Genomic DNA, 288,358 nt, shown 5'->3' on the forward strand with positions numbered 1-288,358 from the left:
GACACTTACAAAACTACATTTTCATAATTTACTGGTAGGAATGTTTTTTAGATAACTTATTTCAAAAATCACTCACATTTACTGTCTAAGAATAGATCACTCCAAATTTCATTGTATATCAATGCAACTAAACATACATTTTTGAGAATTTTTCGATGGTTCCATTGTCCTTTGCATAATCTACTTTGTAGTAAATCGGTATATGTGATTTGGTTACTGAAGCACACATCATAACTAACATACTGTGTTATGTCTACTTTTTGCTTAAAGAGGGATATACATAGCTCTATTTTTGAGTTTATTAGTAACTACAAATAACCTCAAAAAGTTTTAAGAAACTAGTAATTTTACCATAGGTTTTTCTGTTGCCTTAATAGAAATCTCATCTTTTGTATTTGCTTCAATTCTTATAGAGGATTAGTAGATTTTTAAGTTCAACAAATATAAAAGATTTATCAGCAGGCTTAGTTCCAAGTTATTCATTCATTTTCCTCTATTACATTGCATTAGCCAAACTGCAGCCCCATTGTAAATGCTGTTCTCGAATGTGAGATGAGCTGATTGATGTTCATAAGCAGCTAGAAATTGTCCTAATTACTGTCACAATTGGCAGCTGCTGTGAATTGGTGTGTTGGTTCCCAAGAGTCACGTACCTGCAGTACCACTACCAAATGTATCTCAAGTACAGTCCTCTCCTGTGGATCCTGTCTCGCTTGTAGAAAGTACAGGATCTGTCATTACTCATCTACTTGACTGCCAGTGGGTTTCAGTGACAGATCTAGGTGACCTGTGGACGGGGAGCAGGGAGGGCTCAGGATGTTACACTTATCCTCCAACCAACAATTTGAGGTGCTCTCTTTCACCAAAACTGAAACTGGGCCACTCACTTCACCTGTTTTGGGGAAAACTGTTTTGCCCGGTGTCAAGAAGAGCCAAATGCAAAAGGGTAGGGGTCTATTAATCAACAGCAGTTCAGACATACAGTGAATGATGGTACCTCTTAGGGAAATGGCAGTAAGGGATTATAGGAAAGCACACCAATTGCACTCAGTGTGTATGCCTGGGGGCCCCATTCAACATGCTGAAGAGGTTATTCTGACAGCCACTGAGGGGACAGGGTGCAACTAACTGCAGACTGTAGCACATTTAGTCACAAATGATACCTGTCTAGGCTCTAAGGTCATAAATGGATCATTCCAGCAACTGGCAGAGAGCATTGAGAAGACCAGCCTTGTGCATTGAGTTTCAACAAAAGCTCACAATTTTCATCATTCTCCCCAAAACTGATCATGGACCCATAATTCTGAGTCGAGTGGAAGGACTGAACTACAAGACTTCAAAGGTTCTGTAACATGCGAGGCTGTGACTTCCTGGACTTGTGCCATAAGGTTGAGAACTGTAGGGTGCCCATAAACGTATGAGGTGTGCACTACACATCAAAGCCTGCTACTCAGGTAGCTGACTGTGTGTGGGGTGCACACAAGGGTTTTCAGATTAGGTGGCTCTCTATCCAACACAAATAATGATAGCTTTATGAAACCGAGAACTATCAGTGTAAGATCAAAAGAAATGCCTCCCACAGATGAAAGTATTAAAATCCTATTGGTTAACTGCTGAAGCATCTGCAGCAAAGTGCCAGAGTTCAAAGTGCTTCTGAAAAGTAGTGAAATTCACGTCATATACATCATATTAGGTACAGAAATCTGTTTGAAATATAAAATTGATAGCAGTGAGGCATCCAGTGAAACATTATTAAATGCCTTCCCTGAAAACTACCTAGAACAGATAGTTTGGACCCCACTCATGACAGAAATTTATTAGATCTAATGGCAACAAACAAACCTGACCTCTTTGACGATGTCCACATAGAAACTGTTATCATTGTGCATGAGGTGGGTTGTGGTAACAATAATTACCAAAAAGTATAGAGACCAACTAGAACAAACATAAAGATACTATGCTCAGTAAACTATGTAAAAAACAGTAGTGTCATGTCTCAATAGGAACTTGAAGCTTTTTAAGAACACGGAAGGAGCATGTAGAGGACTATGGTTCACGTTTAAAAGAATAGTTGACCATGCACTGGACAGCTATGAATTCAGTAAAGTAGTTCATAATTGGAGGTATCCTCCATGGTATACAGTCACTGTAAAGGCACTTATAAAGAAACAGAGATTATTACCAATAGGTGTAAAAGAAGGCATAGGATTTTAGACAGGGAGATGCTGAATGAAATGCTGTTTAATTATGAGCATTTTTATTAACATGCCTTAAGTATGTTGGGACCTTTGCTGCTCATTTTGTATATTAATGACCTTGCAGACAATATTAATAGTAACCTCAGACATTTTGCAGATGATGCAGTTATTTACGATGAAATACTGTTTATAAGAAACTGCATAAATATTCAGTCAGATCTCGATAAGACTTCAAAGTGGTGCAAAGATTGGCAACTGGCTTTAAATGTTCAGAAATGCAAAATTATGCACTTAACAAAATGAAAAAAAAACAGAGTAAAGACTATAATATTAATGGGTCATAATTGGAATCAGCCAACTTACACAAATGCCTGGAGGTAACACTTTTCAGGGATATGGAGTGGAATGATCATATAAGCTCAGTCATTGGTAAAGCAGGTGGTAGCCTTGGTTTATTGGTAGAATATTGGGGAAGTGCAATCAGTCTGCAGAGTAAACTGCTTACAAATCACTTGTGCAACCCAGTCTAGAATATTGCTCAAGTTTGTAGAACCCATACCATATGGGACTAACAGAGGATATTGAACGTATACAGAGAAGGGCAGCAAAATGGTTACAGGTTTGTTTGACCTATGGGAGAGTGTTACAGCAATGCTGAAGAAACTGAACTGGCAGACTATTGAAGATAGTCATAAACTATCCCAAGAAAGTCTACCAACAAAGTTTCAGGAACCAGCTTTAAATGATGACTGTAGTAATATACTACAATGCTCTATGTTATCACTCATATAGGGATCATGAGAACAAGAGTAGAATAACTATGCACTGAGGCATTCAAACAATAAATCTTCCCATGCACCATAGGTGAATGGAATGGGAAGAAACCCTTACAATTGGTATAATGGGACGTACCCTCTGCCACACACTTCACAGTGCGTCACTAACCAATTTTTCATTGCCCCTTATTATTATGTTGTTACACAATGCCTTGTCATTCCCCCCACTTTCCTTCTTTACTATATTTCACGCTGTTTTGCTAACGTTACAGGCTTGACTCATCTGTTCTGCATACTTCTGTGCCTTTAATGTCTTAAGTGCTTCCCTATAGGTCTTTCTACAGGCTTTGTATTTAGACTGAAAGTACTGCAGTTTGGTGTATTTAAAAAGAATATATAGATCATTCATGTCATTCTTTAATTTCATCACATTAGGGGGGAGTTTAAGATTCCTGGAACTGTCAGTTTTCTTTAGTATTTTGACCCTTGGGCATACTCGATTTAGACATTGGGTTAATGCTGCATAAAACATTTCCCACTTTTCATTAATGTCTTCTGTTGCATATAGGCCTACCTGATACCTGTTTATGTGTGCCAGCTTTTCCTTTAATGCATGATAATCAAGCTTTCTTTTATAAGTAAATTGTTCCTTATGAGATACTATTTCTTTGTCAGTGTGAAGCTCTAGGACAATGAGGAACTATGGCTCAGCTTAAAAGAATAGTTTTTTTGAATGATGTTGACTATAATAATTTTTATTTTATTGTAATATGATCCAGATTTTGGCCTTTGGCCATTTCCAAATGCAAAAACTGGAATAAACAAAAGAAGTATAAATCAAAAAAGCAGGAAACAGGGCAACCGTGAAAAATGGTGTACAGTTACCATGATTCTTTATCTTATTTATGTGTCAAAAGACATCAGACTGGTATGAAATGCATGTTCTTGTTGAAAAAGTGTATCTATTCATATAGGCAAGATCTGTCATTAGTAAAAGTGAGAAGATTTCTAAACTGTCTAAATATAGATCTGGCCTATATGATGAGAGATGCTTTTTTTAGAAGGACTGGTATTTCATACTTGTTGGATGTATTTTGACCTATAAGTAACGTAAATAATCACAATGAAAAATCCAGGTTGGAGTAAACAATATTATGAAAACGATATTTACTATTAACCATATAGTGGAGACACTGAGCTGCAGATAGGCACCACAAAATTACTGTCATACAATAAGCTTTTGGTCAACAAGGTCTTTGTTGAAAAACACACACACACACACACACACACACACACACACACACACATACACGACCACAGTCTCTGGAAGCTGAATCAAGACTACGAACAGTAGTGCATGAGTAGAGAGGCAGCCGGGTGGGGGTAAGATAGAGCTGGGGTAGGCTGAAGGAGGGATAGCACACTAAGAGTGGGGGACACTGAAGTGCCGCTGTGGGAGCTAGCAGGGATGAGGGGGAGAGAGGGTAGGGCAGCTAGGTGCAGTGGGGAGTTAGATGGATGGGGAAGAGAGGGGGGGGGGGGCAGCAAAAAAGAGAAAAGTACAAAGACCGGATGTATTGGTGGAATGAAGGTTGTGTGGTGCTAGAATGGGAACAGGGAATGAGCAAGATGAGGGCTGTGTGGTACTGGGATGGGAACAGAGAAGGAGCAAGATGGGTACGGGTAATGACTAATGAAGGTTGAGGCTAGGAGGGTTACAGGAACATAGGATATATTGCAGGAAAAGCAGCCACCTGTGCAATTCAGAAAAGCTGGTGTAGGTGGGAAGGATCCTGATGGCACAGGCTGTGAAGCAGTAGGTTTGATATGAGCGGTGTGCTCAGCAACAGGGTGGTGCAGTAACTTTTTGGCCACAGTTTGTTGGTGGACATTCATGCAGAAAGACAGCTTGTTGATTGTCACGCCCACATAGAATGTAGCACAGTGGTTGCCGCTTAGCTTGTAGATCACATGGCTGGTTTCACAGATAGCCATACATTTGATGGGATAGGTGATGTTTGTGACTGGACTGGAGCAGATGGTGGTGGGAGGGTGTATGGGAGAGGTCTTGCATCTAGGTCTATTACAAAGATTGCAACCATGAGGGAAGAGGTTGGGAGCAGGGGTTGTGTAGGGATGTGTGAGGATATTGTGCGGGTTGGGTGGGTGGTGGAATATCACTGTCGGAGAGTGTGTGTGTGTGTGTGTGTGTGTGTGTGTGTGTGTGTGTGTGTGTGTGTGTGTGTGTGTGTGTGTGTGTGTGAGGGGAGGGGGGGGGGAGATTGTGGGTAGGACATTTTTCATTTGAGGGTACTACAAGAGGTAGTTGAAACCCTGGCGGAGAATGTAATTCAGTTGCTCCAGTCCTAGGTGATGCTGAGTCATGAGGGGAATGCTCCTCTGTGGCCACACAGTGGAACTATGGGTGGTGATGGGTGACTGGGAAGATAGGCACGGGAGATCTGTTTTTATACAAGCTTATGGGGGGGGGGGGTAATTACGATCCGTAAAGACCTCAGTGAGACCCTCAGTGTGTTTTGAGATACCTCGTCACCGCTGATGTGATGGCCACAGGTGAATAGGCTGTATGGAAGGGACTTCTTGGTATGGAATGAATGGGTGGCAGCTGTCGAAGTGGAGGTGTTGCTGGTGGTTTTTAGGTCTGATATGGACAGAGGTACTGACAAGGGAGAAGCTGTTGGGGTTCTGGAGGAATGTGGATAGGTTCCTCCAGAACCTCAACACCTTCATTGGTACTACTAAACCCAGCAAGCCACCTTTCTATACATTGACCTTCACCTCAAAGATGTCCACATCAGTACCTCTGTCCATATCAAACCGAACAACCACCAGTGGTACCTTCACAACGACAGCTGCCATGCATTCCATACCAAGAGGTCCCTTCCATACAGCCTAGCCACCTGTAGCCATTGCCTCTGCAGTTATGAGTGGTCCCTCCCAAAATACACCAAGGGTCTCACTGAGGCCTTTACTGACCATAATTACGACCCCCCCCCCCCCCCCCAACCTTGTACATTGTACAAAAACAGATCGTCCATGCTTTATCTTTCCGGTCACCCACCAGCTCTCAAAGTCCCACTATCTGGCCATAGACGAGCATTCCCCTCATGACTCAGTACCACCCAGGACTGAAGCAACTGAATTACATTCTCTGCCAGGGTTTTAACTACCTCTCGTTGTGGCCTGTGGAGACAAATGTCCTACTCATTCTTTCACAACCCCCCCCCCCCCCCCCCCCCTACACACACACACACACACACACACACACACACACACACACAGCAGTATTCTGCCACCCACCGAACCTACACAATCCTCATCCTTCCACACACCACCTCTGCTCCCAACCCCTTGCCTCATGGTTCATATCCCTGTTATAAACCTAGATGCAAGATCTGTTCCATAAATGCTCCCACCACCAACTACTCCAGTCCGGTCACAAATATCACTTATCCCATCAAAGGCAGGGCCATCTGTGAAACCAGTCATGTGATTTACAAGCTAAGCTGCAACCACTGTGCTACATTCTATGTGGGCATGACAATCAACAAGCTGACTGTCTGCATGAATGTCCACTGACAAATTGTGGCCAAAAAACAACTGCACCACCCTGTTGCTGAGAATATGCCACCCAACATGATGTTCTTCATTTCAGCCACACGGCATTTCCATTTCCAATGACTGCTTCACAACCTGTGCCATCTGGATCCTTCCACCAACACCAGCTATTTTGAATTGCACACTTGGGAACCCTTCCCGCAATATATCTTACATTCCTGCAAACCTCCAGGCCTTAGCCTTCATTAGTCATTGCCTCTGCCAGAGATCGTGATGGTGTGTGTGTGTGTGTGTGTGTGTGTGTGTGTGTGTGTGTGTGTGTGTGTGTGTGTGTGTCTGTTGTCTACTCTGACAAAGGCCTTGTTGGCCGAAAGCTTATTGTGTGACGGTCTTTTTGCTGTGCATATCTGCAACTCAGCATCTCCGCTATATGGTGAGTAGCAACTATCCTTTTCATAATAATGTTACATAAATAATCATGATATTTATTCACTATTTTTCGTGGTTGTCTTGTTTCTTGTTTCTGTTATTTATACTTCAGTTGTTTATTCCAGTTTTGTACTTGAAAATAACCTAAGGATGAAACCTGGATCATATGACAATAAAATAAAAATTATTACAGTCAAAAAGTGGCAGCATCATTCAAAAAATTTTCCATGACTGTGGTTCCATCTGAAATAAAAATTATTAAAAGAATAGTTGACCATGCACTAGACAGATATGTACTCAGCTGAACAATTCAAAATGGGAGGAACCCTCCATGGTGTACAGACACAGTAAAGAAACTTATAAAGAAACAGAGACTACTGAATAATAGGTGTAAAACAAAGGGCTACAGATAGAGAGACGCTGAATGAAACGTGATTGTCTATTAAGAGAGCAATGTGTGAAGCTTTCAGTGACTACCATAGCAGAATTTTGTCAAATGATTTTTCTCATAACCTAAAGATACTCTGGTTGCATGTAAAGGCTTTGCACTTGCATGTGGATGAAGCAGGATGTGAAATTGAAGGTAGCAAACAAAAAGCAGAAATGCTGAACTCTGCTTTCAAATTTTCCTTTGCAAAGGAAAAGCCATATAATTGACCCAGTTTAATACTGGTAACACTGAAAAGATGATGAAACAAGTGTCAGTGGTGTTGAGAAACAATTGAATTGTTAAAACTGGCAGAAACGACTGATTTGATTAAAACTGAGCAAAGCTCCGAGGCCTGGTGGAACACCCTACCAGGTTCCGTATTGCATTTGCGGCTCTTTTAGCTATAGTTATAGATCCCTGAAGGAAAAACTGTGCTCAGTATTTGGAAGGAAGCACAGGTCACACGAGTTCCCAGTCATGTGAAACTCAACTTGCACTTGTTTCACATGACACACTCAAAGCTTTGGATTAAGGCAGTCAGACAGATGCTATATTTCTTGATTTCCGAAAAGCATTTTACTCAGTACTGCATTTACGATTGTTATCAAACACACTATCATATGGGTTACCATGAGAAATTGATGACTGGACTGAGAATAATTTGGTAGGGAGGATGCAGCATGTTCTCTTGAATGGAGAGTCATCTACAGCTGTAGAAGTAACTTTGAGTGTGCCCCATGGAAGTGTGTTGGGATCCTTCCTGCTCATGTTGCATATGAATGACCTTGCAGATAATGTTAGCAGTAACTTTAGACTTCTTGCAGATTATGCAGTTCTCTATAATGAAGTACTCTCTAAAAAAAAAAGTTCCAGAAATATTCAGTTGGATCTTGATAAGATTTCAAAGTGTAGCTAAGATGGATGACTTGCATTAAATGTTCAGGAATGTAAAATTATGCAATTCACAAAAAGAAAAAAAAGTGTCATACCCTTTGACTATTAAGTCAAAGAGTTACAACTGGAAGAGGTAACTCATACAAAGACTTCAGTTTAGCAATTTGTAGTGATATGAAATGGAACAACCACATAAGCGTAGTCATATGTAAATCAGGTAGCATACTTTGGTTCATTGGTAGAATAACAGGGAAATGAAATCAGTCTCCAAAGAGAATTTGCAACCTATACTAAATATTGCTCAAGTGTGTGGGATCTTTACCAGGTAGAACTAACAGGGGATATTGACTGTATACAGAGAAGGGCCACATCATGGTCACAGGTTAGTTTGACCAAGGAAGAGTGCCACAGAGATGCTGAAGAAATTGAAATGGCAGACTCTTGAAAATAGGTGTTAAATATCCAGAGAAAACTTACTTATAGAGTTGCAAGAACTGGATTTCAACAGTGACTCTAGGAATATACTAAAACTCGCCACGTATCGCTCCCGTGGGGTTCGAGTTGGCAATTATAATCACAATTTTAGATTAATTACAGCACTTGAGGAAGAATTTAAATAACCATTTTCCCAGCGTTTCAAACTGAATAGAATGGGGGGGGATCCTAATAACCGGTACAGTGGGACATACTCTTTGCCATGCACTTTGCAGTGGTTTGCAGAGTATAGATTTAGACGTAAATGAATATGTATACATGATTTAGAGCCAATTTGCACATGATCTGTGCACACCGGTGTCACAACTCTGACGACGTTGATTATACTTGATGAAATACAAAATTGATGAGGCAATTACAGCGACGGCCCTCTAAGGCGATGCAAAACCTAATGAAGCAATAAATATTTACGGTACGATTCGAATAGAATCTGAACTTTTGCAGTTAGTGTGCATTTTCATTCAGAGCCGACAAGGTAATTAACATAACTAATAAACCGTTCTGTCTGGACGTCACTGGACGAAAAATATAAAACCAGGAGCACGTGGCCATTAGTCGAGAAACGATAGTATGTGAGCTTTGTCACAAAGGCAGCTACATTTCCTCCAGGATTTTCATTTGTTAAATGTAGTATCAGATGCGTAAGTTATGTTTACGTCCAGAATATCAGTTAAATTTACTTGCTGGAAAGCGTTTCATCAACATTATCTCGGGTCAGGGCAATTCTAAACAAGGAACCAAGAGCGACGTCCTCTCTCAGAAACTTGCCACAGTTGCCGAGGTAGGTGTCTCCACTGTAGTCTACAGATTTCGCAATTGGAGGTCGCACAATATTTCAAAAATTGTTACTTGTAGCAATCGTGGTCAGCGCTATCAGAGTAGCAATTCGCGTCAAACCCTGGCACAGAGAGCCTTCATTTCTTGTTGCTGCTTACGTTCCTTCTTCCTTGGATTGTGATGATGTTAGGGAAATAGACGTTGTTACTTTGAAGACTTCTATATCGTTTTCAAAATTTTACTGCTGTTGCCGCGGTTACGGAAATTGTTTTATGGAATCGTCGTGCTTTTTGTTTTGGTAGACGAAAGCTGGAATTTATAGTCTAGTTGCTTTAATGTGCCAGGAGCAACATACAAAATTTGTTTGTTTCTTCTGGTATTAGTACCACTGGAATGACGCATATTCGCACTACGGGAATGTTAATGCTGTACGAGAACGAATGCTGGTGCAGATCGCCTTCTCATGTGAAATAACGAGTAAACACTATATTTTGCCGCCTGTTTGTAGAAAATTGTACCGTATCAAGAGTCTACGGAAATGTCATTTTCGGAACTGCATCAATCAAATGGACCTCGGATTTGCAAAGCCAATTGCAATAAAAAGATTCACTTCTCCAGTCCTGCAAATTCATGCTTAACTGCTGAGGCATTCGAAACAAATTCGTTACCGACGCTGTGCAATGTAAGTTTAAAAACACCACCTAAAACTTGTTAATGAAGTGTAGGCTTATTTCATTTGATTACTAATTTTCGCCGTAAATAGGCTACTCCGGCTGCATTGACGTTAAGGGAACGCTTTCGTGTGGACCTACAGCAAAAAGATTTATTATCCTCCCCGCAAAATAGCAAAATGTTTGGCGCTGTCCGTTCATTTACGTCGCAGATTCTCGTTAATTAACTGGAATCCGCAAATAACTGCACAGTAAATTGCTAATAACTGCAAAATAAATTGCTTCAATATTAAAGTGTAAACGGACGAAGTATGCACTTGATTTGTGCATAATAGGATTTATTTACCAACATGCAGTAATTATGCTTATGAAAAAGCTTGAACGGAGACTAGCATGACTTGCCTCATGCGACGTTGCTTTTGGGTCAACAGAAGTATGGTTAGTTCGGGATTCTTAAATTAAAGCGGGAATTCGTGAAACTTCCTTCTCGTAGCCTGGCGACGTTATGTCGATATCGACGACCACACTATGCGCTAGGAGGAACTCGAGATAGCGTCGACATATTAATCGATACACGTAATTTATAGTTTCCCCGAAGTGCATCGCGGGGCATATGGTATTTGTTTGCGAGTGATACGTGAGCGATGATTGTGCACCTGAAAATACCAAAAGTTGATTGACAGGATAGCTGCAGATTTGACACTCTTCAAGCGTACGGTGACGAATTGCAGTTGGACCATTCCGCGCCTGTCACGAGGTTGTAAGAAAAGTAAGTCCTGTTTTTTGTCCAAATTACAAATGCTTACAGTAAAGCGACTTGTCACACCTGTTGCGAATGTTCTTTCACATTAAGAGAGAAAGACAGAAATACTTCAGTTACTCAGTTTAGCTGAAAAATGTACACAGGCCTCCTTAAAATTCTTTGTCAACTATGTCTCATGTGTTATTTAAACTTCTGCGTTTTTTTTTTACTAACTACTAGCTTAGTTGAGTCGTTCCAACTTTTTTTACGGAAATTGTCACGAAGGCTACAGATGGATGCAAATTTCACTGGACCGATAATGAAGTACGGTATGTAAATTTGACAGGTACATTATATCATTTGTATGAGTGAATGAAGTCTTCAAGCTCCAACCACCATTCAAGTTTGGATACATTAATTTCACGTATAAACGGGTCATATCGTGAAAACTCGGTTATACACCCATGGTCATGCCCTTCCTTTTGACTGACATCGACACCATTTCATCCGTAGTTAAAACAATTGAGAACTGAAATGGTTTAAAAACTGCGATACTGTAAGGAGATAACGGGCTACCACATGTCCAGCATACTTGCACGGCAAATTGATATCTTGTTGAGGACTATTACGTCATTAAGTTCATTGTAGATTTCCATAGTCAGCGCATAATATTGAAGAAAACGTTTCACGATGTGTGGAATGGTGGATTTCGTATTTGTACTTTCTTATTTATCAGATACGCAGTTTCAGTACTACAGCGCATTAAAGATCTGCCCAAGACACGTCCTTTTTTTCCGGTGTGTTGTGCTGCCCTGCCAGGAAGTTAGATACCAATATATAAAAACTTGACCTTGAGATGTGTGTGGATACATAGACAGTCGTTGTTGAAAGCTTCACTCCTTAACCATTTAACCATTAAATTGGACTGTTTCTGTTGATTGTTAATTTTTCAGCTGTTCTGCCACAAATTGTGTCAATGTACATATGTTATTTGATGTATCACAGGTTATAAAAACAAAAGTAAATTAATACCTATTCACAATCGAGAGAGCTTACAACCTTTCTCTCGATTGCTTGCAAAGGATTTATTTATTTATTCTTTTTTATTTTTAAGAGAAATATATTACAGTTATATACACAGAAGTGCACATTATAATTCTTAGGCTGCATATTATGAATCATCAAAGAGGAACCCACACATTTGCATTTTTGTGTCACCAAGTTTGTCATTTAGGATTTAACAAACACAGTATTGTTGAGTTCCACTATTTGTGAGGCACAATTCAATCCAGTAGTTAGGACTACCAGAGGTAATCTGATGTTGACACACAAGCTTTAATCCTCAGCCACAACTGTTGCTGTCGCCACTGCCAAATGCTTCATTACAGAGAACTCTGATTTAAGATCCTTAACCAGATGACTTAGGTAGCTGACTCTTAAAGTAGAAACCTGATGCTGCATCTGCTGAGGTATCCAAGCTCTTGTATGGACAGAAAGCTCAGTTGGGGACTGTGCATGATGGAGTAATACAGAATGTATAACAGCAGTAGACAAAATAATGTTTTGGTGGTTGTATTCAGAGTGCTATGTGACATCTGTACCTAATAGCTGCAAATGAAAGAATACAACGTAAACATGAAACCATTAACATTACTGTTAAATTTACAGAATTTTATAAGCAAATTTATTTATTGGTCCTTAGACCATTTAATGTGGGGCCTGTATGTAGTGTGGCACTAATATGACAAAACTGTAGGTTACAGAAGGGATAAAAATATCAGTAGTCCCTATTTATTCATTCATTCATTCGTTCATTCATCCATATCAAAGTTGATAACGTTCAGAATGTTATTTATGTTAGAATATGTTACAGTTTGTGTGCGAGAAAAGGAAATTGTAAGAAATTGCTGACCAAAGGACGAGGCCTGATTTCATTGTAGATCAAATGCAATACTGTTTAATCACAAAATCCTTGTATAAAATCTGAAATTAATATTCAGTTCATAAAATGATATGGCCAATATTTAAAAGAGCAACCAGAACATTATTTAAGGAATACATGTAGATGTTAAATTACACAGTCAAATAGTAAATGGGAGAAGTCATATAGTCAGCATACTTAATAATCACTTCTGGAAAATAACTGCCGGCTGCAGTGGCCCAGCGGTTCTAGGCGCTTCAGTCCAGAACCACGCTGCTGCTACGGTCACAGGTTCGAATCTTGCCTCGGGCATGGATGTGTGTGCTGTCCTTAGGTTAGTTAGGTTTAAGTAGTTCTAAGTCTATAAGACTGATGACCTCAGATGTTAAGTCACATAGTGCTTAGAGCCACTTGAACCATTTTAAAATAACTTGGCTAACTGGCATGGGAAGTTCGAGAGAGTAAACAATAGAATTCACGCAGAAGCAGTGTTGGTACTACATACATGCAGCCATATCACAATTACTCCATTGTCTGCCAAACAAATTAAGAATGTATTGAACTCTCAAAAGCAGAAACTTACGGTGTTGAAAATACTTCAAGTAAATTACTGTCTGTTCTTCACTTATATGCAGTATGGGCTGTTTAATATTTTACTGTCACATAATATATTCCCAGGTGTACTGAAATATGTCACTGCTAAACTTCATTATGAGAAGAGTAGTAAAATATATTAAGTGGTAACAAGTGTCACTCTAATATCAGTTGCAAAGGTAAGAGGGGGCTTCAGCAAGTAATTTACATGTTGTTATAGCAGACCAAGTAACTTTTATTGAATACTGCGCTACATTTCAAAGTGAAACAGCCAAATCATTTTTTTTCACAGAGTTTCTGTAAAGAACAGTTGGCATGTTCTATTCATCATTCAATTCCTGAATGATAAAAATTCACTCTTTTGTCAAAAACTGCTGTGTGAACGTCCTAATTGCTGTAATCTCCCTCCCCATGTTCTTCTAGCCGTCCAAAAAGATGGAAATCACATGATGCTAGATATGAACTTCCTGATCGATATTGTCCTTGTCTGTTTGGATGTAGTCAAATTGTTGGCACCATTTCATTATGAGTCTGTGTGCAGTTTAGATGTTTTGGCCACGTGAATCGTACTAACCCACATTCTTCAGCTTTGGCGTATATTTCCAGTTGCCATACCATTTCACTTGCACATTGTGGTGCACCTTTTATCCATACCACAACAAAAGTGTGCCTTTAGGAAGCTTGGAATATGTACTCTTTTTCTGACAATTCACTACTTGTAGTGCAATGATCTTAAGGCCCCTGTAAATGATCAAACATTTTGTCAAACTTGACTATGTTTGCCAAATATTTGAATGTGTACAGTGCTGTTTGATGTGCTTGTCAAACATAGTGTGTTTGACAGGAACTTCGATTGACAAAAAGTTTGACAGTTTTTGTCAAGTACGTTTCTGTACACCTGTGTGTGTCATGCAATAACATAAACAGAAACAGTAGCAGTTGCATGCCATGTTTCGAAGATAACAGACCATGGCAGAGATGTTCCTTCGCAAAATATGAGCAAGAAAGAATTTGTGCTCCAGTTTATCACTGTATCGTGAGTTCCCACTGTTGTGGAAAGTGAAGTTGAGCTATTCTATAGATAAAAATAAAAGAATGTTAGCTCTGAACTAAACGATAGAGGCGTTGTGCTTTTCATAACCCTGCATCATGGAGGAAGAAGTGAAGAAAGCAATATTCTTCGGACGTCGTACAAGTGAGAGAGCAATAAAATAAAGAAATCAAAGCCCTCCAGTACTTTTGTTGACAGTGTGCCCACGCTGTGGAACTATGATGAAGTATCTCTTTTAGAAGACCAAATGGAAGAGGAGGTTGGAATTAACAAAATCGGAAATCAGTTAACTAATTTTTGTATATCTTTATTTGTATTAAATCTTGTCACATTTTCTATAATGATACAGTTGGTAGTAACGCATATAAAAATGTTATTGTTGCAGGCATTTGTTTTACCAGGGAACTGCTCCATCTGTCACAAAGTATTCACAGTAGTCTTCTCATACTTGCTTCACTAGCGATAAGGAATTCCCTGCTTTAGATGACTGAACTGGACACCTCTCAGTAATCATTCCTTCACCAGGTGTAACAGTACTTGTAGCACAGTCTTCAGTGTCTACCTCTCCATGCTGAATAAAATGCTGTTTTTAAATTAATGAATAGTGCAAATGGCAACAAGCCAATACAACAATTTTAGCTTTCTCCAGAGACAAATTAATTGGTTTTTAAAAATAGTGGATGTTCTATGACCTTATGGGCACGAGACAAGTGATAATTAAGCATTTAAGACATTTTTGCTATATGATTTCATTAGATTTGTATGCAACTGAAAGGCTTCATCACTGCACATGGAAACTTCTTTTCTGCAATTGGTTGTTTCCCAATAGACAAAGTTTGGTATTTTTTTATTACTCCATCAGATATTCTGCCATTAACATCATTCACCATAATAAACTCATATTTTGCATTAGCTGTACCCATTAGCACAATGCTGTACATCCCTCTGTAATTATAGTAATAGAGGCCAGAATGCTGGGGTTTCTAAGTAGTGACATGTTTTCCATCAATAGACCCAATGCAATTAAAGAAATTTCAACAACTTCCAAATTGTTTCATTATATTCTGCCAACCATCTTCCGTTTTGGGTAGCTGAAACAAATATATCCATAAATAAATAGGTACATGAATACATTGCATACCAATTTTTTTATGTATTGTTACAGTAATCATCAGCAGAGCCACCAGTGTCCAAAAAAGTTCTTGCAACTGCACAGAAAGAAGGAGACCTTTAGGAAGAATTGATATTACTGGCAAAGGAACTCTCCAAAAAAATAGAAAAGTACTCTGTTAGCAAAAATTTGGGCCATGATGCTAGAACGTATCGACAGTGGCCAAAAAATACTGGCAGAAAAATTTATTAAGAATATAATATTTGAAGGAGAAAGTGGGAATCTCAACAGAAATTATGTTATCGTGTACTCCGGTCACATGTTGAAAATATGTGCTTCAGTGACATAAGCACTTCAGTGGCATCAATTATTTTTCCACAAACAATAGAAGTTTTTGTGAATGACTAACAACCAACAGTTGATACAGAGATGGTGAACAATAATTATGAGATGACTGAATCACTTGTACTTTGTTTTTGTGTTTTGTATCTTTTTATGTGAGATAACTGTAAGCTTGTTGGAATAAAAGAATAAGAACACTTACCTCAATTTTGGCTTTTAATATTTCATTTATTGCTTCACACGTTTCCATAATAATGAGACTCAAGGTGTGACGTGGAATCACAGATACAAACTTCAAATCTTCAAACTCTGCCCCTGTTGCTTGGTATATCAAAGTTATTGACAATCATTAGGAAGCTGATATATATTTTCCCGTAATTGTCTTCTTTTTCTGTGTGAGGGCGAAGTAATTCTTAAAAGATGTTAAATTTTCAGGGTCCATTCTAAGAATGTTGATGTAATCATCAATTTTGAAGTGCAGTATTTCTTTCAGGAGATGTTTTTGGTTATATTGATCTCTGTTTGAACCATTCCTTGCACTAGTGTTGTTTTCTTCTTCTCTTTTTGGCACAATGCCAAGGTTGGTGCCAAAAATGCTTTGTCAATATTTGTTACCATTTTCAATACTCACGAACAGCATCTGCTTCTAAAGTTAGGTTATATTGACAAACATTGTTTGTACATGTAGGGCTTGCTTGACAAACACAGGGCTAGATAAGTGATTTTGTCAAACACTTTGATTGTTCACAGGAGCCCTTTGTGTTGGAAAAATGTGTAATTTACTTTCTGAAGTTGGTACGTAAAAAAGATTATCTATGCAAAAAGTGACATACCTATCCTAAAAGAATAAATTTGCTCAGTCTCAATGTGAATCTTGATAAATGACCAGAAATTCTTGTGGTTTTGTAAAAGATAAGTTGACAGTGTTCTGCTAAAGTAGTCTTTGAATGCCTCACGCATTTCTTTCTTGACAGCCAAAAATGTTTCATTCACCATATCTCCGTCCAAAATCCTATGTTCTGATTTACACCTATTATGCAGTAGTCCGCTACTTTAGAAGTTTTTCCACAATTACTGTATACCTTGAAGGTTTTTCCAATCTTGAACTGTTCTACTGTGTACATATGTATCAAGTACATGGTCAGCTATTTTTTTATACTTGAGACAGTTCCTCTGCATGCTCCTGCCCTGTGCTGAAAGTTTCAAGTTCCTCATTAAGATACAAAATTGATTTTTTATCTAGTTTATTTCGAAAGATATATCTTTGTGCTGCCTATTTTAGTTGCCCTCTATACTTCGATAATCATTGTCGCCACAACTGCCTCGTGCACAGTGATAAGAGTTTGTGTGTACATCCTCAAAGAGGTGAAGTCTGTTTGTTGCCATTAAATCCAATACATTTCCATCGTGAAAGGGTTCTAAACTATCTGTTCTAGGTAGTTTTCAGTGAAGGAATTTAGTAATGTTTCACTGGATGTCTTCTGCTCACTGCTAACAAAACTGTAAATTGGATGATTTAAGTCTCCACTGACGGATACAGTAAGATTGGGGAGCTTAGCGTAAAAGTGAACTGAGACTTTCTTTGAAGTTTTCCGTTACAACAGGAGAGGAGTCTGGTTGGCAGTAGAAGGATCCAATTACCATTTAATGCACACCCGTTTCTGAGTCTTGGCCAAACAATATCGCATGGAGCTTCCTACGTGCACCACAACCTTGCCACCATTTCCCTAAAGGGTACCATTATTTGTAGTATGTTGAAATGCCGATGATTTAGATGCCTGCTGTTTTGTGTTTTGCTGTATCTTGACACTGGAGAAAACAGGTTTCCCCAAAGCAGTGAAGTGCGACCCACTGGCTCAGTTTCAGTTTTGATAAATGACAGCACCTTCAACTTGTTGGTTAAGGGGATCAGTGTAACAAGAGCTGCCATTGAAATGCTACTTGCAGTCAAATGGATGAGTGAGGAATGACAGATCCCGTACTTCCTGCAGTAGAGGCAGGATCTACAGGAGAGGATAGTACTTGAAGTGCTTTTGATAATGGTACCACAAGGACATGACTCTTGGGAGCTCTTCCAATACACCAGTTTGCAGCAGCTGCCAATAATTTAAAAAAACTGCGGATTCCCTATAAGAATTGAAGCAAATACACAAAATGAGATTTCTTTTAAGGCAACAGAATAACCTGTGGTAAAATTACTAATCCACTAAAACATTTTGAGGTCAATTATAGTTATTAACAAACTCGAAAATAGTTAATTCATGATAAATGTAGATAATATATACTCCTCTGTAAGGAAAAAGTAGATGTAACACAATATGCTAGTTGAGATGTGCTTCAGTAACTAAATCTCGTTTGCCAATTTACTACAAAGTGGATTATGCGAAAGACAATGGTACCTTCCAAACAATTCTCAAAAATGTTGATTTATTTGCACTGATATACTGTGAAATTTGGGATGATGTATTCTTAGGCAGTAACTGTGAGTGATTTGCTATGCAGTATGTTATCCAAAAATGCTCATACTGGTAACTTATGAAAATACAGTTTTGTAAGTATCCAAAAATTCTCAAAAGTTACTTATTTCTTGCATAATTTACAAGGAAATTGGAGAAAGATTGTTTTGAAAAAGGATAGGCCTTCTGTTCTAGAAAATTTTAAAAGAATACAAATAAGTTTAAGCCTGCAATTGACATTAACAGTAAGAGTTTATCGTCATTATTCTTGTAATACAGCTTTACAAGCAGAACGTGGTCTTCGGTTGAGACAGTGATGGCAAATGTCGCAGATGCAAAAGGAGGAAAAGCCATGTACCCAGCATGTTAATACCAACTTCAGTAGGTAGTGCACATGACAGCGCCATATTTTGATCAATTTTCACACTATTTTTTTTTTTCTTCTGCTATATGTTTTCCCCCTTCTCTGATAATATTCTATTGCAATTTGATGTCATTCTGACCAATGGTGTTACGTCTACAGCTTAACTGTAAGGATACTCACCCTGAAGGATGGTTTACTCATATGCAGGTACCTCCAGCATGCTGGATGTATCAAGAGATTTTATTATACTTATGAGAAGATGGTAGGAATTTGATTTGAGTGAAGACAGTTCCATGGAAAATTGTTGAAGCTACAGAGCAATTTAAAAATTGGTTTGCATATCGAGTCACATTCTCCCTAACTGAGCTTTTAAGGAGAGGGCCAGCAGGGCAAGAAACCAAATGCTACATGTATCTCTCACAAATATTTATGGTTACTTTGAGCTGTCTAGAGTTTTTGCTATTTATACTAAGTTGAGCTAAATTACAGTTGTAGAGATTTTTGTTTTGTTATGGATGAAAACTTTTTCTGTCTTTCTTATTTGCATACAGGTAAAAGAGAAATTTCCTGCATGCCTTGACAGTCTTTGTGCTCAGTTAGATGTTCATTGGTACTGAACAAAGAGAGCATTTATGTCTCAGATGATGAAAGCGATATTCTTTGTGGTGGGCCTTACAGTTTACTTTGGTAAACACCCTGCGATCAAGTAATCGTCGAGCCAGAAAGCACCTGTGGTATTCTTCTCTTGCAGCAGTAGCACTACCGTCGCAGAAGCTATAAACAAATACCATATCTGCATGTTCCTCATTACTGTAGACATGTGGCATTGTTAGCAGTGCTTGTACGAACACAGTTAACACCGTACACTACACGACTGACTGATCCGTTGCCGGTACACTACACAATGCAGCTTACATGGCACAACTGAACAAACAGGTGATTGTACTACGTACGTCATATGATCATAATATGTGGTAGGTTGCATATCATAAACATGGCATGTACCTGTGCATTGTTTGCGAGAAGATCACATAACAGACCAGTTATATTGCATATACGTTCACGTTGTGCACATCAGTTTTGCTGAATTAAAGTTCGTTTCAATACCCATACCTCCCTAACAAAGCATTTGCGGACCTATGTTCATATAACATTTTTGTTCAGAATTACCTATGGTATCATTGTGTAAAATATTGACCTTTCCTCTCCAAACCCCCTGTATAGTTATAAAATAAATGGATCCATTTTAACTTTTTAAAATAATTGTTGTGACTTGTACCAGAGTACAGAAAGGTTTTATAATGCATGACGATGAAACCTTTCTGTACTCTGGTACAAGTCACCACAATATTTTCATGCACGTCCGAGAAAAAAATTTAACATCAATGGTTTCCATGTAACTGATATTTCTTACAGTTGTATGAAAAATGAGACTATGAACAGTTGTGAGATTCCATTGTTGTGGACATAGCATTTGTAAAATAGAAAGTGAAGTATTAATGTGAGAATAAAATAAAAAAGCTACTGATTTTTTTTTTTTTTTTTTTTTTTTTTTATAAATGCTTCTTAACAAGAACAATGAACAGCCAAGTGGGGGGGGGGGGGGGGGTATCCAGATGGCATGGACTTGGAGGCAGCCATTTAAGTCAAGCACACATTTTTGTGCTGTGTCTCCTGAGCACAGTTTGCCCCTCATGCCTAAGTGGAATGCCACACACAGTGGTTGCAGCTAAGTTTGTGAACCACATGGCTGCTTTCACACTTGGCCCTGGCTTTGATGGGATAGGAAATGTCTTTGAGAGAATGGGAGTAGGTGTTAGTGGGAGGATGTAATTCTCAGATCTTGCATCTAAGCCTTTTATAGGTATGGGAGCCATGGGGGCTAGGGCTTGGTAGCAGGGGTGGAATAGATGTGGTCAAGGGTATTGCCCAAGTTCGGTGGATGGTGGAATACCACTGTGAGAGAAGTCAGGAGGATAGTGGAGTCTCATTTCAGGGATTGATGAGAGCTGGTTTACATCCTTTCTTTCTCCCCCTCCCATTCGCAAATGCACCTTACATGTAGGTATTTTGATACAGGGGTCAGACTTGGTGTTATTTTCACACATCTGTAACCACATTTTGAAGGAGGCTTATGTTAGCCCCAGAACTCAATATTACTGGTCAGTTAATCTCATTTTGCATTGTAGATGAGTACTGTTTTAAGTGCTTTTGTTTATGATTGATTAATTTTTATGCACTGGGAATTCAGGATGGAATGATGCCAGTATTATGAAAAGCATAGATTGCTACACACCATATAGTGGAGATTAGGAAAACAAAAACACACACACACACACACACACACACACACACACACACACACACACACACGTGACAACTGGCACTGTGTACCAAGACAAGACTGTGAGCAACTGTGCATAATGGGAGAAGCAGTCTGTGTCTGGGGTAAGGAGGAGACTGGGGCAGGGAGTGGGAGGCGTAGCAGGTTAGGGGTGGGGAACTGTAAAATAGTGCTTGTGGGAGTGTGTAGGGATGTGATTAGGAGAAGGTAGGGCAACTACGTCCAGTTGAGAGGTCAGATGTTAGGTGGGGAGAGGGAAGGGAGTGGAGAATTAGAGAAGTTAAAAGACTGTGGATGTTTTGGTGTAACAGAAGGCTGTGTAGTGCTGGAATGGGAACTGGGAAGTGGGTAAGTACAGAGAATGTTAAAGCCAGGGATGTTATGGGATTGTAAGATATATTTCAGGGAGAATTCTCACCTGTGCAATTCAGAAAAGCAGGTATTGGTAGGAAGGATCCAAATAGCACAGACTGTGAAACAGTCACTGAAGTGAAGAATGTTGTGTTGGGCAGCATGCTCAGCAGCTGGGTGGTCTAGGTGATCCTTGACCACGATTTGTCAGTGGCTGTTCATGCAGACAGACAGCTTGTTGGCTGTCACAGCCACATAGAATGCAGCACAGTAGTTGCTGCTTATCTCGTAGATCACATTAATCCTTTTACAGGTAACCCTGTATTTGATGGTATAGGTGATGTCTGTGAGAGGAGTGGAGTAGATGGTGGTGGATGTATGGGGCAAGTATTACATCTAGGTCTGTTACAGGGATACGAGCCATGAGGCAAGGTGTTGGAAACGGGTTACATATGGGTGGACGAGAATAATGCTTAGATTCAATGGGCAGTGGAATACAAGTGTGGGAGGGGTGGAAAGGATAGTGAAACCCTTTCAGAGAAAGTGATTCAGTTGCTCCAGTCTTGGGTGGTACTAAGTCATGAAGGGGAATGCTCCTGACTGGCCGGACAGTGGGACTTGGGGGTGGTGGGTGACAGGACAGAGAATGCATGGGAGTCCTGTTTCTGTACAAGATTGGGACAGTTATTTTGGTCTATAAAGGCCTCAATGAGACCATTGGTATATTTAGAGGGGTACTGCTCCTCACTACAGATGCAATGGCCAGGGGTGGCTAGGCTGTGTGAAAGACACTTCTTGATATGGAATGGGTGGCAGCTGTTGAAGTGGAGGCATTGATGGTGATTGGTAGGTTTGATATGGACAGAATTACTGCTGTAGCTGTCTTTAAGATAGAAAACAACATTGTGGGAGGTGGCTTGTGGAGTTGAGTAGGACGAGGTGAAGTGAATAGAGGAGAAGACATTGAGGATGTGTAGGAATGTGTACCGGGTGTTATCATCCTTGATCCAATTCATGAAGATGTCATCAGTGAATCTGAATCAGGTGAGAGGTTTAGGATGTCATCAGTGAATCTGAATCAGGTGAGAGGTTTAGGATTCTGCACAGTCAGGAAAGATTCCTCATGACCACTTATGAATAATGTGGTGTACAATGGCGACAAGTGGATGCCCATTGCTGTACCACAGATTTGTTTGTAGTTGATGCCTTCTAAGGTAAAAGGTAATTGTGAGTGAGGATATAGTTGGTGACCAGTAAGTAGGTGGTAGGTTTGTAATTTGTTGGGTGTTGGGAAAGTAATGTTCAATTGAAGCAAGACTATGAGCATTAGAGATGTTAGTCTGAAGTGAGGTGGAATCAACAGTGACAATCAGGGTACTGTTTGGTAAAGGAACAGAAGCTGTGGAGAGTAGCTGGAGAAAATGGGTGGTGTCTTTTATATAGGAGGGTGAGTTGCGAATAATAAGCTGAAGGTGTTGGTCCGTGAGAACATAGTAACTGGTCATAATTGGGTGCTGTGACCAGTTGGGTTTTATGGACTTACGGAAGAATGTAGGGAGTGGTAGGGGTGAGGAGAGAGATTGACTCTGGGGAGAGGTTCTGCGATGGGCTTAAGGATTTGAGAAGAGACTGGAAATCCTGTTGGATTTCTTAAATGGGAAAAAGATGGATGAATCTGATGGCTGGCAGAGTCCTACCACCAGGTAATGCTTTCTGTTCAAAAATACAGTTGCGGAGCATTTGCATCAAATAGGTTTGTGAGGTTGGGATCAGTGTCGGATGGTGAATTACAATTCTCTGGGGATGTAAGGTTATCTTGCATGTTGAGGGGGTTTGGGGAATGATGGTGAGGTAAGATTCGGGGTTAAGTGGGTTGATTTGGGGTTAGTGGGGGTGACTCACTGTTGGATGGAGGATTGAACTGAGGCAGACAGTGTTCAGCATTGGTTGTTCATTGAATCTGATTGGTATGGTTGGTGGTGGAAAAAGTGTATCTGTTGTAGGGACCGGGAGATGGAGTGGTCTTTAACAAGTCCAGCAAAATTGTAGAGGGTATTTGTTTTCTGGAAATTGTCTTAAATGATTAATTATGTCATTTTACACTCCTAACATGCTTTTTTGCCTTCTTGAATTTCAGTATTCTTTTATAAAAACGTAAATGAAATTCAAATAATGTGAAAGCCCACTAAAATGCTCCATTCAAATTGTGATGCCTGTGACGTCATTGGCTAGCCCACGCTACTTCTGTCATAAAGCTCGTTCAGTGATGTCTTGTTTTGGAATTTGTTTTGGAAAATGGTGTACTGTACAAATACATCGATAAAACTATTGAAAAGTTGTTTTTGAGTGTTCCATAGAATAAAACGGGCTGCACTGTATCGGCAAATTGCCACAATGTCACTGTACAAGTTCGTGAACTGAATTGAAAGTGCATTGCACTGAGAAGTTGAAATTAATTTACATGTGCTTTTCTGCTTTTACAAGGAAGGATAGTGTCATTGGACAAAATTAAACTCTTAGTGAAAATTAACAATATTATGAAAAGGATAGTTGCTACGCACCATATAGGAGAGATGTTGAGTTGCAGATAGGCACAACAAAAAGACTGTCACAAAATGAGCTTTTGGCCAACAAGGCCTTTGTCATATATATATATATATATATATATATATATATATATATATATATATATATATAATAGAAGGAAACATTCCACGTGGGGGGGGGGGGGGGGGGGGGGGGGGAAGAAAAAGTCTGCTTGTGTCTGTATATGTGTGGATGGATGTGTGTGTGTGCGTGTGCGCGCGAATGTATACCCGTCCTTTTTTTCCCCCTAAGGTAAGTCTTTCCGCTCCCGGGACTGGAATGACTCCTTACCCTCTCCCTTAAAACCCAAATCCTTTTGTCTTTCCCTCTCCTTCCCTCTTTCCTGACGAGGCAACCGTTGGTTGCGAAAGCTAGAATTTTGTGTCTATGTTTGTGTGTCTATTGACGTGCCAGCGCTTCCGTTTGGTAAGTCACATCATCTTTGTTTTTTTATATATATATATATATATATATATATAAAATTCGAGCTTTCGCAACCAACGGTTGCTTCGTCAGGAAAGAGGGAAGGAGAGGGAAAGATGAAAGGATTTGGGTTTTAAGGGAGAGGGTAAGGAGTCATTCCAATCCCGGGAGCGGAAAGACTCACCTTAGGGGGAAAAAAGGACGGGTATACACCCGTGCGCGCACACACACACACACACACACAGATATATATATATATATATATATATATATATATATATATATATATATATATATATATATATATATATACACAAGCAGACATATTCGAAGGCCTTAGAATATGTCTGCTTGTGTGTGTGTGTGTGTGTGTGTGTGTGTGTGTACGCGTGTGCGCGCGAGTGTATGCCCATCCTTTTTTTCCCCCTAAGGTGAGTCTTTCTGCTCTCGGGATTGGAATGACTCCTTACCCTCTCCCTTTAAACCCACAACCTTTAGTCTTTCCCTCTCCTTCCCTCTTTCCTGACGAAGCAACCGCTAGTTGCGAAAGCTTGAATTTTGTGTGTATGTTTGTTTGTTTGTGTGTGTATCGACCTGCCAGCACTTTCTTTTGGTAAGTCACATCTTTGTATATATATATAAAAACAAAGATGGTGACTTACCGAACGAAAGCGCTGCGTGGAATGTTTCCCTCTATTATATATTGCAACTCACACACACGTGACCACAGTCTGTGACAGCTGAAGCCACAGTCATTTTAGCCAAATCTACACAAATTGTTTGGTAGCTAATCTGTTAGAGCATTAGATTGTCGAATTATATAAGATAATATTCATAGATCGCTGGTTCGAATCCCAGCTGAAAAAATATTTTAACGTATTTGTAAAATGATTCAACAGTCATATGGAAACCAATTCATAATTACTAAGGTTCACCACACTGATCAGAAACAGATTATTATTGTGTTTCCCTTGCTGTTTATATGCACTTAAATTTGCAATCACTGTTCACACACATCATGTTCAAAAAGATATTTTCTAGTTAATATGAGCACACACTTTTTAATTTGTTACAAACAATGTTCTTTTCACCTTTTTACTGTCCAGCTAGGATCCTTATTGTATAAACTTTCAAAGTTTCATCATTTTATGTAAAGATGAAATAATTCTGCTTCGGACACAGACGTTAGTTTATGCTCACAAACATCACAGCCGTTACATTTATGTTACCTGCATGTTGTTCATGCTTTATCTCTCTCTGTATAGAAAACCTGATCATCGTATACCTTGTACTGTGGGAGTGTGGACAGTGATATCTTCACTACTAGTAATGCTTTCTTAAAAACGTGAGTTGTTTGTTCGCAAAGTAAATGTATTTTTCATCTGTTGTCCATTTCTCAGACTAAGATTAATGTGAAGCTATATGTAAAATATCCCACTATTGAAACAGCTACTACAATCAGTTATTGCTAACGCTATTCTCGTATTTTGTGTAAAACTTTAAAAATATGACCCTTCCAGGAATTGAACATATCCTCTTAACTAGCAGCCAACTCTGTTATCCGTTGCGCCACCACATGCCTATTGGGCTCATTGTCTGTGCTAAGTGTCTTCTGTAGAGGAATTCAGCACTAAGGTTTGTCAAGAACAATTTTATTGTGCTTTTGGTCATAGCTCATGACTAATAATCGACTATCTAGTTACAATGTAGGTCTTATTTACAAATGTTCTAAAATTCCTTGGTATTGAGAAAGTTTAATGATGTTGCAGGGAAAAGAATGTCCACTGTTGCACATACCTCTACTCTAAATGGGTGGAGCATAAAGGCATGAACTTTCGCTAGGTTTTCACTATCAGAATTCACAAAATTCCATATTATTGTTACTTAAAAGTTGTAATTGCATTTTCCATTACGAAATAGATAAACTGTTCGCAGAAAAAGTATGTAGAAAGCCCTTAACTTTCTGTAATGCTCCCATCACACACATAAAGCTTCGACTTTACTCCTAGTCTGTGAAGTTACCAGAGCATCAGCCAATAACAGAGTGGTTTCGATCATGTGAGCAAATCTTGATATTTAATGATTTGTAAGCTTTTATTACATGGAAATAACACATACATTGTGATAATGTTGACCATAAATGCTACTTAAATGTTATAATCAGTCAGAATAACAATAATCCGAACCATATTTTTAACATAGGAAAATAGCCTATTTGGGAGTGGGACAAAAGGGAAGGCCTTTGGAAAGGATTAATACTTCTGTGGGACTAAGGCTTTTGGAGGAAAAATTCATGACTGGCTTTTGGATCTGTTTGTTCTGTATTCTGTATGTTGGTGGGGGAGAGTTTTTGAGCGTACCGTAAATGCAGGTCTGCGAGGCAGGGTTTGTCAGGTATGAGGGGATGTGGGGGAGGTTTGGAGGCTGTTGTAGGAGAGTTGGATAGTGATAGCTCAAGGTGGAAGTAGGAGGTGAACAGGTTGGAGAGTTTTTTGAGGTGGTATTGTGCACTTAGTTTCTGGAGGGCTAGAGTCACAATTTAAGAGATGAGATACAGGAATTCGTGACTGCACAGCAGGAGAATTTTACTGGTGGAGAGGAAGTGTAGCAAGGAGATTTGTGCCTGATTTACATGGTTTTGCAGGACTATGTTGTGAGGGTTAAGGACTGGTGGAATCTGAACAGATGGATGTCATTATGGAAGGAGGGGTTGGCGCTGGAGATGAGTAATTTGATGGTAAGGCCATTTAGGGGAAGTTCATGAGCCAAACAACAGGGGAATAGTATGTGGGACTAGTTTCTGGCTAGGGATAAGGAAACTTTTCTGTATTATCACAGATGGAAGGAGCAAGGATCCATGGTGGTGGATAAAAATGCATAAAAATACTTAAATAACATAAATATGAGGAAAAATACACACAAATATTCCAAAATATATGGGAAAAATCACAAAAAGAACTGAATGGATGAAATTTGGGGAACAAGATAAAACCTAAGGTAGTAGGGCTAATACTTAAAGGTAAAAATGAACTGAAATAAATGGGAAAAACAATAAGATCAAAGATAAAAGTAAATAAAGACTACAATGTTGGTTGCAGTTTGGCGGGCAGACATTAATGAAGAACGGGGACAGCAGATGTGACTAGATGAAGTAGGTTAGTATATGTGAACTGGAATAGGAGAGGAGAAAGAGTGGGGCAGTGAGGATGGGGTTGGTAAGATGAAAGCATTTACAGAAAATAACACGAAAAAGTGATGCAGGAAGAGTGATCAGTTTGAAGGTCTAGGATTAATGATTTTAGCGGGAGTAATTTATGTCATGAGACGCTGCACTAACAGTCAACATGATCATGTAGCCATGTGTTGTTGATCATGTAGCCATGTGTTGTTGATCATGTAGCCATGTGTTGTTGATCATGTAGCCATGTGTTGTTGATCATGTAGCCATGTGTTGTTGATCATGTAGCCATGTGTTGTTGATCATGTAGCCATGTGTTGTTGATCATGTAGCCATGTGTTGTTGATCATGTAGCCATGTGTTGTTGATCATGTAGCCATGTGTTGTTGATCATGTAGCCATGTGTTGTTGATCATGTAGCCATGTGTTGTTGATCATGTAGCCATGTGTTGTTGATCATGTAGCCATGTGTTGTTGATCATGTAGCCATGTGTTGTTGATCATGTAGCCATGTGTTGTTGATCATGTAGCCATGTGTTGTTGATCATGTAGCCATGTGTTGTTGATCATGTAGCCATGTGTTGTTGATTGATCATGTAGCCATGTGTTGTTGATCATGTAGCCATGTGTTGTTGATCATGTAGCCATGTGTTGTTGATCATGTAGCCATGTGTTGTTGATCATGTAGCCATGTGTTGTTGATCATGTAGCCATGTGTTGTTGATCATGTAGCCATGTGTTGTTGATCATGTAGCCATGTGTTGTTGATCATGTAGCCATGTGTTGTTGATCATGTAGCCATGTGTTGTTGATCATGTAGCCATGTGTTGTTGATCATGTAGCCATGTGTTGTTGATCATGTAGCCATGTGTTGTTGATCATGTAGCCATGTGTTGTTGATCATGTAGCCATGTGTTGTTGATCATGTAGCCATGTGTTGTTGATCATGTAGCCATGTGTTGTTGATCATGTAGCCATGTGTTGTTGATCATGTAGCCATGTGTTGTTGATCATGTAGCCATGTGTTGCTGATCATGTAGCCATGTGTTGTTGATCATGTAGCCATGTGTTGTCTGTGAATGAGACAGTTAATGCAGTGTGGCTCGTAAGTCGGAATGTGTGGTGCTGTTTGGAAGGTGATACGTGAAACATAAGAAAGAAGAGAGAGGAAAAAGGAAGACTGAATAAAGTAATGTGTTAGAAAGTAGTAGTAAAGGAAAACAGCACTGGGTTATGGGATGGGAGAAAAGCCATTAAGCAGAAACAAGCACTGGAAAAACCAGGCTGGAATAATGACAATATTATGAAAAGTATACATTACTACACTCCATCACAGATAGGCACTATAAATAGACTGCTGAACAAGTAAGTTTTCAGTCAAAACTCCTTCTGGCGCACGCACACACACACACACACACACACACACACACTCACTTTCAAGCAAATACAACTGTCAACACATGACCACTCTCACTGGCTGCCAAGGCCAGACTGTGGGCAACAGTTGTGCATGATGGAGAATAGCAATCCGTATGATAAGGGTAAAGGAGGAGGCTGGGGAGGGGGAGGGATGGCAAGTTAGGGTTGGGGAACGGAAAAGCGGTGCTTGTGGTAGAATACAAGGTCAAGATGGGGAGAGGGTAGGGCAGCTAGATGCAGCCGAGAGATTAGGTGGAGGGAGGGGGAAAGGGAGTGGAAAAGGAGAGAAGTGAAGAGACTGTGGGTGCGTTGGTTGAATAGAAGGCTCTATAGCGCTGGAGTGAGAACAGGGAAGCAGATGAGACAGCGCTTACTGAAGGTTGAGGCCAAGAGGTTACGGTCACGTAACATGTATGGTAGGGGTAAGTCCCACATGCACAGTTCAGAAAAACTAGTGTGGTAAGAAGATGGCACAGGCTGTGATGCAGTTGTTGAAGTGAAGAATGTTATGTTGGGCAGGGTATTTAGCAACAGGATGGTCTAGATGTTTCTTGACTAGATTTTGTCGGTGCCGATTCATCGGACTGACAGCTTGTTGGTTGTTATGCCCATGTAGAATGCAGTACAGTGGTTTCAGCTTTGCTTGTATGTCACATCAATGATTTTACAGTTAGCCTTGCCTTTGATGGGATCGTTCATGCATGTGACCAGATTGAAATAGGTGTTGCTGGGAGGATGTATGGGACAGGTTTTGCAAGTGGTTGAGAGCAGGGCTGGAGTAGGGATGGACAAGGATATTCATCCACCTACCAACACTGCCACAGTGACCCCATTCCAGAAACACAGCAGGCTTTCCAGATTCTCCTGAAATCCTTAGGCTTATCCCAGAACATCTCTCTGGAGTCTACCTCCCCTCACCCCTAGCACTCCCCACACTCCTATCTTCTACGTGCTTCCTAATGTCCACCCAGGATGCCCCATTGTGGCCAGTTACTGCACATTCCCACTGAGAGACTCTCTGTCCCTATAGACAAACACCTGTAGCCTATTACCCTCAACCTGCCGTCCTATATGAGACACCAACCTTTTCCTCCAACTCTCCACAGTTCCTCTTCCTTTACCACACCCTGCTCATCGATATTGATGCTGCCTCCCTTTACAACTAAGATTCCTAATGCCCACAGTGTTGCTGCTATTGCACATTTCTTTCCCAGCACCCAACAGTTTCCAAACTCACACCCTCCTTTGTTGATACCATCACCAACTATATCCTCATCCCCAATTACCTTGCCTTTGGAGTCATCACCCATGGTTCAGATTCATTGATGACATCTTCCCTCTCAAAATATACGAAAGGTCTCATTTTGCCTTCACATATTGAAATAACTCCCATATATTACCTCTCCAGTCACACACAACCTCTCCAAGTCCCACCATCTGGCCATAGAGCAGCATTCTTCTCAGGACTCACTACCACTTAAGACTGGTGCAACTAACCACTTTCTCCACTAGGGTGTGACTGCCTTATGTTGTGCCCTGAAATGAGGAATGTTCTACCTACTATCCTTCCCACCCTCTCCCACAGTGGTATTCTGCCACCCACCAAACTTACACTATATACTAGTCCATTCCTACTCCATCTTTGCTCCCAACACCTTGTCTTGTGCTCATATCCCTGTAACAGACATAGAGGCAAGACCTGCCCCATACATCCTCCCACCACCACCTACCACAGTCAGGCTACAAGCATCACCTACCCCAACAAAGGCGGGCCTACTTGTGAAAGCAGTTATGTAATCTGAGCTAAGCTACTACCAACAAAGCTATCTGTCCACTGACAAAACTGTTGCAAAGAACCACCTGGACCTTCCAGTTGCTGAGCACACTTGCCCGTCTTAGCATTCTTCACTTCAGTGACTGCCTCACAGCCTGTGCTATCTGGATCCTTCCTACCACCACCACCTTTACTGAATCACACAGGTGGGAACTCTCCCTGCAATGTATCCTACATTCCTGTAACTCCTCTGCCCCAGCTTCAACCTTTGTTAGTCACTGTCCTTCACCCCCTTCCCTGTTCCCACTTTGGCCCTAGACAGCCTGTTCCTCCCCCTCCCCGCCCCAGCCACTCCTTTACCCCCTTTTGCCTAGAAGCTGACTTGTTTAGTAGTCTCTTTGTTGTGTCTGTTAGCTGCGTGGGATTAGCCGAGCGGTCTAAGGCGCTGCAGTCATGGACTGTGCGTCTGGTCCCGGCGGAGGTTCGAGTCCTCCCTCAGGTATGGGTGTGTGTGTTTGTCCTTAGGGTAATTTAGGTTAAGTAGTGTGTAAGCTTAGGGACTGATGACCTTAGCAGCTAAGTCCCTTAAGATTTCACACACATTTGAACATTTTTTTGTGTCTGTGAGTCAACATTTCTGCTATATAGTGAGTAGCAATCTATTCTTTCCATAATATTGTAATTTTTATGTTTGATTAGTGAGGCACTTATGTGGAAAGTGTATATTTATGTACTTTCATGCTTCCGTATTTTGATCAGACGGCTCTGAACACCTATGATAGTGTGAGTTGATTTTAAGTATGTTTGCAATGTAATTGGTTTTCTTCTTTCTCTTCATTGACCATTATTTTATTTCAGTATCCTCCACTGTTTCCAAGAATGGGGAGAAAAATCACTGTTGCAGTATGCACACTAAATCAGTGGGCATTAGATTTCAAAGGAAACCTAAGTCGAATTTTACAAAGTATAGAAGAAGCTAGAGAAGCTGGTGCAAATTATCGAAGCGGACCAGAATTAGAAATATGGTAAGTCTTCACATTCTGTGAAAAATACTTGACTGTTTCTGGAAGTAATGAGACTTCATTTAATTTTTGTGGTAGTATTTACTGCCTCTTTTTGTGTACTGTTATGTACTGTTTATTGCTTTACCATGACTAAGAAAGGGGCAGAGAAAAATTCTGATATCTCAACCCTGTGAACCACCCCACTTTCTGGACCATGAACCCAATGTTAAGGTCTGCATCTATATGATAAAATCACATTACTGTGAAAATACTTTCTGAAGCCAAAACTAGAAATTGATCAAACATTTTTAAATCAGTGACATTTTATGTGAATATGAAGTATTGTTTCTCGACTGTGGGGGAGGAGAGTTGCTGAGAGACTATGACCATTCACATAACTATACATTCTACAAAAGTGAGCAGTAAGAATATTATATGCGTCTGCAGCTCGTGGTTGCTTTTTTGCTTCCCGAGCACAGGCTCCCGAGTTCGACTCACGGCAGGTCATGGATTTTCACCTGCTTCAAGATGACTGGGTGTTTGTGTTGCCCTCACCATTTCATCATCACTCATGAAAGTGACGAAATTGGACTGAGCAGAGGTTGGCAATTTGTACGGGTGCTAATACCTGCGCAGTTGAGTGCCCCACAAACCAAACATCGTGATCATCAGTATTATATGAAGTTGATAATTTGTGTCTTAACATAATTACTCAGCTTAACTGTGAGAATTTCTGTATCATCTTCCACCAATATCCCAGCAGAGAGATCTTGATTATGTGTTTTGATGATGATACTTCTGTATTTTCAGTGACGATGTCCAATTACTTGACTCATCCCTTTTATTTTTGGAGATCGAAGGAGTAAGTTGCTGTGAATTTCCTGAATGCACATTAAATTAAAATTCTGGTTATGACTTACCTAATCTGGTGGTAGTTCTTCCTTGTTTGGTGTAAGACCTTCAATATTAATTGAGAGATGGTGGCCAGTTTCAACTCTGAAAGGCCATTTTTTTTTCACCATGTTGATCATTGAATTGGTTCTGGTGTGCTGATGTTCAGTTCAACACCTAAATGATGGCTTCAAAACCCAGAAAATTACAGGAGTAGCTTTTATCGACTTTAAAGCTGCTTATGATACTGTCAGACATTGTGTATTGTCACATAAGATCTACCGGGCAATGAAAGATTACGGTTTCACCAAACTTATGCGAAGTTTACTCCAAAACAAGAAATTTAATGGGAACTTCCAGACTCAACATAGTTGATGGAGATGTCACAGAAATGGCTTACCACAAGGAGGTTTCCTTTCACCAATGATATTTAACGTTTATACCAATGACCAACCATTTCTGGCAATCACAAGGATTTTCCTTTGAGCTGATCATCTGGCACTATAGCTCGTGCCATGTAAGATGGTGCTTCCACGAATAGAGGCGGAGCAGCAAAGGGATGAGAACTACGCATGTGCGGCAGCACAGAGAGGGCAAAGTCAATCCACATTGACAAACTGCATTGCTGCGGACAACAGTCAGACTCATTTGCCTATGCTACATTATATTATACGTTCAAATCTATGAGGGAATAGTAAATATTAAAACAAATTTTGATCCGTCGTCATGAAATATTAATTCATGTCTTGACAACATTGCGTCCACTGTTCCACAGATCTACTCCAAGTCACATCGGGGGGTGAGAACAGCTGACATCTTTTTGAAGAAGTGAATTACAATTTTTCTCAATATGACAATTGACTAATGACAAGATCATTGAAACTGCTTGCAATAATTGCCATTTATAGTGATCTGTATTATAAGTAAAAATTTAATCCACAACAAAATTAACTTCAAGCGCAAACTGAAATCATTGTATTTGGTTGACAACTGCTTCTACTCAACAGAATTTTTAAAAATGTGTGTAAGGGGTGTGTGTTTTTGTGTTTGGCTGTAGTTAAATGTAATCACTGTGCATAAAAAAGAACTAGTGGTAGAAGAGGCTATCATAAAAATGCTCAGTAAGTTGTCATATTTTTCACGGTTAACGGGCAGTATTAGTGTAAACTAACTTGTTCGACATTGCAGTGAGAGACTGCCTTTATAATCCATTGAACAAGCAAACAATTAACCATCCTCTGTGAATAACTCCAGGGAATGATGACCGGTAACATTGAAAACGACTGATATCTCGACAAGTAACAGTTACTGTCATTTTAGGGCCTTATCCAATTTGTGCCTTGAAAATGGTAGGGGTTCACTTGTGGAAATATCAGACTTTTGACAAATTTATCTAGCTGCATTCTTGCGTGTTATTAGAGCGTACAACATGGTGGCAGAAAGCTTAACTTCTCTTTGGGCAACATGTTGAACATTATAGCGTTCATAATTCAAAGGATAAAAAGTCCTAATCAAAAAGGCTAGGAAGTTCTCATTGTTATGTACACAACTGATATGTTGACAAACACATTTTTTTAAACCATGAGTCGTTAAAACTATTATTACTTTGTTTCAAAGTCTACATTGCAATACCACTGTCACTTCTATTTGAGTCTGTTTCCAAACAACCTGATCGTAAATTTACGAAGATAGGTTAAAGACTTACATCCATCATCGCTTCCCTGTCAAATTATTCTTTCTGAAGCTTTTCAGCATGCTGCACAGGCTGTGCCCATGCTACATGTGGAATGTTCTCTATTGCCTAAATTGCCTCATGCACAAGCGATTCAGTGAATGTTATCTTTTGTTTTCTTTTTCCTCCAACATAGCCTTATCCTTTTCCCAAATTAATTCCATTGGGCTACATTGACTGTGAGATGTGGGTAAACACTAAACTGTGTGACCCCATTCATGTGCAAGGAAGTAAAGTTTGTACATTCTGTCATGTGACTTGTATAAATTAACGAGCTGCAGGAGATCGGCACAAGTCTGGTTTATACTGTGCTTAATATTTTTATTTTTAAGCCATAGAAAAATTACCACTTTTCTGGTGTTTATACTTTGTGTTTTCTCTGTAACAGTTGAATTATAACTGGCAGTGGCTGACTTTGAAGCAAGGTGTGACAAGAATTGTGAATCATGCCACAACACTGACAGCATTCATTTCCAAATGGTAGTCACTGCTGTTTTTCTTACAGGTAAATACAAGTTTACTCTCAGAAACAAAACCAGACGGAGTCATCATGCAGAATAATTATCTGAGAACCTATTCCTATGAAAACTTTAAAATCACCAGTACTATCACTCATTTTCCAGCAGATCTTCCTGGAATGATTCTAACTGACCCTTGTTTCATCAGGGTAATGCACTGTTGAATTACCTCCTTCTCTTGTATCATGATGGGATGTAGTTTGTGCTCACCTATGTCACTTCTTGGAACTAAAACCTCTCATGTTAACATATAAGGAAAAGACATCTTTTAAAATTGTTTACATTGATGAATTGCTTATAACTGAAGCTAATCTTCTCCTGCATAACTGTAACACATTTTTGTGTCTTTGGGCATTCATCATTCACATGGAGCACTTTAAAACATCTTTGTTAAAACCATCCATTTGTGTTACAGGTTCCTTGAGATTTCTGATGCTTACCAGGCGACACGAAACCAACTTTTTGTTGGGTTCCTACGCTTTCATTTACAATTCTCTTTACAGTAATCTTGTCGACATGACATGGTTTTGGAGTCTGTTCTTGTTTCTACAAATGTAAACAGGACACCAGCTTTCAAATTCATGAATGAGATTTTCACTCTGCAGCGGAGTGTGCGCTGATATGAAACTTCCTGGCAGATTAAAACTGTGTGCTCAAGTGGAAGGTAGGAGACGAGGTACTGGCAGAAGTAAAGCTGTGAGTACCGGGCGTTTGACAAAGTTCAGCTTCCACGGAACATTAAAGCAGAATATGAGATAATTTCAGTTCTCCATTCCATTCCCAACCCTACACACTGCCATCGGTGTCAGCGGTTTAATCATATCAGCCAGTTGTGTTCCAATATGGCCAAATGCATTACCTATGGCAGGGATGCCAATGAGGGTGATTGTTCACCTCCATCCCCTCATTGCATCAACTGTATGGGCGACCATGCTGCTTCCTCTAGAGAATGCCCTATTTTTAAAGATGAATGAATTATTCAGGAAATCCGAGTGAAGGAAAAGATGTCTACCTTTGCTGCTTGTAAGTTATTCAGCAGTAGAAAACGCATTGTGCTCCCAGTGGGTAATATAGCACTGTCCTCGCCGCTCCTTGACCTAGTAACGAGTAAGGAGGTAGCCACACAGACTTGTGATCTCATCTGTAGTGCCACTGTTATCAGATTGGCCAGCCCAAAGATTGCTCGTTCAACCTCCTCACTATCTCCACTCACTCTCAAGGCTCAACCTTCATCGGCTCCTGTTAAATTATGGGCCCCAAAATTGGATGCTCAGACTTCCAAAAATAAGCCTACTTGTGAAGACTTTTTATCTACCCACACCTCACAGTCAACAATCATCGACTCCTCCCTCACCTCAACGTCCTGCTTCCAAGAAGGCTCATCAGAAACAAAGTTCCTCTCCTTCTCCACCACAGCATGTCTCTTCTACTGCACCACCCAGCGGTAGCCTCCTCAGCCATCTTCTATGTCACGAAGATGCACCACTAGTGGCTGATCACTGGCGGCAGGAGCTGCTCCCAAACAACCTATGGATCGCGATCTTCTGCCTTTGGCTGAATGCCGTTCCATGCAGTCAGCCGCTGGCTCTCAGCGGTCGTTGAGTTGATGGCAACCGTGGTGAGATTTTTTCCTCTCCTGTCCACCCTTGGGATGAACTGTTGATCATCTTACGATCCTACTTCCCCGTCGTCTTCTGTCTTCAGGAAACAAAGCTATGTCCCCATGATCATTTTGTCTTCTCTCATTTCTAATCAGTCCGGTTTGATCTTCCCTCTGTTGATGGCACTTCGGCACATGGGGATTTACGATTCTGCTCCACAATACTATTACATGATCACCTTAAACAGTTCCTTCCAAGCTGTTACTGTACATCTTTCCCTTTCTGATACACCTTCTCTCTCTGTACCATATACATTCCTTTGTCCACACCAATGGAAAGAGCCAATCTCCTTCATCTCTGTATTGGCACCACTGTTTAGGATAGGGAAAGTTAGTTTTGTCCGATATTCTGAGCACAAGTTACAGCCAGGTGTGGGCCGGATTGCAGTGAGTTGCACATACCAATGGTTGCAAAGTAGAATGGGGGCTACAGGGCCGTCGAACGAACCACTGAAAAGTGTAAATGCAGCAGTTCGCATGGCGCAAGCTACAGGCAGAAGGGGCCCACTGGCGCAATCGGGGTGTGGTGAGTACGTGACTCGGAGCAGCGCATTAGCAAAACAGAGGTGCACAGCCGCGTATAAATAGATGCTGATTTTCTAACAAGGCATTGAAGTGTGACAGCTCTCCTATAAGCGGGGCATGTCGCACCACCAGCTACATGCAGCAATAGATGAGACGCCAGCGTCCCAGTCTACAGCAGGTCGTTGGTTTGACCCTCTGAGGCTGACGTGGTGTCCGCAGCCAGCCAGTGGTTGGCCACTCCTCGGCTCGCTACTGCAGGCAGTTGTCTTGGCTCCCGACACACGCTGAAGACGTCTGTAGGTGAGGGCTGCAGATTTGGACGCTGGATCACGGGCGCTTGTTTGTCGCTGTGATCTCAGCCATGCCAGTGAGAAGGATGCAGCTGGCCGCTCGTGGCTCACACAGAGCACCAATGAGGCCGCAGGGACGCAGACTGCTGAGCCAACTCCTGGCATCCTGACGACGACGCACTCTGCTGGCGTACAAGGCCGATACACAGCGTGTTGCACTGGGTCACTAGGACCTATGTGAACGGGGTGCTGTAGTTCGAAACAATAAATAATTTGGAAATCTCGGACGAGTTTTAATACGGCTCCTCCTGGCACCCATCCACTACACTTGGTGTCTTCCCACTATTTTTGGTCATCCTGATTCATTCGGTGGCAGAAGTCACCATAACGATCTCCTGAGTCAGCTTCCACCGCCCAATTTGCTGGTTGGGGACTTGCAGCACCCACTACCCACTTTGGGGGCCTGCGCGTCCTTGTCCAAAAGGCTCCCTAGTGATTGACCTCTTCCACCAAGCAGATCTTGTTTGCCTCATCACTGGGGAACCCACTTTTTTGTCTGCCTTCATGTCAACCTACTCTTATTTGGACCTTTCGGTTGGTACTGTTCAGCTAGCTTGGCCCTTTGAATGGTTTGCTCTTGCTTATACACACTTGAGTGACCATTTTCCATGTGTTCTTAGATTACAGCCACAACTGCCAACCATGCACCGAAGATGCTGCGAGTTTTCCCAAGCCGATTGTACCCTTTTCTCCTCTCCAGCAACATTTGATGGCCGTCAATTACTTAGCATCGAAGATCAGGTCACTCATGTTACGGAAGTTTGTTACAGAAGTTATTCTTATGGCTGCAGAACATTCAATGCCTCGTACCTTCCCTTTGCCCTGACGCCCTCCAGGCGTCCCTGTGGTATTCCTCTGGATCCCAAGGCATGTTGATATCTGCGGCAATGAGGCAGCTGATATAGTGGTGAAGGCTGCGGTCTCTCTTCCTTGGCCCACTGTTCACTTTGTTCCCTTTGCCAATCTAAAGAGTGTTTAATGTCATCGTGTTGCTCTTTTATAGCACACACATTGATCTGCAGTTTCCAATAATAAATTACGACATAAAACCTATTCCCTGTGCTCGGACCTCTTCCTCCCGGCCTCATCGTCAGGAGGAGGTAATTTTAACTAGACTTCGGAGTTGGCACTGTATTTTTAGCCATCGGCATCTTTCGAGTGGCGATCCTCCCCTGCTTTGTCTTCACTGCTCTCAACTATGGATGGTGAGACACCTTTTACTTCAGTGCCCCTATTGTAATCCGCTATGCGCCCATTTACAGTTGTCGCCTGATATATCTTCCCTTTTAGCAGATGACACGAGCTCAGCCAACAGCGTCTTTGAGTTTATCAGTGTCAGTGAGATGACATTGGTCATTTGAAGCTCTTTTCGGAGAAAACAACCCCCCTTCAATAGCAGTTTTTTAAGATGTCCTTCTGTTTTTAGTTTCCCTCTTCCTTGAGTTTTGCTCCCATTGCTGCTGATTTAATTTTTTTCCCCCTTTCACTAAGCCACAGAATGGACACTTATGCCCATAGCAGTTTTGTGCCCTAAAACCATAATCAAATGACTGTGAATTTGTGGAAAAACTGTCTTTTCAAAATATATGAAGGTAGTCCTTTTGCTCCTAATAGCATTTTGTATTTGAAGTCTGCGTACTGCATAATCAGTGTAAAACAAGGCATAGGGTTATAGATGGAGAAATACCAATTGAAAGATGTACAGCTTTCAAAAGGGTAATGCATAAAGCCATCAAAGATTACTTGCTGGTATGTAAAGGCTGTCAGTGGCACAAAATTTAATGTCAAGACACTCCAGGGTACTATGGGAATTGAAATTAAAGGTAGTAAACCAAAATCAGAAGTGCTGCAGTCCGTTTGCAGATGTTTCTGTATAAAAGAAGGTAGAGAATTATTCCCCCAGGTTCATTCTTGCACCACTTCAAAGATAAGTAATAAAGGTACTAGTACCAGTAGTACTGAGAAACTGCTAAAAACACAACTAAACAAGGCTCCAGGGCCTAATGGAATCCATGTCACATTCTACACAGGATTTGTAGCAGAGTTGGCTCCCATTTTAGCCATGATATAATGCAGATCTTTTGCACAAAAAAACTGTGCCCAGTTGTTGTAGAAAAGACAAGATCTACCTGCCTACAAGAAGTGTAGCAGAAGTAATCCACAGAACTACCGTCCAGCCTCGTTAATGTCCATTTGTTTAAGAATCCTAGGACATGTTGTAAACTCAGAATGAGATGTTTCAAGAAGAATGATGTTATCCATAGCAACCAGCAAGAATTTCGAAAATATTAGTCATGCAAAACCAAACTCTCATGTTTAACAAAAGTATGATTGTAGTGGGTATCAAACAAAATTTATGACTGGATTGAGAATTTATTGGTAGGGAGGATGCAATATGTTATCTTATATACTCATTTTCAGGGGTAGAAGTAATTTGAGACAACCCCAGGAAGTGTTTTAGACCGTTACTATTCATTTTGTATATTAATAACCTGGCAAACAAGATTAACAGTAATCCCAGACATTTTGCAGATGATGCAGTACTATCTGAAAAAGCTGCACACACATCCAGTTAGGTTTGAAGACTTCTGTGCAGTGCAAAGGTTGGCAACTCCTTTGAGTGTATAGAAATATGAAATTGTGTGCTTCACAAAATGCAGAATGGTGGTACCTATTACTATAATATCTATGAATCACATTCTGAATCAGTCAATTTGTGCAGCTCTCTTGGTGTAACAATTTGCATGGATGTGGAATGTAATGATCACAAAGCCTCAGTCACAGGGAAAGCTCCACAATTCAGTTCATTTCCAGAATACTGGGCACATACGATCAGTGTACAGAGGAAACTGTGTACAAAACATGGTGCATCCCATCTTACAGTATAGTTAAAGTTCGCAGGAGCCATATTGGATATGACTAACAGGGCATATTCTGTATCTACGTGATTACTCTGCTATTCACAATTAAGTGCCTGGCAAAGGGTTCAATGAGCCATCTTCAAGTTGTCTCTCTACCGTTCCACTCTCGAACAACGCACGGGAAAAATGAGCACTTGAATTTTTCTTTGCAAGCCCTGATTTCTCTTGTTTTATTGTGATGATCATTTCTCCCTATGTAGGTGTGCGCCAACAGAATATTTTCACAATCGGAAGAGAAAACTGGTGATTGAACTTCAATGAGAAGATCGCTTTGCAATGAAAAACGCCTTTGTTTTAATGATTGCCACTGCAATTCACGTATTGTGTCTGTGGCACTATTTCCCCTATTTTGCGATAATACAAAACGAGCCCCCCTTCTTTGAATTTTTTTGATGTCATCTGTCAGTCCCATCTGATGTGGATCTCACACCGCACAACAATACTCCAGAATAGGGTGGACAAGTGTAGTGTAAGCAGTCTCTTTAGTAGATCTGTTGCACCTCCTGAGTGTTCTGCCAATGAATCGCAGTCTTTGGTTTGCTCTACCCACAATATTATCTATGTGATTGTTCCAATTTAGGTTATTTGTAATTGTAATCCCTAAGTATTTAGTTGAAATTCAGATTTGTGTGACTTATCGTGTAATCGAAATTCAGCGGATTTCTTTCAGTACTCAAGTGAATACTCACATTTTTCCTTATTCAGGGTCAATTGCCACTTTTTGCACCACACAGATAGCTTATCTAAATCATTTTGCAATTCGTCGTGGTCATCTGATGACTTTACAAGACGGTAAATGACAGCATCATCTGCAAATAATCTTATAGGGCTAATCAGATTGTCTTATTTGTTGTTAATATAGATCAGGTACAATAGAGGGCCTATAACACTTCCTTGGGGAACACTGGATGTAACTTCTATTTTACTGACTGACTTTTTGTCTATTACTACGAACTGTGACCTTTCTGACAGGAAATCACGAATCCAGTTGCACAACTGAGGCGATACTCCATAGGCATGCGGGTTTGGTTAGAAGACGCTTGTGAGGAACGGTGTTGAAAGCCTTCAGGAAATCTAAAAATATGGAATCAGTTTGACATTCCCTGTCGATAGCACTCATTACCTCATGAGTATAAAGAGCTAGTTGTGTTTCACAAGAATGGTGTTTCCTGAATCTGTGTTGATTATGTGTCAATAAATAATTTTCTTTGAGGTAATTCATATGTTCCAAAACCCTACTGCAAATCGACATTAGTGATATGGGCCTGCAATTCAGCGGATTACTCCTATTTCCCTTTTTGGGTACTGGTGTGACTTTTTTCCAGTCTTTAGGTACGGAACTTTCTGTGAGCGAGATGTTACTCCAAAAGGAACCTGACTGGTATGCCATCTGGACTAGTGGCCTTGCCTTTATTAAGCGATTTAAGCTATGTTTCTCATCCTCGCAGTTGCTCTTGATTGGAATTCAGGAATCGTCTTCTTTGGTGAAAGGGTTTCGGAAAACCTTTCAGTGCCTTAGTGGCACTGTCATCAGTAACTTCACCGTTGTTATTGTGCAGTGAAGGTATTGATTGCGTCTTGCCATTGGTGCGCATTATATATGACCAGAATCTCTGTGGGTTTTCTTCCAGATTCCGAGACAGTGTTTCGTTATGGAAATTATCAAAAGCATCTCACATTGAAGCATGCGCTATATTTCGAACTTCTGCAAAACTTTGCCAATCTTGGGGATTTTGAGGTTTTTCAAATTTGCCATGCTTTTTTTCATAGATTCGGCAACAGCGATCTGACCCGTTTTGTGTATCATAGGGGATCAGTACCATCACTGATTAATTTATGTGGTATATATCTCTCAATTGACGTCAATACTATTTCTTTGAAATCATTCCACATCTTTTCTATGCTTATGTGATCAGATGAGTAGGGCACCTATTTATCTTCTGAAATTACAATGAAATCCAGACCTTTAGTTGCTGGCACGCATTGATAAATATCAACGGTGACAGTTAAAAATGTGTGCCCTGACAGGGACTCGAACCTGGGATATCTTGCTTACATGGCAGATGCTTTATCCATCTGAGCCACCGAGGACACAGATGATAGTGTGACTGCAGGGACTTATCTCTGGTATGCTCCCCGTGAGACCCACATTTTCATCTTACTGTCCACACCCTTGCCCATTACACTCATTACTCGCAGCAGTCAGTCTACCAATTCCCATAAGAGTTCGGGCAATGTGAGTGTATATGCACTGAAGAAGATCATTGACTTGATAAGCCTTATCTACATGAAGGTGGTATCTGTTCTTTCGGACATGTCTGAAAGAACAGATACCATTGGTGATCTTGCAGCTCTCGAAGAATGAAATTACAGTGAAATCCAGACCTTAAGCTGCTGACAGGTGTTGATAAATATCAACGGGGACAGTTGAAAATGTGTGCCTCAACCGGGGCACACATGTCGGAAAGAACAGATACCGTCTTCATATATCTTCTGAGTCAGGGGGTTGGTAAAACAATGCAATTAATAATTTAGTCATATTGTTAGGTATAACCTCTACCCATACTATTTCACAGGAATTATCTAATTAGATTTCACTACAATGTAAACTACTACTGACAGCAATAAATGTTCCACCACCAACTGTATTTAATCTATACTTTCTGAATACTGTTAGGTTCTTTGAAAAAATTTCAGCTGAACTTATTTTCACCTTTAGCCAGCTTTCCATACCTATAACTATTTGAGCTCCAGTGCTTTCTATTAGGGCTTGGAGCTCTGGTTTGTTCACAACACAGTGATGACAATTTAAAACTACAATACAGATTGTTTCTGCAACTACCTTACTGTGTTTTATCTGCCCCCTTTTAGACGGACGCTCTTTCTGTGGTTTCCTGAGACCCTCTAACCTAAAAAGTCCCTTCTACAAAGCCCCCACTACCCATGTAGCCGCTTCCTGTGTGTAATGGAATCCTGATCTATTAAGCGGAACCCGGAAACCCACCACCCGACAGCGCAAGTTGAGGAATCTGCATCCTACATGGTCTCGGAACTGCTAGAGCCCCTGATTCAGACCCTCCACTCGGCTCTGGACAAAAGGATCACAGTCGGTTCTATTGATGATGCTGCAGATGGTGCGCTCTGTCTTAATCTCGCAAGCAAGACTGGCAGTCCTTACCATTTTCGCTAGCTACCCGAAACCAGAGAGAATCTTCTCCAATCCAAAGCAACACATGTCATTGGTACAGACATGAGCCACCACCTGTAGTTGGCTGCTCCCTGTACTCTTCATGGCATCCAGAAGCACCCTTTCCACATCTGGAATGACTCCGCCTCAATATGCACACAGACTGCACGCTGGATTCCTTCCCCTCCTTGGCAACCATGTTCCTAAGGGGCCCCCATTACACGGCTAACACCGGAACAAATTGAAAGAATGACAGCACAAATGATTTCACAGAAGAGCAATGAAACCTAAATGCCTTCTGTGAGGCACTTTTAGTGCTTTGCAAAGTAGGTATGTACATGCATTTCATAACTTGTGGTTACAGGACAACTGTTACCTGGATCAATTCCGTTGCCCCCTTTTTTGTAAATGAGTGTAACTTTGGTTCTTTCAATCCATAGGAAGTGTTCTGCTCAAGGGTTTTATGGTGTAGTAGTCTGAATAATGTGTGGCTTCACTCATAGATGGCAGTGCTGTCATGACATTCTTCCTAAATTTGTATGTATTTAATTTACGGGGTGTCCATCAAGTCTCTTTACAACTTCAAAATTTTATTATAATGGCAGCTGTTGAAATATTGTAAAAAAATTTCTTTTATTGTAATCAGTGTTTATAAAAGTTTTTTTGACAGTGTTTAATAAACCTCTGTATGGGCGCCTTTAGTTGAACGAAGCACTTAAAGATAGTACTCGACTTCTTGCCATGTTTGCTTTAGCATAGCATCATCAATGGTGGCAATGGAAATTTGATTCCTTTGCTTCAAGTCAGCATATCTGTGTTTGAGACATGATATCGTTTACACACCCCCATTAAAAAAAGCTACTTTATTAATACACTCTGTCTCCTCCTTCCCCCCCCCCCTTACACTCTGTCTCCTCCTCCCCCCCCCCCCCCTAGACTCTGTTTCCTCTCCCCCCCCACACTCTGTCTCCTTCCCCCCCCCCCCCCCCCCCCCCACACTCTGTCTCCTTCACCTGGCAAACGCTGTGGCCAAGGAATTGACCCATTCCTTCCCAATCCACCTGCCTGGAAATGTTTCATAGAGGATCTGATGAACATGCAGTCCCCAATGTGATGGTGCACCCATCTTGCTGGAAAATGATAGTTGGTTGTAATTCAATCAGTTGTGGTGCTAATATTCCGTCAGAAGGTTGAGATAATCATCTCCAGTAATTGTTGACTCATTGAAGAGAAATGGGACCAATTATTCGGTTGCACATGATTTCACACTGTAGTAACACGATTCACGTTTTCTGTCGCACTTCACATAGCGTAGACCGGAAACTGTCTGCTGTACATGCCCGATGTGAACTGACTGGGCACAGCCCGTGCTGCCTGAGTAGTAGTAGTGGTTGTTGTTGTTGTTGTTGTTGTTCCACCAGCAGAGGTCACGGCCGAATTCTCGCGTGCCCTCTGATGGATGGGACTCTACTTGCGGCAACTACTGTCCGTGACGTGCCGTGCCGATGTGCGCCTCCGGCGATCTTTCTGGTGGCTACTGCACTCCTCCTCCTTCGGGGGTGAAGCCACTGTGATCCACTGCGTCAGAAGGTGGAGCGTCGTGCAGGAGTGATGACCTCCACGTCCATCGGAAGGCTGGAGTCGAGGGGATCTGCCAACCCTCGAGCCGGAACCTTCGAATACGGCTGGAAGTGACCCACACGAAGAGGCTTCCGTCGTCCCACCAATGGAGCCCGGGACAGAACGGGAGACAAGCCGTCGAACTCTGGATCCTGGTCCACTTCGGGAGGAGCAAGACCCAGTGGCGGGGACGATGGGGAAGGGACGACCACAGGTGAACCAGCCTCCTGAGAAACCAGGTCTGCGAGGGGGGGGCTGGCTCTCGCCGGGCATCTCTTACGATGGGGGTGCCGTTGCTGGAGCTACTGGAGGCCGCCAAGGCTGAGAACCATCGCAGTGTGGGGGAGTCACAGGGGGGAGGAGTGGTAGTGTCCCCTGAGAAAACAACACGGGTGCCGGCAATGGGGATGCCGGTGCCCTAGGGGTTGGAGGGTGGGTGCCCAAACGTGGACGTAGCTGATTTTGGTGACGACGTACCACCCGGTCCCCCCGCCTGCAAGGTATAGAGCCGGCGGGCCATTTCGGCGCAGGACCACCGCCGGTATCCAACGTGGATTGCGACCAAACCCACGTTCCCAGGACCGACATACCCGGTGGAAAACCGGGTACTCCGTTTTGCGAAGACTGCCCGAGGAACAGGCCAGAGGAGGTGCAGCAGAGCCTAGGTTGGCGCCCGTGGAGGAGCTCTGCGGGGCTGTGTTCTCTCATCAGTGTGGTCCGGTATGCCGTCAGGAAAAACGTCAACGCCTCCTCCGCAGGAAATTCGTGCACATACTTTTTCATCTGCGTCTTAAAGGTGCGCACCATGCGCTCAGCTTCCCCATTCGACTGTGGATGAAAGGGGGGAGAGCAAACATGCCGAATACCGAAGCGCCTACAAAAATCCTGGAAGGTCTGCGAAATAAACTGAGGTCCATTGTCCGAGACCAGGGTGACTGGCAGACCTTCCACAGAAAATATTTTTGCCAGTGCCTGGATTGCAACTTCTGAATTGGTTGAGGAGCAGCGAACCACATATGGGAATCGGGAATAAGCATCAATGACAATGAGCCAAATCCATTGAGAAAAGGGCCCACAAAATCAATGTGAACACATTCCCATGCCTGGGTTGCAGGTGGCCATGAAGAGAACGTTGACCTGGGAGACGCCTGTTGGCTCGCACACTGGGAACAGGCGGCCACCAAGTGCTCAATTTCTCTGTCAATACCGGGCCAGTACACATGTCTGCGAGCCAAGGTTTTAATACTGGAAAACACCCCAGTGCCCCTCATGTAATAATGTGAGGACTTCCCTTCACAAACTTGCAGGAACAACCACGCGAGGAGCTGTATCATCGGTAGCCAGAAGAACTCCTTCCAAGACTGAGAGGCGGTCTCGTAGAACAAAATAATTACAAAGAGGGTCCAAGGCCCCGCCTAGAGGTTCGGGATGACCACTCCTGCCAAACGAGGCGAACTACTTGCCAGAGAACCGGGTCAGCTGCCGTTTCCCTGGCGACTCTAGAACTAGTGATCGGGAAGCCATCAACCACTTGGCGGGACGCCACATCCAAATGGAAACACATTATCTCCTCCCGATCGAACTTAGGATTTGGGCCCACTGGAAGACGGGAAAGATCATCGGCTTTGGCATGCTGTCCGGTAGGGCAAAAATGAATGTCATAATGGTACTTAGAGAGGGACAAGGCCCAGCGCTGTAGTCTGTGGGCCGCCCTATCTGGAATCTGAGAGGCGGGGCCAAATAACGATATTAATGGCTTATGGTCAGTGATTAACTGAAACTTCGTGCCTTACAAGAAAGGGTGAAACTTGGTAACAGCGTAGACAATGGCCAAAGTCTCTTTTCCACCTGGGAATAATGGCCCTGTGTGGGACTAAGAGTTTTAGATGCAAACGCCAGCAGCTGTTCGGAGCCATCCGCGTTGCGATGGGCCAGGACTGCCCCCACCCCATACTGCGATGCATATGTAGCCAGGACCAACGGCTTATTGGGGTCAAAAGTAGCCAAACAAGGCGCAGACGTGAGGAACCCTTCAACGAGGTGAACGCTCGCTCTCATGCAGGTGACCAATCGAAAGGAACAACCTTGTGCAGAAGGGTCATGATGTATATAGCACGACGCACATGACTGTGACAGGGGCCGGCGGCTGGAACTCTGTTTACGCGCCGTGCGGGAGCAGTCGTAACGGCCGGATTGTACCGTTCGAACATCGTCCAACCCGGATGCAGTGGACGCGACCACACTGCCCTGAACCGCCGCGACATCACACCACGCTTCCAACTGTTGACCTACGGCGTGAGAGACTTCACACGATTGAGCAATGGACAGGACTTCCTCAAGGGAAGGGTCTTCCAACTGCAGGGCTGGTTGCCGGACCTCCCTATCAGGGGCCGAACGAACAATGACGTCTTGCACCATAACGTGGGCATACGACTCTCGCGACTGCTCCGTGACAAAATGACACTTGCGACTAAGACCGTGCAGGGTAGCGGCCCACTCCCAGTAAGACTGATGGGGCTGTTTCTTGCATTGATAGAACTAGCCGCCACAACATGCAGGCGGTGGTGATTATATGAAGACACCAATGAACACAATGCGTCAAAAGACAAGGACGAGGGTTCCTGCAACGGCGCTAGCTGCCGCAAAACTTGATACAGCGAGGGAGATATCCAAGACAAGAAAAGAGCACGACATACCTCCGCATCTGCAACATGAAACGCCTGGAAATTCTGCCGAAGGTGATGTACATAAGCGTCCCAATCCTCCGCCGTCTCATTATACAGGGGAAAGGGAGGAGGGAACGTCACTGGAGCAGACTGTGTGGAGAGCAATGCCGGAAGCACTTGTTTCATGGTTGCCATGAGCGCCGTCTGCTGCTCAACCAAATCCCACACTGAATCCTCCATGCCGCGGATAAGCTGCGAAACCGGAACGATGGCGCAACATGCGAAAGAACGACCCTACTCATCGCCAATTGTGTAGTAACACGGTTCACGTTTTCCGTCGCACTTCACATAGCGTACACCGGGAACTGTCTGCTAGACGTGTCCGATGTGAACTGACTGGGCACGGCCCATGCTGCCTGAGTTGTTGTTGTTGTTGTTGTTGTTGTTGTTGTTGTTGTTGTTGTTCCACCCGGCAGAGGGCACGGCCGAATTCTCGCGTGCCCTCTGGTGGACGGGATTATGCTTGCAGCAACTACTGTCCGTGATGCGCCGTGCCGATGTGCGCCTCCCACGATCTTTCTGGTGGCTACTGCACACACCACACTGTCACTTTTGGACTGAAGCTCCCTAGTCACAAAGGGATGTTCAGATCCCCGGAACCTCATATTGTGTCTGTTTAATGTCCCAGAAACATTAAAAGGTTGCCTTGACACTGCAACAAACTCAGTTGTGGACTGCTTCATCCTCTGAAAGGCATTCCAGCATGTTGAGTGCAAACTGTCTTGGTTCAAGTGTGTATAACAGTTGCACTTTGTAAGCGTACAACCGTAAGTTTGTGTGGAGGACCTTATGCACAGTTGAACGTGGTAGGGGCAACTGTCTGGCAGCAGTGCAGATGGACTTCGTAGGTGAACAAGTGAAAATGTTTAAAACGGTATCAATGTTTCCCTCAGATGTTCTTGGTCGCCCACTCCTCCCTTCATCCAACACTGTCCCTATCTCCATAAATTTTTTGTGCCATACCCAGATTGAAGGGTGCAATGGTGCATCTCATCCATACTTCATTAAGAAGTTTCGTTGACTCTGAACATATGATTTTGTCTCAATAAACCAGGACACACATTGTGCCTTCTCTTGAATAGATGCTATTTTATAGAAGTTCAGTTCCTTTCATCAACAGAGTACTGAAAAACTAAATTTTAGTATATATAAAACCTTTGTTAAACAGTGATTACAATAAAAGAAATTTTGTTGAAATATTTTGACAACTGCCATTGTAATAAAATTTTGAATTTGTAAAGGGACTTTATGGACACATTGTATATTTCTCCCCCCCTGCCCTCTGTCTCCCCACCCCTGCCCTCTGTCTCCCCACCCCCACCCCTGCCCTCTGTCTCCCCACCCCCACTCCTGCCCTCTGTCTCCCCCCCTGCCCTCTGTCTCCCCACCCCTGCCCTCTGTCTCCCCACCCCCACCCCTGCCCTCTGTCTCCCCACCCCCACCCCTGCCCTCTGTCTCCCCACCCCCACCCCTGCCCTCTGTCTCCCCTCCCCCACCCCTGCCCTCTGTCTCCCCTCCCCCACCCCTGCCCTCTGTCTCCCCACCCCCACCCCTGCCCTCTGTCTCCCCGCTCTGCCCATACCCTCTGTCTCCGCCCCCCCCCCCCCCCATCAACAGGCTTGAACAAAAACACAGGATAAAAATTAGTTCACTAGAATCCATGTTTCCTCTCCATATTATGATAGTATCAAATACAGTTGTCGCTATTTACATTTTGACATATCTTTCCACAATACCTTTCAACAAGATCTCAAAACTATCAAGAACGAATAATTACGGACCCTCTCATTACAAGAATTGTACAATTTGCTTATGTGATACACACCTAACCTTTGACCACATAGAACATTTATCATGCGGCAACAGAAGCACAGGAATAGAAAAGTTTACATAAATAAGCAGAAAATCCAACATATTCAGCGAAACGCGTAAGCACAAGTATTTAATTGTTGCATAGCTAGACTTACTTTATTCAGTCAACAATAAATGAAGAATGCAGCTTGAAGTTCCGAAGAATAGCTCAAATTCTACAACCATATGCACCCAGCACAACAGGGTAGTCCCCTAGCCCACGGTCCATAGCATATGTCATGAAGCTTGTTAAGAAATATTGACTTATAGACATGCCACCTATGTAGATAGTTCATCTCTGAATAATGTGGCAAAGGGTACAAAGCAATTTAAGAATTGCAAAGATTCTGTTTCTGCACTCGGAGAGAGAGGCAGGGTGTGTGTGTGTGTGTGTGAGGGGGGGGGGGGGTGTCAGACGGAGACGGGTGGGCAGACACAGACAGAGACCCCCCCCCGTCTGTGTCTGCCCCCCCCCCCGTCTGTGTCTGCCCCCCCCCCGTCTGTGTCTGCCCCCCCCCCCCCCGTCTGTGTCTGCCCCCCCCCCGTCTGTGTCTGCCCCCCCCCCCGTCTGTGTCTGCCCCCCCCGTCTGTGTCTGCCCCCCCCGTCTGTGTCTGCCTCCCCCCCCCCCGTCTTTGTCTGCCCCCCCCCCGTCTGTGTCTGCCTCCCCCCCCCCGTCTTTGTCTGCCCCCCCCCCGTCTGTGTCTGCCCCCCCCCCGTCTGTGTGTGGCCCCCCCCCCGTCTGTGTGTGGCCCCCGCCCCGTCTGTGTGTGGCCCCCGCCCCGTCTGTGTGTGGCCCCCGCCCCGTCTGTGTGTGGCCCCCGCCCCGTCTGTGTGTGGCCCCCGCCCCGTCTGTGTGTGGCCCCCGCCCCGTCTGTGTGTGGCCCCCGCCCCGTCTGTGTGTGGCCCCCGCCCCGTCTGTGTGCGGCCCCCGCCCCGTCTGTGTCTGCCCTCCCCCCCGTCTGTGTCTGCCCTCCCCCCCCCCGTCTGTGTCTGCCCTCCCCCCCCCCGTCTGTGTCTGCCCTCCCCCCCCCCGTCTGTGTCTGCCCTCCCCCCCCGGTCTGTGTCTGCCCTCCCCCCCCCCGTCTGTGTCTGCCCTCCCCCCCCCGTCTGTGTCTGCCCTCCCCCCCCCGTCTGTGTCTGCCCTCCCCCCCCCCGTCTGTGTCTGCCCTCCCCCCCCCCGTCTGTGTCTGCCCTCCCCCCCCCGTCTGTGTCTGCCCTCCCCCCCCCCATCTGTGTCTGCCCTCCCCCCCCCGTCTGTGTCTGCCCTCCCCCCCCCGTCTGTGTCTGCCCTCCCCCCCCCCGTCTGTGTCTGCCCTCCCCCCCCGTCTGTGTCTGCCTTCCCCCCCCCCGTCTGTGTCTGCCCTCCCCCCCCCGTCTGTGTCTGCCCTCCCCCCCCGTCTGTGTCTGCCCTCCCCCCCCCGTCTGTGTCTGCCCTCCCCCCCCCCCGTCTGTGTCTGCCCTCCCCCCCCCGTCTGTGTCTGCCCTCCCCCCCCCCCGTCTGTGTCTGCCCTCCCCCCCCCCCCGTCTGTGTCTGCCCTCCCCCCCCCCGTCTGTGTCTGCCCTCCCCCCCCCGTCTGTGTCTGCCCTCCCCCCCCCCCCCCGTCTGTGTCTGCCCTCCCCCCCCCGTCTGTGTCTGCCCTCCCCCCCCCCGTCTGTGTCTGCCCTCCCCCCCCCCCCGTCTGTGTCTGCCCCCCCCCCCCCCGTCTGTGTCTGCCCTCCCCCCCCCCGTCTGTGTCTGCCCTCCCCCCCCCCCGTCTGTGTCTGCCCTCCCCCCCCCCGTCTGTGTCTGCCCTCCCCCCCCCCCCGTCTGTGTCTGCCCTCCCCCCCCCCCCCCCCCCCCCCCCCCCCCCGTCTGTGTCTGCCCCTTTTGTATTCCTGTGCTTCTGTTGCTGCATGATAAATGTTCTATGTGGTCAAAGTTTAGGTGTGTATCACATCAGCAAGTTGTATAATTTTTGTAATGAGAGGGTCCGTAATTATCTGTTCCTGATAGTTTTGAGATCGTGTTGAATGGTATTGTGGAAAGATATGTCAAAAGAGACTTGGAATCATGCTTTAATAATACAGATACCAACATTATTTCTGGAGAAGAAAACCTACCACCAGCATCATCTGACACAGAATATTTGAGCGTAATAGAGAAATTAAAAATTAAATGTTCAGGGACATCTAAAGAGAAAATAGTTAATATTTTTAAGTTTGCTCCCTGACCCATGGTCAAGAGAAAAAAAAATAGTTCATTAATTCAACGTTTCTCATAGTTTGGTTAAACTAACCCGAAAATTAGTGAAAGAGCAAGGCATTCTTTCAGTTTTAGGGAAGAAGAATGGAGTAGGTATAAGTGAAGAAACAGAAAGATAAAGCAGTTTTTTGAAGATGATGAAAACAGTGGAATGTGCCCTGGTTGCGAAGGTAGCTAAAGAGTTGTTATAAATGCAGTTAAATTAACGAAGCAGAAATGACTAGTGTTGTCAGATTTAAATGAACTCTATGTAGCTTTCAAAAATGCTCATCCTGAATGCAAAATTGGATGGTCAAAATTTTGTGACCTCCAACCTAAGTGGTTTATTTTGCCTGGATCCTCAGGGACACACTCTGTACCTGTTTGTTTATATCATCAGAATGTCAAACTGATGATTGCGGGTGCAAAACTTAGTGATCTTAACTACAAAGAGATACTAGATTTAATGGTCTGTGACACTAACAGTTCTGACTGCATGATGAGTTTGTGTAATAAATGCCCTGGTAAGGAAGCCGTTATTGAATTGCTTCATGAATATGATGAGGAAATGCCAGTCAGTATTACCTTCAAACAGTGGGTCACAACTGACAGGACAGAGATGATAATAGTGGTTAAATCTCAGGAAGAGTACTTGGAATCTTTTATTGATAACTTACAAAAGCTCAAAAGTGACTACTATGTCTCTAAAATCCTAAGTAAGTTTTTGAAGAACAAAAAAGCACAACTTCATGAAACTGAATGCATAGTGCTAGTTGATTTTGCAGCAAATTTTACATTAGTGATTCCGGATGCAATACAAGGGTACATAGGGCCAATGACCAGGCAACAGTGCCTCCTCTACTTTAAAAATGAGAAAGATGAAGTTTGCAGTTCTTCAGTCTACATTCTCTAAGTGCCTACATGGAGCACAACACTTCGGCTGTACGTGTTTCAAAAGTATGTAGTAAATTACATAAAAGAAAATTTTCCCAAGGTTGAGAAGCTGGTATACTTTTCAGATGGAAGTGGTAATCAGTATAAGAACAAAAAGAATTTTTCAAATCTGTGCAACCACAAAGTAGACTTTGGGTTGGAGGTTGAATGGCACTTTTTTGCATCTTACTGTGGTAAAAATGTATGTGATGGAGTAGGAGGTACAAGAAATAAGTAAAGCCAGCCTACAAAGACCAACCACAGACCAAATTCTCACAGTACAGGTCATTTATGTCTTTTGCAAAGATAATATTAAAGGCATTACCTATTTTCTTATCAAGAAAGAAGTGGTTCTGCGCTGAAAAAAGAAAAAAACACTTCAAACCAGATTTGAAAACCATATAGCAATAAAAGGAGCAAGGCATTTCCTCAAATCCCTTGGCATTGCAGAAAACTTAGTTCGATGATATGTAACATCAGAAACCAAAATTTATGAGGATCATTGTGTCAGTAAAATTACATCTCTGTCTTTAACATTGAATGACAAAGTGGTATGTGTCTATGGTGGACAGTGTCGATTACCATATCAGAGTTCATATTGTCTCCAGAGTCACATAAATGGATGTTCCAACTTTCACATCATCAGTCTCAACAGTACCTGTAAAATACGCTTGGAAAGAGACAGTTTTTCAGAAATGTTATCTAGATTACAGTGGTTTCTTGCAATCTTGGAGCACCTATTGTCTCTCAGACATACTGTTGTGTGACTGCCACAGTCAGCTGAGAGGGAAGGACACTAGCAGTGTTTTTGTCTCTCAGCTAGTTCTTCTTACTTTTTAAATTTTCTATTGTTAATACTCTTCTTAAAAGCTTTTGCATTCATTTTCACCTGTTGATTATTCTTTTATTTCCCGCATTTGGACTGAATATGGTTGAAATTCAAGCTTCTATTTCCCTCACTCTTAAGTCACTTGACCTGTGGCCTCTGCCACCATAGTTGAAACACTTACTGTTTGGATTCCAAGCTGCGCTTTTGGTGTTTCTCCTGCTTGACTCTTTAGCAGGATGCTGGTGTCTGCAAAATTTCTATTGCTGTGACTTTCGTGATTTCTTTTTAGTAGTGGATTCACAGCTCTTTCATAAAGCCTCATTTTTCCATTAAAATTTTTTTGCATGTTACCAAAAAGCAGAAATTTTACGCCTGAAGCGTCTTGTCCCCCATCTACTTTGTACTGAAATAGCAATGCAGCCCAGGATCTTTACTACATCTGTACTCTGTAAGCCACCTTACAGTGTGTTTTGGAGTGTACGTGTGGTACCACCATTTGCCCCCTCCCTGCTCCGTTCGCGAAGGTGCATGGGCAGAACAATTGCCTGTGAACTTCCATATAAGCTCTAATGTTTCTCATTGTATAGTTGTGGACATTTCACAAGCCCTAAGTATAAGCAAATAATATGTCTCCTGACCCTTTTTCATATGTATGCTCTTGGAGTTTCAGCAATAACCCTCTCTATTATACACAATGCCTGGCTTGCTGCAACTGCCTCTGGAGTTTGGTGAGCATCATCAAATGACACTCTCACATCTACTAAATGATGTGATGAAATGTGCTGCTCTTCATTGTATCTTCTCTATTTCTTCTTTTAATCCTTTCGTAAGCCACTTTCTTGCTGAATTACATTTTCTTAAGATTCATTCCAATGAATTTCAGCCTGTCCTCTGCTGTTCTGACAGTTCTTTTTATGTAGTATTGTAGTGTTTCGAGAATTTCTGCACAAATTCTAGAACCACTCAGCCTTCTACTGTCTCGAACACACGATATTTTATAAGTGAGTGTGGGATGATAAAATTCTACCTACTGCGCATCACATGTTCGTGTGTGCAGGTTTGAAATTCAGTTGTGAGAAGAATGTAGACGCGGTGGTCGAACGGCAACGACAAGTACTTGTCAGGCGATCCATGGAGGTTTAGTGAAAGTGTACGGAAGAACCATGGAGCTTCTATGTTATTCTGTGCTAATTGTGTCAGTGACCATTGTTACAGTAACGAGAACTGTTGAGAAGGTACTCTTGCGAAAAACTCTTGTCTTAGCCTTGTTGAAGAGAAGACATGTATTATGGTTCATGTTGAGACTGGGCATGGTGTTTAAGCCAACTTTCTCTTATATGTAAATTAGTTTGTTTCTAATATTTGGAGACACGGGAGGCTTACGAAGCAGTATATATTTATATGAAGAGTGAGATTTGTAATATGTCTGAAGTTCAAATATAAGTCTTTAGTTGAAGCAAATGAAACTTTGCATGTCTACTTATAAAAATAAGTAGAAAGAGTCTTCAGAGATTCCTGTACCTAGCAGCGTACTTCGTAGAAGTAGTGAAAGACAGTTTGCAGCAGCAGGCTAGCCAGCAAGGTAGGTTGGCCGAGCATCTCAAGTAAGTCATCTTGTAAAAGAATGGAAGTTTGGGTATCTACTTCACACTTAAATTGTCGTCGTCCAAAACATATGTAAGTATTTAAAGGAGCAAAATTTTGAATTGAGAAATAGAGAAGAAGATTCCAGTGTGTTTATCTAAGAAGAAATATGCCTACAACACTGTGATTAAGATGATCAGGAGTGGGGAGTGCAGAGCTCTCACACACACACATTGCAGGGACGAAGACGCGGCAACCAACATCCGACGACACCGGCGCCAGCTGCTGTTCACCGGTGCAGACCTGCCTCCATATCTGCTCACCGATGCAGCGCAGATTCTCCGCCGAATGAGCATAAAACAAAACTTTATTGTTTTAGTACAAAGTGGTACAAACTGTTCAGTGAACTTCATTAGTGTAGTTACCATGCTTAAAGTTAGTTAAATGCTTACAAGATCAAAAGCTTGCAAGAATATGGATAACATACGACAAGCCGAGGAAACTCAAGAACCAGATATGGCTATGAAAGTTAGTAAGGGAATGCCTGACTGGTCTGAGTTAGTCACATTTTGAGTTTTGACTAAATTTAGTAAGTGGAAAACTAGAATCAGCAAATTCTCAATTAAATGCCCAAACAACAAATTTAGCATTGTTAAATGCCAAAGTCAACTAACATAACAAATAATTTAGTAATCTACGCGAAAGCACGGATGCTTTAGACTGAATTTGATACCTTAAATAATACAGTAGAAAATCTGAAATTAGATATGAAGAATGAATTGACTAGTTTCCTGACTTCAGCCAGAAACAGAGTGATAATTTTCAAAATTTGATAAAAAGGTTAGAATTAAATATTGAAGACAAATGTAATAGTTTAGAATCAGAGCTTAATGAAAAGTTAGGATCCTTTGAAAATGTGTGCAATGTTAAATTTAATGCTATAAAGCAAGGGTTGAATACTTTGAAAGAATGTGTTGATAAACAGGATAATTTAATGCCAATAATTCAATCGCAATTTACAGGTGTTAATACACAAGTAGATAATGTGGAAAGGAACTTCAAAGAGAAACAAGTGAACTGTGACATCATAAATATAAGTAGTTTGGAGGAACAAGTTGAAGAAACTATAGATCAAAAAGTTACCGAGAGAAAGCAGGAAAAAAATATCTTCACCTAATGCTGTGTTAACCTTAGGATGCATATACAGGGCCTCAGAGGCCCTTCATTTTTTCATTTTTTCTTCATTTTTAAAAAATTCTGTAATTTTTTTGTTTGATTTCTAACTGCTTTCCAATACTCTTTCACTAACACTGTGACATTCCTCCTATCAAGTCTGAGTGAGATACCTTTTTAAGTTTTTTGTATAATTCAATACGTTTACCCATACACCGTGAATGCATAAGCAGGGCTTCAGAAGCCCTCACACATTTATAAATGTTCTTTAGCCTATATTGTCTTCAACATTTGTTTGGGAGCAGTTATTAATTCAACAATAACTGTAGTGGTATTTCCAGCAACAGGAGTGTCAACAACAGCAGTAGCTGTAGTAGTAATAGTATAACTAAAAAATAATACACACTTATTTCACATATTGGCGATGTCGGTGTATTATTGATCTTTTTGCTATCAAATGTTTTATTATTGCATAGTATTGTTATCCTGTACTGCTCGTCAGCCTCATTGTTACTGCAGTTTGTTTGTTGCTGCAAGGCACATATTGTTACGAGTATGACTCAGTGCTGCACAAGCTGCTGTTTGAGAGACACGCCTTTTGCTATGGCTTCGACACGCAAAGCAAGAGTGTCACAACGTGCAAGTGCAGCTAATTTTGAAAGTATTGTGGCTCAGTGGTTTGAAGATGATGATTCTTGCGAGGAAGGAAATATTTTTGAAGATGCAAGTAGTGAAGACTCAGCCAATGAACCTGGAGATGTGAATATTGAGGCAGATGACAGTCCTTTCAATAATATTACTCCATCAGAGTCTGAATATGAAGAACCACCACAAAAAGGTATAGAAGACCACACACACACATTAGTCGGAATGGAATGATTTGGAAATTAGATCCTCCTGCAACTTTTCGTACGCCTGTCCATAACATTGTAAAGAAGGCACCTGGTCCAGCCCGTGGTTTGGAAACCAGTAAACCTAAGGATGCCTGGGATTATTTCATCTCCAAGGAGATACTAGAGGAAATCATCAACTGCACAAATATTGAAGGCAGAAGAGTGGTGGCTTTACGTGGTAAAACGTGGAAAATCGTTTCAATTGCTGAAATGGAGGTTTTTCTTAGTCTTTTACTGCTTTCTGGTGTTGAGAAGAGTTGGGATGTCCGTATTAGAGAATTATTTTTGAATGAAAAGGCAAATCCTAAATATAAGGCCACCAAGTCAGTAAATACATTCAAGGATGTAAGGAGAACGATTAGATTTGATGACAGGCATACCCGTGAAGCTCGATCTGCAGATGACAAACTTGCAGCTGTTCGCTATGTATGGGAACTATTTCCTGACAAGTGTAGAAATAGAATGATTCCCAATGATTCGCTCACAGTTGCTGAACAGCTAGTCCCATTCCGTGCAAGATGCAGCTTCACCCAGTATATGCCCTCTAAACCAGTCAAGTATGGCATAAAAATATTTAGGTTATGTGATGCTACATCTGCATATGCTTTAGACAGAATTGTTTACACGGGAAGGAAGCCCCATGAACTTATTCAGAAAAACCTTGGATTGATTGTGGTGAAAGATCTTGCTAAAAGCATTGAACGATCATCAAAAAATATTACTGTTGACAACTTCTTTACTAGTGTGCAGTTGGCAGAAGAGATGCTTCAGAAGCAAATTACAGTGGTGGGAACAATCAAACAAAATAAACCAGAAATTCCTAATGAGATGAAGCCATCTACCTCTAGGGCGATTCATTCCTCTTTGTTTGCATTTAGAGGTGACATTACAATGGTGAGTTATGTTCCCAAAAAGAAGTAGTCTGTAGTTCTCATTAGCACAATGCATCACGACAGAAACATTGATGAAACTCATGCAAAAAAGAAACCAGATATACTAAAGTTCTATAACTCTACGAAGGGTGGAGTAAATCAAATGGACCAGAAAATTCGTTATTACACTTGCAAGAGACAAACAAGATGATGGCCATTTGCATTATGGATGAATATGATGGACGTCGCAGCAATGAACAGTGAAATTTTATTTTCCGCCCAGCATCTGACATACCAAATTGGAAGAAGTGATAAAAGGCGTTTGTTCCCAAGAGATTTAGCAGAGGAAATGGTAAGACCACTAATGGAACTTCGCATTCAGATCTCTAATCTTCCAAAGAAAATCGTTGATGCCATGCAAAGATGTGGTGTTCAAAAAGATGTCATATTGCCGAACCAACTACCTGTTTCAGGTAAAAGAAGAAGATGCAATTATTGTTCATATAATAAACAAAGGAAAAGTGCTATGACATGCATTAAGTGAAAAACCAACATTTGTAAGGAACATTGTGGCATTTTTTGTGCATCTTGTTTGTCACATGTTTAAAACTAAGAAAAATGCAATTTTATGTGAACAATGAATAACAACTTTTTGTCAAAATATTGCCTATATACATAATATTGTGAATAATGAGTACATTTTAATTGAAGAAATTGGTTGTAATAAATGTTATAAAATTTAAACTGCAACTTATGAGTGAATTAATAAAATTATTTGTATATGTTGTATGTAAATGGATGTAACTAATAAAAATTCAGTATTAGTTTTTTTTTAATAAAATGTTAATCACGCCCACCATATCCTGTTACTTTATCTTAGGAATCTTTCAATATGACAATAAATTTGACAGAAATAAAATCCCCAAAGAATGATTATATGAAAAGAGGAAAATTTTAAATTAGGGCAGGGCCTTGGAGGCCCTGCATATGCATTAATGTGTGTTTTCGGCACCATGCATCCTAGGGTTAACTAGTGAAGTGGTGACTGATTTGCAGTGGGGAGACTTTCAAAAGAAGCTTAAAGAGAAATACTGGTCTGCCAGTGCACAAGAAAAGTTAATATCAAATCCATGGGACCCGGGCAGAGTCATATATTCCCCCCAGGGACGTAAACATTCTGAGTTAACGGGCGGAGTGATAACCATCGGATCCCAAGTTGTTTTTGGTGTTCCTTCCAAAATAGTTTTCCTGCACCGAATTCCTTTAAAATCTTAAACTATTCTGTCATCTATTCCTAATATCTTAAACTATCCTATAATCATAGTGCTTAGACAAATGGATAAGACTACAACATAAAGAAAACTTAGGAGAATCATAGAACAAGAAAGAAAATAATATAGACATAAAATAAAATGAATAGTGTTATATTTATAGATAATATAGTATGAGGTAAATAATTAAACAATGTGATACCATAGTGTATTTTGTATAGAGTATTTTTATACCATTTCAGATATGTGATGTAAATGGGAGGGTTTACATAGGTTTTTGAAGGGGTGGGTATTGTAAATAAAAGCATAGTTTACAAGATCAAATAAATCATGGCTAACACGAAACACACACCACACCTTTCAGACAACCCTCAGCAACAAGTGTGCCCGATTCTTCAACATTTGCCATTTCCATAGCGTTGCTAAGATTTCCTTTGGGGACCTCAAGGTTGAAGGTGGGAATGTCCATTCTGTAGGAGATGATTTAATACCAAACCTCCTCTAGCATCTCACTCAAGTACCTGATGGGTAGGGATCCTGGGGAAGGGAGGTGGGAAGGTTTTCCTGTCTTTGGGGTTATCTTATTTCTCTTCTTAGATCTTAGCAACCATTTTTTCCCCTTCTCAATTGAGGACCTCTATTTTTTTCCCCCTCTTTCCATATTCACAAACTTCTATCACTGAAGTCCTTCCTTGTTTCCGTGGTTTCTAATAACTTAAATCTTACCTTTAGATAAGAAGGCCGAAGAATCAGACTGCACGAACACACATCCACATGCACACAGCATGAGAGTTGTGGGGTAACTATAATGCAGTAATGAGTAGTAGATAGACAAGGAAGAAACATGAGCAAAGAAAGAAAGAAAAAGAAAGCAGAAGTGGCATTAGTCATGCTGATTATTAGGAAATGTCAGTTTAATAAATACTCTGACAAACTGTAGCATAGTGGGACTTGAATAGTATATGTAGACATAGTATCTACTAAGAGTATAGAAGTTGAGAAGTAGAGGAGGACTCTAGGGAGTAAATGAAGCAGTAAAAAGTGAATACAAAGTGTAAAATAGATATTTTTTTTTTTTACCACAGAATACTTAATTATAGTATACATAGGAATGCATACTAGGGTAATGAACCATGAGGCCTACTCAGCATACCCGGCATTCACTAAGTATAAAGGGCAGGCGTGCCTACATGGAGATAGGACGACCTGTGGCCTAAAAAATAGGAATGTTTGATAAAGGTGCGAACGTTCCAGAATGGAAAGTGGATGTGCTCTCACAAGGTCAACCCACAAGCAAGGTATAGGTACTGATCCTAGGAGAAGGTTACTGATCCTAGGAGCAGGTTACAGTTTCGCGACAACAGTCACAAATTTTATAGGGATTATTCTGGAAAGTTTGAATTCTATGCACAACTAGCATTGTTACGTTTCATGTAAGTTTAAGAGTGTCAAAAAGAACACTTTCGTTTTGCCCAACGTTCCTCCAAACTACAAAAAATAGAACATACTATACCAAAAAATAAATAAATGAATAAAAATGAGAACAGAAAGTAGATCACTCATGTGCCATGAACACCTGAAGTTTACAATTGGAAATAAGGAAAGAGTCCTTGCAATTCCTAAATACTAGGGTTGCTGACTGAGCCACGAAGAAATACTCATGTCTGGATATTAGAGTAAAGTGAGAACAGAATAAAGAAATGCTCAGCTACAGATTGTTCTAGAGGGAAAAAAAAAAAGATCATTGTTGAAGTGAAAGATGTATGTACAAAAATGTATAAGAAAAGTATATTGTTATGATATGAAATTTTGATGTGAGTGATATTATTTACATAATTATTGTGTATAAAATATCTCGTGTCCATTCGGGGGGGGGATGTATGTAGTGTTTCAAGAATTTCTGCATACATTCTAGAAACACTCAGCCCTCTACTGTCTCAAACACACGATATTTTAGAAGAGGGTGTGGGATGATATAATTGTACCTACTGCATGTCATGTTTGTGTGTGCAGGTTTGAAATTCAGTCGCGAATAGAAAGTAGACGTGGCTGTTGAACAGCAGCGACAAATACTTGTCAGGTGATCCTTGGAAATTTTAGTGAAAGTATGCGGAAGAGCCATGGAGGAGCTTTTCTGTTGTTCTGTGCTAATTGTGTCAGCGACCATTGTTATAATAACGAGAACAGTTGAGAAGGTACGCTTGAGAAAAACTTAGCCTTGTTGAAGGGAAGATGTGTTGTATGGTTCATGTTGAGACTGGACATGGTGTTTAAGCCAACTTTCTCTTGTATGTAAATTAGATTGTTTCTAGCATTCGAAGACGAGAGGCTTCGAAGCAGTATATATTTATATGAAGAGTGAGATTTGTAATATATCTGAAGTTCAAATATATGTTGTTATTTGAAGCAAATGAAAATTTGTTGTCTTCCTATTTTTATAATTAGAAAGAGTCTTAAGGGCTTCCTGTACCTAGCAGCATACTTCGGAGATAAAGTGAAAGAGAGTTTGCAGCAGCAGGCTAGCCAATGAGGAAGGTCAGCTGAGCATCTCAAGTAAGTCACCTCGTAAAAGAATGGAAGTTTAGGTATCTACTTCGCACTTAAATTGTTGTCCAAAGCCATTAGAGTATTCCACTTTAGGTTGCTCCAGGCAGTTAGTCCAGACTATTCCACTTGAGGTTGCTCCAAACAGTTAGTCCTAGGTATTTTGCAGTTATTTTTTCCAGTGATCTAAGACCTATGTCATCCAGAATAAAAAGGCCATGCAAACCTGTCAAAATGATTATTCAGTGAACTGCAAGATCCACTTTTCAGTGGATACATCATGAACACTACACCAATTAAGAGTACCGTAACATCGTGGAACAGTGGAGAAAATTTACAGCAATCGTGTGGATGCAGGGAGAACTATGCTTCACTTCTATCAACTCTTTCTGTATCAGAATGTTTTTTTAGTTTTGTTCTCTATTAAACACAGTCTTTTTATCATTATCCTTTTGAATTGCATTTTCTTCTTCATCATCATTAGCAGCAATCGGCAGTGTGTTGTAGAAAGCAGTACTGGTAAGAACAAGGCAACTAATACATTGGAAACTTGTCAACTCTCTTCTATCTTACTTTTGTGTAATGTTGGTCTTGTATTAAAAAAAAAGATTTTGAGGTAATGTAATTTTTGAATGATACCATAAATTCCACTGCCATGAAGGTATTTGAATTTGCAAGTTACTGTTTGGTATAGTTTTACTGCAGTAGTAACAATATTTTGAAAAGCATAGTTGCTGCTCACCATATAGTGGAGATGCTGAGACTGTAGTTGTGTGTGTGTGTGTGTGTGTGTGTGTGTGTGTGTGTGTGTGTGTGTGTGTGTGTGTGGAGTCTAATTTTGACAAAGGCCTTGTCGGCCGAAAACTCACTTTCTGACAGTCTTTTTGTTGTGCCTATCTGTGAAACAGCACCTCTGGGTTGTTTGATGAGTAGCAACTATCCTTTTCATAATTTTGTTTCATTCCATCCTGGATTGTCCATTGTTTAATGTACTATTTATAGAAACTACTTTTGACGTACGTTTTTGGTGCAGTTGTGTTTGTTATATGACTTGTGTTGGTTTTTTTACAGTGGTTACAGCTGCGAAGATCATTTTCATGAAAGTGACACACTCCTTCACTGCTGGGAAGTACTGTTAGAGATACTTATCAGTCCTCTTTGTAAAGACATGCTAATTGATGTTGGAATGCCTGTTATGCATAGAAATGTTACATATAATTGCAGGGTTGCTTTCTTAAACAGGTAAATATATTAAGCTATTGAATGGAAGGATTTGTTTCTATTGAGTGACATTTGTAATGGCTGTCCATTGTTACAGGAAACTACTATTAATTCGACCAAAAATGTTCCTATGTGAAGATGGAAACTACAGGGAAACAAGATGGTTCTCTCCATGGAGAAAGGTATAATTCGTCTTGCTCTGTTCGTAAGTTAATACTTGCTTATTATTTTAGCACCAAAAATCATCATTATTGACAATGATACACTAATAACTCTTCCACGAAATTGTATATGTAAGTTATATGGGAGAGACAGCCATTAGTTGTACATTGTCTTCTAGGACAATGTTGCAGCTCTGAAAACTAATGAAATTGGTAAAGTGTTAAGCTACTTTCAGCTCCTACCTGTATTCTGAATCACCTATAAAATGAGTTATAGTCCATATTTTTAATGTTTATCAGTTAAAATAAACACAGATGTGAAACATTACAGGATTATGTTTTAGAGGAATATCGTGTGATATTAATTTTTGAGTGATTGAGCTGTAAAGGCTTCATGTCATTTCATCAAAAAGTCACTGTGGCGTAATGTCTAGTAATTGACTTATGCTATGCCAATACCAGTCTTATGTTTGGATCTTTCTCATAATTTTGGCACCTGAGTTGATTATTTCATGCATCTCTGCAACTTCCTTATTCTCCTGTTATTTTACAAGTTTTGAAATGGAGACTTTTAGCTGTTGAAAGCCCAGTTGTTGTCAGATGCTGTATTGTACTGTTGACATGCAGTCATTAAAAATCTCTATTTATTGCAATTTGAGGTTAGTTTGGAGCTGCAAAGAAACAATTTAGATATTGACAGACATGCAAAATTTTCGTAAGGGAAGCAAACCTGCAGATTCTCTTAAATTGAAGTAGGTGTAGGTGGAGGAGTAGGTGTAGGTGGAGGAGTAGGTGTAGGTGGAGGAGTAGGTGTAGGTGGAGGAGTAGGTGTAGGTGGAGGAGTAGGTGTAGGTGGAGGAGTAGGAGTAGGTGGAGGAGTAGGAGTAGGTGGAGGAGTAGGAGTAGGTGGAGGAGTAGGAGTAGGTGTAGGTGGAGGAGTAGGTGTAGGTGGAGGAGTAGGAGTAGGTGGAGGAGTAGGAGTAGGTGGAGGAGGAGGAGGAGGAGGAGGAGTAGGTGGAGGAGGAGGAGGAGGAGGAGGAGTAGGTGGAGGAGGAGGAGTAGGTGGAGGAGGAGGAGTAGGTGGAGGAGGAGGAGTAGGAGTAGGTGGAGGAGGAGGAGGAGGAGTAGGTGGAGGAGCAGCAGCAGAAGAAGAAGAAGAAGAAGAAGAAGAAGAATCAAACAAGTAAATCTAATAGTAAATCTTTTGTTTATTATGGTGGTCAGTAGTTGTATAGCAATTAATACAGTTCATTTCTTCTTGGAATATGTGAAGCCTCCATATGTGGGCTTCAGCTGCAATGTGAGTGGTCTGATTCCAGGTATCTCGATGCTCTGTTGGTTGAAACACTTGCACATGAAACATAAATTGAACAAAAACAGATAGAATTAATATTCCCTCAAATGGCTCTCACTTAAAACTGCTTTAAATAAGTGTTTGAGATCTTGCCTTCCTTATGCTGTTCTGGTGAATGTGAACTTTCACAGGAAAATGGGCACTTTTCAGCAACATTTATGATGTTTGATTCATATAATAATTTCAATCCCTTGTCTATAGGTTCGTCAGGTTGAGGACTATTATCTACCACGTATGATATCAGCTTATACTGGACAGAAAGTGGTACCATTTGGAGATGGTATTCTTTCTACAAAAGACACATGTATCGGGTTTGAGATTTGTGAAGAACTGTGGCACCCAGAGAGGTATCGTCTTCTGTACTTAATTTTTTGTAAGCAAAGTGGACTTCATTATTATGCATCTTATTTCAAATTTTGAAATAGAAAATCACTGTAAGCTGCTTATAAATGTTGCAGCACTCATATACCAATGAGCCTGGATGGTGTAGAAGTCATAGTAAATGGTTCTGGTTCATACATGGAGTTACGTAAAGCATATGTTACAGTAGATTTAGTGAAATCTGCTTCAGCAAAGGTAGGGAACGCATTTTTCCTTGCTTGTTTGTAAGTTACTTTATTTTATATCAGTTAGATGAATTATTAAACAAAAAAGTCCAAGAAAAGTGCTAAATAGGAGTGTGTTGCATCATGTTGAAATAATTAAACAGATAGTTACAAACTAATCGAAATATTCAGCAGATAACTAAAAAAAAGTGTAACTGTGAGCTGAGGTAACTTAGGAATACTATAGCAGAAAAGAAAAGCAACTATTGTGTGTCCTACAATTTGCTGTCTGTTTCACACAGGTGTATGAGAAAGGGATGAGTAGTTACAATTTATAACTTTGAAGTACACAATGAAGTAAAAGTCAACAGTTAAGTGTCACAAAATGTCCTGTTATGATCAACTGGCAATTGAATCACAAAGCTTGTGCCTTAGGACGTGTTGTACCTACTGATCTCTTCTTTTAGTCAATTCATACCATTGATTTCTCTTTTCACCAGTTTGATCCAGAGCCTTCTCATTAGTTACCTGATCTACCCCTTTAATTGTCAGCATTCTTTGGTAGCACCATGTATCAAAAGCTTCTATTTTCTTTTTGTCTGAACTGCTTATTGTCCACATTTCATTACCATACATGACTATGCTTGTAAAGCACCAACTTTGATTTACCATATTCTCCATCACCTCCTTGGTAGCATATCTGTTTGCTGCCTTGAAGCTGAAAATCTTGAATATATGGTGGTGTTTATTCAGAAAAAATGTACCCAACACCACAGTTCAAGTTGCACTTTTCAACTTATTTTATTAACTTAAAGATTACATTGCTTGTACGTTGCAGAAATATTCATACAAATTACAAAGTTATTCAACACACATTAATGAAGCATTGTCCAGTAATCAGTAATGGTCTTAAGTGATTGAACAAAGTAATTAAGAGTGGCACTAAACACTGTCCATATTTACACAGAACATCACAGTTCACATGTAGTATGGCCTTGTAGAAATCTGTCAAAGTACAGTGCAGTGACTCACTTAGCTCACTCGTTAATTAACTCATAATATTCAATATTCAACAATACATTATTTGTATGATGATGATGATAGTTCATCTCTCCTACGAATCACAACACAATTCAGTCAAAATATTCATCAACTTGAATTACGAAAATCACTTGAAAGTTATTAGACATCAACAGTACTTAATTTCGCAGTTGCAGATGTCTGTATATCTGCAAACTAACTGTGCATAGCTTAGGTGTGAACAGACACCAGGAGCATAGATGTTACATGCTTGTTAACTTGACCAGGGCAGGGCGCAGACTCCCTCACTTTGAATGACTATTTTGCAAGTTATACTGTAATTCAAGAAGTGGCTAGGTAAAATATTGCTATTCAGGATGGAGTATAAATATTGACAAAATTTTTGTGTACAGAGGATGAGGTAATCTAGGAATTAAGAAAATGTATGTGCTCTAAGAATATCGGGCTCATGAGTACTAATGCCACATTAAAAAATTACGCAATGTTAAATTATTCAAAATCCAAACAGCAGCTTAATTATTAAGAGGTGTCACTAGACGCGAAAAAAATAGAGCAACAAAAGTATAGTGTTAAAAGTTGAGAACTTAACATGCCCGAAGGTAAAATTGGCAGTAGAATTAAGACTATATGGGATTTTCAGTGGTAATTATAAGTTAATTAGCTTTGTGCAAAATAAGATATGTCTGTGTAAATTCCTAAGTGTCTTGGGACTCGTGCTGTTCATGTTGTATATTAATGACCTTGCAGACATTAGTGACCTGAGACTTTTTGCAGATGGTACAGTTATCTATAATGAAGTACTGTCTGAAAGAAGTTGCATAAGTATTCATGCAGATCTCGATAAGGTAACAAAAAGGTGCAGACATAAGCAAATCACTCTAAATATTCAGAAATGTAAAATTTTACACTTCACAAAACGAAAAATGTAGTATCCTCTGACTAAATATCAGTGAGTCACTGTTAGAATTGGTTAACTCTCACAAATACTTGTGTGTAAGACTTTATAGGAATATGAAATGAAATGGAATGATCACATAGGTTCAGTTGTGGGTAAAGCAGGTGGTAGACTTCAGTTTATTGTGAGAATACTGGGAAGTGCAATCAGTCTGCAAAGGAGATTGCTTACAAATTACTTACGCAACAAGTTCTAGAATATTGTCAAGTGTTTGGGATCCATACCAGACAGGACTAACGGGGGATATTCAACATATATGGAGAACAGTGGCACAATGGTCACAGGTTTGTCAGATCCATGGGAGAGTATCACAGAGATACTGAAGGAACTGTACTGGAAGACTCTTGAAGACAGATGTAAACTATCCCAAGAAAGTGTATTATCAAAATTTCAAGAACCAGATTTAAATGATGACTCTAGGAATATACACTCCTGGAAATGGAAAAAAGAACACATTGACACCGGTGTGTCAGACCCACCATACTTGCTCCGGACACTGCGAGAGGGCTGTACAAGCTATGATCACACGCACGGCACAGCGGACACACCAGGAACCGCGGTGTTGGCCGTCGAATGGCGCTAGCTGCGCAGCATTTGTGCACCGCCGCCATCAGTGTCAGCCAGTTTGCCGTGGCATACGGAGCTCCATCGCAGTCTTTAACACTGGTAGCATGCCGCGACAGCATGGACGTGAACCGTATGTGCAGTTGACGGACTTTGAGCGAGGGCATATAGTGGGCATGCGGGAGGCCGGGTGGACGTACCGCCGAATTGCTCAACACGTGGGGCGTGAGGTCTCCACAGTACAGCGATGTTGTCGCCAGTGGTCGGCGGAAGGTGCACGTGCCCGTCGACCTGGGACCGGACCGTAGCGACGCACGGATGCACGCCAAGACCGTAGGATCCTACGCAGTGCCGTAGGGGACCGCACCGCCACTTCCCAGCAAATTAGGGACACTGTTGCTCCTGGGGTATCGGCGAGGACCATTCGCAACCGTCTCCATGAAGCTGGGCTACGGTCCCGCACACCGTTAGGCCGTCTTCCGCTCACGCCCCAACATCGTGCAGCCCGCCTCCAGTGGTGTCGCGACAGGCGTGAATGGAGGGACGAATGGAGACGTGTCGTCTTCAGTGATGAGAGTCGCTTCTGCCTTGGTGCCAATGATGGTCGTATGCGTGTTTGGCGCCGTGCAGGTGAGCGCCACAATCAGGACTGCATACGACCGAGGCACACAGGGCCAACACCTGGCATCATGGTGTGGGGAGCGATCTCCTACACTGGCCGTACACCACTGGTGATCGTCGAGGGGACACTGAATAGTGCACGGTACATCCAAACCGTCATCGAACCCATCGTTCTACCATTCCTAGACCGGCAAGGGAACTTGCTGTTCCAACAGGACAATGCACGTCCGCATGTATCCCGTGCCACCCAACGTGCTCTAGAAGGTGTAAGTCAACTACCCTGGCCAGCAAGATCTCCGGTTCTGTCGCCCATTGAGCATGTTTGGGACTGGATGAAGCGTCGTCTCACGCGGTCTGCACGTCCAGCACGAACGCTGGTCCAACTGAGGCGCCAGGTGGAAATGGCATGGCAAGCCGTTCCACAGGACTACATCCAGCATCTCTACGATCGTCTCCATGGGAGAATAGCAGCCTGCATTGCTGCGAAAGGTGGATATACACTGTACTAGTGCCGACATTGTGCATGCTCTGTTGCCTGTGTCTATGTGCCTGTGGTTCTGTCAGTGTGATCATGTGATGTATCTGACCCCAGGAATGTGTCAATAAAGTTTCCCCTTCCTGGGACAATGAATTCACGGTGTTCTTATTTCAATTTCCAGGAGTGTATTACAGCCCCCATATGCATTGTTCACGTAGGGATCATGAGGATAAGATTAAAACAATTACTGCATGCACAGAGGCATCAGACAATAATTCTTCACATGCTCCATACATGAATGGAATGGGAAGAAACCCAAATAACTGGTACAATGGGATGTACCCTCTGCCATGCACTTTATGGTGGTTTGCTGAGTATAGATGTAGAAGTTAAAACTAATGATACTGTTGGACCCAGTGCAATGAAAGTAATTACTGAATAATAAATTGAGGTGGAGCAAAGTCCAATTCATTTTTGTCAGCATATACATACATGTCATTGATGTACGGTACACACAAAAATATAATAATTGGCATAAACTACTGGAAAGAAAAATTACAGTAATCAGTGATGCAATTGAAGATGCAGTTGTAGTTGTTCTAGCTGGCAATATCACACATTCCATTCAGATACCCCCAGAAAAGACTTTTTCACACTTAAAAATAAATTAGTTGTTAACAAATTCCTCTTTTTCAGAAATGCTTTTTGTGCTATAGCCAACCTGCATTTTATATCTTATCTACTTTGGTCTTCATCAGTTGTTTTGCTAATTAAGTAGCAAAACTTGATTATCACTTTCATGTCTGATTTCCTAAATTAATTCCTTCAGCATCACTTAATTTGATTTGACTTCATCCTGTTACCCTTTTTGTACTCTTATTGATATTCTTTGTATAGCTTCTTTTCAAGAGACTATCAATTAAATTAAACTGATCTTATAAATCTTTTGCTGTTTCTGACAGAATTACAATGTCATCAGCACACACTGAATAACAATGGGATGGGCTACAACCCTGTCTCACTTCCTTCTCAGCAATGGCTTGCCTTTCGTACCTTTCAACTCTTATAACTGTAGTCAACTTTCGCTGAGTGCTTTTTATACCTGCTATCTTCAGAATTTCAAAGGGTGTATTCCAGTCAGCATTTCCAAAAGCTTTCTGTAAATCTACAAATGCTATAAAAATAAGTTTGCCTTTCTTCAGCCAATCTTCTAGGACAAATCGTAAGGCCAGTATTGCCTCATGTATTCCTGCATTTCTTCTGAACCGAAACTGTCCTTCTATGAGTAGCCTTCAAGTTTTTCCATTCTCCTGTAAATAATATGTGACAGAATTTTGCAACCAGTGTTATTGACTGATAGATCATTAATATTGACACCCTCAGTTCCTGCCTTCTATTGAATTCGGATTATTGCATTCTTTTTTTAAATCTGGTGGTGTTTCACATGTCTTGTGCCTCTTGCACAATAGATTGAACAGTTTTTTCATTGCTGGCTCTCCCTAGGATATCAGTAATTCTGAAGGAATGTCATTGATTCTAGGGGCCTTTAGTCAACTTGTTATTAGGTGCTCTTCCAAATTGTTCCCTCAGTATCACATCTCCTGACTCGTTTTCGTCTACTTCCTCTTCTCCATTGCCTTCAATTTCATCCCCCTTGTATAGACCCTCATAATACTCCTTCCACCTTTCTCTTCTATTCTTAATAATGTCTTACCACATGGTCTCATAGTATTCATTCAGCAGCTTCTTTTCTCCAAAGCTCTATTTGATAGGTGGAATGTGTCTTGCTCCTACTTATACATACTTCTACATCCTTTAATTTGTCTTCTAGCCATCCCCACATAGCCATTTTGCACTATCTGCAGATCTCATTTTTTATAAGTCTGTATTTCTTTTCACCTATTTCATTTGCTGCATATTTATGTTTTCTCCTAGTGTTAATTAAATTCATTATCTCCTGATTAATCCACGGATTTCCACTAGGCTTTGTCTTTTTACCTTATTTGATGCTCTGCTGCCTTCACTATTTCATCTCTCAAGGCTACCTGTTCATCTTCTATTGTGTGTCTTTCCCAGTAATTGCCTAATTCCACCCATTTAACCTTTGAAACTCTCAACAACCTATGGTGCTTTCATTTTATCCATATCTCATCTCCTTAATTTCCTACCTATTGCAATTTCTTCTGTTTTAATCTGAAGTTCATAACTAATTAATTATATGTCCCTTTCACATCTGCTCCTTAAAATGTCTTACAGTTTAAAATCTGGTTCCAAAATCTCTGTCTTGTCATTATGTAATTAATTCAAAGCCTTTCAGTACATCCAGGTCCCTTCTAGGTATACAGTCTTCTTACACGATTCTTAAACAAAGTGTTACGAATGATGAAACAATTCTCTGTGTAAAATTGTGCCATATGGCTTCCTCTTTCACTCCTACCTCTAGTCCATGTTCTCCTACTATTTTACTGATCTTCTTACTACTGAAGTCCAGTCCATCAAAATTCAGTTTTTGTCTCCCTTAATTAGCTGAATAATTTATTTTATCTCATGTACTCTTTCAATCTCTTCCTCAGCAGAGGAAACCTGTACTGTTCTGGTGAATTATGGCCTAATACCTATTGTTGCTGTGAGTAGACATTCACTATGCTGTTCACAGAACTTACTCGCATTACTGATTTTTTTAAATTCATTATTAGACTAACCCTTGCATTACACTATTTGATTTTGTATTTATGACCCTGTGTCCATCTGACCAGAAATCCTTCATGCTTTGCTAATTCCCACTGTATTTAACTTGAAACAATCCATCCACAGTTATTTATCCTGATTGCCCTGTTGAGGCAGCTAATATCCCATACCCCACCCTGTATAATGTCAGTGTTGTTTTTCTAATGACTACTCCTGATTGGTCTCTGCCTGGAGACCCAAATGATGAGCTATTTTGCTTCCAGAAGATTTTACCCACAAGGATGCCATCACCATTTAACCATATGGTAGAGCTGCATGCTTTTCAGACATGTTTTCAGCCGTTCACTGTACCACCCTAGAAGATAAATGCCAACTATCATAATTGATGTAATTTTCTGGGACACTAATCAGGAGCTTTTGATGAATTCTTGTGTGACTTAGTGGGTGAATGTGCAGCTACAAATCTGAAGGTCTGGTGTTCAATACTTGGTTGGTCATAGGATTTTTTTCTATCCCATTTCACTTCTTTTATCTGTGATGATGATTTGTTATTGTGAAAGATGCCAAGTCACTCCATGGTTTGAAAGCAAAGGCATGCACATCACCTCTGTCTGAGTCATGCACAGCAAACCACTGCAGTGTTCAAACCAAATTTTGAGTCAAGGACAACCTCAATAATTACACCCAAGATGGCTGTAAATGAGTTTCTGGCTCACCAAGTGCGAAAAAACAAGCTTCTGCTCTTCTAACTAAACAACTCAATAACTAGTTTTTCTTCTAGTGTCTATTTCATTTAAATTTGTCAGGATATAAATTAAGGACTAATAACTGATGAGGTATCACAGTAACTAAGGCAATATATTACTTGAGCAGTTTTATATTTTTATTTGCCCAACTAAGTGTTTATTTGGTATCCCCAAATCACTTTGATTGAAAAACAAGATGGTTACTTAAATGGAACAATGATGCATTGTCCTCCTCAATTTGTCCATTGAAACTAATGCTCAATCTATTAATGACATTAAGGTCAGTAGAATGATTACCTCTGTCTCTCCTTTCTTCATTCCTTTTAACAACAAAATAAGTTCATGGAAACTTAATTACAAAATGTGTGTATAGCTACCTTGGCTGTATAAAATTGTCAAATTGACTATGGTTTTGACAGCACTAAGGCGGTCTTCATCAGAATAAAAGTTACATAGGATTACATGTAATCACACCATAGGTGAAAAACATCTGAGCAAAAATGCTCTTGTCAAATTGAAATTATCACAAGAATAAAAATTAAACTATAAAAATATAACATGTTTGTCAATTGGAATAAAATGTTCGATTGAAATACACTAGTGTGACGGTAGCGGCAGTTTGATCCAGTTCTTAGCCCTAAGCAACCTCGCAACTGCCGTTGTATTTCGATGGAACATTTTATTCCAGTTGACAAACGTGTTATATTTTTACAGTTTAATTTTTATTCTTGTAATAATTTCAATTTGATGAGCATTTTTGCTCAGATGTTTCTCACCCATGGTGTGATTACATGTAATCCTTTGTAATCTTTATTCTGATGAAGACTGCCTTAGTGCTGTCAAAACCATGGTCAATTTGACAACAATTTTATGCAGACGAGCTGACAATACACACATTTTGTAATTAAGTTAACGCATGGTTGCTCGACTTCAGCCAAAAACAGTGTTTAGAATTTTGTGGAAACTTTAAGACTCACTGAGTTAAGGTTGATTGCATCAACTCATATAACCAGCACTTGTTTTACTTTTCCAGTTTCACAGCATTATTTGACTTAAAAATTGCAGGCAGGGGGTTGTTACCTATTCAGCAATCTTCGTGGCTGTGATGGCCAGAGAATGTATTTCAATGGATGCTCCTGTATAGCTCTGAATGGTGGTATCTTGAATCGAAGCCAGCAGTTTAGTTTGTCTGAAGTGGTAAGTATTATCCATGCTGTGTCATCAGTGTTCATTATGTACTATTTTAGTAGCGTTGGTGTAATAAATTGATAACTGAGGTTACTTTACATGAGTTCATACAAATTAGTTTTCAAAATGTTTTTATAAAATAATTGTGTATAATGCCTTCCTATGCCATCTCCTCTCCCCCTCCCCTGTCCCCTGCTAGTGTCCTACATCCTGCCCTTTCCAGCGTTTCCCTATCCCCAGTCAGTTTCCATTTCCTTTTTGAATTTCCTTTTGGCTCCAGGCATCTGTACAAATGAGTGCACCTGACTGTTTCTCTATGGCATTCACACATGTTAAATGCTTGGTGTTGATAATTGAGAAAATTGTTTTATTTGAATATGAGTTGAAGTTCCTTTTAAAATTTGGGGTGTGTCTAAGGTCTTCTATCTGAAGAATGAGTTATCATCCCAGTGCAAAATGTCAGAATATAAGGATGTAGGTCGCCACGCAGGATTAGCCGTGCGGTCTAAGGCGCTTCAGTCATGGACTGTGCGGCTGGTCCCCGCGGAGGTTAGAGTCCTCCCTCAGGCATGGGTGTGTGTGTTTGTCCTTAAGATAATTTAGGTTAAGTAGTGTGTAAGCTTAGGTACTGATGACCTTAGCAGTTAAGTTCCATAAGATTTCACACTACATTTTTTTTTAAAGGATTTAGGTCCATGAGTATGGAAGTTGTGCATAGCTTGGTAGCTAATCTTCGGCTCAGTAGTACATACCACAATTTTCATAGTATCAACTTTTTGAACAAATTTATGAATTGTTCTGAAGTATTATTTTGTTCATCAGCCACATTATATTATTGTTTACCAGTAATTGTTTTATTATTATAGGTAATATCTATTAATTTAATAATATATGTATTATTCACAAGTTGCTAAATCACCCATTATTATTATTATTTCTATCTTTTCTCAGACGTTATGTCTGGTCAAAAATGGAAAGTGACGCGGACCTTGATCAAGTGTGACTTTCTTTTAACTGTACGGTATATGTTACATTGCATTTAGGAACTTTCGGGTAATTGAACAAGTGTCAATAATTACAGATTTATTATTATTATTATTATTATTATTATTATTATTATTATTATTATTCTGGTAGTATTAAGAATACAAATGCCGTATTATAAGTTTGTTTTCTAATTATCTACGACTTTCTTTCCACACAGGAAGTAGTAGTATCAACAGTGGATCTTGAAGACATACGCACTTACCGCAATGCTGTGCGATCTCGAACACATCATGCAGCAGCTAGTCCTTCTTATCCACGTATAAGTGTAGATTTTGCACTTTCAGCAGATAATGATGTGTTCCTACCAACAGAAAGGCCCATTGAGTGGTTATATCACACGCCTCAGCAGGAAATTGCCTTGGGTCCAGCTTGTTGGCTTTGGGATTACCTCAGGTATTAAAAAAAGATCCCAAACTACGCACTGTATGTTTTTCATTTTATGCTATAATATAAGTGCCATTGATGGAAAGAGCTTCTGCAAATAATGGGGAAATAAAATGAACAAAAATTCCTTCTATTTGACGTTTCATAAGTTTGTTGGAGGATAACTAACACAGTTACATTAGAAATATCGAAGTCTTCTTATTGGCTGCCCCTTTAGAAGGGGATTGTTCCCATTAAATGAGATCAATCCCATTTCAAAGGGGAGAGACAGTAAGAACTAAAGAACTGCTCAAATATGTATCTAATAGAGCTGACAAGCAAATTAAATTATTTGGTCTACAATGTTAATTTCAGTGAATGATGGAATTAAAAGGCACACAGGTTCATAAATAAAATTCTCTAGAAATTTTTTTAAATGTTGGACCTATTAAGGATATAGCTGTAAATATAAGAATAAATAGTAGACACACTTGTAACACATGGGAGACAGAAGAATCCCAATGCTGGACTGTGAGTACTTGACTATTTGATATCAATCATTGGGGAGACTCTACAAAAGGTGGCATAATTGAGATGGACCTGATTGAAAAGTCGGATTCTTGATGGAAAAAAAGGCTCTAATGCTGTTAAGTTACACATTACATACACTACAGATTTAGCATCTTTGTTTGCTTTTTGAAAAATCTTTTGTGTATCAGTCCAGAAAAAGGAGGGGGGGGGGGGGGGGAGGAGGGAGGAGAAAAAGAAATGGGGAAAGACGGCATCCCTCATCTGTTCACAAGGACAAGACAACAAATTCAAGAAAGTACGTGTCCTCAGTGTCTGGCAGTTATATTATCCTGGAATATATTTGAAACTTTGAATGCATGTCCATATCTTCCAAATGAGAAATCAGTGCACACTTAAGGAGACATCTATCTTCTGACAATCGGATTACTTACTTCATTCCCAGATCTTGTAGATTAAATACTTATCACCATATTAAACTGGCAGATGATACATACATGCTAATACAGTGTGTTTCGCTCCCAATGATGATTTTTGGGAGAACTGATGACTAGCTAAACACAGAGTAAACTTGCAAAGTAGTTTGTTAAATATTAATTTAATTTTCCCATCACTGTAGAAGTGTTACAATTGTTCCACTTTATGAGCAAAGACACATGTATTCAGAAGCTATAGAACTACTAGTCTCCTTCTTGTAACATTCAAGATGTCCACTAGAACTGTCATAGATATTTTAAAATGTGTGTCTAAGTTAGCCAAATATACAAGCATGCTTTCAGAATGGGTCTAGCCATTTTATAGTCTTAACTATTTAAAGCAGACCAATGAATATGAATTGCTGTTTTCCCTGGGATGAATAGGTGTTGAAGGTGCCTTTTTTTCTGTTTCAGTCTATGTTGTTATGGTGAATAACATAAAATGTATGGTTTCCATTAAATTTTTTCAAGGCATGGGTACATTAAGAATCAGAAAGGGGAACTAGACAGCGAGATTCCATTTCGCTAAAGCTATTCTCGTAAAATGTCGTACCTACAGTATTCTTATAATAATTAAGCCTATTTCAAATCTCTAAATAAAGAGTGTTTTCTTATGTTTTTGAAATGAAAAACAGATTACCCAGTGCAGTGTGTGACCCAATATGGAAGTTGTCATCCTTGTAGCGGCATAGAGAAATAAATTGATAGTTTACTGCAGGTGTATCTGCTAAACTGGCATCTCCCTATCGTGCCTGTGCCATCGATCTGTAACTTTTATGGCAGCAGTGAAACTGGAAGATGTAGAATTGAAATTTAGTCTCACTGGCAGTGGTGTGAAGAAGACATTTATTGGCCTTTCAGTTTTTGTGTCCAAATAATTCCATGGAGAACATTGGCATAATCTTCAGTTTACTTGTTACAACTCTTTTTCCATACTTAAATGCACAACTCGGTACAGAAATCAATCTATCTTCAGACTGACCTCGACTCAAACATATCTCCATCCAAAACAAAACCAATCTGATATGCATATATCAGGGGTTAACCATAGACTAAAGGCAAAGCATAAATATTGCATGGAGTGTCTATAACAGTACAGTTCCAACATTCATTATATCTCTGCTCAGTAAGTAGCTTTACACTAGTACTTAATTACTGCAGGAAGGGAGGGGGGTCAGAAATATAACCCAAACAAGAGTTTTTGAGGCCATGCAGTCATTCACACCATCCCAGCAATTTTTGGGAGTGTGAGTCAATCATCTCTTCAAATATATCAAGTGTGTAATGAAGTTTTGATGAAATCTGTATTTTGATGCACTTCACATTTTATGGTGGAGCTGTAACTGCTGCTGCTGTTGTTACTGTTGTTATTGCAAACAGATCTGTTTTATGAAGCTTTGAAAAGCTTGTATTATTTTTGTTTTAGATTTGCACGTTACAAAAGAAGCAGAAAACTAGTACCTCTAAAGGCAATATCAACAACTTGCAGTAGCAATTAGTCAGTAATAGAAATAATTGGCTTCAGTAATTCGTGACAAAACAAAATTAAATCATCATATAGGTTCAGTCTCAGGTGAATTAGGTTGCAGACTTCAGTTCATTGTTAGAATATGGGGAACATGCAGTTTTTATAAAAAGAAGTCTGCATACAGAACACTTGTACACCTCATTTTGGAATGTTGCTCAAGTGTGTTTGACTCACAGAAACAGAACTAACAGGGAATATTGAATGTGTGAAGAGAAGGGCAACACAAAAGGTAACAAGTTTGTTTGACTCTCAGGACAGTGTAATGGAAATGCGGAAAAATGTGGGTTGGCATGCACATGAAGATATATGCCAACTATCTGACAAAAGTGTACTTACAAAGTTTCAAGAACCAGTATTGAATTTAAAATATGTTGCAGACCCTTCAGTATTGCTCCTATAGGAGTTGCAAAGACAAGATTACAGTAATTACAGAGCACACAGATGCATTTAAACGGTAATTTTTTCCATGCTCCATTTCAAAGTAGAATGGGAAGAAACCCTAAAATGTGTATAATGATAAATACCCTTTGTCATTCACGTCACAGTGGTTTGTATTGTATGCATGATGTGAACCATGAGAAATAAAGATGGAGCAGTAAAGTGTTAGAGATAACAGGAGGTCCTCATTCTGTCTCACACTTCTCACTCATTGTCTTAGTTTCCCTCATCCTGACAACAGTTGGAAACTTATGCTGGAACCTGTGGCCTCTCTCTCTGTTCTGTACTTTCACATCATCTCTCTCTTTTCTCCTCAAAGAAAGAAATGGTAATTCAGAAGCCTAACAATTTTTTTTTCCATTTTTAAATGTATCAGCAGTACTGGAACTCTGCCTTCCAAAATGACATACTGGACTGCCTCTTTGTCTCATTGTAATTTTAAATTATTGTTCCTAAAAAAGGAAATGTAGGAAGGTAATACCAATGCAAGTACAAATAATGCCAAGTATGTTTTCCAGTTACAGGTGGAAGGTTGATAAATCGCAATAAACTTCCAAGCTTAGCTAGAATTTACACTTGTTACACCCAAAAGCCTGATGCCTCCTGCCATTTTTGTTCTAGTTATTTCTCACATAGGATTGATAAATGTTGCACTGTAAGAACAATGCTGATGATAAGTTTTTGATACATTTTTTCTTGGGGATAGCGGCGGATCAGCTCTTTTCGTTGATGTATCCTGTACTTAGAGCAGACTGTACATATGGCTCCTCCCTGTTCAAATATTTTGTAATTTGAGAGGTAACTGCGACCTCTAAAACTCAAGTGGACTGTCACTGTGAAAATATACAGAAAATAATGTCTGTCTCACATTATAGGTATGGTTACTGCCATTTGTCTTCACAACAGTACTCCAGCATGCCAGTCAAAAGTTTGTACTAAGTTTTACAACAGGTGACTATAGGTTCATTCCCCACAACTATCTATCTCCAGTCTGAATGGATTTTTCGAGGGTGTTCCTTATAGAATAAAGCTGAACTATGCAAACATTAAGCTCAGGATACAAAATAATTCTGATTTTACACGGCTTTCCATTGGGGGCTGCAAGAGCTTTGACAGTTTTGATTGTTTCGACTATATTTAAGATCAAAGTGTCCAGTGAACATTGAAATGTTGAAAAACCTAGGAAAAGCAAGGAATTTTCGAAATCAGGAAGAAAACTGGGAAAAACCTTCAATTGTATTTGAAAACTTTAATTTTTTTCAATTTTTTTGGTACCATACCCTCTGTGATATTTCAAATAGCATTTGAATATTCAAAAGGGAATCTACATATTATACATATAATACTCATTGGTGATCCAATCGGTATAACAATTGCAAACTGTCATAGCTGTGTTGCAAAAGTACCAGAGCTAATAGAAAACACTGACGCTTAAATCATTATAGGCACTGAAAGCTGGCTAAAGCTGGAGATAAGTTAACCCGAAATTTTTGTGAAGGACCTAATGATATTCCGAAAAGTTAGGCTAAGCACAGTTGGCGGTGGTGTGTTTGTTGCTGTTAGTAGTAGTTCACCTTGTTGTGAAATTGAAGTAGATAGTTCCTGAGAGTAAGGGCAGAAGTCATTCTTGACAAGAAAACACATGTTTAAATCCAGAGGTACGCATATAACATCATCCGAAATTGTGCTAAATGAATTCTCTGAAAATTATTTCGAGCAGTTAGTGCTTGAGCCCACACGAATAGTAAATGGTTGTAAAAACACAATTGACGTTTTGAAACAAATAATCCAGAGCTAATAACAAGCATTAAAACAGGTACAGGAATTAGCGAACACGGGGTTGTCATTGCGAGACTGAATATTGTAACCACCAGATCCTCCAAAAATAAATGAAAAATACACCTATTCAAAAAAAAGCAGATAAAAATTCACTTGACGCCTTCTACTCATTCCAAATTAACAATGCAAGTGTAGACCAGCTATGGCTTGAAGTCAAAGAAACAGTGTCGGCAGCAATTAAGAGATTTATACGAAATATATTAACAAACGATGAAGCTGATCCTCCTTGGTATAGCAAACACTTCAGAACAGTGTTGCAGAAGCAACAAAAAAAAGCATGCCAAATTTAAATGGATATAAAATCTCCAAGATTGATGATTTTACAGAAGCTCAAAATTTAGCACCGACTTCAATGCGAGATGCTTATAATAGTTTCCACAGTGAAAATTAGTCTCAAAACCTGTCCTCACCTTTGATCCACATAGCAAAGATGTCATCAATGAATCTGAACCAGGTGAGGGGTTTAGGTGTCTGGGTTTTGAGGAAGGATTCCTTTAGATGGTCCATGAATACGTTGGTATAGGATAGTGCCATGCAGGTGCCCATAGCCGTACCCCAGATTTTTTTGTAGGTAATGTCTTCCAAGGAGAAGTAATTGTGGATGAGGATATAGTTGGTCATGGCGACTAGGAAGGAGGTGGTTGATTTGGAATCCATTGGGCGTTGAGAAAGGTAGTGTTCAATAGTGATAAGGGTATGTGCATTAGGGATGTTAGTGTACAGGGAGATGGCATCAGTAGTAACAAGCAGGGCACTGTGTGGTAAAGAGCCAGGAACTGTGCAGAGTCGGTGGAGGAAATGGTTGGTATCTTTTATATTGGAGGGTAAGTTCTGGGTAATAGGTTGAAGACGTTGGTCTACAAGAGGAGAGATTCCCTTGGTGTGGGCACAGTAATCGGCCACAAGGGGGCATTCTGGGAGATTACGTTTATGGACTTCAGGAAGCAATGTAGAAGGTAGGAGTGCGTGTTGTTGGTAGTGGTGAACAGAGAGATGGACTTAAGAGAGGTTCTGGGATGTACCTAACAATTTGAGTCGTGATTGGAGATAATGCAAGGTCTGTAGGTGGGAGTGTCTGACAGGTGGCGGCGTCCTTCCACCATGTAATCCTCACGTTTCAAAACGACAGTGCTGGAGCCTTTGTCCGCAGGTAAGATTGATTATAAGGTCAGGATAAGTTTTTAGATGGTGGACTGTGGTTCTTTCTGCAGATGTAAAGTTAGTTTGCCTGTTGAGGGATTTGGGGAATAATGGTGAGGGAATGTTCGAGGTTAAGAAATTCTGAAAAATTAACAGGGGGTGCAAACAATCCTGTTGGAAGAACATCTGCAACTGAGCATTATAGCAGAGGTTGAAAATACCACTTCTGTTGTAAATTACTTTATTTTCACATGACCGGTTTTGGACTGTTATAAGCCCATCCTCAGGTGTCATACTGGAATAATTTTCACGTGCTGCAACACACACAAAAAACTAAAAAACTTTTTTTCTAAAAAGTTTTAAAAACTTTCAAAAAACATTTAGAAACCATTGGTTGGGCTAGGTGCTGTGTAACCTATGTCAATGCCCAAGTGGCACCAGGCAGTACTGCGGACAACTGCCTGGGTAGGAAATAAATACAAATAATATCATGACACTTAATGGTGTGCTGTGGTCCCCCAAGCGCCGCATATACTAGGTGCAGTGTGCTGCCTTTGAGTGCAGAACAGGGAGTAGCGGATGCGAACGAGGAGGCAAATTGGTAAACCAGAGTGGCAAAAGTGCTGCCATCTATTGATGGAGAGAAGAACGTGGGGTAAACCACTAAATTCAAATTGTGAATGGCCGCGCTAGTGGCCCAACGTTCTTCTCTCCGTCAGTAGAGGGCAGCACTTTCGCCACTCTGGTTTACCAATTTGCCTCCTCGTTAGCATCTGCTACTCCCTGTTCTGTGCTCATAGGCAGCACACCATGCCTGGTACACACAGTGCTCGGGGACCACAGCACAGCGAAAGTGTCATATCATCATTTGCATATATTCCCTACCCAGGCAGTCGTCTGTAGTACTGTCTGATGCCACTTGCGCATTGACATATGTTTCAAAGCACCTAGCCTGATCGGCGGTTTTGAAATGTTTTTTAAAAGTTTTTTAAACTTTTTAGGAAAAAATTGTTTTTTTTGTTTTCTATGTGTGTTGTGTGTGAAAATTATCTCCAGTCTTTCCAGCATGACACCTGAGGATGGGCTTACAACAGTCTGAAACCCGTCATGTGAAAATAAAGTAATTTACAACTGAAGCAGTATTTTCAACCTCTGCTAATGGGGTGGTTTGGGGGCAGTGGGGGTGGATCATGGTTGAATGGAGGAGTGAACTGAGTTAGGCAATGTTCAGTATTGGTCTTTGGTTGAGTCTGATTGGTAGCATCTTCAGTGTAGGGACCGGGAGAAGAAGAGAAGGTCTTTAACAAGTCCTGTAGCATTGAATTTCGGGGTGTGGCAAAAGGTGAGGAGGCTTTTGGAAATGACTGATATTTCTGTGGGGATAAGGCTCCTGGAGGAAAGGTTCATGACTGTCGCAGGTCTGTTTAGGTTCTGGATTCTGTGTGATGGTGGGAGGGAGTTTTGAAGGGTAGCATAAGTGTAGTAGTTCTGCGAGACAGGGTTTGTCAGCTATGAGGGGTTGTGGGGAGGTTTGGAGATTGTTGAAGAGGTGGTAGACAGTGGTACTCCATGCAGGAGTAGGAAGTGAGCAGGATGAAGAGCCTTTTGAGGTAGTGTTGTTGATGTTGCTCAAGTTCCTGCAGGGCAAGAGTTTCAATATGTGTTATGGGTTCCAGGAATTTGAGATTGCATAGCAGGAGAATTTTGTGGATGGAGAGAAGATATTGCAAAGAGATTTGGGCTTGGTTGATATTGTTTTGCAGCACTATGTTTGTGAGGGCTAAGGATTGGCAGTATCGGAACAGCTTGAGATCATTGTGGAAGGAGGGGTGGCAGCTGGAGATGGGTAATTTGATGGTAAGGCCATTAGGGGGATTCCATGAGCCAAGAAACAATGCAGGAACAGTATGCGAGACTGGGATCTGGCTAGGGATAAGGATCCATGGTGGTGGAAAAACGCAAAAAATTACGTAAATAATGTAGAATTATGTCCGAAAAATTACACAAAGATACACCCAGATACATGTGAAAATTCACGAAAAGGATTAAATGGATGCAAAAGGGGGAAACAAGTTGAAATCTGAGGGAGTTGGCGATAATGAAAGGTGAAAACTCACTGAAATTGGTGATAATTCACAAGGATCAAAGTAAGGAAGAACTAATAAAAAAATATATTACTGTGGGTAGCATTTCTGAGGATGGATAAATGTAAAGGAGGAGGACAGCAGATGTGACTGGATGGTGGAATTAGTGGTTGCGAACTGGGATAGAATGGAGAAAGTGGTTGGGGGGGGGGGGGGGGGGTCATAGGATGAGACAAAAGATTGTGTGGCACCAAAATGGTGCGGGAGTTAACATGCAAAAATGCAGGAAATGACGCAGGGACAGTGATCAATTTGAAAGTGTTGTTGTTGTTGTTGTTGTTGTGATCTTCAGTCCTGAGACTGGTTTGATGCAGCTCTCCATGCTGTGCCAGCTTCTTCATCTCCCAGTACCTACTGCAACCAACATCCTTCTGAATCTGCTTAGTGTATTCATCTCTTGGTCTCCCTCTACGATTTTTACCCTCCATGCTGCCCTCCAATACTAAATTGGTGATCCCTTGATGCCTCAGAACATGTCCTACCAACCGATCCCTTCTTCTGGTCAAGTTGTGCCACAAACTTCTCTTCTCCCCAATCCTATTCAGTACTTCCTCATTAGTTATGTGATCTACCCATTTGAAAGTATAGGATTAATTATATCGGCGGGAGTACTGTGGGACATAAGATGTTGCACCATCAATCAGTGTGGTCTTATAGCTATCTGTTGTGCACGGCTGAGACAGTTGATGCTGCTCATAAGTAGAGTGTGCAGTGCAGTTTGCAAGGTGACAAGAGAAACGCAGGAAAGAAGAAACAGAAGAACAGACATTGAGTATAGTGATGGGAAAAAAATAGTAACAAAGTAAAACAGCACTGGGCTAGGATCGAATGAAAGCCGTCAGGCAAAAATCAAAGACTGGAAAATCCAAGATGGAATATATGACAAGGAAAGTGCTCCTCACCATCTAGTGGAGATGCTGAATCGCAGATAGGCACAACAAAAAGACTCACAATTATAGCTTTCGGCCGTTAAGGTGTTTGTCAACAATAGACAGACATATGACTTGATAAAGACCGTCTCTCCTTCTGCTGGTCACCACCAACCCTACCAATCAGACTCAACTAAAGACCAATATTAAACATTGCCTAACTCAATTCACTCCTCCATCCAACTGTGATCCACCCCCACTGCCCCCAAACCACCCCATGTTAACTATCCAGAATTTCTTAACCTCAAACCTTGCCTGACCATCAGCCCTCAAATCCCTCAACATGTAAACTAGCCGTATATTGGCAGAAAGAACTGCAGTCCACCATCTAAAAACTGATCCTGATATTATAATCCTGCCTGCAGACAAAGGCTCCACCATTGTTGTTTTGAACAGCAAGGATTACCTTGTGAAAGGACTTCGATAGCTGTCTGATACTTCCACCTACAAACCTTGCCACAGTGACCCCATTACAATAATGCAGCAGGATCTCCAGTCATTACTCAAATCCTTAGGCCCATCCCAGAACCTCTCCCTTTCTGCTCCCCCCTACCACTCCCAGCCCTCCTACCTTCTACATGGTTCCTAAAGTCCGTAAACCTAATCACCCAGGACGCCCCATTGTGGCAAGTTACTGTGACCCCACTGAGAGAATCTCTGCTCTCGTAGCCCAACACCTTCAACCTATTACCCGGAACCCACCCTCCTATATAAAAGATACCAAACATTTCCTCCGCCGACTCTGCACAGTTCCTGTCCCTGTACCACACAGTTCCTCGCTCATCACTATTGATGCCATCTCCCGGCACACTAACATCCCTTACGCCCATGGCCTTACTACAGTTGAACAATACCTTTCCCAACGCCCAACGGATTTCAAACCAACCAGCTCCTTCCTAGTCACCATGACTAACTATATCCTCACCCACAATTATTTCTCCTTGGAAGGCATTACCTTCAAACAAATCTAGGGTACGGCTATGGGCACCACCTGACACCATCCTATGCCAACATATTCATGGGCCATCTAGAGGCATCCTTCCTAAAAACCCAGAATCCTAAACCCTTAATGTGGTTCAGAGTCACTGATGAAATCTTTGCTATCGATCGACAGATTGAAGGTGAGGACACCCTATCCACATTCCTCCATAACCTCAACAACTACTCACCATTTGCTTTACCTGGTCCTACTCAACCCAACAAGCCACCTTCCTAGATGTTGACCTCCACCTCGAAGATGGCTACATTAGTAGCTACTAACCACTAGCAATACTTCAACAGCTGCCACCCATTCCATACCTAGAAGTCCCTTCCATACAGCCCAGCCACCCATGGTCTTCACATCTGCAGTGACAAGCAGACCCTCTTGAAATATACCAAGGGTCTCGCTGAAATCTACACTGACTGTAATTATCCTCCCAACCTTGTAGCAAAACAAATCGCCCGTGTCTTATCTTTCCAGTCTCTCACCACCTCCCAAAGTCCCACCGTCCAGCCACAGAGGATCATTCCCTTCGTAATTCAGTACCACCCAGGCATGGAGTAACCGAATTACATTCTCCACCAGGGTTTAAATTACCTGTTGTTGTGCCCTGACATGAGAAATGTCCAGCCTACTATCCTTCCCACCCTTCCGACAGTGGTAATCTGCCGTCCACCGAACCTACAAAATGTACTTGTCCATCTTTACACAGCCCCTGTTCTCAATCCCCTACCTCATGGGTCATAGCCCTGTAATAGACCTTGATGCAAGACGTGTGCCATACATCCTCCCATCACCACCTACTCTAGGCCAGTCACTAACATCACCTATCCCATCAACGGCAGGGCTACCGGTGAAACCAGTCATGTGGTGTACAAGCTAAGCTGCAACCACTGTGCTGCATTCTGTGTATGCAAGCTGTCTGACCCCATGAATGGCCACTGACAAACTGTGTCCAAGAAACAAAGAGAGCCACACTGCCAAACATGATTTCCTTCATGTCAGTAATTGTTTCATACCCTGTGCCGTATGGATCGTTTCCACCAATACCAGCTTTTCTGAATCGCACAGGTGCGAACTTTCCTTGCAATACAGTCTACGATCCTGTAACCCTCCTGACACCAACCTTCATTAGTCACTGTCCTCACCCATCCAGCCCCTTCCATGTTCCCATTCCATCACTACACAGCTGTCATTCCACTATCATACCCAGTCTTTTTATTTCTCTCCTTTTCCACTGCTCACCCCCCCCCCCCCCCCCTCCACCCTCACCATCTCTCCCTTGCCCACAGTCTAACCTGCAGCACTTCGCTGTCTGCTGCCCTCACCATACTATCCCTTCCCCTCCCCCTCTCCACTCCAGCCTCCTCTTTACCCCTACCCAACTGCCGCTCTCATAAAGCACTGGTGCTGCTGCTCACAGTGTGTTCTCAGTTGCCTGAGGCTACAGCTGTGTGTGTGCGCGTGTACACGTGCTTGCAATGCAGTGCCTCCATTATATGGTGAGTAGGAACTTTCCTTCTCATAATTTTGTTACATTCCATACTGGATTTTCTATTGTTTGATAAATCATTAATAACGACATGTTACTGTTTTTCTGAAATATACAATAGCAAATGATTTGCTTGAAGGTGTAAAAAGGTTGTTGGGTTTGGAAAACTCAAAAAAATTAGCATTTGTCAATAAATGGATCAAACATGAATTTAAAACTTTTAAATGACTTTAACAAGGTATCAGAAGAATCCTTAGATTGTCTACAACTGATACAGATTGGTATCTGCAGTTTCCACATATTACGACACTTTCAAAATGGACATATCCAAAACTAATTGGGAAATTGTCATTTTTAGTGTGCTTTATTATTTATTTCATGATTCACCTATGCAGTGGTCACAATAGACTGAGATAACCGGATCTTCGTCTTTTCCTATGTCATTTTCTGGAACAAGATGGGACAAAATCACCAATGCAGCTGAAAAAGCTGTGGAAATTTTTGGACATATTATGTTACTGAGATAAACAAATGGAAAACTATTTCCCAGTCATAAAGTATCAGTCTTTTGTGAAGCTTTCAGTGACAAACTGTTAGTTCCATAACTGACATTCTTCAGTCCAACAGCATACTTGTTGGAACCACTTTTACTCGATTTTCAGAGTGATGTCCCAATGGCTCCATTTCTTTATGATGTGCTACATAGTCTTATGAAAATTGTGTGCAGTGAGGTTTGAAACTAGAAGTCTTGAAAAACAAAAACTCATCTTTAACAAAGGATATAAAGAATTTCATTACATCGATAAGGTTCAGTGTGACCTTTGCCACAAGAAGTACATTGAAAAAAATTAGAAATGTATCTGAAGATGAAATATTGTTGCTAAAGGAAAATATGTGAACATACATTGTTGGCATAATAGAGATGTTGCGAGAAAGATCGCCATTCAAATACAATTTAACATGTGCAATTTCCTGCTTGAATCCAAGAACTGCATTAAACCAAGAAGTAGCTCAGAGAAGATTGGCAGCATGTTTTGAAATTTTGGTGTCAAATGGAAAAATGTTAGGTTCAAAGGCAGACCGTGTCAAACTTGAATTTGTGAAGGTCTACAGAAAAAGAAAAATTGAAGATGAGATTAAATGTTACAAGAGAAGTAAAAATCACCTTTAATTCTAAATTAATGTAATCAAATTATCTTCAAAGATTTTATTTCGTCTCATTGTCTCTGCAGAGCAGTACCATGGGAAGCAAGGAGAGGATGTACTTTGGTGGCCACTATCCTCTTTCTGTAACACAGACTGCATGCGTAGATTAACTAGGTACTTTATTCATAAGAATGGAAAGTTTACTTAAGATATTCGTTGTGGTACATGCTCTTCTTTATCGTCCGCGTGAACCTCACTGCTGGTGAAGTACAATTATAGTTGCTATGTGCCGCGTGTCTCTAAGATGGCTACAGCAATTCCTGCTGAGCTGTGACTGATGACACTGGAACTTAATCAGTTCGACAGACTCAAACAGACCCTCCCTCCAGTCTGTCACGGCGATCCTAAATACTGGTGGCTGAGGGGGTGTTGGTGGCGCGTTTCCTGTGACTCTGTCGTCGGCCTCTGTTTGTTGTCTCGCAGCATCTATGCCGCATGGTGTGCTGGTACCAGCTAATGTCAACACAAAAGCCATACCCAAAATTCCAAGATTTTGTGGATATTATTAAAATAATTTCACATGGAATTACTTCTGTTGCTCAAATCTTTTCTGTAAACTCTGAAATTATAGTTGAAAATAAAACAGAAAATGGCCATATTGCTCAGAGGTACATATGTGACGCAATCCAGAACACAGAGTTGACAATTTAATCATAGACAAAAGGCTTACACACTATTTTCACAATGCACATTCTTTGTACAAAGACAATATGAAACATAAGGCGAAGGATGGTGAAAGAGGAGGAACGATTATTGAAGAAACGAAAGTAAGCTGAAATCAAAGAATTAGAAACAAAAAGAGCACATATGAGATCTGTAAAAAAAAATTCTAGAACATTTGTAATTTCACACCTAAGGTGTGTTGGAGCAAAATGCAGTTGGCATCTCTGCAGATGACTGTTTAATGCGTAACTGCTGGAAATTTCATTGTTGTATGTCTCTTAGTTATTATTTAGTGCTGTATTGAGTAGAACGTTGTCACACAGTTTGCGAATTTTGAGATGATAGAAATATAGGAGCAAAGCACCTGCACTAAATTTTGCATGAAACTCTAGAAAACCTTTACAGAGACACACCAAATGATGCAGGAAGCCTATGGTGATGAATGCTTGAGTCATACTCGGTGGTATGAATGGTTCACATGGTTTAAAATGGCTGGACAAAAATTGAAGGTGACTCTCATTCAGGAAGCCTTCCACCATTTACCAACGACGTTCATGTCAGGAACGTCAACGAAATTGTTCATGCCAATCAAAGACTGACTGCCTGAGGGGATGTAGAAGAATGTAACATTTCAGTTGGATCATGTCATGAAATCCTGACACAGCATCTTGGAATGCATCATGTTGCTTCCAAGTTTGTCCCACGGCTCACGAGAGATCAGAATTATATACACCTCGCAATCTGTTAAGAGCTTTTAGGTCACACAATTGAGAAAGAGATGTTCCTTAAGAGAATCATAACTGGTGATGAGACGTAGGTCTATGGATATGTTGTTGAGACCAAGGTTCAATCTTCACAATGGGTCAGGAAAGGTTCTCAATGACAAAAACCTCATCAGCTCAGGTTAAATGTCAAAGCCACACTGATAATTTTCTTTGACTTTGAAGGGTTAGTCCATCATGAATTCCTGTCACAGGGATAAACTGTTAATCGAAGGTACTGTTAGGATGTGTTGGGACTACTGCGAGAAAATGTTAAGAGTGGCCTGAAATCTGGTGAGACAATTCATGGCTCTTGCATCACGATAATGCATCCACACCGTCATCCCTGTTGGTGCATGACTATTGCACAAAAAATGAAATCACTGTGCTGCCTCGTCCTCCATACTCTCTGACCTGATTTGCAACAATAGATGAAATAAAAGAAAATTCACAGACAGCACTTTGCGTGAACCAGCAAGAGGCATCCCAAGACTGCTTCCGGAAGTGAAACTATGTTGGAAGCAGTGTATCAATGGTGGAGGAGAGTATTTTGAAAGAGACCATGCGCCATAAATAAAAGATAAACATAGAAAAATTTTGTGAACAAAGTTCCGGAAATTTTTGTACAGACCTCGTATGTTGTGTCAAGCTTCAAAGATTTTGGCAGAGATAGAAAATTTAAAGAAATGACCTTTTCATCTTTATCATGACAAATTTCTACAGTGTTTTCTCTTGAATCAGCAAGTTACAATGTGTATACATTTGTAAAAACAGAATTAGTAATTTTTTATTTTTTATTGCCTGTAAATTAATGTATAGTATTTAATATTTTAAAAATGTTTCAATTTGTGTCTGTGATTTATACTACTAAAGAAATAACTTGTAATTAATAATGCATATTCTAAAAGTTATCAATATAAAATTTTGAAAAAATGTTTTAGTCTCAAATTTTTTTAAAGGAAAGTAACATGGAACAAAGCTGTCTTGAAAACCTGGAAAGCCCTTAATTTGAAAATGATCAGTGACTGGACCCCCTGAAGATGGATTAAAATTTAAATTATTAGTAATCCAAGGGAGATATTCATATCAGATGTACATTCTACCATGTTCAACATACTGCTAAAATCTTACTTTGGGTCATTCACCATTTTCATGCTACACGGCTTCAGAGTTAAGGGACAATCAGTTGGGACAGTTTTTCAACAATTTTGTAATGGTAATAAATTTTGAACAAATAAAGGTTATTGAGTGACCTTTAACAGTTTGCAGAGAAGTTAGTTGCGTGATAAGTTCTATTGAACTACAGACGATGTTGAGTATTCAAGAATTTACTAATGTATTAACATCCAACAATTTTTGTTATCAAAATTCTGAATTTTTCATGTCATTTTGCTAAATATTATTCTCTGTTATTTTATTTATTTTTGTGTCATTGGAAAGAGCAAGTGTTCTTGTACTTGAAAAGTTTTTAATTTTGTTATGGAGATACTCTGAACCAGGCCTGTTCAGGAGGCAACTATACAATCATGAGCGCTTGCACTCACTTGCTACCTAGGTAGCGTATGACAGGCAGTTGCATGGAAAATTTGATAATAAAATAAGTCTTGTAAACTTGTATAAAAATTTTCTACGTCATAAATTTCTAACAGTTCAGTTTTGCAGCTACTATTACGTTGATGTTCAGACCTGCATAATTGTGTGAACCAAGTTTATCTGCAGTGAAGAGATTCAAATCTACCCACAGCTCATGCACAGGTTGTAACGTAGAAGCTTATCTTCGAGTTAACAGTACACAGAGAATGCTGCCAGAAATTGCTGGTTTAGTGAAAATCAAAATAAGTAGAACTTGTCGACATCAGTGTTTTTTATGTTTAATGTGTGAATAAAATAGTCAAGAAATAAAAATTGTCATTTTAAACTTCATCCGAAAAGACATTCATCATAAGGCTGCATCAATCGTAAGAAATATATTTCATACTTAGCTACCTCATGTCCTTATTGTCATCAGTTAAGACACATAAGTTTCATTGCATTGTCATTTCTGCTAAATGCGAAAGCCATTATTTAGCTACAGCAAAGCATTAAATTTACTTGGAACTAAGTACTAACTAATAAATTGGTTGAGAAAAGTTTCTCATGATGAGCTACCGTGTTCAGATTTCTCTTATGCAAGGTGGTAGGGCAGAGCCAACAACTGGATCCATCCTTAAAAACACTAATGGGGTACCAGTGTGCTACAACACCTTGTAAACATATTTTATTTTTATTACAGGCTATACAACTAAGTTGGCGTTAATCTGCTGATTGTATTTTTGGACTAAAAGTGACTAATTTTGTGACCATAATTACAACACACACACACACACACACACACACACACACACACACACACACACAGGCTACCACTATTGTATAGATCATCGTACAGATGTACTTAAAGTTCTAGACATACCCACACATTGTCACTTCCAGACACATTAACTAGCTAACATGTTGCACCTTTTAGTAGAAAGTGGTAGCCACCAACAATCATCACGCCAACAACCATGCTGCCACCAGAAATTAAAACTCTGTACGCATAAGTCAGTGCACATCCGGAAACGATTGCGTGTTGATCTGACTAGTGCTTGAAGCAAATTTTTACAATTGTCTAGATGAGTGGTATGCTGTTCTCGTTTTAATTATAGTCAATAAATTAGTCACTTTGAATCAAAGGACACAAAGGTTGTTGTTGTGGTAATTTTTGATGATTGCCACCAACAATCAAAGCAATGTGGTTGTTAGTGTGTGTCTGGAAATTATATTAGTGGCTGTATGTACTAGCAGAAGTATGTTTGTAGAAACATTTAAAAATAAGTGTGTAGCAAATTGATTCTTATCAAAGCTGGTCTCACTGTTAATAAATCACTCGATAACGCTTTTTGGTGATGTTTGTGCAAGTCTTGACTTTTACTGGAGTGCTTCTGTTGTATTAATTCATTATTTCTATTACTTTATCGTGTTGGGTATTTATGAAAATATTCAGTATGCTTTTTATACAAAAATATTTAGGCATCCAGGTATTTTTGCATTCAACTTATACAAAGCTGGTCTCACTGTTAATAAATCACTCGATAACGCTTTTTGGTGATGTTTGTGCAAGTCTTGACTTTTACTGGAGTGCTTCTGTTGTATTAATTCATTATTTCTATTACTTTATCGTGTTGGGTATTTATGAAAATATTCAGTATGCTTTTTATACAAAAATATTTAGGCATCCAGGTATTTTTGCATTCAACTTATACAAAATCAGATAAAAGTAATGATTAATGTTAATACAAATTATATTTTACACTGATGAATGGATCTCTATTTTTCTAATGTACAAAATTGTCACAGGATTGATCAATGCAATTTCTTTGGAAATCATTTTTGAAACGTGAGAGTCTTTTTTGTAAGTTGATGCCATGTTGGACAATTTTTGTTTTGTCCTTGGGTCAGTCCGGGATTGCATTGGCAAGTATTGTGTTTGGACTAAAAAAAATGCCAAAATACATTGGCAAAAGTAAAAGAAATTAGTGTTTGTCATTTAAAACTCACATCACGGACCAGAGACTTTTTAAGTTTTGTAAATTATTTTCAGTTCTTGTCACTGAAGCCCTCAAGCAAAAAAGACAAGTAGAGATTGATACTTTTATATAACTTCTTTTACATAACTACTTTTATCTTGCAAAAATATTATGAATTGATAAAATGCAAGTTGGATATTTTTACATTTATTGTCAGTGAATCATTGTGGAGGGCAGTTTATAAATGGTAGCCTATTCTCCTACTTGACTTATTTCTATCCTGGATTTTCATTTTTGTGATAATGTATTGATCATTTTTAGATATAGACAAAAAGTAAACATTAAGTGTAACAATAGTTTGTGAATGTCTGACATAATTATTTTCAACCTCGTTTTTAAATCATGTTGAGGAGTCTCCAAAACATACAAAGAAGCAAGCTTTCCAGTGCAAAATATTTGTACTTTAGAATGAACTAAAAATACAGAAAATAAAAGATGATAAAAATTAGCAGCTCAATCTCACAGTAAAGCACAAATTTGATGCAAAAATTTTTGTGTGTTCACATATTAACAACTTCTAGAGTACTAATAGATAACAGCTGCAGTTTGGTGAAATTGATAACTAGTAACTTCTTAGCACAAATAGGAAAAGGGCATCCGTACTTTATTTTCTCAAAAATTACTACTGTTCCAAATTGGTTGTAAAATTGTTGCACTTGATCTTTCCACAACTTCAACCTCATGTAGCATGAAAATTGTGACTGATTCAGCATTTTAAAAATGTGCAGAACACTAAGGGTAATCCAGATATGTTGCTCACATCACTGATAGTTTATTCACATGAAATTTTGCAGTCTTCTGTTGAATGCCACCCGAGATCTTGGATTTCTTATATATTGAGCTCAAAGATTATTCCAAAAATTGATCCACTTTATGTGAAATGGTGTCATATATGAAATGGTGTCATATACAGCCAGCCACCCTCGTGGTAGTTCTTTCTCCTTGATAATGAGTTCTTGCTGGGAACAGTGAAAGTTCTTAGCTCGCTGAAAACACTAGGAATAAATTATTTGTTTGGGAGTTTCAAAAGGTGAATTGAGAAGTGCACTGTACATAATGGAAATTATTTCTGTAAATTTAAATGAAAGGGTACTTTGTAACCAAATACATTGTGCCATTTTAATTACTGTTAATTAGAAAGTAATGACTGATGGAAGAAAGTGTTTTTCAGGAGAAATAGCAAAAATTTTAGGTGGTGGTGAATTAATTTGAATAACACATTCCCTGTGGTTTTCTTGCTACTTACAGCCATGCAGCTGGTTATAAAGGTAAGTTTTGATTTCGCATGTTGGTACTCCACTGACCATGGTTTTATTAATCAATCGTCATTTTTGTTTTGAAGTTAGTTGTGAATTTGTGCCAGAGTTTATGTAATTTACTTCTTAAACTGTGATTGTGATTATTTCCCAATTCAAATGGATCATTTGACCATGTCACACATATTTTCAAATACTGAATATGCCAATATCGTATTTGTATATAAGTTTTGTAATGGAAACATTACTGTTGCTTGTATAGAGTACAACAGAAAATTTCTTAACCTGATAGTAGTAGACTCAAGAGTGTTTATTCCTTCCAGGGGGCTCACAACTCGTGAGAATGTCCATGGCGATCATGGGGCACCAAGCCATTGCAGTCTTTTCTATGCTTCAGTTTTACTCTCTGACTGTATCTTTTCTCAGGCTTAGAATCTAGGACACATTCCTTGCTGATGGTCTAAATCACGGATAGAACTTTGCCATCTCCCCATGTAGTTCATTTTATTTTAAACCACATATTTCAGTTAAGTCACATCTGGGCTTGACCTCCACCTTTTCAAAGCTTCTTATATGTTTGTGAACTGAGTAGGGAAATTTTCCCGTTCTCAGCATGGTACACAGTCTCTATGGAGGGATGGGGGGTCATCATGTACCCTAATAATTATAGCCTCTGACCATGCAGGGATCATACTGTTGACCCAAGCTGTCGTGTCCTTACATATGGCTATGATTAGGTGTCTGTCCATTTGGGTGTACTAGCACCCTGGGCATTTGCCATCATGCCAGGTGGCCTTTGGTTTAGTTGGATGATGACCTTGTAAGAGATCCCTTGTTTGTAGTAGGCAGCATTGTGGTGGATATTTGGTGTCATGAAATGACCAGAGCTATCAGCCAGTGGCCACTAGGCACCAGCAGCCTCTTCAGACAGGGCACATAGTTCAGTGCCAGTCATCCTGTCAGTAGGGAGTTGCCCTCTTCGGTCTCAACAATGAGCAAACAACAGAACTGTCCATCTTGCAGATGGTTGTTTGCCTCACTTCCTGGTTTTTGCCTGAACAGATGGAGGGCCCTTTCTTTCTATTAAGCCAATGATGTTTGTATAAAATACGGAAAACATATGAACTCTCTTGCTCTAGCAAATTATGAAGTGGTTCCATCTCAGGATGGCAAACACTACCCAGTCCTGGGTGTTATTCTTTTGTAAACAACTTTGTGATGTGCCTGTTACCATGGTACCCCATGAAATCCACAACATAGTACATGATTAATTTTTCGCCAGAAATGAAAACTACAAATGGGCGAAGAACTGCATGACCACTTGATGAGGTGGAGGATCCACTTCTTCATTGTGGACATGGAGACTCACCAGACAATAATATGGGGATTTGCTTCCAAAGAAGATCAAAATCATGTTATCACTGCAGTGCAAATCCATATTTCACACCCCTGATATTGTGCTTTAAATGCCAGTGTTTCGTACATACGCCTTAACAGTGCACATGTGACAACAGTTTGTGGAGGCTGTGGCTGACCACTTGACAAAAATTAACCATGTGCGCTAGCATCTGTCTGTATCAGTTGCAGGAATGACCACCCTCCCTGACTCCTGAAGTGTGCTAACCTACTCAGTGAATGCAAAATACAGGGATTTAAGGTCACATATTGCCTCCAATATTTTGAAGCTCAGATAAAATATCAGCTTTTGCTGCTACTGTGGCTGCGGCATCACTGCTTGGGCAATTCTGCCAGGGGTGCAGAATCACCTCGGTATGGCTCCAGCTACAGATCCTAGCCTCCTGGCGCCAAATGTTGTGTAAACGAGTGGACAGGAGGGGAGAGAGACAGCAGAGTTTGCTGAGATGCGGTGAAGGAAGTTATGCATAAATTGCTCCATCCTCCGGGCCCACTGAAGCTGATCCTACGCGATGCTACAGCTAGTAACGAAGCGGAGGAAGGGAAACTGGTTGGTCATGTCACTGTGACTGCAGTTTTGAAGCTGGGGGTGTGGAGGGAGTAAGGGCCACCTGACGCTGGCTCCTGGACCTGATCCAATGGCCCGGCTATTGACAGCACAGAGCAACATGGTGTCTGTGTAGCAGTGCAGTGGAAACTAGGCCTGATTACCTCTGGTCTGTGTCACCTGTACTACATCAGACTCATGTCATTCTCAGTCTGCTTGATATAATACTGAAAAAATTCACCAAATAAAATTAAACAATGGAAAATCCAGGATGGAATGTAATGATATTATGAAAAAAAAAAAAAAAAGCTACTCACCATAGAGCAGAGATGCTGAGTTGCAGGTAGGTACAACAAAGACTTTCACAACAGAGCTTTCGGCCAGTGAGGCCTTCGTCAAAAAATACACACATGCACGCACGCAAACGCAACTCACACACACAACTGCAGTCTCAGGCAACTGAAACCCCACTGCTACGGTGTGGTTTCAGTTGCTTGAGACTGCAATTGAGTGTGTGTGTGTGTGTGTGTGTGTGTGTGTGTGTGTGTGTGTTTAAGGCTTTACTGGCCGAATGCTCTATGTGTGACCGTCTTTTTGTTGTGCCTATCTGAGACTCAGCATCTCCACTATATGGTGAGTAGCAACTTTCCTTTGCATAATATTGTTACACCAAATAAAATTATATCACAAAATTTATGATGAGGGCCAGTTTCCTCTGGCCCTTAAAAACGAGTCGCTCTGAATCAAGCACAGTAAGAAAGAACACCAAGATTGCTACATCTGCTCCTTGGAAATGTATGTCTCTTCTTCCCATGTATGGACCAAGCTCCATAGTCTTTCAAATGAATAAAAGATAGGTTGAGGACATCTCTTTGTCCTATACTTCCTGTCATGCCTAATTATATAATGGACCTTTCACAGATTGGGAATTGCTTCAGGCTCATGACTCATCACACAATATACCCAGGCTCTAATTAGACTCATAATGAAGTAATCCAACATTTGGCTGGTACTCAAAGACTCAGTTACTTAGCGTCTCCAATAGTATTTGGGTAGAAGGTGTTTCCCCGTCACAGTGGTGAAACAGTACCATCGTCTTAATACTTACGCCAAGCAAAAACCCCACATCCATTGACAACTACTGACCATTTAGCCTCACCAGCATACTCTGCAAACTACCAAAAAGGAAGGTAGCCCAGTGATTATGCTATGTTATCGAATTGTAAAGCCTTTTTCCCCAGTATCTGCGTGATTTCGAAGAGAGGCATTCTGCAGTTGACCATCTGGTTAGGTTGGAATCAACAACTTGATAGGCTTTTCTAAATACCAACACCTCATTGCGGTCTTTTTTTACTTACGTAAGTCATATGACACTCCAGAATCACATTTTACTTGCCCTTCATGACTCGGGCTTTGAAGGATCCCTACTAACTTTTCTTCATAAAGTTTTGTCCCACGAGTTGTTTTAGAATTGGAAAATTACTCATCTCCCCACTGGTCTAAGAGTACAGAATCATGCAGGGCACTTTACTCAGTATTACACTGTTCCTCATCTTCATCAATGAGCTAGTGAGCTCTGTCAGACTGCTGCTTAACCATGCACCGTACGTTGATGACTTGGGCCTCCACTCAGACCCTTTCTCATGACTTCCAGTTGTCTCCTGCAGAAACTCAAGTGATGCATTTCTGTCACCATACCACTGTTCATTCTGACCGAGACCTATAGGTGGATACTCAGTGCTTGGACTTTATTACACAATCCCGACTTTTGGGACTCCTCACTGATAAAAAGCTGATATGAGTGCCCCATGTCTCTACTTCTTTTCCCACACTTCTTGGTGTACAGGTAATGCTACTCTTCTCCATGTAGATCCTAGTCTCGTCTTACCTGAACTATGGATGCCATATTTATGACTCTGCTGCACATTCAGCTTAGAAACCATTGGCTCCAGTCCATCATTATAGAATAAGATTCTCCACATGCACCTTCAGGACTAATCCCATACAGTCTCCTTGCCAAATGGTGGGAGGTGGGAGGGGCTCTTTCCTCTTCATTTCCAATGATACAATTCATGTTCACTTGTTCAGTCACTATCTGATAACTTCCTGATCATCCAGCTTATCAAAACCTTTTTGCATACAAGGGTCATTAATCCCCTGTTACCTGGTTTTTGTGGAATTGCCAGTTGGAATATCCCTTGGAGACCTTCACCTAATCTCCTTAGAATGTGCTCCCCATGCTTTGCCACATAACTGCCCCATCCCCTGCCTTTGCTAGTACCTGGACCACAAATTAGAACTGATCTATTTCAAGGTTCTAAAGTTTGTCACCGCATGAGCTTCCAGTGCTGTTCCACTCAGTTCTACAGGAGTATCAGGGTCCTACTATCATTTACACTGGAGATTCTAAAATCATGGTTAGGACAGAATACACATTGCCTACCAGTCAGGAACAACATTTTTTGCTGAAAATGTTTAGTCTTTTATAGTAGAGTTGATGGCTTATGTTTAGTTCAACAAACCACCTTCAGCCCCTTTTTATTTTGTAATGACTCAATGCGCAATCCGCAGGCTATTGATCAATGTTACTCTTTGACGTTAGTTGTACTGCCTGCTCAGTTATCTTTCTCTGGATCCAAAGTTATGGTCATCCCAGGGAATGAACTGGCCAGTTATTTGGCTAGAGAAGTGGTTACTCACCTATAATTTGTTTTGACTACCCCACGTGCATGTTTTTAGGTGCATATAAGACCTCTCATCATTCAGAGATGGAAAATCTGGTGGGCTATTGTCCCGTGTAATAAATGCCATGCTATAAAGGAGACTCCTGCTATTGGTGCGTGCTCCTCTTCCTGTTGCTCCCAGGAGTAGTCCACCATCCTATGTGGCCTCCGCTTTGATCATACCGGATTAACCAATAGATTTATTTTATATAACAAACCAGCCCTATGTTGTGATTGCAGAGCCTTACAGACAGTAGCTCACATTCTGGTGGAATACCCCCGCCTCCTGGCTCTCCATGCTAGGTTTAGTTTTCTGGATTCTTTGCCTCCTAATATTCACAGACAGTTGAACTGATTCTCCATTTTCTTCATGAAAAGTGGTTTGTGTTCTCAGATATAATGTTCTAAACTACTTTCTGGGTTGGGTGAGGTTGTTTGGTATTGGTGTGTCTCCTGTAGCATTCTAGGTGTGGGGATCCTCAATTGCACCACCTTTGCCAGCTGCTGTGGTCAGTTTTAACTGCTTTTAGACATGGTTAGCCCTTTTTTTTTCTACCCCATTCTGTTGTCTTTTTTAGAGATAGCATTTTGATGCTATACCCCTCTTTGACTGTAATGGTTCAGGGATGGGATGGCTGTGAGGGGATGAGCCCCATCTCATGCAGAGCCCCAGGGGTCACTCACTTGGCCTGACGCACCTGCAACCTAATTATTATTCTCGTCTTATTTTATAATTGTCGGAATGGCTAATGTCTCTTAGGTTTTTAACCTTTTACATTTACTATTACTAATCTCCCAATTAAAAGGCTCACTGTCTTCTCTCTCACTCGTGTTGTCATGTGGTTGAGTGCAGGTGACTTTTCTCTTGTTGTAGATGACCCTGGCAGATCCCTCATTTGCTCTGATATTTGTACTAGCCCATCCGTCCCATATACTTTTACGTCCTTTTAAATTATGTCTCAGCTCTGTCATCAATATTGCTTTCAGGGCCTTGATTTTCCTATTCCTTTATACTTCGCTAATTCAGTCAAATTTTTGTGCAGATGAACTGCCTCTTGACCAAGGGACTGATGGTCAACTTTAGTTCATTAAATTCCAGTCAACCTAGAGTGTTTACTTCTTTTCACTAAACTGCATAAGACTGGTGCAATGCCCTTCAGTCATATTTCATCTGAATGTGTAATTTAACACTGTGTGGATGAAGTAGAAGATATTTATCAGTTAGTAGAACACACTCCTTCAACAAGCACATACAAAATTCCTACACAAATCAAGAGTTCCACATGCAAGAATATAACAGACATTACATATGCATGGACTCTATGTGTATCATTTACAGCAGATTCAACACCTTAAAGGAAGAAATGAAAGAAGACAATTGAAATTTGGTGTCAGCTGATTTCAAATCATCAAATAATCTCATTAATACTTTTTACTGATGAAACCACTTTCACTCGTGATTATACTGGTAACATTCGTAACTCAACCTGGTTGCCTGACAAAAACCCACATGCTTTTTCGGAGAAAAATTTTCGAGAATGCATCTATGTAGAGACCACTATCCATATGTCGATTGATCAGTAGACCCATCCACATGTGTATGAGCAGTAAATCCATGTGTGTTCCACCAGTAGTAAACTGTATGCTTATCCAGATGTTTGCAAAACCACAGTCCATCAGTACACTGCAATGATAATGGGCTCACAGCAGACCAAGTCCACCAGGCAGTTGTCAGTGGCCACATGTAGTTGTACTAGTGAGAGCTGTGGATGGGCTGGTCTTTACAACCAGTCTGGCAAACTGATTAGCCTATGAAGTGGGTCTGAAATACGTAGTGTAGTATGGTAGATTGGACCTGTTGTGTTACTGGTGTGTCTTCCAGAGCTCCATTACCTACATTTTGTTGAAAACTAACTTCCTTAATTATTGGAAGAGGTTCCTATGGCTACAAGCAGGGTACATTCTTCCAACATGAAGAGACCACTGCACGTTCTAGTGACACACAATCTAAACCTAAGATCTCCCAGAATATGGATCAATAGAAATGCTTACATTTCTTGGCTGCCCAGGTCATGTGACCTTACTATCAAGTATTTTTGCCTGTAGTGATTGTTGAAAGGTAAAGTCTGCAAAGTAAAAATTAACACATGAAATGAATTGATTGTTCAGATTATGAATAGTGCTGCGCTCATAAAAGAATAAAAAGACAACCTCAGAAGAGCTACAAAACTTGGAGCTGGAATTTATGAATATCAATTTTGAACTTAATCACTCACCTGTGCTACACATTCTATGACTATTTTGTTTGGTTCATACTGTATTTCTGTAACAAATAAAAATTGGACACATTACATGGAATGTTTTATTCAAAATGGTCTGCATTACCCTCTCCTAAAATGTTAACGGTTCCTCCTGAAACAGCCTGGACATTGTAATCAAAGAATGCCTGTTTGACATTAGGGGAAATATGTGGGGAAAAATTTTAGCAGAAAAATTAACACAGAACATCAAAACCTGAGATGTTTAAATATAGGGGCATTGTGGAATGATAAGAAGGTGAAAGGAGAAACAAGTGTAGATTATTGTTTCTAGCTTATTTTCCTTAAGAAATTTTTCATATAGATTTACCTTTATATATTGTTGTATTTCTGATTTTTTAAATTCTAATTTTTTCTCATTTAGGAGGTCCGGCCAGGGTGGCTTCTTCCTGCCTCTTAGTGGCGGTGTTGATTCTTCCAGCTGTGCCTGCATTGTTTACTCAATGTGTACACAGGTAGTTTCGGCTGTACAAAAAGGAGGCAAGTCTCAGATATACTAAGTTACAGTTACCTGTAAAAAAAAAAATTTTTTTTTGATGCACTAATGGGATGGTAGATACCAGTTGTAATTGTGTATCAGTAAATATGTAGTGTTTACCCAGAGAAAAATCTAGAAAAACGGAAGGGAACTACTTTTTGCTGTTGGTAGCACAGTGTTTTTTCTGCTGCCCAAGAGGCATTCTGTAACGCAGAGAGATATTGGTTGTTGGTACTAATACCCCCCCCCCCCCCCCCCCCCCCCTCTCTCAAAGGAAGGAAGTCAAAAGTGTGTTTTTCATTCCAAAACCAATCAGGTTTGTTCATTCGTAGTGTTCTGTAGATTCCATAACGGAGGATAATTTTCTGGAATGTGGAACAAGTCAAGATATACATCAACAAGAGATAATGATGTCATAAAAACTTCATGTATATTCTTTTTCAACAATTTTTTCTTTTAATATTTGAAATCAGATCAGCATTCACTCTGCTACAGAGTGAAAATTCATTCTGGAAACAGTCCCCTAGGCTGTGGTCAAGCCATTTCTCCACTGTACCCTTTTTTTTACAGAAGTGCTTATCTCACAATTTATGTAAGAAAACTTTCACAAAGTTTGGAAGATAAGAGAGAGGATCTGACAAATGAAGTAGTGAAAGTGGGTCACGAGTCATGTTTGGATAGGCCAGTTAGTGGAGCACTTGTCTGTGAAAGGACACGTAGTTTCCATCTGCCAGGAAGTTTTGGCATTGTTGTTGTGTATATACAGTGTCATTGATATTCAGCCACTATGCCACTTGGAGTGCCAAATTAGTGATGCTAAGATGGTATAGGTAGTTTAAAAATGTCTTTAGCAGAGCATCTCTTATGCAGATGCATTGTTGCCTCAAAAACAGAACTGTAAATTCAGCTTCATGTTTTGTGAAAATTGTAGCACTAAAGGTTATTGACTTATGATATTGATCAGTTTCATGTTATTCTTCAGTCAAAACACTGGATTCATTCAGCTCTCCATGCCAATCTGTCCTGTGCAGGTATCTTAGTCTTCATATAACTGCTGGAACCTGCTCAGTTAGTATGTGTGTTATTTTTAGGCTGCTTAAATGTATTTCAAAATATTCTCTCACAAAAATTTGGTTGTTTGTGTATGTAAAATGTTGTGAATACCTCTCTTGCCACTTACAGCACTGAGTATTAATCACCTGAATATCGTCCGGCCCCTGGTAGCTGAGTGGTCAGTGCGACGGAATGTCATACCTAACAGCCCGGGTTCGATTCCCGGCTGGGTCAGAGATTTTCTCCACTCAGAGATTGGGTGTTGTGTTGTCCTTATCATCATCATTTCATCCCCATCGACACCCAAGTTGCCAAAGTGGCGTCAACTCAAAAGATTTGCACCAGGCGAACAGTCTACCTGACGGGAGGCCCTAGCCACATGGCATTTCCATTTTTTTTACCTGAACATCAGTTGATGCAGCATATCATCAGAGTTTGGCAAAAATGTGAAGTTTCCCTTACTTTCATTCTGTTTTTCATACTATTACAATTTTGGAATCTTGATATGTGAATTTAATTGTATTTTAAAAATGTAGTGGTCTACAGTTCTAATATATTGTACAGCATTTTCCCATAAATTATGCTGGAAATGTTGGGTAATAAGGAAGTAGTAAATGAGTGTGTCTGTTGACTTACGTTTATTTCTCATTCAGTTGTAAAAGAAGTGTGTTGTATGTGCAGTGCCTACTCAGTCTGAATGTAGTTATTGTTTGTCACCAGCACTAGGAGATTGGTTTGATACAATTCTTCATTCCTGTCAGTCGCCATGCAATACTTTCTAGTCCTTGTATGTCCCTCTTGGGTCTTTGTTCTTCTTCCAGGATAGCAAATGCCATACACTTCATAGAGTGTCTCTTGTCCAAGTTTACCATTTAGCCATCCAACACGTCCACATGCTATGCTTACTATCACCTTAATTTTATTTTTGTTTCATTGCATATTAATGTTGTCAGATAGTACAGGTTCCTTGACTGTAAAGTAGCATGTCTTCTATTTTAGCGACCACTGCCGCGTCACACGCAAACTGTATCATGATGACCTTTTATTGATGACAAACAACTTCCACAATGAGATAGTCCTGTACTCAGCCTCATTCAGAATGGTTACTCTGATAAGCAGATTTGTCATACCTTGGAGTGTGGACAGTCACCAGAAACACATGAAGATGCATGTGAAACAGTTGCTTTCCTCCCTTGTGCTGGGAGTCTCTCTTCCAAAATTTGGAGGATTTAAAAAAAAATTGATATCAAGACTTTGTTCTGTCCACCAGCCAGAACTGGAACACTTCTTATCACTGTTAAGGATAATTTGGGGCCAAGGAAGACCAGGTGTATAAGATTCTCTGTTGCTGTAGCAAAGCTTATATAGGCCAAACAATTTGTACAGTCCATGATAGGCATACAGATAATGATCACCACATCAGACGCCAATAACCATAAAAATCCACCTTGGTCGAGCATGGTTTGCAGAAGGCTGTTGGGGAAACATGAGAAGATGTAGGTAGTTGCTGCCACATCTGTATATTGGGACAGTGCCCTTAAGAAGGTGTTAGGGATTAAACTATTAGTTAACACATTATCTTATTGATTGGGTTTCCTTGAAGCAAGACATGGAGCTCTGTTTTAACATGTATTGTCTCTTGGCTACTATAACACGGTCGGCAGTGGATTTAGTGGTAATTGTACTGATTGCAATATATCCCTCCACCAGTTGTGCTATACTTGCACTTTGTTATGGGGAATAGTGGATGGTTTCTAGTACAGTAGGGTTCTGTGGCATTGGAGGAATTACCAGCTGTGACACCTCAGCAGTTCCTCTCCAGTTCCTCTCAGCATCTGAAGATGGCAGTGAAAATGCTGAAACATATCAGTTTAATTGGAGGATCCAGTTGCAAACCTGACAAACATACCATATGCAGGTAAAGCCTAAGTAGGTTCATCAGGATATAATGATGATTATAGTTGTATTCTTTTGCTTGAAACAAAATATAGACTATTTTACAAACCTTAACACAATATTGGCTGTTATTTTTGGGGAGAAAAGAAGGCTTTTTGAAAAGCTGACCCACTTCAGAAGTGTAAAGCTAGTTCTTTCATTGTTAACAGTTACATTTAATTTGTAAGTACAGATTTCAGTATAACAAAATTCCGTTTATCAAGAATTTCTTTTCTTGTCTTGACATCTGCTTGAGAAAAAGGGGAAACCTGAATTTTAAGTTTTGTTTGGTGCAATGAATATGTTAAGTCTTTGTGCATTATTGTATTTTGGTTTCTGAACCACCTCCTTCTCTATTTGTCGTATTTTCCATGCAAACCTCTTTCTGTTATGTGTCTGTTTGCCTCATCCTCTCTTCCCTATATTCCTTGCAGTAGTCTAACAGTTTTTTTTTATGTATCTCTTTAGTTTGTATGTCTTCTCTATTCTCATTGGTGTCTCATCATTTTAAATTCAAATTTCTGTCTTCCTTGGATATCATGTTCTACTTTTGTAGTAAATATATCCCAAATTTCCTGCTTTTACTTTGATTTGAAGTTTTTTCGCTGTATTACTAACACTTCTGTATGTACAGAACAGAACTGAAAATATTACTTTCTGTTTCATCATACCTCCATCCAGTTTGCTATGTATCAGTGAGTGTAGTAGATTGTCCAACTTCTAATCATAATCTATTCTAATGAAATTATTATTGTAATGGTAACAGAATAGAACACTAAAAATTATTGCTGTGTAGATGTTAGTATTGTGCCAAGCTTGTGTTCAGTCATATAAACTGAATTTAAGGGTAACAGTGGCTAATACTCCGCATCTGTATCTAAATTACCGTCAAAGACAGCACCATTTAGATATTGATGTAATAGCTACCGTCACTTGTTCACTTTGTATATGTCTGTTTCTCGATTTTCAAAGAGACTGGAAGATGATTAATTTAATGACATACTTCCCATGGTTTTGAATCTTAATTTATGCATAAACAGTAATGCTGTAGTGTGATGTTACATTGACAATTAAGCAACCCTAGGTAGAAAGTTCAAAGAAGTAATGGAAAATGTGCAGAGAATATGCAAGTTTATCCCAAAAGATTTGAGACAGATTGTTTTGGAATTGTGGTTGTGTATCACATTGTCAGTCTGCTGGAAATAATTTCTTGAATTCATCATTAATAGTATATGTTGATTTCTGCAATTGCTCTTAGTTTGCGTTATTATAATGTGTAATATTTTATTAGTCTGATGTTTATTTCCTCTTGTCTCCCTTCTGTGCCATGAGCTTGTGCTTTCTGGGTAGGAGAATTATTAGATTACTCCCCTTCATTATGGCATATCAGAACATGGTGTGAATGAATGAATCTGACTTGTTTGACAATGTTGAAATCATATCACAATCAAGTTGTGCTGTAAAATAGCCTTTATCAAGGAGTTCTTCAACAGTGGTTGCTAATATTGAATGGTACTGGAAGACTTGGTAGGAAGACAAGCATCTTACAGGCAGATTACAAATAAGTTGAGCATCAAGTAATGTACTTGGCGTCAGGAGATATGGTCGGTTTTCAATGATAGGACATGAACAGTCACTTAAAGCAAAAAAGGCTAGTAAATATGAGCCCTAAAGTGCACACCGTAAGAGTGAACATTTGTTCATCTTCACTAATGTGAAACACATCTTTGCTACTAAACAAGTTCTCATAGCTCTTAAGGTATGCAGTTTAGAGTCCATGTTTAACAGACTTTAGCATCAAATGATCGTTCCTGTCATATCCCTGAATGGTGACCATTCCTCTCGGGGACACACTGTGTAGTGAGAGGTTACCTTACTTTCCATTGTCTGATAACATTATTATTATTATTATTATTATACTATTTAACCGAATCATTATTTTCGTTGCAAATTCTAATTGTAGGCTTGTGGTTTGAAATCAGTAATGGTTGCAACAGTGTTTGCAGAAGCCAAGTGGATTAAAATTAATTTATGTAATTGAGATGATAGATTTCAAACATTCATAACCATTGTTTTCACAATGGAACCCTAAGTAGATTGGTTTTAAAACTGAATCTCTCAGTGACAGTGACGTTAAATATGAAAGTTACGTCAACTTGAATGAGATTTACAGAAAATTAATTAAATATGTTCTTGACTAACAAAACAACCTTGCATGTGCTCAGCATAATTTACAAATATCATACTGAATGTGAATTAAATGACCAAATACGAATATAATTCAAATTTCTCCTCACTTGAGAAGCTGTTATATTTGAATTTTCTGCTTCTTTCAATTAATTCATTTGTTATTTACGTTGCTCCAATATTGAAAAATAGGCAGAGGACTCTATATTTCAATTAATCAACCTGGAGAAGCAGTTTCTGTCTCCGTATCTAGATATTAAAAAGATTCAATAATTTTGGAAAACACAACTTGACACAAAACAGTAGTATCTACTTTATATGGCTATTTTTCATAAATGTTGTTTTTGCATTGACAGAAGTGCAATGTCCTGTACTAATTAACATGTTTATATTTGAAGGGTACATATGTTTTAATTCCTTCTTCACAGCTATTTGAGCTCTTATTCTTTAATTATTAATTATTGTAAGCTGTTTGGCATCTTTAGATCCACAGGTGCTTGCCGATGTTCGCAAAATCGTTTGTGATCCAGAATACACTCCATCTGATCCTAAAGAGCTCTGTAACAGGTTACTTGTGACATGCTACATGGGAAGTGAAAATTCTTCTTCACAAACAAAAAGTCGTGCCAATACACTCGCTCAGCAGATTGGCAGGTGAGTCACTAAAAGGTATCAGTTCTAATGACACTCACGAAAACAGGCTTTTTTTTAACCTATTTGTGGAGTTTTGTATTTAATATTGACTGTAAGGACAGTTGGGAACTATCTGTGATTTTGGTTTTGTTAGATTAATGTATGGTTTGGCCACAGTAGCATGCGTTTCAGTGTATGTGTGTACTTTCTGCTAGAAAAACACCCAGAACTCGAAAGCTAATGAACACTGCTTTCTGTCACACGTGTGTATGCACCTCGCATCAGTCTACTGTAGATTAATGGTACCTTTCCCTTATTTTACTGATTGTGTAGTAGTGTAAGACTGTAACTACTGAAGCTTTAGAGGTCAGTCAGTGAACATCAGTTTTGTGTGTGTAGGACTGAATGATGTTATAAAATAATCACTGATTGGGTAAAACAGTTGTAGTGGCCATGGTTGCAGTGGCTACAGTGGAGAAACAGATTCTCTTTTAATAGATACTGAGGAAGGTCACTGCAATCATGCCCAAAAGATTGGTTTTATCCAGCTTGTGACCGTTATTTTGTAAAATAATGGGAACTTTACTTTAAATGTTTGTTTACACAACATTTTAAAGTAGTTATATTATGTATGTTTTATAAATGTCAGTAATTTGAGACACCATGTTGTCATAAAATCTTTTGGTTTAAATGATTCGATTTGATTTATTTCATGTTCCATAGGTCCAACTGTGTTGGGTTCACAAGGACGTGGAACGAGTCAGTTTTTACAAATACAATATGATAATCTTATAGCATATGCAGACATTTGAGTACATAACTATATAAAAATTTATTCAGTGAAATCTTTGAGCAGCAATACAGTAAAAAGAAAATACATTAAAGCACTAAAGAAAACAGATACAGAGCACCCACAGATACAGAGCTCAAGTTAAATAACATTCTTAGTGGCATTATGTCAACATGTATTATATAATATTAAAATTTTACAATTTATTTAGTTAAAAATTCATATAGACTGTAAAAAGCTTTTTCTAGCAGAAATATTTGTAATGCTTTCTTAAACTTACTCTTGTTATGAATCTCTGTCTTTATTTCAGAAGGAAGAGCATTGAAGAGTTTTGTTCCAGTATAGTGGACTCCCTTTTGCGCGAAGCTCAAATTTCTATGCTCGATGTGTATGTCATTCTTCCTCTGTGTCTTATGCTCATGATAGTTACTGTTTGGTTGAAATACAAACAAAACACATCAGAGAAAAATATATTGGCATGTTTTTGCATATATTTTAAGTTTTCGAAAGCTGTTTGTACACGAGTCTCTTGGGCGCAATCCACATATAATTCTTAAAGCTCGCTTCTGTGCATTGAACACTTTCCTTGCTAATGGTTGGTTGCCCCAAAATATAATGCCGTATTCCATGAGTGAGTGAAATAGCCATAGTATTCCACTTTTTCAGTGTTAGGTTCAACACATGTAGTGACAACCCGTAAAGCATATGTAGCAGAGCTGAGCCTCTTACAGAGATCTAAAATATGTGAAGACCAGTTCATTTTCTTGTCAATGTGCACTCCAAGAAATTTTGTTGTTTCCATTCTTTCTATTGGCTGATTACCATAGGTCACACTTATCTCTCTCTCTCTGTCTATCTCTCTCTCTCTCTCTCTCTCTCTCTCTCTCTCTCTCTCTCTCTCTCTCTCTCTCTCTTTCTGTTTTTGTACAGAACTGAATAAAGCTGGTCTTACTGGAATTTAATGAGACCATTCAGCTTGAACCAATTAACCACATATGAGAGTATGTGATTAATGAGTTCCTCAAGATTACTATCTTTTCTACTGCTCATAAAAATTGTGGTATCAGCAGCAAATAATGTAAATTTACACGGGAGGCTTGTACATGATGGTAGATCATTTATAAAAACCAGGAATAACAGTGGCCAAAGAATTGAGGCCTGAGGCACTCCACATGTAATGGAACTCCATTCAGAATGTGAGGAAACATCACATACTCCACCCGAGCTATTCAAGACAACTTTTTGTTTTCTGTCTTGGAGGTACGACTGTAGCCAATTGCCTGCAACACCACTTATTCCTACTGATTTTGCTTTTTGCAAGAGAATCTGGTGATCAACACATTCAAACACTTTGGATAAATCACAGAAGACACCAAGTGCTAGCATTTTTTCATTAAGGGTTTCTAGGACTTCATTTGCAAGTGCATAGACTGCATCTTCTGTTGAATGGCCCTTTTGAAACCAAAATTGGCTCTTGCTGAGAACTCCATTCTTCATGAGATGATCAGTAATTCTTACATGTACTAGCTTTTCTAGAATTTTCAAGAAAGCTGTCAGCAAAGAGAGAAGTCGATAGTTAGTTAGTTCAGCTTTAGCGCCCATTTTGTGCAGGGGCTTCACAGTGACATACTTAAGTCTACTGGGAACAACATCTTCCTGAAGGGAAGCATTAAAAATATAACAGAGAATGTCCCTTACCCACACACAAGAATATTTCAGTAAATTAGTAGATACATTATCCACCCCTGCAGAGTTCTTACTTCTTAGGGACATGATGATTTTTTAAATTTTTTCTACAGTGACAGGATTAAGGTACATTTCTGAAATTGTGTTTGAATATACTGCTTCTGCTTGACAAAGAGTTATAGCTTCATCAACATTGGGCTTGCAACCAATCTGTCGAGTTACTGATAGGAAGTGTTTATTAAAAATCTTAGCCACAGTTTTGGGGTTATCTACTAGGGTACCTTCATATTTGATTTTTATTTACATCTTCTTTGCTTGTTGTATCTCTTCCTGTTTCTTTTTTTACAATGCTCCAAATTGTTTTTATTTTATTATTAGAATTATCTATTTTCTTCTCGTAATAAAGGGCTTTTGATTTCCTTCTTTAAAATTTTACCGTATAACCTATAGTGTTCCCATTTTTCTACATCTTTACATAATGTTATTGCAACGTAAGTTTCCCTTTTGGTTTTCGATGACTATTTTATACCTTTTGTAATCCAAGGCTTACTTACAGAATTGGAAGCACTGTTTCTGACCTATTTCTTGGGAAATATTTCTTCAAGAGCACAGAATTCATTTATAAAACAGTTAAATTTATTTTCAACATTATCATGGCTATATACTAAAGACCAATCCATTTGCTGCAACCTATGGTTGAAAGTTTCTTTTGCCTCTTCATTCATTACTTTTATGAATTTCCATTGAGGAAATTCTGTTTTGAACAGATTAACATCATTAAGAGTGAGAATTTGTCTATCATGATCTGATAGCCCACTTGTAACCTGCCTGACAGTATAATTCTGATGTCTACTTGCATATAAAAAATGCTATCAATCATAGTTTGGGACTCGGATGTAATTCTTGTTGGGAAGTTTATTACTGATATCAGATTATGTAAGGTCATCACAATCTCAAAGTCAATTTTATTCTTATTTTCTGTTTTAAAGTTTATATTGAAATCACCCAAAACTACAATATCCTTTGCTTTTGGAAGTAATCCTGACAGAAGGAGTTCCATTAAATCTAGAAAAGTCTTTGTCACCTGAAGGAGCCCTGTAGACAGCCAACACTATTATTGTGTAGAATTTAGTTATTATTTCTGTTGCACATGCCTCAAATTGTGTTGCACATGCCTCAAATTGTTGTTCCACACAATATTTCTTAATATCTATAGCTTTGTATGCTACACTATCCTTAACATAAATTGCTACTCCACCTTTGTCCTTATTTTCCCTACAGTAGTATGTTACTAAACTATAACTTACTATAGATGGCAAGGTACATTTATCAGTAACATGGTGCTCAGTTAAGTACACCTTTTCATTAACATTAATAAGAAGTTTGATCTGCTTTGTTTAAGAGGCCCCTTATATTTTGATGAAAGAAAGAGATGTGTTCCTCTTGCTTTTTCATTCTATTAGTGCTGTTACCTGACTGAGAATCCATTGGAGTCTGTCTTGAGACAGGAGAGAGGAAACACTTCACACTACCTACTGTTGTCCCTTCTTTTTCTTCAGGCCCAAACATAAAAAATCGTTGAGATGAGGAGGCGGCTCAGCATTTCTTCTGGCAGGCCAACTATCCGGCTACAAATTTTCCACATAAAAATTATTCTGTCTGGTATACCAAACTGTGTTAGTCCTGCTTCCTTCAGGTCTTCTTTCACTCCACTGATTCATTTTATTATTTCATTTTTAACTTCACAACATTTTTCAAAGAATTCAATGACCCATCTATTGAGTTGGTGCATAAGTTTGTAGCATTTTTCCATAAATTTAATAAACACAATAGATACACATAAGAGACTTTAATCATCAATAATACATTCTCCTTCACTATTTACAATGGTCTGCCAATGCTTTTCAATTCCATAACTGTAGAAATCATGTGGTTTTGAGGCAAAGAATTCATTGAGCCATGTTCAGAGTGCATTTTCATCTGGAAATGAAGTTCCTTGAAAGTTGTTCAGTAGAGAATGGAAAATGTGAAAATCTGAGGGGATCGGGTGAATAAGATAGGTGCGAAATGAAGTCCCAACCCAACTCCTGCATAGAGTTCTTTGTCAGTACAGCAGAATGTGGGCAGATGTTATCATGGAGTATCATCACTTCACACAGCCTTACTACACTGTTGCTGTTCCCCCAGATGCATAACATTATCTTTTGTGCATGGGTGCAGGTCTTTGTACAGAGAGTTCCTGCTTTGTTTGGACTTAACTATTCCTTTCTTTTTCTTATGTTAGCATAAAAACCCCATATCACTGGTAATGATACAGGGTAGGAATGGTATGAGCAAACGGAGATACATATATGGCCACCCACTGATTTGTGTGATTTTTGTTTAAGCGTATGGTACCATAAACCTCATTAGTGAACCTTCCCCATTGCTTGCAAGTGAACCTTCCCCATTGCTTGCAGATATCACACAATGGTGGGATGATTACAGTTCCTTAAATTCCAGTTCTTGAGTACACTAATGTGGATCATTGTGGATTAATGTGTTTAAGCAATCTTATCGAACCCTGAACATGGAGAGTCACTAATGTCAAAATGACCCTCCTTTAAATGAGAGAACCATTTTCTTGTCATGTTCCGTCCAGTGGCATTATCTCCATACATCACGCAAATGTTTCTGGCTACCTCCATTGCTGTCACCCCTCTATTGAGCTCAAACAGAAGAATATGTGAAATGTTCCAATTCTCCACTTGGCATTCTATTTTCTAGTGTTCACAGCTCCATTCACTACCTCCAAATGACAAAAGGACAATATGTAAATTAAAATAGCAACAGTTAACTATAAATAAAAAATAACAGTGTATAAATAAACCCATAGCAAACGGAACCAACATACAAAACGCAAACGCCAAAGACTTATGCACCAATGTAATAATATAAAAGTTCACATACTCTTCATTTTCTTTATTTATTAGTAGTTTGTATGTTCCATCTTCAGTATGACTTGAACCTAAAAGTTTCCCAATAAGCTCAGTTCCTTTTAAGTTTTAATACATCCATATTTTGATAGACTCCTCAGTTATGCTGTTTCAGAAGCTTTAAGCCAGCATTAAAATACTAATCTTGTTCTAAAATCTATTTCAGGCTGTCCTCAGTGACAGCTGATTTGATTAGCTTCTTCAGTCGGGTGTGGCACCATTGGTCTTTGTATTGCTTGTCAACATCTGTCCCCCACATAAACATTCTGTCTTCATCACTTTGGTTATCTGTGAAGGGCACTTTTTATCACAATAACAATGTAAGTGACTAATTATGAGAGAGACAGAGACAAAAAGAAAATACATAATTTGTTGGATGGTGTTTTAATGTGAAACTTGGTAGAGGATAGTATGGAGGAAGGCTGTTCTGTAGATGAATATCGCTCATTATAGTTGCTCGATAAAATATTATTGCAATGGTCAACACAATAACAGTGAACAGTTTCTTCTTGTGTAATATTAGTTCTTAGAGTGAGCAATTACGTATATGTTGCACTTATTTAGACTATTGGCTTTGAATCATGTATTTCTAATCAGTCATTCAGCAGAATTGAAGATGCAGTCAGCAATAGTTCGTGCAGGAAAAGCATGTTAATGAGTTTCTTGATATTTTGAATGCATAACTTCCAGCGTATTTCATAAAAAAGGAGAAAGTTAATGACAGATTGCGAATCGTTGTTAGCACATGCTTGTAATGGATCTATGGGATGGATGCTACCCTCAAAGAGAATGTAGATTTTTAAGGGGAAGAAAGTGTCTCTTTATAGTTAGTGAATCAACATGGAGAAATACTTTGATATATGCAATTGTAGTAATATTATTGTAGTTTCTCCTTTGATTGCCTCTACATGGCTACTCTGCAAATCACATTTAAGTGCCTGGCAGAGGGTTCATTGAACCACCTTTACAATTCTCTATTACTCCAATCTCATATAGCGTGCGGAAAAAATGAACACCTGTATCTTTCCATGCGGACTCTGATTTCCCTTATTTTATTATAGCAATCATTTCTCCCTATGTCGGCTGGCATCAACCAAATATTTTTGTATTTTGAGGTAAAAGTGGGTGATTGAAATTTGGTGAGAAGATTCCATCGCAGTGAAAAATGCCTTTGTTTTAATGATGTCCACCCCAAATCCTGTATCATTTCAGTGACACACTCTCTCCTATTTCGCGATAATACAAAACATGCTGCCCTTTGAACTTTTGTGACATACTTCATCAGTCCTATGTGGTAATAATCCCACTTTGTGCAGCACTGTTCTAAAAGGATGGACAAGTGTAGTATAGGGAGTCTCATTAGTAGATCTGTTACATTTTCTAAGTGTCCTGCCAATAAAATGCAGTCTTTGGTTAGCCTTCCATACGACATTTTCTGTGTGTTCCTTCCAATTTAAGTTGTTTCTAATTGTAATTCCTCGGTATTTAGTTGAATTTCCAGCCTTTAAATTTGACTTATTTATCGTGTAACCAAAATTTTTAAGAGATTCCTTTTAGTACTCATGTGGATGACCTCACACTTTTTGTTATTTAGGGTCAGTTGCCAGTTTTTGCACAATACAGTTGTTGTTGTTGTTGTTGTCTTCAGTCCTGAGACTGGTTTGATGCAGCTCTCCATGCTACTCTATCCTGTGCAAGCTTCTTCATCTCCCAGTACGTACTGCAACCTACATCCTTCTGAATCTGCTTGGTGTATTCATCTCTTGGTCTCCCTCTACGATTTTTACCCTCCACACTGCCCTCCAATACTAAATTGGTGATCCCTTGATGCCTCAGAACATGTCCTACAAACCCATCCCTTCTTCTAGTCAAGTTGTGCCACACTACAAGTATATTTTCTAATACAGGTATATTTTCTAAATCGTTTTGAAATTTGTTTCGAACTTCTGATGACTTTACTAATCGATAAACGACAGCGTCATCTGCAAACAACCTAAGATAGCTGCTCAGATTGTCTCCCAAGTCATTTATATAGATAAGGAACAGCAAAGAGCCTATAACACTGCCTTGCAGAATGCCAGAAATCACTTCTGTTTTACTCAGTGACTTTGTCAATTAATACAAACTGTGACCCCTCTGACAGGAAATCATGAATCCAGTCACATAGCTGAGACAATAGTCCATATGCATACAATTTCACTACAACCTGCTTGTGTGGTACAGTGTCAAAAGCCTTCTGGAAATCCAGAAATCCAGAAATATGGAATCAGTTTGAAATCCCTTGTCAGTAGGAATCAACACTTCGTGTGAGTATAGGGCTGCTAGTGTTTCACAACAACGATGTTTTATAAAGCCATGTTGACTGTGTGTGTCAATAGACCGTTTTCTTCAAGGTAATTTATAATATTTGAACACAATATATGCTCCAAAATCCTACTACATATCAACATTAATGGATTACTTGTACTATATTTCTTGAATATTGGTGTGACCTCTGCAACTTTCCAGTTTTTGGGCACGGCTCTTTCATAAAGTGAACAGTTGTATATGTTAAGTTTGGAGCTACTGTATCAACATACTCTGAAAGGAAACTAACTGGTATACAATCTGGACCAGAGACTTCTTTTGTTAAGTGATTTAATTTGCTTCACTACTCCGAGGATATCACTTCTACGTTTCTCATGTTGGCAGCTGTTCTTGATTCGAATTCTGGAATATTTACTTCATTTTCTTTTGTGAAGGAATTTTGGAAGGCTTTGTTTAGTAACGCTGCTTTGGTGGCACTGTCTTGGATAGTATCTCCATCAGTATTCTACAGAGAAGGCATTAATGAAAATAATATATGCAAATTTATAATTTGATTGACCCATGTCTACATCAAGATTTATCAGAAACAGGTAGTATAGGTTTGATTTCATGGAGCATCTTCTTCCTTACAAATAACATGTTTGAAATTGTTCACAAATATAGTAACAAAGCTCCAAATTTATATTGAGGATGTGTCTAATTTATAACTTTTAAATGACTGTCATGACATTTTGAATATCTTTTACCTTTGCATTATGATGTCCAGATTCAAGACATCTGTACAGATGGTTAATGATGTCCTTTTTTTATAAACTTGAAACTACTTATGTTACATTCAAGCAATGACAGAAACAAGTGGTTTGTTAAAGTTTTAGTCCATTACACAGTTTTCATCTGTTACAAAGTTCCAATGCAGTAAATTCTCCATTCTCTAAAGAATACCGAGCGAGGTGGCGCAGTGGTTAGACACTGGACTCGCATTCGGGAGGACGACGGTTCAATCCCGCGTCCGGCCATCCTGATTTAGGTTTTCCGTGCTTTCCCTAAATCACTCCAGGCAAATGCCGGGATGGTTCCTCTGAAAGGGCACGGCCAACTTCCTTCCCCATCCTTCTCTAATCCGATGAGACCGATGACCTCGCTGTCTGGTCTCCTTCCCCAAACAACCCAACCCCAACTCTAAAGAATAGTACAAGGTGAATTTTTTTTCGGAGTGGGAAGGGAGGGAGGGAGAGCCCAATGAAGGAGTCAGGTTAGGAGAGACATTGAAGATGAAGCTTAATGGAGGACTCTTGTCACAATAATTATATTTTTTCCCACAGTAGTCTTTGCATTGTTGTACTAACAGATATATAGTTATAAAATCATATATTCCTGTTGGCAGACAATCATTTCATTATATCCTAATTGAAAATATGTGAATATATAAAAATAAGTAAACTAAGCTGATCCGAATAATAATTTCCCTTTTCCAGCTACCATACGAATATATGCATCGATGTTGCTGTGTCTGCTGTGCTTGGCATATTTACGTCAGTGACGGGTCTTGTTCCAAGATTTGGTTGTCGGGGTGGAAGTGCGAGAGAGAATTTGGCTTTGCAAAATGTACAGGTATGTATGAAGTCTTGACAATTTGGGTTGGCATGCAAGCAAACCAAAGTCGATAGAAGTTGATTTAAAGTTTAATAACGTTCTCATCATAAACCATGTCCTACCCATATATACAAATTCCTCAGTGAAGTACAGAGTAATGTAAATTAGAGCAAGAAGATAAAGTAAGAAAACAGTGTGCAAACTAAAATTTTAAAAAAATTTTGAGAGAAAGAAGGGCAGTAAGTAGAACATATTGTAGGTAGATATGGTAGTGGAAAGTTCTAGATGAATGTAAATAATTTAGGAGCAAAGGTAACTCATCAAATAGTAGAGGCTTTCAGTTTCAACAGGCACACAAACAAGATTGTAAATGTTGCCAGCTTTCGAATGACTCATTTTTGAAGCTAGAGTACACATATATGACCACACCAGCACAGTTACATTGTGCTGGCTGAAAACAGTGTGGTGAGACTGCAGTGTTTTGTGTCTTGACTGGTGTGATAATTTGTTTGGTGAAACATGTGAGAGGAGAAAGGCAGAGAGGATTGGGGATGATTGCTGATAGCTGTGAGGGAGGCAGGAGGTGCATAGGATTGGAATACAACATGTTAAAAGTACATAAGTACTGATGTGCCCGTGCAGTGCATGGTGATGACGACATCATCAAGGAGTATGTAGGGAAACAGAATAGAGGGAAGTGACACTTGGGAAGAGATCATGGGTGCGGAATGAGTAAAATTTGTATCCTGAAGCAGGGCAGGGATAAGTGTGGGGGCAGATTGCGAACAGAGATTGATGCCAGGAAGATTACAGGAATGGAGGACGTGTTTTCAAGGACAACTCCCAACACGTAGTTCAGATAAACTGATGAATTTGGGTGAGGGGAAGATCCAGATGTGTACAGGTTGTGAAGCAACCATTGAAATTAAGCATATTGTGCTTAGCACGTTGTACCACCACTAGATAAGATTTCCTCTTCTTGGCCATAATTTGGTAGTGGGCTTTCGTTTGGGAGGACAGCTGGTTGGTCGTGCCCACATAAAATGCTGTGAAAACTGCAGCATAGCTGGTATGAAAGACTGCTTTCGCAGGTGGCTCTGCTTCTGGTGGGTTAGTGTAAGCCTCTTACAGCATATATGTGTATGAGACAAGTCTTGCACCGAGGTCTTCCCCAGGGATATAACCCATGTGGCAAAGGGTTAGATGTGGATTAAGGTTAGATGAGGCTATTGCATAGATCGTTAGGGCAACAGAATACCACTTTAGGAGGATTGGGAGGAATTGTGGGTAGGATGTTCCTCATTTGCGGATACAGTGATAAACAGTTGAAGCTGTAGCAAATGATATGGTTCAGTTGGTCCAGTCAGGGATGTTTTTAGGAGGGGAGGATGGGCGGGGGATGGAGTAATTAAATATTGTTGGCCGAGTCTAGTGGTGGTTTTAAAGAGAAAATACTCATCGTGCTTCTTGGGGATCTCCTCAAATCCGTTGCTTTAACTACTTCTGCCTGGAAGCCAGGTTCTCTTGTAGATCTGGAAGCACTATAGATTGACATGTTTGTAGAATAATGTAGATGACAAAATGTTTCGTATGTTATTTTCATAAATAATAGTCCTAGATACCTTGCTGCCATAAATTTACAACGTTCATGCAGTGAAATACATTTCATTTGTACGTAACTCCAGAAAACTTAACATTTTTCCTTCCTGCCGCCACACACACTTGTATGCAAGACAACTGCCCCCGCTTAACATCATTCCAAAGTACACCAGTAAAGATACGAGGGTTGTCCTCAAAGTAAGTTCCATTTGGTTATATAAAACAAATGTGTACAGATGCAGAAAAAATATTTATTGTACAAAAATCTACAACTTTTAAACTGGTTTTCTACATAGCATCAGAAATTTTGTAGGCACTTGTCATAGCGTGGCACAAGTTTTTGTATGCCTTCTTCATAGAAGGTTGCTGCCTGTGTATTCAGCCATGTGGTAACATGTTCTTTCAACTCATCATAATCATTGAAGTGTTGACCACCAGGGACAGATTTTAGGTGTAAGAAGAGATGAGTCACTAGGAGCGAGGTCCGGGCTGTACGGAGGACAATCAAACACGTCCCAGTGAAATTCCCTTAAGAGTTGTTTGGTCATGTTTGCCGTGTGAGGTCGGGCATTATCATGGAAAAAAACACCACCTTTTGACAGTAAACCTCGGCGCTTGTTCTGTATTGCACGGCACAATTTGTTAATGGTCTCGCAGTAGATATGTGCATTGATTGTTTGGCCTTGTGGTAAGTAATCAATCAGCAAAATGCCTTTTCTGTCCCAAAAAATGAGTAACAATTTCATTACTTAGTGATTGTGAGATTTGCGGAACTTCCATAGCAAGGGCATTAAGTATAAACTTACGGTTGTGTTTAGTCTTCTCTTCAATTGTGTGAACCAGTTCATCAGTAACCACAGACAGGTGTCCACCTTGTTCTTCATCGTGCACTTGATCACGTCCTTCAGTGAACAGTCTGACCCATCTTCTAACCATTGAATCACTCATAGCATTTTGTCCATATACCTCGCAAATTTGCCAATGAATTTCTTTTAGTTTAACTTTCTTTGCATTTAGAAAACGAATCACAGATTTGTTTTCACACACGGTGGCATTTTCAATTACGGCTGACATTATAAAGAAGCACTACAAAGCACACGTCAGCAGCAGCAATCTGAAAATGGTATACATGTCTTCTCCTTGAGTCAGAGGAACTGCCGCGCATGCTCGGAACTGCGATCGTAGTGCTGCCACAGATAGAAATAGAAATGGAACTTACTTTGTGGGTGACCCTCGTATATTAATACTAACACCGAAACATAGAACATTAAATCGAAAATAATTTACAAAAAATGAAATTCACTTAACAGTACAATACAACAAATATGTTAATATATATCACATAAACAAAAATATATATCTTTTTGTAGTACAGCAATTTTATGAATTTTTTTTTTTTTTTTTTTTTTATCACGGGGGTTAATTGTGTTAGCACGACGTATTATACAGTCAGAGTTTAAAAGATTTCAAATAAGATAGAAAATAGAATAAAACCATAAATTTGTGAATATACATGGTCCAAACTGCTTATTGCTCGTTACGGTAGTTGAAGGATTGTGTAAGGACATGGCTCAGGAAATCTGTCTGTGGACTAGGTTTGGGCAAGAAGGGAAATTCTTATCACTGCAGATGGGTTGTCCACAGGTGGCCAGATTACATGGGAGTGATTTTCCAATGTGTAACAGATGCAGCTGCCAAAATGTGACCACTGTTGATGGTTAGTGGGCTTGATATGGACAGAAGTATGGATGGAACCATCAAAGAGGTGGAGGTTAACATCCAGAAAGGTGGCACATTGGGCTGAAGAGAACAGAATGGAGGGAGTGGGGGAGAAAGTGTAAGACTGTGGAATAATAATATGGTGTCTTAACTCTGGGTCCAAATCATAAAGATGTCACAGTGAACCTGAACCAAATAAGGGGTTTGGTTTTTAGGGAGACTAGAAAATTTTCCTCTAGACAGTCCATAAATGAATTAGCTTAGGGGGTTGCCATGAAAGTACTCATGGTCATGCTGCAGATCTGTTTATGTATCTTCCTGTCAAAGGAGAAGTTGGTATGTTTGAGGATATAATTAGTTAGATGTATAGGGAGTAAGCAGTAATCCAGGTGGTAATGGAATGGGAAAAGGAGAGAGTCATTGAAGGAAGTAGTTCATAACTTCAATACGGGATTCTAGACTCAGGCTTTTGTTCGAGATGTTGGTTGACAAGATTGAAGATCCTCTCACTGAGAGCACAGTATCAATCTACAGTGTGGTGTCCAGGATTGTTAGGTTTATGGATTTTGGGAAACATGTAGAGGATAGATTTGTGGGGGTCAGTGGATTGAAGAGAGAGATGAATTTGGAAGAGAGATTCTGCGATGTGAGTTGGGTTTGTTCTTTAAATTCTTTTACCAATCTTGATGTCACAGAATCCTCAACTAGGCAGAAAGATGAAAAGATAAGATAACTCCCATACTACAAGGATGGTTTGAAAAGTTCTCAGAATCACGAGAGGTCAGTCTAGCACAACGAGTTGTTCACGTGATATTCATTTGACTGTTGCCTGTAAACATGTGTCACATCAGTGCTCTTGGAAGAAAGCTGTCATGGTGACATGGCTCTGTTGTCGTTCCCGCATAGTGATTTGCGAAGATGGAAAAAGTTGAGATTCGAACAGTAATTAAGTACTTTGTAAAGAAAAGTATGAAAGCAAAGGACGTTCATGTCGATTTCCAGAATACACTGGGGGTCTCTGCTCCTTCATATTCAGCTGGTGCCAAGTGGACAAATGAATTTAAATTTGGTCTGGAGAGTTTAGATGGTGATCCACGCAGTGGTCGGCCAAGGTGAGTCACTACTCCTGAAGTCATTGCAAAAGTGCACAAAATGGTCATGAAGGCTTGCCGATTGAAAGTGCATGAAATTGCTCACACTTGCCAGATGTCATCTGAAAGAGTATATTGCATTTTAACTGAAGCATTAGAAATGAAAAAATTATCTGCAAGATGGATGCCGCGACTCTTGATGCATGAAATTGCTCACAGTTGCCAGATGTCATCTGAAAGAGTATATTGCATTTTAACTGAAGCATTAGAAATGAAAAAATTATCTGCAAGATGGATGCCGCGACTCTTGATGCTGGATCAAAAACGCATGAGAATGGACATATCGGAACAATGTTTTGCCCATTTCAGGAGAAGCAAACAAGATTTTGTGTGCCAGTTTGTGACCACAGATGACCACAGGTGAAACTTGGGTGCATTATTATACCCCAGAGGCAATAAAACAGTCAAAGCAGTAGAAAGGTGCTGGTTCTTAGCCACTAAAGAAAGCAAAGACAATTCCTTCAGCGGGAAAGGTCATGGCATCAGTGTTCTGGGATGTGAAGGGGATTCTGTTTGTATATTATCTCCCCACTGGGCTAACAATTGCTAAACGCTAACAAACGCTAAACTACTTGACAAATTGCAACAAAAGATACGTGAAAAAAGGCCAGGTTTAGCAAGGAAGAAAGTCATCTTCCATCAAGACAATGCGTGCTTGCACACATGTGCCGTTGTCATGGCAAAATGGTATGAATTGTTGCCATGTCCGCCCTATTCACCTGATATTGCTCCATCAGACTTCCATCTCTTCCCAAAACTGAAAATTTTTCTTGGTGGATGAAGATTCACTTCATACGAAGAATTGATTGCTGGAGTTGACAACTATTTTGCAGGCGTGGAGGAAACTCATTTTCGAGATGGGATAAAGGCACTGGAACATCGTTGGACCAAGTGCATTAATCTAAAAGGAGACTACATGGAAAAATAAAAAAGTTTCAGTGATGTAAGTACTTTGTTTTCTATTTCATTCTGAGAACTTTTCAAACCACACTCGTACATTGTAATATAAATATACAGTATACTTGTGGAAGAACCCAAACTTCTGACTAAATCTATAGGAGACAAATTTTTAAACCTGTTGATATCCAGAATGGATTATCTCAATAGGGAGAGGAGAAAGTGACATTTTTATCAACTGTGTCTCAAGACTGACTTAAGTAATAGAAGATGTAACAATATGCACATAAACACTTGGTGATCACATAGGCCAGGGCCACCCTCTGACATAATCAAATCCTCTCTCCAATCCCCTCTATTCCACGTCTTTTCTGTAGTGTTTTAAAATATGCTATATGTCATTGGACTGCACTACCACACCATCAAGTATTAAGCCATGGAAAGCCTAATGCCACAAGAGAATATGTCTTTTCTGGAATTGGACAGAACACATGGTTTTGTGGATGCTGCAGTACAGTGATTGACACTGCACTCAGCAGGGATAGGGTCAGATCTCCGCTGGGCCATTCAGTGCCATGCAGTCAAAAAGCACAAAATGGATCACTGCAAGTGTTCCTACACTCTTATCAACTATTCTAACATGCTCTACACAAATATGGGAAGCTATCAAGAATATTTTTGATAAACACAGTTGGCCGAGTACAGTAGCTGCATTGAGGTAGGCCTCCAAACAGTGCCTGGGGACATGGTCTGAACAGTGACTGATGACTTCTCGACGCCTACTGTCACTACCAGCCAGAATCCGTCATTCTACTACGAGAGTGTTGCCAAAGAGATGGATGGCTTAGTTTTGAGAGCCAACAGTTTGGAATCCAAAAGCTGCTACTTTTCCATATGGGACCTGTATTCAAGTCTGTCCAAGACTTTGCTAGTAATGTGCTTGGTGGTGACTGAATCCAGTGTAGCATATTAAGTCACCTGCAGACAAGCAAATGAAATCCTAGAATTTTTCAGTCAGTATTAGACACAGGACAAATTCCAAAAATTTGGAGGGACCATGTGTTTTTGTTTTTTTTTTCCCTTAAAAGAACAAGGAACCTTATATGCTCCAGACATTGGTGTAATGAGCTGTGTAGAATGGACCCTGAAGCAAATCATCGCCTATTGCTTGGTCTGGATACTAGACACAGGGGAGCTCCTTATCCACTCTTCCTATGGTCTCGAGGGATACTAATCCAGTGTAGCAAATATGGTCCTGCTGGTGGCAGTAAAACTTGATTTCTTACGAAGATTGCATTTTATGGGATACTTTTTAACACACTAGTATGGAATTATTTGGAGGTGCAATATTTTGGGACAGCTTTGTCGTTGGGGCTTTAAATGGTCATTTGCTTGTGTTCACCTGGTCCTTCATACCACACAGCTATTTTTAGGTACAGAATGCACTGGAGAACTATAACACCACAATAAGGAGCCCTGTACAATATACCTTAGTTACAGACTTTTTCCACCATCCTTATGCTAGCTAAATCTAACCAAATGAAGGAAAAAAGCTGCTGATTTTAAAAGGGTTCTGCTTCCTCAGTTATATTAAATTGGCTGTTTATCTCCTATTAGTAGGTTAACATTTACTTGATTACATTAATAATTTCAAAGAAAATAGTTACCTACATCTGTAAGTAGAGTGTTCTGTTTACAGTACAGTAACACTTTTCACGCAGCTTCATAATGAAACACTCTGTTTCCTGTGCAGCTAACTGATCTTTTCAATTGAATGTAGATATTCAGATAATTTGTATAAACAGAAGTATGTTGCTAGAAATTCCCAATTTCTATCTGTTAGATAGGAATGTGATGAATTCTTTTGCACTAGAGTTCTCACACCCTTGGCAAGAAGGCGAAGTCTACATGAAAATTATAATTGTGTCTTGTGCTGTGATTGTGCAGATCACAGGACAGCTCAACATAAATATGTATTACATCCTGTATCCTTCCTCCTGTTAAATTTTACACTAGTTGTTTTAGGGAAAACAAGACTTGACACTGGATATTCCGGTCTGAGCTGCCAGAGATGGCAGTCGTGTGTGTGAGGTGTGCTTGCTTGTGTGAATGAATGTGCGCATTTTATTTTCTGGAGAAGACTTTGGCCAAAAGCTAAGTGCATAACAATCTTCTCATTGTGCACGCCAGCAACTCATCACATCACCTTTATGCGGAGTAGTAATATATCCTTTTCCTTATATTGTTAATATTCCAAGCTGGAGTTGCTCATTGTGGAGCTCTGGTGCTAGAGACTTTTGTTCCTTGTGTAAGCCATTGAATTTTATTGCTTGCTTACTTTTGTCAGGTTCTGCAAGGAAAACATCACTGAGTACATCTGAGAAACAATTTAAATATTTTTCATGGTTTCTGGTGCTTGAACTGTAGTCTATAGGCCAGCGTACAACACTTACAAGGGAATGGTCCAGTGCAACTTGTTGAACCCTATCCTGAAATTTTTCACACAGAAGGAAGACTCTGAAAGCAATACACTGTTAAAATTTTAGCTAGCAGCTAAGATTTTAAGGCGTGCTGCAAGTATTTAAAAAAGTGTTTGTTACTCATTTTTGCCACAGAATGCACTGATTATAACAGTGGTTTGTACAACCCTTCCTGCCCAGTGCACGAATCAGCAAATAAACAGATGCAGCCATGACAGGACGACATACTTCCGCATAGTGCAAAATACAAAATGCTCACACGTGAATTTTAAGCAGACTTAATCCATACTATTCATATTGACAGTTAAACTTGCAGATGCATTGTTTTACGCAAGTGATTAGCAGACAAGACAAAATGAAAGCAGTCTATGATGTTATATTACAGATGACTGCCATCAATCGAGATGTCAGTTTGTTGACATCAAATATTTTATAAAAATTCCTGTAGCACATTTCATATGATAATTTCTGCATCATGTATCTTTTTCTAATAATGAAACAGTTCCTTATTTATTCTCTGTAGTAGCCACAGAAATGCAAAGTGGCTATTGGATGACAAAAATGAAGGGTTTCCTTACCCAGGCACACAACCTAATAAAAGAAAAATCAATGCATTCAGGCATCTCACAGTAATTACTAGTTTTATTTAGACAGAACTGAAATGGAGTAAGAAATGGTCATATGTGTTGTTCTGCATATTGTGCTGCGTACTAGGCATACTTGATCAAATTCGTCAAGTGTGGTGATGCGGACTGACAGTACAGAAATAACTAAAGATTAACAGTGCTGTTCCACAGATAAAACCTTAAATGACGAGGAACTGTCAGAACTAATACTATCTGACAGTTTCCTGGAAAACACATTACATTTTTGAGTAAAAATTTCTCGATGTACATGCCGCGTCAAATCAGGATAAATCTCCAAGCTTTCGACCAGGTCGTCGTCAGGGCTAAAACTGACTGTCGTGAACTAGCGAGGTTCCCACTTTTATATGCAAAGGACGACTTCTGATTGGCTGGAATACGTCAGCGATATGGCGCGTAGCGAAGTGGTGCCCTCTACTTCCATAGATGTAGTTGCTATCCCTCGTTGCTTGCAGCGCCCTCCCTTGAATCAGGAGGTAAAGTGCGAGAAGTTTTTCTCTGCGATTTTTCTTTATCCAGTGCTCTCTTCCAAGTGTTGCTAAGTGCATAGCCGTTGTCTCTATTAAAGTTATTATCGCTAAGTCTAATTTCGACTGCTTCCCGGATCACAGAGTCCCAGTAATTCGATGTGTGGGCTATTACTCTGGTTTCTTCAAATAAAATCTTATGCTTGTTAAGCAGGCGATGTTCAGCCACCGCTGATTTTTCCAAATACCTGTATTTCAGGTGGTGTTGGTGCTCGATGCAGCAGTCGGCAACGGTTCTTACAGACTGGCCCACGTAATTCTTGCCGCATTCGCAAGGAATAGTATAAATTCCCGGCACTCTTAAGCCGAGACTATCTTTGACTGGTCTCAACATTTCCTTAATTTTCCTAGGTGGTCGGAAAACTGGTTTTATTCCTTGCCTCTTGCTACGCGCCATATCGCTGACGTATTCCAGCCAATCAGAAGTCATCCTTTGCATATAAAAGTGGGAACCTCGCTAGTTCACGACAGTCAGTTTTAGCCCTGACGACGACCATGGAGGTAGTGGTCGAAAGCTTGGAGATTTATCCTGATTTGACGCGGCATGTACACCGAGAAATTTTTACTCAAGAAATACGTCGCGAAAGACTTCGTAGCCACATTACATTTTTTTTTTTGTTTTGTTTTTTGTTTTTTTTTTTTTTTTTTTTTTTTTTTAGAAACTGAATCTGACTATTAGTTGTGGGTAGAATCAGAGTTATATACATTTCTTTGTCCTTCTAATGACAAAGATGCTGGTATGTCCAGGCCAAGAGTCCAACAAAACCAATGCATTATTTTCTGCAACTGGTAAGAAGATGTTTTGGATGTAACACTGACCATTATTCTCTCTTATTTTTCTAGATTTTGTGATGTCAGTTATGAGACTTTTGCAAGTAGTCTTTTTTTTTTTTTTTTTTTTTTTTTTTTTTTTTTTTGTCCCAATTTGCATTGAAGAGAGAGAGAAAGCTGCAGAATATACTTATCACTGACATTGTTGCATATGAATATGTCATAGCAATCGACGACTGCACAAATGACTGCCTTTTTTGGTCGAAATAGTAAAGTGTAGTTTGCACGGAACCTCACTGACTGGCTTTGTACACAGCATTTTAGAGGATAAGAAGCAGCTTCTTTTTATGCAAGCTACAAATTTATCTATAGTATTACTTATTAACGAGGCAACGGCCTTGCCGCAGTGGATACACCGGTTCCCGTGAGATCACCGAAGTTAGCGCTGTTGGGCGTGGCCGGCGGTTGGATGGGTGACCATCCAGCTGCCATGCCCTGTTGCCAGGGGTGCACTCAGCCTCTTGATGCCAATTGAGGAGCTACTTGACTGAATAGTAGCAGCTTCGGTTAAGAATACCATCTTACGACCGGAAGAGCGGTGTGCTGACCCCACGCCCCTCCTATCCGCATCCTTCTCTGAGGATGACAAGGCGGTCGGATGGTCCCAGTAGGCCACTCATGGCCTGAAGACGGAGTGCTCATTACTTATTAACGACAGCTTCTTTACACATTTACACAAGGTAAACTTCATAATTTTATGACTTCATTTTCCTGGATCTGTTTAACCAGTTCAGAGGCTTGGAAATCATTAATGTTCGTCTCACTTGCAGTTCAGTGGGGTAGATCTCCCTTGGTAATAATTGTTAACTGATCCACAAGCAGTTATAAATCTTTCAAATAGTTTCTCTTTCATACGTTTGCGAGTTTCATTTTGGCACAAATTTCATACTATAGTGTGCCTAATGCTCAGAGTGGGACGCCATCCTCCTGGCATAGCACATGACTTTTGTAGGTTCGGTATATTTGATAATATCTTCCGGATACAACGGTCACTGTAAATGTAGCTTGTCAATCTGGTGTTGCTATTCAGTCCCAGCTAACGTGCTTGGATTCTATTTCCAAAGATTTTGTGAATTGGTTGGAAAAAGAGAAAATTTCTTTCCTCAAACATTTTGAAGCTTTCATAACCAGAGCTCCATCATTTCAACCATATATTGTCAAATTAAACATTAACACAATATACTTTACAATGAGCTCCAGGCTCCTCCTTTTCTTTGGTCCACGTACAATAGAGTAAGTCAGTTACATTATAGTTTACATAATATTCTTTGCTAATACGGGCTCTTTGGTTATTCCTTGATACTCCACCTAGCTCCTCCTGTTAGAGGCTACATAAGAAGTGACAACTTCTGATCACCACTAATGCCCATGGGAGGTGCTACTCCTGTATATATTCTTGGCTCTCCATAAACAGAAGCCTAGTGACAATATTTTCTTCCACTCTAGTTCAGTTAAATTAATAGTTTTTCTCTCTGCATTAACATGGATATTTCCATTTCTCAAAGATCCTAAGAGTGTACCGTGGCATTTACTAATAAAATGTCATGTTACACTTCAAACTCTCTGACTTGAGTGGAACGTATCATGCATACTAAAATACCTTACATGATTTCTAGCTTTACTTTAGAGTGATTTTCCTTTTACCCAATATATACTTCATTGTTTTTATTAGTTCAAACCTCTTCCAATACAGTTTTGTGGGGTCTATATTTTGCCATAATTCATTGTTAAATAAATTACTTCAATTATATAAAATTTGTGTTGTTGCTCAAGAATGCAGTCTTTTACCCAGGTTCTCTGTTATACAGTTTTATGGTTTCTGATCATTTCTTGTCTCTAGATTTCTAACAAATACATATAATTTTTGCCTTATTATTTAATTCTAGAAATCAAGTATGTGCTTGTGCTTTAGCAGTTCGTTAAAGATTGTCTTACAGTACCTTACTGTAAGGATCAAACCCCTGAACATGACAGTGTCCTGTGATCAGGTCCACTGAACTAAAATACTCAGTTGTTCCAATTTCGTTAAAATTTCATCAATATTAAATGGCCAGTCTCTTTCTGTTTCTATGCATTTGTGTAGTGTTCAGACATCAAGCACTAAATGGACTCCTCCTCTAGTGTTACATGCTACCACTAATGGATTATTGTAAACACTAAAGCTATGTTTCACAATATTATTTTCAGTCATTTTATCTGTCTTGTCTGCTGTATTCCTGGTTTATCTGAAAACAGTTTTTGGTATTGTATCAGTCTTATAGAAATGTTTTTCTGAGACGTAGTTAACAAATGAGATTTCATTTTAATCTGTGCCTGCAATACTTCTTGGGAACCAGTTGGATTCTTTGAATTTATCGTTTCCAATGTGGTGATTAAACATAGTATAAGTCTTCCTACCTACCAAGTTTTGGTTCTTAAATGGTATTATATAGTTATTGTTATTACATTTAAACCTTGACTCTTTTGTAGCGAAGTCTAATATTATGTTGTATGTTAGAAGCCAATCAGTACCAAGTAACAATTGTATGTTCGCATTTGATATGACTGAGAAGGTTTGCATAATAGTAAAATTCATTATATTTAAAGGTAATCATACAGGGTGTCCGAAAAGTCTTTCCCTGATTACATAAATTGATAACTCACGCTAGAAGTAAGATACAAATATGAAACTGGTGTCTAATTGTTTACAAACTATCAAAGTTTTTTCGCACATCAGTAAACTTCCACATGAGCACCCTTGGTAGCACGTAGCACATCTAGACGATATTCCATTTCCGTCCACACATTAGCCAACATCACTGGAGGGATTGATTCAACGACTGTGGTTATCCGTCGCCGCAGGGTTTCAAGATCTGGTACACGTGTTCAGTAGACCTCGTCCGTGACATAACCCCATAAAAAGAAGTTTAATGGGGTTATGTCAGGAGAGCGTGGAGGCCAAACCGTTGGCCCATCATGACCAATCCATCGCCCAGGAAAGGTCATATCGAGATAGGCACGGAAGTCCAAACCCCAATGAGGCGGTGCACCATCTTGCTGAAACAAGACATCGGAGTGATACTGAAGCAGCTGAGGAACAGCATACAGTTGCAACATGTCCAGATGCATTGCAGATGTGATGGTAGCCTCAGCGAAGAAGGATCATGCAATAGCGCGCACCAAACATTCACCTTTGGACTGCCTGTGGTGCACTCCATGACCTCACCAGGGGGATGTGAACCTCAAGTGCGCACATTATGGCAATTCACTGCTCCACTGACAAAAAAGGTCACTTCGTCGGAAAAGGCAATTCGTCTGAGATAGCCATCATTGTCCTCAATACGTGATAGCATTTCGACCGCAAAGTCATATCGACGTGTACTGTTATTGGGCAACAAGGCCTGAACAATTTGCACTTCGTATGCACAAAACAATAAATGTTTGTGTAAAATGTCATGGAGAGAGCTTTTTGGCATGTGTAATTCACGTGAGGCCCTGCACACTGATTTCTTCGGATTTCGCAGAAAAGATTGCCTTACAGCGTCCACCCTGTCTGCTGAGGTTCTTGGTCAACCAGACCTCGGAAGGTCAGCAACCGATCCTGTGTTCTTGAACTTCTCATACCAGGCTTTAATGCTCTTGACATCAGGTGGATTCCTTCCAAATGTTGTCTGGAAGTGTGTCTGCACTGTGGTTGGTGATCGTGTCTCATGGTACCACAGGACACACTGTGCCTTTTCCTGATTGGTTAACATGGCTTCTTGGGCACTGCACCTCATCCACTACTTACATACTGCGAACCTAAAACAGCAAAAAAAACTTTGATAGTTGTAAACAATTGGACAATAGAGTAAGCCAATTACAGTAGATTTTACGAAACGTTATTGCTAATATAGACTCTTATTCCTTAGTGGTCCACAGTTACACCTTCCATCACAGCAAGTGACAGCTTCCGTTCACCACTCATGCGCATGGGTGGTGCAACTCCTGCATACATTGTTCTCTCTACATAAACAGAAGCCTAGTGGCAGTGTTTTGCTCCACTCTAGTTCAGTTACCATGAAATAATAATTTTTCTCTCTACATTCATGTGAATATCTTCCATTTCTCAAAGAGCCTAAGAATGTGCCATGGCATTTCTTAAAGAACTGTCATGTTACACTAAAGTACATAGTGTAAATCTTTCTTCCATTTATATAATTCATGTTCAGGTTTTACAGATTAAAACCAGCTTTGCACATTGCTTAAGATTAAGCATTTTTCTCCATTCTTTGTATAACCAAAAAATGTACACCTCTCACTGAAGGCTACTACTATGCATGTTGTCTTTGGGATTGGAAGGTCCAGTGTTTTTGTTCTGGACTTTAATTAGCACAACAATCATCGTTCGAACCACAATTCACAGAATTGTTAGTTATTTCCTGTTTCTTTTGCTGTATATCAAGATAATTGGAATGAATGTCCAAGAAATTAACTAATAAACAATACGTATGTAGGTCTTCAGGAGAAATAGGTGATTTTGATTGCGTGCCATGTTTTTCATATTTCATCTTTGAAATACTTTTATTGGATTCCAAATTACTGTGAAACTCTGAAACCTGCACAAAGACAAATGCTATCAGCAGCATAGCAGAAGACATCACAAAGAAAATTAATTCAATTTTTTCTCCATTGTTAATACTTAGTGATAGTGCAAAGTCAACTGCTAATTATTATGAACATTAAATGAGTATCAAATATAAGCAAATAGTAACTGCGAGCAATTGTGTGAGAGTAACTATCCATGGAAACTGAAATTTGCCTAACAAATTATGAACACACTGTGACGTGTTACATGTTTACCGATGTTAGGTTACTGTAGAAAAATCCATATTGCTTGTGCTAAAATTCCTTTATATGTGCGTTTCTGTAGCCTTTAGTTTATCTCCTTTTGGGAACTAGACAAACAGAGCTGAATGATATGAAATACTTAGGTCTGATCAGTACTTCTTTCTATTTTCAAACCAGTAGTTTTTAATAGTATTATCAATGCAGATCACTGATCCACTGTTTTTTTAGAAAAGCTTAGCATGAAACCATATGTCTGAACTAAATGGTGAATGTTTGTGGATTTGGTGTTTTCAACCAACATATTTAAGATTAAGTCTGCTGTGATCACAACTTACGTTGTCAAATATTGAAGGAATAGTAAGGATACAGGAACTTTCAAAAGATTTATTTATATTACAAAAGCTGCTCGCTACCTATTTAAAACTTTCATGCATTCCTCAGGTAATCAGTGTTCATTTAAGCATATTATTTTTGTAGTTATACATTCTGAAAGTACTATTTTTAGAATTTTACACACGTCTGTAAACATTTTACTAAAGTTCACAAAGCAAATCTATTCAGTTGTAGGCCATCTTTTCCCAGATGTCTATTATTTGAAATATTTTGGTCAGTGAAAATAATCTGAAACCTGGTAGACTGTTCCCTAATGCCACTGTTTACTCTGCTGACGTAAGTATCACTTACCTATGTTCTCTACATAGTTTTTGCCAATCTCATTGTTACTGTGGATGGAGTTTGTGCTTATATGGATTAAAACGCCTCTCTGGTTATGTAAGAACAGGGTGTATATGACCCAGGACAACCAGGAGATCCGGGAAAAACCTGGGAATTTTTTCATCCAGGAGAAAACCGGGAAAAACCCAGGAATTGTTTAGAATTCTGGGAAGTTTTCATTGTTTTAGTTTTCTGTTAAATTATTTTTTTTTTTTTTTTTTTTTTCTTTTCCACTGGTAAGGACCAATACTCTAACAAAGGATATTACTGTATCCCGCTACTGCAGAATAATACTGCACCAACAAAACATGGACGAGAGTTTCAAAGGAAATGCGCCGTATACAACAACAAAACAGTGCTCATACAAGCGTCTGCCAACAGCATAGTGTGTCAAAGGCTTTAGGAAGACTATGCATTGCTTTGTAACAACAAATTGCCTCCGATGACTGTGCCGTGACAACTGTTTAAATTAGATTCGTTTGAGCAGTTTCGGGCGGGCTCTTGCGCATGCGCAGTTGAGTCGCAGTTGAGTCCCGCTTCTGGTTACAGAACTGTGGCTGAGCGCCACTACTTAATATTGCCCCGGTTCGGAAATTAGTTAATCTGGGGCTGATGCACAGAGCAGTCTGACTTGTGGTGGGGAGGTGGGTCGTCTCCACGTGACCTGTGTGTACGTTTAGTGATTTTGTTGTTTTGTCTTCGTTTATTGCTCTCACGTTAAATGATAACAAAACAGATTTTTGTGGCGTCTTGTTTCTTTTATGACATAATGTAAGATCTTTTAATGTTTTACAAGTACGAACATATGGGCTTCCTGCGTTATCGTAGCTGCGCAAGCGCGGTGATGCTATCTGGCACTCCCTTGCAACCACAGAAACGAACCTATTTTTAACAGGTTGCAGGAAAATATTACAAATGGTGGTTTGAAAAGCATTACATTCAAAGCAGATTTCCTTTTACGTAAGATGAGCTATGTGCGAGAATGTACGATAAATTTCTTAAATTACAAAGCGTTGGACTCTCATTTAAAAATCACCTCTTTGAGGACGGCCGTTTAGAAGAATTTCGAGCCCAGAAGATCAGACATTTATGTCTTTATTAAAAATTTTACTGGCTCATTTGTGTCATGTATCTTAAAGTGTAACAAGTGCAAAAAAGATCAACATTATATGTAGAAGCTTAGCTTCTCTTCCAGCTTAGTAATCTTAGAGACCAATGTTATATGTGAATGCTATGTATATTAATTTAAACCGTTAACTTTTCTTATTTGTGTGTTTGCGCTATGTAACAGTGATCTTGCTATTTGCTGACCACATCACGTGTCCTATGCTGTCATCAGCAGGCGAGATCACGTGACATAAGCTATGACGGGCTTACAAAAGCGCATCGCAATCTCTATTTCAATGCTTCGGAAAGTGACATGCAGTGTTTGGTGAATTCGAATTTATAACTTCGTAATACAAAAATATGCAGCATACATGTTGCTGCACATCAAAGGTCTTTCAAAACGTGTTTTTCCCTCCTGAGTTTCGTTTTCTAAAGTGCCGGGAAATTCTACTCCGGTATATAAAACCATAAACATTCAAAGGATTGATGAGTTTTACAGTGCCGAGTAAGAGTATACTGTCACTTAACATGGAAAAAGTGTATCTTCACCCGGGAGAAAGTGTATTTTCAACCGGGAAATCCGGGAAAAATCCGGGAATTTTTTTTCCTTGTTCACGTATACACCTTGAAGAATGTGGAGTCTCACAATGGTACCATTAAATAAAATATTCTTGGATTTCCAGTCTTGTTAAATGGTTAAAATTTCACAAGCTTTCAACAAAGTGCTTCTTGGCCATTGTCAAGTGGTATTACTGCAAGTGTGCTGTAGGTTCACCCGTAGACTGTGAGATCACTGGTGCTCACAGAATCACCATATATAGGCATATGTTGACTCTGTTTCCAGCGTGCCGACTTCAACATCATGATCAGTGGATCCCACACAGCAATGAGCTGCAGGTGGCTGCTGTCTCTATTAATGATATTATTATTGTTTTTATTTCAATTGCATATTTAATTACACTGTCCCAGAAGCCACTAGTGCAAGCCATGACGAAGGTTTTGTCAAATTTCATCGGGTTTTCTAAAGCATGTTCAGCTGAAGCGGGATTCACAGGGTAGCTTAGGGGATAAAACCTCTATGTGTTCCTTCCTGCATTGTCCTACAGTACATATTGTTTATCTGACCTAAGAATGGCCACATTCTCAAGGCATCTTTAGACCCCAGGTGTTCTGAGACCTGCTGCATCTTTAACTGGGACCAATATTACGAAAATGCTACTCACCATATAGCAAAGATGTTGAGTTGCAGATAGACACAACAAAAACACTGTTGGAAAGTAAGCTTTTGGGCAACAAGGCCTTTATTGAAAAAACACACACACACACACACACACACACACACACACACACACACACACACACACCACAAAAAAAAACCTCTCACACAAATGACTATGTTCATGTGTGTGTCAGTTGAGTTTTGTGTGTGTGTGTGTGTGTGTGTGTGTGTGTGTGTGTGTGTGTGTGGACTATTTTCGACAAAGGCCTTATTGGTGAAAGCTTATTTTCTGACAGTCTTTTTGTTGTGCCTATCTGCGACTCAGCGTCTCTGCTACATGGTGAGTAGCAGCTACCCTTTTTGTTATACTGTTACATTACATCCTGGATTTTTCATTTTTTCTTCAGAAATGTTTTTCTTGCCGTTGCCAATCAACATTTTATATCCTCTCTACTTTGGCCATTGTCAGTTACTTTGCTGCCCAATTAACAAACCTCATCTGCTACATCTAATGTGTCGTTTTCTAATCTATTTTCCTCACTATTATCTGATTTAATTAGACTACATTCCATTATCCTTATTTTGCTTTTATTGTTGTTGTTCATCTTATGTCCTCCTTTCAAGACATGGTCCATTCTGTTCAACTGCATTTCCAAGTCCTTTGCTGTCTCTGACAGAATTGCACCGTTATCAGCAAACCTCGAAGTTTTTATTTCTTCTCCCTAAACTTTAATTACTACTCCAGATTTTTCTTTGGTTTCCTTTACTACTTGCTCAGTTTACAGATTGAATGAATAACATCTGGAATGGCTGCAACCCTGTCTCACTCCCTTCTCAACCACGGCTTTCCTTTCATGCCCCTCGACTCGTACAGCTGCCATCTGGCTTCTGTACAAGTTGTAAATATACTTTTGCTCCCTCTATTTTACGCCTACTACTTTCAGAATTTCAAAGGCAGTACACCAGTCAACATTGTCAAAAGCTTTCTCTAAGTCTAAAAATCCTACAAAAGTATGTCTGTCTTTCCTTAACCTGACTCCCAAGGTAAGTCAGGGTCAGTATTGCGTTGCATGTTCCTAAATTTCTCCAGTATCCAAACTGATCTTTTCTGAATTTGGCTTCTGTCAGCTTTTCTGTTCTTCTTCTGTAAAGAATTTGTGTTACTATTTTGCACCCATGACCTGTTAAACGTAGTTTGGTAATATTCACACATATCAGCATGTGATTATTATTATTATTATTATTATTATTGTGGTTTTTTTTTTTTTTTTTTTTTGGGGGGGTCATCTAAGGACCACACACCAATTTCAATGCTTCCTTCTTTGCTGTTCTTTCTTTTTCCTCCAGTATTTTTTCATCTTTTCACTATGTGTCCTTTTTCTCTCCTCAGACCATTTTGACCCTGTCTTCTTCTCCCTCTTGCCTTGGAATCCATCCATTTTTAACACTTTCCTCTTGAAACACACTCTTTCTGTTGCATCTTTTTCACTTATATTGTTTTTTTCCAAATCTTTCCTAACTTCTTGTATTATTATTATTATTATTATTATTATTAATTGAATTATCAGATCTCCTATCTCATCTTCGTCTAAATCCTCAGTATTGCCTTAAAGTTAATTTCCCATGCATAGTGCATAGGCCCAGGTCCCATAGTGTGGTGACCGCAGGCCTTTGTATGATATTAGAGGAACTAAAAATTGTTACTTCTTATCTGGTGCTATGGAAAACACACTCCTGGTTTTATGGCAGACAACTAATTACTCACATGTACCAAGGTTTTATGTTACCTCAGTGCCATAAACAGTTTTAACAGTTCATTCTACATTATGCGTAGGTATGCTCCTGTAGCCAGGAAGGTAAGCAACCCAGCTCATTCTGTATCATAATGCTGAGCAACAAAAGTTTGGAAACCCAAGCAGTGCTGCACCTATGTGAACGTTTGGTTCTGTTGCACAACTTTTCTGTCCCCAGTTTCGAAGAGGAGAACAATATAATAAAACTGTGTAAACCTGCAACTGGATCACACATAATAAAAGAACTGAGATGAAATTTTGCGTACAAACTTTCAATACAAAACATTGACACCAACCAGTAGCTGTTAGGAGGCCGTAATATGTGAATGCTAAATGAAATTGTGTTGAACCTGTAAATCATTTTAGTGAATATGATGAGAAACTGGAACATAGTTTAGAACATACCTCTGTGTTCACAGGAGTGTTAATCTGAAACAGAATGATTTGATTGCCTCTGCTTCGATTGTGCTCATGAATAAAATAAAAAAGGAGATATGTGAGTTAAATCTTTTTCCTAGTTGTTATGGATTAATAAACTGACAAATGTTATTTCTCACAGGTCTCATTAGTTCTTCACTATGTCACAGTGTGAAGGCTACAAAGTCTTTCGCAGCGGAGTCTTGGATAAAAAGTTATTGGTTAACTTGTCATGTCAAGTTCTGATAAAATCCAAAGCTTTCAATGACTGCCTCAATTTTATCTTTACGTGACACAGCAAAATAAACTGTGACCTTTTTAGGCAAATTTGTGGGAGATTTTTAAAACTGATGAACATCCTCAGTGTTACAAAAGAGCTGCAGTAATAGCTAGTCATTTGAAAAGATTCCAGTCAAGACTGATAAGCACATTTTCTACTGGAATATTTCTCTGTTTTACTCATCAATTGAATTCACTGCTATCACAAAAAGAGTCAAAGATAATAACTGCTGAATTTTTTCCTCACATTGAATGATCTTGCTAATTTTTTTAAGTCAGCCAAAAGAACCTGGGCTCTAGATGAGGAAGTAAGGATGCAACTGCCTAAAGTTTATGTGGTCTTGCAATTAAATATTGTAGTAATTTTTCATCATTTTGCAGTGAATAAGGCTCAATATACTCTGACAGAAAAAAATCTCAGTACCAAGACAGTGTCGTGCGACATAAACAAAAGTTGGTAGGCAAGTTTCTGCTTCTGAAAGATGATGTCTCTTCAAATTCTTGCCAGTTGCATTAGAGTGGCACTAGTAGCGTCACTATGAGGATGCAAATCAGGTTTGCCTTAAATACACATTGTAATGGTTGGGAGCTGTAGTTATCTTTGAGATTGCAAGTTGTGAGTTGATGTTGTCAAGAATGTCTTTAAAATGCTGAAGATGCCATTAACAACACCTCACTTGAGTTTGAATGAGGTCATGTAATAGTGTACAATATTGCAGGAAGAATTGGCAGGAACGCAGTCATTGTACAGGATTGCTGGCAGCAGTGGTCACAAGAATGTATGGTACTAGAAGACAGGGCTGCGGATGGCCACTGGCACTACTGAGAGGGAAAACCATCGTGTTCGGCGTATGGCTCTAGTGCATCACACTGCATCTGCAGCAGCAATTTGAGCAGCAGTTGGCACCACAGTGGTACAACAAACTGTGACAGATTGATTTCTTCAAAGACAGTTTCAAGCCAGATGCAGTGTAGCGTGCGTTCCACTGACCCCAAACCACTGCCATGACTGCCAACTCAGCATCTCTGGCTGGAATGCACCTGTCACATGGGATGCAAGCAGCAATCTGGAGGCGGCAGGGAAAGGGAAGGGATAATTGTGTATAGGTGGGGAGAGAAAAATGCTGTTGATGGTATGTGCAGAGATTAAACCGCCAATAGGAGCAGTGCCAGGAGGTGTGGGGCAGGGAAGTGGGGAAAAAAGGTGCATAAAAGGAGAGGAGTGGAGAAAGACGTGTGGATGCATCAGGAGAGGGCTGCAAATAAACAATATAGGAGATCAGACTGGGGAAGAGATGATAGGATAGAGGGGGTAGAAACTGTTGGGTGGAGGGTGTCGGGACAGTACGTTACCGTGGATTGTTGCCATTCAAGTGTGTTAAGTTCAGCTGGATGTTATGCCAAAGGGTGGTCTACTTTGCTCTTGACCACAGTTTAGCGATGGCCATTCAACCTGGTGGACAGCTGGTTGGTAGTCTTACCAGCATAAAAAGCTGTGCAGTGATTGCAGCAGAGCTGGTAAATTACATGCCTGCTTTCACAGGTGGCCGGGCCCCTGATGGTGTAGGATAAACTGGGGACAGACTGGAGTAGGAAGTGCTGGGTTGGTGGATTGGGCGGGTTTTGCACTTGTCTTCCACAGGGATATGATCCTTACGACAAGGGGTTGGGAGTGGCATAGGGCTGGACTAGGATGTTGTGGAGGTTGGGTGGGCAACGGAACACTACTTTAGGAGGGGTGGGAAGTATCTCTGATGCCACCTGTTGGCAGGCTGGTCCCTCCACCAGATAGTGTTCATCTCTGTCCCCACCCATACACTACTCTCTCTTCCCCTTCCCCGTGCCCTCCAGATTGCTGTTTTTTACCTTTTTAAGTTCACAGCTACTTGTCACCTTTATTTCCAGAGAACTGCATCATAAAATTGTTGGTGATTTGTTGAAATGTGTCAGGTGGTCTCCATACTGTGAAATTTTAAAATTCTTTGAACTAATTTGGAGTATTCCTGCATCCAGTGCATCAGTTGTGAGATGCTGTTCAACAATAAAAAGGTCAAAAAACAATTATGTAGTTCATAAGCACAAGAACAGCTTGCAAACTTAGTCTGTTATTGATCAAAAAGGGCTTTCTTTGGCAACTGAGAGAAGGGTTTTATGACTCAGTGACAACAATTCACCAAAACTGTAATTTCATATTTTAAAAGTACATTTTATTCTTTTGTAACCACTTACCTTAATGAAAAGTAGAGTACCGTATTTACTCGAATCTAAGCCGCCCTCAAATCTACGCCAAACCTGAAAAATGAGACTCTAAATCAAGGAAAAAAAAAAAATTCCCGAATCTAAGCCGCACCTGAAATTTGAGACTCGAAATTAAAGGGGAGAGAAAAGTTTTAGGCCGCACCTCCAAATCAAAACAAAGTTGGTCCACTGCAACATGAGACACAATTTAGGTCGAATGGATGAAGTAATTTGGTTCAAGTCATACTCTTAGCAGTTAAGCTCTACCAGGTAGCCACTGATATGTGTCAGGTGCTCCATCCGTATTTATATGGGTACCCTACCTTTTTCACGTGCTTCATCTGGTGTGAATTGATTGCTTATTTGTCTTTGATCTGATAAGTGCCGTTCCCTTTGTTATAGGTGTTTACGTCACTCTAAGCTGAAAATGCATTACTGTACTGTGTCATGCACTATTTGTCACAGTCTGATAATGAGTGTTTACGGCCTGTCGCCGCTCACGGAATGGCTTGCTTTTGTGCACGCTACCGCCGCTTACAATTGGGAAAAAAAAAAAAAAAAAAAAAAAAAAAGAGAGGAATCGTCTCATTAGCGAAATAATGGCAAGAGACTGCTATTTTTTGTTACTTACACTGCTGCTTTCTTTGATAATGATCAACAAGAACCAAATAATAGACTGCGTATGATAGAAGATGTTCTGAATGAGAGTTTAGCGAAAATTTTTCTCCGTTTGGAAATCTTTGTAGGTGCCTCTTTAGTACATTACATTCTGCACAGAAATTAGAGTCATCTTAGATTTAAAAATCTAGTCAATTGCCGTGCTTCATTTCTGACTGTATCACTATTAGGCATAAGAATAATAAGAATATAAACATGACATGATATGTATATTCTTCCGCGTTTGCTGTTGTCTCACTCTAGTTTCGTAGTTTATTAGGCAGACAGGATTTAAATGAAATAGCAGCAAACATGAAACAATACATAGCAAAATGTTTATATTCGTATTATTCTTATAGTGAAGAGAATAGTGCATGAGATTCACAATTCATAAAAGTTCCTATTAGCAACCATCTCTTCTCACAGGTAGGAAAAAATTCAGAATGTAGAGTTGGCCATATTGACAAACATCCCAAACTGAGAAACAGTCTTGCCAGTCGGATTTTCGTAGTACATTGAAATACTGCTACATTCGAAGATGAACAATATGGAACTTGTATTTACTTCGTTGGATAATGTATGAAAGTGCAGTGGTCGAAACTGGGGTCGAAGATGAAAGCTCGTCTTCCAACTTTTTTTTTTTTTTTTTTTTTAATTTATTTACTGACACAGAGGTTTTGGCGCCAGCATTTATCTTTGTGCCTGCAAAGCATGCCTGTGTAGCGCTACATGTATTCGACGGCAGACGTTAGTTGTGGTGGCACCTACCAACCTTTTTCAGAACTTCCGTTTGCTTTGCACTCGATTCTAAGCTGCAGGCGGTTTTTTGGATTACAAAAACCGGAAAAAAGTGTGGCTTCAATTCGAGTAAATACAGTATACACCACTTGCAAGGAATAAAGTTGTTCTCCCTGTATAAATATGCTGGTTTTAAAGAAATTTTAAGAAATAATATAACATAACATACATTATCATAGAAATTATGCATCTCTGACATTACACATGTGATCTTTGGTAGTAGCACCCACTATATTTGTAAAACCATAGTAGTTAAATGTCACATCTGGTGGACACACAGTGCAAATTAAAGAGTGCAATTTGACATGAATTCAGTAGGAAGGCAAGGGCCTTAGTACCCTGAGGCAAGCAATGGACACGTGTGTGAGTTGTTATTGTGGGAATGGATGTGTATTTTCTACTTCTGGAGAAGGAATTTGTCCGAAAGCTGAAGTGTTTGTAGCATTCTTTTTTGTTGTACTGGTCTGTGACTAGACCCATCATTTTCCTCTGTGGGTATATGGAGTTTACCCTTTCTATCAATGAAGCTTCCGATGTTTTTTATGAAAAATATTAATGTATTTTCTTTAATATCCATGGCTACTGGTAACTCGAGTGAGAGGAGGAGACATTGCTGTAGATGATGGGGAAAAATATTAATCATGAGGTACCTGTACACTACATGTTAAAAAAGAACTCCATTTTACTCTGTGAAAATGAAGCAGTTGTTCGTTAAAGGTAAATTTGCCCTTTATTTTAGGTGTGCATACTTGCGTGGGAGTGCCAGGTAATTCATGCAAATATCTTTTTTTGTTTTGTTTACTTCTGGTTGGTTTATCACTTTTAACCACATGGCCATAATGTTACAATATGTATGCTAAAGACCTTCTTACAGTGCATCCACACTTCCACTATCATTATCAGAGATGTTAGCAAAATTGTTAGATGACATTACATGATGAGTAGTTGTGAGTAGACTTTCAGTAAATTACAAAGTAATGTGAATTGTCTGTCATTTGTAACAATGATTTCTGTTTTGCAGGCAAGACTGAGGATGGTAATTTCGTATCTTTTTGCTCAACTCATGCTATGGGTACGTAACAGGCCAGGAGGATTGCTGGTACTTGGATCGGCAAATGTTGATGAAGCATTACGTGGCTACATGACTAAATATGACTGTTCCAGTGCTGATGTAAATCCAATTGGAGGGATATCAAAAACTGATCTCCGTGCTTTCCTGACTTATGCTATGAACAGGTTATTGTGCCTCTAACACCTTTTTTTATTTTATTTTACTTATTATTGTTGTGTTGTTGTCATCATCCTCGTCATCATCATCATCACCACCATCATCATCTTTCAACCTAATTATGTCTCACTCAATTTATCTCCAAGAAGGAAGCTAGAGTTGAGGAAAAGACATCACAATTATAAAAATATAGCTTGTCGAAGTATAAAGTGATGTGTGCAGTAAGCCATTTTTAATACAAATTCTTGCCTTTAAAATCCTACTGATTTCTTTTAGAAGAGAGGAAAAAATGCAGTTCATCCTTCAGACCATAGCTTGAAAAATGTAAAATCCCATAGTGGCTGTGTATGGATAACGTCGTTTAGCATTTTTAACTTGTGGATTTTTTTAATCCAATGTGGTTTCAGGTTTACAGACTTGTAGGATAGATACAATTTGGAGGAATGATAGGAAGGATTTCTGTCTTTCCTGTTCATCCCTTGTCATTATGCTTGTAGCTATTCCGTGTTCATCGATGCTGCATAGATGCTGCTTATGGTGAACAAAAATTTCATCTGCAAATGCTGCCAGTCTTTGCGTAATGCACCTCAAAATGCTGAATCGCACACTGGCTCTGTGGACAGCCTTTTGGTATGGAAACAAATTGCTTGTTTATTGATACGGTCATTTCTTGTGACATAATCATCACGGAATCAGGCATCGAGGTATCCGATTCTCTATACATGGAGTGCATAGCAGCGTGAAGGTGACATTTATAAATAAAACAACTTCTGGAAAAACATATATCTGTTTGGTGATTTTTCTTTGGTAAATAATCATAACTGGTTTGTCTCAATGCCCATCTTCAGATGCAACAAAAAATAAAAAAAAGCTTTTATTAAAACCTTAAAGCAAGTAACAATATTTTTACTAGGTCTGCTTGTGAGCTAATTAAAGTGTTATTAAAATGGCTTGGAACATACTGGCAACTGGTGTTTAGTGAACCCATGTTCATGTGTTGCTCAATAGAACATAAAACAAAAAATCAGGAAATTATGTATTTGTAACCCTAGCAGTGGCAGCTGGATTTGTGTTGCTAATGTGCTACAGTACACTGTAAATATCGCACTAAAATTATGCCATTTCTCTTAGAATGCCAGGTAGAAATCACATTAAAATTACACAGAATTCTCCTCAAATGCTTTTTGGTATGCAAATAAAATGGATGAAGACACATTTTGTAGCACACTCGTCATGATAACTAGAAGCCAGCGTTGAGTGATCAAACAATAGTCAGCTGCGCTACGATCAGCTCAGAAGGGATGCAGCTCTTAGTTTTCAGTTGCGCATGCTCTGATTTGATGTCATTTCTTCTGGCACTAAGAGTATTATGTTGCTCACAACACCAGGTCACTAGTGTTTTTTTTTTTTTAAGTTGCATGTTGTGATGTTATAGATTAGGCTGGATTTTTGAGGGGCTGTTGTCATAACGGCACCGTGGACAAGTTGTCTGGCGCATGGACTAGCAATTCGGTGAATCTGGTTTGATCCCCACTGTATTATTATTATTATTATTATTATTATTACTATTAAACAATGGAAAATCCAGGATGTAGTGTAACAGTTATGAAAAGGAAAGCTACCACTCACCATATAGCGGAGATGCTGAGTCACAGATACGCACAATAAAGGAGATTTTCCCTGAAGTATCAAGAAATTAAATTATTAAAACCTTATAAGGCTAGTTGAGAAGATGCTTTTACAGCAGAACATTTGAAATGGTATGTACCAAAAATAAAAAAGGCTTAAATTAATTGTTTACAAAAACTTGGAAAACAAAAAAACACCTACGAGACTGGAAGGTGCCCTTGATACGTCCACTTCATAAGAAAGGCAATAACAAGATGTTGACAACTACAGAGGAATTTTTTTTTAAACAGTGACATATAACCTATTTTCCAAGATAATACTAAACGCAGTAGAAACAACACTGAAGAGTAATGTAAACGAATGTCAAGGTGCTTATAGGAATTGCAGATCATGTTCTGAACAAATATTTAATCTAAAATCAGTCATTTGCCACAGATTACTGAATTCCAAAGATGTTTGTTGATTTCCAAAAGGCTATTGAATCTGTTGACAGAAACCATAGTAAAATAAAACTTTTGTGAACAGAAGCAGGTTGTTGCCCCTTCCAAGTTGCTAGAATATTTTACCTGAGTGGATCATATGAAAAGGTAAAATACTCTCTAAAGATTTATGGGTAGAGTATGAGAGATTTATGAGCAGTTGTTCATGTAACAGCACAATAGCACAGTGGTTAAATGTTCTGGCAACCATAAAATACGACAAATGTGACAATAATATTTCAATCAGTTATTCATAAAATATAAAAATAGAGTATAGGTTGTTAAATCAATAAAACAATATTTCAGAACAGAGTAAGATCTTTGATGGCACTGCACTTCTGGCTGCTAGATGTTTATACCAGTGCCCATTAACTTGGAAAAGAGAATGCAGATTGGTTGAAAGGGATGCCATTGTGCTGTAGCTCAGCGGCAGTCTTCTTTGGCTACCAGAGGATTTGTTTGTATTTCCTGGATACTGCTAGCAAGTGAAAGCATGGTACAGTGCAGCACTCGGTCACAGGGAGGCGTCACTGTCAGTTGGAGCCTGTATGTAGCATGCTGCAGTTCCTCAAATGAACAGATCATAAGGAGTATTGAACTAAGTATTCATCTACTACAAATTCATTCTGCTTATTGAGGAGTTTGTCTGGTTCCTTCTGGTTCATAATACAAATCTCCAATTCTTCTAATTCGTCTGTCAACTTTTTTCATCTTTAAGTAAAATTTGTAGTTGCTTGTCAGTGTTAGCAAAATTGTTACATTCCTTTTGAATATGGGAGCCTAATGCTGTCTTATTGCTGGCATATGTGTGCTCTCCAAGGCTCTTCATCATTCCCTTCCTGGGCATACAAAAAGCAGCATCTCATGTAATTGTACAGTGTCTGTGAACACTCCAGCTCTTTCAGGTGATCGAACAAAGAGGGCCACCATAGTTACACACATGAAAATGTCACAAAGAACACGAAATCAGCTTTCTTTATAAAATGCTATCAAATTTGTAGTTACTCCTTTCCTGTGTAAATAGATTACTCTGGTGGCAGCCATTTATTGATATTCATAAGTCATCATCTGTGGTCAGCTCTCCATTCTGATCTGTCGTGCGCAAACCTTTTCATCTGTGCATAACTACCACAGTCTGCATCCATTTGAACCTGTTGTTATATTCAAGCCTTGGTCTTCATATACAGTCTCCCCCCCCCCACACATTTTTCACTTAAATTGACAATTCATTGTTGCCTCAGGATGTGTCCTATCAACTGTTCTCACCTTGTCTGAACTGCTTATTGTCAACATTACTCCATACAAATACCTTCAGAAGACTTAACAAATTCCTCTTTTTAAGGAATGCTTTTCTTACTGTTGCCAGTCTGCGTTTTGTATCCTCTGTACTTCAGTCATCAATAGTTACTTTATTCCCTGAATACCAAAACTTATCTCTTACTTGTACTTTATTTCCTAGTCCAGTTCCCTCAGCACAGACTGATTTAATTCAGTTACACTCCATTACTTGTTTTTATGTTAATCTTAAAATCTCTTTTCAAGGCTGTTCTTTCCACTCAGCTGCTCTTCCATTTCCTTTGATATGTGTGAATTACAGTGTCATCAACAAATAGCAAAGTTTTTATTTCTTGCCGTGTGGGATTAGCCTAGCGGTCTAAGGCGCTGCAGTCATGGACTGTGCGACTGGTCCCGGCGAAGGTTCGAATCCTCCATCGGGCATGGGTGTGTGTGTGTTTGTCCTTAGGATAATTTAAGTTAAGTAGCGTGTAAGCTTGGGGACTGATGACCTTAGCAGTTAAGTCCCATAAGATTTCACACACATTTGAACATTTTTTATTTCTTGCTCCTGAACTTTGCTTTACCAGATTTCTCCGTGGTTTCCTTTATTGCTTGCTCATTGTCCTTTGATATTCATAACTGCAGTCTGGTCTCTGAAGTTGTAAATAATCTTTCGTTCCTGGTATTTTATTCCTGCTATGTTCAGAATTTGAGAACTTAGTCCAGTGAACATTGTCAAAAGCTTTATCTGAATCTACAAATGCTGTAAATGTAGATTTGCCTTCTTCATTCCATCTTCTAGGGTAATCTATAGGGTCAGTATTGCTTTGCAAGTTGTTACATTTCTCTGGAACTTTCCTGACATTCACTTTACCAGTTTTTTCATCCTTCTGTAAATAATTTGTCAATATTTTGGAACTATGACTTATTAAACTGACAGTTCAGTAGTATTCACATCTGTAGGCACCTGCAGATTTGAGGAAAATGTTAACAACCTCCCCCCCCCCCCCTCTCCCAAATATGGCATTTATGGTTAACAATTGCAATCCTCTTGAGTACTTTGTATAATATCTGTCTAAATAAATGCAATTATGTGTACAATACAATGTTTATACAATAAATCATGATAATGAATTTCATCCATTCTTAAAAAATCACAGATATGTAACAGCAAATAAAAATTCATCAAAAAATTGAAATTGATATCTTGAGCACAATCAAGCTGTTTTCCGATATGCTAAAAGTTATACATTCAAAACACATGTTTTTGAGAAAGCATCCTTTGTGCTCACCCAGGAAAATGCAAAAAAGTGATGGACATGTCAAATTAAACATAAAACATCACAGCAGCTAAATGGTTAAATCATAAGCGTAAATGTTGATATCTGCTTAATGATATATTTTGTCACCATTGCTGTTATTGTATAATATTTCTCTTATAAGCTACCCTCACTACTGTTAACGTGTTATTTTAGGCTTGATGAGAGAAACAGAGATGTCAAAAGATTAGTCTACTTCCCCAATTAATATTACAAGCTTACTAGATGTTGACTCAGTGAATTACTGTACTCTCTCTCTTCTCTTCACGCGATCAGGCCCAGAGGACCGTGCGCCACCACAGTTAGAGCTCTCCATCCGTCTCTGTCTTCTGCTATCTGTCTCCAGTTTCCCGTGACTCCCAGCTGCAACAGGGCTTCCCACTGGTCTGCTGCCTGACGGGATCCAGTCCATTGTGATTTTGGGCCATCTTGTTGCCTCCATTCTAACAACATGTCCAGCCCATTGCAGTCTTTTGCTTCTCATCACTCCCAAGATGTTAGACTCCTTGTACAGCTCTTCTAATTCAGTGTTATGGCGTCTTCTCCATTCTCCAGTAGTCTGATCTCTGACTGGTCCAAATATTTTCCTGAGGACTTTCCTTTCAAATGTTAGCAGTCGCTTAAGGTCTTGTTTTCGAGTGCTCCAGGTTTGAGAACCATAAAGTACTACTGGCATTATTAATGTCTTATACAACCGTAGCTTTAGTTGTTGCGAGACACTTCTACATTTTAATATAGGGTCTAGAGAGTGATAGTATCTGTTTCCCGCCTGTAGTCGTGCTTTTATCTCTGCTTCAGTTGATGTTACTTCTGCAAAAAATGATCCAAGGTATTTGAACTCTCTCACATGTTTATACCTGGTGTTGTTCACAATTAAATCTTGAGAGTTCTGGATCTTTCTTCCTATGGTCATATGTTCTGTCTTTACAGAGCTAATTTGTAGACCGATCCTAGCTGCCAATAACTCCAAGGTCTGGATACTTCTCTTCAGATCTTCTTGTGTGCGTGCTAATAGTGCAATGTCGTCTGCATAGGCCAGATATGTAATGTGTTCATTACCAATTTGAATGCCCTTGATGTTTTCTTTGTTGAAATCCCGCATTACCTTCTCAAGTGCCAGGTTGAAGAGGACAGGTGATAGCCCATCTCCTTGGCGTAATCCTGTTACAACTTGGAAGCTTTCTGTCATTTGATTGCCTACCTTAACCTTAAGTTTTGTGTCATTTAGGCATACCTCTATCAGTTTGACCAACTTCTTTGGTATACCGAACTCTGTCATAGTTCTAATCAGGCTAGGTCTATGTATACTGTCGTAAGCCTTCTTGAAGTCTACAAACAGGAGATGTATCTCTCGTCCGTATTCGTACATTTTCTCACAGATCTGTTTTAGCACAAAAATCTGGTCTGTGGTTGATCGCCCTGCCTGGAAACCACCTTGGTATTCTCCAATTATGTCTGTTGCTATAGGTTTTATTCGTTCTAATAGGCAGTTGGAGAAGATCGTATAACAGGTGTTGAGTAGCGCTATGCCCCTTTAGTTGTCACATACGGATTTGTCTTTCTTTTTATATATGGGGCATATCACAGCTACCTTCCATTCCTCTGGTATTTCATATTTTACCCAAATTTGCTCGATTAGCTTGTGGATTTTTAAACAGAGGATTTCGTCTCCAGCCTTGAGAAGTTCAGCAGGAATACCGTCCTCACCTGGACTTTTACCATTCTTAAGGTTTTTAATCTGGTTCCTTATCTCTTCAATGGTGGGTGGAGGATATTCTGGGTCTACTGTTACTGGTTCATCAAACTCAAGTAGTTCGGTTGGTTCATCAGAGTTTAGTAATTCTCTGAAGTATTCCATCCATCTTCTTCCAATTTTTTGATCTTCTGTTAACATTCTTCCATTGGCATTTTTATGAATCTGTGTTGATGGTATGTCCCTCCTTTAAAACTTTTCACTTTCCTATAAAGTTCTTTATACCTATTTCCATGAAAGTCTTGTTCAGCTTCCTCCATGTTACTTTTAACATATTTTCTCTTTGCTTTCCTCAATGTGGCTTGGGTCTGCCGTCGTGTTTCTTCAAACTTCGATTTTCCTTCTTCTTGCATATTGCTTTGTATCCACAGTAGTTTGGCCCGTTGTCTCTCCCTGATAGCTCCCTCACACTCCTTATTGAACCACACTCTTTTTCCCCTAGTTCGCTTTGGGATTACTTCTTGGGCTGTTTCTTTAATGGTCTCTGCAATCGCCTTCCAGTTCTGATCTACCACAGGATCTCCTTCCTCTTCATTCAAAGCCTCAAAACGGTTTGTTAGTGCTATCTCGAAAGTTCTTCTTATATTATCTTCAGTCAGACTCTCATGGTCATATCGAGTGACTCTTTGCATTCTTTTGTGCTTCCTGGCTCTCCATATTGTTTTCATCCTTCCTCTGACAAGGAAGTGGTCTGATCCACATTCCGCACCTCTTGCCGTTCTAACATTTTGTATCCACTTCTTTATTCTCTTCTCTACAATTAGGTGGTCAATTTGGTTCACTGTTTTCCCATCTGGAGACACCCAGGTTCCTTTATATATTCTCTTCCTGTCGAAATCAGTACTACTTATAAACAAGTCTTTTGCAGTCGCAAAGCTAACCAGCCTAGTGCTGTTATCACTGCTCACATCATGTAAATTGTGCTTTCTGATGGCCCCCATGAAGGCTGTACACTGTGTAAAAATGTAAATTTGGAAGGAAGCTCTGGTGCTGCAGTTTCTCTTCATCCCCTCTATCACTGCTGCCTGTTTTTACGATCTACAATGTGTGGTGCAAGGTATATACATCAGTAGTGTATGTAGTTGTTGCAACTGTATCATGTTGGATTTGGACACAAAAGTCTTTAAAATGTGCTGTCGGAAAACCCTTGTTCCATTTACCTGTGACATCTCTGTCATACCAGATCATCTGCATCAAAAGAATATTTTCAGATTTCACAAAATGTTTTTACATCTACCTACACTCCTGTTGCTGAAGAGCCACTCACCCTCTCCACACACCCAGTAGGTGAATTCATTTTGTGTGTGTTATTTTGGTGTGGTGGCTGCTCTGGCTATTGAGTGACGTAGCTAGTCACCAGCCAATAAAAGATCACTAGCAGGAAATGGGCGACATTTGCTCTATTATGACCGAGCATATTCTTAGAGTCTCAGTGTTTGAATATAAAAGATGGACTATTGATGTTGTTGCTGAATACAGTACTTCAGAAATACATGCAAAAAAAAATGAGACTGAGTTATAAGTCACAAGAAAAGGATTGTCTTTCAAGGAAACAACTCCTTGACACCTGTACTGTGGGATGGAGACAAACTGCCAGCAGCTCCATTATGCTATGGGGAGCATTCAAGTGGGCATCCATGAGCTGAATGGAGCTCATGCAAGGCACCAAGATGGCCAAGGAGTGTTGCACACAGGTTGCAGACCATGTAAAGCCTTCATGATCATCATGCTTCCCAACAGCAGTGGCATTTTTCAGCAAGATAGTGTGTCATGTCACAAGGCCAGGAGTGTGATGGAGTGGTTCAAGGAGCACAGTGACGAGTTCCATTTGATGTTCAGGGCCCCAAGCTCGCCAGATCTGAACCCAATCAAATACATCTGGGATGTGATTAAACATGGTGTTAGATAGGTGTTCACAATGTTCTGGCTTATCAGTGTATAGCCTCTGTATATTCCTTCCAGCTTTCAGTTTTCCCTTCTTTACTTGATACTGACATGTGATCTGAGTTTTGACATTCATTTGATATCAGTGAATACTTTCCCTACCCTTTACAGATAATTGGTAAGTTATAATTATGTAGGTGTGTCTCAGTGGTGAACTGTCAGACTGAAAGTACAAAGGCTATTGTTTTGATCACCAGTTACTCCTCGGATTTCTGTCTTTTATTCATCACTTTCTTCAAGTCTGCCTATATTGGTAAATGTGAAAAACGCTGAGTTGCGCCGTGTTTTGGAGGCCACGTTAAATTATAGATACTCGGGTAACTAGGTGAACAAGTCAGTTAAAGATCAGAGGAAGGCAACGGCATACCACCTCCAATATTACCATGCCTAGTCAAGCACTGTGGTGTTCAAACCAACCTTTGGGTGGATGATAGCTTTATCTTTAGTTACTTAATGTAAAAATTGGCTCTTGTCTCTTTACTCAAGGATGATGATAAAAAAAGTGATATGTTTTGGAGGGATCCTCTGTGTGGTGCATCATTTGAACGTCATATTTTCATAGTACCGAAGTATAAATATGGCAGTTACTAAATACAAGTAGCATTTGAAATAGCTGTGGAAACATGTAAATCAACATTTCATGTGCTAACGTCACTTTTATCAGCCCTCATTACAAATGGTGCTATTACAACAGACTTAATTTCACAAAATAGTAAAAAATATTCGAATAAACATTCCCAGTATTCAGTCATACAGTCAGATATATGTTTATTTGAGCTCACATGTCCCTTGGTATGACTGGCTGATAACAGTAAATTGAGCAGATATCAGGCCGATTCTCATGTTTTCGAAGCTAATGGCAATACTTGGTTGTTTTCATATTTATACTTGCATAACACAAAAATAATGCAGTTTAATTGATTTATTGATTAGAACAACTCACCAAACACATTTTTTCTGATATGATTTTTGTGCAAAAGTATCGGAAATGTAACATTGGCAGATAAAAACTGTTAACTCTGTTCCAAGTCAAAATGGCTTGAATATTTTATAGCAGAAAGAAATTTTTTGTGATCAAATAAAAAAGCTTCTTTTTAAAACCATGAAAAGACATAAACTTCAGCCAGATATGTTTTGGAGGGATACAGATCCCTTCGGAATTTAATGAAAAAGTAACTTTCCGTGCCAACAGATATATCACTTATGATGGACACAGTTCAGCTTCCTAGTTCAGAGTAGACTTGCTGTTTTTACATGTAGTGAAGGCTTTGCAGATTGGTGACATAGTGTCTCAGAAGAGAACTCGGACATTATGGCAATGCTTCCTTTCAAAAAAACTTTCAACAGCATTGGCTGCAGAGTTATTTTGTCTTTAATTTATGTGATTTAAAGATTTCAACATTTTTTATAGTGGGTAGGAGTGTGACAGGTGATGTCAATAACTGCAATGTAATTGAAAGGTATATTTTCATTTTCAACTTGACACCAAAAGTAATGATATAGAACTAAAATAAAGAACATTCTCGAATATTAAGGTGTGAGAACATGAACCAAAATAGGCAAGAAGGAATTATTTTTACATGCTCCTAATAGTAGGTTATTAAAAGCACCAGTGACATTTATTACACCACTGGATTATACATGGAATGTGTGTTGCAAGTGAGTCTGCCACATGTATTGTCTCTACTTGTGACATGCTTCTTCTAATTGCATACTGGTGATGACTTGTGCCGTGTAGCTGTCTATGGTCTTGCAACCTTGTGCGTAACTAGAAGAGGGTAGATTGAGTTGCAGACAGGCCAACAAAGAGACTGTTACACATTTAGCTTTCAGCCAAACCCTTCTTCAAAAAAAGAAAACTCTCACATATTCGCATAAGTAAGCACACCTCACACATGCATTACTGCTAACTCCGGCACCTTGAACTGGCGTGCTGCTGGAGATTGCGTTCATCGTGTGTGTGTGTGTGTTGTGTGCGCATGTTCTTTTCTGAAGAATGTTGCTGATATTCCAACCGGGAGTTTCCATTTCTTAACCTTTTGCATAATGTTTTAAAGTATTTATCGGAACAATCAAGGAAATGTCTGTAAGATCTGGGTATCAGTGAATTCTTGTCCTACCGTGCACTAATAACCACCACCACCTCCTCTGCATTCTTCCAAGGAGTAGGCACCTTTGCCTGGGGAATGGAACATCAGTGGTTCCCTCTGAAATGGAGTTTCGATGGCTTAAGTCTTCCATTTCCTATGTACGATATGTAACCCTCTTATATTTGAAATCAGTAGACTTACTTAATAAGGTTTCTTTCAGTTGCCTTTTCTTGATGTTTGCTGACGTGGCCCTGCTAAATAGTTCCACCCAACCATTTTGCAGCAGTCTTGCAGAACTTAGTTTCCGTGTGCATGAATGGATGCTGAATGAGAGCATTTATTTTCTTCCAAGCTACTTGAATGATGTAAACGACTGTACTTTAAACTTTCTGTGCTCACACTCTTTTCCAACAAAATTCGTATACTAAGTGGCTTGTCAGACCATTGGTAAACATAGGTAGCTTGTGCAAGATCAAGACAAGAAGTATATTGGACATAAGCCAAATTGACAAGTCATTTTTCTTGCCATCTGTTGTGGCAATGACCTCCTTCCCCTTTTTCTCCTTGTCTTCTAAACAATTTCAAACATGACACCAAGGAACAAGCAGCCGCACACAGTGGGTGGTGACACTCACTCACCATCTCGCACTGTAGAAGTGATGAGCTCAAGCCGTTCTGCAAATATTATAATAATATCTCACACTGTGGGATACCCCAACACTTACTTACGTACTACTAAACATCGTGAACATCTTTAATCGCAGATTCTTTTAAGTGGAACATGGCATCCAAAAATTTTATTTCACTCGGTTCACTTAGGTAATAACTATGTGATCTCTTAAGGCTTTTAGCCACTGCCACTCCACTGTATCTCAGTAAATATTGAAGCATAGGCTAGCTACCTCCCTTCTTTTATATACCCAAGGAGCTAAGTGCTGATCTGTTAGTTCAATCTATGATTGCTAATTGCATATTTTAGCCATTTATGAAATCAAGCATGCACAGAAATGCTGCAAGTTTACTTTGACACTAACTTTGTAATTTCTTCACCTGTACTAGTTTGGAGAACAATTACTTGCTTCTACATCACCTTCTTTGTGCACATACTTCTTAATTACCGTTCTGTTTAAGATGCCAGTGTCCCTTTACCAATCCCCCCTCCCATAATTTAGTTCAGGTCATTCCTTCTACGGATTCATCTGAGCTAAGTGTAAGTCACCTCGTCCGTGGATCCATCTATCCTTTGCTCCCCAACACATTCATTAAGTTTTGAACACTGCGTCACAAACACTCACCAATCTGTGAAGCATCCTACTCTTACTCTATTCATTTAAATGAAGATGTTGCTCCTTAATATTTCGATCCGTCCTGTTATGTTCCCCCACTTTTCCACAGTGCTGCCGCCAATCGAAATTGGTGTACTTGGCATATCTTTCAAAGACGTAAATTTATCATATAGATTATCCTCATTTGTGTCTAGCTGAATATGAGTAAGTATGTTCTGAAAATCGACAAATTAAAACTAACAGAATTCTTTAAGAATAGTGGGAGCAAGGGCTGAATTGTAGCATTGTCAGAAATCTTTGTTTATGCTGTAAGTATGAAAAGTATTGCAGAATTTGACACAATTATTTTGAATTGTCTTGCCCTTCACAGGCTGTAATTTATTTAAAACTTTGCATATGTTAGTCTTCTTTTTGCTGAAAAATTTTCTTCAACAAAGCATCAATAGCATTACAGGACTCCATTATTATAGTTAAATCTGAAATATCTAGAAACTTTGAGGTTTCCAAAAGTATATTTCCAACATAAGGAAAAAAATTGAAAATATGCTTCAAGAATTACCTTTTTCCCTGGGTTCTTATTACTGAAATTTAATTTCAAAGCTTTAAGTTTTTGGTTTGTGCTTTGAAAATAACTTATTATTGGCTCACACTTCATTATTAGCCTATAAACAACTGATGTGAGGGACAGTCACCTTGTAGGCACATACCTTAAAATGTAACACTGAAGAAGAAGAAGAAGAAGAATTTCCTCACAGATTTATTTTTGCCATAATTGACCATAGCATTATCTGCACTAGTAAGATGAAATGTTATTTACATTTAATAAATGAAATTCAAGATTGTTTTATATCAAAGCATAAATACCACTATCACTCTCATCTGACTTTCCCACAAAATCTAATAGTTTATTTCTGATGCTAACACTACCTAATTACTACAGGAAACATTTTCCTGTTCTTGTGATTCATCGCATCTGAAGCCACAGAAGAAAAAGTGCTACACTTACATGGATCATTAGCATCTCTAGGAAGTCACTTGCACTTCTTGGTGCCAACCAGTTTTTCGCAATACTCTCTGCTTTTGTCATACCCCAATGCATTTCTTTTGGCCATATAAGAATCCACAAATTACTCTTAGCACGTTTATTTGCACAGTCCATGTTACTACAACTGAAGTTGTGTTTCACAATACGATGCACCACCACTAACTCACCTACAGCAGCTTTGTTGGATTCACCACTAGTAGGGTGATAACTTGGGCATTGAAAATAGCTGACTATCTAAGGAGCTGTATTAATTCCCCTAACTCTGCTTTTGTGTCCTTCGGCTTTGGCATGCTTTTGACAGCCTGTATTACATCGTGTGCTTTGCTGAACACTCACTTTTAAAGCTAGCAGTGTGCTTTATTTTTTTACCTTTTATTGGATTAACCTGTAAATGAGTTTCTTGCCACTTCTTCTGATATGCACATAAACATTTTCCTCTCTTTATATGCAGAGTTTTGGATTCATCGACGTTGCGTTACTCTGATTAGTTGGATTGAAAAAAAGTATGACTGCATTCTAACAAGAAACCACAATACAATGGCCACATGACTCATGATGGGATGCCTTGTTAAACATGGTTTTATATTCACTATGTACTGATGTAGTCGTTGTACTGGTATCACTTCACCATATCGATTAATCACTGTCCTAACAGACGTTCAGAAATGAGAATTGAAAAATATGCTGCAGGTTTAACTGTTAACTCGTATCACTTCTTTAAAAATGCAGGGTAAAACCTTCCAGATAAAATATAAGTGGGACATTCATTTTGGCTGAAAAATTTAGAAGAATACATAAGTTACTATATAATAGGGTAGAGTTGGCAACCCTACCTGGCACTGATCCATCTAAAACAGATTAAATGCTTATCATCTTAATAATTGTGAAGCAAATTGCAAATTACATGTGGTCTTCAGAATTATTCCTCTGGGACACAACCCATACCTGAAATACTTTGGCATCATTTTTCATGAGGCATTACATTTAAGAACCACTTAGAAAATACAGCAAAGAAAGTGAAAACCAAAATTGATAGTATTAGAAAACTAACTAGTTCAGGATGGATGCTAATTTTAATACTCATTGTACTGATACATTGGCACTGGTCTACTCAGTGGCAGGATACTGTGCTCCAGTGAGGAGAGACAGTGCACGTCTACACCCAGTTGGTATCAGCCTAAATCATGGAATGAGAGTAGTTACTGAGACTACTAAATCAACACAACTTCTGTGGCTGCCTGTGTTATGTAATATTGCACCAGCATCGATTAGAGAAAAAGTAGCAGTCGCAAGGGAGTTCTAAAAGTGTACTACTCATCAGAACTCACTTCTGTATAACTTGTTACAGAATGTACCTGACAGCAGACTTAAATCCAGAAAATCACCCAGGCCAGCACAAGATGTGCATCTTGTATATGGTATGTGCCAAGAATGGAAAGAGGTTTGGCAAAAGTTCCCTCAAACACCTTATTACTAACTGTGCTAAACGTGTGAATGGATTTGGTCTTCTCAGGAAACTGTGGACAGCTTTGAATTAATCAAGCCATGGAAGGTGTGGTGACTGTTTTTATGAATGGATATTCAAATATGCCCCACTGTGTAACTGTGGGGTTGCTGCACAACCTGTGCAGCACCTGATTCAAGGGTGTCTGTAATGAAAATTTCCTGGTGGACTCAATTAAGTGCATTTGGTAATACTAAGGCCTAAAGACTGATTAAGAGACCTAAGTATGCCGTCATAAAATTTTTGTGTGTTTGTTTCTTTATAATGTGTATACTTAACTAGCATCTGTGCTGTGTGGTGAGTAGGAACTATCCTGACATCTTGGGTTGTCGGATGTTCTGCCGGATATCAGCGCCGTACTTGCATGATATTTCGGTCACGTAGCTCGTGACCTTCATCAGGTGCAACCTGAGACTGCTCCTCGAGTGGACCTGGTCCGGTATTTATGCCTATGGCCTTCCCCCTCCACCGACAGTTGCAGGCGCTTCCTCTGTGGTCTGCGCCCATTCCCTGCGGCCTGCTGGAGCGTTGCTGCTCCGTTTTCTGTCCGCTGCGGTTCTAGGTGTTCCCTCTGCGGTCCGCGCCCACCAAACCCACTCCTGTGGGTTTCATCTACGGTCTGGGGTACCAAGCGTTCCCTCTGCGGTCCGCGGTCTGATTGCGCCTGGCAGTCCGTCAATGGCTCGTTTTCCATCTCCATGTCTCTGGTTCTTCTGTTTGTGTAGTGCTGCAGCTGGCCCCGTTGCTCCTTTAACAATTCCAGAGCCGGATCCCAGGCTCTGCTTAGCTGGTACCCTGTGTCACGGTTCATAAGATCGTCAGCCATTTTAATTTCTATCGTTTCTCTTATAACACTGTCCCAAAATCTGGGTGTTTGTGCTAGAATCTTGGTATCCTCATACTTCATGACATGATCTAGTTCTAGACAGTGTTCAGCAATGGCTGACTTAGTCATCTGTCTTAATCTAGTGTGCCTCTGATGTTCTTTGCGTCTGATCTCCACAGTTCTTGTCGTCTGGCCAATGTAGGACATGCCACATTGACAAGGTATATTGTAAATCCCTGGTTTTCGTAACCCCAGGTCGTCTTTGACACTCCCCAGCAGTCCCCCGATCTTGTTGAATGGACAGAAAACACACTTGATATTGTGTTTACGGAGTATCCTACTGATTCTGGCAGAAATAGAGCCAGCATAGGGCAGATATGCCACCTTCTTTGCTTCATCTTGGTCTTCTTCAGGAACCTGTGGCATAGTGGCTGGTTGGAGTGCCCTCTCAATTTGTCTGTCCGTGTATCCATTCTTGGAGAAAACTTTTGAGACGTTCTATCTCTATAGGTAGATTCTCTTGGTCTGACAGGGCACGTGCTCTGTGGACCAAAGTCTTCAGAACCCCATTCTTCTGTGCAGGGTGGTGACAGCTGCTGGCCTACAGATATAAATCAGTGTGTGTTGGTTTTTGGTACACACTGTGGCCAATTGATCCATCTGCTTTCCTCTGGACTAGTACATCCAGAAATGGCAGCTGGCCATTCTTCTCCAGTTCCATGGTGAACTTGATATTACGGTGGCATGAGTTAAGATGTTCAAGAAACTCATTGAGCCTGTCCATTCCATGTGGCCAAATCACGAAGGTGTCATCCACATACCTAAAGAAGCATATGGGTTTAAATGTGGCTGTCTCCAATGCCCTCTCCTCAAAACTCTCCATAAACATGTTGGCAACCACAGGGGACAGTGGGCTGCCCATAGCTACACCTTCAGTTTGCTCGTAATATTGGTTTCTGTACAGGAAATACGTGGATGTCAGTGTATGACTGAACAGGTCCACCAGAGCACCGTCAAATTTCTCTGCAATCAGTTCTGGTGAACAGCGATACCACATCAAAACTAACCATGATGTCAGAGTCTGTGATGTGCAGTTGCTTGAGGCGTTGCAGGAAATCTTCTGAGTTGCGGATGTGGTGAATACATTTCCCCACATATGGAGACAAGAGACCTTTCAAGTACTTGGCTGTTGTGTACGTATGTGCCCCAATATTACTGATAATAGGACGTAGGGGCACGCCCTCCTTGTGTATTTTAGGCAGTCCATACAGTCTAGGTGGCACTGGCGCTTTTTCCCGTAGTTGTCTGATGATCTTATCGGGCATCCCTGTTTCGTTCAAGTTGCAGCCACACTACCACCTAATGTGGCAGAGGAAGTCCGCCGAGAGACCTGCAGGGCCCTCACCAAGGCCAGGCCGCCGAAATCGAACATCACAACCGAGGAGAGGCTTGCACTCAAGAAACTACGGGAAGACAACAGCATTGTCGTACTGCCAGCAGACAAAGGGAACTCCACTGTCATCTTGCAGCGGGTGGATTATGATGAGAAAGTATGCCAACTTCTGGAGGACCCTGCATACAGAATTCTGGAGTGTGACCCCACGGACAAGGTGGCCAAGAAGACTAGTGCTCTCTTGAAGGAAACAGGGATGCCCGATAAGATCATCAGACAACTACGGGAAAAAGCGCCAGTGCCACCTAGACTGTATGGTGTGCCTAAAATACACAAGGAGGGCATGCCCCTACGTCCTATTGTCAGTAATATTGGGGCACCTACGTACACAACAGCCAAGTACTTGAAAGGTCTCCTGTCTTCATATGTGGGGAAATGTATTCACCACATCCGCAACTCAGAAGATTTCCTGCAACGCCTCAAGCAACTGCACATCAGACTCGGACATCATGGTTAGTTTTGACGTGGTATCGCTGTTCACCAGGGTCCCACTGAAGGACTCACTAGAAGTGATTGCAGAGAAATTTGACGGTGCTCTGTTGGACCTGTTAGTCATACACTGTCATCCACATATTTCCTGTACAGAAACCAATATTACGAGCAAACTGAAGGTGTAGCTATGGGCAGCCCACTGTCCCCTGTGGTTGCCAACATGTTTATGGAGAGTTTTGAGGAGAGGGCATTGGAGACAGCCACATTTAAACCCATGTGCTTCTTTAGGTATGTGGATGACACCTTCGTGATCTGGCCACATGGAATGGACAGGCTCAATGAGTTTCTTGAACATCTTAACTCATGCCACCCTAATATCAAGTTCACCATGGAACTGGAGAAGAATGGCCAGCTGCCATTTCTGGATGTACTAGTCCAGAGGAAAGCAGATGGATCAATTGGCCACAGTGTGTACCAAAAACCAACACACACTGATTTATATCTGTAGGCCAGCAGCTGTCACCACCCTGCACAGAAGAATGGGGTTCTGAAGACTTTGGTCCACAGAGCACGTGCCCTGTCAGACCAAGAGAATCTACCTATAGAGATAGAACGTCTCAAAACAGTTTTCTCCAAGAATGGATACACGGACAGACAAATTGAGAGGGCACTCCAACCAGCCACTATGCCACAGGTTCCTGAAGAAGACCAAGATGAAGCAAAGAAGGTGGCATATCTGCCCTATGCTGGCTCTATTTCTGCCAGAATCAGTAGGATACTCCGTAAACACAATATCAAGTGTGTTTTCTGTCCATTCAACAAGATCGGGGGACTGCTGGGGAGTGTCAAAGACGACCTGGGGTTACGAAAACCAGGGATTTACAATATACCTTGTCAATGTGGCATGTCCTACATTGGCCAGACGACAAGAACTGTGGAGATCAGACGCAAAGAACATCAGAGGCACACTAGATTAAGACAGATGACTAAGTCAGCCATTGCTGAACACTGTCTAGAACTAGATCATGTCATGAAGTATGAGGATACCAAGATTCTAGCACAAACACCCAGATTTTGGGACAGTGTTATAAGAGAATCGATAGAAATTAAAATGGCTGACGATCTTATGAACCGTGACACAGGGTACCAGCTAAGCAGAGCCTGGGATCCGGCTCTGGAATTGTTAAAGGAGCAACGGGGCCAGCTGCAGCACTACACAAACAGAAGAACCAGAGACATGGAGATGGAAAACGAGCCCCTGACGGACTGCCAGGCGCATCAGACCGAAGATGGAACACCCAGAATTGTGACTGGTGGGTGCGGACCGCAGAGGGAACATCCAGAGTCGCAGCGGACAAAAAACGGAGCAGCAACGCTCCAACAGGTCGTGGTGAGTGGGCGTGGACCGCAGGGGGAACGCTTGGTACCCCAGACCGTAGATGAAACCCCCAGGAGTGGGTTTGGTGGGCGCGGACCGCAGAGGGAACACCTAGAACCGCAGCAGACAGAAAACGGAGCAGCAACGCTCCAGCAGGCCGCAGGGAATGGGCGCAGACCACAGAGGAAGCGCCTGCAACTGTCGGTGGAGGGGGAAGGCCATAGGCATAAATACCGGACCAGGTCCACTCGAGGAGCAGTCTCAGGTTGCACCTGATGAAGGTCACGAGCTACGTGACCGAAATATCGTGCAAGTACGACGCTGATATCCGGCAGATCACCCGACAACCCAAGATGTCATTAGATCGCCGGGAAAGCCTGAAGAGTTACAGGAACTATCCTTTCCATAATATTGTTATTAAACCATTTATAAAGTGTGTATCTGAAATAAATATAGAAAATGAGAGGGCTGGTAGAGTGGGTCATAACAAGCATATTTCACTTAGCAGCCCATGTCGGCATCCCTTAGGGTATGGTGGTCGGTCTTGTTGAACAGTGTCATGCACCTCCAAGAGTGTAGGTGCACAACATTCCATCCGAGCCATACCATAGCAGGTCTGCAGGCCAATGATTTCAAAGTACTCGTGACATCAACGTAAAAGAGGCATCTGGTTGAAATTTTATGATGTTTATTTGCAAATGCTGTAGTTGAATAGTTGTGGATATTCCAGGTGGGACAACACTGTGGGTTTTTGTCCTGTTACTGGGATGTAAACATGTTGCTTTTGGCTGTGCAAGTGACTCATTTATGGGTGTCGTATAGAAAGCAGCGCCTGTTGACACTGTGCAGTCTGGTTGGCCTTGGGTCAGTTTGTCTTCAAACAGGGACACACTTGTCTTTGTTACTGTGTGGAGTGGACAGAAAATGGAGCGCTGTTCTTGGGAGGAAAGGGCGCGCGCACGCGCCGCACGCGCACACACACACACACACACACACACACACACACACACACACACACACACACACAGTCCTTATGGGGTGGTGGATGAAAATGCTCATGCTGCCCACCATTTGTACATTTATTGGTTTCCTAATCACGAATGCAGGATCCACACATATTTACTGCCATCCACAAGTCCATACAAGAGCCAAGTCCACTTGAGGTACATTTTCTACTTACACAGTCTCATAATAGCACATGTTCATTTAAGGCCTGCTTCGAAACCTGGTGTATACATTTTGTGTTACATGTGCGAAGGCCTGACAGACACTGTAATCAATGCACAGTGTGTGCACTAGGGCTTGAAGAGGAGCCCTTACCACTGCTGGAAAACATATCCTCAACAAGCTCATGATGTGTTGCATGGGAAATTGGTGTAAGCCATTCCACAATTGTGTGTGTTTGGCATGAAGATGATTTGGGCCCTTACCCCTCTCAGAAGTTTCAAGGCCTTAACTCAGATGATTTTTCACATCAAATTGAATTCTGTCAGTGGTTTTTGCGAAGGTGTGCCATTCTGCAGCTTTCCAAACTATGTGCTTTTTATGGATGAGGCATCCTTTTCTGCGAGAGGGTATGTTCATCAGACACAGTCAACATGTGTGGGCAAGGAAAAACCGCACGCCACCTTTGTTTGTGGTCACCAAGATCACTTCACTATGAACATTTGGGCCAGCTTGGTAGGTGATAATCTGGTCAGTCCATACATGTTCTCCCAGCAACTGAACAAAAGAAATATTAAATATTTTTATGAAAGACTCTGAAAGAGTTGTTGGAACATTTTCCACTCAACATGCAGCAGCATATGTGATACCAACACGATGATGTACCTGCGCACTTCGCACATGCAATTTTAATGCATTTGGATGAAACCTTTGGTGAAAACTGGATGGGGCGCAGTGGATCAGTGGCATAGCCTGCACGTTCCTCCAAAGTGATACCCATTGCTTTTTTTCTTCTGGGGGACACCAAGGAATGGTTTGATGCAGCTCTCCATGCTACTCTATCCTGTGCAAGTCTTTTCATCCAGGAGTCGGCAACCTACATCCTTCTGAATCTGCTTAGTGTGTTCATCTCTTGGTCTCCCTCTACGATTTTTATCCTCCACGCTTCCCCTCTAGTACTAAATTGGTGATCCCTTGATGTCTGAGAATGTGTCCTACCAACTGATCCCTTCTTTTAGTCAGGTTGTACCACAAATTTCTCTTCTGCCCAATTCTGTTCAGTACCTCTTCATTAGTTACATGATCTGCCCATCTAATCTTCAGCATTCTTCTATAGCACCACATTTAGAAAGCTTCTACTCTCTTCTTGTATGAACTATTTATGTCCATGTTTCACTTCCATACACATCTACACTCCATACAAATACTTTCACAAAGGACTTCCCGACACTTACATCTATACTTGATGTTAACAAATTTCTCTTCTTCAAAAACACTTTCCTTGTCTACATTTTACATCCTCTCTACTTCGACCACCATCAATTATTTTGCTCATCTACTGCTTTGTGTCTCATTTCCTAATCTGATCCCCTCAGCATCATCTGATTTAATTAGACTACATTCCATTATCCTCGTCTTGTTTCTGTTGTTGTTCATCTTATATCCTCATTTCCAGACACTGTCCATTCCATTCAACTGCTCTTCCACGTCCTTTGCTGTCTATTTCTTCTCCATGGATTTTAATTCCTACTCCAAATTTTTCTTTTGTTTCCTTTACTGCTTGCTCAATATACAGATTGAACAACATCAGAGATTGACTAAAACCCTGTCTCACTCCAGTGTCAACCACTGCTTCCCTTTCGTGCCCCTCGACTCTTAAAACTGTCATCTGGTTTCTGTACAAATTGTAAATAGCCTTTCACTCCCTGTATTTTACCACTGCCATAGATGATGTTATCGTGGACTCTATTGCTATCGCCAACACCTTGTGCCACTATTTTGCGCCCATTTTGAGCTCTTCCCACTATCACCCTGCTTTCCTTCATTGGAAATGAGCATAGGTGGCTTGGGTGATACCCTTCTTTTTTCAGAATCGTGAGTGCTACAATGCTGCCTTTACTGTGAGGGAGCCGGATCATGCTCTCAGTTCATCCCAATCCTCCGTTCCAGGGCCAGACGCTGTCCAGGTCCAGATGTTGCAACACCCCTCTCTTGTGGGCAAGCACTTTCTGCTTAACACATATAACCACATCTGGGCAGAGAGCACATTTCCCAGATGTTGGCACGAAGCCACCATCATACCCATACCTTATCCCGGTAAGGACAAAAAAACTTCCTTCTAGCTACTGCCCCATCTCTCTCACCAGTTGCGTTTGCAAGGTGAAGGAATGTATGATTCATGCCCGTTTGGTATGGTGGCTCGAGTCTCGCAGTTTACTAATGACTGCACAGTGTGGATTTCAAGTGCAGCGTTCTGCAGTTGACCATCTCGTTACTTTGTGCACCCATGCCATGAATGGTTTTCTGCAGGGAGAAGCCCTAAGACACCTGCTGGAGAACTGGTATCCTCTGTACTCTTTACATGTGAGGCTTCTGTGGTTGCCTGCCCTGTTTCCTTCAAGAATTTTTAAAAGACAATTCTCAGCAGACCTGTCTAACTGAGCAGCATCTTCAGCAATGTCTTGATCGTCTTTACTCCTGGAGCATTGACAACAGCTTTTGTTTTTCCACTGACAAAACCATCTGTATGAATTTCTGATGGTGAAAATGGTCTCTCTCACCATCTTTGTCTTGGGCCTGTTGCCCTTTTGTACGTTGGAACCACGGAATTCCTGGGGCACATGCTCGGTAGGAAACACTCTTGGTACTCCCATGTGTCTTACCTGGCAGCCTGCTGTACGTGGTTCCTCAATGTCCTCCTTATCCTCCCTGGGGTGCCGATTGAACCACCCTCCTCCGTTTGTACTGATTCCTTGCCCGTTCGAAACTCGACTATGGGTGCTTTGTTTATGCATCTGCCCGTCCATTCCTCTTATGCCATCTGCACACTATCCACCATTGTGGCATCCATTTGGCCACACTAGCCCATTTGAGTGTCTGTATGCTGAAGGTGCTGAACTACCACTGTCCTACCGCCATGACTTCCTTCTCAGCAGGTATGCATGCCGTTTGTCTGCATGCATGGCTGCCCATCCTATGCCTCCTTCTTCGATGATTCCTTTGACCACCAGTATGAAGCGCGTCCCTTTTCTGTCCTGGAGTCCACTTTCGGCGCTTGCTTTGGCAGCTTAACTTGACACTACCTGCAACTTTCCTGGTGGGTGTGAACCCTTCACCACCTTGACTACGTGAAGTGGCCTGTGCTAACCTTGGCCTTCATTCACTTCCTAAGGACACTACTTCAGCAATTCTGTCACTTTCAGTTTCAAGACCTTCACATGGAATTTTGCGATAGTACCCATGTGTACACTGATGGCTCTTGGACTGACCGTGGTGTTGGGTGTGCCTTCGTCATTGATGCCCACGTCTTTAGATATTGGCTCCTGGCACACTGCTCAGCATTTACAGCCAAGCTCTTTGCCCTGTATCAGGCCATGGAATACATCCAGCAACGACAACTTTTCAATTGTGTCTTCTGCTCAGACACACTCAGTGCGCTTCAAAGTCTGTGTGTTGTACACCACCAATCCCTTAGTGCAACAGTTCCAGGAAAGCTGTCACTTACTCAGTTTTGGTGGAGCCACTGCGTAGTTTATGTGGGTACCTGGTCATGTCGGTCTGCCAGGAAACAAGGCTGCAGTCCTCGTGCCTCAGCCCACTAGCTCATATATTCCCTCCAATGATCTCTGTGTTACTGTCCGTCAGGAGGTGGTGTTCCCTTCAAGGGAATTAAGCTGAGGATGGTTAAGCCTCTCCTAGCGGCTCGGACGATGTCCTCTCAGCCCTCCCGCCAGGAGGAAGTCATTTTAACGTAGTTGCATATTGGGCACTGCCTTTTTAGCCATCTTCATATGATATGTGGCGCTCCCCCACCACTTTGTACACATTGCGCCCGAGTTTCTGTCTGCCACTTCCTGAAGGAATGACCACTTTTTAACCGTTTACATCTCTGCTTGGGTTTGCTGTCTGAGTTATCGGCCATTTTAGCAAATGACGCCCATGCTGTTGACCACATTTTACTTTCTGTCCGCCAAAGCAATATGGCAAAGGCTATTTAAGTTTTAGTTCTGGACCTCCATTTCTGTATGGTGTCTTTAGTAGCCCTATATCCGCATACCTGTTTTTAGCTGTCTTCTAACACAGAGATAGAGGGGCTGGCCAGTACTTACCTCAGCTCAGTACAGCCGATAGATACACATAAAACAGAACTGAAAATTTACGTTCCTAGCTTTCGGAACAAATGTTCCTTCATCGGGGAGGAGAGAGGGGAAAGAAAGGGAAGAAGGGAAAGGAGATTCAGTTACTCACAACCCAGGTTATGAAGCAACAGGGAAAGGAAAATAGGGAGGGTAGCAAGGATGGAGGGTAGGTTGTCAGAGGGAAGCCAAAGATATTCTACTGTAAGCACTATGCCAGCTTCAAACCAAAGACGATGCATACAGAAGTAAAGAGGTATATAGTATAAAGATAAACACAACTATGTAGGATGAAAAGATGCGTGAATGGCTAAAGAGGAAAGGGAAAGAGGAGAAGACTGAAGAGTGAATGGGAGTGAGGTTGTTTTAACGTAGGTTCAGTCCAGGGGGATGGCGGGATGAAAGGATGTGTTGGAGTGCAAGTTCCCATCTCCGCAGTTCAGAGGGACTGGTGTTGGGTGGAAGAAGCCAAATGGCACATACGATGTAGCAGGTTCCTAGATCCCTAGAATTATGCTGGAGGGCATGCTCCGCTACTGGGTATTGGGCATGTCCTAGGCGGACAGTTCGTCTGTGTCCGTTCATGCGCTCAGCCAGTTTAGTTGTTGTCATGCCGATGTAAAAGGCTGTGCAGTGCAGGCATGTCAGTTGATAAATGACATGTGTAGTTTCACACGTAGCCCTGCCTTGAATTGTGTATGTTTTACCAGTAGCGGGACTGGAGTAGGTGGTTGTGGGGGGGGATGCATGGGGCAGGTTTTGCAGCGGGGTCGGTTACAGGGGTAGGAACCGCTGGGTAGAGAACATAGTCTGGGAATATTGTAGGGTTTAACAAGGATGTTTCGGAGGTTAGGGGGGGTGACGAAAGGCAACTCTGGGTGGTGTGGGGAGAATTTTGTCAAGGGATGATCTCATTTCAGGGGTTGACTTGAGAAAGTCATATCCCTGGCGGAGTAATTTGTTGATGTTTTCGAGGCCAGGATAATATTGGGTGACAAGGGGGATGCTTCTGTGTGGTCTGGGGGTAGGAACATTGTTGTTGGACGGGGAGGAATGTATTGCTCGGGAAATCTGTTTGTGGACAAGGTCTGCAGGATAGTTGCAGGAGAGGAAAGCACCGGTCAGGTTATTGGTGTAATTGTTGAGGGATTCGTCACTGGAGCAGATACGTTTGCCACGAATACCTAGGCTGTAGGGAAGGGAGCGTTTGATGTGGAAAGGATGGCAGCTATCAAAGTGAAGGTACTGTTGTTTGTTTGTGGGTTTGATATGGACAGAGGTGTGGATGTGAGCTTCAACAAGATGAAGGTCAACATCCAGGAAGGTGGCTTGGGTTTTGGAGAAGGACCAGGTGAAATTCAGATTCGAAAAGGAGTTGAGGTTATGGAGGAAATTAAGGAGTGTTTCTTCACCATGAGTCCAGACCACAAAGATGTCATCTATAAACCTATACCAGGCCAGGGGAAGCAGCTGTTGGGTCTTCAGGAAAGCCTTCTCCATGTGGCCCATGAAGAGGTTGGCATAGGACGGAGCCATCCTGGTTCCCATGGCCGTTCCCCTGATTTGTTTGTAGGTCTGGCCTTCAAAAGTGAAGTAATTATGGGTGAGGATGAAGTTGGTAAGTGTGATAAGGAACGAGGTTTTTCTTTTTTCGCCACTCGCTGTCTCTGTTTTTGAGCAACGTGTGTTCTTTTCCACTGATCTGGACATATTTGCTTGGTCTGGTCAACTTTTTCCGTATTTTTCTTATTTAGTGGTCTTCCTTTGGTATTGAACATTACCAACACAATTTCTTTCCTTCTCGTCCTTCCCTCGGCGTTTTATTCCTTCTTATGATTACTATTTCAACTTTAGTTATTTAATTTCCCCACCCACCAGTTACCCATTATGTACCCTAATCCTATACCACATTATTTACATTCATTCCGGAAACATGCATTCACCGTAGCCAAACTGCAATCCCACATACTTTTCCTCCGGTCCTGCTTAACCTTTGGAATTACCCCTAAAGGGCTTACCTTAAAAGTTCCCATCTCCGGGTGCAATTCCTCCTTCCACCAGTCTCTCCTGGACTTCTGGAATCTTCAATCCTTAGCCCTTACCCAACTTGTCCTGAATCTCTACACTACTTCATGTAACCGCCACTCCCAACAGCTCCTATCTCTCTTCAGAGTCCTCCGCCTCTCAAACCCTTGCTTGGAGAACACACTCAGGAACATCATCCTAGAAGCCAGCTGCAAACTTGAGTTCCATGCCACACACCACCTGAAAAAACTATCCACAGTGCTAGTGCAACACCTAAGAAGTGGGGTCCCTCTCCCTATCCCTCACAAACACCAACCACAACAGAACCTTCAACAAACCCCCCCTCATAGCCAACAAACCTAGCCTAGCCACCCTACTTAATCTCCCCATCCCAGCACATACCCCACACAGACCAAATCTCAACTATAACCACAGTCAAATGCCACATATCACCAGTCCCAATTCAGTCCTAAACCTTTCATCCAGATCCCTCTCTCCTCCAGAGACATCTGTTCTATCAAAAGGCTTAACCTTTAGCCCCACACCTAAATTCAACCACACTGCCCTGGTTAAAGATCTCCTCTCATTCACCCGGAACCTCAACTGGAAATATCACTTCACTACCCAAACACAGCCCCCAAATACTAGACCCAGTGTTGAACCCTGTCTAGAACAGTTCCGACTGCCTTCTCAAAGGGATCCTCCTCACCTCCCCCAAAACCATCCCTTGCAGACATTCCAGGAATTCCTCACATCCAGTGTTGCCTCCCAGTCCTTCTTGAAGAACATCCCGACAACCCCCAACATCACCCCAGCTGAATCCCGTGCCATTAAGGAGCTGAAAATAGACCGCTCTATTGTCATCCTCCCGGCGGATAAAGGCTCCACAACTGTCGTACTTGACCGTGTGGAGTATGTGGCAGAAGGACTGCGTCAACTCACTGACACCTCAACCTACAAAGCTGTTACCCAGGACCCCATTCCCTCCATCCAGACTGAGCTGCAAAAAATCCTAAAAATCCAAGGTTCCTCACAAGGCCTCACAACGGCTTCCATAGACTTACTCACTCCACCTGAGCCACGTACCCCTACCTTCTACCTATTACCCAAAATCCACAGAAAGAACCATCCTGGCCGTTCCATTGTAGCAGGCTTCAAAGCCCCAACCTAATGTATCTCAGCTCTGGTAGACGAGCACCTACAACCTATCACCCGCAGACTCCCATCCTACATCAAAGACACAAACCACTTCCTAGAATGCCTCAAATCCATTCCCACTCCTCTCCCACCTGAAACCTTTCTTGTCACCATAGATGCTACATCCCTTTACACAAACATCCCACATACCCATGGTCTCTGTGCCCTTGAGCACTACCTCTCCCAACGCCCACCCGAAGATCTTCCAAAAACCTCGTTCCTTATCACACTTACCAACTTCATCCTCACCCATAATTACTTCACTTTTGAAGGCCAGACCTACAAACAAATCAGGGGAATGGCCATGGGAACCAGGATGGCTCCGTCCTATGCCAACCTCTTCATGGGCCGCATGGAGGAGGCTTTCCTGGAGACCCAACAGCTGCTTTCCCTGGCCTGGTATAGGTTTATAGATGACATCTTTGTGGTCTGGACTCATGGTGAAGAAACACTCCTTAATTTCCTCCATAACCTCAACTCCTTTTCGAATCTGAATTTCACCTGGTCCTTCTCCAAAACCCAAGCCACCTTCCTGGATGTTGACCTTCATCTTGTTGAAGCTCACATCCACACCTCTGTCCATATCAAACCCACAAACAAACAACAGTACCCTCACTTTGATAGCTGCCATCCTTTCCACATCAAACGCTCCCTTCCCTACAGCCTAGGTATTCATGGCAAACTTATCTGCTCCAGTGACGAATCCCTCAACAATTACACCAATAACCTGACCAGTGCTTTCCTCTCCCGCAACTATCCTGTAGACCTTGTCCACAAACAGATTTCCCGAGCAATACATTCCTCCCCGTCCAACAACAATGTTCCTACCCCCAGACCACACAGAAGCATCCCCCATGTCACCCAATATTATCCTGGCCTCGAAAACATCAACAAATTACTCCGCCAGGGATATGACTTTCTCAAGTCAACCCCTGAAATGAGATCATCCCTTGACAAAATTCTCCCCACACCACCCAGAGTTGCCTTTCATCGCCCCCCTAACCTCCGTAACATCCTTGTTAAACCCTACAATATTCCCAGACTATGTTCTCTACCCAGCGGTTCCTACCCCTGTAACCGACCCCGCTGCAAAACCTGCCCCATGCATCCCCCCACAACCACCTACTCCAGCCCCGCTACTGGTAAAACATACACAATTCAAGGCAGGGCTACGTGTGAAACTACACATGTCGTTTATCAACTGACATGCCTGCACTGCACAGCCTTTTACATCGGCAAGACAACAACTAAACTGGCTGAGCGCATGAACTGACACAGACGAACTGTCCGCCTAGGAGATGCCCAATACCCAATAGCGGAGCATGCCATCCAGCATAATTCTAGGGACCTAGGAACCTGCTACACCGTATGTGCCATTTGGCTTCTCCCACCCAACACCAGTCCTTCTGAACTGCGGAGATGGGAACTTGCACTCCAACACATCCTTTCATCACGCCATCCCCCTGGACTGAACCTACGTTAAACAACCTCACTCCCATTCACTCTTCAGTCTTCTCCTCTTTCCCTTTCCTCTTTAGCCATTCACGCATCTTTTCATCCTACATAGTTGTGTTTATCTTTATACTATATACCTCTTTACTTCTGTATGCATTGTCTTTGGTTTGAAGCTGGCACAGTACGTACAGTAGAATATCTTTGGCTTCCCTCTGACAACCATGCCTCCATCCTTGCTACCCTCCCTATTTTCCTTTCCCTGTTGCATCATAACCTGGGTTGTGAGTAATTGAATCTCCTTTCCCTTCTTCCCTTTCTTTCCCCCTCTCTCCTCCCCGATGAAGGAACATTTGTTCCGAAAGCTAGGAACGTAAATTTTCAGTTCTGTTTTATGTGTATCTATCGGCTGTACTGAGCTGAGGTAAGTACTGGCCAGCCCCTCTATCTCTTTGTTAGTATTTGTTTCACATCTTTATATGAGATTTTCCATTAATCATTTAGCTGTCTTCTCTTACGTTATTTGGGATTGACATTTAGTTATTTTTTAACTCCTCTCTGTTTTCGTCTTCTGTAGTTTTGATGTTGGTGCATATGACCCAAGTTGTTTTAGTGCCCTAAAACAAAACAAAACACCACACACCCCTGCCACCTTTGGAATTTGAAAGAGAGTATTCCAGTCAACATTGTCAAAAGCTTTCTCTAAGTCTAAAAATGCTCGAAATGTAGGTTTGCCTTTCCTTAACGCATCTTCTAAGATAAGTTGTAGTGTTCCAACATTTCTACTGAATCCAAACTGATCTTCCCTGAGGTCGGCTTCTACCAGTTTTTCCATTCCTCTGTAAATAATTCGTGTTAGTGTTTTACAACCGTGACTTATTAAACTGATAATTCATTAATTTTCACAGCTGTCAGCACCTGCTTTCTTTGGGATCGGAATTATTATATTCTTCTTGAAGTCTGTGGTTATTTTGCCTGCCTCATACTTATTGCTCGCCAGTTGGAAGAGTTTGTCGTGGCTGGCTCTCCCAAGGCTATCAATAGTTATAATGGAATGTTGTCTACTCCCGGGCCCTTGTTTCGCCTTTGGTCTTTCAGTGCTCTGTCAAATTCTTCACGCAGTATATCTCCCTTCTCATTTTCCTCTATGTCCTCTTCTATTTCCACAATATTGCCCACAAGTACATCTCCCTTGTATAGCCCCTCTATACACTCCCTCCACCTTTCTGCTTTCCCTTCTTTGCTTAGGACTGGTTTTCCATCTGAGCTCTTGATTTTCATACAGATAGTCGTCTTTCTCCAAAGGTCTCTATAATTTTCCTGTAGTCAGTATCTATCTTACCCTAGTGACATATGCCTCTGCATCCTTACATTTGTCATTTAGCCATTTCCGCTTAGCCATTTTGTACTTTCTGTTGATATCATTTTTTAAACATTTATATTCCCTTTCACTTGCTTCATTAGTTGCATTTTTATATTTTCTCCTTTCCTCATTGAAATTCAATATCTCTTCTGTTACCCAAGGATTTCATTATCCCTCATCTTTTTACCTACTTGATCCTCTGCTGGCTTCACTATTTCATCTCTCAAAGCCACCCATTCTTCTTCCTTTCATCTACATCTATACTCCGCGAGCCACCTTACGGTGTGTGGCGGAGGGTACTTATTGTACCACTATCTGATCCCCCCTTCCCTGTTCCATTCACGAATTGTGCGTGGGAAGAACGACTGCTTGTAAGTCTCCGTATTTGCTCTAATTTCTCGGATCTTTTCGTTGTGATCATTACGCGAGATATATGTGGGCGGTAGTAATATGTTGCCCATCTCTTCCCGGAATGTGCTCTCTCGTAATTTCGATAATAAACCTCTCCGTATTGCGTAACGCCTTTCTTGAAGTGTCCGCCACTGGAGCTTGTTCAGCATCTCCGTAACGCTCTCGCGCTGACTAAATGTCCCCATGACGAATCGCGCTGCTTTTCGCTGGATCATGTCTATCTCTTCTATTAATCCAACCTGGTAAGGGTCCCATACTGATGAGCAATACTCAAGAATCGAACGAACAAGCGTTTTGTAAGCTACTTCTTTCGTCGATGAGTCACATTTTCTTAGAATTCTTCCTATGAATCTCAACCTGGCGCCTGCTTTTCCCACTATTTGTTTTATGTGATCATTCCACTTCAGATCGCTCCGGATAGTAACTCCTAAGTATTTTACGGTCGTTACCGCTTCCAATGATTTACCACCTATGGCATAATCGTACTGGAATGGATTTCTGCCCCTATGTATGCGCATTATATTACATTTATCTACGTTTAGGGAAAGCTGCCAGCTGTCGCACCATGCATTAATCCTCTGCAGGTCCTCCTGGAGTACGTACGAGTCTTCTGATGTTGCTACTTTCTTGTAGACAACCGTGTCATCTGCAAATAGACTCACGGAGCTACCGATGTTGTCAACTAAGTCATTTATGTATATTGTAAACAATAAAGGTCCTATCACGCTTCCCTGCGGTACTCCCGAAATTACCTCTACATCTGCAGATTTTGAACCGTTAAGAATGACATGTTGTGTTCTTTCTTCTAGGAAATCCTGAATCCAATCACAAACCTGGTCCGATATTCCGTAAGCTCGTATTTTTTTTCACTAAACGTAAGTGCGGAACCGTATCAAATGCCTTCCTGAAGTCCAGGAATACGGCATCAATCTGCTCGCCAGTGTCTACGGCACTGTGAATTTCTTGGGCAAATAGGGCGAGCTGAGTTTCACATGATCTCTGTTTGCGGAATCCATGTTGGTTATGATGAAGGAGATTTGTATTATCTAAGAACGTCATAATACGAGAACACAAAACATGTTCCATTATTCCTGTGTTCTTGTCAATCATTCCTTAATGCTCCCTCTGGAACCCTCTACAACCTCCAGTTCTTTCAGTTTATCCATGTCCCATCTCCTCAAATTTCAGTTTTAATCTGCAGTTCCACATCTGCCCCTGGAAACATCTTACAGTTTAAAATCTGGTTCCTAAATCTCTGTCTAACCATTAGATAATCAGTATGAAACCTTCTGATATCTCCAGGTCTCTTCCCATGTATACAACGTTCTCTCATGAGTCTTAAACTAAGTTTTAGCTGTGATTAAATTATGGTCTTTGCAAAATTCTGCTAGGTGGTTTCCTCTTTTATTGCTTTCCCCCAGTCCGTATTCCTCTACGACTTCCCCTTCTCTTCCTTTTCCTAATGTTGAATTCCAGTCCCTCATGACTATTAAATTTTCAGCTCCTTTAACCATCTGAATAATTTCTTTTATCTCATCATACATGTCCTGAATCTGTTCCTCATCTGTGGAGCTAATTGGCATAAAACTTGTATATGTAGTTCTGAAATAAGAATGTGATGGTGTTGATGAGCAGGAGGAGGAGGAGGAGATACAGTTTCATTTTTATTGTACTCATCAAATGATGGTATGAATCCAACAGACATTATGCAGAGGAAGCGTCATGCAGAAAATGCTCTTTATGGGTCTGCCTACCATTTCCCACACCTCTCATGGTTCTACATTTATCATAGTCGTCATCATCTGTACTACTACTACTACTACTACTACTAGTATGTGGGTTGGAACTTAGAGTGGCAACTATTTATTCACAACCAAGGACTTGTGTCATATTACTGTTCGTTTTTGGCGCATAACCTGTGATTAGCTTTGCAAAAGAAGAGGCGACACTTTCTGCGCAACCCACCCACCATTTTGCATGACAATGCGCGGGCGCATACAGCGCATCAGTCGATGTGACTGGGATGTACTGTACCATCCACAATACTGCCCGCACTTGAGTCCTCATGGCTTTGATTTGATTCTGAAGATAAAGGAACCACTTCATAGCATTTGCTTCAGAACTATTCCAGAGATTCGACAGGCAGTAGACAGCTCCACTCGCACCATCAACAGAACAGGCTCTGCTAACGGAATACTACGCCTTCCACATTGCTGGCCATGGGTTCTACACAATGCTGGTGACTACTTTGAAAGACAGCAACTGGTGCAAACATGCAACTCTTTTGTATCGGTTGTGAATATATAGTTGCCACTATTTAAGTTCCAATCCTCGTAGCATTATTATTATTATTATTATTATTATTATTATTACTATTATTAGTTGCTATGTTATGGATCTCCATGCTAGTCTGTTCTGCACAGCATCATCGTCATCGCCGTCATCGTCGTCATCATCATCATCTCTCCACAACTACCGCAACCTACAACCATTTGAACCCGCGTACTGTATTCAAGCCTTGGTCTTTCTCTACAATTTTTATCCTCCCACACTTCCTTCCATTACCAAACTGACAATTCGTTGATACCTCAGGATGTGTCCTGTCGACTGATCTCTTCTTGTAATCAAATTGTACCATAAATTTCTTTTTTCCCCAGATTGATCCAGTACCACCTCATTTGTTGTTTCTAACCATGTAATCTTCAGCATTCTTCTGTAACACTACATTTCAAAAGCTTCTATTCTCTTCTTGTCTGATTAATTACTGCCTACATTTCACTTCCATACAAGACTACACCTCAGAAAAATATCTGCAGAAAAGTCTTCCCAAGACTCAAATTTGTATTAGTAGTTGACAGATTCCCTTTTTTTCCAGAAATGCTTTTCTTGCTAGTGCCAATCTCCATTTACATATACAGGTTAAAATAACCTTGAAATGACATCACTTTGAAGCATGTATTGTTATCTTTATTTTCAGATTTGAATTACCTGTACTTAAGGAAATCCTTGCAGCTCCACCCACAGCTGAGCTTGAACCCTTAGCAGATGGTCAGCTGGCACAAACCGATGAACAGGATATGGGAATGACCTATGCAGAACTAAGTGAATTTGGGCGTCTGCGAAAACAAAATTTCTGTGGGCCATATTCCATGTTCTGCAAACTTATTCACACATGGCGTGACACTTGTACTCCAGAACAGGTGGGCTCTACTGTGATATTAGCTTTTATGTGTAGGCCACAGTTTTAAATTTTAGGTCTCATTTGTTACCGTAGAATACAAACAATAATGTTCGTCTACTCCTGAGTTGTATTCTGTGGTGTTCACTTACAATCATCTAGGCATTTTTTCTCATCATATGTTGTCTGCATTTTCGTTTGTGATTTTGAACTTCAGATTTATGCTAGCATACTGAAAAATTCCTGTCTGTGTAGTGCAACAGTGAACTCTAATTTTACTGTTTACGTTGTGACTTACTAAACAAATCAGGATTTTTAGTTCCAGAATGTGGGCATACAGATGATTAAATAGAGAATACGTTGGGATTTGGAGTCTCCTTCCTTATGTTTGTGGTCGGTCTGTGACATTCACCTGCTTTATTTCTTCGTTGATTGTCCTCTGTGTCGATGTACCTCGTTGTGATACTGGCTGAAAAAATAGGGGGTGGAAGTGCAGAACTGACTGCTGTAAATGATGTAGCCGACAGATGCACAGTTGTTTCACAGTTCTTTACTTTCACTGTTCACAACCCTCCAATAATACAGTTATATGATCAGTGCACTATTGTTTAACTTCCAATAAGCCTCATTAATAGGTTGCAGGCAAACATCCACATACTGCTACAATAGTTTTCTGTTGAACATCTACGAGCAATAACAACCTAACCACGCGGTTCACAGTCTTTTAATTAAATTTAACAGACTCTGTCATTGCTTTATCACACGGCCGATTGGTGTAACACTTATTTCATGGTTAAGTTGATGCATTATTGTTGTTCTAACCAACACAGGTTTCTTGTCTGAAACTCGGCCATGGACTGACTGTCTCGAGACCAAAAATCGGGCCCTTATATATCCTCACAATAATAGGTGCTGAAACTACCCATTGTTCGACATTTAATTTACAGAAATTATGATTAAAACTTACTTCATTCAATTAACTGAATAAATAGAAAACTTATTCATTTTGACAGTTTCTTGTACTACAAGAGTTAGGCTAAATTATGTGTTTAAATGATGAAATTAACAGACTTTTGACAAAACTATTAATTGCTTTGGAATTAATTAAGGTCTGGCTTTGCTAACATGGTTTTGAACAGGGCCAAATAGATCATTTAAGAATACTATTAGTTGTTCCACCAAATGTTTATAATTAGTACAGACTTTGTTTGTTTATAAGTCAACAATAGAATTTAAGTTATTACTGATTTCACCCTATATAAAAAGATACTAACTAGGAATAGTCGAAATAAATTAGAAAATCAATTAAATACATAAAACTAAGCACAAAATTAGATCTGGTGTTATATTTTTTAAAACTGAGGGCCAACTTTCTCTTTTATGAAAATGCAGATTATACTCTTGTATGTTAATGGTAATTAGTCAAAAATGAATTTTAAGGAGGCAAATGGCAAAGCGAGGGGAAGTAAAAATATCAGAGCTCGCTTCGTCACATCACCCCCTCATTGGATTGACCAGATAATTGCAGATAGCTAACTGGGCAATTCAATGACTACCAGTGATCACAAAAATTGGGTTGAACAATGTACACACACAAAAAAAATTACATACAAAATCTTATCAAAACTATATTATACATGTTTTTCCAAGTTTATACTTATATGAGCTGGCCATATGAAAATCCCCCATAAGAAAATATTTACATAAAGTGTACTGTACAATTGCACAGAATATCCACAAGCTGTATTTTTAATAGAAATTAGGTATCTTCATCATAAGTGATGTCCTTTTGGGGTAAGCAAAGATTACATTTTGAGATATATATCACTTTGTACAAGTCCTGTCTTGCTACACAAAATAAATCCTAATGGGCTGCAAAAAGTTTAATTACACTGCGCATTGTAGTTCACTTTTTTGACAGAAAATTTCACTTGCTCAATGTTTAGTATTTTTCACAAGCACTTTCACACTCTTAATGAGCTGTTACACATTTTCTCACCAAGTTGTCCATGCCTTCAACAGGTCCAAGTGGCAGTTAGATGAAAGCAGGATGTATTTGATACTTCTTTCACAAATATCGTTTTTTTGTTTTCTATTAATGCTTCAAAGCCAAACTCATTCGAACAACAAATTTTAAGCCCCCCACCCTCCTCAGAACAATGAGTTTAATTTCCAATATTGGCTAACAAAAGAGGTAAAGTAGCAAGAAAAATCGCACTGGGAACAGAGTTTTAACTATGGCATGTTGTTTTTTGTTGATCAAGGCATTTGAATCAGTTATTGAAAACAGGTCTTTTACAAGTAGACCAAATGTGATCCATATTTGTACTACTTAGGACAAAAGAATATAACTGTCCATGTTAAGTCTTAATAATTTAAATGTATCAAATGTAGTTTAATATATGGGTTTTGTTATACTGGTGCAATGTACCCGGCATAATTACATTTGACACAGTACAGATATTGCACCATCTCAACCACCAAGCCCGTTCATTTGCCATAAACTGTTACATATGAAAAAGTCAGGCTTCCTTTTAATAATTTTACACATGTGGCATCTATTTCCCATCCTCCTTTTCGATCCAGGCTTCGGACAGGCATTGGCAAAGGTAAAAATAGATTTATATTTTTTTTACATTTTTGCCCCTTTTTTAGTTATTCATTCAGAAGTGTCAATAAATTGTCTCAGATTTAGTTCCCAATGATTAGTAATGCTTCTTTGTATGATAAGTCTAAAAGCAGGGTACAACACATTATGGGACGTTGCAAGTTTTGCATTTGTATCTAGTTCCCGGCACACTTTCTGTTTCATGCAAACCACACATCTGTGCATTAGCATACTTTTTCTGCGAATGTTCACTCATGATAATAGCCGGAAGATGTCTCCCTGTGAATCTCAGAGGATTCTTGTCAATGTAGCCCCTTCCACTACCCACTTTTTTCCGTTCTGTAGCATATTTTTCTACAATCTCCCTTATGAGAGAAAGGTGAAACTCTGCGAGTGCCATTTTTTGCCCCGTTACTGACTGGTGGAGAGCCTGAGCATTTAGAATGCACAAATCCAGAATGTGAAAAAAATATTTCTTGCACTATTTCACAGTCTTATGCCCTGATCTCACTGAGCTCAGTAACATGTCACAATGGTCAAATGCACCCTTACTCAAATTGTAATCTACAATACACTGTAGTTTCTTTATTTTTTTCGCCAGTACTTCTGTCGGTCTTCTCTGTTTCAACCATTTGTGTTGTGTGACTTGTGGTCAACATGCACACCTCTCTCTTATCGCACCACTTGATAGCTAGGACCTTGTCAGTGGACTTAAACTCAGTTTCTCCTCATTTTAAGTTCTTCTGCAGTTTTGGCATGTTGCGCCTTTTCTTACGAATAGTGCTACATGTGGCTGTTCCATGGTTTTGAAACCAGAGGAACAGGTCTGGGTTGGAGTAACAATTATCGGCATACAGAATATGACCCTGTACCAAATGTGGTCCCATAAGAGTTGCCACTACATTGCCACTTTTTCTCGGTCTATACAATAAAATCCAAAATATACCCACTCTGACAGTCACACAGTACAAATGTCTTTATTCTAAATCTACTTCGCTTGGTTGGAATAAATTGCTTAAAAGTTAATTGTCCTTTGAACAGCAAGAGACTTTAATCTATACAAAGCTTGTGATGTGGGCGAAATGAATTATGAAACATTTTACGAACTTTGTCAACAATCGTCCTAATTTTAAATAGACTGTTGCCTCCAGTACTCGTAGAGTTATCACTGAGGTGTAACATTCTCAGATGTAGACAAAAACGATCTTGGGACATAATTTCGCTGAAAACTGGTGTGTTCAAAGATAATTCTCTGGACTTAATTTGAACTTCTTAACATGTGCCATTAGAAGGCAAATAGAGACAAAACAATAAATTTTCTCAAATCCAGTGTCTTTCCACTTTGACAGTCAAGAATTCACAGATTCTGTAGCATTTTCTCTGGTGTAAGTAAAAACATGTGTTTCGTCTGCAATAAATTGCAACAGTTCTTGAGACACAAATATCACAAAAAATGATAGAATGCTTGGATCAGTATCTAATTGACATTTATGTCCTGAACTCGAGTGACCAATGTAATGGTTTAACATCTGAAATTTGGTTTCTTTCCTGTCAAATGTGTCACTTAAGTGCACTCTTTTTCCGAACCATTTCACTGTCACTTTTTGAATCCTTGAATTCAGAGGAACTGTTGATTATAATTCTTGCTCCCCCCTCTGATGTAAAGGACTGAGGACAACAGCTTCGAGATTAATAATAATAATAATAATAATGGTAATGGTAATGGTTTATTTGTCCATAATAACTTTTACAGTCGTGGACATATTCAGTCAGTACATACATGAACAATAATAATAGTTTAGTAGTAGAAATAAAGTACATACAACATTAAAAATCCTTGATGGAGTACAAACATTTAGCAATAACAGCTGCTTTAATTTTATTTTAAATATGTTACCTTTTAACATTTTTATGGTATTTGACAGTCTGTTGTAAAAAAAAATCTTCTAGCAGAAAATGGATTATGATCGGTTGCTTTTTTATTTCTGAATTTTATGTGGTAATCCTCTTTCCTTTTATTATAACTATGGATATCACTATTTATTAAACTGTGCTCCATATTTTCTTTTACAAACAGTATAGTCCTTAGAACATATAATGAATGCACTGTTAGTATATTATACTTAATGAAGTATTCTCTACAGGATTGACATTTACTAATATTCGCTATTATCCTAATTGCTCTCTTCTGGGCTCTAAAAGCCCTATCCATGTATACTGTTGGTGCCCTGCCCAAAATCTCAATACTGTATTGTAGGTGGGAGTGTATAATACCAAACTAGATTTGTCTTAAGACTGGTGATGCTATTATGCTAGAAAGGCGTTTTAGCAGGTAGGTATTACATGAGAGTTTTTTACACATGTAGCTGATGAGCTCCTTCCATGTAAGATGTTCATCAACTATAATACCCAGGAATTTATGTTTATCAATTGTTTAAATTGATAACTCTGGCTCAGTATCCACTTGTCTTGATTTGTAATTTAGCATAAACTCCATTAGCATTGTCTTTTCCTTATTTAATGCCAGTTTATTTTTAGTCATATATTCTGTGATAAGGGTAGTGTTCTTCATATTATTTTCTACTGCTAGCTGTTTCGTAGGGCCCCAGCTTATAAAGGAGGTGTCATTGGCATAATTCACAAGGTCTGCATTTTTTGGAATTATTATATCATTGATGTACACAATGAACAGAAAAGGCCCAATAATACTTCCCTGAGAGACTCCACAGTTAAGAATTTTATAAGATGATTTTACTGTTTGTATAAGTCCCCCAGTTGTACAACTTAACACATTGTCTCCTGTCAGCAAGGTATGATCTTAACAAATCTAATGCCACTCCTCTGACCCCATAAGTTTCTAACTTATGTAGAAGAATGGAGTGATTTACAGTATCAAAAGCCTTAGATAGGTCTAGAAAGGTGCCAATAACTTTGTTTCCATCGTCAAGTTTATTCAATACTGCTTGAATAAATGTGGCTATGGCTGTTATTGTAGACTTGCCCTTCCTGAAACCATGTTGAGAACTTTTTAATATATTGTACTTAGAGAAAAATGATTTGATCAAGAAATAGCCTTTCCAACAACTTACTAAGTTCTGATGTCAATGAAATAGGCCTATAATTTTGTACATCAGTAGTTTTTCCCTTTTTATGCACTGGTCTTATTTCAGTGACTTTTAACAAGTCAGGAAATGACCCCTGTCTAAAAGAGCTGTTTATTAAATGTTGCAATGGCTAGCAACATCAGATAATTCAAATTCACTGTCACTCTTAGTGAGCATACCCAGGATTTCTTTATCTGTGCAACCACAGTGACATGACATTTCTCACATAGAAAACAAGAAAACTAACGAAAACACAGGAATCGAAGTCTAATTCTGCAAAGAGGGAACACGGCAACAAACATATATGCGCTCTAGAACTATACAGTCAGACCACCGGACAGCTACTGGAAGAGCAGTATGGAAATACGGCTGTGTGTGTTTACATGTCTCGAGCATTCAGTTAGCTGTGACACAGCACGCCTAAACTCGTCCCTAGCAGTGGAAAGTCCAGTGGTGCAGTACATGTCAACACATCCTTAGCGCTGTAGGGAAGACCCAAGGGCCGCACTTATACACATCAGGTGCGCCAGGGGAACAGCGAGGCATGACAAGTTAGCATGTCCCCAGCAGTCAGAGGGTTAATCAGCAAAATTACTGTTCTTCATCTCAGTATTACCACTTTAAGCTCATAATTCCTCAGAACACAAATAGAAGTTTTCAGATAACCTATAGATCCAATGATGCAGCATTATATGACTTGTACCTCACTAAAATATTGCTCTTTCTATTAAACTCTCATTCTCAACTGCAGTGTCATGAAGTGCACAATATACACAGTACCCAATGTTTCCTAGTTCAAAATTTAGATCCTCAATACAGTTACGCCACATTTATTTGTATACAGTCATCTTTTTCATTACCTAATCATGTCTGTCAGCTGTATTATTTTATTTACCTCGTTAACTAGTGGAGTGCTTTCTCAAAAAATATCCCTACAGCAGAGACAGGCTCTCTAACCATTAATAGCTTAACATTATTCATTATTTTATTATTGCTTCATTATCTGCACCTGCTCTGCTTATCCAATGCAAAATTGATTCTACTGAAAAACACTCCACAGTAACAGATCCTTATGCTAAGGCAAACTTAACCTCATTACTGAACAGACAAAATTATCACTCAGAAAAACCATTATTTCAATGTATTCCATCAAATTCCTTAATATTACAGCCTGAAGGGTAATATACATACAAATCTTGTTTGTACATTCCATACATTACTCTAGGAAACTGTTTACAGTTGTAATTCCTTAATATTAGAAACAGCTGTACCATGACAAAGATAGTTATCTCCATATACTGATTGCCCTGAACACAAACACTTCTATTTTACCACAGTTAATATTAAGATCTAGTATTCAAGGTGGTTCTTACCATATATTGCCTCTGCTGATGCACCAAATTATATTAACTTCACATGAGCTGATTACTTCAGTTGTTAATTATAGTCCACATATGTTGACACCTTTCATTGTCTGTTTACCTTACTTCTTTGACATAAATTCTTTTACTGTGGTGCTCATTTACTTTCTCCCATCCTCTCATGATTCTGTTACTTACAACTAACACAACATAATATCACATGAAAGTCAAAGTAAAATATTCCTGATTCACTTATAAACTACAGATAAGATAGGAGAAGAGTTTGACTGTCTCAGGTAACATGAAAAATGAGACAGACAGCTGGGGTAAGCATTAATGCCACATAATGAATCCAACACAGAATATTGAACTCCCTATTTGCTATTTACATGAGAAATTAGTCTCAAACATTACATCAGTGCTGAGATTTTGAATCACCAAGAAATTGCACACCAACAGCTGTCCTGCCAATTTCACAGTTAAATAGTACCTCTCGTTTCACACTCTTTGATAGCTTACCAGTAGCACCAATAATTTTTATCCCAGAAACATGCATCACTGCTATACCCTCTGTGTTCTTAATAGATTCAAAAAATGCCTGTGAAATACCACTCAAATCACTACCACTGTCCAGTAAACACGTAACATGTATACCTTGTACATTTGCTGTTATTAGCACCAATAATTTTTATCCCAGAAACATGCATCACTGCTATACCCTCTGTGTTCTTAATAGATTCAAAAAATGCCTGTGAAATACCACTCAAATCACTACCACTGTCCAGTAAACACGTAACATGTATACCTTGTACATTTGCTGTTATTAAAGGGTGCCACACTTCCTTTTTATGTACCATGTGATCTTCTTCATACAACAAATCCTCATTAATCCTTTCCCTGGAAAAACTATCATCCTGCTTACCAAATTATGAGACACAGTCAAATGACAGGTAGCATGGTTATATTCCTCATTACCACTCTCAAGCTGTAACTCTTCATTAGGCTAAATGTTATCCTCCTCTATTCTTTTTTACTTAACAAATGGCCATCATTAACAATTATTAATTCAAATCCCTCATCCTCATCGCTACTGAATTCGTCACTGCTATCATCATTACCATTACTTTCAGAATCAGACCTACTGTAACTTTCACTGTCCTCAAATATGTGTCTAATTAGCTGATCCTTGTTTCCAGTATTAGACCGCAAAGCAAAACACCTGAATTCCTTACGTTTTTTTAAAAATTTAACATCCATTTTGACACTTTGGACATCCTGAGCAACAGCAACCCCCTCTGTTCCATCATTTGATTTTATTATAGTAAGTTCCTCGTCTCCTTTTATGGGATAAACATTGCTACCCACACCGTCATTCAACATCTCAGTAGAATTAGTAATTACACTTGTCTTACTGCTATCATTTACATTACCCTTACTTGTGATTATACAGCAATTTATATACCAATAGCTCTTCATCAGTACCTGCTCTAGTGCAAGCCAAAACTGGAGCATTATCTAGTTTAAATGGTTTGATCCAGAATTAATCATCTCCTCCATTTATTTTACTTGAATTTCTCCTACCATTTCAGTGCCCATCTGGCTGTCCTCCACCCAACCATTCCTTGAATTTCTACTATAATTAGTCCTGTTCATCCTATTTACCTGAAATTCTCTTTCTCATACATTGTCATCAAAATTCCTCCTACAATCTTCTACTGAGGGCTTCACCCTCTCCACTTTATCAACAGAATTCAAGAAATCACTAATATTACCCCTAGGGGCAGGTACAAACAATTCTCTTAACTTTCTGAGGCATCTTAGTTTCTAAACCCATAATTACTGATTCACTACCTAGCTCTTTGTCAAAATATTTCAGTTTGTTTATCCAAAGCTGACAGAAACCTTTCGCAGTACCCTTCCTGGAGTCAGATCTCTCTCCTCCCCAAAATTCACTCAAAATTCTCTGCTGCTTCTCTTTGGACCAATATTCATCTAAAAAAGCTTTCTCAAAGCTTTGCCACGAAGTACAACTATCAGCTACCTGAGCTGTCCATCCATAAGCATCCCCCTTCAAAAACCCTCTCACAAATGACATTTTCTCTTTGTCATTCCATGTTTCAGGCAAATCATTTAATTCTCTAATGAAATCCAGTGGATGCACTTCCCCATATGGTTCAAAATTATCAAATTTCTTACAACTAACAAATGAAGGACTGTTTGGGATACTACATACTCTATGCTTCTGTTTTTGTACCTCTTCCATCTTTTCCTCCATTTCAGCCAATTTGGAATCTACATTTTTATTTACTTTTAGCAGTTTTTCCTCTACCACTACTGCACATGTGGTTTCTACTTCCATTTCAAAATCGTTTTTAATTTCTTCGATTTGGTTCTCGAGTTTAACCCTATTTTCAGCAGAAAATTTCCTGGCTGCTTTGATTTCATCTTTACACTGTTTTTCAGAAGCCTTCACCCTCTTACTGTAGTCATCACAAAGCTTCTTTCTCTCTTCTACACATTTACTACTCATTAATGTTAATTTCTCATTAGTGTTATGTACTACTTTCTTTATCTTTTCATCACAATCTTTATCTTCTGCTTCAACCTTGTTATTTAATTCTAAAAGATTAGAGCTGACTACCTTAATCTCGTTTTTAATTTTTTTCTTCAGCTCATCCTTTAAGCTAACCATGTTAGTTCTAATGCTATCAGTTTTCTTCTCCGCCCTATTAATGTCTTTCATCCTACCTTCCACCCTACTAATGTCTTCTTTCATACACATACTATTCAAACTACTCATAATTTGCCTTACAGTCACCTCCACTTTTCCGTCTGCCATAAACTTTTGCTCTTGCTGACTTTTGCTACTAGATTCTTCCTCCTTAACCTTAACGATCTCATCCACTTCAGTACTGTTTTCGTCCCCTTTGCTCTTTATAATAGGGCTTTCATCCCCATCATTCAAAGGTACATTCACGTCTGACTTAAAACCACTATTGCCAACAGAACCAGTCCCCATTAAATCTTTCTGTTCATTTAAAAACTTAACCTCCACAGCTTCATTACCAGTTTTCGGATCTCTTTCCAGTTGTCCATTCTCGTCCATCACACTGTTGTGTTCGTTAATGCCACTCATTATGTATCACTTAATATAAAACGGCTTTTGCTATGAAATTACCTTATTGTCATTCACTCATCTCCTGTTGCTGTTGCTGTTGCTGTTGCTGCTGTTGCTGCTGCTGCTGCTGCGGTTGTCATCTCGATTTGACTGGTTCACAGCTGATGTAAGTTGTAATTTTCTATGTGAAGTGTCTTGTTTATCCCAGTCAGCTGTGCTGATTGGCTGCTGGCCTACTGTGGCTATGAAACCCAAGTGCTGATTGGCTGTTGCACCACTGCACTGTAAACCACTCTTGAGTTCACTGTTCAAAGTTAGCAAGTCCTAGTTTGTTGTGCCCACATGCAATATTCCTCATCTGGGGCACCAAATGTGATGTTCGCCTGCTTTATTTCTTTGTTGATTGTCCTTTGTGTCGACGTACCTCGTTGTGATACTGGGTGAAAAAATAGGGGGGCAAAAGTGCAGAACTGTCTACTGTAAATGATGTAGCCGACAGATGCACAGTTGTGTTTCACAGTTCTTTACTTTCACTGTTCACAACACCCCCCCCCCCCCTCCCCCCAATAATAAACAGTTATATGGCCAGTGTTGTTTAACTTTCAATAAGCCTCATTAGTAGGTTGCAGGCAAACATCCACTGTTACAGTAGTATCCTGCTGAATAACAACCTAACCAAACTGTTCAAAGTCTTTCTTATAAATTTAACAGACACTGTCATTGCTTTAACACATGGCCTATTGGTGTAACACTTATTTCACAGTTAAGTTAGTGCATTATTGTTATTCTACCCAACACAGGTTTCTTGTCCGAAGCTCTGCCATGGACTGACTGTCTCAGGGCCATGGACTGACTGTCTCAGGACGAAAAAATTGTGCCCTAATATATCCTCACAATAATAGGTGCTGAAACTACACATTGTTTGATGTTTAATTTACAGAAATTACAATTAAAACTCACTTCATTCAATTAACTGAATACATAGGTAACCTCCTTCTTTTTAACAGTTTCTTCTACTACAAGAGTTGGGCCGAAGTATTTGTTTAAATGATGAAATTAACAGACATTTTGCAAACAATACTTTTGACAGAACTATTAATTACTTTGGAATTAACTAAGGTCTGGCTTCGCTAACATGTTTTCTAATAGAGCCAGATAGATGCTTTAAGAATACTATTAGCTGTTCATCCAAATGTTTATAATTAGTACAGATTTTATATGTCAACAGTAGAATTTAAGTTATGAAACAATTACTGGTTTCACCCTATAACAAAAGATACTAACCAGGAATAGTGAAAATAAATTAGAAAATCAATTACATATAAAACTAAGCACAAAATTAGATCTGGTGTTATATTCTTTAAAACTGAGGGCCAACCTTTCTCTTTTATGAACATGCAGATTATACTCATGTACGTGAATGGTAATTAGTCAAAAATGAAAAAATGAATTTTAAGGAGGCAGATGGCAAAACAAGAAGGGAAGTAAAAATATCCCAGCTTGCTTTGTCACAAGTCGTTAAACTTTTTGCAGCAGAATGCTGGATTTCTTCTGAAAATGCCATCAGAAGTGGTTGTATTGGCAAATTTTTGTAAGAACTTGCTAAGGCATAACAAGAGATATCTTAAAGATTAAATGCACCATTTTTTTGGTATATCCACAGTAAGGAGATTTTTGAAAGTGAATTGCAGAATTTGTGTTATGAGATACAGTTAATAAAAAGTTTATCATTTGGTTATGGCAAAGAATTATTGAGCAGAGTGAGAGGAGTTGGCCACCAAGAAATCCTGTAGGCTTTTCTTAAACTATAATTTATTAATAGTTAAACTTTTTATAGTAATTGGTAAGCTAATGAAAAATTGTATTCCTGAATAATAGCTACGTTTCTTGACCAAAGTGTGTGATTTTATCTTTATGACGATTATTCTTATTCTGTGTATGTATTTTGTGAATTTAATTGTTGTTTTGAAAAAGAAATGTATATTTCTTATGACAAATTTCATTATGAAATATACCAAGCAGCATTAGTTACCATACACAAGTCTTTCAGCAAGCTTCCGTAAGACCTTCTTGAGATAACACCAAAATAATGTGCATTTTTGCACCCAGAAACTTCAAGAACTTAAAAGTATCAGTGTTATTGAGTAATCTTTTTGCATGATTCTGCCAAATAAATACTGGTACTTTATTGAAACATATTACATTCATACAGGAAAGTATCCTTTAAGATCCTAACAGTATTCTTGGTCAATAACAAAAGTGAATTTAAAATGAATTGAGCAATTAACAACTATGTTATTAGAAGTAAAAATAATATCCATATAGATTATGTGCTACTGTTTAAGATTCAGAATAGACTTCCATACTCTGTTGCAATATTCTAAAACAGTTGACTGGTAGACATTGGTGAAGAAATTGAAACTCCCCGGGTATTGTAGATTACTGGTCATGATTCAAGTTTCGCAAACCCTCAAAGATAATCAGTTTCCCAATAATAATAATAATAATAATAATCATAATTGTGTTATTATTATTATTATTATTATTATTATTATTTCTTTCCTTTCTCAGACGTTATGTCTGGTTAAAAATGGAAAGTGACGCAGACCTTGATCAAGCGTGACTTCCTTTTAACTGTATGGTATATGTTACATTGCATTTAGGAACTTTCGGGTAATTGGACATGTATCAATAATTACAGATTTCTGTAGTTGTATATATACGTTTTGATGTAGCTGTATTGCGTTGATGTATTGGTGGATATTGTGTGGTATGACTCCTGTAGTTGATAGTATAATTGGCATAATGTCAACTTTATCCTGTCCTTGACTTCCTCAGCCAGTTGGATGTATTTTTCAATTTTTTCTTCTGTTTTCTTCTGTATATTTGTTGTATTCGGTATGGATATTTCGATTAGTTGTGTTAATTTCTTCTTTTTATTGGTGAGTATGATGTCAGGTTTGTTATGTGGTGTTGTTTTATCTGTTCTAATTGTTCTGTTCCAGTATAATTCGTATTCATCATTCTCCAGTACATTTTGTGGTGCATACTTGTATTTATATGAGTGCTTGCTTTGTGTATTTTACTGGTTTCTGCTTGTTCTAGAAAGAATTTTCTTAAATTGTCTACCTGTCCATAATGTAGGTTTTTTATGTCGATAAATCCCCTTCCTCCTTTCTTTCTGCTTAATGTGAATCTTTCTGTTGCTGAATGTATGTGATGTAGTCTATATTTGTGGCACTGTGATCGTGTAAGTGTATTGAGTGCTTCTAGTTCTGTGTTACGCCATTTCACTACTCCGAATGAATAGGTCAATATTGGTATAGCAAAAGTATTTATAGCTTTTGTCTTGTTTCTTGCTGTCAATTCTGTTTTCAGTATTTTTGTTAGTCTTTGTCTGTATTTTTCTTTTAGTTCTTCTTTAATATTTGTATTATCTATTCAATTTTTTGTCTGTATCCTAGATATTTCTAGGCATCTGTTTTTTCCATCGCTTTTATGCAGTCGCTGTGGTTATCCGATATGTAATGTTCTTGTTTAATGTGTTTTCCCTTGACTATGCTATTCTTCTTACATTTGTCTGTTCCAAAAGCCATATTTATGTTATTGCTGAATACTTCTGTTATCTTTAGTAACTGGTTGAGTTGTTGATTTGTTGCTGCCTGTAGTTTTAGATCATCCATGTATAGCAAGTGTGTGATTTTGTGTTGATGTGTTCCAGTAATATTATATCCATAATTTGTATTATTTAGCATGTTGGATAGTGGGTTCAGAGCAGGGCAAAACCAGAAAGGACTTAATGAGTCTCCTTGGTATATTCCACACTTAATCTGTATTGGCTGTGATGTGATATTATTTGAATTTGTTTGGATATTAAGTGTGGTTTTCCAATTTTTCATTACTATGTTTAGGAACTGTATCAATTTAGGATCTACTTTGTGGGGTACACTATCAAAAGCTTTTTGGTAATCAATGTATGCATAGTGTAGCGGCCTTTGTTGAGTTTTAGCTTGATATGTCACCTCTGCATCTATTATCAGTTGCTCTTTACATCCTCATGCTCCTTTGCAGCAGCCTTTTTGTTCTTCATTTATAATTTTGTTCTGTGTTGTATGTGTCATTAATTTCTGTGTTATGACTGAAGTTAATATTTTGTATATTGTTGGTAGGCTTGTTATGGGGCGATATTTTGCTGGGTTTGCTGTGTCTGCTTGATCTTTAGGTTTCAGATAAGTTATTCCTTGTGTAAGTGTATCAGGGACTGTGTATGGGTCTGCAATGTAACTTTTAAATAATTTAGTTAGATGTGAATGTGTTGAGGTGAACTTCTTTAGCCAGATATTTGCTATTTTATCTTTTCCAGGGGCTTTCCAGTTGTGCGTAGAATTAATTGCTCGGGTGACTTCATGTTGCAAAATTATCACTTCAGGCATTTGTGGTATCATCTTGCATGTGTCTGTTTCTGCTTGTATCCACCGTGCATGCCTGTTATGTTGTACCGGGTTTGACCATATGTTGCTCCAGAAGTGTTCCATGTCTGTTATGTTTGGTGAATTGTCTATTTTAATGTGTGTGTTATCTATTGTCTGGTAAAATTTCTTTTGGTTTGTGTTGAATGTTTGGTTTTGTTTCCTTCTATTTTCAATTTTTTTGTATCTTGTAAGTCGTTTGGCCAATGCTTGTAATTTCTGCTTCTTTTCATCTAATTGCTCTTTCGCTTCTTGTTGTGAGATTTTACCTAACCTTTTTTGTTTTTTGTCTGATATTTCATTTCTTATAAATTGTGTTAGCTGTCCGACGTCTTCTCTAAGTTTTTCTATTCTGATCTGTAGCCTATGTTGCCATGCTGGTTTTGTGGGTTTCTTCTGTGTGTTGGTTGGTTCTGATCTCTGCCTAGTGTGTATATTTAGTGTAGTGAGTTCTCCTATATAAATCAGTAGTTGTAACTGTTCCATAGTTGCATTTTCATTTATTTTGTTGTGTATGATTGTGTTGATAGTTGTTATTGTTGTTTCGACTTGTGGGTTATTTGGTGGTCTATGCAAGAATGGTCTAATATCTGTATTTGTGTCTTTGTATTCTATATATTTCAGCTGAAATTTTTCTTCTATATCTAACATGTGTGTCACTTTGTGTTCTATCTGTGCTTGTTCTGGTGTCTGTCTTAAGATTTTGTTTTCCTCTGATTGTTTAATTGATGCATGTTGTTCTTTGTTTGTTTGCTCTGGGATGTTTGAGTCCATTACTGTATCTTCTTCTTCTTCTGATTGCACATTATTTTGTTCCAGTAATTGTTGTACTTGTTGTTTGATGTTTTCTAATTCTGACTGGGGCATCCTGTTGTTATTTTTTTTTTTTTTTTTTTTTTTTTTTTTTTTTTTTTTTTTTATTATTATTATTATTATATATAATTACATGGATCTGATCAGCCAGTCGTTGTTCTGTTAAAAATTTTAATTCTGGGTATCTGGTAATAAATGTTGTGTATACTTGTGATCTGTATCCAGTTGTGTTGGTTCCTAAGTTTGTTGCTTGGTAATAACAGAACATGAGGTGTCGGTTATCTTCATCTGACCATCTCATCCTCTGTCTTTGTTTTCCTTTTAGGGTGGTTGCAGGAAGCATATCCTGCAAAACACCTCTATTTGGGTTTAAATCAGTTTCCATATGGCTAGCAGTGTCGTTACCGTTGTGGACGGGCAAAGGGTTCAAGCGTCGTCCCTGACCATGACAGCGCTTGTCCGAGGCTTCATTAGTTCTGTCCTGAACCAACTAATCACACTAAAAGGGGGGGGGGGGGGGTTAGCCGTGTTAGTGGTTTGTTCTTTTTGTCGCCTTTTACGACTGGCAGAACATACTGGAGGCCTGTTCTTTTCCCGGGCCTCCACGTGGTTTTTTATTATTATTATTATTATTATTATTATTATTATTATTATTATTATTATTATTATTATTATTACCCCCACTATTTTGTACAATGGCAAAACTTTCCAAAAGGCCGCAAAGACTGGAGATAGTAATCATCCAATGTTTCTGTAGTCCTTAATTACTTTCAAGAGATGGCAACATTTACTCAATCTTTTGTTGAATCATTATCAGCCGTTCACTACCAGTCATGATCTGACATCATATCCAATGGCTTCCCACCCTATGATAGCAGGGGTAACACTGCTGTGCATCCCAAAGACACTGGAAGAATGGGACTTCTCCACATCTCCACCACGCTCGACAATGGTCATCTGTGGTGATACAGGCTCATAATTCATTGCTGAACACAATGCAGTGCCATTCATCACCAGTCCATGCTACCTGGCCACAGGACCGAGCAACAGTTAGTGTTATGGTGTTAATGGCAGCCTGCATACAGGATGATAATTTCCTTGTCTGGATGCAGCTAGTCTCCGGCCAAGGGTGTGGGAGGATACAAAATGTTGCAAGTAGTCTGTTACTTGTTCTTGGATGGCAGATACAGATGTGAAGGTGTTACGATGTGCTTGGTTCACTGTACCGTGATCCTCCCTTGTCTTGGTCTCAGCCAGAACCTTGATGACAGATTTACCTGCCCTCATCATTAACGCACTCTTCTAGTCATTCTACCTGTCAAGGATAATTGTTAATTGTGTCATTTACTTATGAACTGATGTGTGTGTATGTATGATGTTACATTGACATTCATCCATGTCTGGTGGGTGCTTTACTTTTTTTGCCAGACAGTGTGTTTTATAAGAAAGAGTGCTGAATGTAATTTTGACATAAGTTTTATCACTGCTGTAATAAGTAAGCAAATGAGTGTCCTCTAGTGTCAGTTTCTCATTCCCCATTTTTTTCTACCTTCTTTTCAGGTGGCAAATAAAGTTAAGCACTTTTTCCGATGTTATGCAATCAATAGACACAAGATGACTGTACTCACACCAGCATGCCATGCAGAAAGTTACAGTCCAGATGACAACCGTTTTGACCATCGACCATTTTTATACAATGTTAACTGGTCATGGCAGTTCATTGCTATTGATGAGCAGGTGGGTAACTTTCATGTACCAAAATACAAATAGCATTTAGAGAAGGTAATTGCCAGAGACCAGATTATATGCATTTGCATATTTGGCTCCTTTTCACCGGTTATTGCCTATTTTAACTAAAAACTAGTGACGACGCATATTTTTGCTCTGTTTACAGAATTTAAAAATTTAGACTAGCTGTCTCTAGCTCACTCTAGTTTTGATGTCACACAGATTGACCACAACCTAGAACTCTGTGCAATCGCTAACAGATACCACGGCCTAGTGAAATCATTACAGAAGAGGAACAGGAACAGGCAGACAGAGTCAATGCTCCTGCACCCACGCCCCCAGTTAGTCCCCTCCGCTGTCATACTGTACGCGTCAGCAACTATTAAATTAAGCTATGCAAGCCTTTAGTCACACGTCCATTGTCCCAGTTTAGTTTTCTGTTTACCTGTACACAGTTGAATGTGTTTATGACGTGTAGTGTGCAACGTGTTGTGCGGCATGCCGCCCAAAAAAAAGAAATGTCATTTCATGGATAGCTGACCATCCTGGAACACCTTTACATATGACGGAATTGTTTTATATTGTCGAGTTTGCGAGAAAAGTGTTTCATGCAAAAACAAGTTTCAAATAGACCAGCCTGTCAAGATAAGTCCTCAAATCGCAGGAATGCAGAAGAAATGACCACCACAACACCTTCTGAAGACAGCAAGTTGCAGTTGCAGGGAATTGTCCTGAGGTAACCAAAAAAGGCAGTTTAACATGTATCTATGTACTGCAAGCAGTATTTCTCTTCACAAACATACAAACCATATCCTCAAGGCTTTCTGCACAAATATTGCTTAAATCAAAATACATCAGATGAATGGACATTGCGTTAAAATTACATACTGACAATTTACATAAATGTTCTGGAAGAAATACGCAATGAACTCGAGGACAGCATTATCTTGATTTCACTTGATGAAACTACAGACACTTGTGGTCATTACATTGCAAATTTAATTGTTGGTGCTTTAAAAGAAGAGCCTTCTCCTTCCTATTTAGCGACCTTGAAAGAACTTGAAAAAATAAATCATCCTACCATCACCAGATTTGTGAATGAGTGTATTAGAAAAATATTTCCAGAATCTTCTGCAGATCAAAGGGTGTTTGTGTTTATTTCAGATGCTGCTCCCTGTACAATCCAAGCAGGAAAAGCCCTCAGAGTATTTTATCCCAATTTGATTCATGTGACATGCTTTGCTCATGGAGTACGTTGCCTTGCTGAAGTACAGTCCAGTGTAAATAAATTGATTTCATCCACAGAGTAAGTTTCTAAAGGTTCCTGCTTGCATCAAGACCTACAAAGAAAAACTACCAAACCTGCCTTTATATCACGAACTAGTGGTAACTTGTTGGGGTACATGGATCGAAGTTGTGTTGTTTTACAATGAACATTTCGAGGCCATTAGAGCGGTAGTAAATGACTTGGATAGTGCAGGGGCTTTGGCAGTTTGCCATGCAAGGAAGCTTTTAATGATTCCAGTATTAAAAAAGACATTGATGTGATTAGCACTCATTTTTCCCTTATACGTGCAGGTATTAAAAAGCTTGAAACTCAAGGTTTGGCTTTGAATGAATCTATTCAGTTAATGAATAAAATTATTCTAGTGAGCTCCTCATTACTGGAGATATTCCCAAGAAAACTTGAAGAAAAGTTTGAAAACATATTAAACAATAACCCTGGCTTTTGAACCCTTGTGCCAAATTGGTAGTTCTATTAATGGGACGGGTGATCTTTTGCCAGAAACAATAAGTGCCAACATAGCACCCAAATTCAAATACTGCCCAGTTACCTCAGATGATGTAGAATCGTCCTTTCCTGCGAAAAAAAAAAAAAAAAAATGCTTGGATCAATACTTGGTTGTTTATGTTTACAATAGCAGAAAAATGTAATATAAGCTGTAAATGATGCTCTGGTCCAATAGTGTTAGTTAAAAGTTAATGCTGTTCAAAAAAATTCATGATTGTGTTTTGTTTTTTAAATAAAATATTAGAGTTTTTAAGCATGCCCCTGTGTGTGCGAAATACCTCAAAGTTGGTCCTGTACATATCAATTGTTTGACCCGCAGGGGGTCCACAACTCTTTTGTGGATACATGCATGGGACCCCGAGCTAGTGTGGCTCTTTCCTTTCCAGGCTGCATACCTTCCTTTTCCACATCCTTCCCCATCCCCCCTCCTCCCCCCCCCCCTCCAGCACGTCTTCCCTTCCCCTCCCCCCCCCCCCCCTCCCCCCTCCCTGGGAGAATGTTTCGTGCCTACATCCAGAGATGGATGCTTGTAACTGTAAGACAGTCTCTCTTCTTCGCTTTCTATGCTGGAAAGTATCTGTCCTTCCTTTGTCCTCCTCTTTTCCTTGCCTCTTCTCTTTACCCTCTTCTCTGATGCAGCGTTTGAGACATCTCTTCTTTCCTTTCCTTTTCTTTGCTCCTCCCATCCTCCCCCCGCCCCCCTCCCCCCCCCCCCTCTTCCTGTGCGTGTCTGAATGAAGGCCGACCCATGCGTAGCCGGTGACGGGGTAACGCGTAATTCCCTGCCCCGGGTAGAGAAGGAGGACACGTATGTACCCCCTGGTAACGGCTAGGCCCAGGGAGGGGTGATTACCCGAGCTGGTACCTTCCAAATGTGCCGATTGGTCCCTCCGTCCGTGACCTGAGATGTGAACAATCACCTAAGGAGAGAGTGCCCTCAGAGAGGGCCCCCACAAGGAAGGAGCATAACATCTGAGATGCCGGTAATCATGGGGAATACTTCCGCAATGTTTTCCTCTACATCTACAATGTCTGCTCACAAGCGAAAGTTAAATGAGTCTCAGCCATGGACAGTTCTTTCATCAGTGCCACAGTTCCTTGTTTCTCGGTCGGACGAAGGTCAAGACTTCTCCACAGTCAACCCTTTCATTATCCAGAAGGGTGTCGACGCAATTGCAGGCCCTGTAAAGTTTTATTCCTGATTACAAAATGGCACCTTGTTGTTAGAAAAAGTCAGTGCCCTCCAGGCATGAAAATTGCTGCGAACGTCACTGCTACACACTTTTCCTGTCCGGATGGAAGCGCACTGCACTTTAAATTCATCATGCGGGGTGGTTTATACACGCTCCCTCGACAGATTGTCCAACGAGGAAAATGAAAACTACCTGTCTGACCAGGGTGTAACGGCTGTTCATAGAGTCGTGAAAAGGGTTGACAAGGACTTGCTTCCAACTCATACTATCTTCTTCACATTTGACAGAGTTCAACTACCATCGAACATTGAAGTGGGCTGTGAGATAATTTCAGTTCGCCCTTACATCCCCAACACTACGCATTGCTATCGGTGTCAGTGGTTCAATCATACCAGCCAGTCATGTTCCAATCCGGCCAAATGCGATGTGTGGCAAGGATACCCATGAGGGTGCTTGCCCACCTCCATCCCCTCGTTGCATCAACTGTATGGGTGACCACACTGCTTCCTCTAGAGATTGCCCCATTTCCAATTTTCAAAGATGAACGGCTTATCCAGGAAATCAGAGTGAAGTAAAAGGTGTCTACATTTGCTGCTCATAAGTTATTCGCCAGTCAAAAGCCCACTGTGCCTCCGGCAGGTACATGTAGTACTGTCCTTGGATCTCCTTGGCCTACTAAGGAGGCAACCACGCAGACTTGTGATCTCACCTTTAGTGCCATGGTCGTCAGATCGGCCAGCGCAAAGATAGCCTGTTCAACCTCCCCACTATCACCTGCTTACTCTACGGCTCACCTATCATCAGCTTCTACCAAACCACGAGCCCCAGAATCAGACACCCTGACTGCCAAAAAGGAGCCTACTTGCGAAGATTTTTTACATACCTCAACAACACAACCATTGATTCCTCCCTCATCTCAACGTCCTGTTTCCAAGAAGGCTGATAAGAAACCAAGTTCCTCTCCTCCTCCGCCACGGCATGTCTCATCTACAGTGCTACCTGGCGGTAACCGCCCTTGGCCGTCTCCCGTGTCGCCAAGGTGCACTGCTGGCGGCCGATCTACTGGCTGATTGCTGGTGGCAGGAGCTGCCCCCGAACAACCTATGGATCAGGATCTTCTGCCTTTGGCCGGATGCCGTTCCACGCTGTCGGCTGCCAGCTCTCAGCAGTCATTGAGTTGAAAGCAACTGTGGTGAGATTCTTCCCTTTGCTGTCCACCCTATGTCAATGACCCATTGGAATATTTGCAGCATTAGAGCCAATCGGGATGAATTGTTGATCCTCTTACGATCCTACTCGCCAGTCATCTTCTGTCTTCAGGAAACAAAGCTGTGTCCCCATGATCGCTTTGTTTTCCCTCATTTTCAGTCAGTCCGGTTTGATCTCCACTCTTTTGATGGCACTCTAGCACATGGGGGACTTATGATTCTTCTCCATGATACTGTGCATTATCACGCAATCCCCTTAAACAGTTCATTCCAAGCTATTGCTGTCCGTCTTTCCCTTTCTGGATACACCTTCTCTCTTTGTACCATATACATTCCATCATCCACACCAATGGCAAGAGATAATCTCCTTGGTCAGCTCCCGCCCCCCCATTTGCGGGTTGGGGACTTCAATGCCCACCACCTGCTTTGGGGATCTCCGCGTCCTTGTCAGTGAGGTTCCCTATTGATTGACGTCTTCCACCAAATGGATCTTCTTTGCCTCAAAACTGGGGAACCTACATTTTTGTCTGCCTCCACGATGAATTTCTCTCATTTGGACCTTTTGGTCGGTACTGTTCAGCTAGCTCGGCACTTTGAATGGTTCACTCTTGCTGATACACACTCAAATGACCATTTTCCATGTTTCCTTAGATTGCAGCCACAACTGCCATCTATGCGCCTGAGATTCTGGAAGTTTGCCCATTCCGATTGGACACTTTTTTTCGTCTCCAGCGACATTCGATGACCGTCACTTTTTTTCGTCTCCAGCGACATTCGATGACCGTCACTTTCCTAACGTCGACGATCGGCGCACTCACGTTACAGAAGTTATTCTTACAGCCGCAGAATGTTCAATGCCTTGTACCTCCGATTTGCCCCGGTGCACCCCAGTTCCTTGGTGGAACGAGGCGTGCCGTGACGCGATACGTGAGCAGCGACGTGCTCTCCGCATTTTCTGCCACCATCCTACTTTGGCCAACTGTATCCGCTATAAGCAGTTACGTGTGCGATGCCGTCGCCTCATCTGCGATAGGAAGAAGGCAAGCTGGGACTTCTTTACTAGCTCTTTTAACACCTTCCTTCACTCCCTCCTCAGAAGTTTGGAGTCACATTCGACGGTTATCTGGTGCGCCTAGTTTCTCCCCGATCTCTGGGCTCACTGTCGCGCATGATACCTTAGTGGACCCCGTCACAATTTCTAACTCATTGGGTCAACACTTTGCTGAGATTTCAAGATCTTCAAATTGCCTGCCAACCTTTCTCCCAAAGAAACGTGCAGTGAAACTGCAACCTCTTGCTTTCTCCTTTCCCAATAGCGAAAGCTATAATACTGTTTTATTCATGTGGGAACTCCAACACACACTCTCTTCTTCTCACTCTTCCGCCCCAGGACCGGATGATGTGTCCAAATGTTGTTGCATTTATCATACCATAGTCTGCGTTACCTCCTTTGCCTTTAGTATCAAATTTGGATCTACAGTGCTTTTCCCTGAAGATGGCGGGAAGCTATCGTCATTCTTGTTCTGAAGCCTGGAAAGGACAAACGTCTCCCCTCTAGCTATTGCCCCATTTCTCTTAAGAGTCGTGTATGTAAGGTTTTGGAGCGTATGGTGAATTGCCGTTTAACCTGGTGGCTGGAGTCCCGAAGCCTTTTAACACCTGCCCAATGCGGTTTCCGAAAGCGTCGTTCTGCAGTTGACCACCTTGTTGCTCTTTCCATTTACATCATGAACAATTTTCCCAGGAAACGCCTAACGATAGCAATATGTTTTGATCTGGAGAGAGCATACGATACCTGTTGGAGGACAGGCATCCTGCGCACACTGTTCTCTTGGGGCTTTAGAGGTCGGCTGCCCCTTTTTATTCATGAATTTATGGCAGAGTGCTCATTTAAAGTGCGGGTGAACACTACTCTCTCCCGTACTTTCTCCCAAGAAAACGGGGTACCCCAGGGCTACATGCTAAGTGTAGTACTGTTTGCCATTGCCATAAATCCAATTATGGATTGTCTCCTTCCCGATGTCTTGGGCTCCCTCTTTGTGGATGATTTTGCGATCTATTACAGCCCTCAACGGACCAGCCTTCTTGAACAATGTCTTCAAGGTCGTCTCAATCGCCTCCTCTCTTGGAGCATCGAAACCGGCTTCCGGTTTTCTCCCAGTAAGACCATTTGTGTCAATTTTTGGTGTCGTACGGAGTTTCTTTCGCCTTCCCTACATCTAGGCCCTGTCGACCTTCCGTTTGTGGACCTCGCAAAATTTTTGGGACTTATGTTTGACATAAAACTGTGCTGATCCTCCCATGTTTCCTATCTTTCAGCTCGCTGCCTGCAATCCGTCAACGCCCTCCGTGTTCTGAATAGTACCTCGTGGGGGGCAGACCGAGTGGTCCTTCTCCGCCTATATCACGCCTTAGTGCGTTCGACATTGGACTATGGAAGCATAGTTTACTCCTCTGCTTGGCCGTCTATTCTTCGGCGTCTCGACTCTGTCCACCACCGTGCATTGCATTTAGCGTCTGGAGCTTTTTACACCAGCCCTGTGGACAACCATTATGCTGAGACTGCTTCCCTCCACTGTCCAATTGGCGAGCTGTCCTTCTGAGTCATTATGCTAGCCATTTGTCTTCTGTGTCTGCTAATCCGGCCCTTGACCTTTTTTTAAACGCCTCCTCGGATTTAGGACATGCAGGACGCCCTTCCTCTCTACTACCACCAGGAGTCCACTTCCATCACCTGCTACATTCCGTTTCCTTCCACTTTCCTAAAACTTTCTTGACAACTGGGGGTACATCACCACCTTGGCTCCGTCCCCAGACTGCCTGCTCCGTGACCTTTGTCAGCTTCCCAAGGGTGGTACCCCTTCTCTCGTTTATTGTCGGGCATTCGCTGCTCTATGCGCACAAATGAAGGATGCCACATTTATTTACACTGATGGCTCAAAAACATCATTTGGTGTTGGGAGTGCCTATATTGTTGGCTACACCCCTAATCGATTTCGGCTTCCCGACCAGTGTTCAGTTTTTACTGCGGAGCTTTATACTGTTCTCCAGGCTGTCCAATACATCCGTCGCCATCAGCAAATACAGTGTATTATATGCTCAGATTCGCTCAGCTGTCTCCTCAGTCTCCAAGGTCTCTACTCTGTCCATCCCATGGTCCACCGGATTGAGGACTGCCTCCACTTGCTCCACTTGGGGGGTGTGTCTGTGGCATTCCTGGATCCCAGGACACGTTGGTATTCGGGGAAATGAGGTGGCTGATATAGCGGCCAAGGCTGCAGTCTCTCTTCCTCAACCTGCTGTTCGCATGGGTCCCTTCGCCGATCTACAGAGTGTTTTTATGTCGTCGTGTTGCTCTTTCATGGCATGCACATTGGTCTACACTTCCCAATAATAAATTTTGGGACGTGAAAGCTCTTCCCTGTGCTTGGACCTCTTCCTCCCGAATTCATCGTGGGGAGGAGGTAATTTTAACTAGACTCTGTATAGAGCACTGTCATTTAGCCATCGACATCTTTTAAGTGGTGATCGTCCCCCACTTGTCCCCATTGCTCTCAACTGTGGATGGTGAGACACCTTTTACTTGACAACAGCAAAGAAGGAACAATTCTTGAAATATGGTATGTGTTCCCTTTTGCAAATTTTTAGAAAATAATCCCAGAAAGGCCCTCTTCCTAACCTCCACCAGAAAGTATTCAATAAATGATATCAGCGTTCTAAATATACTGATTTTTCGCTTGGCTCGTTCTGCTCTTGTAATTGATATACGCTGGTTCGACTTCGAGATTAAATACACGCAGTAACTACCATGTTTTTTTATTATTTGATTTTGAATATTTTGATGATTTTCATTCAGTTTTTAAAAGCATTTTTCATGCATAATTGCATGCTTATTTTAGAGTTTTTATGATGTATGTGATCTGGTCTCTAGTTAGGACAGTAGTGTGACCCAATTAATGACTTTGTGAATGCTTCACTGTATCCATCTACAGGAATGTTCTCTCATTCCAAATACAGAACTTTGACTAACATTCATTACTTTCTGTCACTTGACTGAGTCAGAATCCAAACTTTATTTAGAAGAATGAAATTTATTATGTGTTGAAATTGTATTATTTTAGTGATTACATTGATTATTTGATGTTGAATAAATATTATTATTATTATTATTATTATTATTATTATTAGTAGTAGTAGTAGTAGTAGTAGTAGTAGTAGTAGTGTCTTAGGCAGCCAAACTCCACTTTTCCATTGATGAGTGACAGGAAGTACACACTGAGATTGAGAGATTCATCACAAGGTTTATCATTTCATGGCACACAATCATTTCATAATATAGGTGGGTGGAGAGAAAGGGGTGTTGGGCTAGTAGGATAGAAGACCAGAAAGAAAACATGTTTGTGCAATAGTCCTGCCTTCACACAAAATTAATGCAGGGTGGTGCATGAAAAACTGGCCATGACTACAGACTGCTCGCCAATTATGCATGAATTGTACTTTTACAAGTAAATGGTCATTAGATGACCAATAGTGCTGAACAAAGGTTCTTACTTAAATAATATACTGCATTAGTAGACCCTTGAGTACTTTAGATTCAAGAAGTTGCTACAGTGGATCACGATGAATGTTGACAAACAATGATATGACAAGCTGTCTGTAAATCTCTTTTTCAGTAAGACTCTGCATTACAAAAACATGCTAAAGTAAGCCATGACAAGAATGTTCGGGCAATATACAGATTGTGTAATTTGCCTCCACCAAATATTAGCGTATGATGAGTTATCAAAAAACTATACATTTTAACTATACATTTATTCATTTCTTTGATTTTAGGCTGTATAATAGATGCAAAGAAGTGGATATTATGGGTATGTATCTAGGAAGGAACAGTGAACAACTGACATTGAATGGAAGTGGGATGTAATTTTTTTCATAGAAAAATTGTGTTGAAAACTACACAGATACATGTAATTTTCTATGAAAAAAGCAGTTACTACATCTCTGATTTTGCCATTTGCAGTATCAATTTACAAAGGAGCCTCAGATTCAGAAAGTAGTTTTGAATAATTCCTGCAGTCAGTGTTTTATTTATATTGCCCAAGTTGAATCTTGAGTGACAAGTCATAGTGTACGCATCTGTTTAAGGAGTTGGGTATTCTGACTATTTCTTTGCAGTATATCTATTCGCTCATGAAGTTTGTTGTAAATAATCCACTGCATTTCAAAAGTAACTATGAAGTACACAATTACAATACCAGAAGGAAAAATGGCATTCATTACCCCACATTAAGGTTGTCTTTAGCACAAAAAGGGGTGCACAGTGTTGAAACTAAAATTTTTGGGCACTTACATAGTGATATAAAATGCGTTAACAGACAGCAAAGTAAATTTAAAAAAAAGGAAAACTGAAAAAATTTCACCTTGACAACTCCTCTGATTCTGTAGAAAATTGCTATTATTATAATGTGTAAAAGATGGTGGGGTAGGAATTGCCAACTTGCATCTGTCTATTTAATAATAATAATAATAATAATAATAATAATAAAGCAAAACAACTTATAAATCTTCTGCATGTAGCCATATTTACAAATTAATTTGGGATGTCTATAAAATTCCTTGTACCACAATATTACGATGTCTTGTGCAATTGGTCTATCTAACAACTGTTTAACTGACTGTTATCACTGGTGTGCTCCAGAAATATACAGTATAGAGTGAAACCACTTGGGTTCCTCAGTGCCTGGTAGCAACCTGAATGTAAGACACCCATCACAGATAGCAGGATTAGGTGATAATGACTTGGTGCTTAAGGCAGCATGTAGTGGAGTTGACTGCAGCAGTCAAAGGTTTTGTGATGGTCTTGTTGAAAGGAACAAAAGCTATAATCAATGTGTGGTATGAAATTCTGTGTTTGTGCGTTGATGCTGAAAATGTGTTTAGCAGTAGACAATTTGTGAATTGGTCAAAAATAACCACCCATAGTATTGAGCAAAACCTCTTGTTCTCTCCACCTTCCTGTCTGCTGATCTACACTGTATCTTTGTACAAGTGCTTACAGAGGGGGGGGTAGCTTTCTTTCACCATATAAATAGGATTAAATCTCCAGTTTATTGAAAGTTTGTCAAAAGATGTTTGTTTTCACAGTCATCAGAATATAACAAAATTCAAGTTCCTACTGATAATAACATGAACTTTTCATTATTGCAATAGTCAGCTGAGAAAGTGAGTAGTTGCAAGACTTCCTCATCTCTAGGTTGTGGATGTGGCTCAGCCATTTTTTCCCAAATTCTTTCACTTGGTAGTACTACACCAGCAAGGTATGCATGAAAGCTTCTGTGTCTAGTTATTTGTCATATTAATCATAAGGAAGTGTGATTAACTCATTCAAAATCCATTGTTTGGCAGTTTTTTAGTATTGTTTGGTGGTCTAGGGCCATTGTTAAGTTGGATTAACTGCATAAGTAGATGGTATTCGAAGAATAGATGCACGATTTTACTGATTCAGTGTGAGAACATCACAGGAGACCTTAATAAAACCCACTGGAGGTTGCTGCAAGAGATCACAGTGCAGTTAGTCAGAACTTCCACAAACATATATCTTTGTGCACTTCAGACCTCGGAGGTATACTCAGAATCTGTGTTGCTGCTTACCATTTGAAATTATAAAAGAGAGGGGAGAAATTAATTCTGGTAACTCATGTGCTCTCCACTGCAAACCATACACTGTAAATGCTGGACAAGAGTTCTATCAGATTAATCCTATCTGTCTTGCAGTAATAGCTCAGTTGGTAAGAACAGTAAAAGGCAAGGCTCTGATTTAGTTAGTCTAACATACAGTTGTTTTTTATATTTGTAAATTTCATGTATCAAAAGAATCATAAAAATGTTTCAGCTCGTGACTCTGAAGGCCTCAACAGATGATTCTTGGGAGCACAGCAAGGGTAAACTGGTTTCAGATAGCACTTCAAGAACACTTACAGAAGAAGGTGCTAGTAAGGGAACATCTCCAAAGGTGTCCAACAGGTCAAGAGCCTCTGGGCTAAATAAAATGATGTCAGGTATGTTTATCAGCTGTTCATCTTTGCTGCAGTTGAACTAGAATACATTTGTTAACCTGAACTAAAAGGTGCCAATTTAATTTCAGTGTGACACAAGATGTACTCTAAATCTTGCTCATCCAGTGAATGCTAGTTTTAAGCTCTCTAAACAGCTAGAAAAACTTAATGTTGGACTTGTGTGACTGTAATTCATTCGGTATCCATTTGAATCTGACTACTGTATTAAATTTCGGTCTTCCTCTACTATGTTAATGTCAAAAGCACACTCAGATCCAAATCTGATGAGGTAACGTGCAGTGCTGAAAGTACATTTTTCATACACCAAGATCTAGCCAGAACAGAGTTCAGTCCTGGTCATTTCTGCTATTTATTTTGACATTGAATTTTCCAGAATATACAAACATTACGAACATAAGATATTTCAAGAACTTCCCAGAAATGATAAATACTTAATAACAGATAATTTCTGGTGGTTTTGCACACATCATGCCAGCCAGCTACGCTAACCCCTATACTATACTGCGTGCACTAGAGCTTGTGACATTGCTCCCTCTCCTGGAGATACAGCAACCTCCCATTTCAGAAGTTCTCATTGGAGCAGACTGCAGCACCCTGGATCTAGATCTTGTCAGTGGTCCTCTGTATGGCAGTACTGGTGGAATTCACTTGTTCTAGTTGTGCTGTTACGTCACCTTCACTATGAGTGTCAGAAGTAGCCCTTCCTGTCAAAGCTTCATAATTGTTGAGTGGGTCTTCAGTTTCCTTGAACCTCCCATTGTCGATCTGCGCCTCAGGACTGTAGTAGGGATGCATATAGAGGATGTCTCCACTTTTCTCTTCTTGATGAAGGGTCATAATCCTAGCCTTCATAATTGATGACAAAGGATACAGTGCAGCCCAAAGTAGTGCTTTAATAACTTTCTGCATAATCTCACTTTTTATATAGGTGTAAAAATCCTTACTACATCTCCTGGTCTGTTTCTTGATGTGATAATGCTCTTGGTCTCCCTCCTGCGTCCTTAAGCAAGCAGGCTGTCTCGCTTCTAAAGTCCTGGTGATAAGGTGTTTCACATTTCTTACAATTGGATAAATATGGTAATTGTCCTGTGGCCAAAAACAACATAAAAAGCAAAATGACATTGGTTTCTAATTTTTGTATAACTGGCACAAGAGGTGTTTGTTATGCTGTCCACCTTTTTTGCCACCAGGTTGAAATTGAGAAACCACAAGCATATTCCACAACATGCAGTATGTCTCGGAGTCATGTTCAAAATGTGTTGTGCAATTCAGCTGCATTCGTAATTGGAGCACTTATCTTTCAGATAACCCCACATACAGAAGTCACACTGGTTAAAACCAGGTGATGCAGACAGCTAGGCTGTTGGGAAATGACAGCTGATAATTATAACATTGCCATAGTGGCTCTGCAGCAGCCGCTTCACTGGCTGTGCATTGTGCAGAGGAGTGCCATCTAGAATAAAAATGATCCTACCCACACATTCACACTGTTGAAGAGTTGGAATGAAGTTGGTGTGCAAAAAGTCTCATAGTGTTTACCAGTGACTGTACAGATAACAGGATCTGCAGAACTCATCTCCTCAAAAAAATATGGCCATATGATAAACAATTCCAACAACACACACCTCACAGTCACTTCTGCTGAATGAAATGGTTCCAGTTACCATGCGTGTGGATGTTCCATTGCTCAGATTTGGCAATTGTGCGTATTGGCATGTCCTTGGAGATAAAAATGGGCTTTGTCTATCAACAGAATGTTCCATGGCCATCCATTGTCCATTTCCATGTGGGTAAGAAATTGCAGAGTGAATGCCCTGCTGGCGGGTCAGCAGGAAGCAACTCCTGAACATGGTGGTTTTGTATGGATAGCAGTGCAGAGTGTGCCGAAGGATTTTATGCACAGTGCTTGCAGGCATGTCCACTGTTCAGACAATTCCACATGCGCTGCATGTTTGCACACCACTGCTCAACCCCTCTTGCAATGCTGTGGCTACACCTTCAAGAGACATCAGATCAACTGCTTTCCTCCGTCTGCCACACTGCACTTCAAAAGAACCTATCTTTTTCGAATTTTCTAATTATTTTCTACAAACCTGTAGCAGACATTGGACAAGTGCCTTCTTTCATGCCCTGGAGGGTCCATAACTTCTGCTGGGATATTGGCACATCATCGTTCTTTTAAAAGAGCTTTACCAACAGCGCACGATGCTTCATGGAGCATGTGCCACACACTTGTTGGTGTTCATATTTTCTCTTTCTGCAGTGTTTTGAAACTGGAACTTCAATTATGGGCATACTGTACATGGAAAGAAATGGAAGTCATACATTATAGTTCTTTTTGCACATCTAAATTTGTCACCTTTTGCATCACACTTGTCAGTAGGCTTTGGTCATAAAAGTGTTAGAAAATTTCAATTTACCACTTTTTATTCCTTAACCCTATATAGCAAAGTGTTTGGACGACAAAGTAACCATAGTTCAGAAACATTGCGTAGTTGATTATTAACAGTAAAGTCAGTCTTATGGAACATCAACTTTCATAAATATTGAAACAGAAGGAGAAATAAATTAGATTCCATCTTAGCAAGGCACAGAAAGGAGTGAAGTAACGAGAAAACTTCACTAATCTGTTTCAACAGAATAAACATTTTCATCTGATTTTGGCTGTTCTCTATAAATATCCCTTGGAAGTTTTGTATCTGTTCTCAGCAATGATTATTTCCATTCAATCAATTTAACATTACTTGACCAATTCAGTTACATGTTTCAAGAGTGATTGAATGTAAATAGTTATTACTGTTAAAGTATAATAGCTGCTACCCCACATCCAAAAAATTGATAACATTAAAATGCATCTATTTTTCGGGTCATTTCGTCTGATGTACTTGTAAAGGAGATACAAAAAATGCAAAATATTTTGCACATACATGTATCAACTTGTTTTGTGCATGAACAGGGACTTAAATCCTTTCCACCTGTAACTAGTTCTAGACTAATATGTTTTCTGTATTTCCAGATTCTCACATTGGAGTTGTGGTGCCTAATTCACCTGTAATCAGTGTTGCCATGTCAGGAAATACATGTGCCAGTCGTATGTTCAGACCAATTGTCAACTCACCTTCTGATGTTGAACTGAAAGCAATTTGAATACTGATCAAATATATCAAAGTACAGCACATAAAACTCTACATGGCTAACAGTGTGATACACTATGTTTGCTCTCCTGGTGGGTCCAGTTGACTCCCATAGCTGAAGAATTTACATAAATCATAATTTAGTTGTAATGCAGAGTCATTATGATGATCATAACAGAATCATTGGGATACGTGTTCAACATACTTTCTGATAGCTATTAGCACAGTTAACTGTGATTCTGTAATGCAATGTGATAGCCCAGTAAATGCTCAAACCATTCCCTAATAATTTTATTGTTTCACTATACTGTGATTTTTTAAACAAAAGTCTTAGAGAAGTAGATGTTAGCCAGTATAAATGTTGCCAGTGTGATACATCATTGTTAATGTTTTGTGACCAAAGATGTAACTTCATATTTGTACATACATACATACATACATACATATCTGGATGAGAGTGGCTTTAAAAGCGACTGATGAATATTTTACTTACATCACAGTATAAGGTTGTCAGTATGTATCAGTAATAATAGCTGATATGCATTATAGAGAATTAGATATTTTCTATTGTACTGCATTTAAGAAACTGTATACTATTATTTTTCTAGTTCTGCTGTATTTTATGAATGTTATTTACACTCAAATTAAATTGAATTGATAATGATAAAATTTCCTCTCGTGAAATTCATTGATTCGTTTCCTCTTTTAGATTCATTTTCCTTGCAGTTGTTTCTTGAAAGTGTCATTTAAATCATGGGAGAAAAAAATTTTGTTGCCATGAGGCAAAATAAATGCACTGCCTATTAAACTATATTTTACACAAGAGAAGATACAGCTGCTGAGAAGTTTTGGGTGGTGTAAATTGCACTATTATAATAATAATCAGAAATGTCCACAGGGATCATTGAAAAGTGATGTGAATATTCAGTGTTTAGTGAAATTGTATTAATTGACTACATAATTGATCTCATTTTAATACTATATTAAAACTTAAGTTAGCTATAGCAAATTACAAATGTAATTTGACAGAAAAGAAGCTTGTATACTGTACAGAATGGAACCAGAAGATGCTGCTTTAATTTTGTAGACAATTGTGACTTTATCAGCAGGCAAAATTCGTATTCCTCAAAATACTTTTAAGGAGCAGTTTGGTGTTGGAATAGATTTATTTTTGTTATTAGTGCCAATATTTCCAGAATAGCAGTAATTAAAAACATTTTCCTAGTGTGATTGATGAACAGTAAATATACTGGGTGTATATGACCCGGGACAACCGAGAGATCTGGGAAAAATCTGGGAATTTTTTAGAATTCCGGGAATTTTTCATCGTTTTAGTTTTCAGTTAAATTTAGGCAACTTTGACTGGTAAGAACCAATACTCAAATAAAGGATATTACAGTATCTCACTACTGCAGACTAATACAGCAATAAAACATTAACAAGAGAAAAAAATGAAAATAAAACTTAAGTTGCAAAGGAAATGTGCCATATACAACAAAAAAACACAGTGCTCATACACGTGTCTGCCAACAACAAAATGTGTCAAAGGCTTTAGAAAGATGAAGCAGTGCTTAATAACAACAAATTGCCTCCGATGAACGTGACGTCACATCTGTTTACATAGATTCATTTTAGCAGTTGCGAGCGAGCTCATGCGCATGCGCGCAGTTGAGTCACATATAAGCAGTACCTCCTGCTTCTGGCTACAGAAGTGCGGCAGTTAGCTGCATAAGCAATAGAAGCAAGCAGCCAGATGCTACCTGGACTGGTGCACCTAAGATTCAGATTCACGCATGTGCAACAGGCCTGGATCTAGGGGGCGGGGGCAAACCGAGGTATCTGCCCCGGATGGCAATTTCAGGGAGGGGGGGCCAAAGTACTACTCTTGAGGAAAGAAACCTTGTTTCATAAAGCACCTAGCATCATTGGTCTATCGATTATTCATATGGTTTTGAATCACATCCCTGTTGGTTTTTGAACACATTCTAAGTTGATTTCTGAATGAATCGTGAGTTGATTTTTGAATACATGCATAGTATATGTGATGTCTCTGCCAGGGGAATCCCCATTGCATCTAGAAATAAACTTTCCTGCAGACAAAAGGGGACGGAGCTATACGAGCTGAGCGGAATAAAGCCGAACGCGTGAAAGCCAATCACTGTTTATGTGGTTGATTGGGTTTGCGAATGGTCAGCATTGTTGTAATTACTAGCGAAATCGAAACTTCCTGGCAGATTAAAACTGGCGGAAGTAAAACTGTGAGGACAGGGCGTGAGTCGTGCTTGGGTAGCTCAGATGGTAGAGCACTTGCCCACGAAAAGCAAAGGTCCCGAGTTCGAGTCTGTCTGGCACACAGGAAGTTTCATATCAGTGCACACTCCACTGTAGAGTGAAAATCTCATTCTGGAAACTAGCGAAATAAATAGATTCAGACTACCAGAATGGAAATAAATGACTAATAGGAATAACAAGCAAAAAATATTGCTTATTATCTTCTCATCCAAGAAAATGAAATTTTAACAGAAAATTTTTGTCCAGACCACTACACTAGTAAGGGCCAGTTGTACAGTCCACTGCTAGCAGCCGCTTGAGTTCTATTTGGGGAGAAGTGCAGAAAATGCATTGTCCGAAAATGTAATAACACCTAACCAGAGAATAAACGCAGGATAACTAAACCGGTGACTGTGGCAGGGTAGCGAAGTTTTGCCTGGTTCGGCAATATCATAGATCCAGGGCTGATGCACAGAGCAGTTGCACAGAGCAGTCTGAGTTGCAGTGGGGAGGTGGGTAGTCTCCATGAGACCCGTATTTACGTTAAGTGATTTTGCTGTTTCCTCTTCATTTATTACTTTCATGTCAAATGAAAACAAATGGATTTCTGTGGCGGAGAGCTATCGAGTGAATTAAAATACATTCACATAATTATGGTAGGCTAAAATATGTTATTAGTTGGAGATTTAATTTTATTTGCACCTTTCTGACAGTCAAGCATTAATTGCCTCGCAGAACAATGAAGTTATTTTAGTCGGTTTGCTGAAGAAATTGGGGTTTTCTTAATCTTTCCCACTGAGGCAGTCAATTTATTTGAAATAAAGTGTTCAATTCTACGCTATTGGCTAGTTTCAGCTGTTTGCTGCATTTCAAGTGCACATTTTCATCTTCTAGCATTCTGCCATAATAAAGAACCCAACATGAGATAATACGGTACTGGTACTCAAAGACATACAAATGTGAACTTTAAGCCGAATTATACTTTTAGTATGGTTCACGAAATTCCGGTGCTCCTGGAGTATCTTCTAAGGCCTTGTTTCTTTTATGACGTAATATAAGATCTTTTAATGTTGTACACTTGACATCTGTTATCTGGCGCTCTCTGGCAGCTGCAGAAATGAATCCCTTTCGCAAGAAAATATTGCGAATGGTTGTTTGAAAAGCTTTACTTTGAAGTAAATTTCCTTTTATGCAAGATGAACTATGTGCGGGAATGTACAAAGAATTTCTTAAATCACAGAGCATTTAACTCTCATTTAAAAATCAGCTCTTTGAGGAAGACCATTTAGATGAATTTCGAGCCAAGAAGATTCGATATTTATGTTGTCGTTAAAAATGTTTGTGCAAATTTGTGTGATGTACCTTAAAGTGTAACACGTGCAAAGATGATCAACATTACATGTGAAAGCTTAGCTTCACTTGCAGCTTATTGATCTTAGAGACCAATATTATACGTGAAAGCTTTTCTTTTCTTGTAGCAACACTACGTATATTTATTTAAACCATTGACTTTTCCTGTTTGTGTGTTCGCACTAGTTAACGGCTTACAAAAGTGCATCGCAATCTTGATTTCAATGCATCAAGAAGTAACGTGGTGTTCGGTGGAATTCAAAGTTATACTTTCGTAATACGGAAATATGCAGTGTATATGTTGCTGCACATCAAACATATTTCCAAAACGTGTTTTTCTCCCTGAGTTTCATTTTCTAAAGTGCCAGGAAATTCTGCATCGATGTGTAAAACCATAACATTCAAAGGACTGATAAGGTTTACAGTTCCAAGGAAAAGTATACTGTCACTCAACATGGAAAAAGCGTATTTTTAACCAGGAAATCTGGGAATAATCCGGGATTTTTTTTCCGTGTCCACATATACACCCTGATATACCTCCAGCTCACTGTTAATTTCATTTTTATGCACAATTTTTTATGACCAGTGTAGTTTTCTTTATCTGCTGCTGTAAGCCGTAGTCTTCTGCAAGTTCTGTCTGAAGTCAGTGGGTCAGTAGTAGTCTTACCCTAATTGTCAGCTAAGTTGAACTTTCAGAAACATTATGTACTAATGAAGAAATTTCTTTAAAAAATCATGTTATGCATTTACAGTGAGTGGAATATTTCACAGGTAGAAATGGAATTAGGAAAAGAAAATGTTGAGCACTAATTAGACACCAAGGAAATCGACAAGATTTTATTACCCATTTACGACGTCTGTGGCTACTTTTTGTTGAAAATAATTTTCTGGTATGAATGAAAGAGTAAATAAAAATGATTTTTTGGGGGTGGAAGATCCAAACCAGTGCTATAATAAATTGTAAATTAAACAGGTGACTTCTTTTAGTAAGTGGTATATTTTTAGTCACTAAACAGGCAATGTCTATGTGATTCTTGATATTTATATTGAAAATATTCCACTATTTCTTTTGATTTTCTGTTTACTTAGTTGTGCTTACGGAAACTGTTTTCATGGCTCAAATAAGATGGATTTTGTGATCTCATTTTCAACTTATTTTTAATGTCAAAATATAATTTTCTCCAGTAGCGTCTCACGATATTATATTCCAAGGTATTAAGAGTGTCGTTTTAATTAAGTGTATCTCAAATTGTTTTATGGTGGGAAGGGGGGGGGGTGCATGCACACATAACCAGTATAACATTTTCTGAATTTCTTAATGATCCAATCTGATCTGATTTTCAAATAATTCTGTTGTACTCAAGAAAGAAATGTGCATATAACACGTTAAAAAATGTATTCTTTCATTCTCTTGCAGATATTTATTGTGACAGTTTGTGTGATAACTTAAAAGTATCCAACAAACTAGGATTCAGACCCAGATCCATGCCGTTCATGTACAATTTATACCAGTCACGCCATTCAAGAATGCGTTGTGGACCAATTCAAAATTTAAATTTGCTATGGATCCTCTCTCTTTATTAAAAATCCAAGATGGAATGTAACAATATTATGAGAAGGAAAGTTGCTACTCACCATATAGCGGAGATGCTGAGTCAGGATAGGCACAACAAAAAGTCTCTCACAATTAATCGTGGTGAGTAGCAACTTTCCTTCTCATAATATTGTTACTCTCTCTTTATTACATACAGAAAAGCAGAAACTTTGAGACTGTGTATGTGGAATTCTTGTATAGTGTAATCAGTAACACACTGTCTATAAAAAGTGGGGATCTCAGTTTAAATGTCAGGAAAGCACACTGTTTACATTTGTCATATATAAACACAAACAACAGCAAGTTTCAAATGAAGCTTCATGGAGTAATTTTTAAGTATGTAGCTGATTCACATCACAACAGTTATCGAATATTATCCCAATTTTTGATGGGCCTTTAACTCCTCTGTTTCAGTAACTTAACTAGCATTTTCAGCACCTCCAGAAAATACTGAAAAGGTCAGTCCAACAATTAAAGCTAGAATTGCATAAAATGTTAGAACTGAAAATCTTCTATGAGAATTGCATAAAAAAAGGAGTGAAAATTCAATGTCAGAAATTCTGAAAGTATGCCTCTGTTTCCAGTTACATACAAGATATATTATAAAGTTCTCATTAACAGAATTGAGAAAACATTTTAAGATCAGTTCAGAGTCTGAAAGTACGTTTTTATGAAATGCAGATCCTGTTCAGAGAACATTAATCATTAATTCAGTACTTTTCATAGTTGTAATGACATGTGCTGCATATTCATTTATTTACACCTTCTACATTAGTAATAACTTTTAAAGTGCAGTCCAGTGATATAATTTGACATTAATTAATAATGACCATTCAACAATTCCAGCAGTGTGTCCTACAATGATTCTTGTTTCAGAGAGAGATTTTGTAATTAGATATGTTTTTAACCATTCATAATCTTGAAAGCACTTTTTCTACACACCTCCTCCTCCTCCTTCAATGTTTGTCCCATCCTGGCAGGGTCCATTGCTCTTTTTCTACACAGTAGCTATTGGTATTTGATTCTGTGAAGTAACAGAATTGAGCCATCATTGTTTCAATTGGTCTGTAAATTGTCAACTTCAATAATATTCATAGTGAAATAAAGTTGTTGTTGTCATTGTCTGTATATAATCCTCTGCCAATTGTATCAGTGATTCACAGAGAATAGGTATATATATTGTCATAGAAATGCATAAATTTGTAACATTTAGGTACATGAAAACAGCAAAACATCTGACAAAATAGTTCATGGGTGAACAGCCGGATGTCAGTGTCCAATGGCGTGCGCACACACACACACACACACACACACACACACACACACACACACACACACAGTATGATAAATTACTAGAAACTCACTGTGTGTTATTTTACTGTTGCTTTCGCCTTGCATAGTACCAATTGAGAGGACCTAGAGTTACAGATGTCCAGCATGGTTTGTTCCATACAAAATCATTCCCTACAAGAATAGGATGACGTAACATGATGGCAACTGATCACTTATTGCTATATCCAGTTATCATTCATGGAATATATTAACTCCATAATAAGTGGTTCATCTGAGTATTATAGTCAGAAGGCTGTAATGACCCATCCACATTAACCACGTTTGGTTACAAAGGGGGGAAGAATTACAGTTTCACAAAATCATACGTGACAAGTGAGCCATGCTGTCCTGATTGAATTCACAAGATGAACAATTTGAAGACATTTAATAAGGCTACACACATTCTACAACACTGTAAATCCAGTTATCTCTTACAGTGGATCACAGACAATACAGCAGAAGCCAAGATAAAGAATGCATAATTTCTGGCATCACTGCATCTTTTGCCAAGAAGAGAGGGCTTCATTTCACATGGAGGACTGTCTCCAATCAAGCCTTAGAGCTGCAATACAGCAAAAACCTTCATCAGAACATCAGAAAAAGGAAAAAAATACACTAAACAAAAATTGTAATAAAAGATTCCGGATCGAGATGCTGGAGTTGGCGGTCATGTGTAAATGAGGTTTACTTGCTTGTGGGTGTGAATGGTGTGCGTCTCTCTCTCTTTCACTGATGAAGGCTGTGGCCAAAAGCGTTAAGTAAGTGTCTTCTAATTATACCTGTCTGCAACTTGACGTGTCTTCTTTATGGTAAGTAGCAATCTATATATTCCTACATTGTTGATATTCCTACCTGGAGTTTCCATTGTTTGACAAATTGTAATAATACAGAGAAGGCATTGTGGAGCATTACTAGGCATGAACTGAATAAACTGAAAGAGGCAAATTGAATTAAATGGCAGGATGACAGTAGCAGTGAGACCAATGTTCACAAATACAAATTGTTAGCTACTAAACAGAATGAATTATATTTGACTGTAGCTGAAAATACAGGATAAAAAAGTATTATCGAAACCGTAATCATTAGATTTTCTTACACGGGTATTGTGCATTATACTATAGCTTGTATCATGTAAGACGGTGCTTCCGCGCATAGAGGCAGAGCAATGGAAGGATGAGAACTGCGCATGTGCGTTACAGCAGAGTGTGGCCAAAGTAAGTCCACTTTGCCGAACTGCATTGCTGCAAACAACAGTCAGGCTCATTTGCCTATGCCACATTGTATTATACATTCAAATCTATGAGGGGAATAATAAATATTAAAACCAATTTCGATCAGTCATCATGAGAGAAATACACTCCTGGAAATTGAAATAAGAACACCGTGAATTCATTGTCCCAGGAAGGGGAAACTTTATTGACACATTCCTGGGGTCAGATACATCACATGATCACACTGACAGAACAACAGGCACATAGACACAGGCAACAGAGCATGCACAATGTCGGCACTAGTGCAGTGTATATCCACCTTTCGCAGCAATGCAGGCTGCTATTCTCCCATGGAGACGATCGTAGAGATGCTGGATGTAGTCCTGTGGAACAGCTTGCCATGCCATTTCCACCTGGCGCCTCAGTTGGACCAGCGTCCGTGCTGGACATGCAGACCGCGTGAGACGACGCTTCATCCAGTCCCAAACATGCTCAATGGGGGACAGATCCGGAGATCTTGCTGGCCAGGGTAGTTGCCTTACACCTTCTAGAGCACGTTGGGTGGCACGGGATACATGCGGACGTGCATTGTCCTGTTGGAACAGCAAGTTCCCTTGCCGGTCTAGGAATGGTAGAACGATGGGTTCGATGACGGTTTGGATGTACCATGCACTATTCAGTGTCCCCTCAACGATCACCAGTGGTGTACGGCCAGTGTAGAAGATCGCTCCCCACACCATGATGCCGGGTGTTGGCCCTGTGTGCCTCTGTTGTATGCAGTCCTGATTGTGGCGCTCACCTGCACGGCGCCAAACACGCATACGACCATCATTGGCACCAAGGCAGAAGCGACTCTCATCGCTGAAGACGACACGTCTCCATTCGTCCCTCCATTCACGCCTGTCGCGACACCACTGGAGGCGGGCTGCACGATGTTGGGGCGTGAGCGGAAGATGGCCTAACGGTGTGCGGGACCGTAGCCCAGCTTCATGGAGACGGTTGCGAATGGTCCTCGCCGATACCCCAGGAGCAACAGTGTCCCTAATTTGCTGGGAAGTGGCGGTGTGGTCCCCTATGGCACTGCGTAGGATCCTACGGTCTTGGCGTGCATCCGTTCGTCGCTGCGGTCCGGTCCCAGGTCGACGGGCACGTGCACCTTCCGCCGACCACTGGCGACAACATCGATGTACTGTGGAGACCTCATGCCCCACGTGTTGAGCAATTCGGCGGTACGTCCACCCGGCCTCCCGCATGCCCACTATACGCCCTCGCTCAAAGTCCGTCAACTGCACATACGGTTCACGTCCACGCTGTCGCGGCATGCTACCAGTGTTAAAGACTGCGATGGAGCTCCGTATGCCACGGCAAACTGGCTGACACTGACGGCGGCAGTGCACAAATGCTGCGCAGCTAGCGCCATTCGACGGCCAACACCGTGGTTCCAGGTGTGTCGCTGTGCCGTGCGTGTGATCATTGCTTGTACAGCCCTCTCGCAGTGTCCGGAGCAAGTATGGTGGGTCTGACACACCGGTGTCAATGTGTTCTTTTTTCCATTTCCAGGAGTGTATATCCTTCACCTTATCCAATGCTGATACTGAGTACACTTCTACCAAACTTCTTGGCATATACTTAGATACAAAATTAACGTGGCAGAGTTACATAGACAACATATCTCGAAAGCTTTCGCGAGTTATCAGTGAGTTAGCTATTAACTATGAAAAGACTGTAAATATATCCTTCAGCTTATCCAATGCTGATATTGAGTACACTTCTACCAAACTTCTTGGCATATACTTAGATACGAAATTAACCTGGCAGAGTCACATAGACAACATATCTCGAAAGCTTTCGCGAGTTATCTATTTACTGAAAAAATTATGCACCTGTGTTTCTGAAAGCCTGCTGATTAATTCCTATTATGCATTTTTTCATTGTCATATTAGCTATGGTATTCTTCTATGGGGTAATGCTCCATGGTCCAGGAAAATTTTTATTTGGCAAAAGAAAGCCATCAGGAGCATCTCTGGGATTACAAAAAATAACATATCATGTAGGTCATACTTCAAAGAATTACAGATGATGACAGTCCCTTCTCTTTTTATATACAGCTGCCTTTTGTACATAAAAGAAAACTTTAACAGTTATAACCTTAAGCAGTCCATTCATAATCATAACACTCGTCAAACATTTAAGATAGACATACCAACAACTCGACTCACGAAAACACAAGACAGTTATGAATACATGGGAATTAGGCTTTTCAACACATTACCTGTGCAGGCACATTGTGTCTCTCTTAATATATTTAAAAGTAAGACTAAAAAATGGCTGAAAGTCGAAGCTTTTTACAGTGTTAAAGAATTTGAAAACTCTTCAAAAATAGACCTGACTTATGAAACAACTTGCAACTCTGTTTGTACCTCTTCCTAAGCTTTTTTTGTCTCTGTAGTTCCACATTTAACTGTTAAACATGTGGAGAAATCCTTATGTATGAAATGTATTCTTTTAGTATACACATTCTGTAAAATGCACACTTTAGTTATGTGGGATATCTTTATGTATCAAATGTATTTCTTTATTATGTATGTTCTTTTAAAATTTTTACTTTAGCTTTGTGTGATACCTCACAATAGTTATATTTCTTAATATGTAAATTTTACATTACTCATGATGACATCGATTGCATGTAAATGCTTAAAGATGGATAAATAAATAAATAAATAAATAAATAAATATGGATAACTCCTCTGCAGCTGTTCATTTGCATTTCATAATACATATATATTTCTGGTGTGTTTCTTTTTATTTTTGGAAATACCATTTTAACTATCTCACATGAGAATATGAGAATGTGTCCTGGCCTGAAACTAGTCGTTAAGTAAATTAAAAAAGTGAAATTTGCAACTTTGGCTGGCTTTTCGTTGTACTGAGTGACAGAAGTTGCTGACCTGCAATTGTTCCAGCATGCTGGACATTCATAAACAATGGTGATGTTTCTGATCACAGTGCCACCAGTTACTAAACACGGTTCTCCAGAATTCCTTCACAAAATAAGAAGTAAATATTACACAATTCAAATTAAGACCACATGCCAACATGAGTAACTTAGAAGTTGATATCCTCAGTGTAGCGGAGCTGCTTAAACCACTTAATAAGGGCAAGCCCTTCAGTCCAGATTGTGTACCATTTAGGTTCCTTTCAGAGTATGCTGATACAGTAGCTCCATACGTAGCAGTCGTATACAACCGCTGTTCATAGAAATATCTGTACCCAAAGAGTGGAATGTTGCACATCAATACCCAAGAAAGAAATAGGAGTAATCTGCTGAATTACAGAACCACATCACTATTGTCAATTTATGGTAGGATTTTGGAACATATAATGTTTCAATATTATGAATTACCTCGAAGAAAATGGTTTACTAACAAATAGCTGACATGGATTCAGAAAGATCATTCTTCTTAAACACAGCTACCTCTTTATTACCTCTTGCAGTAAGGAGTGCTGTGACGGGGGATGTCAAAATGGTTCTATATTGTCACAGAAGAAGCTGAGTAGCACAGTCACTGTAGTGTAGTGGTTATGATACTAGACTGTTGCATGGAGGTTCGCGAGTTCAAAACTCACCTGAAATGTAAAATTTTAATTCCTATATTCGGTTCGAGTACATTCTAGAAGTATCCACAAATTTCAAGAGTCATTGTATGGGAATGTTGTGTAACTGTATATATACCGTATGTATTCTGGCCGGAGGCAGTTAGCTCTGTATATGGAAGTGCTGAATAAACCTTCGTTAAGTGAAGTTAGTGTTCATCATTCATCTAACACCTTCTTCTATGTGACATTATTCTGGTGGAGGCGCTGGGTATTGGAACTTGTGATAGCGTACATTATCAACGACACAGTGGCTCCCATCAGGCCATGACAGAGCCACCGTTTACACGGCGAGAAACCAGAGTTCGAGCCGTATTCAATCGATCGCAGTCTATCGGAAACAGAAGAAGAGGACGTTATGATGACAGCAACTGTGTGCCACCACATGAGACATCCTTCCGGGTTCTCTGGTGCCGGCGGCCAAGACCCAAACAAGTGGCTGAAGGTACATGAGCTTATAGCCAAATTTAAGAAATGGGATGACACCATGTGTTTGGATAACGTATTTTTTTACTTGGAGGGCACTGCCAAGCAATGGTATGAGAACAACGAGGAGAAGTTCACAAGCTGGGAAGTATTCCATGCGGAACTGCGCAAGTATTTCAGTGACACACGACAGAAGTACAAGGCTGAAGATAAAGTGCAGGCCACAGCATCCAGGAGAAATAACAGCATCCTACATTCAAGATGTCTTGGAGCTGTGTAAATAGTGGATCCTAGAATGGAGGAGGAAGATAAGGTTGCACATCTCATGAAGGACCTCCTGAAGGAGGTTTCGACAGCAGATGACTTCATAAAATGGTGTCAGTATATCGAGACAATGCATCAAAAAAGAATTACACTCAAGAAGTTTGAACAGCTTCCAAACATCGTATTGATGTCTGTGATGGAGGAAGAAACTGATTTCACAAGTGTTCTTCATCAGGTAGTGAGAGAGGAAGTTCAGAAGGCACTTGAATTGCACAGCGAGCAAAACACCGAGATACTTCAAGAGGTCATAAGGGAGGAAGTGGAATAGACATTGAAACCAATATCTCGTCCTTTATTTCCCTTTAAAACGGTAAAAGTTCTAGACCCATGCAAAGTTACATTCCTACAATGCCACATGAGGTACCTGTCCGGGCACCAAGGAAGACTAACGTCTGGAGGACCCAGGATAACCATCCAGTATGTTTCCACTGTGAACATCCGGGACATGTGGAGAGCTATTGTCAAGAAAGGTGGCACATATTTGATGACACCTGCACCAGAAGACAGCAGACTGATCTTAGCCGACACCAACTCTGGGACAACAAAGATGAACAAGATGATGTGGGTGCAGGACGACATAGGTCACCATCGCCGTAAGCTAGCCGCTGGAGAGGACGCTCCCCAACATGCTGATCAAGGTCTCCATCACTGTTTAGAAGCTCCAGCCGATGACCCAGCTGCCGCAACCTGGAAAACTAAAGGGTGCCACCTTCCTTAGAGGTGAGGCCGCCAAAGAGAAAACTCCTCCAATGTCAATCACTACAAAAATGATAGGAAACTAGGTCAATGTCCTCAAGGATGGCTGACAAGCCCAAGCTCTTGTGGACTCTGGAGCGTCATATACAGTCATTTCGGAGAAGTACCACCACCAGTTGCAGAAAACCGTATTCATAGACAACAAAACATATCTGCTGAAGGTGGGTCATGGGAAATATGTGAAACCTACAGGAAGATGTGTCATTCGTGTGGGTATAAGTGGCCATACCTAGCCCTTAGAATTCATCATCTTACAAGAGTGTAGTCATGACGTCATTCTTGGATGGGACTTTTTGAAAGCTTCTCAGGCAATTATAGATTGTGGTCGCTCAAAGATTATGCTAGACGAGATGAGATACTGTGCACAGGAAGATGCACATCCAAGTGTGTGGTGGCTATACCCGAGCTGGTGAAACATGTCACTTGACAGCTCGCATGTGGTTGGCTTCACTGCGATTGCGAGGTTGCAATAGCTGCCACTGCACATGCCCACAACTCCAAAGTACGAGAGAACGACGATGGAGACTAGGCGTTTGATAGTATATTAAACCAGGAAATAAAAACACCTGAAGTTAATGACAATATCTATGAAAAGTCATTCCAAATTCTTACAGTAATAGCTGCATGTAAAACGTCATATAAAATGCAAATCTAAGAATACCAAATAACATGCTATCCATATTCTTAGAAAGAAATAAACCAAAACATACATAGCCTACCCGATTGCAGAGAGAAAAAGTTGCTGTATACATTTACACTCACCAATTTACGATGTCAATGGCGCAATTCCATCCAGTTCTCCTTCACTGTCATTGAAATCGGCACCAAAACCGTTGTCTTCATCATCATCATCATCATCATCGTCATCATTAAGAGAAATCATTAACTGTTCATTTTCATTTATAATGCCATCTATAGTCATTGCTTCTCTTATCAGTTTAGCAACATAGTCTACTTTTTTCTTCCATAAGGTAGCGTCTACAGTAGCAAGACCTTCACGTAGCAGTCTTTCCACTTCTGTATAGTAAAAGTCTTGTTGTTACTTCTAATGTACGCCTTGACTTCACCCCAAACCAATTCAATTGGATTAAAATGACAGTGATAAGGCGGTAGCCTAATTACCAAGTGACCCTGTTTGCTTACAATTTCATCTACAATGTATTTAGGCGTCACAGGCTTATATTGTTTCATGAGCGAGTATAACAGCAGTTTTGTCATGTTCATGCCCACAGCAATGTCTCTCGCCTGCAACCACTGCACCATAGTTTCTTTATGGTCACTAGTGGTGGGAGTTTTATCTAGAATCATGGAATGGTACGGTGCATTGTCCATCACAAAAACTGTTGGAACACTAAACTGGAGCTACAAATTTTTAAACCACTGTAGAAACCGTGGGTGGTCAATATCCTCATGATAGTCACCGGTTTTTTTCGATCGAAAAACTAGAAGTCCTTCAGGCACAAAGCCGTTTGAAGATCCTGCATGGGCCAAAATTGATCATGATCTTCTTCCTGTTGGCTGATGACCGCTGCTATTCGGAGTATCATCTGTCCAGCATTTCTCAACCGATTCTCCAGCACTGACACAGGTTTCATCTAACCATATGACTGAGTGTATGTCCTTTCCACAATTTTGTGTAAGAAAATGGTACGAGCTATGATGACATGAGCTTTTTCAAGTTACAGTTTTCGTCCATCTAACTTTTTGAAATGGAAGCCCATACTTTTTAATATAATCTTAAGTGATGTTTCCCCCCCCCCCCCCCCCCCCCTGAGAAAAGTTCACTTTCTTTAAAAGAATTTAGCAACTTCACTATTGTGGGGTATTCTTTCCTTTTATAGTATCCGTATATGTGTCGACAAATTGCATCAGATTGGAAAGAATCAATATCTGTAATAGGTTGAGGCTGCTTCTTTTTCTTGCCCGGAGTACTTAAAAACACACTGTTTCTTCCACAGGGGCTTTCTTCCACACTATTTACTTCACTGCCTTGTAAATCTTGAAGTAGCACACCTTTCCTTATTATGACTGTTCTTTCACTGAGTCCTAGAGTTTTCGAGGTACGCTCTAAAACTTTATTGGCAGGAATTGACGCATGCCCATGAACAGAAACAAATTCTTTTTCTTACTCGTAAAACTCACACATCCTCTGTAGTAAATACAAAGCCTGACTATTTAATGGCACTCCATGGCGCAATGGATTGTCGCTTGGTGAACGATATCGTTTTGGTGACATTGTTTATCAAACAAAAACTGTAGTCGAGGCGGTAACACAACACAATAGCAGGCGTTCACACACTAACATATAATGTTTACACGGAAGCCAGCAACGTGGTAGCATCGATGCCAGAACCGGCTTTTGTTTGGTGCTGTTATTGGTTCAGTAGACACGGCGCCTCCCGTTCCTCAGTTGTTTGTTAGTTATACTGTCAAGTCTGTGGCGCATGGGGAGTGACCTTGAAGTGACATGTTCTAGCAGCCCGGGTATATGTGTGCTGGATGAAGTGATCATTCCTGCAATCAGTGCTAGAAAGGTAACTGTCACATATCATGCCATGCATCAACCCATGGATCTTGTAGTGAAATGTAAGAGAAGCATACAACTGAAGAATAACTTGGTCATCCCAGCTTCTGTCGGCTCGTTTCAGAATGGGTTCAGTGAATTGTGGATGGTTAACTGTCGCCGAGAACTGCAGATCCTTCAAGACGCATATGCATAGCAAACGCTGAGCCATTAATTGGAGAACAGCTGAGTGTCATAGAAACCTCCTATGCCAAGTTTGTGGGCGAAATTAGCGCTACCACTGCGAGACAAGATCTTCTAGCTCGACTATCACCAGATCTGACTAAGGAACAATGGAAGAAGCTACTTGCCATCCTTCAAAAGTTCTCTGAATGCTTCAATCCACAGGCGATGAGCAAATTAGACAAATCAATGGTGAAGCACCGGATTAGCACTGGAGACCATCAACAAATAGGCCAGAGAGCATACCATGTGTCAGCAATGGAACGTCAAATAATTTGTCACGAGGTAGAGAAAATGAAGAAGAATGACATCATTCAGCCTTCACAGAGCCCATGGTCATCACCAGTGGTTCTCATGAGGAAGGAGGATGGCAGTTGGTGCTTTTGTGTAGGATACAGGAAGCTTAATAAGATAACTAAAAAGGACGTTTACCCTCTTCCACAAACTGACGATACACTAGATTGTCTGTAGGGGGCTAAGTTTTTCTCAACCATGGACATGTACTCGGGATACTGGCAAATCGAAGTAGATGAGGCTGATCATGAGAAAACTGCATTCATTACTACTGAGGGTCTGTAAGAGTTTAGGGTAATGCGATTTTGTTTGTGGAATGCACCAGCCACTTTTGAACAGATGATAGATAATCTTCTAAGTCACCTGAAGGGGACAATGTGTCTTTGTTATTTAGATGACGTTGTAGTGTTCTCAGAGACATTTGATGAACACACAAAAAGACTGAGGGCCATTCTTAAGTGTTTCCAACAAGGCAGACTGAAACTTAATCCAAGAAAATGTCTCTTTGGAGCAAAAGAAATCAAAATACTAGGACACCTTGTGTCAAATGAAGGTGTGCAGCCAGACCCAGAAAAGGTGAGATCTATAATGGAATTTCCTATTCCTAAAAGTATTAGAGATGTGAGAAGCTTCCTCGGATTATGTTCTTATTACTGTCATTTTATCAAAGACTCCAAGATTTTTTAAAAGATAATCCTAAATTTATCTGGGGTGGTGCTCAACAAGATTCTTTTGATGTGCTGCAAAAAGCTCTGATGGCTGACCCTGTACTAGGTCTGTATGATGATAGAGCACCTACAGGACTACACAGATACCAGTGGGTATGGCATCAGTGCTGTTCTGGTGCAAATTTTGGATGGAAAATAGGTTATACCCTATGCTTCTAGGACCCTTACAAAAGCCGAGAGAAACTACTCAACTACAGGAAGAGAATGTCTTGCTGTGATTTGGGCCATGTGCAGATTTTGACAGTATCTCTATGGAAGGCCATTCACAGTTGTTACAGACCATCATTCACTTTGTTGGCTGACAGGTCTTAAGGACCCAACAGGATGACTCACCAGGCGGGCACTAGAATCTTCAAGAGTATGACATTACCATAGTGTACAAAAGTGGAAGAAAACACCAAGATGCTGACTCTCTCTCAAGAAACCATGTGCAAGACCATCAAGACTTTGATGAAGATAGTGACTGTCTCGCTGCACTCCAGAATCTCTCTGCTGAACAGGAGGATGCCAAGGTATCTCAAATTATGCTTGCCTTAAATCAGCCAGAAGATGTAAAAGGACAATTTAAGGTAATTAACAATTTACTTTGCAAGAAAAACTTTGATCTGTTTGGAAAGAGGTGGCTACCAGTGATTCCTAAACACATGCACTTAGATGTTCTACAGAAATTCCATGACACACCTGAGGCCAGACATTTAGGATTTATTAAGACATACAATAGCATCAGCAAGAGATTTTTCAGTCCAGTTTTATTTAGGAGTGTCCGTCACTATGTGTTGCATTGTCGAGAGTGCCAGAGGAGAAAGGCAGTTCCTCAGAAACCACCTGGCTGACTCGTACCAATTCCACCAGCCAAAACGCCTTTTCAGCGTGTTGGGATTGACCTTCTCAGACGATTTCCAATGTCTGCTAGTGGCAAGAGATGGATTATTGTTTGCACTGATTATCTGATACGCTATGCCATTACAAAAGCCGTGAAAACAGCCGAAGCATTCGAGGCAGCCAAACTCATTGTAGAAGACATTGTACTAAAACACAGTGCCACAAGGTTGTTAATTACGGATCAAGGAAAGTTTTTCAATCGAATCTTGTGACAGAGATAAACCGTCGGTGCAACATTACTCATCACATGACGACTGCCTACTATCCGCAAATTAGCGAGCTTACTGAATGCCTTAATAAGACCTTGCCTGACATGCTATCAATGTTGAGCAAAGCAACTGGGATGAGGTGCTAACTTTCAAGACATTTGCCTACAGCACCACCAAACAAGACACCAAAGGATTTACGCCATTTTTTCCTGGTGCATAGGCGTGAGGTGATGACGATGATGGACACTGTGTTTCCGTTACATCCTGATGATGTGGACGACAACTACATCAGCCAGGTGTTAACCAGAGCTGCGGAAACTTGGCAGTTAGCTCGACATCGCATGATGCAGGCTCAAGAAAACAACTGCTGAAGGTATGACAGGAGCCATTGCCCTGTTGTCTACCAGTCTGGTGACCTCGTCTGGATCTTCACTCCTGTTCAGAAGGTTGGTCTCCCTGAGAATCTCCTCAGGCACTACTTTGGACCATATAAGGTTGTAAGACAGTTGTCTGATGTTACTTCTGAAGTTGAAGATATCAACCCCGACACAAGACTATGAAAGATCAGAGATACAGTTCACATCCTTCGAATGAAGCTCTATAAGGATCCTGCAACCCAGGATAAATTCAAAGCTCCAGCAACAGGCAACAAGCGGAAAGGTGATGACGAGCATAGAAGCAAGGGAAGTTCTAAGAAGATCACTGCCAGGGCAAACATCAGTCATCAGGAGTCAGGGTATGCAGGAACGATGACTCATTCCCAGGCCAGGAAGACGTAACACCAAGATGCTGTTCTCTTAAGGAGGGAGAAATGCCGCAGAAGAAGCTGAGTAGCACAGTCACTGTAGTGTAGCGGTTATGATACTAGACTGTTGCATGGAAGGTTGTGAGTTCAAAACTCACCTGAACTGTAAAATTTTAATTTCTATATTTGGTTTGAGTACATTCTAGAAGTACCCACAACTGTCAAGAACCATTGTACTGGAATGTTCTGTAACTGTATATGTACCATACGTGTTCTGGCCGGAGGCAGTTCGCTCCGCACTCTTGTATGTGGAAGTGCTGAATAAATCTTCGTTAAGTGAAGTTAGTGTTAGTCATTCATTTAATAACACCTTCTTCTATGTGACATTATTTTCAGATTTCCAGAAGGCTTTTGCACCATTCCTCACAAGCAACTTCTAATCAAAATGTGTGATTGCAGAGTATTGTCTCAGTCGTGTGACTGGATTCATGATTTTCTGTCGGAAATGTCATCGTTTGTAGTAATTGACAGAAAGTCACCAAGTAAAACAGAAGTAATAGCTGGTGTTACTCAAGGAAGTGTTATAGACCCTCTGCCATTCCTAATCTAAATAAATGATTTAAGAGAGAATCTGAACAACCCTCCTAGATTGTTTGCTGATGCTGCTGTCATTTATTGTCTTGTAAAGTTATGAGATGATCAAAACAAATTGCAAAAGATTTAGAAAAGATATCTGTACAGTGCGAAAAGTATGCAGTTAACTCTTAAATAATGAAAAGTGTGAAGTCATCCACGTGAGCACTGAAAAGAAATCTTCTAAATTTTGGTTACATGATAAATCACACAAATCTAAACGCTGTGAATTCAACTAAATACTTGGGGATTACAAGCATGAATAACTCAAACTGGAACATTCACACAGATAATGTTGTGGGGAAGGCAAACCAAAGTCTACAATTTATTTGTAGAACACCAGAAAATGCAACAGGTCTACTAAAGAGATTGCTCGCACTAGACTTGTCTGCCCTCTTCTGGAGTATTAATGTGTGGTGTGGGATCTGCATCAGATAGGAATCACAGAGACCATCAAAAAAAATTAAAAGAAGGGCAGCTCTTTTGTTGTTATCGTGAAATAGGCACAAGTGTGCCATGAATATGACACACAAATTGGGATGGCAGTCGTTGAAGCAAAGACATTCTTTGTTGCAGAAGGACCTTCTCATGAAATTTCAATCATAAAGTTTTTCCTTGATGTGTGAAAATACTTTGTTGGCATGCACGTACAAAGGGAGGAATGATCATCATAGTAAAATAAGAGAAATCGGAGCTCTCACAGATTGATTTTTCCCAAGCACTGCTCAAGAATGGAACAGTAGTGAAGTAGCTTGAAGGTAGTTCAATGAACCCTCTGTCATGCACTTAAATATGAATTGCAGAGCAATCATGTACATGTAGATGCTGAATTATTAGGTCACACAATGAAAGTAGCTCTTGTGATAATGATGGTATTCTTATTAGCAACTAACTTTTTGTGCTTAGTTGATAACACTTCATTCGAATGAAATTTGCCATCAGTCAGTGAGCTGAGATTTATTTACTAAGAGACTGAAGTATTCAGTGGTAACACCCATTTATAAAAGTAGAGCTAAGCAAGTGACCTCTCATTACTGAGTCATCTCTCATCCTGTAGTTGTGAAAATTTTTGAGGAAGTATCTTACAATAGAATATTGAACCACATTTCACGCAAGCTTCTTAAGCAATGGCGTAGCTTGACTTCTGTAAATGTTTGTCCACAGAGAATTCAACATGTGGTCATTAAAAATTAAACCTTTTCCAATTTTTTTCCATCCACAAGTATTTTTGCGGTCCATCTTTTCTTTGACTGTGACTTTGGTGTTCTTGTTTCTTGCATTCCTGTTACATGTGCTTTCCGTTTGTTCCTTTACTTCACTATTCCTTAATTTGAACTAAATGTTTTATTCTTTCCTCATATCTTATCTTCAAGTAATGTGTAGCCAGCTGCAGTTCTCAGAAATCTCATCACTGCAATTTCTATCCTTTTTATGTGTCATTCATTAAATGTTCAACATTTACATCCATACAACAGTGTTGGTTCTACTGTTACTTTACATATGTTGTCCCAGGAGGAATGGTCAGTATTCAAGGAAATGGAAGGAACAATCATTCACAGTAGGAAAGGCTAGTAAATTTGTTCCAAAATGCATACCTAAAGAGCTATGAGCACTTGTTGAGTAGAAGAGATTTGTCTCACAGCAGCGGAGAAGGAAAAGTGCTCATAGCTCTTATAGTATGCATTTCAGAGCCCATGTTTACTAGAGGTGCTTCGAATAATTGCTCTTATCACATCCCTGGATTTTGACTGTTCCTACTGGATCACCCTGCAAAATTTAAGCAATATATCTCTTCTGCTAGTTTCATAAAGCTATTGGATTATCCATATAAATATTGGAATTTCTGTAGCATTCTACCTGCATCATTTGATGTGCTATCTCAAACCAAAAATAAATAAATTTAACTTTCTCTACTGCTTCATTATTAATTACTGTTTTGGCTCTAACTGGTTAACATCCCCTACACCTGTCACTTTTTTATTTTTTTATGTGAGGGTATTTAAATTATACCCATTTGTTGCTTTGACAAGCGAGAAGAACAGATATTTTAACTAATCTTCTGTTCCAGGTAAAATCTTAGAAGGGAAACTCTCTACCACACCCCCCTCATATTTAGTGGTAAGAGATCCCAGTGGACAGCCCATTAAAAACTGAAAAAAAATGGAAAATGGATCACGCATGGAAACTGTGGGGAGAGGGGGGGGGGAAGGAAGCACAGGAAGTGCAACATAGTGACCATGACCAGCTTCAGCGTCGCAGTTACATGGTCACGGTGTTGGACTGCTAAGTGGGCAAGCCGTCTTTGAAGCTCCCATATGCTGATAATAAGTGTAAGGAAGAAACCTATAATGAAAGTTGATTCTGCACAACTATTCTATCAGCAGCTGAAAGGAAGTGGGCTTTTGAATGGGAATCACAAACGTTTGATGACAAGGTGACAAGTCAACTGAATCTGCAAATACAGCTGGTGTATCACATATGGCGTTAGTGATAGTACATGTATCATATGATAGGAATACCTTATCGACACACCTAATTTGTACACCTGGTTAGTGGGTGAGTGAGTCAGTGAGATATGCCTCCTTGCTTGATTCATGTGTTTCTATGAATGTGAATGTGACCACTCCCAAGGAAATGATGAAAACATAATAGTTTGTCACATGATGATGATGATGATGATGAGGTCCCATACTCCGAGGAGCGTAGGGAATGATGCGGGAGACCCGCGCTGCTGACTAGGCAAGGTCGTAGCGGAGGTGGTTTGCCATTGCCTTCCTCCGACCGTAATGGGGATGGATGATGATGATGATGATGATGATGATGATGATGAAGACAACACAACAACCCCCAGTCATCTCAAGGCAGGGAAAATCCATGACCTCACTGGGAATCGAACCTGGGACCCTGGGCATTGGAAGTGAAAATGCTACCGCATGACCACAAGCTGCGGACAGTTTGTCACATAAGCTGCAACAAGTGAACACAACAGTTCCACAATGACAGTTTCTGTGTGCTCTGTCAAAACATATGTTTTTATCATCTTTGAAGTTGTGTTCCAGTTTGGAAGTTTTGACTCTTGAATTCCTTTGCTGTAAAATAGTTCACACCTGTTTATTTGTAGTTTTCATTTCTGTGAGACATTTATGTGGTATCTCGTCTTCTCTCACTATTCATCACATTTACATCTGACAGTAATATATTCTTACAGTGTGACTCATATTCAATAACCAGTGTGTAGTATGACAACTGCCAAGACTACAGGAACACAACAAACATTTCAGTGACTGGATGGAGAGTTCATAATGCTGTGGAGAAAAAAAAAAAAAAAAAATACACCAGGGCGTTTTTCGGTTGCTTTGTAGTTCAACACTGTGATAAATCAGCCACATTGCCATTGCTCTTCCACTTCGCTCACTGTTGCACTCATTAAGCTTGGACCGTTCACTGTTCTATTTTGGTTTTTTTTCTTCATAGTTCAGTACACTTTTTTCCTGTTTTTGTGTTTGATCTATGTTCAGTTTTTGGCAGACTATCCACTGGGCCATTTTAGCAATAAATCTGAGGGAGTTGCAATGGGAAGTTTTCCTTGTTAGTTGTATGCGAAGAGTGTCTAGAATAATATAACTCATTTTATACTGTTTTGATGATAATTTTTTCCATTTATGTAGGACTTTATCAACATAAACCTGTGTGATTTTTCCATGCTTTGTTTTCAGTGTGTGACATTTCGCGCACTTTCATTTCTTCATTAACTGTCCTCGGTGTCAATGTATTGGCTAAAAAAAATATGGGGGTGGAAGTGCAGTGCCTACTGTAAATGGTGTAGGCAACAAATGCACAGTTCCATTTCACAGACCTTTACTTTCACTGTTCACAACCCCCCCCCCCCCCCCCCCCCCTCCCCCCAATATTGCACAGTTATATGGCCAGTGCACTATTGTTTAACTTTCGATAAGCCTCATTAATAGGTTGCAGGCAAACATCCACATACTCCTACAATAGTTTACTGTTGAACATCTACAAGCAGTAGAAAACATAACCACATAGTCTGTAGTTCTTCCGGAATAATCAGGTACATATGGAACAGACACTGTCATTGTTTTAACACACAGCCTAATTGTGTTACACTTATTTCACTGTTAAGTTGATGCATTGTTGTTGTTCTAACCAACACAAGTTTCTCGTCTGAAACTCGGGACCAAAAATCGGGTCCTTATATACCCTCACAATAATAGTTACTGCAACCATACATTGTTTGAAGTTAAATTTACAGAAATTATAATTAAAACTTAACTCATTTGATTAACTGAATACATCAAACAATTGGTTCTTTCTAATAGTTTCTTCTACTACAAGATTTAGCCTGAATTATTTGTTTAAATCATGAAATTAACAAATATAGTTATGCAAACAATACTTTTGACAAAACTGAAAAGTACATGGGAATTAATTAAGGGCTGGCTTTGCTTACATGTTTTTGAATAGATCCAAATAGATCCTTTAAGAATACTATTAGTTGTTTCTCCAAATGTTTATAATTAGTATAGAATTTATATTTGTTTATAAGTCAACAATAGAATTTAAGTTACGAAACAATTACTGATTTCACCCTATAACAAAAGATACTAACTAGGAATAGTCAAAATAAATTAGAAAATCAATTACATACGTAAAACTAAGCACAGAATTAGATCTGGTGTTATGTTCTTTAAATCTGAGGGCCAACCTTTCTCTTTTATGAAAATGCAGATTGTACTCCCATATGATAATGGTAATTAATTCAAAAAATGAATTTTAAGCAAAAATGGCAAAACAAGAGGGGAAGTAAAAATATCCCAACTTGCTTCGTCACAAGTGGCCATTTTCCAGTTAATTTGGTGTCCATGCATGGAGTTTAATAGAAAATTTGGAGTCTGCAGTGAATTAATGAAGAGATTTTGGGAAAAAAAGGAAAAAGGGAGTGAAGCTGTGTTGGCTCACATTCACACACTCTCCTAAAGGGGAATAATCAGTAATAAAAATAAACCAGTGTATGTGTATGTCTGGAGTCTCCCTCCCAAACCCCTGTATCAATTAACAACAAAATTTGGCACACAAACAATATCAGGTATCAGCACTGTGGTGTTTATAAGCTACTGGCTCCAATAGAGGCAGAGATACGAGCAAAAATGTGTCCAGCCGCTGGCATTATAGGCTGCGTGCATGACAGGATTTTTGTGTGGGAATAGTATTGGCCTTTCTTATCGACTTGCTTTGCAAGGCAGCCTTCACATCTGGGGCAAAAACTGGTTTTCCAGCCCTGAAATGGAGCCTGTTCTGCACACAGACATGTTGTGTTGAGGTAGCATTGGCCTAACTCATTGATCTGATTTGCATGGCAGCCTACATTTTGGAAGCAAAAAAATTATTTTCAAGCCGCTGACATGAAAGCTGCTCTGCATGACAGATGTCTTGTGGAAGTAGTATCGGGCTGCTTTATCAATCTGTGTTTCAGGGGCACTACTAGTTAATGAGAATGGCTGGCTGGAGATGGGGAGGGGGGGGGGGGGGGGAGTGGAGGTTTAGATTGGCAGAGGAGAGGTTGGACAGTGAGAGGGTGGATAGCAAGGGACGAATAGGAAGGGTGGGCAGGAGGGAGTGAATAGGGAGAGGGAGCAGGGGGTTAGACTAAAGAGGGGTTGGAAGGGAATGAATAGGGGGGGGGAGGGGATGGCAGGGAGAAGGTGGTAGAAGGGTATGACAGGAAGAGGGGGGGGGGAAGGAGGGAGGCCCAGACAGGGGTAGGAGTGGATTGATAGGGAGAGGGGGCAGGAGGAGATGGGCAGGAAGATAGAAGCGGGAAGTGAATATGGACAGAGAGAGGGTGGAGTTAGTGTTGTCAGGGGGCATGGGTGGAGGGAGGGGTGATGAGAGATGGGGGTTGAGGGGGACGTGGAGAGGAGCAAGTGTGGGCTGGAGAACAGGGGTAGAGGAGGTGAATAGGCAGAGGTGGAAGCTATAGTGGATAGGTGGACAAGGAGGAGGGGGAGAGGCAGAGATGGACTAGAGGGAGGATGAGGACGTGGAGAGACAATGCACAAATGTAAGAGGTGGAAGGATGGGGTGGTTACAGAGGAAGTGTGTGTTGGAGGGGGAGGGGGCAGGGGGGGGGGTGCACTTGAGTTTGTGAGTGGTTTTTGCATAGTCTTGATAATTGTCTTCACATTTGTTCAGCAAGGGGACAAGAAGTGTGTGTCAATAATTTGATTCAAAAATTACCTGGTTCATGGGCTGAATCAGGGCTGTCATATAGAGTGGAAGAAAATGAGTGCTCTTATACCATCGGACTTGGAAGAATGACTGGCAGCAGTCAGTAATAAGGTTAGCTTCAGTGGACTCTTTCTCTTGTTAGCTCTTTTCTCATTTGCTGGCACAAATGTTTTGTAGGACCATCAAGAAAATTTTTCTCTGTCCATCCATAGTTTCTTCTGAGTACAGTATTGGACTGGTAGTTTATTTATGTCATTGTGTCAAAAACAACGTTGGAGTTTCCCTTTCACCATGAACAATACTTTGACTCCCATTACTATTACTGCGTGCCACTGATGTTAGATGCTGTTTCTGTTGCCTGTACCTATGAGCTTCCTTGGCAGCCAGTGTTTGTGAAGGAAGCTTCTTGTAGAAGAATCCAGTTTCATCAGCATTGTACTAGACATCAACAGTTAAATCTCCTTCCTCTATTATCTTCCATTACTTGCTAACAAATTCATATGCATTGTTTTCATTAGCTTCACGCAAACGGAATGTCATTACTTCCATTTTGATAGCCGACCTTCACATGCTGCAAACAAGTACCACCAAGTTTTTTTGTTACATGCAGCTGCCTTTTCCTTTATTATTGAGCCTCTGACTCAAATTCCTTTACTGCGCTGTTGTATGAACCATTTATAAACAGCTACAACCAGTTCTTCATTCTCTCTCTCTCTCTCACTCACTCATTCACACACACACACACACACACACACACACACACACACACACCTCTGTTTTTGCAGCTTGCTATCCATTTGGGTTGTGTATTGTCAAATAACATCTTTCTGTTTGATGTCATAAATAGTTCCTTGTTAGACATTCTATTCATCAGCAATGGCTTTCTGCAAAAGAACATTGGTTCAACTTAACTGAAATTTAGAGCTTTAAGTTGAGGTGTAACATAATGTGTTTCCTTTTAGAAGACATGATACTGAACTGTAAAGACTGCCACAATTTCAAATATGTATTTAACATTGTAATTCACTAACAACCTTGTTGCACACATTAATTCATTGTTGTGTGCTGTTTTGAATGTGAACCTGATTATTGAGAGGCCAGACTACTGAGAGCGAGATTAGCAAGAGTTTAATAATACTAAAACACAATTTCAAAGCATAGAGTAAATACCTATGGAGTGATCATTCTGATGTGCAGAACAAGAATTCTGTCCACAACATCTCCTGTCCTCAAGCCACGTGGTATTGGGACAGCATATTGCAGCCCATATAGCACTTAGCTAATTTGGAGTGTTATTACTTCGCTAGTACACACAGACCACCTCCAGAAACGTCGTGAAACTTTGTATATGCATTTATAGACATCTTTACAATTTTATGCCTGGAACTGAATTTCTAAAAGGGTATTGTGCTATCCTGTATCAAAGCTTAGATTCCATTATGTTTTTTTCTGGTTACAGGAAAAAGAAGGTTCCCTTATTATTTTTGATCCTTATTTATTCTTTGGCTTTTCTCAGGCAAGTACACAATTATCTATAACCTTTTTTTGCCATCTCATCAGGAAAATAAAAACATACAAAATTAAAGCTTGACTTTGGGGCATTAATTAGCATGAAATATGTTATCTTGGTAATACGTATGGCAAATATGTATTGTATTATAAATACAAGAGACAGTAAGTTTGCTTAGTGACATAATGTGACTAATGTTACATTAGTGATGAAACTCAAGAAAGCCCCCTTAAAGTAATCAAAGGAAATTAAAGATATTTTGGCAAACAATGTTGGAAATTATACAAACCTTATACTCATTGTAAAAGAAAGCACAGTAAATTTTATTTGATTTTTATTTAGTCCTGTTACATTACACTTTGTACAAAGGTTTTACTGTAATGTAAGGCAAGTCAAAGAATACAATATTACATGGGTAAAAAGATAAGAAAAACAAACAGTACTGTTAACAATATAAATACACAATCTTTTTTTTTTCTTTGATCTCATTGTGTCTTAATGTCAGTTTCAGTTGGTTTTTGCCTTTCACTGCTCCCTCAGATTTCATCTTGTTTCCCCTTAGTTCATCCTCTTCATGATTTTCCTCCCACATGTTTGAGTGTATTTTTGTGAATACTTTTGGACACATTTGTTCATAATTTACATATTTTTACGTGTTTTTATCCACCACCATGGATCCTTGCTCCTTCCATCTGCATTAATACAGAAAAATCTCCTTCTCCCTAGCCAGAACCCAGTCCCACATGCTACTCCTGCATTGTTGCTTGGCTTGTGGAAACCCCCCAAATGGCCTTACCACAAATTGCCCATCTCCAGCTGCCATCTTTCCTTCTACAATGACCTCCATCTGCTCAGATTCAGCCAATCCTTAACCTTCACCAGCATATTCCTGCAAAATCATATCAATCAGGCCCAAACCTCCTTGCAGTATCCCCTCTCCATCCACAAAATTCTCCTGTTATGCAATCTCAAATTCCTGGATCCCAAATCACACACTGAAACTCTTGTCCTCCAGGAACTAGAGTAACATGCACAATGCTACCTCACAAAACTCTTCACCCTGTTCACCTCTTACTCCCACCTTGGACTACTACTACCCACCACCTCTACAACAACCTCCCTCTCATCCCCTCATAGCTGATAAACCCTGTATCACAGACCTACTACATTTACCCCACCCTCAAGAACTCTCTCCCACCACCATACAGAATCTAGAACCTAAACAGACACGAAACACAATATGAAACTTTCCTCCAAAAGCCTTATCCTCGCAGAAGTCCTTTCCAAAGGCCTCACCTCTGGCCCACTTCCAAATTCAATTCACGCAGGGCTTGTTGAAGACTTTCTCTCCTTCTCCTGATCCCTATAGTGGAAAAACTTTTTCGCCACCACCAATCAGACTCAAAGACCAATATTGAACCCTGCTAGCCTCAGTTCTCTCCTACATCCAACTGTGAGCCACTCCACTGCCCCCAAATCACTCCCTGCCAACTTTCCAGAATTTCTTAATGTCGAACCTTCCCCAAATCCCTCAACATGCAAACTAACCTTACTTCTGCAGAACGAACTGCAATCCACCACCTAAAAACTGATCCCAACCTTATAATACTGCCTGCTGACAAAGGCTCCACCACTGTTGTTTTGAACCATAAGGATTACCTGTGCCAGCCATCAGATTCATCCACATACAAACCCTGCCACAGTGACCCCATCCCATGAATCCCCACCTTCTACATACTTCCGTAAGTCCATAAACCCACCCACACAGGACACCCCATTGTGGCCAGTTCTGTGCTCCCACTGAGAGAATCTTTGCTCTCATAGACCAACACCTTAGCCTATTACCAGCAACGTACCTCCTGTATAAAATATGCCAAGTATTTCCTCCGCCAACTCCACAGTTCCTGTTCCACTACCACACAGTGCCTTCCTTGTCACTATTAATGCCACCTCCCTTTACACTGGCATACCTAATGCCCATGGCCTTACCGCTATTGAACACTACCTTTCCCAACAACCGATGAATTCCAAACCAACCACCTCCTTCGTAGTCACCATGACCAATTATATCCTCACACACAATTACTTCTCCTTTGAAGGCATTACCTGCAAACAAATCTAGGATATGGCTATGGGCACCCACATGGCACCCAGCAATTCATGGACCATCTGGAGTAATACTTCCTAAATACTCAGAATCTCAAACCCCTCACCTGGTTCAGAGTCATTGATAACACCATCATCTGGATCGAGGATGAGGACACCTTAACCACATCCCTCCAGAATTTCAACATCATCTCCCCCATTTGTGTCACCTGGTCCTACTCAATGCAACAGGCCACCTTCCTTGATGATCTCCACCTCAAACATGGCCACATCAGTACTTCTGTCCGTATCAAACCCACCAACAACCAGCAGTACCTCCACTTTGTCAGCTGTCATCTGTTCCACACCAAGAATTCCCTTCCATATTGCCTAGCCACCCCTGACCATGGCATCTGCAGTGATGAGCAGTCCCTTTCGAAATATACTGCAGGTCTCACTGAAGCCTTCACAGACTGTAATTACTCTCCCAACCTTGTGCATAAATAGTTCTCTTGTGCCTTCTCTCTCCCAAATTCCCACCATCCAGCCACAGAGGAGCAACCAAATCACATTTTCCACCAGGGTTTTGTCTCCTCTCATCATGCCCTGGAATGAGGAATTTCGTACCCACTATCCTTCCCACCACTTCCATAGTGGTATTCTGCCACCCACCAAACCTACACAATATCATCATCCATCCTTACACAGCCCATGCCCCCAAACCCTTGTCTCATGGTTCATATCCATGTAATAGACCTAGTTGCAGGACCTGACCCATACATCCTCCCACCACCACCACCACCACCACTTACTCCAGTCCAGTCACAAGCATCACCTATCCCATAAAAGGCAGGGCTATCTGTGAAACCTGTCATGTGATGTATAAGCTAAGCTGCAATCATAAGCTAAGCTGCAACCACTGTGCTGCATTCTACATGGTTATGACAACCAACAAGCTGTCTGTCTTCATGAATGGCCACTGACAAACTGGTGCCAAGAAACAACTGGACTATCCCATTGCTGTGCATGCTGCCCAACACAACATATTTCATTCCAGTGACTGCTTCACAGCCTGTGGCATTTTGAGCCTTCCCACCAACACCAGCTATTCAGGATTGCACAGGTGGGAACTCTTCCTGCAAAATACACTATGTTCCTGTAACCCTAGTGGCCTCAACCTTCATTAGTCATTGTCCTTCCCATCTAGTCCCTTTCCTGTTTTCATTCCAGCACTAGACAGCCCTCTCTTCCACCAATGCACCCACAGTCTTTTTAGCTGTCTTACCCTCTCTCCATCTCATCCCTGTACACTACTGCCACAAGCAGCACTTTACCGTCCCCCACCCATATCCTGCTATCCCCTCCAGGGGGCTCGCCACTCTTTGGTGGGTTTGTGCTTGGCTACCACAGGGCCCCAGCCTTTGCAGCAGTTTTTCCCTTCCATGCTGCATGTCTATTCTCTTGTTATTCTTTTTCCCCTCCCTTGGGGAACATGTCTGGGGTGTTATTGGGACTGTACTGCATTGTCTGTCGCTGACGTAAGAACAGTTTCACCATTGTTTTTCACCACCTTTTCCTTTCTTTGTTTCCCTTCTTCTCTCGTTACTCTACTTCAGTGTTTGAGGTTCCTCTTTTTCTCCTTCCACCCTGTGTGCTCCTGAAGGCCAGCCCAGGACTGGGTAATGCATAATTCCCAGCCCCGGATCGACAGGTACGGTTAGCACATGCCCCCTGGTACAGACCAGGCCCAGGGAGGGGTGATTGCCTGAGCTGCAACCTTCCCAAATTACCAATTGGTCCCTGTGTCCAGTGTTTGGGAGGTGTGACCTGAGGTTTGAACAGTCACCTAAACAGGTGTGCTCCCTTGTGAATGGGGCCCCCAGCTGGAAGGAGCATGCCATCAGAGATGCTGCAATCGTGGGGGATTTTCTTGCAATGAGGCAATCATCTTCACAATCAACGTCTATGAAATGTAATTGGAATGAGGCTAATGATTCAAAGTCCCTTCCAGCTGCACCATGGTTCCTCGTGGTCTCACATACTGAAGACAGTCAGTCCCTTCTGACAGTAAATCCGTTTAATCAGAAAAGTGTCGATGAAATTGCCGGCCCTGTGAAATCCTGCTCTTGTTTACAGAATGTTAATTTGCTTTTGGAGATTACTTCTGATTCTCAGACACAACAACTCACTTCTCTATGGCTACCGTGTTTCGAGGCCCATACAACATAGAACTCTTCCCGTGGTGTTATTTACACTAGTCTGCTTGACAGTCTAACCGAGGCAGAAATCCAATATTACCTCTGCGATAAGGGTGTCATTGCCATAATCATGTAATGGAAAATGTAGATTCCTCCTCAGTGCTCACCTGCACTGTTTTCCTCACCTTTGATAGATTGGTGCTTCCATGCAAAATCAAAGCAGGCTATGAAATTATCGCCGTCCGGTCGTACATTCCAAATCCAATGTGTTGCTATCAGTGTTATCATTTCAACCACATTAGAACATCTTTTTGACACCCAGCCAAATGTGTAACATGCTGTAGAGATGTGCACGAGGGCGATTGTCTGGCTTCTCCTCCCCACTATGTCAACTGCAATGGCGGCCATGCCGCCTCCTCTCGGGATACTCCCATGTATCTTGATGAGGGGGTTGTCCAAGAGATCTGGGTAAAGGAAAAAGTGCCTTACCCAGTGGCTCACAAGTTATTGGCTTGTCACAAAACTTGCGTTCTCCTGTCTGGCACCTATAGTTCTGTTCTTGTTACCCCTCACTCCATGAAGGACATGGCTACGCAAACATGTGACCCACAGTTCAGCTCTGAGATTGTGAAATCACCCAGTGTCAAGGTAGCATTGCCATCCTCCATCCAGCTGTGCAACAAGCCACCAAACTCTCGCCTCAAGGGGCGAGGCCACCAGCTACACAACTGGTTGGCCCGAAAGGACAGGAGTATGCCCATGAAGACTTCCAACATCCATCCAGCCGAACAACACCCAAGCCTTCCTATAACCAGAAAGGCTCGAAGAAGTCCATCAAAGGCAAATGGTCTTCTCCTTTGCCGACTCGAAGATCCTCTTCAGTGGTGTTGCCATGTGATACCTTAGCCCAGCTGGCCTCTGTGTCACTGGTGTGCACCACCAACCGTTTTTCAGTGTTGGACTCCACAGACAGACTGCACAGACAAGCTGAAGCTTCTGTGGACCCCATGGAGCAGGATCCTCCTGCTTCTGTGCCCTTTAGTAGTGAGTCTTCGTAGGCTGTCACTCGGCAGCCGCTGAGGTAGCACCCCTACATCTCTTCCTCATCATGACTCTCCTCCAGAGGAATTTTCACGCCCTTTGGTCCCACAAAGAGGATTTATGGTTGCTTTTAGCATTGTAGCATCCCCTTGTACTCTGCCTTCAGGAAACGAAACTGCACCCTCACAACGCTTTGAGCTTTCACATTTCTTCCCAGTTCGTATTGACCTTCCCTCTGAGGTTGGCATTCCATCTCATGGGGGCATCATGCTGCTCATACGGGATGACATTCATAGTCAGTCCACCTTCCTGACTACCCATCTTCAAGCTGTTGCATTTTGCCTTTTCCTTCCCCACCTGACTTTTTCCCTCTGTACCATTTATGCCGCTCCATCATTCGATGTCACCAGGGCAGACTTCCATCAGCTTATTGGGCAGCTACCTTCCCCATTTTTGCTACTCTGTAACTTTAATGTGCATCATCCCCTTTAGGGTTTTCCCAGGACCTGTCAGAGAGGTGGCCTCTTGGCTGACCTTAATCAACTTAACCTCTTCTGCCTTAATACTGGTGCACCCACTTTCCTTTCTGACTCCTCACACACCTGTTCCCATTTGGACTTATCCTTCTGTACTGCCCAGCTTGCCCATCATTTTGAGTGGTCTGTTCTTACTGACATCTACTTGAGCGACCATTTCCCATGCCCTATGCATTTGCCGACTCCTACCCCATCTGCATGCACACCCAAATGGCAGCTTATTATGGCTGATTGGCAGCTTTACTCCTCACTGGCGACCTTTGAAGACCAAGATTTACCCAGTTGTTATGACCAGGTGGAAAATATAACAAACGTCATCCTTACCGCTGCAGAACTTTCCATTCTTTGTAGGGCCTGATCGCATCCACAGCCAGATCTCATCTGACTACAAGCGACATCTTCTCGTCATCTTCAACTGGCTCTGGTGCAATGGCGTCTTTCCATCGCAATGACAGGAGAGTGCCATCATTCCGGTGCTCAAACTCAGTAAAAACCTACTTGATGTGAATAGCTATCAGCCCATCAGCCTCACCAACATTCTCTGTAAGCTGCTGGATCGTGTGGTATGTCGGCAATTGGGTTGGGTCCTGGAGTCACATGGCTTGCTGGCTCCATGTCAGGGTGGCTTCTGCCAGGGTCACTCTACCACTGATAATCTTGTGTCCCTCGAGTCTGCCATCCAAACAGCCTTTTCCAGATGGCAACACCTGATTGCCGTCCTTTTTGACTTACGTAAAGCATACGACACGACTTGACGACATCATATTCTCGCCACATTGTATGAGTGGGGTCTCCGGGGACCACTCCCAATTTTTATCCAAAACTTCCTGTCACTCCATACTTTCCATGTCCAAGTTGGTGACTCCCATAGTTCCATCCATATCCAGGAGAATGGAGTCCCGCAGGGCTCTATATTGAGTGTCTCTCTACTTTTAGTGGCCTTTAACATTCTAGCAGCAGCTGTCGGGCCCTCCATCTCACCTTCTCTGTATGCAGATGACTTCTGCATTTTGTATTGCTGCTCCTGTTCTGTTGTTGCTGAGCACCGCCTCCAGGGAGCTATCCACAAGGCGCAGTCATGAGCTCTAGCCCACGGCTTCCAGTTTTCGCAATGTCGTGTGTCATGCACATCTGTCGGCATCGTTCCGTTCATCCGGAACCCGTACTTTACCTTAATGATGATCCACTCACTGTAGTGGAGACATATCAATGCCTAGGACTGGTTTTCGATGCTCATCTTTGTCTGCTTAAGCAGAAGTGCTGGCAGCACCTCAATGCCCTCCGCTGCCTGAGCAACACCAATCAGGGTGCAGATCGCTCTATGCTGCTGCAGCCTACAGAGCCCTTGTCCAGTCCCAGATCGACTATGGGAGTGTGGTTTATAGTTCGACAGTGCCTTCAGCGTTGCATTTACTCGACCCTGTGCACCACTGTGAGGTTCTATTAGCGACAGGAGCTTTTAGGACAAGTCCGGTGACCAGCATACTGGTGGAGGTTGGTGTCCCTCTACTGCAGATATGATGTGCACAACTGCTCACCAGTTATGCAGCACACATTCATAGTTCCCCTGCATCCGAATTATCATCTCCTGTTCCCACCCACGGCAGTCCATTTCCTACATCGGCGGCCCAGATCGGGGCTAATGATTGTGGTTCATGTGTGGTCCCTTCTCTCCAAACTGGGCTCCTTTCCTTTACCACCTCTACTTGCAGTCCGTTCACGTATGCCTCCATGGTGTACACATCAGCCACAGCTTTGTCTGGACCTTTTGCATGGCCCTAAGGACTCTGTTAACACCACCACTCTCTGGTGTCACTTCCTCTCAATTCTTGACGTGTTCCGGGGTTCTGAAGTGGTTTACACTGACGGCTCAATGGCTGATGGTCACATAGGCATATTGAGCAGTACTCCTTGCCAGGTGGCTGCAGTGTTTTCACTGCAGAGCTGGTGGCCATATCTCGTGCTCTTGAGTACGTCCACTGATGCCCTGGCGAGTCATTTCTCCTGTGTACTGACTCACTGAGCAGCCTACAAGCTATTGACCAGTGCTACCCTCGCCACCCTCTGGTAGCGTCCATTGAGGAGTCCATCTATACCACTGAACAGTCCTGCCATTTCCTGTGGTGTTTGTGTGGACCCCAGAACATGTTGGAACTCCCGACAACGAACTTGCCGACAGGCTGGCCAAACAGGTGACGCAGAAACTGCTTCTGGAGATAGGCATTTCCGAAACTGACCTGTGTTCTGTCTTACACCGCAGGGTTTTCCGCCTTTGGGAGATGGAATGGCATAACAGCATGCACAACAAACTGCATGTCATTAAGGAGACTATGAATGTGTGGAAGTCTTCCACGCAGGCATCTCACAGGGAATCAGTTGTCCTCTGCCTGCTCCGCATTGGCCATATGTGGTTAACGCATGGTTATCTACTCCGAAGCTGACCTGCATTCTGTCTTACACTGTAGGGTTTTCCGGCTTTGGGAGATGGAATAGCATAACAGCATGCACAACAAACTGCATGTCATTAAGGAGACTATGAATGTGTGGAAGTCTTCCATGCAGGCCTCTCGTGGGGAATCAGTTGTCCTCTGCCGGCTCCGCATTGGCCATACGTGACTAATGCATGGTTACCTACTCCATCGCGAGGACTCCCCTCAGTGTCGCTGTGGCTCCCAAATGACAGTCGTCCACCTCTTACTGGACTGCCCACTTTTGGCCACTCTGTGATAGACTTTTAACTTTCCCAGCACCCTGCCTTCGGTGTTGGGCGACAATGCCTCCACAGCAGGTTTAGTTTTACATTTTATCTGTGAGAGTGGGTTTTATACTTCTATGTAGGTTTTAGCACATTTCCTTTGTCCCTCTGTGTCCTCCACCCTAGTGCTTTAGTGCTTTTAGGGTGGAGGTTTTAATGTATTGCAGAGTGGCTGGCTTTCCCTTTTTATTCTCATGGTTGGCGAGCCACTGTAATCTGCTTTCATGTTTAACTCTCTTCTGTTTCTCACGTCTCTCTGTTGTTTTCTTGTCCTCCTTTGTTCCTTTTAGTGTTTGTGGCTTTTCCTTTGTTTCCATTTTGTGTTATATGTTTCATCCATTTTATTCTCGCTCTTATTAGGAACAAGGGATTGATGACCTTCGTAGTTTGGTCCCTTCTCTCGCCTTTAATCCAACCAACCATTCCTGGCACTTCCTCTTTACCACATCATGTCCCAGTCCCATGGTGGACTGAGGCATTCTGTGACACCATTCGCACATGGAAACACGCTCTCCACATTTTTAACAGTCATCTTACAATGGCAAACTGCATCCCTTATAAACAGATGCGTGCAAAGTGTTGTCGCATTCTTCAGGATAGCAAAAGAGCTAGCTGGATTTCCTTCCCTAGTTCTTTTAACAGTTCCACACCTTCCTCTGTCATGAGGCCCAACCTCCAATGTCTCTCTGGGACCAAGATCCAATCACCAATTTCCGGCCTTTCGGTAGCAGACAATGTCATCGTAGACCCTATTGCTATCTCAAACACCTTGGGCCGCTATTTTGTGCACATTTCAAGCTCTTTTTACTATCACTCTGCCTTTCTCCATCGGAAACGAGCGGAGGAGGCTCCGGCAATGCCCTTCTCTTCCCAGAATTGTGAGTGCTACAATGCTGCCTTTACTATGAGGGAGCTAGATCATGCTCCAGTTTATCCCGATCCTCTGCCCCAGGGCCAGATGCTGTCCATGTTCAGATGTAGCAGCACCCCTCTCTTGCGGGCAAGTACTTTCTGCTTAACATGTACAACCGCATCTGGGCAGAGGGCATATTTCCCAGACGTTGGCATGAAGCCACCATCATTCCCATACCTAACCTTGGTAAGGACTAAAACTTTCCTTCTAGCTACCACCCCATCTATCTTGCCAGCTGGTGATGGAACATATGATTCAGGCCCGGCTGGTATAGTGGCTATGGTCTCACAATTTATTGACGAATGCACAGTGTGGATTTCGAGCGCGGTGTTCTGCAGTCGACCATCTCGTCACTTTGTCCACCCATGTCATGAATGGTTTTCTATGGAAATCCCAGCCTGTGACTTTGTTTTTCGATTTGGAAAAGGCCTATGACACCTGCAGGAGAACTGGTATCCTCTGTACTCTTCATAGATGGGGCCTCCTTGGCCGCCTGTCCTGTTTCCTTCAGGAATGTTTAAAAGACCAAGTTTTCAACGTGCATGTGGGTTCTGCCTTGTCGGGCACCTTTATCCAGGCAAATGGTGTGCCTCAGTGTTCCATCGTGAGTGTCATCCTCTTTGCTATCACCATTAACACTTTGCCATCTGCACTTCTTGTACAAATGGTCCTACATAAATATCAAATAATTTTTTAATTTCATTATTTAGAGCTTTAGATTTGGTGTAACTTTTGTCAAAACTAGGTCTCCAACTTTGAATTCTGTGTTTTTTTATGTGTTTATCATGTCATTTCTTTATTTTTTCATAATAGTCATTAATGATCCTCCTAACTACTTCCTCTCTTTCAGCTGCTGTAATGCTTTTACAATCCGGAAACTCAATAAGTTCTTTAATTAAGTAAGGTTTCTTTTGATCAAACATGATCTTGTAAGGAGAGTATCCTGTGGTGCTATGTTGTAAGTTATTCATAACGTCTTCAAAATCATTGATATAATTTAACCAGTGAATGTGATCCTTTTGACAGTAAGTTCTACATAATCTTCCAATTTCTCTCATATACTGCTCAATCAGGTTACATTTGGGTGAATAAGATGAAATTAGGATATGTCTGATATTATATTCTTCTACAAATTCCTTCCAAAACTTTGAAGTAAACTGGCTCCCATTGTCTGACAAAATTGCTTTTGGTATACCCACTTTAATGAAGTAGTCATTCACAAGTTTGATGGCTATTTTCTTGCTAGTTGCTTTCTTTAAAGGATAAAATTTTACATATTTTTTGAAAATAAATCTACAATAACAAAAATACACTGAAATTCTCCTCTAGCTCTCGGAAGTTGGCTATATAAATCTATTCCCACTAAATCTAACTGTTTATGAGGTATCACATTTTGTAAAAGACCCTTGTTGATTTTGTTACTTACTTTCGTTCTTTGGCACTGATCACAACTGGCAAGAAAAGTTCTAACCCTCCTAGACATGTTATGAAAATATATACATTCTTGGATTTTTTGAATACATTTCAATGCACCAAAGTGTCCAAAACTTTCATGTGTATATTTTATCAAAGTATTGATGTGAGAATCTGGCCAGAAAACTTTCCATACATCACTGTCTGGGTTGTTTTTATGAAGCAGAATAGCTTTGAAGACTTGATAGTAAATTTGTCCTTTTTCATGACCTTTCTTTCCTATATAACTCTTAACAAGCTTCCAATGATGATCACCATTTTGGTATCTTCTCAATTGATTACAGATTTTCCTAATTTCATTTTCTTCTTTCACATCATTAAAGTACATAATTTTGAAATTTTTACCTTGACTATCATTTTCACTATCATTTACATTTCCCACTGGCATTCTTGACACGGCATCAGCAATAACATTTTCATTTCCTTTTATGAAATGAACTGTGTATCTAAACTGCTGTAAGAACATTGACCACCTGGTAATCCTCCCATGATACAATTTATATTCCTGTATGTAAGTTAATGCTTTATGATTGGTATAAACTTTGATTTCATGCCCAAACAAATAATTTTTAAATTATTTAAATCCCCATACTATTGCCAAAAGTTTCTTTTCTGTAATCATATAATTTCTCACATGTTTCTGAATGATGTTCTATTTTCCCATTGATTTCCTTTCTTTGGAACAAATGTACCCCCAAACCATAATCACAACTGTAAACCATCATTTCATTTTCATTTCATTTCATTTACTATCATCCTTTGCAGCATTTACATGGAATATTGTCCTAAAACTGTCCAGAATACGGGCAGCAGAATATTACAGATTTCTATCAAACACATAAAATTAACATTATATAATTTGTTGAAAATTAAAACATTGAATTAATGGGTATTTCTTTTATATGCTCTTTTAACATGTGCCGTATGTGATGAATTTATATATAATTAGTACATTTTGGAAAACACACATTACACGTAATTTAGCGTTAAAAGAGTATAAACAAGACATAGAACTGACAATGAGAACAACATGATATCGACAATACAACTATCAGTTAGTGATTTAAGGATTCAAAATCTTCCTCTATGCTATAAAACCATTTATTTATCGGATACTTTTTTAATTCCCACTTAATTTTTCCTTCATCTTCTGTTCCCCTGAGGCAGAGCTGCAGAGTATTATAATGCTTTATTCCATAGTGGCTCACATGTTTTTGAGTTTTTGTTTTTCTTGTTCTTTCTACATGCAGATTCTTACAGATACGTGTATTTTAGTCATGAAGATCTGAATTTACACGTAAACTACTCAAGTGTGTTCTTGTATGTAGTATGCTTTTTAATATGTACAAAGATGGTACTGTAAGTATGTTTAGCTGCATGAACAAGGGCTTTCAGTGTGTTTGTGGAGAGCTGTGTGTAATAATTCTAATGGCCCTTTACTGTAATTTGAAAACCTATCTCTAGTGACATTTAGTTGAACCCCAGAATGTTATTCCATAGGATATAATAGATTTGAAATAAGCCATATACACTTATCTTGTACACTCTGCACAGCAAACTCTAGAAATTAATCTCAGTGGAAAACATGCTGAAATGAGTTTTTTGGATATGTATGTGACATGGGCTTTCCAGCTGAAGTGCTGATCAATGTACATGCCCAAAATATTTTTAGACCAGACTTTCTCTATTTCATGGCCACTCAATGATAAATGGTGATCATCCTTCTCATTTACTTTACCATACTGTATGTAATTTGTTTTATTTAAATTGAGTGTTAACTTAGCATAAAACCACTGTTGCACACTCTTCAGAACGTTTTCATCTGTAGTGAATAAGGATTTGCTGCCATCGCTTATAATTATGCTTGTATCATCTGCAAATAACATATTTTTTTATGATCTGTTGGGCCTTACAATGTCATTTATATAGATTAGGAATAATAGGGGGCCAAGAACACTACCCAGCGGGACACCTACTGGCGCTTTCTTAGCATCAGATATCCACTTTATTTTTTGCTTATTCTGAGATGAGGTGAGTTCCATGACCTGAGTTCTATCTTGGAGATAGGATTCAAACAATGTCCCCCCAATTCCTCTGATGCCTATTGCCTCCAGTTTGTCAAGGAGAATTTGATGATCTGTTGTTGTTGTTGTGGTCTTCAGTCCTGAGACTGGTTTGATGCAGCTCTCCATGCTACTCTATCCTCTGCAAGCTTCTTCATCTCCAAATACCTACTGCAACCTACATCCTTCTGAATCTGTTTAGTGTATTCATCTCTTGGTCCCCCTCTACGATTTTTACCCTCCACGTCGCACTCCAATACTAAATTGGTGATCCCTTGATGCCTCAGAATATGCCCTACCAACCGATCCCTTCTTCAAGTTGTGCCACAAACTTCTCTTCTCCCCAATCCTATTCAATACCTCCTCATTAGTTACGTGATCTACCCACCTTATCTTCAGCATTCTTCTGTAGCACCACATTTCGAAAGCTTCTATTCTCTTCTTGTCCAAACTAGTTATCATCCATGTTTCACTTCCATACATGGCTACACTCCATACAAATACTTTCAGAAACCACTTCCTGACACTTAAATCTATACTCGATGTTAACAAATTTTTCTTCTTCAGAAACAATTTCCTTGCCATTGCCAGTCTACATTTTATATCCTCTCTACTTCGACCATCATCAGTTATTTTACTCCCTAAATAGCAAAACTCCTTTACTACTTTAAGTGTCTCATTTCCTAATCTAATTCCCTCAGCATCACCCGATTTAATATGACTACATTCCATTATCCTCGTTTTGCTTTTGTTGATGTTCATCTTATATCCTCCTTTCAAGACACTGTCCATTCCGTTCAACAGCTCTTCCAGGTCCTTTGCTGTCTCTGATGATCTACTGCATCAAATGCCTTTGAAAGATCTAGGTTGATTCCTATCACACATTTGTTATTGTCTAAATATCTAATAATTTCTTCCTTATAGGCTTGTATAGCTGTTTCTGTGCTGTCATCTGTACGAAAACCATGTTGATTACAATTTAGAAGATTGAAGGTGTCAAGGTAGCTTATGAGTCTAATTTTCATCAGTTTTTCAAAATTTTTTAATAAAGATGGAAGGAAGGATATAGGTCTATAGTTTTCTGTCTTACGTGTATCCCCATTTTTGAATAATGGTTTAACCTTATAAATTTTCAGCCTATGGGGGAACACACCTTCATTGAATGATAAATTGGCAGTACGTACCAGTGGTTCCAAGATTTGTGAGATGACTTTTTTTTATTATTATCACTGGCACTTCATGCAGTCCTAGCAAAATGGTAATGATAAATCAAGCTTATAAAGTATTTCACTCTCCATCAACTCTTTCTTAATTTCCTCTAAAGCTAATTGACATTCATCAGACCAATCCCACACTGAATTTTTCCTTATCAGGTTGTTTAAGCATGGTACATTAAGTGCCTGTGTTTTCACACATTTTTGATAAAAGTTTACTAATCCAAAATGACTTCAAATCTTTTTTATTCCTAGGTTTTGGGAATTTTGCGATGGGCTCAGTCTTTTCTCCATCAGGCAAAATCCCTTTTTTACTTATGCAATGGCCAAGAAATTTTAATTGTTTCATTGCAAATTTACATTTTTCTAATTTTTTGTCATATCCCCCTGCCTCATTTTCTCTCCAGTATCCTGTAAAATTTGTATATGTTCTTCCCAGGTCTTGCTTGATACTAAAATGTCATCCACATATATGATTAATTTTTCCAAGAGTTCTTTACCCAAAACAAAGTCTAATCCCCTAATGAATTCTGCTACAGATACATTTAAACCAAATGTTACAACACAGTATTGAAAACTTTTTCCATTAAATAAAAATGTAGCGTACTTGCTAGAGTCCCTCTCCAGTTCAATCTGATGAAACTGAGAGGTTAAGTCAAGGTAAGTCATATACCTTACATTTTCAAACATGTTAAGCAGTTCATCTATACTTTCAGGATGGTCAGTTTCTCTCTTTAAATATCTATTTAGATGGCTTGAATCCAGAACTAAACGGATCCCCCCATCTCATTTTGAAAGCACTGCCAATGGGTTATTGTATGAACTACAACTTCTTTCTATTATTTTCCATTTTCTGAAGCTCTCTATCTACTTCTTTTTTTTTGCAAATGGGATTAGCATATGGTTTAATTACCATTTTACTCTCCCAGGTTTTACATCAAATATGTCATTGTAATCCAAAAAAAAAAAAAAAAAAAAGAAGCCTCAAGTTCTCTTCTGTTCTTTACATTAAGGCTTTCAGTTTCAGACTCTTTTTTAGCTACCATTTCACTATAGCAGTCAACACTGTTATCATTAATGCACAATTCTTCTCCTTCCTCACAATAACCATCACCATTAGTCTCTTGCACCCCCCTTAATCAGATTATTTTGGCCACGATCTTCCATTACAATACTAGCTTCCCCATGAATTCTACTCTTTGGAGCAACAAATGTTATTTTCATGTCAGCACAGATAGAATTTACTTTTTCCTTAACCATCCAGTTCATATCCAATATCAAGTTTTCATTCAAATCATCAATTACTAAACATCCTTGTACAAATTGCATGTCATTAATTTTAAATTCTAGTAAGACTTGTCTGGTAATTAATTTACGACTTTTTCCCATTGCTCCTTTTATCTTTACCCCTGTTACTGGAAATTCTGTGAATTTAACATTATTTTTTATCCTATCTCTTAGCTTTTTTGATAATCCTGTAATTGCGCTACCTTTGTCCAAAAGATAGTTTCCTACCGAATCAGAAATCTGTACTACAACATATGGACTTCCAAGTTCTATACCACTTACATTGACTTCATTTTCAAATAACAGATCCTCCTCTATATCCTGAAAATTCCCCCCTTTGTCACAATTATGCCTGTCTTCTACAGTTTCAATGCATCAACTGGTTATTTTCCTATTAGATGACTGTTTCAGATTTTCAAACCAACTTTCCTTCCCTAAATGCACATTTTGACAAATTTCATTTATGATTTTAAACCTATGGCCACTGTGGTTACATCTGTTACCATAGTCACTAACTACTTTCACTACTTTATCACTAATCAAATTTTCTCTCTCATTTTCATTAATACATTCAGACACAATATCACTAACATCTACTGCCAAAATTAAACTATCATATACATTGCTACTTATTTCATAATCATCACTTACATCAGAGTTTCCAGAATCATTCAGCACACAATCATCAACCTTAACTTCTGCATACACCACTCCGTCCAGTTCTGTGAGCAATACATTATCATCATCATCAGAAACATTATCATCACACTTAATATCATTCTCTACAATAAATTCATTTCCATCTTCACACATTTCTGCAAATACACTAACAACTTCAACACTATGATCATTCTCATCTTTTTCCAGTTTATTGCTTACTGAAATTTTTCTGGAATAACACTATCATCCCCACTTTCATTTCTAAGTACATGATCTTCAGCTTCCACTCATACTACATCAGTATGAGTTCTTTCACTCATTTCACAATCACTCAACATTTTCACTAAACCATACTCATCAGATCTGTTCTCATCACTATCAGTAACTACTACTACATTACTACTATCCAAGAAATTTGTCAAAATGTTTCCCTCTATTTTAAATTCAGGTTTTCTTTTCCTTCTTTGTTCAGCTTTGTCTTCAGATAGAAAATTCTCCCAAAATTTATTCTGTTCACTTCAGGTTGTCTTTTGGATCCATAGTTTTGGTATGGTATGTCCTGTTTGTTCTACCCCTTCCCCTTCTGAAATCACCACTATGTGCCTGATTATAATTACCATTTCTATTTGCCTCACTCCACCAGGCTCCAAAAGAGGCAGGTCTTAGTTTCCTGGAACATTCCTTCTGTTATCAAAATTGTTACCATTATTTCCTTGACCTTGTCCCCACTGCCTACTTCTTGGTTCAGAATTTCTGTTCTCTGGTCTCTTCCTATCATTTCTTTCCCCATCTCTTCTGTCATCATTTCTCAACCTATTATTCCCTTGGTATTCTCCCATATAATTTTCATTTCTAAAATCTCCTCTCCTATCCCTATCTTCGAAATGATCATTGAAAGCTCTGTTGATCCTATTTCTGCTGTCATCTTGCCTATCATTTCTTTCCCAGCATAAGTCTAATTGTCTATATATCTTAAAAATTTCTCAATAGTGTCATCAGGCTAATAGACCAGACTCCACTGTACACTCTGTGGCAGACGTCTCTTCAAAGCATCAATCTGCATCATCTCATCTGATGGCTTATCTAAATGCAGTAATATTTTTAACTGCTGTTCACAGAATGTTTTCATTCGATCACTACCGTGCCTGGAATTTGGACCATTTAAGAACTCTAACTTGATTCTGGCTTGTCTAGTTTCCGACCAAAATTTATTCATAAAGGCATGTTCAACTTCAGAAAATTTTTTTCACCACGTCTTTGTTAAACTTTTTTAATTGTTGAAATTCTGAGGCTTGCAAATTTTTCTAAACTATCGTCTTTTCTTTCTACAGAATCTAACCTCTCTTCAAAATTCTGCTGTTCTTGTTTTAAAATAGAAATTTCCCCCTCTATAACTGACACATATTTGGAATCTGTTTATTTGAACGCAACATTTTTCTAAGCTATCTTTTGTTTCACATATTTGTCCACCTAATTTCTTTTCAATAGAGTCAAGATTTTGATCGAGAAAGATTTTACGTTCATCAACTGACTTTTTCTGTTCCTCCATTAGTTGAACTAGTCTATCCAAAACACACATACTTGATCCTAACCCACAAAAAGGTGAACCTTCATTTACATTTCTGTGGTCACTGTTTTCCCTAGTTCCATTGTTTCGATTAACTACATTAGTTTCATCATAGATTGATGAGCAAATACTTGTGTCATTATCATTTATTTCTTCCCCTCTAACATTTCCACTATTCTGATTGTTAACTTTAAATTCCCTATTGTCCTCCATTTCAACAATGCCAGCAAAAAGAACTTTCAAACAAGTAAAAAAAATTAAGTATAATTTTTGCACTTATGGGAGTTTTTCTACTCTCATCCACCTCGCCTTTGTTGTTGGTCACTACATTCTTCGTATTGTAATCCAGCCATTTACTATCTCGGTGTTTTTTGCATAACAATCAAATATGATATGGGTTTTCTGAAACAAAAATGTAAGATTAAATACAGAATTATGACACATTCAGCTCCATACACCACTTGAAAAGTTTCTATCATGAAAAAGCTACCATTAATTTATATCATTATAAATTATAAATGGGTGTACTCATCCTCAATGTCTCGATGCGCCACTGCAAATCTCCTGGTGGTACGTGTTGTCTACTGTACTTGACTGTTAAGTTAAAATAAACAATACTTACAATTTTTGTTTCAGGTAACTTTATTTTAACTGAAAAAAGTTGTACATGTTACGTGCACAAATTCATCTCATACAGTGACCCCCTCTGCTCTCATGGCTGCCCCTATATATATGATTCCAAACAATCTTCATCATCGGTATTGTCAAAAAAGGGCTCTTAAACAAAATTACAATCAAAGCTCTCATTTTAAAACCAATGACACATTTCAACAACTACAATAGCTCTTATAGAGTAAATACAAAATTGAATTTTTAAGTATATAATAATTTAACTGTGTATAAATGCTCAGATATGTGGTGTTAACAATCATTCCTCTCACTACCTTTATTAATTAAAAACGGTTCATGGTTCGGGGAATGTTCCTACCAATTACAGGACCTACACCCTTCAATACAATCATAATATAGTAACTGGTTTCTTTGTATCCATTCCACAAGTACATGTTTACCTACACATCTACATCACAAATTACTGCTTATGGTCGAAAAATACACGTTTTTTAAATCAGTTGCAATGGACTGTTACGTTTCACACAGTGTGCTCAGTCTTGTCTGACCTGAGCCAGGGATTCTGCAAGTAGAGCCTCTTCCAACATAATTCTTCCACCATCTCTTTGCTGTAGTACTGGGCACGCCACACCTCCTGTTAGTATCCCTAATCGAAAACTTGTCTTCTTCAATCAGACTGATGACTGTCTCGAACAAAACACTCCTAGTGAGCCATTGCAGCTGACTACCCACAATGTTATTTCTGCTTGCCGCTCTTAAGCTGACGCCTGGGGTGGAAGTAAATGTGTTAGTGATAAACCTGTCATTTTAAGGCTGCCCCTAAACCCATGTGGCTTCATCCCGTGGAGAACACATAGGCCAATACAGAGATGCTGTTTCAGAGGTTGTGGGTTCGAATCCCACTCATGACATAGACGATTTTATCTTGAGTTTATGTTCCTCTAAGCGTGCCTGTGTTTGTCCCTGAATAAAAATTTATGTACTAGTTCTCAAGGAAGTTGTCTGAATTTGAACAAATGCGAGGGTTGGAACTTATAAAGTGGCAACTATTTATTCACAAGTGATACAAAAGAGTTACATGTCTGCACCTGTTACTGTCCTTCAAAGTTATCACCAGCGTTGTGTAGAGCCCGTTGCCAGTGATGTGTAAGGCATAATATACTGTTAGCAGACCCTGTTCTGTTGATGGTTCGAATGGAGTGGTCTATTGCCTGTCAAATCTCTGGAACAGTTCTGAAGCAAATGCCATGAAGTGCTTCCTTCATCTTTGGAATCAAATCAAAATCACAAGGACTTAAGTCTGTGGAGTATGGTCGATGGTACTTACTTCCCAGTCCCATCGACCGAACAGAGCAGCCACAGCTTGCGCTGTATGTGCCCGCACATTGTACTGCAAAATGATGGGTGGGTCGCGCAGAAAGTGTCACCGCTTGTTTCGCAAAGCTGGTCACAGGTGATGCTCCAAAAATGAACAGTAATATGACTTAAGTCCTTGTGACTTTGATTTGATTCCGAAGATGAAGGAACCACTTCGTGGCATTTGCTTCAGAACTGTTCCAGAGATTCAACAGGCAGTAGAATGTTCCATTCACACCATCGACAGAACTGGCTCTGCTCACGGTATACTACGCCTTCCACATCACTGGCAGCGGGTTCTACACAATGCTGGTGACTACTTTGAAGGACAGTAACAGGTGCAAACATGTAACTCTTTTGTATCACTTGTGAATAAATAGTTGCCACTTTATAAGTTCCAACCCTCATAATTGATAACTGTACTGTATAACTGCTGAATTCCAGTAGTTAGCAGCTACAACAGAGTTCGACTTTTTATATGTAAATACGCAAGAAATTCTATCTGACCTACCTCCTGTTGCTGATGGAACTAAGTTGGAAAGATGAAGGTTGCTAGTTCGAATTTGGTCCAAGGTTGGACCATTGTGACAAGCATGTGTCCAACATCAAATACTTGAAAAAAGGAAAAAGAATACAGTTTACTGGAAATGGCTACTTGTAATGTATGCCAGATGTAGTTGGTTTGTCCTGAATACAATGCACTTATTGGGTCCAGAGATCGAGTTTTGGAATTGACTTTTGACATTGTGAGGTTCCATCTGTCATACGAGTTGTTATTAACCCACAGTTCCCAACATACAGGCAACTTCCATTACCACAGCCATCCTTGACATGAATTTGTATAGCTTTAACAATACATGTTACTGCCACTTAAAATTTGTGTGAATGCAGGATACGTAAAAACTCATGATGTGCCAGATATGGGAAGCATGTTATCTGCATACTGCAGCTGTTTGCTGAATCCCACGCAGCTGCAACTAGGCTTACGTTGGAGGGCAGGCCGTTTGATCAAAGGAATTTTTTTTAAACAGCTGTGACATCATCAGTATGGCAAGAGAGATAAATCAACATTGGATCAATACGCTATGTAAACACCTTCTTTGGCGACACCTCAGTTAAAGTCATCTATCAACAATAAGCACCACGAGAATATTAAAGCAAAGAAGAGGCCAACATTTCGATCTGAACCTGAGGCGTGAGTAATGACATCCAGTGATGTATTTATTTGTTTATCTATGTATATTTATTATGTTTGTTACTAGCAGTTACAGTTCTTCTATTGTTCAAAGGTCCCCAACGATTTCTTTCACTACTCTTTGTCCCATACTATTGTTGCCATAATGATTCTACTGTTTCCTGACTGAAAAACAGACACAACAATTTTTGATCTGTGTAATAACTGAAAGTATTGTAGAATATGAAAGAGATCATGAGAAGCAACTACCATCGACACTGATGAACAAGGTCTGAGTGATATTTGATTCTGAATACAAAAGACATTAATAATTACTATTTTTACCATTTTTGTCCAGCGAACAAAGACTGACTCTAGCTCTCTCCAGGTAACCGCTGGCATAGTCGGATGAGACTGTAATAGCTTGTAATAAAAATACGTGTCTGTTAACAATAACTGTATGAATTATTTACTTAAGTGCTTTCAGAATACAGCAGTATATTTGTTAATTATAGCTGGCCGCTGTGGCCGAGCGGTTCTAGGCGCTTCAGTCCAGAACCGCGCTGCTTTAACAGTCACCTGTTTGAATACTGCCTAGGGCATGGGTGTGTGTGATGTCCTTAGGTTAGTTACGTTTAAGTAGTTCTAAGTCAAGGGGGCTGATGACCTCAGTATTAAGTCTGATAGTGTTCAGAGCCGTTTGAACCATTTTGTTAATTATAAAAAGCTTCTTTTATTTGTAATGTAATGCCCTCACTTGAGATATTAGAGATAGTTGTAGTACTAATATTTATTTATTTATTTATTTATTCTTTTTTTTTTTTTTTTTTTTTTGGGTGGGGGGTAAATTCAGCAGTCGTTCCAGACATATTCCGTCCAGTATGTTCAACTTACCGTATTTACCATCACAGCGATCATGGAATATTAATTAAAAATACGGGCTGGTTGCAAAATGAGTATTAGCAACGGTGTAATACACCTTTACATACAAAAGAATCCATTTCCGGCTGAAATCCCACAGAATTTTATTAATTCATGCTCTAATGAAATTTACTGGTGTGATGTGTGTAGAAATAATTTGTGGAAATCTTTTTTTTTTTTCTTAACAAGAGGTGGAGCCCCTCCACGCCCACACCGGCATGATGGCCAACACAAAAGGTCTACTGCCATCTCTGCATAAGGGTTAGTATTCACTAAAGTGAGGTGTCGCAGGATGTGGGTGCTGCGATGTTTGCGTACGTCTGGTTAGGATTAACCATTAATACGCGCTCATCTGGAGATAGATTGGTCGAAATCTGACGAAGGGTAGCGGTTTGAAGGGCAGAGGAAAAAAAGTGCCAAGGCAAGAGCCAAGGGAAAAAAACCTCTGCGAAAGTTAGGTCGGGCGGCAAGAGCAGTAGCGGTTGTCTTGCTGCCTGCGATAGGTTGTGCAAGGATAGGCTTTGTTAGTAGTGGGTATCATGCATGTCGATACCTTGACGTTGTGCGTTTGTGCTGCTCGGCGGCTGGCGCTGGGTGCTGGTACAGAGTCCTCGTTCAGCGTCCTGCAACCTGCAACAGTTATGTTTGTTATCGGTCTTGTGTCCGATAGGTCATATACCGGAGGCACAGTGTGAGGGAGTGTTGGGAGATTGTTCGTGCGTCTGTGGGCGAGCTCGTCGGTGTCCCTGCTGTGGCCTGTTGGTCGGCTCTAATAGCAGCTGGTAGTTGCCAGTCAGTATTGCTGATATGCAGGGGCTTACCGACGTTTGTCGCTGTTTGTGTATGTTAGTTTACCATAGGTGGTTATGCCCTAGCTAGCAGTGTCTTTGGTCGCTTGTGTTTCCACCTGTGGTTGTGATCGTAGTTTCCCAGAGTGAGGATGAAAGGATTGTTCGAGTGTCTCGAGTTCCTGTATAGTCGTGTAGCGTGTTTCTTGAATACTTCCTTGAGGGTATCAAGGCGGTATTCATGGTGAAGATCCACGGTGCGTGTGTAGCGTGGAGCATTGCTAATGATTTGTAGCACTTTGTTCTGTATGATCTGCAGGCGGCGCAGTCGTGTGGGAGCTGCGTATCCCCAGACGGGAGCTGCGTACGTCATCAGAGGTCTAATCAGTGTAGTGTATAAGGACCTCGACACCCTCCTATTCAGTGTGCTTTCCCTGTTGAGCATTGGGTAGAGCTGTTTGAGCCTCGCGTGCGCTCGGTTGGCAACGTATTCGATGTGGTCCCCCCATGTAAGTTTCCGGTCCAGCCAGACACCAAGGTATCTGACTTTCTCTCGGAAACGTATTGGGCGTGTATGTAGTGTTATCAGTCTACAGTGTTGGTGTTTGCGCAGTAGTTTCGGTCTGCGTGTGAACAGAACTGCTTCGCACTTTAATACGCCATCGCTCCAGCCAAGGCTCAGCTGTTCTGAGTGCTGTCTGTATTCGTGAGTTGATGTTCGACGGTTTCCAGTCTTGCGCGAGGATGGCTGTGTCATCCGCGTAGACGGCTAACGTCGTGTTTCGTGTCGCTGGGTAGTCATTAATGTACAGGTTAAACAAGATGGGCCCCAGAATGCTTCCTTGGGGTACTCCAGCTTGGATACCGTGTTGTGTTGATTGTTTATCCTGCACGTTAGTGTTGAAACATCTGTTCGTGAGATATGAGTGTATGAGACGTACGAGTCCGTCTGGGAAACCAGCTTCGCTTAGTTTGCGTATGAGTCCGTTGTGCCAGAGACGATCGAAAGCCTTTTCGATGTCTAGGAACACGGCCCCTGTGGCTTTGTTCATGTTGTAGCCGTGTGTTATATGTTCGACTACGCGGAGGAGTTGTTGTGTTGTCGAGTGGTGATTCCTAAAGCCGAATTGCTCCGGTCTTAGGGTGTCGTTGGCGATGCAATGCATAGTGATACGTTTTAGTATTACCTTCTCAACAATCTTGCTGAGCGAGCACAGCAGACTGATGGGTCGGTAATTTTGTGGGAGGGAGTGGTCTTTCCCTGGCTTCCTGAACATCAGGACCTTGGCCGCCTTCCAAAAGTCAGGGAAGTGTTGGTGTGTCAGGATGGCATTCGTTAGGTGTGTGAGGTATTCTACGGCTTTATCCGTGAACTCCTGGAGGACACGGTTTTGAATGCCATCAGGCCCAGGGGCTTTTCTAGCGTTGGTGTGCTTGATAGCCCATGTGACTTCATTTGTGCTAGCACGTCTGATTACGTCGCGCGAGGGCTGGGCTACAAGTCGTGTAACATCCTGGTCCGTTTCAAGTGTGAATGCTGGGTCTGAAGGAACCAGATTCGGCATGAAGGACGCTGCAAGTGTCGTGGCCATAAGCTCTGCCTTCTCCGTCGCGGAGTAGGCTGGGCCGTCTGGTCCTTGTAACGTGGGAATGTAATGTTTCTCCCTGGTGAAGTGTCTGGCCAGCTGCCACACGCCAGGACGTGTGGTATCCAGCCGAGCGAGTCTCTGTCCCCATTGTTCGTTTCTGAATGTTTGGATTTTATTCCGTATTATGCCCTGGAGTCTGTTGACGTGCAGTTTATAGAACGGACGCCTGGTACGCTGCCAGTATCTCCTGAGGCGGTTCCTCATTGAGATAAGGCCCAGGATTTCCTGGGGCAGGGCCGTCGAGTGTTGTCTTGGTGTTGTAAATGGAATGGCGTCAGTCATTGCGTCTTGGACGGCAGTTGTGAGAGCCTCCACAGCCTCATCGATTTGCTGTGTGTTGTTAATTTCGTGGGTGTCAGGAATGCGACTATCAAGCGTTTCCTTGAACAGTGTCCAGTTCGCACGTTTGTAGTTAAGCGTCCTGCGTGGTTCAATGTCCTGCAGTGTCTCTTCCATGTGCAGTATTACAGGCATGTGGTCTGAGTCCAGATCGTTTTCAACCGTTAGGTTGAGTGTGCATGTGATGCCCTTTATGAGGGCTATGTCTAACACGTCTGGCCTATGTCGGGCCTGTGTAGGCACGAACGTGGGAACGTCCGGCCCAAGTATAATGTAGTTTCGGCCTAGTGCGTGTTCGTACAGTTTCTTGCCGTTGGAGGTTCGTATTCGTGAGTTCCAATCGGGGTGTTTTGCGTTGAGGTCTCCAGCGGCTATTACCCGCGGTGCCATGTTGAGTACTGTGCTGATATCGCGTGTTACTATGTTTTTAGGAGGATTGTATAGCGATACCAGTGTGGTGTTGGCTCCGTTGAACTTGACCCTAACGGCCGTAGCCTCCAGTCTTTCAAGTGCTGGGAGCTCGATGTTCGTGTGGTCTATGTCTCTGTGTATAATGATTGCTGTGCCGCCTCCCCTCCTGCCATCCGCTCGGTCGGTACGATAGACGCAATAACCTGGGAGGTTTAGTTGTTTGCGAGGCGTAAGCAGTGTTTCGTTCACAAGAGCGATTCGGATACCCTTTCGCTCCATGAACGCGGTCATCTCGGCTTTTTTGTTTGCGATCCCGTTGGCATTCCAAAACAGGATCTGTGTGACTGTGTTTAAGTCTGCGTTTCGGGGCTGGTGTGGTGTATTATCCATGTAGTAGTGTAAAGAGCGGTGTGATAGTGGCTTGGAAGCTAGTCCAGTTGAGCGTACCCGACATGAACTGCATAAAGAGTTGTGAGACACACCCCATAATCTTCGTGACTATTTCGGTGGTCGTGCGTCCGGGGAATAATGTTTCCATTATTCTCTGGAATGTTGTTGTGATGTTGGTCATGTCGGCCTGGGAGTTGTTGGTCATGTTAGCGGCCGCTTGTTCCAGTGTTGGCGTTTGGTGAGGGCTGGCCTGCGAGTCGGTTGTTCGTGTGGCAGTTGTGGGCGCCTGTGTATTTTCTGAGGTGAGTGGGTGTGTTATGTGGGTTGTTGAGTTGGTGTCCGGGATGTGTTCGTGGGTGTTGGTGTTCTGTTGACTGTGTACTTGTTGTGGTGCGGTCGTGTTCCTCGTGCTGCGGCTGTTTCTCCTTCTCCTCCTCCTCTGGCGCTGTGGTTGTCCCTGTGTGTGTGCGTTTTCTGTAGCCTGTGGTGGGCTGCAGTTCGCGATCTCAGGGGGTAGGGTGGTGTTGTTGCTTGTTTCGTGTGGTGTGCCCGGTGCGGGTGTGGTGTCATTTGTTGTGCATGTCTGTTGTGTGCCTGTTGCTGGGGGTGTTTGCTGAGCGTGTTCTGAGCTCTGGGGCTCCTCTGACCGTCCCGCGCTGCTGGGGCTGCCAGCGACCGCTCCAGCGAAGGATAATCCACTTCTTACTGGGCGCGGGGGCAGTTTTGGAACTGTGATGGCGGTTGGTTTCGCATGTTTGGCGATTTTGCGCCTCAGAGCTGCTTTGTATGCAATGCACCCTCTGTAGTTTGCCGGATGGGCAGCACCACAGTTGGCGCACTTGCGAGGTGCTGTATTGGGGAGTTTGCAGCGTTGGGTTGTGTGACCGCCGGCGCAAATACGACAGTGGGGTGCGAGACCGCATCTGATACCCGCGTGCGCATAGCGCTGGCAGTTGTGGCATTGTTGGGGGGTGCGCAGCGTGTTGTACCCCTCTACATTAACGACCATGTGAAGCAATAATTTTAACTTCAGCAGGTCGCGGGATTTGGCCGTGTCGGCCAGCTCCGCCATGTAGTTATGTGACGGTCTCGCTGTGCCGAACTCTGACATCCGGTTTACCCGAATGCACTCCCACCCGAGAGCAGAGAGTTCGTTGTGTACCGTGTCGGTCGGGGTTCGTGAGTCTATCCCCTTAATCACGTACTGTTGTGTTTTTTCCAAGACTGTCCTGTACGTGAAGTGTTCTACCTTCCTTTCTTTGAGAAAGTCCAGTAGATTCGTGTAGTCTGCCTTGTTCACCACGTACAGTGCGGCGTGTTCCCCGGTGAGCTCGGAGTAGTATGTTGTGGGGCTGTGCTTATTGTTAAATTCTCTGTTCAGGAGACTTAGGTCTCCATAGTTGTGAATGATGACCGGTGGGAAGCCGGTCGCGGTGTTGTTAGTGTTCTGCGTAGCTGCGTGTATGTTTGTGGTTGCTGCAGTCGCAGGGTTGTTTGTGTTGGTCCCTGCGTTGTTATTGTTTGTTCGCGGCGTGGATGGTGTTGGCAGCAGCGCTTGGCCGTTGCCTCGTGAGTTTGTGGGCTCACTTGTTTGTGTAGTTGGCTGCTGTTTGCGCCTTGGGCTGACCTGCTGCCACGGCCCGTCTTCATCAGTGTTTGTTGTGTCCTCTGTCGGCTCTGGATCCGGTTCCGTCGGTGCCTGGGCCGCCAGAGGTGAAATAGGGGGCATGTCCTTCTGTTGTTCAGCAGGTGCCTGTGTGTGTGGTGTGGGTGTTTCTGTTCGTGTGTTTTCGCTGCCCATCAGCTCTGCGATCAGCTCCAGCTGTTCCGCGATCTGCTGGTCCTTCAGGGCAACCTGCTCCTGGAAGGTGGACAGCGGGACGGAAATGATGGCGGGAGTAGCCGGCATTACCGCCTCTTGTGCTGCAGCTTTGCTGCGGGTGAGTGGTGGGGAAGCACAGGAAAGATCGGACATCTTCGCTGTTTCAGGAGTAATTATTTATTTGGATAGGGAAGGATGGAACACGACAATTTTGCTCTTTTTAAGGAGCGACAATAATGCTTTTTTGCGAAAGTGCTGTGTACCTTGTTCCTACAGAAGAGGGGTGTCCCTACGACCTATCTGCGCAGAGTGCAATGCGCGGCGCAAGAGAGCGCGGGTTGAAGAGAGCGGCCTACAGTGCGCGGGGTTATCCGACGTGAACGGGCCCCTGACACTGAGATTACCATACCAAAGAACGGGAGAGTCCCGCTGGGGAGATTTGCAACCGAAGTTGCAGGAAGTGGAGCCGAAGCTCTTGCCACTCAGCGCCCGAAAGCGTTAAGCAGCTTGTGCGGGTTCGTGCCGCTCAGAAGAGCGTCACTGGCAGCTACGCCAGTTGTAGCTTATTAGGGACCACTCCAAGGAGCTATCCGCGGGCAGCTACGCCAGGTGCAGAGAGCAGCGTTCCGCTCGGGTCGGCCGCTCGACTGCGAGTCTTGTGGAAATCTTTCGCGCTTTTGCCTATAAATAGTTAAAAATTGTTGACATAGCTTGAGAGTGTTGTTGGCATCATAATTGTGTTTGAGTATTAATGTGGTTTTCTGCAAATATCAGTTGGTAATGCTAGGATTACCTTGACCTTTCGTTTGTATTTGAAGGATATTTAAAGATCACTGAAACCACAACGCACTACAGTACACAAACACAATATGACACATCACACTGGCGCCCAACGTGGTGCTCGAGAGAAGAATTTATCTATAAATGCTTGTAGAGATATGTGATATATTTTGTGCTACTGAAGATATAGTTTTCACTTTCAGGTACAATATTAAACAATCTGTATTGAGAAGCAAGAGCCAAGAAAGAAAGCTTTGACAAGTATTGTTCGGGCAAACAAGTTGACACTCGGCGCGGTGGCTGATGGGATTGACTGTATATGGGAATGCTCCAATCAGGCACTGCACCGAGTGTCAGCTTTATTTGCGCATGTAATACAAAAAATGGGAGGATTTTCGAAAACTGGCAGGAAATTCAAAAATAGTGAGAATTCCAAAAACAGCAGACTCTCAAATTTTGGAGTCCTAGTTCACAATACTACCACCAGAGGGCACTGTCTGACTCCACTCTCCCCTCCCCCATTTGTGAATTGCCAGGAAAAAGATTCAGTCTAAGCTGAGCTGCTGGAGAGGAAGGTCTAGTCTTTATTTATTTATTTATTTTGGCTGGAAATGTGTTCTTGGTGTAAAACGATAATTCTGTGCTGGAGAAGACGAAAAGCTATTTAATTAATTTATTAATTCATAGCTCAATTTGGCTACCTTCAGTAACCTAACTGGGAGATGTGTGCACTTGCCTTGATATGCAGCGACCAACTGAACTAGTTTGCACTACATTCACCAGAGGGCTCTGTTGACCTCTCCACTCCTCCCACCACTCCTATGATGCCACTCCCCCACCACCACCCCTGCTCTGGAAAACTACCAACACTCCCATAGAAATGGCGAGAAATGGTCAGTCTCTGTCTAGCTGCCAGAGAGGATGGTTAGGATATTGAACTTTATTTGGTTTTGGTAGGAAACTGAAGATGGCTACTAATTACACATCTGTATGCATATTGCTACGCAGTGAGCACCTGAAATCACAATATGGCTCAAAACTGATGATGTCACACAACTGGTGCTCTCCAACTGGAAAAAAATTCACAATACTACCTGAAAATAGTAGCAGACCGATTAAAAATAAATAGTAACTCCACACAAGACACTCCCAAGGAGGTGATAATGGAAGAGCATAGGGGGATACTTTCCAGCAAATAATTCTCATGCAGTGGGATGGACTGAAGTTGCATTTCACAACTCATAGAGGATATTGCCTAAGCTGGAATTATTCATGTTTCTGGAATGACCAGTCAGTCCACACTATAGCCCTTGTTGTGGCTGTACCCTCCTATAATATCAGTAATGTTTTGTGTTTCCTGGCTGGATGAGGAAGGTATGATGTGTGTGTGGCCAGTTTCCTGTCACTACAACACAAAATTCACATGTTGTTAAAATACACTTCATTACAGAAACCAATTGAGTATGGTACTTATCTTCAATGATGTCCAGTCTGAAGTTCTGTGGTTAACAGTTATCAAATAACATGTACTGATTCTTGCATCTTCTCAGTGTCTGTATCACACCTACAAACATCAAAAAAAGTTTTGCATCACCTCGGTTCTGAGAGTTCCAGAGCCTGTACAGAAAATTGAAATAGAAATCAACATAAACACCATTTCCACCCTTTTTATTGCCCATTAAAACCACAGATTCCATGTTGTACCACCATACAACGAGACCTCCAGAGTTGGTGGCCAGATTGCTGTACACACTGGTACCTCTAATACCCAGTAGCACGTCCTCATGCACTGATGCATGCCTGTCTTCATCGTGGCATACTATCCACAAGATCACCAAGGCACTGTTGGTCCAGATTGCCCCTTCCTCAATGGCGATTAGATCCCTCAGAGTGGTTGGTGTCCATTTTCAATCTATCCCATGCATGTTTGACAGGGTTCAGGTCTCGAGAACGTGCTGGCCATTCTAGTTGAGCGATGTCGTTATCCTGAAGGAAGTCATTCACAAGATGTGCACAATGGGGGTGGGAATAGTTGTCCATGATGATGAATGCCTCACCAATATGCTGCCAACATGCACTATCGGTTGGAGGGTGGCATTCATGTATCGTACAGCCAATACAGCATCTTTCATGACCACCAGTGTCGTACATCGGCCCCACATAATGCCACCCCAAAACAGCAGAGAACAGTATTGGGGCGAGGGGGACACCGCCCCAAAGTACCGTTATTCAAAATGGCGGCAATGACGTAATCCAAGATGGGTGGCCGTGGCATCATGCAATGACATCATCAAATATGGTGGCTTTTGGAGGGAAGTTTGATTTTGGTGGGAAGATAGGTCAGTTGGGCTACCTCCACTAACCTAACCCTCCCCCCCCCCCTCCCCCTCCCATCACCAGAAAATGGCGGTAAGTTCAAATTTGATCAGGAGAAGAAACTGGCGGGAAAATAGGTCACTTGGGCTACCTCTACCAACCTAAGGAAACGGTGGGACTACCTCCACTAACCTAAGTCACCCGACCATCACCTCCACCTAGGAAATGGTGTGGGAGAGGACTCGACCTGTGCTGGGCATTAGTCTTTATTATTTTGCGTGCACCAGTCTTTATTTAAACAATTTGATGCAATACAGCCATCCAGTGTGTTCACCATGAGGTTCGGACTCCAACTGACCTAGTACACAGTACCACCACTAGAGGGCGCTCTCACCCGTAACATAATCCAAGATGGCAGTCATAACGTCAACCGATGACACAAGTACTGTTACCCAAGATGGCAGGAAACAGCGTGTTCGCCATGGGGTCCAAGTGGCCAAGTACACAGTAACACCACCAGAGGACACTGTTGTCCATTCCATGACATAATCCAAGATGTTGGCCTGGGCTGTGGGCAAATGCTGGGAACCAATAGGAGCCCTTAACCCAGTCACATGTTACATTTCAGCCAGTAGAATAGCAGTATCTGGTGACATCCTTGGAAGGGGTATAGGGGAGACTCAGCAGCTCTGGGACCTCACCTTTGCAGCAGCAGCAGCAAAAGAAGAAGAAGAAGAAGAAGAAGAAGAACCATGAAGTGTCAACAGCAGTCACAGTCCAACACGGCCCTGCAGAACAGGAGGAAATGGAAAAGTAAGTATCCCATATCACATCTTCCTCTGTGGTTAGCATTATAATTATTATTATATTGTTTTCTCATATTGGTCCATGTCTAATGTTTCCTCGTCTTTGTTCAGCAGTAGCCATCAATGTGTCCAAGCCAGTAGGGTCGAGTGCCAATATGCCAATCTCGGCCACACGCTGACCTGTAGCAACCTCAGCTGCCATCCTGTTGAGACCTGCAGCTGCCTCTAGACCTGTGGCGGTAACAACCTCCAGCACGTCTGAACCAGTAGTGGCCACATGGGATCCTGTAGCACACTTATCCCACTTGCTGGAGCAGGACAATCGATTTGTGTGATGAGGACATGAGATCTGCTCCGACACATCGAACGCTGATGCTGGTGGTCCTAAACAACATCAAGATGGAGAACAGTACTGGTCTCTGACATATGACCCATCCCAGCAGAACATCACTGTGATAGTGCAACCACAGAGTGCAGATGCTATGGATAAGAAGATGCCAAGTGCACCTATGCTTTTCACTTACACGTACAATTTAACTCCCAGCGGAATAAAACGTGTAAACGTTGATATGGAAAGACATCATGTCTGGAGCTTGCATGCGAGAATGGAAATTGAAAATGCAAAAAAATGGCTCTGAGCACTATGGGACTTAACATCTGTGATCACAGTCCCCTAGAAGAACTATTTAAATGTAACTAACCTAAGGACATCACACACATCCATGCCCGAGGCAGGATTCGAACCTGTGACCGTAGCAGACGCGCAGTTCCAGACTCAAGCACCTAGAACCGCTCGGCCACCGCGACCGGCCTTGAAAATGCATTGAGGGGTGTTAAAGTGCCAATTCCCGACTTCGACTGGGATGAAATATGTCATGCAGAGCGCTACATCAATCAGCAGATGACTAAAGAGTATTATCCAATTCGTACTCCCCTCAGATGTGGGATACTGTGCCTTGCAGGTGTGACACTTTCTATTACAGCTGCGTGTGATGGCTGTGCATTATGTGTGAAATCGGGTGACAACTGTGTTTATCTAAGGCATGCCTCAATTATGAAGTTATATGATCTGGATACTGTGCTATGTCTTTCATTGGAGAGACTGAATCGTTGGCTGCCTAGCACAGTAGTAGTAGGGGATATGTGATAGATTCACCTTGAGCATTGGGCTTATAAAGTATGTGTTTGCGGTCAGACATGTGCAAAAAGGAAGGTATATATTTGATGTGGGATATTGTGATAGCAGTCAAGTCATAAGAATGGTATAGATATTTCTATTCCCAGAGCCTCTGCCCTCAGCAGAGTGTATTTCCGATACTTCGCTCATAGTTGAATGTCATTCAGATGAGAGCGCGATTGTAACATTTAGTTGTAAGTACAATGATAAAACATATATGTGACCAGTTTCATAAGAATATTCCATCTGTGTGTGACCTGTGCAGGAGTTATTCACGTTTCCCATTAACAGTACAAGTTGTCAGACTGGAGGGGCCCGTTGGAGTGTAGGAATGTAGCTGAATTAAATGTGTTGTCGTCTAGACGACCGAATAGCGAACTAATACTTAGTATGTGTTGGATAGCTTTGGTAATTGCATGGAAATTTGTGACGAGTGAATATGGAGGCGCGTTTGCGCTGGATCGTTATTCCCTCCCATGTAAATTGTTTGGTTGACTGCTTCCACACATTTGCCGTCTTTATTTAGTTGAGAGAATATCGATTGTGGTGTGTGCATCTAGCAGGTGGAAGATACGTTTGCTGGTCCTCTAGACTTGAGAAACACCTTAGTTGATTTTGTAAATTATAGGAGTGATCTGGAATCTATTATGTCACTGACATCGGTATTCGCGAGTGGAAATATCGGTTTTCTCTATTTTTCTTTTTTCAAGTTTTTTTACGTAAAGGTCTTCGCAGACGGGATAAGTTTCTAGTTAGTCAGTGGTTTACAGCACACCCCACCTAGCTAAAGTTTCGGGTTTGTAGAGAAATAATTTCCAGTCTATAGCTTCAGAATTATGTTGCCCGAGCAAACAGTAAGATACTGCTGTGTGCTTGATATCGAGAAATACCGCGAAAATGGTATGATATTCTAGCAAGCCATGCGAAAATACATGTGTTCTTGTAATCCGAGAGTCTGGAGATTGGTGAAGAAAAGCGAGCAAGCAAGCAGGTCCGGACAGAAACAGTAACGCGTTTGTGCCGAGGGGAAACGAGTCCGAATTTGTAGAATGGTTCTGAGAGTTACTTCAATCCACTGAGGATGCTCTGGTCATGTGTTGGGGGTGGATGTCCGCCTGGCCTCACAGTAAATATCCTGTGCCGCGAGTATACGTACATTGCTGTCTGTCTTCACGGTATGTGTATGAATGATGTAAAAATGGGTGATTTCGTTTGGCATAGGATACGAATTGCATGTTTACTAGATAGACACAGTACGTGGTAATATATTGATGGGCTGGAGATCGGTTTCACATTCTAATATTCAAGTTTCTGTCCTCAGTGGGAGAGCATTGTAATTGAGTAAGAGTTTTTCTGTATTTGACGATATGTAGGGCACTTTGAAAGGTTTAATTGTTGGTGCAATATGGCGGTCTGTGTAAAATAGTGTTTTGCTGCTGAAAGTCCGGTCCGCAGAAAGAAGAAAAAAGGTAGATGGTGCTTCCACACTGGCGGCATCAGTAATTTGGCGAGTAAATTCGATATAAGCCAATCATAATGCTCGATTCATTCACAAGACATCCTTTGTGCCAGGACATAAGAGCGTCTACAAAGTGATTCGAATAAGATGGAGGCAAGGTATGTACGGAAAGTTCTGAGAAAGCAACTGCTATAAAACAAGTTGAAGTATACCATCCATCTCTGGCGGGGATGCCATCAATCACCTGCCACTGTGGCATTAGGACATCTCCAGACCTGTAGCTGTAGGATACCAATAAATTCAGGACATTTTTTTCTCTTCTGTATGACAGTGCTTCAAATTCTGCTTGCGTAATTGTTCTGAATTGCCCCCGTCTGTGCTTAGATAGTGATCTATTTCCAAACAAGGGGAATGCTTTTATGATTAAGGGTGTCTTCGCAAGCATGCACAGGCTTTTAGCTGTGTTAACGTTTAACGTTTCTGAGAGGTATCTTGACAGCAGGAGAAACATTCCACCGTGAAGCATGAGCCACGCTGGATATGCAGGCACGGCTAGACACAACTCACCTGTTCTGTTAGGAACTAAGGACCCTGTGATATTCTGGTAGCGATTTCTGCAGTGTCTGCAAGGTGAGTCGCTAGGCAATTAGGTCTTCACTGGACTGCAGGCAGAGAGAGGGTTCACACGTGTGTATGGCCCATATGTTGACTTGGCACATATTTAGATAGACATGTGACATCAGTATAGCATTCGAAGAACTTTCACACATCGTCGACAGCGACGTGAGGGCGATGGCTCACACTGGTTGGCCCTGATACCTGTGGTTGATGATACTTTGGAAACGTTTTTTACATGCACTGTGTGTTTGTGCACTGGATTTTTTTCCCCGCTGTTTAAGCACTGTGAGCGATAGACATGCAATATGGTTTGAGAATTTAGTAGTTGTTTTGGTGTTGGTTGTATTATTTTGTGAACAGGTATGCAGTGCATGAGTTCGAAAGTTGATGATTAGTAAGTGTGTTAGGGGAGTCTATTAGATGGAGTTGATGCGCGCGCACTCTTGGCACTCTGCAAATAGGTCTTTGCTCGCATGAGGTCACATCAGCAATGGTGCCTAGGTGATCACATATTTCAAGAGGAATTTCTCAGGTGTCAATTATGAAAGGGATGTGGCCGCCTCATGCTTGAGGGCACCTGTACGTCATTTCGCAGGGTATCCTGGTGCATCTCGACTTCTGGGAGCATGTGCAGTCCAATGTACAGGGGACCATGGTTGGTGCCTGTGCATGTCTGTTGCATTATTTTTCAAACAGGTCTGTAGGCTGTGCTATGCGTTATTTGGACAGGGGGTGGCTGGCGGTGCCTGCTCGTGTCTGTTGCATTATTTTGCAAGCAGGTCTGTAGGTTGCACTATGCATTATTTGGACAGTTTATGAGTTGATTTCGTGCCTGCACATCAGTGTACTGCATTATGTAGGAGGAGTTTGCATGTCTGTACTGAAATTATTTCGGTAATTTAGGAGTTGTTTGTGTGTCTGCAGAGCATTATTTAGGAGTAGTTTACAGGTCTGTGGGCTGTGTGGCATGACCCCAAGCATGTCAGAGTGTGTGTTTTTTATTGGTGTGATAAAGATGCTATCTTCCAAAATCCAGCCCTAAGTAAATTGCTCCATAATAAATAAAGTGCACCCCTTTCTTAGTCTCTCCAGCAGCCCAGTGCAGGCTGAGTCATTTCCCCCTCCAGACAGTCATCTTGAGTTATATCATGGAACAGATGACCGCACTCTCTGGTGACAGTACTGTGTACTAGGTCCAGACCTCATGGTGACCACACTGTTTCCTGCCATTTTCCCCCACCATCTTGGATTACATTGCAGAATGGATGACATCGCTCTCTGGTGGTGGTACTGTGTACTAGACCACTTGGACCTCATGGGGAACACACTCGTTCCCACCATTTCCCCCCACATCACAGGAGGGATGACAGCACCCTCTGGTGGTGGTATTGTGTACTAGGTCAGTTGGAGCCTGGACCCCTTGGCGACCACACTGGATGGTGGTAGTGCCTCTAATTGTTTAAATAAAACAGTGCATGCAAAATAATAAAGACTTATGTCCAGCACAAGTCGAGTCCTATGCCCGCCCATCCATAGGAGGAAGTGGTGGTCGGGTGACTTAGGTTAGTGGAGGTAGTCTAAGTGCCCTTGCTTTCCCATTATTTTCTTAGGCTGGTAGAGGTAGCCCAAATGACCTGTTTCCCTGCCATTTTCTTAGGTGTGTTGCATTGTCCAGATGGAATTTGAACTTCCTGTCATTTTCTGGGGGAGGGGGTGGTTGGGTGAGTGGAGGTAGCCCAATTGACCTATCTTCCCGCCAAAATTCAAACTTCCTGCCAAAAGCCGCCATCTTGGATGATGTTATAGGATGATGTCATCGCCGCCATCTTTGATGACCCTGCCATCTTCGATGACGTCATCGCTGCCAACTTGGATAATGGCACTTTAGGGTGGTGTCTCCCTTGCCCCAATACTGAGAACCTCCACCTTACTGCACGCCCTGGACAGTGTGTCTAAAGCATTGAGCCTGGCCAGGTTGCCTCCAAACACCTCTCTGACGATTGTCTGGGTGAAGGCATGTGCGACACTCATCGGTGAAGAGTGCCAATCCTGAGTGATCCATTCGACATGTTGTTGGGCCCATCTGTACCATGCTCCATGGTGTCGTGGTTGCAAAGACAGACCTCACCATGAATGTCATTAGTGAAGTTGCGCATCACGCAGCCTATTGCGCACAGTTTGAGTCGTAACACGATGTCCTGTGGCTGAAGAAAAGGCATTATTCAACATGGTGGTGCTGCTGTCAGGATTCCTCTGAGCCATAATCTGTAAGTAGCGGTCATCCACTGCAGTGGCAGCCCTTTGGCAGCCTGAGCGAGGCATGTCATCGACAGTTCCTGTCTCTCTGTATCTCGTCCATGTCTGAACAACATCCCTTTGGCTCACTCCAAGACACCTGGAGACTTTCCTTGTTGAGAGCCCTTCCCAGCACAAAGTAACAATGCGAACACAATCAAACCACGGTATTGACTGTCTACACATGGTTGAACTACAGACAACATGAGCCGTATACCTCCTTCCTGGTGGAATGACTGGTACTGATTGGCTGTCGGACTCCCTCCATCTAATAGGCGCTGCTCATGCATGGTTGTTTACATCTTTAGGCAGGTTTAGTGAGATCTCTGAAAAAAGTGATTGTGTCTGGTATACAATATCCACAGTCAACGTCTATCTTCAGGAGTTCTGGGAACTGGGGTGATGCAAAACTTTTTTATGTGCGTATATACAATGACTAACATTCCCTCACAGGTAGCTAAGGTGCCAGGCGACTTCTATCACTGTGGAAGACTAGGGCACAGTGCGATGTATTGAGGTGCAATGTGAACTGAATCCCAATGCAGATTGAGACTGAGATTGAGAAATTGAGACAGCTTGATCAGTGGCGGCATATATGCACGCCGTCCAGGGGCCGTTTTCGGCGCATAGCCTGGGGGTGTGTCTTAGTCTTCTCTTGTCATAGGCGCACTTAGTTCAGTGTCTGCTGTACATTGTTTCCTACTGCTGGTCAGTGTGCTGGTGGAGTTGCTCACCAGCACACCCCTGGTACTCGTATTCCATTGCCCCTGAGAGGTGGTCTCCTTGATATAGCTGCTGAGTACCTTGTGCATTGATACATCATGAGAAGGGACAAGGCTGCAAACTTTCACTGAAGTGTGAGAAGGCCAGTACATGCTACCAAAGCTGAAGAAAGTGCTTCAATGTTCTAATTGCACATCCGAATTATCGTGAAAAAACTAACACTCGTAAATAACGTGTCATGTACTGGGAATTGAGAAAAATCATTGTAATGACACGAGTGGTGGCAGCTGCACATATGTTCACCTTGATGTGCGGTCATGGACTAAGCAGCTTAGAACCAGTCTTACCTCCCATCCTACCCCCACCCCCTCATCCCTCCCTCTTCTCACCGTAGTTAGGGATACAGGCCCCACTGTCGCTGATGGTGCACAAAGAGATCCTGTTTCTGATGATTTTCAGAGGGTAAATATGTGGTTAAAATCTCTCTCTGATTACAATGCAGATCAGTTGTTGAAGTGAACTTGCTGTCACCGTAATAACTCTATTACAACCCAAGTATAGACTGTTACAGAGAGGCACATGTTGATGTTGTTGTTGTATCATACAGCTAGTGGATGCAGGGAGTAGCTGATACAATTCCCCCATTGGTCTCTGGGCGGCTAACAGAAAGACAACTATTCGTTCTGGTCAGCTGTAGAGAATCTCAGGTGGCTGTCTCTACCGTGACCTGACACCAGACAAACGGTGCGTTCCTCGAGCAAGGCAGCAGTCTCCTTGTCAGTGGATTAGCGCAGCGGTGGGCTGTTTGTTCCATATTTTTTTAACCCAACTACACAGAGGGGCAGTGACTGCTCTAACTCTTGGAGACTATGAATAAAATGCTTCCTGTCAGCCACCTACTTTGAAAGTGAGTCGCAATATTCTCTATTAGCAGTAGTGATACTTCAACGGTGGTCTGCAGTTGCTGTGTGTGTGTGTGTGTGTGTGTGTGTGTGTGTGTGTGTGTGTGTGTGTGTGCGTGTGTGTGTGTGTGATGGGAGCATTGAGAATGGATTGCTGTCCCCCACACTGCCCCAACCGCATGCCTGCGCTCTCTCTCTCTCTCTCTCTCTCTCTCTCTCTCTCTCTCACATACACACACACACACACACACACACACACACACACACACACACACGCACACACACTCGCACACACAAGCTGCGTTTGCATGTTGTAAGCGACTCAAATTCCTCTGCTTATATACATAATTTCTACTCCAGCAAAATTACATACTAAGAGAAATTCACCACAGAAACACTGTATTGAGATTCCTAGATGTAGAAGAATATACGTAAGCACACTACATTGCTAGTGAATTTAACAGTTTGCACTATTAATCTACACTATTATCACTGCTTCTGTAAATTACCGGCATTCCGATTGTGTCAAATAAATGGTTATAGCATTCCTCCTTTACAGGTAGCTCTCATGCTGAGTTATGTAACAGGGTTTGCAGCAGCCTGTAACTGCAGATTCTCATTCTACATATTGGTAGCCCGACCACGCACTTTTCTTTTCACAGAATTCAACATCTGCACCATCCATTTGCCTGCTTTTAAACCCCCTTGCTATAATTATGTCACTGAACTGGCAGGGGTAGAACTTAATTTTTTTTTAATTAAAGTGATTGCAGTGGTATTATAAAACTACAGGACATAAGTTAACCATTCAGGATGTATTCCAGCAGGGCAGACTCCCCACCCACAGCTAGTTTTGGGTAATTCCAGGGCAGCTCGTCCAATAGGAACGTATTTGACCTTCAACACTACCCCCACCAACCGGCTATCCATGACTCTGTTTCTCATCAACAGCCCCCAGGATTTAGCAGTTATCCAGTTTTTGTTTCGGGTATAAACTAACAGTCTCTCTCTTTGAAGAGTTGTTCGAATATTTAGAGTGCCAGAGGTAATTGTGCTCACTATTTTATTACCTCCCTAGACTTGCACTGCAGTTCATCCTGATACACATCCGATAGCTTGATTTGAGTCATCCTCTTTGTGTGTGTGACGATTCACTGAACGATACTGAGAAATTTCTAGAGGTTTGATGATTTAATGAGGGGCTGCGAATTAATTCTTAACGATGTAGTAGATCAGTTAGGAAATCAACCTTGTACATAATGATAAGGTGTGATCTGAATTCTAGATGCATTGAGGCTGTGTTGGCTAGTGAGTGACTGCTCCTTATAATTTACGTTATCCTGTTATTTGCTATTCACGGTTTCTGTTACAAACATCAGAAGCCAATGTTCTAATTGAGATGTAAAACTGAGATATCCCTGAAGCATTTTCACCGCATGGTAAATAGCACCACTCAGAAAACTTAATTTTAATAAACTACTGTACATAGAAACAAATTTCTGTGTTGATATCGTTTTATGACTCTGAATTTATAATTCATATTTCAATATGTAAGGTAATCTCTGATACATCCTGCATAAAGAACTGTCATTCTATTTTTGTATTTCATGCGTAATAGTCAATGAGAGCTGTTTTTTTTTCTGTCTACTACATCTGGATGCGACTTGTCAATAATCTGCTGAGTTGTGCCATTCTATAGAAGTGGTAATAATCGTGATAATGCAGTGGTGAGCGATGAGTTCAGCCCTCAGAGTAATGATTCAAGAAGTTGGTGGTTGTTTAAACACCTGTGTGAAAGTATTAGGGAGACGTGGGTATCAGCGCAATTTTGATATCAAATTGATATGCAAATTAATTAAATTGATCAATTAATCCCCCTGATGGACCACACCCACATCCACCCCAACCATACCCATCCACACCCCCAAATGTCATGTGTTTTTGACAGCCTACATGTGGGCCCCACCCCCCTTCCAGCCCTCTTCACCCCTCCCCCACCTACACTATTGGTGGGAATTTCGAATTTTGGCAGGAATTTATAATTTTGGTGGGAATTTAATTGTCCCAGGACTGTGCTGACATCCCACAACACCCCCCCACCCACCACCACCACCCAGGAATTGGCAGGAAATTAAAAATGCTGGTACCCTTTCTGGGACTCGAACCCAGGTCCTCCTGGATGGAAAGCATAAGTGGGCCCCCTAACACAATCATGCCACCAGAGGTGCTTGGAATTGATGGTGCCCTTTCTGAACTGTGGTTTTACTGGAAAGCCCAAGTGCACCCTCCAACACATGGAAATTGTCCAGATGCAGCAGAAGGAGGTTAGGTTAGCATACTTTATTTTTATCAGGAAAATGAAGTAAAGATAGGCCCTAATTATGTAATTAATCATAAAGATTGGGCCTAATTACTCAACTATACATACAGTGCTACAAAAGGACGACTTAAAATTGCAGTACAGCTCACAAACTGATGATAACATACATCTGGTGTTATCCCGCTGGGAAAAAAAACTTGCAATACCACTCTAAACTAGTGGCAGACACACTCAGACTCTACCCTTCACCTATAAGCTGGTGAGGAAAAGGCAGGGGCCTAAGGTACTGTCTTTATTCTTTTTGGGTGGAAATACGTTCAACTGACAAAATGCTGGTGTCAGACAGAGGGGAGTTTAAAAAGTGTATTAGCTGTAAGGATACAGCTGAAGACAGTATCTATCGTTGTTTGACGTCAGAGTTCGCTACAGATGCCTCCTCAAAAACTACCCTCCAGCCCAGGTAACTGAAGTCAATACACGCTACCATAACTGATGGAAAAAATGCATCACAGTTCTAATTTCACTTCGAAATTCTCATGAAAAGACCAGCACACATAATGAATGGGTCATAACACAACATATGTACTGGGGAAAATCATCATCCCAAAAGACTGCAGAGTGGGCAGTAGTTAAAGGTGCATTCTCCTCGAGAGACGCTCACAAACTGCTGAAAATCGAGGCCCGCGTTGAGGAGATACTCCTTTGCCAACACAGTAGCTCATGTAGTCAACTAAACAATAGGAGATAAAAGGACAGCTTCCCTAACTGCAAATTGTTCGTCTAAAAAATACCAACACAGCCCTCACACACCACTTCCTGTTCAGAGTGCGGCTGTGTCTGGCGACCATCAACAGTAGACATGACCCCCTCACCCACAGTAGCCCACCATTCTGCAATGGAGAACAATTGTATTTATCATCAATGCAGGTCTTTCTTGCAATCTGTTAAATATATTTCTTGGAAAGATTGAACCCTTCTGGAACAATCACGAAATTCTGGAGAACATTCCATATCGCTTTTTCAAACTGCTAGCTGTGCCGCAGAGCTCTTTGCTGTTTTTCTGTGGCCCACTGCCAACCTCTGTGGTAGTATAAGGAGAAGGCTGGTACCACCTCAGTCTGCATTGTTGCCAGATGCATCCAAGATGGCGGCGATGACGTCATCCAAGATAGTGTCATGTAGACTAGGCAACAGCGCATGACGTCTTCCGAGACTGCTGCCATGACATCATTCGCTATGGTGGCTTTTGGCAGGGAAGTACCACGCCCCCCTCCACAAGAAAAATGGCGGGAAGTTCAAATTCCACAAGGATAATTCATCACACCTCAATTATCTCTACTAAGCAGAGAAAATCGCGGAAAGAAAGCTCACTTGACCTAACTCTACTAACCTAAGCCACCCGACACCACTTCACCCTATGAACTGGCGCCAAGTCTGAATTTTGGCAGTAAAGAAAGGTCAGTTACGTTTTCACTAGCAAACTAAGAAAATTGATGCCAAAAAAAAAAACACATGTGGACAAACCTCCATCACCTGACTGCCACCTCTTCCTGGTGATTTGTGAGAAATGGAATCAGCCTACACTGGGATGTTGAAGAGAGGAAGAAGTGTACTTTACTTATTATTGAACAAATTATTTATTGATGGAGTATATTTATGACAGTCATACAGAACAAACGCTCTGACATGCCACACTGCATACAGACCTGCAAATTGCTCCTAAATAACTCATGTATAATGCTCTACACATGCACCTGCTAATTGTAACTGTCATAATAATGCATTGCACACCCTACAGACATGCAAACCACTCGTAAATAATGCAATACTTTTACATCCAGAGAACCAAACAAATCCTACATTGTCAAAATATAATAATCCATCTCATCTAAAACAATCTGCAAACATGCTTCCCAATTGTCAACTATCGAAATCAGGCACCAGTCTTTATTTAAACAATTATAGACAGCACCACCATCCAGTGTGTTCGCCAGAAGGTCTGGACTCCGACTGACTTAGTACACAGTACCGGCAGCAGAGCGCGCTGTCGTGGCGTCAGATGATGATGCAAGTACCGTTATCCAAGATGGCGGCATACAATGTGTTCACCACAAGGCCTAGTACATATTGCCACCACCAGAGAGTGCTACCGTGGACTTGGAATCAATTTTTGCAAATGCCACACCCACCTGGAGTTTGAATGAAATAGTTAAAGTCACCAACACAATCCTGTGCGGCTGATCCCAGCGGAGGTTCGAGTCCTCCCTCAGGCTTGGGTGTGTGTGTTTGTCCTTAACCTAAATTAAGTAGTGTGTAAGCTTAGGGCCTGATGACCTCAGCAGTTAAGTCCCATAAGATTTCACGCACATTTGAACATTTTTTTCCAACGCGATCCTCAACCGACCGCCACATCCACCTACCAGCCCATGTTGTCGAGCTAATGTGCACTAACATGTACTAACGCGTAAAATGCATGACGTAATCAAAAATGGTGGGGGCAAATTGCAGAAAAACGACTCTCTCTATTATGATGGACATAAGTTTTTATTTTGCGAGTAATGTCTCCACTACGCGATCTAGACTCCAACCAACCTAGTACATATTACTGCTACCAGAGGATATTGTCATCCTTCATGTGACGTAATTCAAAATGGTGATCTGTAGGGTGAAAATGGCACCAAAATGACTCAGACTGCGCTGGGCTGCTGGATAGAATAAAAAAGGAGTTTACTCTATTTATTTTAGAAAATTTTATTAAGGGATGTAGTATATTTATCACACTGCTACAAAATACACGCTCTCACATGCTTGGGGCCATCTTACACAGCCCACAGACCTGCAAACTACTTCTAAATAATGCTCTCCAGACACGGAAACAACTCTTAAATTAACGAAATAATTTCAGTACACACTTGCTGACTACTCCTAAATAATGCAGCACAGTGATGTGTAGACACACTCAGTACTCATAAACTGTCCAAATAACGCATAGGGCAGCCTACAGACCTCCTTGCAAAATAATGCAACAGAAATGCACAGGCATCTGCCGCCATCCCTGGTCCCCAGCGAAGTGACGCACTCGTCAACTGTCAAACCATGCACCGCTGCCCTCAAGCATGAGGCAGCGACATCCCTTTCATAATTCATATCTGAGAAATTTCTAAGTACATGATCACCTAGACGCCACTGATGACATGATCGGACGGGAGCAAAGACTTATTTACAGAGCGCAGACGCTGCAAGCAGGGACACTCATGCATGTGGTCAATGCTACCGACGTGAACCCTCCCCTTACATATGGGCCAGTGAAGAGTTAGTTGCCGAGTGACATTGTAGAAATCCATTCCAGAATACCACAAACTGCTTTCACTCAAGCGTTTGTACCGGACTATGCATGACGTGTTCAGCAGTGCCAGCACACCCAGTGTCACTGACATCTCACCGCGAAACGTCCATGTGGCGACTCGCCATCTCAAACATTCTCAATGTTACTCTTACGTCACATGGCTTTGTAAAAAATAACAGCCAAGTTGACCTCTTGGGAATTTTATAGTGTCCCAGAAATAGTTAATGTCGCTTCCTTGATGTCTCAGTTGTATGCATGGAAATTCTTGCCCTAACAGAACCTGTTTACGAAAATAACACCGAATGCAGTCTTCCTCGCAGACCTAACATGATAGCCTCCCTGCTCTCAACATACGCAAATGTCCTCACCACTATGTGGAGGCTCCTATATCACAGCACACAGGATGTGAATGAATCGAGCATTATGATTGGCTCTTATCGACTTTACCTGCCAAATTACTGATGCCGCCAGTATTGAAGCACAATCCGCCTTTTCTTTCTCCCTGCAGACAGTACTTTCAGTGTTAAAATTATTTTGCACAGATTGCTAAATTGCACAGACACTTAAACCTGCAAATTTGTCTACAGATCATCAAATACATATGAGACTCTCAAGAATATTGGAAGCCAGGAAGATATTTACCAGTATAAATACAATTAAATGTCACAATTGCTGCTACAGTCTGACACGGATCGAGGTACAGGTAATGTCTCCTTTTGACAACTGTGCTTCTGGAACGAAACTCACTATATATAGTGCACATAATTCTCCACATAAAAAATCTCGCTCATACCCTCACAGTTATTGCTGTGATGAATCTACACATACCTCACGATAGGACACACAGTGATCCTCTCTAGTCACGCCATAACATAAACCATACTAAATTTACAATGCAGTATACAGAAATTTTACACTACGTAAGTCACAGTAACTTTACAATACAGTATATACACATTTTACACAAACTGTGCAGTTATCTCTTATATCTGTACAGAACCCGAAAAAGTTATGGTATGCCTACACTCACACTGGCTGTATGTCATGATGCTCCTCAATCCTAGGGAATCACCATCACCCTTTTCTGTAACGTGTCCTAACGCCTAACGTGCACTCGTTTCCCTTGCCACAAACACGATACTATTTCTGCTCCTTCCTTGCTCGCTTTTCTACGCCCATCTCCAGACTCCGGGATTAAAAGAACACACCTATTTTCCCAAAAATAATATACCTTTTTCGCGGTACTTCTCAATGTCAAGCACTAGGCAGCATCCTACCGATCGCGAGCGCAACATAATTCCCAACATATAGACTGGAAATTATTTCTCCACAAAGTCCAAACTTTAGCGAGGTGCAGCGTGCTGTAAATCACTGAGTAACTAGAAAGAAATAGGGGAAACAGATATTTCCACTCTCGAATACCGAAAGTAACAGATTCCAAATCATCCCTATTATCTAGAAGCCAACTAAGGTCTTTCCGATGTCTAGAGAACAGGAAAACATGCCTTCCACACACCACAATCGATCTTCTCTCAACTAAATAAAGGCACGAAATGTGTAGAAGCTGTCAATCGATCAATTTACATGGGAGCAAATAATGGTCCAGTGCAAAAGTACCTCCAAACACAATCTTCTCAAATATCCACTTGATCATGAAAGCCGCCCAACATGTACTAAGTATTAGTTTCGCAGGCTCAATTGAATGTCATTCGACAATGAGCGAAGTATCACAAATACACCTTGCTGAAGCCTGTGGCTCTGGAAATGGAAATATCTGTACCTTCCTTATGACTGGACATATTCTTCCCTTTGCTATCACAGTACTCCAAGTCAAATCTATACCCTCCTTACGACTGGACATTGTCATTTCCTTTCCGCAAACACATACTTTACAAATACACTCCTGGAAATGGAAAAAAGAACACATTGACACCGGTGTGTCAGACCCACCATACTTGCTCCGGACACTGCGAGAGGGCTGTACAAGCAATGATCACACGCACGGCACAGCGGACACACCAGGAACCGCGGTGTTGGCCGTCGAATGGCGCTAGCTGCGCAGCATTTGTGCACTGCCGCCGTCAGTGTCAGCCAGTTTGCCGTGGCATACGGAGCTCCATCGCAGTCTTTAACACTGGTAGCATGCCGCGACAGCGTGGATGTGAACCGTATGTGCAGTTGACGGACTTTGAGCGAGGGCGTATAGTGAGCATGCGGGAGGCCGGGTGGACGTACCGCCGAATTGCTCAACACGTGGGGCGTGAGGTCTCCACAGTACATCGATGTTGTCGCCAGTGGTCGGCGGAAGGTGCACGTGCCCGTTGACCTGGGACCGGACCGCAGCGGCGCACGGATGCACGCCAAGACCATAGGATCCTACGCAGTGCCGTAGGGGACCGCACCGCCACTTCCCAGCAAATTAGGGACACTGTTGCTCCTGGGGTATCGGCGAGGACCATTCGCAACCGTCTCCATGAGGCTGGGCTACGGTCCCGCACACCGTTAGGCCATCTTCCACTCACGCCCCAACATCGTGCAGCCCGCCTCCAGTGGTGTCGCGACAGGCGTGAATGGAGGGACGAATGGAGACGTCTCGTCTTCAGCGATGAGAGTCGCTTCTGCCTTGGTGCCAATGATGGTCGTATGCGTGTTTGGCGCCGTGCAGGTGAGCGCCACAATCAGGACTGCATACGACCGAGGCACACAGGGCCAACACCCGGCATCATGGTGTGGGGAGCGATCTCCTACACTGGCCGTACACCACTGGTGATTGTCGAGGGGACACTGAATAGTGCACGGTACATCCAAACCGTCATCGAACCCATCGTTCTACCATTCCTAGACCGGCAAGGGAACTTGCTGTTCCAACAGAACAATGCACGTCCGCATGTATCCCGTGCCACCCAACGTGCTCTAGAAGGTGTAAGTCAACTACCCTGGCCAGCAAGATCTCCGGATCTGTCCCCCATTGAGCATGTGTGGGACTGGATGAAGCGTCGTCTCACGCGGTCTGCATGTCCAGCACGAACGCTGGTCCAACTGAGGCGCCAGGTGGAAATGACATGGCAAGCCGTTCCACAGGACTACATCCAGCATCTCTACGATCGTCTCCATGGGGGAATAGCAGCCTGCATTGCTGCGAAAGGTGGATATACACTGTACTAGTGCCGACATTGTGCATGCTCTGTTGCCTGTGTCTATGTGCCTGTGGTTCTGTCAGTGTGATCATGTGATGTATCTGACCCCAGGAATGTGTCAATAAAGTTTCCCCTTCCTGGGACAATGAATTCACGGTGTTCTTATTTCAATTTCCAGGAGTGTATGATGCTCAAATGTGAACATATCACACACCCGCCACTACTACTAAGTGTAATACTTTGTCAGTAACTGATTGCCTATGATACGAAAAAATACTGACTGAAAATTACCTATGGGTGGACATGCCTCATAAGTTTTTTTCTTGTGAGTCCTACCACCGTCTCCTAGAAAGAGAGACGTAATCGACTAGATGTTAAAAAAACTCAATCGCAACAAGTACTGCATGTTACTGTCACAAGCGGTCTTGGTTCTACAAGTGCACACAATTATCCATATTAAAAGCTATACCCACTTTACAAATCGAGGTACGACATTGCCTCTGAATGAGGTGATTTTTTTTTCCGGATATATACCGTGACGGTGATCGTAGGAATGTGTATTATCAGCCCACGATGCAACCTCACTATAAAATCACTGAACTTCGAAAGTGATTCGGCTAAGGAAAATACTATGTAAGTGGTATTTGCGACTACATGACACTGCGCCAGCTAGATAATTTTTATAGTTTTTGTAGCGCAGTATGTCTCGAGACCATATCAGAGGTTCTGTGATATATCCACTGAGTTATAGGCGATGACTGATTGAGAAGAAGTACAAAGAGTAGTTATAGATGATGTGTCGATTGAAGTCATGAGAAAATGTACACTAGCTGCTCAGATCTCTAGTGTTATGCTATCCGCTAGAAATGATGTCCATGATTTGGAATCAGATCTTTCCATTCAAGCACATACATGGGTTGGATCCTATTGACAATTACTTTAATCATTACAACCAGTATTCAGTCATATTTCTGGCACTCCCATATCTCGAAACGAGCCACCTTTCCCGAGCTTAGCTGCTACATTAAAATTCCAACGTGGTTTTAGTCACCCCCTACGCATCTTGAAACTGCTCCCATTTCTACAGCTTTCCGCATGTGATCATTCCAATTTAAGTCAGAACTGAGCAGAAGTCAGAGAAAGACATATCCACCACCTTCTCAACCCATGTAGAAACAGAACGACCTGAGTTAGTGCAACAGGACTGTGTTTTGACCATTCGGCGGAAATGTGCGCAATGTGGTACATCCCCGAACTAGATACAAGTACATCCATTCAAATCAATCTGCCCAACATGCTATCATCATTATTCTCTACCCCCAACATAGAAAAATTACGAACTATAAAATCTCATCCCGTTTAGGAGTCACCTAGGCATCAATGATGGCTCAATGATGCATAGCTGCAGCGCAATCCAGTGCGGAGAAAGAGATTTCACAATACTTCCCAAAATAGTGCAGCGTGCAGCCATCCAAGCATTCCTAACGGCATACCCATTCCCTCACCGAATTTACTTATCAACTGCTGCTGCTACTGCTGCTCCCTGTATGACACAATCCTATTAAATATACAAGCACCACAGAGGCCAAAAAGTTGGATATAACACAGAACCTCTGATATGGGCTCGAGACAGAATGTGCTACAAATACTATAAAAATTATCTAGGTGGGTTAGTGTCATGGAGTCACAAATACAGCTTACGTACCACGTTCCTTAGCCATATCACTTTAAAAGTTCAGTGATTTTATAGCTAGGTTGCATCGTGGGCTGATAATACAGATTTCCATGATCACCGTCATAGTATTCACCCAGAAAAAAAAAAAAAAAAATCACCTCATTCAGAGGTAATGTCATACCTCGATTCATAAAGCGGGTATAGCTTTTAACATGGATACTTGTGTGCACCTATAGAACCAAGACCACTTGTGGCAGTAACATGCAGTAGTTGTTGCGATTGAGTTTTTTTAACATCTGGTCGATTATGGCTCTCTTTCTAGGACATGTTGGTAGGACTCGCAAGAGTAAAACTTATGAGTCATGTCCACCCATCACTAATTTTCGGTCAGTATTATTTCCTATCATAGGCAATCAGTTATTTACAAAGTATTATACTTAGTAGTAGTGGTGGGTGCATGATGCGTTTGCATTTGAGCATCAGGTTTATAAAGTATGGGTTTGTGGAAAGGAAATAACTATCTCCAGTCGTAAGGACAGACTGTAGCAGCAATCGTAACATTTAATTGTAGTTATACTGGTAAATATCTTCCTGGCTTCCAATATTCTTGTGAGTCTCGTATGTATTTGATGATCTGTAGACAACTTTGCAGGTTTAAGTGTCTGTGCAAATTTAGCAATCTATGCAAAATAATTTTAACACTGAAAGTACTGTCTGCATGGAGAAAGAAAAGGTGGACTGTGCTTCAATACTGGCGGCATCAGTAATTTGGCAGGTAAAGTCGATAAGAGCCAATCATAATGCTTGATTCATTCACATCCTGTGTGCTGTGATATAGGAGCCTCCACATAGTGGTGAGGACATTTGTGTATGTTGAGAGCAGGGAGGCTATCATGTTAGGTCTGCGAGGAAGACTGCATTCGGTGTTATTTTCGTAAACAGGTTCTGTTAGGACAAGATTTTCTGTGCATACAGCCGAGATATCAAAAAAGCCAGCATTAACTATTTCTGGGACACTATACAATTCCCAAGAGGTCAACTTGGCTGTTGCGTTTTACAAAGCCATGTGACATAAGAATAACATTGAGAACGTTTTGGATGGCGAGTCGCCACGTGGACGTTTTGCGGTGAGATGTCAGTGACACTGGGTGTGCTGGCACTGCTGAACACGTCATGCATAGTCCGGTACAAACGCTTGAGTGAAAGCAGTTTGTGGTATTCTGGAATGGATTTCTACAATGTCACTCGGCAACTAACTCTTTGCCGGACCATATGTAGGGGGAGGGTTCACGTCGGTAGCATTGACCACATGCATGAGCGTCCCTGCTTGGGGCATCTGCGCTCTGTAAATAAGTCTTTGCTCCCGTCCGATCGTGTCATCAATGGCGTCTAGGTGATCATGTACTTAGAGAGAAATTTCTCAGATATGAATTATGAAAGGGATGTCGCTGCCTCATGCTTGAGGGCAGCAGTGTGTGGTTTGACAGTTGATGAGTGCGTCACTTCGCTGGGGGACCGGGGATGGAGGAGGGTGCTTGTGTGTTTCTGTTGCATTATTTTGCAAGCAGGTCTGTAGGCTGCTCTATGCGTTATTTGAATGGTTTATGAGTACTGAGTGTGTCTACACATCACTGTGCTGCATTATTTAGGAGTAGTCAGCAAGTGTGTACTGAAATTATTTCGTTAATTTAAGAGTTGTTTCCGTGTCTGGAGAGCATTATTTAGAAGTAGTTTGCAGGTCTGTGGGCTGTGTGAGATAGCCCCAAGCTTATGAGAGCGTATGTTTTGTACCAGTGTGATAAATGTACTCCATCCCTAAATAAAATGTTCTAAAATAAATAGAGTAAACTCCTACCTTACTCTATCCAGCAACCCAGCACAGTCTTAGTCGTTTTGGCGCCATTTTCACCCTACAGACCACCATCTTGGATTATGTCACATGAGGGATGACAGTACCCTTTGGTGGCAAGTAATGTGTACTAGGGCAGTTGCAGTCTAGATCACGTAGTGGAAACATTACTTGCAAAATAAAAACTTATGTCCATAACAGAGAGAGTCATTTTCCCTCCATCCCCCCCCCCCCCACCACCGTCTTGGATTACATCATGCACTGTGTACTGTAGGACACATTAGCTCAACAACCTGGGCTGGTAGGTGGATGTGGCGGTTGGTTGAGGATCGTGTTGGAGAGTTTAACTATTTCATTCCAAATCCAGGTGGGTATGGTATTCGCGAAAATTGATTCCAAGTACACGGTAGCGCTCTCTGGTGGTGTCAATATGTACTAGGCCTTGTGGTGAACACATTGTATGCCACCATCTTGGATAACGGCACTTGCGTTATCATCTGATGTCACGACAGCACCCTCTGCTGCCGGTACTGTGTAATAAGTCAGTCGGAGTCCAGACCTTCTGGCGAACACACTGGATGGTGGTGCTGTCTATAATTGTCTAAATAAAGACTGGTGCCTGATTTCGATAGTTGACAATTAGCAAGCATGTTTGCAGAGTGTTTTAGATGAGATGGATTATTATATTTTGACAATGTAGGATTTGTTTGGCTCTCTGGATGTAAATGTATTTCATTATTTATGAGTGGTTTGCATGTCTGTAGGCTGTGCAATGCATTATTATAACAGTTTACAATTAGCAATTTATGAAACAAATCGTGTGAGACTGTTTTGCCCCGTATAGGTGGGAGATTGAAAATGCGAACAGGCATTAAAATTGAACATGAACATGCGCTTGTCATTTCACCATACCTATGCGACTGCCAACACATGGTTTTGGTGTCTCACATCCCTCACCTCTGTCTAGACTGGATTCATATATACTTGCTCATATGCCTCAGCCTCCACCTTTTGCGTGTTTCGGACCTGCACAGCACAGCACAGCACAGCTCCGGTATGTGTTTCTTCCTGGTACAGATATTTTGCTGCCAGAGTGCCTCCTGTTATGCACCGCATACTGTGCTCGGGGTAGCTTAAGGCTTCACACGCACCTTCCGTTACCATCCACAGCCATGACTGTGCCTGCTATGCCGAGCGACCGCATTTCTACGCACCCCCCTCGCACTCAGAACTGGGGCCTCAGCCCATGCATCACATATTGCATTCACCTCTCTCTCACTTTCGCCTCACTCACACCTGGTGATGCCAGTCGCCTGAGCTGCACTGGTCGACCATGTTGATTCTGCGCCCGTTTCTTGGGCTGCATGTTATTACCACCAAACTGAGACCTTGGATGATGCACCCTATGACATGTTTGCATACTCCCCAATGCCGCTGCATCTGACGACGGTACCACCTTCTACCACACAAGTCGATCTTGTCTTTGTGCCTGTTCCAAGCCAGTCCTACACCAAGGTTGACCCCACTGGACAACCTTATGTAGCCAGATAAAAAAAAGTTTCGCATCACCTTGGTTCTGAGAGTTCCGGAACCTGAACAGAAAATTGAAATAGAAATCAACATAAACATCATTTCTGCCCTTTTTATTGCTCATGAAAACCACATGTTGCATGTTATACCACCATACAGTGAGACCTTCAGAGGTGGTGGTCCAGATTGTTGTACACTCTAGTACCTCTAATACCCAGTAGCACATCCTCTTGCACTGATGCAAGTCTGTATTCATAGTGGCATACTATCAACAAGTTCATCAAGGCACTATTGGTCCAGATTATCACATTCCTCAACGGCTATTCACCGTAGATCCCTCAGAGTGGTTGGTGGGTCACGTCATCCATAAATAGCCCTTTCCAATCTAACTCACGCATGTTCAATAGGGTTCATGTCTGGAGAACTCTAGTCGAGCAATGTCATTATCCTGAAGGAAGTCATTCACAAGATGTGCACATTGGGGGCGAGAATGGTCGTCCATGCAGACGAATACCTTGCCAATATGCCGCTGATTTGGTCATAATATCGTTTGAAGAATGGCATTCACATATCGTACAGCCATTATGGCGCCTTCCATGACCACCACCAGCAAAATCGGCTCGTGTGTCTAAGCCATTCAGCCTGACTGGGTTGCCTCCAAACATGTCTCCGACGATTGAAGAGAATGTGATGCCAATCCTGAGCCACTGGACCCGCATTCAAGAGGACGACGGTTCAATCCCGCGTTTGGCCATCCTGATTTAGGTTTTCCATTATTTCCCTAAATCACTCTAGGCAAATGCCAGGATGGTTCCTTTGAAAGGGCACGGCCGACTTCCTCCCCCATCCTTCGCTAATCCGATGACCTCGCTGTTTGGTCTCTTCCCCAAAACAACCCAACCCAACCCAATCCTGAGTGGTCCATTCAGCATGTTGTTGGGCCCATCTGTATCATGCTGCATGGTGTCATGGTTGCAAAGATGGACCTCGCCATCTACATCTACATCTACATCTACATTTATGCTCCGCAAGCCACCCAACGGTGTGTGGCGGAGGGCACTTTACGTGCCACTGTCATTTCCTCCCTTTCCTGTTCAGTCACGTATGGTTCGCGGGAAGAACGACTGCCAGAAAGCCTCCACGCATGCTCGAATCTCTCTAATTTTACATTCATGATCTCCTTGGGAGGTATAAGTAGGGGGAAAATATATTCAATATCTCATCCAGAAATGCACCCTCTCGAAACCTGGACAGCAAGCTACACCATGATGCAGAGTGTCTCTCTTGCAGAGTCTGCCACTTGAGTTTGCTAAACGTCTCCATAACACTATCACGATTACCAAATAACCCTGTGATGAAATGCACCACTCTTCTTTGGATCTTCTCTATCTTCTCTGTCAACCCAACCTGGTACAGATCCCACACTGATGAGCAATACTCAAGTATAGGTCGAACAGGTGTTTTGTAAGCCACCTCCTTTTTTTTTTTTTGTTTACTTGGCATGTACCTGTCTAAGAAGCATTTTACGATTGCCTTGAACTTTTTCCATAAACACTCAACATTGTCAGTGTCGGAACAGAAATTTTCGTTTTGAGCTGTTACGTAGTCTGAAATCTGCCTCCTATTACTCTCGCTAAACAGATAAACCTGCCTCCCTTTTTTATATTCCTATTTACTTCCATATTCAGGGATGCTGCAACGGCTTGATGATCACTGCTTCCCTGTTCTGTGCTTATAGAGTCGAAAAGTTTGAGTCCGTTTGTTATCAGTAGGTCCAAGATGTTATCTCCATGAATCAGTTCTCTGTTTAATTGCTCGAGGTAATTTTCGGATAGTGCACTCAGTATAATGTCACTTGATGCTCTGTCCGTACCACCTGTCCTAAACATCTGAGTGTCCCAGTCTATATCTGGTAAATTGAAATCTCCACCTAAGACTATAACACGCTAAGGAAATTTATACGAAATATATTCCAGATTTTCTCTCAGTTGTTCTGCCACTAATGCTGCTGAGTCGGGAGGTCGGTAAAAGAAGCCAATTATTAACCTAGCTCGGTTGTTGAGTATAACCTCCACCCATAATAATTCACAGGAACTATACACTTCTATTTCACTACAGGATAAACTACTGCTAACAGCGACAAACACGCCACCACTGGTTGCATGCAATCTATCCTTTCTAAACACCGTCTGTACCCTTGTAAAAATTTCGGCAGAATTTATCTCTGGCTTCATCCAGCTTTCCGTACCTATAATGATTTCAGCTTTAGTGCTTTCTATCAGTGCTTGAAGTTCTGGTACTTTACCAATGCAGCTTCGACAGTTTACAGTTACAATACTGATTGCTGCTTGGTCCCCATATGTCCTGACTTT

General features: G+C 40.8%; 1 protein-coding gene across 1 annotated transcript; it reads left to right on the forward strand.

Moving 5' to 3' along the window:
- The first annotated feature begins 10,818 nt into the window (after positions 1–10,818).
- LOC124789074 (glutamine-dependent NAD(+) synthetase) lies at positions 10,819–207,457 on the forward strand. Its single transcript, XM_047256365.1, has 16 exons — positions 10,819–11,018; positions 31,764–31,930; positions 63,283–63,453; positions 63,530–63,614; positions 65,149–65,294; positions 65,406–65,523; positions 73,651–73,782; positions 74,978–75,213; positions 101,542–101,657; positions 107,316–107,484; positions 116,697–116,832; positions 141,715–141,929; positions 175,063–175,285; positions 192,297–192,473; positions 203,550–203,715; positions 206,750–207,457. The coding sequence occupies exons 2-16, from the start codon at positions 31,785–31,787 to the stop codon at positions 206,878–206,880; spliced, it is 2,367 nt and encodes a 788-aa protein (XP_047112321.1). The 5' UTR covers positions 10,819–11,018; positions 31,764–31,784; the 3' UTR covers positions 206,881–207,457.
- The last annotated feature ends 80,901 nt before the right edge of the window (positions 207,458–288,358 follow it).

This window comes from Schistocerca piceifrons, chromosome 3 (genome assembly GCF_021461385.2).
Source record: "Schistocerca piceifrons isolate TAMUIC-IGC-003096 chromosome 3, iqSchPice1.1, whole genome shotgun sequence".
In the NCBI taxonomy this organism is placed as follows: Eukaryota; Metazoa; Arthropoda; class Insecta; order Orthoptera; family Acrididae; genus Schistocerca; species Schistocerca piceifrons.

Excerpts from the sequence above, each read along its gene's own strand:
- LOC124789074 (XM_047256365.1), top strand. The coding sequence starts at position 31,785 with ATGGGGAGAAAAATCACTGTTGCAGTATGCACACTAAATCAGTGGGCA. Across the intron at positions 63,615-65,148 it reads GGTTCTCTCCATGGAGAAAG|GTTCGTCAGGTTGAGGACTA; the intron begins GTATAATTCGTC and ends CCTTGTCTATAG. Across the intron at positions 192,474-203,549 it reads TCATTGCTATTGATGAGCAG|CTCGTGACTCTGAAGGCCTC; the intron begins GTGGGTAACTTT and ends AAAATGTTTCAG.